The following is a 227,528-nucleotide window of genomic DNA, read 5'->3' on the forward strand; positions in this document are numbered from 1 at the left end:
TGGGGGTAAGAATGTGGGGGGGATAAGCTCGCGGGGGTAAGAATGTGGGGGGATAAGCTCGCGGGGGTAAGAATGTGGGGGGGATAAGCTCACGGCGGTTGGGGAGAGAGATCGTGGAGTGGGGAGAGATCACATCAGAAGGTTTGCCTGGGGAAGCACTCCTGCTCCTCCTGGCCCACAAGCAGTGCTGGGAACACACTTATCTGCTGGATCCGGCGTCTCCGGTCTCCCATCTCCGGTCTCCCGTCTCCCGTCTCCCGTCTCCCGTCTCCCGTCTCCCGTCTCCCGTCTCCCGTCTCCGGTCTCCGGTCTCCCGTCTCCCGTCTCCCGTCTCCCGTCTCCCGTCTCCCGTCTCCCTTTAGTTGCTGCGGTTCCCGAGCCCTGGCTGTTAAAATCTGTGGAACGCAGCCTCATTAACACGTTGAAATCACTTACCCTCCTCTCCAGAGCGGGTTACTCGGCCGCCACCAACCCGTCACAGTAAAACTGGAAGTAGGTGCGTTCGTGGCAGGTTACGGTCGGGTTTCACATTTTTAACAATTTAACCCCCCACTCGACCCTCTGCCGCCTGTCAGGTGGGAGTTAAATGACCCACATAGAATGATACAGCACAGGAGGGGCCATTCGGCCCATCATGCCTGTGCCAGCTCTTTGAAAGAGCTATCCAATTAGTCTCACTCCTCCGCTTTTTCCCTTTTGAAAGTTATTATCGAATCTGCTTCTCACCGCCCTTTCAGACAGTGAATTCTGGATCAGAACTGGTTCTTTTGCCAATTACCTTAAATCTGTGTCCTCTGGTTACCGACCCTCCTGCCACTGGAAACAGTTTCTCCTTATTTACTCTATCAAAACCGGTCATGATTTTGAATACCTCGATCAAATCTCCCCTTAATCTTCTCTGTTCCAAGGAGAACAATCCCAGCTCCTCCAGTCTCTCCACATAACTGAAGTCCCTCATCTTCAGGTAGTTTCCATTCTAAATGTGAACATAGGAACTCAGACTGAACAATTATAAATATAGGGATAGAATGTGTGACTTTTTAAATGGGGACTGAATTTGATATGCGCCCTGGTCCAATTCTCCCCCCCTACCCCCCCCAGTCACCTCAGGTCCTTCCTGATTCAATTCTCCCCCCCTAGCCCCCCGGTCACCTCAGGTCCTTCCTGATCCAATTCTCCCCCCCCTACCCCCCCGGTCACCTCAGGTCCTTCCTGATTCAATTCTCCCCCCCTACCCCCCAGGTCACCTCAGGTCCTTCCTGATCCAATTCTCCCCCCCTACCCCCCCGGTCACCTCAGGTCCTTCCTGATCCTATTCTCCCCCCCTACCCCCCCCGGTCACCTCAGACCTTCCTGATCCAATTCTCCCCCCCTACCCCCCCAGGTCACCTCAGGTCCTTCCTGATCCAATTCTCCCCCCCTACCCCCCCGGTCACCTCAGGTCCTTCCTGATCAATTCTCCCCCCCTAGCCCCCCGGTCACCTCAGGTCCTTCCTGATCCAATTCTCCCCCCCTACCCCCCCGGTCACCTCAGGTCCTTCCTGATCCAATTCTCCCCCCCTACCCCCCCGGTTACCTCAGGTCCTTCCTGATCCAATTCTCCCCCCCTACCCCCCCGGTCACCTCAGGTCCTTCCTGATCCAATTCTCCCCAACCTCCCCTCCCCGGTCACCTCAGGACCTTCCTGGTCCAATTCTCTTCCCCCCCCCCCACCCCCCCACCCCGGTCACCTCAGGTCCTTCCTGATCCAATGCTACCCCCCCACCCCCACCCCCCCGGTCACCTCAGGTCCTTCCTGATCCAATTCTCCCCCCCCCCCCCCTACCCCCCCGGTCACCTCAGGTCCTTCCTGATCCAATTCTCCCCCCCCTACCCCGGTCACCTCAGGTCCTTCCTGATCCAATTCTCCCCCCCTACCCCCCCGGTCACCTCAGGTCCTTCCTGGTCCAATTCTCTTCCCCCCCCCCCACCCCCACCCCCCCGGTCACCTCAGGTCCTTCCTGATCCAATTCTCCCCAACCTCCCCTCCCCGGTCACCTCAGGTCCTTCCTGATCCAATTCTCCCCAACCTCCCCTCCCCGGTCACCTCAGACCTTCCTGGTCAATTCTCTTCCCCCCCCACCCCCCCACCCCGGTCACCTCAGGACCTTCCTGGTCCAATCTCTTCCCCCCCCCACCCCCCCACCCCGGTCACCTCAGGACCTTCCTGGTCCAATTCTCTTCCCCCCCCCACCCCCCCACCCCGGTCACCTCAGGTCCTTCCTGATCCAATGCTACCCCCCCACCCCCACCCCCCCGGTCACCTCAGGTCCTTCCTGGTCCAATTCTCCCCCCCTACCTCCCCGGTCACCTCAGGTCCTTCCTGATCCAATTCTCCCCACCTACCCCCCCGGTCACCTCAGGTCCTTCCTGATCCAATTCTCCCCCCCTACCCCCCCGGTCACCTCAGGTCCTTCCTGATCCAATTCTCCCCCCCTACCCCCCGGTCACCTCAGGACCTTCCTGATCCAATTCTCCCCCCCCTACCCCGGTCACCTCAGGTCCTTCCTGATCCAATTCTCCCCCCCTAGCCCCCCGGTCACCTCAGGTCCTTCCTGATCCAATTCTCCCCCCCCCTACCCCGGTCACCTCAGGTCCTTCCTGATCCAATTCTCCCCCCCTACCCCCCCGGTCACCTCAGGTCCTTCCTGATCCAATTCTCCCCCCCTACCCCCCCGGTCACCTCAGGTCCTTCCTGATCCAATTCTCCCCCCCTACCCCCCCGGTCACCTCAGGACCTTCCTGATCCAATTCTCCCCCCCCTACCCCGGTCACCTCAGGTCCTTCCTGATCCAATTCTCCCCCCCTAGCCCCCCGGTCACCTCAGGTCCTTCCTGATCCAATTCTCCCCCCCTACCCCGGTCACCTCAGGTCCTTCTGATCCAATTCTCCCCCCCTACCCCCCCGGTCACCTCAGGTCCTTCCTGATCCAATTCTCCCCCCCTACCCCCCCGGTCACCTCAGGTCCTTCCTGATCCAATTCTCCCCCCCTACCCCCCCGGTCACCTCAGGACCTTCCTGATCCAATTCTCCCCCCCCACCCACCCACTCCGGTCACCTCAGGTCCTTCCTGATCCAATTCTCCCCCCCTACCCCCCCGGTCACCTCAGGTCCTTCCTGATCAATTCTCCCCCCCTACCCCCCCGGTCACCTCAGGACCTTCCTGATCCAATTCTCCCCCCTAGCCCCCCGGTCACCTCAGGTCCTTCCTGATCCAATTCTCCCCCCCCTACCCCGGTCACCTCAGGTCCTTCCTGATCCAATTCTCCCCCCCCTACCCCCCCGGTCACCTCAGGTCCTTCCTGATCCAATTCTCCCCCCCTACCCCCCCGGTCACCTCAGGTCCTTCCTGATCCAATTCTCCCCCCCTACCCCCCCGGTCACCTCAGGACCTTCCTGATCCAATTCTCCCCCCCCTACCCCGGTCACCTCAGGTCCTTCCTGATCCAATTCTCCCCCCCTAGCCCCCCGGTCACCTCAGGTCCTTCCTGATCCAATTCTCCCCCCCCCTACCCCGGTCACCTCAGGTCCTTCCTGATCCAATTCTCCCCCCTACCCCCCCGGTCACCTCAGGTCCTTCCTGATCCAATTCTCCCCCCCTACCCCCCCGGTCACCTCAGGTCCTTCCTGATCCAATTCTCCCCCCCTACCCCCCCGGTCACCTCAGGACCTTCCTGATCCAATTCTCCCCCCCCACCCACCCACTCCGGTCACCTCAGTCCTTCCTGATCCAATTCTCCCCCCCTACCCCCCCGGTCACCTCAGGTCCTTCCTGATCCAATTCTCCCCCCCTACCCCCCCGGTCACCTCAGGACCTTCCTGATCCAATTCTCCCCCCCCCCCCTACCCCCCCGGTCACCTCAGGACCTTCCTGATCCAATTCTCCCCCCCCTACCCCCCCGGTCACCTCAGGACCTTCCTGGTCCAATTCTCTTCCCCCCCCCCCACCCCCACCCCCCCGGTCACCTCAGGTCCTTCCTGGTCCAATTCTCTTCCCCCCCCCCCACCCCCACCCCCCCCGGTCACCTCAGGTCCTTCCTGATCCAATTCTCCCAACCTCCCCTCCCCGGTCACCTCAGGTCCTTCCTGATCCAATTCTCCCCCCCCACCCACCCACCCCCGGTCACCTCAGGTCCTTCCTGATCCAATTCTCCCCCCTACCCCCCTGGTCACCTCAGGTCCTTCCTGATCCAATTCTCCCCCCCCCTACCCCGGTCACCTCAGGTCCTTCCTGATCCAATTCTCCCCCCCTACCCCCCCCAGTCACCTCAGGTCCTTCCTGATCCAATTCTCCCCCCCTACCCCCCCAGTCACCTCAGGTCCTTCCTGATCCAATTCTCCCCCCCTACCCCCCCAGTCACCTCAGGTCCTTCCTGATCCAATTCTCCCCCCCTACCCCCCCGGTCACCTCAGGTCCTTCCTGGTCAATTCTCCCCAACCTCCCCTCCCCGGTCACCTCAGGTCCTTCCTGGGTCCAATTCTCCCCCCCCCCCTCCCCCCTCCACCCCCCCCCCCCCACCCCGGTCACCTCCGGTCCTTCCTGGTCCAATTCTCCCAACCTCCCCTCCCCGGTCACCTCAGGTCCTTCCTGGTCCAATTCTCCCCAACCTCCCCTCCCCGGTCACCTCAGGTCCTTCCTGGTCTCGACTCCCTGCAGTAGATTTTGACTTTTGGATAACTGCCTGGTGGTGTGAGCTGATTGGTCGCCCATTCCGTGGCAAAGAGGTCCCACCAATTTGAGGCCTCGAGATCGGGCTAGGGCAGCTGACAGCAAGGTTAGATATGGGGGCGGGGGGGGGGGGGGGAGCGAGGGGGGCGATTGGGAGGGTTGCGGGTCCCAGGTGACAGCAACCCAGATTATTTCTGTGGGCCCTGGAGGGTTGGTCACCTGTGGGACGGGTCAGAGTGAGCACAGTACAGTCTCCAGCCAATCCCCGCCGAGACTGATGGGTTCTATTTTACGTCATAAGACCCTGATTTCCATATTAAAAGGGGTGCGTGGTCTGTAACAGGCGGGCACTTTGGACACCCTGCATTAGGCCCGAGAGACCGTTACTGCCCGTCAACAGGCAAGGGTAATGCGACTCGCCATAAGACATAAGAAATAGGAGCAGGAGTAGGCCATCCGCCCCCCGACCCTGCTCCACCATTCAATCAGATCATGCTGATCTTCAACCTCAACTCCATTTTCCTGCCCGATCCCCATATCCCTTGATTCCCCTAGAGTCCAGAAATCTATCGATCTCAGCCTTGAATATACTCAATGACTGAGCATCACAGCCCTCTGCGATAGAGAATTCCAAAGATTCGCAACCCTCTGAGTGAAGAAATTCCTCCTCATCTCAGTTTTAAATGGCCGACCCCTTATCCTGAGACTATGCCCCCTAGTTCTAGACTCTCTAGCCAGGGGAAACAGCCTCTCAGCATCAACCTGTCAAGCCCCCTCAGAATATTATGTTTCAATGAGATCACCTCTCATTCTTCTAAACTCCAGAGAGTATAGGCCCATTATACTCAATCTCTCCTCCCCTCTCCTCGTCCTCCCGATGTACAATGTCACAGGGTTGGATCAGGTACACGGATGTTTTGAGATGCACCTTATGCACGGTCACATGCAAATTTCTGTGTCACCTTTAACAAACATGAGAAAGAAAGCCAGGTGTTTCCTGCTGGTTTCAGAGAAATGTACTGACCTCAGCATGTGCCTAAGAGCAGTTACTGCGATGTACATGTTTCGAGCTGTGAGACCTTGTGAGAATGGGGGTAAGTTAAACTCTCCACCTCAGTCGCAGAATAATACATGGTAAAACAGTCCCCTCATTATAAAACAGCGCATCACCCACTGTTTGGTGAGCAACTCCATCTAGTATTTAAAGGAAAACAAAGTTTCACGGCTTTTCTCAAAGTTTTGTTTCATCTTTCCACCATGTTATGAGAGTAAACTTGGAAGGAACATAAACGTGGACTGTAAAAGCTTCTCCAAATATGTAAAAAGAAAAACATTAGTGAAGACAAATGTAGGTCCCTTACAGTCAGAAATGGGAGAATTTATAATGGGGAACAAGGAAATGGCAGAGCAATTAAACAAATACTTTGGTTCTGTCTTCACGGAAGAGGACACAAATAACTTCCCAGAAATGTTAGGGAAACAAGGGACTAGTGAGAAGGAGGAATTAAAGGAAATTAGTATTAGTAAAAAAATAGTGCTGGAGAAATTAATGGGACTGAAAGCCGATAAATCCCAAGGACCTGATAATCTGCATCCCAGAGTAATAAAAGAGGTAGCCATGGAAATAGTGGATGCATTAGTTGTCATCTTCCAAAATTCGATAGATTATAGAACAGTTCCTGCAGATTGGAGGGTGGTAAATGTAACCCCACTATTTAAAAAGGAGTGAGAGAGAAAACAGGGAACGACAGACCGGTTAGCCTAACATCAGTAGTAGGGAAAATGCTAGAGTCCATTATAAAGGATGTGATAACAGGACACTTAGAAAATATCAACGGGATCAGACAAAGTCACCATGGATTTATGAAAGGGAAATCATGTTTGACAAACCTACTGGAGTTTTTTGAGGATGTAACTGGTAGAATAGATAAGGGAGAACCAGTAGATGTGATTTATTTGGATTTTCAGAAGGCCTTTGATAAGGTCCCACATAAGAGGTTAGTGTGCAAAATTAAAGCACATGGGATTGGGGGGAATATACTGGCATGGATTGAAAATTGGTTAACAGACAGGAAACAGAGAGTAGGAATAAATGGGTCTTTTTCGGGGTGGCAGGCAGTGACTAGTGGGGTACCGCAGGGATCAGTGCTTGGGCCCCAGCTATTCACAATATATATCAATGATTTGGATGAGGGAACCAAATGTAATATTTCCAAGTTTGCTGACGACACAAAACTAGGTGGGAATGTGAGCTGTGAGGAGGATGCAAAGAGGCTTTAAGGTGATTTAGACAAGTTGAGTGAGTGGGCAAATACATGGCAGATCCAGCATTATGTGGATAAATGTGAAGTTATCCACTCTGGAAGGAAAAACAGAAAGGCAGAGTATTATTTAAATGGTGATAGATTGGGAAATGTTGATGTACAAAGGGACCTGGGTGTCCTTGTACACCAGTCACTGAAAGCAAACATGCAGGTGCAGCAAGCAGGTAGGAAGGCAAATGGTATGTTGGCCTTCATTGCAAGAGGATTTGAGTACAGGAGCAAGGATGTCTTACTGCAGTTATACAGGGTCTTGGTGAGACCACACCTGGAGTATTGTGTGCAGTTTTGGTCTCCTTACCTAAGAAAGGATATACTTGCCATAGAGGGAGTGCAGCGAAGGTTCACCAGACTGATTCCTGGGATGGCAGGACTGACGTATGAGGAGAGATTGGGTCGACTCGGCCTGTATTCACTCGAGTTTAGAAGAATGAGAGGGGATCTCATTGAAACATATAAAATTCTGACAGGGCTAGATAGACTGGATGCAGGGAGGGTGTTTCCCCTGGCTGTGAGGTCCAGAACGAGATGTCACAGTATCAGGATACGGGGTAGGACATTTAGGGTATGGTATTGAGATAGAGGATCAGCCATGATCATATTGAATGGCGGAGCAGGCTCGAAGGGCCGAATGGCCTACTCCTGGTCCTATTTTCTATGTTTCTTTGTTTCTCACTTCATAGTTTCGGAGTATAGGAACAGGAGTAGGCCATACAATGAGATCATAGCTAAACTGCAGCTGAACTCTCTTTCCCCACCTTTGCTCCATATCAATTCATACCCTTATCTCATAGAAATTTTCAATTGACCCCCAGCATTCACAGCCTTCTGGGAGACTGGGTTCCAGATTTCCACTAACCTTTGTGTGAAAAAGTGCGTCCTGATTCCATTCCTGAAAGGCTGAGCTCTCATTTTAAGGTTCTAGATTCGACAGCAGAGAAAATAGTCACCTTGTATCGACCTATCGAATCCCTTTACCATTTTAAAGACCAGATCACCCCTTAAACTTCTAAAATCAAGTTTATCATAGAATCGTACAGCACAGAAGAGGCCATTCAGCCCATCGTGCCTGTGCCGGCTCTTTGAAAGAGCTGTCCAATTAGTCCCTCTCCCCTGCTTTTTCCCCATAGACCTTCAAATTTTTCCTTTTCAAGTATTTATCCAGTTCCCTTTTGAAAGTTATTATTGAACCTGCTTCAAACCATCTTCTCAAACAGTGCATTCCTGCCTAATTTTTTTTCCTCATCTCCCCTCTGGTTCTTTTGCCAATTACTTTAAATCTGTGTCCTCTGGTTACTGACCCTTCTGCTACTGGAAACAGTTTCTCCCTATTTACTCTATCAAAACTCTTCATGATTTTGAACAGCTCTCTCAAATCTCTCCTTAACCGTCTCTGCTCTAAAGAGACCAACCCCAGTTTCTCCAGTCTATCCACATAACTAAAGTCCCTCATCCCTGGTGCCATTCTAGTAAATCTTTTCTGCACCCTCTTTAGGGGCTTCACATCTTTCCTAAAGTGCGGTGCCCAGAACTGGACACAATACTCCAGCTAGGGCCTCACCAGTGTTTTATAAAGATTCATCATAACTTCCTTGTTTTTGTACTCTATGCCTCTATTTATAAATTGTAAACAATTTTACAACACCAAGTTATAGTCCAGCAATTTTATTTTAAATTCACAAGCTTTCGGAGATTTTCTCCTTCCTCAGGCAAATGTTTCAAGATCTCCTTGAAGCCTACGCATTTATACGTATAAATGCGTAGGCTTCAAGGAGATCTTGAAACATTTGCCTGAGGAAGGAGAAAATCTCCGAAAGCTTGTGAATTTAAAATAAAATTGCTGGACTATAACTTGGTGTTGTAAAATTGTTTACAATTGTCAACCCCAGTCCATCACCGGCATCTCCACATCATGACTACCATCTATTTATAAAGCCCAGGATCCCGTATGCTTTTTTAACTGCTTTCTTGACTTGTCCTGCCACCTTCAAACACCTGCCGATGTGAACCCCCAGTTCCTGCACCCCATTTAAACTTGTATCATTTAGTTTATATTGTGTCTCTTCATTCTTCCTCCCAAACTGCATCACTTTACACTTCTAATTACACGTTGTAGAGAACTTGAACGAGTCTACAGGCTGACTGGATCAAATGACACATTACAGGCAAAGTGTTACATCGAGTTCCTTCGAGTCGACAGTACAGAAACAGGCCATTCGGCCCAACTGGTCCATGCCGGTGTTTATGCTCCACACGAGCCTCCCTCCCACCTGACTTCATCTCACTCTATCACCATATTCTTCTCTCCCTTTCTCCCTCATGTGTTTAAGGGGAAGCTAGATAAACACATCAACACTATTCACCCCAACTACTCCTTGTGGGAGCGAGTTCCACACTTTCACCACTCTATGCTCCTGAATTCCCTGTTGGATTTATTAGTGACTATCTTATATTTAAGGCCCCTAGTGCTGGTCTCCCCCACAAGTGGAAACATCTTCTCCACATCTACCCTATCAAACCCTTTCATTATCTAAAGACCTCTATCAGGTCACCCCTCAGTCTTTTCTTTTCTAGAGAAAAGAGCCCCAGCCTGTTCAATCTTTCCTGATAAGTATAACCTCTCAGTTCTAGTATCATCCTTGTGAATCTTTTTTGCACCTTCTCCAGTGCCTCTATATCCTTTTTATAATATGGAGACCAGAACTGTGCACAATATTCCAAGTGTGGTCTAACCAAGGTTCTATACAAGTTTAACATAACTTCCCTGCTTTTCAATTCTATCCCTCTGGAAATGAACCCCAGTGCTTGATTTGCCTTTTTTATGGCCTTATTAACCTGCGTCACTACTTTTAGTGATTTGTGTATCTGTACCCCCAGATCCCTCTGTTCTTCTACCCCATTTAGACTCTTATTATCCAAGCAATACGTGGCCTCCTTATTCTTCCTACCAACATGTAATATCTCACACTTGTCTATATTGAAATTCATTTGCCAATTACACGCCCATTCTGCAAGTTTATTAATGTCTTCTTGCATTTTTAAACATTCTTCCTTTGTATGAACTACATCCCCAATTTGGTGTTGTCCACAAATTTTGAAATTGTACTTCCGATTCCCGAATCCAAATCGTTAATGTAAATTGTGAACAACAGTGGTCCCAGCACTGATCCCTGTGGAACACCACTTCCCACCTTTTGCCAATCTGAGTAACTACCTTTAACCCCTACTCTCTGTTTTCTGTTCTGTAGCCAGCTTGCTATCCATTCTGCTACCTGTCCCCTGACTCCACATGCTCTGACCTTAGTCATGGGTCTACAATGTCATACCTTATCAAAGGCCTTTTGAAAGGCCTTACATCCTTTTGAAAGTCCATATGTATTAAATCCACTACATTACCCTTGTCTATTTTTTCTGTTCCTACTTAAAAGAATTCAATAAGATCAGTCAAGCATGACTTTCCCTTCTGAAATCCGTGCTGACTATTATATTTTCATTTTCTAGATTTTTTTTCTATTACAACTTTGACTAAGGATTCCTTTATCTTTTCTACCACCGACATTAAGCTAATTGGCCAATTGTTCCCTGGATTTATTCCATCTCCCTTTTTAAATACAGGAATCACATTAACTATCCGCCAGTCCTCTGGCACCATTCCCTTTTCTAATGATATATATGTAATAGTGCCTTTGCTATCTATTCCCTAACTTCTTTTAATATTCGCAGATGCAATCCATCCAGACTAAGGGTTTTATCCTCTACTGATTTGACTAGTTTATCAATTATCTCCCCCATTTCTATCTTAAATGTCTTTATATCTTTCTCGATCTCTTCTTTTAACCTGGAAAATTGCGAGGTGATGCACTTTGGAGGGACTAACAAGGCAAGGGAATACACAATGAATGGGAGGACCCTAGGCAAGACAGAGGGTCAGAGGGATCTTGGTGTGTAAGTTCACAGATCCCTGAAGGCGGCGGAACAGGTAGATAAGGTGGTAAAGAAGGCATATGGGATACTTGCCTTTATTAGCCGAGGCATAGAATATAAGAGCAAGGAGGTTATGATGGAGCTGTATAAAACACTGGTTAGGCCACAGCTGGAGTACTGTGTGCAGTTCTGGTCGCCACACTACAGGAAGGATGTGATCGCTTTGGAGAGGGTGCAGAGGAGATTCACCAGGATGTTACCAGGGCTGGAGCGCTTCAGCTATGAAGAGAGACTGGGAAGATTGGGTTTGTTTTCCTTGGAGCAGAGGAGGCTGAGGGGGGACATGATTGAGGTGTACAAAATTATGAGGGGCACAGATAGGATGGATACTAAGGAGCTTTTTCCCTTTGTTGAGGGTTCTATAACAAGGGGGCATAGATTCAAGGTAAAAGGCGGGAGGTTGAGAGGGGATTTGAGAAAGAACTTTTTCACCCAGAGGGTGGTTGGAGTCTGGAACTCACTGCCTGAAAGGGTTATGGAGGCAGGAACCCTCACAACATTCAAGAAGCATTTGGATGAGCACTTGAAATGCCATAGCATACAAGGCTACGGACCAAATGCTGGAATATGGGATTAGATTAGACAGGGCTTGATGGCTGGCGCGGACACGATGGGCCGAAGGGCCTCTATCCATGCTGTATAACTCTATGACTCTAATGTCATCATAGAATCATAGAAAGTTATGGCACAGAATGATGCCATTCGGCCCATCGTGTCTGTGCCGGCTGAAAAAGAGCTATCCAGCCTAATCCCACTTTCCAGCACTTGATCCATTGCCCTGTATGTTGTGACACTTCAGGTGCACATCCAGGTATTTTTTAAATGAGTTGAGGGTTTCTGCCTCTACCACCCTCTCAGGCAGTGAGTTCCAGACCCTCACCACCCTCCGCTCCCCTCTAATCCTTCTACCAATCACTTTAAATCCATGCCCCCTGGTCACTGACCTCTCTGCTAAGGGAAATAGGTCCTCCCTATCCACTCTATCTAGGCCCCTCATAATTTTATACCTCAATTAAATCTCCCCTCAGCCTCCTCTGTTCCAAAGAAAACAACCCCAGCCTATCCAATCTTTCCTCATAGTTAAAATTCTCCAGCCCTGGGAACATCCTCGTAAATCTCCTCTGTACCCTCTCTAGTACAATCACATCCTTCCTGTAATGTGGTGACCAGAACTGTACACAGTACTCAAGCTGTGGCCTAACCAGTGTTTTATACAACTTCTAGCATAACCTCCCTGCTCTTATATTCTATGCCCCGGCTAATAAAGGAAGGTATTCCATCTGCCTTTTTAACCACCTTATCTACCTGTCCTGCCACCTTCAGGGATCTGTGGACATGCACTCTAAGGTCCCTCACTTCCTCTACACCTCTCAGTATCCTCCCATTTATTGTGTACTCCCTTGCCTTGTTTGCTCTCCCCAAATGCATTTCCTCACACTTCGCCTAATTGAATTCCATTTGCCACTTTTCTGCCCACCTGACCAGTCCATTGATATCTTCCTGCAGTCTACAGCTTTCCTCCTCACTATCAACCACACGGCCAATTTTTGTATCATCTGCAAACTTCTTAATCGTGCCCCCTACATTCAAGTCTAAATCATTAATATTTACCACAAAAAGCAAGAGACCTAGTACTGAGCCTTGCAGAACCCCACTGGAAACAATCTTCCAGTCACAAAAACACCCGTCAACCATTACCCTTTGCTTCCTGCCACTGAGGCAATTTTGGATCCAACTTGCCACTTTCCCATGGATCCCATGGGCTTTTACTTTTCTAACCAGTCTGCCATGTGGGACCTTGTCAAAAGCCTTGCTAAAAATCCATGTACACTACATCAAATGTGCTACCCTCATCGACCCTCCTGGTTACCTCCTCAAAAAATGTAATCAATTTAGTCAGACACGAGCTTCCCTTAACAAATCTATGCTGACTGTCCTTGATTAACCCGTGCCTTTCTAAATGATGATTAATATTGTCCCTCATGCCCACCATGTTAGTCTCTCTGTATATACTGGTAATTTCTGCCATTTCACTGTCATTCCCTGTGAGTTTATCTTGTGTATCCCTTATTGGCCCTATCACTACCCTGATTTTTCTTTTATGTATGTGTCTGTAGAACACTTTACTATTTCTTTTATATTCCTTAATAATTTAATTTTATTGTTTATCTTTGCTTTCCTAATTTTTTTTACTTCTTTCCTATCCTCTTCCTGTTCCCTTTTCTCATCTTCTCCTTTATTGACTCTGTATTTAGAGTGTGGCCTTTTTCTTTAGTTTCAATTTTATCCTTATCTCTTTATTCATCCACGCTGATTCATTATTGGCTCATTTGTTCTTGTTTTTTTGAGGAATATATTTCTCCTGAACTCTATTGGACACCGTTTTAAATATTTCCCACTGCTGTTCTGTCTCTTTGTCTGTCAATGTTTTCTCCAGTTTACTTTCCCTAATTCCATTCTCATCCCCTCAAAATTAACTTTTTTCCAGTCTATTACTTTAGTCTTTGTCTTTCTTATTTCTTTCTCAATCATTATTTTAAATCTTATTATGTTGTGATCACTATTGCCTAGATGTTCCCCTATGTTTACTTCTCTTATCTGCTCCTGTTCATTTCCCATTTCTGGATCCAGCAGTGATTCCTCGCTTGGGCTTCTCACATACTGGGTAAGAAAGTGTTGGGTGATTATTGACTGACCATTTCCAGGTGATGTCAATACAAATCTTGTTAGTAACACCAGGTGATGTCAATAGATGCAACTGGGTGAAGAATCAAAGGGGAATTGAAAAAAAACTTGTTTTTTAAATTTTCTTTCAACCTTTTGTTTAGTTATAAAAATATTGGAGATGAGAAAAAAAGGATGTTTGACTGACAGTCAAGAATCGTCCAGTCAGGTAACGAAGAGACTGTTCACATTCCAATTGTCCTAGATGGCTCACAGGGATGGACGTGTTAAGCGACCAATGGTGGGAGGATGGGGGCAGCAGGTCATGTGATGAATCCTCCTGGAATACTTTGGCGGCCCGAGTGTCCAAGTGACTTTTGTTCTCTGCTCTTTTTCCTAGTATGTCCGAGCATCAACCGACACTGCTCCAGTGAAACTGTACCAGCTCATGACCAAGTACTGGGGACTTAATCCTCCACATCTACTCATTTCTGTAACTGGAGGGGCAAAGAACTTTCATCTGAAGCCAGACCTGAGGTTCATGTTCCGCAGAGGCCTAATCAAAGTGGCCAAATCGACAGGTATGAAAGAAGCAGCATTTTAAACTGTTACATAGAATTACTCGCATTTACAGCACAGAAACAGGCCATTCGGCCCAACAAGTCTGTGTTTATGCTCCACACAAGCCTCCTCCCATCTTACTTCATTTCACCCAACCACCATATCCTTCTATCCCTTTCTCCCTCATGTGTTTATCCAGCTTCCCCTTAAATGTATCTACACTATTCACCTCAACTACTCATTGTGGAAACGAGTTCCACATTCTCACCACTCTCTGGGTAAAGAAGTTTCTCCTGAATTCCCGATTGGATTTATTAGTGACTATTTTATATTTATGGCCCTAGTTCTGGTCTCCCCCACAAGTGGGGGAGACCCAACTCTTTACAATCTATATTAACGATTTGGAGGAGGGGACCGAGTGCAACATATCAAAATTTGCAGATGATACAAAGATGGGAGGGAAAGTAGAGAGTGAGGAGGACATAAAAAACCTGCAAGGGGATATCGACAGGCTGGGTGAGTGGGCGGAGATTTGGCAGATGCAATATAATATTGGAAAATGTGAGGTTATGCACTTTGGCAGGAAAAATCAGAGAGCAAGTTATTTTCTTAATGGCGAGAAACTGGAAAGTACTGCAGTACAAAGGGATCTGGGGGTCCTAGTGCAAGAAAATCAAAAAGTTGGTATGCAGGTGCAGCAGGTGATCAAGAAAGCCAACGGAATGTTGGCTTTTATTGCTAGGGGGATAGAATATAAAAACAGGGAGGTATTGCTGCAGTTATATAAGGTATTGGTGAGACCGCACCTGGAATACTGCATACAGTTTTGGTGTCCATACTTAAGAAAAGACATACTTGCTCTCGAGGCAGTACAAAGAAGGTTCACTCGGTTAATCCCGGGGATGAGGGGGCGGACATATGAGGAGAGGTTGAGTAGATTGGGACTCTACTCATTGGAGTTCAGAAGAATGAGAGGCGATCTTATTGAAACATATAAGATTGTGAAGGGGCTTGATCGGGTGGATGCAGTAAGGATGTTCCCAAAGATGGGTGAAACTAGAACTAGGGGGCTTAATCTGAGAATAAGGGGCTGCTCTTTCAAAACTGAGATGAGGAGAAACTTCTTCACTCAGAGGGTGGTAGGTCTGTGGAATTTGCTGCCCCAGGAAGCTGTGGAAGCTACATCATTAGATAAATTTAAAACAGAAATAGACAGTTTTCTAGAAGTAAAGGGAATTAGGGGTTATGGGGAGCGGGCAGGAAATTGGACATGAAGCTGAGTTCGGATCGGTCAATGCCCTGTGGGTGGCGGAGAGGGCCCAGGGGCTGTGTGGCCGGGTCCTGCTCCTACTTCTTGTGTTCTTTCGATTTGTGGTTGGGATCAGATCAGCCGTGATCTTATTGAATGGCGGAGCAGGCTCGAGGGGCCGATTGGCCTACTCCTGCTCCAATTTCTTATGTTCTTATGTAAGCTCTTTTTCACACAAGTGTAGTGGAAATCTGCTCAGGCTGATTGAAGTGGACCCTGTGATATAATACAATTTTCTGTCCTGTCAGACTTGGACATCTTGTAGATCCATCTTTTGAAAAGGTGAAGGAACTCAGGATTCCACACACTTCATCATAAGTCCTCAAACTAGAAAGAGTGCAGAAAAGATTTACTAGGATGCTACCGGGACTTGATGGTTTGACTTATAGGGAGAGGTTGGATAGACTGAGACTTTTTTCCCTGGAGAGTAGGAGGTTTAGGGGTGATCTTACAGAAGTCTATAAAATAATGAGGGGCATAGATAAGGTAGATAGTCAAAATCTATTCCCAAAGGTAGGGGAGTCTATAACGAGGGGGCATAGATTTAAGGTGAGAGGGGAGAGATACAAAAGGGTCCAGAGGGGCAATTTTTTCACTCAAAGGGTGGTGAGTGTCTGGAACGAGCTGCCAGAGGCAGTAGTAGAGGTGGGTACAAATTTGTCTTTTAAAAAGCATTTGGACAGTTACATGGGTAAGATGGGTATAGAGGGATATGGGCCAAGTGCAGGCAACTGGGACTCGCTTCGTGGTATAAACTGGGCGACATGGACATGTTGGGCCGAAGGGCCTGTTTCCATGTTGTAAACTTCTATGATCTTCTCCATGTCTACCCTATCAAACCCTTTCATTATCTAAAGACCTCGATCAGGTCACCCCTCAGTCTTTTTTCTAGAGAAAAGAGCCCCAGCCTGTTCAATCTTTCCTGATAGATATAACCTCTCAGTTCTGGTATCATCCTTGTGAATCTTTTTTGCACCTTCTCCAATGCCTCTATATCCTTTTTATAATATGGAGACCAGAACTGTGCACAGTACTCCAAATGTGGTATAACCAAGGTTCTATACAAGTTTAACACAACTTCTCTGCTTTTCAATTCTATCCCTCTAGAAATGAACCCCAGTGCTTGGTTTGCTTTTTCTTATGGCCTTATTAACCTGCGTCGCTACTTTTAATGATTTGTGTATCTGTACCCCCAGATCCCTCTGCTCCTCCACCCCATTTAGACTCTTATTATCCAAGCAATATGTGGCCTCCTTATTCTTCCTACCAACATGTACCACCTCACACTTATCTATATTGAAATTCATTTGCCAATTACACGCCCATTCTGCAAGTTTATTAATGCCTTCCTGTATTTTGACACACTGCTCCTCAGTATTAACTACACCCCACAATTTGGTGTCATCCGCAAATTTTGAAATTTTACTTCTGATTCCCGAGTCCAATCCTTTTTGTAAATGGTGAACAACAGTGGTCCCAGCACCGATCCCTGTGGAACACCACTTCCCACCTTTTGCCAGACTGAGTAACCACCCTTAACCCCTCCGCTCTGTTTTCTGTTTTGTAGCCAGCTTGCTATCCATTCTGCTACCTGTCCCCTGACTCCACATGCTCTGACCTTAGCCATGAGCCTACAATGCGGTACCTTATCAAAGGCCTTTTGAAAACCCATGTGTATCACATCTACTACATTACCCTTGTCTACTCTTTCTGTTACTTCTTCAAAGAATTCAGTAAGGTCGGTCAAGCATGACCTTCCCTTCTGAAATCCGTGTTGACTATTCTTTATTATATTTTCATTTTCTAGATGTTTTTCTATTGTATCTTTGAGTAAAGATTCCATTATCTTTCCCATCACTGATGTTGAAGCTAATTGGTCCATAGTTCCTTGGATTTATTCCATCTCCCTTTTTAAATACATGAATCACATTAACTATCCGCCAGTCCTCTGGCACCATTCCCTTTTCCAATGAATGTTTATATATATGTAATAGTGCCTCTGCTATCTCTTCCCAAACTTCTTTTAATATTCGAGGATGCAATCGATCCGGACCAGGGGTTTTATCCTCTCTAAGTTTGATTAGTTTATTCATTATCTCCCCCCTTTCTATCTAAAATGTCTTTTTACCTTTTTTGATCTTTTCTTCTAATCTCCTGCCCACCTCGTTAGTCTCTCTGGTAAATACTGAGGCAAAGTAACTACAATATTTCTCCCATTTCACTGTCATTCCCTGTGAGTTTATCTTGTGTATCCCTTATTGGCCCTATCACTATCCTGATTTATCTTTTATTTATGTGTCTGTGGAACACTTTACTATTTCTTTTATATTCCTTAATAATTTAATTTTATTGTTTCTCTTTGCTTTCCTAATTATTTTTTTGACTTCTTTCCTATCCTCGTCTTGTTCCCTTTTCTCATCCTCTCCTTTATTGACTCTGTATTTAGAGTGTGACCTTTGTCTTTAGTTTTAATTTTACCCTTATCTCTTTATTCATCCATGGTGATTCATTATTGGTTGGTTTGTTCTTGTTTTTTAGAGGAATATATTTCTCCTGAACACAATTGGACACCGTTTTAAATATTTCCCACTGCTGTTCTATCAGTTGTCAACATTTTTTCCTGTTTACTTTCCCTAATTCCATTCTCATCCTTTAAAATTAGCTTTTTCTAATTTGTTATTTAAGCCTTTGTCTTAGAATCATAGAATCATAGAAAGGTTATAGTACAAAAGGAGGCCATTCGGCCCATCGAGTCTGTGCCAGCTCTTTGTAAGAGCAATCCAGTAAGTCCCACTCCCCCGCTCTTTCCGCGTAGCCCTGCAAACTTTTTCCATTCAACTATTTATCTAATTCCTTTGTGAAAGCCACTATTGAATCGAAGGTTGTTTTTGTGACTGGAAGCCTGTGGCCAGTGGGGTACCACAGGGATCGGTGCTGGGTCCCTTGCTGTTTGTGGTCTACATTAATGACTTGGATATGAATGTAAAAGGTATGATCAGTAAGTTCGCTGATGATACAAAAATTGGTAGGGTGGTAAATAGCGAGGAGGATAGCCTCACTCTGCAGGACGATATAGATGGGTTGGTCAGATGGGCGGAACAGTGGCAAATGGAATTTAACCCGGAAAAGTGCGAGGTGATGCACTTTGGAGGGACTAACAAGGCAAGGGAATACACAATGAATGGGAGGACCCTAGGCAAGACAGAGGGTCAGAGGGATCTTGGTGTGCAAGTTCACAGATCCCTGAAGGCGGCGGAACAGGTAGATAAGGTGGTAAAGAAGGCATATGGGATACTTGCCTTTATTAGCCGAGGCATAGAATATAAGAGCAAGGAGGTTATGATGGAGCTGTATAAAACACTGGTTAGGCCACAGCTGGAGTACTGTGTGCAGTTCTGGTCGCCACACGACAGGAAGGATGTGATCGCTTTGGAGAGGGTGCAGAGGAGATTCACCAGGATGTTACCAGGGCTGGAGCGCTTCAGCTATGAAGAGAGACTGGGAAGATTGGGTTTGTTTTCCTTGGAGCAGAGGAGGCTGAGGGGGGACATGATTGAGGTGTACAAAATTATGAGGGGCACAGATAGGATGGATACTAAGGAGCTTTTTCCCTTCGTTGAGGGTTCTATAACAAGGGGGCATAGATTCAAGGTAAAAGGCGGGAGGTTGAGAGGGGATTTGAGAAAGAACTTTTTCACCCAGAGGGTGGTTGGAGTCTGGAACTCACTGCCTGAAAGGGTTGTGGAGGCAGGAACCCTCACAACATTCAAGAAGCATTTGGATGAGCACTTGAAATGCCATAGCATACAAGGCTACGGACCAAATGCTGGAATATGGGATTAGAGTAGACAGGGCTTGATGGCCGGCGTGGACACGATGGGCCGAAGGGCCTCTATCCGTGCCGTATAACTCTATGACTCTATGAATCTGCCTCCACCACTCTTTAAGGCAGCACATTCCAGATCATAACGACTCACTTCATGAAAAAGTTTCTCCTCATGTCGCCTTTGGTTCTTTTGCCAATCACCTTAAATCTGTGTCCTCTGGTCCTGGACCATTCCGCCAATGGGAACAGTTTCTCTCTATCTACTCTGTCTGGACCCTTCATGATTTTGAACACCTCGATCAAATCTCCTCTTAACCTTCTTTGTTCCAAGGAGAACAATCCCAGCTTCTCCAGTAACTGAAATCTCTCATCTCTAGAATCATTCTACTAAATCTCCACTGCACCCTCTCTAAGGCCTTCACATCTTTCCTGAAGTGCGGTGCCCAGAACTGGACACAATACTCCAGTTGTGGTCGAACCAGTGTTTTATAAAGGTTCATCATGACTTCCTTGCTTTTGTACTCTATGCCTCTATTTATAAAGCCCAGGATCCTGTATGCTTTTTTAACCACTTTCTCAACCTGCCCTGCCACCTTCAATGATTTGTGAACATATACCCCCAGATCTCTGTTCCTGTACCCCTTTTAGAGTTGTGCCCTCTAGTTTATATTGCCTCTCCTCATTCTTCCTGCCAAAATGTATCACTTCGCATTTCTCTGCGTTAAATTTCATCTGCCACGTGTCCGCCCATTCCACCAGCCTGTCTCTATCCTCTTGAAGTCTATCACTATCCTCCTCACTGTTCACTACACTTCCAAGTTTTGTGCCATCTGCAAATTTTGAAATTGTGCCCTGTACACCCAAGTCCAAGTCATTAATATATATCAAGAAAAGCAGTGGTCCCAGTACTGACCCCTGGGGAACACCACTGTACACCTCCCTCCAGTCCGAAAAACAACCGTTCACCACTACTCTCTGTTTCCTGTCACTTAGTCAATTCTGTATCCATGTTGCTACTGCCCCCTTTATTCCATGGGCTTCAACTTGATGATAAGGCACTTTGGCACAACATCAAACGCATTGCCCTCATCGACCCTCTCTGTTACCTCATCATAAATCTCAATCAAGTTAGTTAAACACGATTTGCCTTTAACAAATCCTTGCTGGCTTTCTTTTATTATTTCACACTTGTCCAAGTGACTGTTAATTCTGTCCTGGATTATCGTTTCTAAAAGTTTCCCCACCACTGAGGTTAAACTGACCGGCCTGTAGTTGCTGGGTTTATCCTTACACCCTTTTTTGAACAAGGGTGTAACATTTGCAATTCTCCAGTCCTCTGGCACCACGCCCGTATCTACAGATGTTTGGAAGATTATGGCCAGTACCTCCGCAATTTCCACCCTTACTTCCCTCAGCAACCTCGGATGCATCCCATCCGGACCAGGTGACTTATCTACTTTAAGTACAGCCAGCCTTTCCAGAACCTCCTCTTTATCAATTTTTAGCCCATCCAGTATCTCAACTACCTTCTCTTTTACTGAGACACTGGCAGCATCTTCTTCCTTGGTAAAGACAGATGCAAAGTGCTCATTTAGTACCTCAGCCATTCCCTCTGCCTCCATGAGTAGATCTCCTTTTTGGTCCCGAATCGGTCCCACCCCTCTTCTTACTACCCGTTTACTATTTATATACCCATAGAAGACTTTTGGATTCCCTTTTATGTTGACCGTCAGTCTATTCTCATACTCTCTCTTTGCCCCTCTTATTTCCTTTTTCACTTCCCCTCTGAACTTTCGATATTCTGCCTGGTTCTCACTTGTGTTATCAGCCTGACATCTGTCATACGCCCCTTTTTTTACATTTCATCTTACTCTCTATCTCTTTTGTCATCCAGGGAGCTCTGGCTTTAGTTGCCCTCCCTTTCCCTCTCGTGGGAATGTGCCTAGACTGTACCCGAACCATCTCCTCTTTAAAGGCCGCCCATTGTTCAATTACAGTTTTGCCTGCCAATCTTTGATTCCAATTTACCCGGGCCAGATCTGTTCTCAACCCACAGAAATTGGCCCTCCTCCAATTAAGTATTTTTACTCTAGATTGCTCCTTGTCCTTTTCCATAACTAATCTAAACCTTATAATACTATGATCACTGTTCCCTAAATGCTCCCCCACTGACACTTGCTCTACTTGACCCACCTCATTCCCCAGAACCAGATCCAGCAATGCCTCCTTCCTCATTGGGCCGGAAACATACTGATCAAGAAAGATCTCCTGAACACACTTCAGAAATTCCTCCCCCTCTTTGCCCTTCACACTATGACTATCCCAGTCTATATTAGGATAGTTGAAGTCCCCCATTATCACTACTGTATAGTTCTTGCACCTCTCTGTAATTTCCCTGCAAATTTGCTCCTCTATCCCCTTCCCACTAGTTGGTGGCCTATAGAATACACCCAGTAGTGTAATGGCAACTCTATTGTTTCTTAACTCTAACCAAATAGATTCTGTCCTTGACCCCTCCAGGACATCCTCTCTCTCCAGCACTGCAATATTCTCCTTAATCAATACTGCCACCACCCCCCTCCTTTCTTTCCTTCCCTCTCTTTCCTGAACACCTTGTATCTCGGAATATTTAGTCCCCAATCCTGCCCTTTTTTGAGCCAGGTCTCAGTTATTGCCACAACATCATATTCCCATGTGGTAATTTGCACCTGCAGCTCACCAACCTTATTTACCACACTGCGTGCATTTACACACATGCACTGCAAACCAGTCTTAAGACCTTCTCGTATTCTCTCTTAGTTTCATCCCATCCAATACTGTGCTATTTCTTACTCTAGTGCTGTCTGTCTCTCCCAATCCTTTGTGCCCCTTGTTTCTCCTTTCTAATCTAAGGCCCATCCCTCTGCCAAATTAGTTTAAACCCTCCCCCACAGCACTAGTGATCCTCCCCGTGAGGACATTGGTCCCAGCTCTGTTGAGGTGCAACCCGTCCATCTTGAACAGGTCCCTCCTGCCCCAGAACTGGTCCCAGTGCCCCAGGAATCTGAAGCCCTTCCTCCTGCACCATGTCTCTAGCCACGCATTAACCTGCCTTATCTTCCTACATCTATATTCACTAGCGCATGGCACTGGGAGTAATCCAGAGATTACTACCTTTGAGGTCCTGCTTTTTAACTTCTTCCCTAGCTCCTGAAACTCTGACCACAGAACCTTATCCCTTTTCTTCCCTATGTCGTCGGTTCCCACATGGACCACGAGTTCTGGCTGTTCCCCTTCCCCCCACAGAATGTTCTGCACCCTCTCCGTGATATCCTTTACCCTGGCACCAGGGAGGCAGCACACCATGCAGGATTCACGTCAACGGTCACAGAAACACGTCTGTTCTCCTGACTATCGAACCCCTATGACTACTGCATTTCTACACTTCACTGTGCCCTCCTGTGCAGTCCTTTGCCCCATGTTGCCATGCTCAGGACTGCATTCCTTCGAGGTGTCATCACCCTCACTGGTATTCAATGCTGAATACCGGTTTGAGTGTGCCACACACCCAGAAGATTCCTGCACTGCCAGCCTCTTCTTACCCTTTCGGATGGCCACCCACTTGCTGTCCTGAACTCTCTATGGCTGTGGAATGTACGATCCAGGAAACCTTCAGCCTCCTTTATGCTCTGCAGTGACTCCAGCCGCCCCTCGAGCTCAGAAACCCTCAGCTTGAGGTCGAGCAACTGGAGGCATTTCCTGCACATGTGGCCCTCCAGGATACACGAAGCGTCCTGGAGTTCTCACATGGCCCAGGAATTGCAGGCAATGGATCTCAGCTGCCATCCATTATATTTAAAAACCTTTTTATCCCTAACCCTCTTTAGGTACTCGATTATTATTGATTTATTGACTGTTTACTTACCCTGATTAACCTTTTATTCCGAGTCTCTCAGATCTGCTCCTCTCTGTTCACTGTCTTTCCCCCCCCCCCTTCCCATCACCTAATTCCCAGTCTCGCCAAATTCTCAAGTCGCCACTCGGGTCATGATCCTTTGCTTAAGCTCATGTCTTTCTCAATCATTATCTTATACATTATTCTGTTGTGATCACTATTGCCCAGATACTCCCATGTGCTGACTTCTCTTATCTGCTCCAGTCCATCTCCCATTACTAGATCCAGCAAATGATTCTCTCTTCAGGGCTCCTCACGAAATGAGTCCTGAACACACTGTGAAAGTTCCATTCCCTTTGCCCCTTTCCCTCCCTCGATTTCCTTGTATATTTGGGGTTGTTGAAACCTCCCCTGATGATTATCATTCTCTGTCATGTATCCATTTCACAAATTTATATCATCTTTCGCCCTCCACTTCCCTTCCACGATCACATGATCTGTATTATACCCTGAGATATGTCATTGATCCCTTCTTATCCTTCACCTCAATCATTATGGATTCTGTTCCGAGCTGAATGTTATTTATTTCCTTTCTTTAAATTATCACTGTGTTAATGCGAAATAGTACAGCGACCCCAGCCCACGTCATCTTCCGCGATCCTCTCTCACTCCATTTAAAGTGTTTCACTCTCGCTCGGTGTAAAGTGTTTCACTCTCTCACTCCATTTAAAGTGTTTCACTCTCTCCCTCGGTGTAAAGTGTTTCACTCTCTCACTCCATTTAAAGTGTTTCACTCTCTCACTCGGTGTAAAGTGTTTCACTCTCTCCCTCGGTGTAAAGTGTTTCACTCTCTCACTCGGTGTAAAGTGTTTCATTCTCTCACTCGGTGTAAAGTGTTTCACTCTCTCGCTCGGTGTAAAGTGTTTCACTCTCTCACTCGGTGTAAAGTGTTTCACTCTCTCACTCGGTGTAAAGTGTTTCACTCTCTCTCTCGGTGTAAAGTGTTTCACTCTCTCACTCGGTGTAAAGTGTTTCACTCTCTCACTCGGTGTAAAGTGTTTCACTCTCTCACTCGGTGTAAAGTGTTTCACTCTCTCGCTCGGTGTAAAGTGTTTCACTCTCTCACTCGGTGTAAAGTGTTTCACTCTCTCACTCGGTGTAAAGTGTTTCATTCTCTCACTCGGTGTAAAGTGTTTCACTCTCTCGCTCGGTGTAAAGTGTTTCACTCTCTCACTCGGTGTAAAGTGTTTCACTCTCTCACTCGGTGTAAAGTGTTTCACTCTCTCGCTCGGTGTAAAGTGTTTCACTCTCTCGCTCGGTGTAAAGTGTTTCACTCTCTCGCTCGGTGTAAAGTGTTTCACTCTCTCACTCGGTGTAAAGTGTTTCACTCTCTCACTCGGTGTAAAGTGTTTCACTCTCTCACTCGGTGTAAAGTGTTTCACTCTCTCACTCGGTGTAAAGTGTTTCACTCTCTCACTCGGTGTAAAGTGTTTCACTCTCTCACTCGGTGTAAAGTGTTTCACTCTCTCACTCGGTGTAAAGTGTTTCACTCTCTCACTCGGTGTAAAGTGTTTCACTCTCTCACTCGGTGTAAAGTGTTTCACTCTCTCACTCCATTTAAAGTGTTTCACTCTCTCCCTCGGTGTAAAGTGTTTCACTCTCTCCCTCGGTGTAAAGTGTTTCACTCTCTCCCTCGGTGTAAAGTGTTTCACTCTCTCCCTCGGTGTAAAGTGTTTCACTCTCTCCCTCGGTGTAAAGTGTTTCACTCTCTCCCTCGGTGTAAAGTGTTTCACTCTCTCGCTCGGTGTAAAGTGTTTCACTCTCTCGCTCGGTGTAAAGTGTTTCACTCTCTCACTCCATTTAAAGTGTTTCACTCTCTCACTCGGTGTAAAGTGTTTCACTCTCTCACTCGGTGTAAAGTGTTTCACTCTCTCACTCGGTGTAAAGTGTTTCACTCTCTCACTCGGTGCAAAGTGTTTCACTCTCTCGCTCGGTGTAAAGTGTTTCACTCTCTCACTCCATTTAAAGTGTTTCACTCTCTCGCTCGGTGTAAAGTGTTTCACTCTCTCACTCGGTGTAAAGTGTTTCACTCTCTCACTCGGTGTAAAGTGTTTCACTCTCTCACTCGGTGTAAAGTGTTTCACTCTCTCACTCGGTGTAAAGTGTTTCACTCTCTCACTCGGTGTAAAGTGTTTCACTCTCTCACTCGGTGTAAAGTGTTTCACTCTCTCACTCGGTGTAAAGTGTTTCACTCTCTCACTCGGTGTAAAGTGTTTCACTCTCTCACTCGGTGTAAAGTGTTTCACTCTCTCACTCGGTGTAAAGTGTTTCACTCTCTCACTCGGTGTGAAGTGTTTCACTCTCTCACTCGGTGTAAAGTGTTTCACTCTCTCACTCGGTGTAAAGTGTTTCACTCTCTCACTCCATTTAAAGTGTTTCACTCTCTCCCTCGGTGTAAAGTGTTTCACTCTCTCACTCGGTGTAAAGTGTTTCACTCTCTCGCTCGGTGTAAAGTGTTTCACTCTCTCACTCTCCATTGAAAGTGTTTCACTCTCGCTCGGTGCAAAGTGTTTCACTCTCTCGCTCGGTGCAAAGTGTTTCACTCTCTCACTCGGTGTAAAGTGTTTCACTCTCTCGCTCGGTGTAAAGTGTTTCACTCTCTCGCTCGGTGTAAAGTGTTTCACTCTCTCGCTCGGTGTAAAGTGTTTCACTCTCTCGCTCGGTGTAAAGTGTTTCACTCTCTCACTCCGTGTAAAGTGTTTCACTCTCTCACTCCGTGTAAAGTGTTTCACTCTCTCACTCCGTGTAAAGTGTTTCACTCTCTCACTCGGTGTAAAGTGTTTCACTCTCTCACTCGGTGTAAAGTGTTTCACTCTCTCACTCCATTTAAATTGTTTCACTCTCTCGCTCGGTGTAAAGTGTTTCACTCTCTCACTCGGTGTAAAGTGTTTCACCCTCTCACTCGGTGTAAAGTGTTTCACTCTCTCACTCGGTGTAAAGTGTTTCACTCTCTCACTCGGTGTAAAGTGTTTCACTCTCTCACTCGGTGTAAAGTGTTTCACTCTCTCACTCGGTGTAAAGTGTTTCACTCTCTCACTCGGTGTAAAGTGTTTCACTCTCTCACTCCATTTAAAGTGTTTCACTCTCTCACTCCATTTAAAGTGTTTCACTCTCTCCCTCGGTGTAAAGTGTTTCACTCTCTCCCTCGGTGTAAAGTGTTTCACTCTCTCGCTCGGTGTAAAGTGTTTCACTCTCTCACTCCATTTAAAGTGTTTCACTCTCTCCCTCGGTGTAAAGTGTTTCACTCTCTCCCTCGGTGTAAAGTGTTTCACTCTCTCCCTCGGTGTAAAGTGTTTCACTCTCTCCCTCGGTGTAAAGTGTTTCACTCTCTCCCTCGGTGTAAAGTGTTTCACTCTCTCACTCGGTGTAAAGTGTTTCACTCTCTCGCTCGGTGTAAAGTGTTTCACTCTCTCACTCGGTGTAAAGTGTTTCACTCTCTCACTCGGTGTAAAGTGTTTCACTCTCTAACTCGGTGTAAAGTGTTTCACTCTCTCACTCGGTGTAAAGTGTTTCACTCTCTCACTCGGTGTAAAGTGTTTCACTCTCTCACTCGGTGTAAAGTGTTTCACTCTCTCACTCGGTGTAAAGTGTTTCACTCTCTCACTCGGTGTAAAGTGTTTCACTCTCTCGCTCCGTGTAAAGTGTTTCACTCTCTCACTCGGTGTAAAGTGTTTCACTCTCTCGCTCGGTGTAAAGTGTTTCACTCTCTCACTCGGTGTAAAGTGTTTCACTCTCTCGCTCCGTGTAAAGTGTTTCACTCTCTCACTCCGTGTAAAGTGTTTCACTCTCTCGCTCGGTGTAAAGTGTTTCACTCTCTCACTCCGTGAAAAGTGTTTCACTCTCTCACTCGGTGTAAAGTGTTTCACTCTCTCACTCCGTGTAAAGTGTTTCACTCTCTCGCTCGGTGTAAAGTGTTTCACTCTCTCGCTCGGTGTAAAGTGTTTCACTCTCTCGCTCGGTGTAAAGTGTTTCACTCTCTCACTCGGTGTAAAGTGTTTCACTCTCTCACTCGGTGTAAAGTGTTTCACTCTCTCACTCCGTGTAAAGTGTTTCACTCTCTCACTCGGCGTAAAGTGTTTCACTCTCTCGCTCGGTGTAAAGTGTTTCACTCTCTCGCTCGGTGTAAAGTGTTTCACTCTCTCCCTCGATGTTTCACTGTTCTATCGTTTCCTGGGTTTAACTATTCTCTCAGTTTGTCAATCCTGTGTTAAATGCCCGGATTTCTGGCCTGTGCATTTTCGGGCCTGACTGTTTTTCCGATGTGATCAAAGGGGAAGCTCGATAATCTCATGGGGGAGAAGAGAATTGAAAGATCTGCTGATAGGGTGAGATGATTTCGATAGTGAGGAGGCTCGTGTGGAGTGTAGACACTTGGGCTGTGAGTTCTGTGTCATAATCACGTGTCTTGACCGTGTGACTGTGTTTTCTGTTGGGATCATGATTTCTGACCATGTGACTGTGTGTTTAATGTCGGGATCATGTGACCCTTGATATTAACGGCCATGTGTTGCCCACAGGAGCGTGGATTATCACAGGAGGCTCCAATGCTGGTGTGATGAAGCATGTTGGAGAGACGGTGCGACATTGTAAAATGACCAGCAGCCCCAGGGAAAGGCAGATTGTTGCAATCGGTATTGCCAGCTGGGGTATAGTGCACAACCGAGAGAGCCTGGTCGGTGCACAGGTGAGTTGTACAATACAATGATGAGTGTGAGTCCCACAGCAAGTGTGGGATATTGTCATTAATCAATGGTCACAGCTCATTTCTTGCCCAAACTCAAAGGCGCCCCCAATAAGCAGCCTGAGGTGGTCCTGGTGTTGGTTCCCAGCGGCAGGCAAGGCCGTGCCTGAACCAGTGACACCAGGATCGGGCAATCTGAGGCCTTAACAGGCGTGGCCCTCTTCATTTACACTGCACCTGTCTGACACATGGCTTTGGACAGGAGCAAGAGCAGAAAATGGACCCTCAAAAGTCTGTTCCAATGAGGAACTGAGGCCCCTGTCAACATAATCAGCCTTGTGTAAAATCACACCACCAATGCAGCTTGTAACTAACCAAACTAGCCTTTCATGGAATAGGGCAAGTTTCCTGTGAGATACAGCATGGACGAGGCAAATCAGGGCAAATTATCCTGCCTGGATCACAACCATTCCCATTTTATCCTGGTGGACAATGGGACACACGGACGCTACGGTGCGGAGATACCCCTGAGGACACAACTGGAAAAATACATCTCAAAGCAAACAATGGGGACTGAAGGTAGGAGTCTGATAATCTGGGGGTGGGGGGGTCGGGAGTCGGGCGGGGGGTGAGGAGAGTCTCCGTGGATCGAGGAGAACTGTTTGTGCATTGAGTGAGACACTGGGTCTCTGATCTTTGGGGTCTGGGCTCAAATCTAACCCATGCTGCACCTGCCCTGGGAGTGTTTGATGGGACAGTGTAGAGGGAGCTTTACTCTGTATCTAACCCTGTACCTGCCTTGGGAGTGTTTGATGGGACAGTGTAGAGGGAGCTTTACTCTGTATCTAACCCGTGCTGTACCTGCCCTGGGAGTGTTTGATGGGACAGTGTAGAGGGAGCTTTACTCTGTATCTAACCCGTGCTGTACCTGCCCTGGGAGTGTTTGATGGGACAGTGTAGAGGGAGCTTTACTCTGTATCTAACCCGTGCTGTACCTGCCCTGGGAGTGTTTGATGGGACAGTGTAGAGGGAGCTTTACTCTGTATCTAACCCGTGCTGTACCTGCCCTGGGAGTGTTTGATGGGACAGTGTAGAGGGAGCTTTACTCTGTATCTAACCCGTGCTGGACCTGCCCTGGGAGTGTTTGATGGGACAGTGTAGAGGGAGCTTTACTCTGTATCTAACCCGTGCTGTACCTGCCCTGGGAGTGTTTGATGGGACAGTGTAGAGGGAGCTTTACTCTGTATCTAACCCGTGCTGTACCTGCCCTGGGAGTGTTTGATGGGACAGTGTAGAGGGAGCTTTACTCTGTATCTAACCCGTGCTGTACCTGCCCTGGGAGTGTTTGATGGGACAGTGTAGAGGGAGCTTTACTCTGTATCTAACCCGTGCTGTACCTGCCCTGGGAGTGTTTGATGGGACAGTGTAGAGGGAGCTTTACTCTGTATCTAACCCGTGCTGGACCTGCCCTGGGAGTGTTTGATGGGACAGTGTAGAGGGAGCTTTACTCTGTATCTAACCCGTGCTGGACCTGCCCTGGGAGTGTTTGATGGGACAGTGTCGAGGGAGCTTTACTCTGTATCTAACCCGTGCTGTACCTGCCCTGGGAGTGTTTGATGGGACAGTGTAGAGGGAGCTTTACTCTGTATCTAACCCGTGCTGTACCTGCCCTGGGAGTGTTTGATGGGACAGTGTGGAGGGAGCTTTACTCTGTATCTAACCCGTGCTGTACCTGCCCTGGGAGTGTTTGATGGGACAGTGTAGAGTGAACTTTACTCTGTATCGAACCCGTGCTGTACCTGCCCTGGGAGTGTTTGATGGGACAGTGTAGAGGGAGCTTTACTCTGTATCTAACCCGTGCTGTACCTGCCCTGGGAGTGTTTGATGGGACAGTGTAGAGGGAGCTTTACTCTGTATCTAACCCGTGCTGTACCTGCCCTGGGAGTGTTTGATGGGACAGTGTAGAGGGAGATTTACTCTGTATCTAACCCGTGCTGTACCTGCCCTGGGAGTGTTTGATGGGACAGTGCAGAGGGAGATTTACTCTGTATCTAACCCGTGCTGTACCTGCCCTGGGAGTGTTTGATGGGACAGTGCAGAGGGAGATTTACTCTGTATCTAACCCGTGCTGTACCTGCCCTGGGAGTGTTTGATGGGACAGTGTCGAGTGAGCTTTACTCTGTATCTAACCCGTGCTGTCCCTGCCCTGGGAGTGTTTGATGGGACAGTGTCGAGTGAGCTTTACTCTGTATCTAACCCGTGCTGTACCTGCCCTGGGAGTGTTTGATGGGACAGTGTCGAGTGAGCTTTACTCTGTATCTAACCCGTGCTGTACCTGCCCTGGGAGTGTTTGATGGGACAGTGTCGAGTGAGCTTTACTCTGTATCTAACCCGTGCTGTACCTGCCCTGGGAGTGTTTGATGGGACAGTGTCGAGTGAGCTTTACTCTGTATCTAACCCGTGCTGTACCTGCCCTGGGAGTGTTTGATGGGACAGTGTCGAGTGAGCTTTACTCTGTCTCTAACCCGTGCTGTACCTGTCCTGGGAGTGTTTGATGGGACAGTGTCGAGTGAGCTTTACTCTGTATCTAACCCGTGCTGTACCTGCCCTGGGAGTGTTTGATGGGACAGTGTAGAGGGAGATTTACTCTGTATCTAACCCGTGCTGTACCTGCCCTGGGAGTGTTTGATGGGACAGTGTAGAGGGAGCTTTACTCTGTATCTAACCCGTGCTGTACCTGCCCTGGGAGTGTTTGATGGGACAGTGTAGAGGGAGCTTTACTCTGTATCTAACCCGTGCTGGACCTGCCCTGGGAGTGTTTGATGGGACAGTGTAGAGGGAGCTTTACTCTGTATCTAACCCGTGCTGTACCTGCCCTGGGAGTGTTTGATGGGACAGTGTAGAGGGAGCTTTACTCTGTATCTAACCCGTGCTGTGCCTGCCCTGGGAGTGTTTGATGGGACAGTGTAGAGGGAGATTTACTCTGTATCTAACCCGTGCTGTACCTGCCCTGGGAGTGTTTGATGGGACAGTGTAGAGGGAGATTTACTCTGTATCTAACCCGTGCTGTACCTGCCCTGGGAGTGTTTGATGGGACAGTGTAGAGGGAGCTTTACTCTGTATCTAACCTGTGCTGTACCCGCCCTGGGAGTGTTTGATGGGACAGTGTCGAGTGAGCTTTACTCTGTATCTAACCCGTGCTGTACCTGCCCTGGGAGTGTTTGATGGGACAGTGTAGAGGGAGATTTACTCTGTATCTAACCCGTGCTGTACCTGCCCTGGGAGTGTTTGATGGGACAGTGTAGAGGGAGCTTTACTCTGTATCTAACCCGTGCTGTACCTGCCCTGGGAGTGTTTGATGGGACAGTGTAGAGGGAGCTTTACTCTGTATCTAACCCGTGCTGTACCTGCCCTGGGAGTGTTTGATGGGACAGTGTAGAGGGAGCTTTACTCTGTATCTAACCCGTGCTGTATCTGACTGTCCCACTACCCAACATTTCTCTCCTCACCTTGATGAGCATAAAATGCTGCAAAAATACAACACAGATGTAAACAGGCCTGAGATCAGATCGAAGTGTAATTGTGAACGTTTCACGTGAGTGTGTGTGACGTCAGGGTTTGTAGGTTTGTATGTATGTGTGTGTTTACAGAATGTGTGGGATGGGGAGAGAGGATGTGTCCTGCCCTTTAATGCCCCAAAGCAGCATTCGATGGTCCGGGGGCCATGAATGAAGCCCTTGTTACTTCCCACTCAGCTCAGCAATGGATAGAAATGGAGGTCCTTCCAGACAATCCTGGCTCATCTGTTGTGTTAATGTTTTATCAATGTTAGCTTGAGGGAGGTTATCTTCTTCAGCATTTTCTCCTCTCCTGAAGGTGCTGACTCTCACTGGGGTACAGGTCCCCTCCTCTCCTGAAGGTGCTGACTCTCACTGGGGTACAGGTCCCCTCTCCCCCTGAAGGTACTGACTCTCACTGGGGTACAGGTCCCCTCCTCTCCTGAAGGTGCTGACTCTCACTGGGGTACAGGTCCCCTCCTCTCCTGAAGGTGCTGACTCTCACTGGGGTACAGGTCCCCTCCTCTCCTGAAGGTGCTGACTCTCACTGGGGTACAGGTCCCCATCTCTCCTGAAGGTACTGACTCTCACTGGGGTACAGGTCCCCTCCTCTCCTGAAGGTGCTGACTCTCACTGGGGTACAGGTCCCCTCCTCTCCTGAAGGTGCTGACTCTCACTGGGGTACAGGTCCCCTCCTCTCCTGAAGGTGCTGACTCTCACTGGGGTACAGGTCCCCATCTCTCCTGAAGGTACTGACTCTCACTGGGGTACAGGTCCCCTCCTCTCCTGTCGGTGCTGACTCTCACTGGGGTACGGGTCCCCTCCTCTCCTGAAGGTGCTGACTCTCCCTGGGGTACAGGTCCCCTCCTCTCCTGAAGGTGCTGACTCTCACTGGGGTACAGGTCCCCTCCTCTCCTGTCGGTGCTGACTCCCCCTGGGGTACAGGTCCCCTCCTCTCCTGAAGGTGCTGACTCTCACTGGGGTACAGGTCCCCTCCTCTCCTGAAGGTGCTGACTCTCCCTGGGGTACAGGTCCCCTCCTCTCCTGAAGGTGCTGACTCTCACTGGGGTACAGGTCCCCTCCTCTCCTGAAGGTGCTGACTCCCCCTGGGGTACAGGTCCCCTCCTCTTCTGAAGGTGCTGACTCTCACTGGGGTACAGGTCCCCTCCTCTCCTGAAGGTGCTGACTCTCACTGGGGTACGGGTCCCCTCCTCTCCTGAAGGTGCTGACTCTCACTGGGGTACAGGTCCCCTCCTCTCCTGAAGGCTCTGACTCTCACGGGAATACAGGTCCCCTCCTCTCCTGAAGGTGCTGACTCTCACTGGGGTACAGGTAACCCTCCTCTCCTGAAGGCTCTGACTCTCACGGGGATACAGGTCCCCTCCTCTCCTGAAGGTGCTGACTCTCACGGGGGTACAGGTCCCCTCCTCTCCTGAAGGTGCTGACTCTCCCTGGGGTACAGGTCCCCTCCTCTCCTGAAGGTGCTGACTCCCCCTGGGGTACAGGTCCCCTCCTCTCCTGTCGGTGCTGACTCTCACTGGGGTACGGGTCCCCTCCTCTCCTGAAGGTGCTGACTCCCCCTGGGGTACGGGTCCCCTCCTCTCCTGAAGGTGCTGACTCTCACTGGGGTACAGGTCCCCTCCTCTCCTGAAGGCTCTGACTCTCACTGGGGTACAGGTCCCCTCCTCTCCTGAAGGTTCTGACTCTCACTGGGGTACAGGTCCCCTCCTCTCCTGAAGGTGCTGACTCCCCCTGGGGTACAGGTCCCCTCCTCTTCTGAAGGTGCTGACTCTCACTGGGGTACAGGTCCCCTCCTCTCCTGAAGGTGCTGACTCTCACTGGGGTACGGGTCCCCTCCTCTCCTGAAGGTGCTGACTCTCACTGGGGTACAGGTCCCCTCCTCTCCTGAAGGTGCTGACTCTCACTGGGGTACAGGTCCCCTCCTCTCCTGAAGGCTCTGACTCTCACGGGGATACAGGTCCCCTCCTCTCCTGAAGGTGCTGACTCTCACTGGGGTACAGGTAACCCTCCTCTCCTGAAGGCTCTGACTCTCACGGGGATACAGGTCCCCTCCTCTCCTGAAGGTGCTGACTCTCACTGGGGTACAGGTCCCCTCCTCTCCTGAAGGCTCTGACTCTCACGGGGATACAGGTCCCCTCCTCTCCTGAAGGTGCTGACTCTCACTGGGGTACAGGTAACCCTCCTCTCCTGAAGGCTCTGACTCTCACGGGGATACAGGTCCCCTCCTCTCCTGAAGGTGCTGACTCTCCCTGGGGTACAGGTCCCCTCCTCTCCTGAAGGTGCTGACTCCCCCTGGGGTACAGGTCCCCTCCTCTCCTGTCGGTGCTGACTCTCACTGGGGTACGGGTCCCCTCCTCTCCTGAAGGTGCTGACTCCCCCTGGGGTATGGGTCCCCTCCTCTCCTGAAGGTGCTGACTCTCACTGGGGTACAGGTCCCCTCCTCTCCTGAAGGCTCTGACTCTCACTGGGGTACAGGTCCCCTCCTCTCCTGAAGGTGCTGACTCTCACTGGGGTACAGGTCCCCTCCTCTCCTGAAGGCTCTGACTCTCATTGGGGTACAGGTCCCCTCCTCTCCTGAAGGCTCTGACTCTCACTGGGGTACAGGTCCCCTCCTCTCCTGAAAGATTTGTGCACATATACCCCCAGATCTCTCTGTTCCTTTTAGAGTTGTGCCCTCTAGTTTATATTGCCTCTCCTCGTTCTTCCTACCGAAATGTATCACTTCGCATTTTTCTGCATTAAATTTCATCTGCCACGTGTCCGCCCATTCCACCAGCCTGTCTGTATCCTCTTGAAGTCTATCACTATCCTCCTCACTGTTCACTACACTTCCAAGTTTTGTGTCATCTGCAAATTTTGAAATTGTGCCCTGTACACCCAAGTCCAAGTCATTAATATATATCAAGAAAAGCAGTGGTCCCAGCACTAACCCCTGGGGAACACCACTGTACACCTCCCTCCAGTCCGAAAAACAACCGTTCACCACTACTCTCTGTTTCCTGTCACTTAGTCAATTCTGTATCTATATTGCTACTGCCCCCTTTATTCCATGGGCTGCAATCTTGATAATAAGCCAACCATGCGGCACTTTATCAAATGCCTTTTGGAAGTCCATATACACCACATCAACTGCATTGCCCTCATCTACCCTCTCTGTTACCTCATCAAAAAACTCTATCAGGTTAGTTAAACACGATTTGCCTTTAACAAATCCGTGCTGGCTTTCCCGAATCAATCCACCCTCGTCCAAGTGACTGCTCATTCTGTCCTGGATTATCATTTCTAAAAGTTTCCCCACCACTGAGGTTAAACTGACTGGCCTGTAGTTGCTGGGTTTATCCTTTTTTGAACAAGGGTGTAACATTTGCAATTCTCCAGTCCTCTGGCACCTCCCCCGTATCTACGGATGATTGGAAGATTATGGCCAGTACCTCCACAATTTCCACCCTTACTTCCCTCAGCAACCTCGGATGCATCCAATCCGGACCAGGTGATTTATCTACTTTAAGTACAGTCGGCCTTTTCAGTACCTCCTCTTTATCAATTTTTAGCCCATTCAGTATCTCAACTATATCTTCCTTCACTGAGACTCTGGCAGTTTTTGGTGAGGTATGGTGGAGGGGGAGTAGGGAGTCAGTGCCTTCAAGAGAAGAGGTGGAGGTAAGCTCACAGAAACAAGGCTGATAACTGTAGTGTGGGGTTTCTGACAGTGTTCAATTACTTCAGGTGATGCTGGCTTCAATCTGAGAGCTGGGACCATTGGTCAAAGTATTCAGTTGGACACATCGTAATGTTTTCTGCAGATCTGGAAGGGAAGAGTGAAGGTTGAGAATGAAGGGCCAGATTTAGGAATACTGCCCTGGTAGGAAGCCTCACTCACTGACCATGTGTGTCGATAAATCACGGCCTATGGCAGAGACGGTATGATGCATTTGTAACATAATCCCTAAGACCTCTGTTCTTCACTGGTGACAAGTTCTGACCAATGCTTGTTTTGTAGATGTTGGAATTGAGATCCCAATTGTCTGTGTTGTCCTGGAAGGAGGCCCCGGTACTCTGAACGTAAGTAAAGAAACAAAGGACATGCATTTCTACCGTTCCTTTCACAACTTCGGGACATTACAAAGCGCTTTACAGCCAAAGAAGTACTTTTGAAGTGTAGTCACTGTGATAATGTAGGAAACACAGCAGCCAATTTGCGCACAGCAAGATCCCACAAACAGCAATGTGATAATGACCAGGCCATGAGTGTTTTTAATAGCAATGTTGGTTCAGGGATAAATATTGGCCAGGACAATATTCTTCTTCGAAATAGTGCTATCGGATCTTTGAAGTCCACCTGAGAGGGAAGAAGACGCCTCGGTTTAATATTTCATCCAAAAGACGGCCCCTCCGACAGTGCAGCGCTCCCTCAGTACTGACCCTCCGACAGTGCAGCGCTCCCTCAGTACTGACCCTCCGACAGTGCAGCGCTCCCTCAGTACTGACACTCCGACAGTGCAGCGCTCCCTCAGTACTGACCCTCCGACAGTGCAGCGCACCCTCGGTACCGACCCTCCGACAGTGCAGCGCTCCCTCGGTACCGGCCCTCCGACAGTGCAGGGCTCCCTCGGTACCGGCCCTCCGACAGCGCGGAGCTCCCTCGGTACCGGCCCTCCGACAGCGCGGCGCTCCCTCGGTACCGGCCCTCCCTCAGCGCGGCGCTCCCTCGGTACCGGCCCTCCCTCAGCGCGGCGCTCCCTCGGTACCGGCCCTCCCTCAGCGCGGCGCTCCCTCGGTACCGGCCCTCCCTCAGCGCGGCGCTCCCTCGGTACCGGCCCTCCCTCAGCGCGGCGCTCCCTCGGTACCGGCCCTCCCTCAGCGCGGCGCTCCCTCGGTACCGGCCCTCCCTCAGCGCGGCGCTCCCTCGGTACCGGCCCTCCCTCAGCGCGGCGCTCCCTCGGTACCGGCCCTCCCTCAGCGCGGCGCTCCCTCGGTACCGGCCCTCCCTCAGCGCGGCGCTCCCTCGGTACCGGCCCTCCCTCAGCGCGGCGCTCCCTCGGTACCGGCCCTCCCTCAGCGCGGCGCTCCCTCGGTACCGGCCCTCCCTCAGCGCGGCGCTCCCTCGGTACCGGCCCTCCCTCAGCGCGGCGCTCCCTCGGTACCGGCCCTCCCTCAGCGCGGCGCTCCCTCGGTACCGGCCCTCCCTCAGCGCGGCGCTCCCTCGGTACCGGCCCTCCCTCAGCGCGGCGCTCCCTCGGTACCGGCCCTCCCTCAGCGCGGCGCTCCCTCGGTACCGGCCCTCCCTCAGCGCGGCGCTCCCTCGGTACCGGCCCTCCCTCAGCGCGGCGCTCCCTCGGTACCGGCCCTCCCTCAGCGCGGCGCTCCCTCGGTACCGGCCCTCCCTCAGCGCGGCGCTCCCTCGGTACCGGCCCTCCCTCAGCGCGGCGCTCCCTCGGTACCGGCCCTCCCTCAGCGCGGCGCTCCCTCGGTACCGGCCCTCCCTCAGCGCGGCGCTCCCTCGGTACCGGCCCTCCCTCAGCGCGGCGCTCCCTCGGTACCGGCCCTCCCTCAGCGCGGCGCTCCCTCGGTACCGCCCCTCCCTCAGCGCGGCGCTCCCTCGGTACCGGCCCTCCCTCAGCGCGGCGCTCCCTCGGTACCGGCCCTCCCTCAGCACAGCACTGGAGTGTCAGCCAAGAATTTGTGCTCACATCTCTGGAGTGGGACTGGATCCAGCGACCTTCTGACTCAGAGGCGAGAGAGCGACTCACTGAGCCACGGCTGACACCATCTCTGTCCACAAATCAAGAAAAATCTTGCAGAGGGCGCACACTTCCTGTCCATAAATCTTACTTCCTGCTGTCATAGTTTGTTGTGGTACTTTTACCATTGTAAATTGTTACGTCAACATTTAGGATTCAAATTTGCTATGTCAAGTGTCACGGTGCAGTTGCAAGCCCTGGCCATAAGGTGGCTCTGTGCCAGGAGATGCTGAAGCCTCTCAGCCCAACCTATCACCATCTTGTACCTAAAAAGTCTTGTATTCATCAATTTAATGGTCTGATCAGTGCAGTATTTAGTGTGCTGCTGTATTTATTTGATGGTCTGTTCAGTGCAGTATTTAGTGTGCTGCTGTATTTATTTGATGGTCTGTTCAGTGCAGTATTTAGTGTGCTGCTGTATTTATTTGATGGTCTGTTTAGTACAGTATTTATTGTGCTGCTGTATTTATTTGATGGTCTGTTTAGTACAGTATTTATTGTGCTGCTGTATTTATTTGATGGTCTGTTTAGTACAGTATTTAGTGTGCTGCTGTATTTATTTGATGGTCTGTTTAGTACAGTATTTAGTGGGCTGCTGTATTTATTTGATGGTCTGTTTAGTACAGTATTTAGTGTGCTGCTGTATTTATTTGATGGTCTGTTTTGTGCTGTATTTAGTGTGCTGCTGTATTTATTTGATGGTCTGTTTAGTACAGTATTTAGTGTGCTGCTGTATTTATTTGATGGTCTGTTTAGTACAGTATTTAGTGTGCTGCTGTATTTATTTGATGGTCTGTTTAGTACAGTATTTAGTGTGCTGCTGTATTTATTTGATGGTCTGTTTAGTACAGTATTTAGTGTGCTGCTGTATTTATTTGATGGTCTGTTTAGTACAGTATTTAGTGTGCTGCAGTATTTATTTGATGGTCTGTTTAGTACAGTATTTAGTGTGCTGCGGTATTTATTTGATGGTCTGTTTAGTACAGTATTTAGTGTGCTGCTGTATTTATTTAATGGTCTGTTCAGTACAGTATTTAGTGTGCTGCTGTATTTATTTGATGGTCTGTTTAGTACAGTATTTAGTGTGCTGCTGTATTTATTTGATGGTATGTTTAGTACAGTATTTAGTGTGCTGCTGTATTTATTTGATGGTCTGTTTAGTACAGTAGTTATTGTGCTGCTGTATTTATTTGATGGTCTGTTTCGTACAGTATTTAGTGTGCTGCTGTATTTATTTGATGGTATGTTTAGTACAGTAATTAGTGTGCTGCTGTATTTATTTGATGGTCTGTTTAGTACAGTAATTAGTGTGCTGCTGTATTTATTTGATGGTATGTTTAGTACAGTATTTCGTGTGCTGCTGTATTTATTTGATGGTATATTTAGTACAGTATTGAGTGTGCTGCTGTATTTATCATACAGTCTGTTTAGTACAGTATTTAGTGTGCTGCTGTATTTATTTGATGGTCTGTTTAGTACAGTATTTAGTGTGCTGCTGTATTTATTTGATGGTCTGTTTAGTACAGTATTTAGTGTGCTGCTGTATTTATTTAATGGTCTGTTTAGTACAGTATTTAGTGTGCTGCTGTATTTATTTAATGGTCTGTTTAGTACAGTATTTAGTGTGCTGCTGTATTTATTTAATGGTCTGTTCAGTACAGTATTTAGTGTGCTGCTGTATTTATTTGATGGTCTGTTTAGTACAGTATTTAGTGTGCTGCTGTATTTATTTGATGGTCTGTTTAGTACAGTATTTATTGTGCTGCTGTATTTATTTGATGGTCTGTTTAGTACAGTATTTAGTGTGCTGCTGTATTTATTTGATGGTCTGTTTCGTATAGTATTTAGTGTGCTGCTGTATTTATTTGATGGTCTGTTTAGTACAGTATTTAGTGTGCTGCTGTATTTATTTTACAGTCTGTTTAGCACAGTATTTAGTGTTCTGCTGTATTTATTTGATGGTCTGTTTAGTACAGTATTTGGTGTGCTGCTGTATTTGTTTGATGGTCTGTTTAGCACAGTATTTAGTGTGCTGCTGTATTTATTATACAGTCTGTTTAGTACAGTATTTAGTGTGCTGCTGTATATATTTGATGGTATGTTTAGTACAGTATTTAGTGTGCTCTTGTATTTATTTGATATGTTTAGTACAGTATTTAGTGTGCTGCTGCATTTATTTGATGGTCTGTTTAGTACAGTAATTAGTGTGCTGCTGTATTTATTTGATGGCATGTTTAGTACAGTATTTCGTGTGCTGCTGTATTTATTTGATGGCATATTTAGTACAGTATTTAGTGTGCTGCTGTATTTATTTTACGGTCTGTTTAGTACAGTATTTAGTGTGCTGCTGTATTTATTTTACAGTCTGTTTAGCACAGTATTTAGTGTGCTGCTGTATTTATTTTACAGTCTGTTTAGCACAGTATTTAGTGTGCTGCTGTATTTGTTTGATGGTCTGTTTAGCACAGTATTTAGTGTGCTGCTGTATTTATCATACAGTCTGTTTAGTACAGTATTTAGTGTGCTGCTGTATTTATTTGATGGTCTGTTTAGTACAGTATTTAGTGTGCTGCAGTATTTATTTGATGGTCTGTTTAGTACAGTATTTAGTGTGCTGCTGTATTTATTTGATGGTATGTTTAGTACAGTATTTCGTGTGCTGCTGTATTTATTTGATGGTATATTTAGTACAGTATTTAATGTGCTGCTGTATTTATTTTACGGTCTGTTTCGTACAGTATTTAGTGTGCTGCTGTATTTATTTTACAGTCTGTTTAGCACTGTATTTAGTGTGCTGCTGTATTTGTTTGATGGTCTGTTTAGCACAGTATTTAGTGTGCTGCTGTATTTATCATACAGTCTGTTTAGTACAGTATTTAGTGTGCTGCTGTATTTATTTGATGGTCTGTTTAGTACAGTATTTAGTGTGCTGCTGTATTTATTTGATGGTCTGTTTAGTACAGTATTTAGTGTGCTGCTGTATTTATTTGATGATCTGTTTAGTACACTATTTAGTGTGCTGCTGTATTTATTTGATTGTCTGTTTAGTACAGTATTTAGTGTGCTCTTGTATTTATTTGATATGTTTAGTACAGTATTTAGTGTGCTCTTGTATTTATTTGATAAGTTTAGTACAGTAATTATTGTGCTGCTGTATTTATTTGATGGTATGTTTAGTACAGTATTTAGTGTGCTGCTGTATTTATTTGGTCTGTTAAGTACTGTATTTAGTGTGCTGCTCTATTTATTTGATTGTCTGTTCAGTGCATTATTTAGTGTGCTGCTTTATTTCGTTGATGCTCTGTTTAGTACAGTATTTAGTGTGCTGCTGTGTTTATTTGATGGTATGTTTAGTACACTATTTAGTGTGCTGCTGTATTTATTTGATTGTCTGTTTAGTGCAGTATTTAGTGTGCGCTTGTATTTATTTGATATGTTTAGTACAGTATTTAGTGTGCTGCTGTATTTATTTGATATGTTTCGTACAGTATTTAGTGTGCTGCTGTATTTATTTGATGGTCTGTTTAGTACAGTATTTAGTGAGCTTCTGTATTTATTTGATATGTTTCGTACAGTATTTAGTGTGCTGCTGTATTTATTTGATGGTCTGTTTCGTACAGTATTTAGTGTGCTGCTGTAGAAATTTTACAGTCTGTTTAGTGCAGTATTTCATGTGCTGCTGTATTTATTTGATGGTCTGTTTAGTACAGTATTTATTGTGCTGCTGTATTTATTTGATGGTATGTTTAGTACAGTATTTGGTGTGCTGCTGTATTTATTTGGTCTGTTCAGTACTGTATTTAGTGTGCTGCTGTATTTATTTGATGGTCTGTTTAGTACAGTATTTCGTGTGCTGCTGTATTTATTTGATGGTCTGTTTAGTGCACTATTTAGTGTGCTGCTGTATTTATTTGATGGTCCGTTTAGTACAGTATTTAGTGTGCGCTTGTATTTATTTGATATGTTTAGTGCAGTATTTAGTGTGCGCTTGTATTTATTTGATATGTTTAGTACAGTATTTAGTGTGCTGCTGTATTTATTTGATATGTTTAGTACAGTATTTAGTGTGCTGCTGTATTTATTTGATTGTCTGTTCAGTACAGTATTTAGTGTGCTGCTTTATTTAGTTGATGGTCTGTTTAGTACAGTATTTAGTGTGCTGCTGTATTTATTTGGTCTGTTTAATACAGTGGTTAGTGTGCTGCTGTATTTATTTGATGGTCTGTTTAGTACAGTATTTAGTGTGCTGCTGTAGAAATTTTACAGTCTGTTTAGTACAGTATTTCATGTGCTGCTGTATTTATTTGATGGTATGTTTAGTGCAGTATTTAGTGAGCTGCTGTATTTATTTAATGGTCTGTTTAGTGCAGTATTTAGTGTGCTGCTGTATTTATTTGATGGTCTGTTTAGTACAGTATTTATTGTGCTGCTGTATTTATTTAATGGTCTGTTTAGTACAGTATTTAGTGTGCTGCTGTATTTATTTGATGGTCTGTTTAGTACAGTATTTAGTGTGCTGCTGTATTTATTTGATGGTCTGTTTAGTGCAGTATTTAGTGTGCTGCTGTATTTATTTTACGGTCTGTTTCGTGCAGTATTTAGTGTGCTGCTGTGTTTATTTGATGGTCTGTTTAGTACAGTATTTAGTGTGCTGCTGTATTTATTTGATGGTATGTTTAGTACAGTATTTAGTGTGCTGCTGTATTTATTTGATATGTTTAGTACAATATTTAGTGTGCTGCTGTATTTATTTAATGGTCTGTTTCATACAGTATTTAGTGTGCTGCTGTATATATTTGATTGCCTGTTTAGTACAGTATTTAGTGTGCTCTTGTGTTTATTTGATATGTTTAGTACAGTATTTAGTGTGCTGCTGTATTTATTTGATGGTCTGTTTAGTACAGTATTTAGTGTGGTGCTGTATTTATTTGATGGTCTGTTTAGTGCAGTATTTAGTGTGCTGCTGTATTTATTTTACGGTCTGTTTAGTGCAGTATTTAGTGTGCTGCTGTGTTTATTTGATGGTCTGTTTAGTACAGTATTTAGTGTGCTGCTGTATTTATTTGATGGTATGTTTAGTACAGTATTTAGTGTGCTGCTGTATTTATTTGATATGTTTAGTACAATATTTAGTGTGCTGCTGTATTTATTTAATGGTCTGTTTCATACAGTATTTAGTGTGCTGCTGTATATATTTGATTGCCTGTTTAGTACAGTATTTAGTGTGCTCTTGTATTTATTTGATATGTGTAGTACAGTATTTAGTGTGCTCTTGTATTTATTTGATATGTTTCGTACAGTATTTAGTGTGCTGCTGTATTTATTTGATGGTCTGTTTAGTACAGTATTTAGTGTGCTCTTGTATTTATTTGATATGTTTCGTACAGTATTTAGTTTGCTGCTGTATTTATTTGATGGTCTGTTTAGTACAATATTTAGTGTGCTGCTGTATTTATTTGATATGTTTAGTACAGTATTTATTGTGCTGCTGTATATATTTGATGGTCTGTTTAGTACAGTATTTAGTGTGCTGCTGTATTTATTTGATTGTCTGTTTAGTACAGTATTTAGTGTGCTCTTGTATTTATTTGATATGTTTAGTGCAGTATTTAGTGTGCCCTTGTATTTATTTGATATGTTTAGTACAGTATTTAGTGTGCTGCTGTATTTATTTGATGGTCTGTTTAGTACAGTATTGAGGGTGCTGCTGTTTTTATTTGGTCTGTTCAGCACAGTATTTAGTGTGCTGCTGTGTTTATTCGATGGTATGTTTCGTATAGTATTTCGTGTGCTGCTGTATTTATTTGATTGTCTGTTTATTACAGTATTTAGTGTGCTCTTGTGTTTATTTGATATGTTTAGTGCAGTATTTAGTGTGCTCTTGTATTTATTTGATATGTTTAGTACAGTATTTAGTGTGCTGCTGTATTTATTTGATGGTCTGTTTCGTACAGTATTTAGTGTACTGCTGTATTTATTTGATGGTCTGTTTCGTACGGTATTTAGTGTGCTGCTGTATTTATTTGATGGTCTGTTTAGTGCAGTATTTAGTGTGCTGCTGTATTTATTTGATTGTCTGTTTCGTACAGTATTTAGTGTGCTGCTGTATTTATTTGATGGTCTGTTTAGTACAGTATTTAGTGTGCTGCTGTATATATTTGATCGGCTGTTTAGTACAGTATTTAGTGTGCTGCTGTATTATTTTGATTGTCTGTTTAGTACAGTATTCAGTGTGCTGCTGTATTTATTTGATGGTATGTTTAGTACAGTATTTAGTGTGCTGCTGTATTTATTTGATGGTCTGTTTAGTACAGTATTTAGTGTGCTGCTGTATTATTTTGATCGTCTGTTTAGTACAGTATTTAGTGTACTCTTGTATTTATTTCATATGTTTAGTACAGTATTTAGTGTGCTGCTGTATATATTTGATGGTCTGTTTGATACAGTATTTAGTGTGCTGCTGTATTTATTTGATGGTCTGTTTTGTACAGTATTTAGTGTGCTGCTGTATTTATTTGATGGTCTGTTTCGTACAGTATTTAGTGTGCTGCTGTATTTATTTCATCTGTTTAGTACAGTATTTCGTGTGCTGCTGTATATATTTGATGGTATGTTTAGTACAGTATTTCGTGTGCTGCTGTATTTATTTGATGGTCTGTTTAGTACAGTATTTAGTGTGCTGCTGTATTTATTTGATGGTCTGTTTAGTACAGTATTTAGTGTGCTGCTGTATTTATTTGATGGTCTGTTTAGTACAGTATTTAGTGTGCTGCTGTATATATTTGATGGTATGTTTAGTACAGTATTTCGTGTGCTGCTGTATTTATTTGATGGTCTGTTTAGTACAGTATTTAGTGTGCTGCTGTATTTATTTGATGGTCTGTTTAGTACAGTATTTCATATGCTGCTGTATTTATTTAATGGTCTGTTTAGTACAGTATTTAGTGTGCTGCTGTATTTATTTGATGGTATGTTTAGTAAAGTATTTAGTGTGCTGCTGTATTTATTTGATGGTCTGTTTCGCACAGTATTTCGTGTGCTGCTGTTTATATTTTACCTTATGTTTGGTGCAGTATTTAGTGTGCTGCTGTATTTATTTGATGGTCTGTTTAGTACAGTATTTAGTGTTCTCTTGTATTTATTTGATATGTTTAGTCCAGTATTTAGTGTGCTGATGTATTTATTTGATGGTCTGTTGAGTACAGTATTTAGTGTGCTGCTGTATTTACTTGATGGTCTGTTTAGTACAGTATTTACTGTGCTGCTGTATTTATTTGATGGTATGTTTCGTATAGTATTTAGTGTGCTACTGTATTTATTTGATTGTCTGTTTAGTACAGTATTTAGTGTGCTGCTGTATTTATTTGATATGTTTAGTGCAGTATTTAGTGTGCTGCTGTAAATATTTGATGCTCTGTTTAGTACAGTATTTAGTGTGCTGCTGTATTTATTTGATATGTTTAGTACAGTATTTAGTGTGCTGCTGTATTTATTTGATGGTCTGTTTAGTACAGTATTTAGTGTGCTGCTGTATTTACTTGATGGTCTGTTTAGTACAGTATTTACTGTGCTGCTGTATTTATTTGATGGTATGTTTCGTATAGTATTTAGTGTGCTGCTGTATTTATTTGATTGTCTGTTTAGTACAGTATTTAGTGTGCTGCTGTATTTATTTGATATGTTTAGTGCAGTATTTAGTGTGCTGCTGTATATATTTAATGCTCTGTTTAGTACAGTATTTAGTGTGCTGCTGTATTTATTTTACGGTCTGTTTAGTACAGTATTTAGTGTGCTGCTGTATTTATTTGATGGTCTGTTTCGTACAGTATTTAGTGTGCTGCTGTATTTATTTTACGGTCTGTTTAGTACAGTATTTAGTGTGCTCTTGTGTTTATTTGATATGTTTAGTACAGTATTTAGTGTGCTGCTGTATTTATTTGATGGTCTGTTTAGTACAGTATTTAGTGTGCTGCTGTATTTATTTGATGGTCTGTTTAGTGCAGTATTTAGTGTGCTGCTTTATTTATTTCACGGTCTGTTTAGTGCAGTATTTAGTGTGCTGCTGTATTTATTTGATATGTTTAGTACAGTATTTAGTGTGCTGCTGTATTTATTTGATGGTCTGTTTCATACAGTATTTAGTGTGCTGCTGTATATATTTGATTGCCTGTTTAGTACAGTATTTAGTGTGCTCTTGTATTTATTTGATATGTGTAGTACAGTATTTAGTGTGCTTTTTAATTTATTTGATATGTTTCGTACAGTATTTAGTGTGCTGCTGTATTTATTTGATGGTCTGTTTAGTACAGTATTTAGTGTGCTCTTGTATTTATTTGATATGTTTCGTACAGTATTTAGTGTGCTGCTGTATTTATTTGATGGTCTGTTTAGTACAGTATTTAGTGTGCTGCTGTATTTATTTGATATGTTTAGTACAGTATTTATTGTGCTGCTGTATATATTTGATGGTCTGTTTAGTACAGTATTTAGTGTGCTGCTGTATTTATTTGATTGTCTGTTTAGTACAGTATTTAGTGTGCTCTTGTATTTATTTGATATGTTTAGTGCAGTATTTAGTGTGCTCTTGTATTTATTTGATATGTTTCGTACAGTATTTAGTGTGCTGCTGTATTTATTTGATGGTCTGTTTAGTACAGTATTGAGTGTGCTGCTGTTTTTATTTGGTCTGTTCAGCACAGTATTTAGTGTGCTGCTGTATTTATTCGATGGTATGTTTCGTATAGTATTTCGTGTGCTGCTGTATTTATTTGATTGTCTGTTTAGTACAGTATTTAGTGTGCTCTTGTGTTGATTTGATATGTTTAGTGCAGTATTTAGTGTGCTCTTGTATTTATTTGATATGTTTAGTACAGTATTTAGTGTGCTGCTGTATTTATTTGATGGTCTGTTTCGTACAGTATTTAGTGTACTGCTGTATTTATTTGATGGTCTGTTTCATACAGTATTTAGTGTGCTGCTGTATTTATTTGATGGTCTGTTTAGTGCAGTATTTAGTGTGCTGCTGTATTTATTTTATGGTCTGTTTCATACAGTATTTAGTGTGCTGCTGTATTTATTTGATGGTCTGTTTAGTACAGTATTTAGTGTGCTGCTGTATATATTTGATCGTCTGTTTAGTACAGTATTTAGTGTGCTGCTGTATTTATTTGATGGTCTGTTTAGTACAGTATTTAGTGTGCTGCTGTATTTATTTGATATGTTTAGTACAGTATTTATTGTGCTGCTGTATATATTTGATGGTCTGTTTAGTACAGTATTTAGTGTGCTGCTGTATTTATTTGATTGTCTGTTTAGTACAGTATTTAGTGTGCTCTTGTATTTATTTGATATGTTTAGTGCAGTATTTAGTGTGCTCTTGTATTTATTTGATATGTTTAGTACAGTATTTAGTGTGCTGCTGTATTTATTTGATGGTCTGTTTAGTACAGTATTGAGTGTGCTGCTGTTTTTATTTGGTCTGTTCAGCACAGTATTTAGTGTGCTGCTGTATTTATTTGATGGTCTGTTTAGTGCAGTATTTAGTGTGCTGCTGTATTTATTTGATGGTCTGTTTCATACAGTATTTAGTGTGCTGCTGTATTTATTTGATGGTCTGTTTAGTACAGTATTTACTGTGCTGCTGTATATATTTGATCGTCTGTTTAGTACAGTATTTAGTGTGCTGCTGTATTTATTTGATGGTCTGTTTAGTACAGTATTTAGTGTGCTGCTGTATTTATTTGATGGTCTGTTTTGTGCTGTATTTAGTGTGCTGCTGTATTATTTTGATTGTCTGTTTAGTACAGTATTTAGTGTGCTGCTGTATTTATTTGATATGTTTAGTGCAGTATTTAGTGTGCTGCTGTATATATTTGATGCTCTGTTTAGTACAGTATTTAGTGTGCTGCTGTATTTATTTGATATGTTTAGTACAGTATTTAGTGTGCTGCTGTATTTATTTGATGGTCTGTTTAGTACAGTATTTAGTGTGCTCTTGTGTTTATTTGATATGTTTAGTGCAGTATTTAGTGTGCTCTTGTATTTATTTGATATGTTTAGTACAGTATTTAGTGTGCTGCTGTATTTATTTGATGGTCTGTTTCGTACAGTATTTAGTGTACTGCTGTATTTATTTGATGGTCTGTTTCGTACGGTATTTAGTGTGCTGCTGTATTTATTTGATGGTCTGTTTAGTGCAGTATTTAGTGTGCTGCTGTATTTATTTGATTGTCTGTTTCGTACAGTATTTAGTGTGCTGCTGTATTTATTTGATGGTCTGTTTAGTACAGTATTTAGTGTGCTGCTGTATATATTTGATCGTCTGTTTAGTACAGTATTTAGTGTGCTGCTGTATTATTTTGATTGTCTGTTTAGTACAGTATTCAGTGTGCTGCTGTATTTATTTGATGGTATGTTTAGTACAGTATTTAGTGTGCTGCTGTATTTATTTGATGGTCTGTTTAGTACAGTATTTAATGTGCTGCTGTATTATTTTGATCGTCTGTTTAGTACAGTTTTTAGTGTACTCTTGTATTTATTTCATATGTTTAGTACAGTATTTAGTGTGCTGCTGTATATATTTGATGGTCTGTTTGATACAGTATTTAGTGTGCTGCTGTATTTATTTGATGGTCTGTTTTGTACAGTATTTAGTGTGCTGCTGTATTTATTTGATGGTCTGTTTCGTACAGTATTTAGTGTGCTGCTGTATTTATTTCATCTGTTTAGTACAGTATTTCGTGTGCTGCTGTATATATTTGATGGTATGTTTAGTACAGTATTTCGTGTGCTGCTGTATTTATTTGATGGTCTGTTTAGTACAGTATTTAGTGTGCTGCTGTATTTATTTGATGGTCTGTTTAGTACAGTATTTAGTGTGCTGCTGTATTTATTTGATGGTCTGTTTAGTACAGTATTTAGTGTGCTGCTGTATATATTTGATGGTATGTTTAGTACAGTATTTCGTGTGCTGATGTATTTATTTGATGGTCTGTTGAGTACAGTATTTAGTGTGCTGCTGTATTTACTTGATGGTCTGTTTAGTACAGTATTTACTGTGCTGCTGTATTTATTTGATGGTATGTTTCGTATAGTATTTAGTGTGCTACTGTATTTATTTGATTGTCTGTTTAGTACAGTATTTAGTGTGCTGCTGTATTTATTTGATATGTTTAGTGCAGTATTTAGTGTGCTGCTGTAAATATTTGATGCTCTGTTTAGTACAGTATTTAGTGTGCTGCTGTATTTATTTGATATGTTTAGTACAGTATTTAGTGTGCTGCTGTATTTATTTGATGGTCTGTTTAGTACAGTATTTAGTGTGCTGCTGTATTTACTTGATGGTCTGTTTAGTACAGTATTTACTGTGCTGCTGTATTTATTTGATGGTATGTTTCGTATAGTATTTAGTGTGCTGCTGTATTTATTTGATTGTCTGTTTAGTACAGTATTTAGTGTGCTGCTGTATTTATTTGATATGTTTAGTGCAGTATTTAGTGTGCTGCTGTATATATTTAATGCTCTGTTTAGTACAGTATTTAGTGTGCTGCTGTATTTATTTTACGGTCTGTTTAGTACAGTATTTAGTGTGCTGCTGTATTTATTTGATGGTCTGTTTCGTACAGTATTTAGTGTGCTGCTGTATTTATTTTACGGTCTGTTTAGTACAGTATTTAGTGTGCTCTTGTGTTTATTTGATATGTTTAGTACAGTATTTAGTGTGCTGCTGTATTTATTTGATGGTCTGTTTAGTACAGTATTTAGTGTGCTGCTGTATTTATTTGATGGTCTGTTTAGTGCAGTATTTAGTGTGCTGCTGTATTTATTTCACGGTCTGTTTAGTGCAGTATTGAGTGTGCTGCTGTGTTTATTTGATGGTCTGTTTAGTACAGTATTTAGTGTGCTGCTGTATTTATTTTACGGTCTGTTTAGTGCAGTATTAATGTGCTGCTGTATTTATTTGATATGTTTAGTACAGTATTTAGTGTGCTGCTGTATTTATTTGATGGTCTGTTTCATACAGTATTTAGTGTGCTGCTGTATATATTTGATTGCCTGTTTAGTACAGTATTTAGTGTGCTCTTGTATTTATTTGATATGTGTAGTACAGTATTTAGTGTGCTTTTGAATTTATTTGATATGTTTCGTACAGTATTTAGTGTGCTGCTGTATTTATTTGATGGTCTGTTTAGTACAGTATTTAGTGTGCTCTTGTATTTATTTGATATGTTTCGTATAGTATTTAGTGTGCTGCTGTATTTATTTGATGGTCTGTTTAGTACAGTATTTAGTGTGCTGCTGTATTTATTTGATATGTTTAGTACAGTATTTATTGTGCTGCTGTATATATTTGATGGTCTGTTTAGTACAGTATTTAGTGTGCTGCTGTATTTATTTGATTGTCTGTTTAGTACAGTATTTAGTGTGCTCTTGTATTTATTTGATATGTTTAGTGCAGTATTTAGTGTGCTCTTGTATTTATTTGATATGTTTCGTACAGTATTTAGTGTGCTGCTGTATTTATTTGATGGTCTGTTTAGTACAGTATTGAGTGTGCTGCTGTTTTTATTTGGTCTGTTCAGCACAGTATTTAGTGTGCTGCTGTATTTATTCGATGGTATGTTTCGTATAGTATTTCGTGTGCTGCTGTATTTATTTGATTGTCTGTTTAGTACAGTATTTAGTGTGCTCTTGTGTTGATTTGATATGTTTAGTGCAGTATTTAGTGTGCTCTTGTATTTATTTGATATGTTTAGTACAGTATTTAGTGTGCTGCTGTATTTATTTGATGGTCTGTTTCATACAGTATTTAGTGTACTGCTGTATTTATTTGATGGTCTGTTTCGTACAGTATTTAGTGTGCTGCTGTATTTATTTGATGGTCTGTTTAGTGCAGTATTTAGTGTGCTGCTGTATTTATTTTATGGTCTGTTTCATACAGTATTTAGTGTGCTGCTGTATTTATTTGATGGTCTGTTTAGTACAGTATTTAGTGTGCTGCTGTATATATTTGATCGTCTGTTTAGTACAGTATTTAGTGTGCTGCTGTATTTATTTGATGGTCTGTTTAGTACAGTATTTAGTGTGCTGCTGTATTTATTTGATATGTTTAGTACAGTATTTATTGTGCTGCTGTATATATTTGATGGTCTGTTTAGTACAGTATTTAGTGTGCTGCTGTATTTATTTGATTGTCTGTTTAGTACAGTATTTAGTGTGCTCTTGTATTTATTTGATATGTTTAGTGCAGTATTTAGTGTGCTCTTGTATTTATTTGATATGTTTAGTACAGTATTTAGTGTGCTGCTGTATTTATTTGATGGTCTGTTTAGTACAGTATTGAGTGTGCTGCTGTTTTTATTTGGTCTGTTCAGCACAGTATTTAGTGTGCTGCTGTATTTATTTGATGGTCTGTTTAGTGCAGTATTTAGTGTGCTGCTGTATTTATTTGATGGTCTGTTTAGTACAGTATTTAGTGTGCTGCTGTATTTATTTGATGGTCTGTTTAGTACAGTATTTACTGTGCTGCTGTATATATTTGATCGTCTGTTTAGTACAGTATTTAGTGTGCTGCTGTATTTATTTGATGGTCTGTTTAGTACAGTATTTAGTGTGCTGCTGTATTTATTTGATGGTCTGTTTTGTGCTGTATTTAGTGTGCTGCTGTATTATTTTGATTGTCTGTTTAGTACAGTATTTAGTGTGCTGCTGTATTTATTTGATATGTTTAGTGCAGTATTTAGTGTGCTGCTGTATATATTTGATGCTCTGTTTAGTACAGTATTTAGTGTGCTGCTGTATTTATTTGATATGTTTAGTACAGTATTTAGTGTGCTGCTGTATTTATTTGATGGTCTGTTTAGTACATTATTTCGTGTGCTGCTGTATTTACTTGATGGTCTGTTTAGTACAGTATTTACTGTGCTGCTGTATTTATTTGATGGTATGTTTCGTATAGTATTTAGTGTGCTGCTGTATATATTTGATGCTCTGTTTAGTACAGTATTTAGTGTGCTGCTGTATTTATTTTACGGTCTGTTTAGTACAGTATTTAGTGTGCTGCTGTATTTATTTGATGGTCTGTTTCGTACAGTATTTAGTGTGCTGCTGTATTTATTTTACGGTCTGTTTAGTACAGTATTTAGTGTGCTGCTATATTTATTTGATGGTCTGTTTCGTACAGTATTTAGTGTGCTGCTGTATTTATTTTACGGTCTGTTTTGTGCAGTATTTAGTGTGCTGCTGTATTTATTTGATGGTCTGTTTAGTACAGTATTTAGTGTGCTCTTGTGTTTATTTGATATGTTTAGTACAGTATTTAGTGTGCTGCTGTATTTATTTGATGGTCTGTTTAGTACAGTATTTAGTGTGCTGCTGTATTTATTTGATGGTCTGTTTAGTGCAGTATTTAGTGTGCTGCTGTATTTATTTTACGGTCTGTTTCGTGCAGTATTTTGTGTGCTGCTGTGTTTATTTGATGGTCTGTTTAGTACAGTATTTAGTGTGCTGCTGTATTTATTTGATGGTATGTTTAGTACAGTATTTAGTGTGCTGCTGTATTTATTTGATATGTTTATTACAGTATTTAGTGTGCTGCTGTATTTATTTGATGGTCTGTTTCATACAGTATTTAGTGTGCTGCTGTATATATTTGATTGCCTGTTCAGTACAGTATTTAGTGTGCTCTTGTATTTATTTGATATGTGTAGTACAGTATTCAGTGTGCTCTTGAATTTATTTGATATGTTTCGTACAGTATTTAGTGTGCTGCTGTATTTATTTGAATGTCTGTTTAGTACAGTATTTAGTGTGCTCTTGTATTTATTTGATATGTTTCGTACAGTATTTAGTGTGCTGCTGTATTTATTTGATGGTCTGTTTAGTACAGTATTTAGTGTGCTGCTGTATTTATTTGATATGTTTAGTACAGTATTTATTGTGCTGCTGTATATATTTGATGGTCTGTTTAGTACAGTATTTAGTGTGCTGCTGTATTTATTTGATTGTCTGTTTAGTACAGTATTTAGTGTGCTCTTGTATTTATTTGATATGTTTAGTGCAGTATTTAGTGTGCTCTTGTATTTATTTGATATGTTTAGTACAGTATTTAGTGTGCTGCTGTATTTATTTGATGGTCTGTTTAGTACAGTATTGAGTGTGCTGCTGTTTTTATTTGGTCTGTTCAGCACAGTATTTAGTGTGCTGCTGTATTTATTCGATGGTATGTTTCGTATTGTATTTCGTGTGCTGCTGTATTTATTTGATTGTCTGTTTAGTACAGTATTTAGTGTGCTCTTGTGTTTATTTGATATGTTTTGTGCAGTATTTAGTGTGCTCTTGTATTTATTTGATATGTTTAGTACAGTATTTAGTGTGCTGCTGTATATATTTGATGGTCTGTTTGATACAGTATTTAGTGTGCTGCTGTATTAATTTGATGGTCTGTTTTGTACAGTATTTAGTGTGCTGCTGTATTTATTTGATGGTCGGTTTAATACAGTATTTAGTGTGCTGCTGTATTTATTTGATGGTCTGTTTCGTACAGTATTTAGTGTGCTGCTGTATTTATTTGATGGTCTGTTTAGTACAGTATTTCGTGTGCTGCTGTATATATTTGATGGTATGTTTATTAAAGTATTTTGTGTGCTGCTGTATTTATTTGATGGTCTGTTTAGTACAGTATTTAGTGTGCTGCTGTATTTATTTGATGGTCTGTTTAGTACAGTATTTAGTGTGCTGCTGTATTTATTTGATGGTCTGTTTAGTACAGTATTTAGTGTGCTGCTGTATATATTTGATGGTATGTTTAGTACAGTATTTAGTGTGCTGCTGTATTAATTTGATGGTCTGTTTTGTACAGTATTTAGTGTGCTGCTGTATTTACTTGATGGTCTGTTTAGTACAGTATTTACTGTGCTGCTGTATTTATTTGATGGTATGTTTCGTATAGTATTTAGTGTGCTGCTGTATTTATTTGATTGTCTGTTTAGTACAGTATTTAGTGTGCTGCTGTATTTATTTGATATGTTTAGTGCAGTATTTAGTGTGCTGCTGTATATATTTAATGCTCTGTTTAGTACAGTATTTAGTGTGCTGCTGTATTTATTTTACGGTCTGTTTAGTGCAGTATTTAGTGTGCTGCTGTATTTATTTGATGGTCTGTTTCGTACAGTATTTAGTGTGCTGCTGTATTTATTTTACGGTCTGTTTAGTACAGTATTTAGTGTGCTCTTGTGTTTATTTGATATGTTTAGTACAGTATTTAGTGTGCTGCTGTATTTATTTGATGGTCTGTTTAGTACAGTATTTAGTGTGCTGCTGTATTTATTTGATGGTCTGTTTAGTGCAGTATTTAGTGTGCTGCTGTATTTATTTCACGGTCTGTTTAGTGCAGTATTGAGTGTGCTGCTGTGTTTATTTGATGGTCTGTTTAGTACAGTATTTAGTGTGCTGCTGTATTTATTTTACGGTCTGTTTAGTGCAGTATTAATGTGCTGCTGTATTTATTTGATATGTTTAGTACAGTATTTAGTGTGCTGCTGTATTTATTTGATGGTCTGTTTCATACAGTATTTAGTGTGCTGCTGTATATATTTGATTGCCTGTTTAGTACAGTATTTAGTGTGCTCTTGTATTTATTTGATATGTGTAGTACAGTATTTAGTGTGCTTTTGAATTTATTTGATATGTTTCGTACAGTATTTAGTGTGCTGCTGTATTTATTTGATGGTCTGTTTAGTACAGTATTTAGTGTGCTCTTGTATTTATTTGATATGTTTCGTATAGTATTTAGTGTGCTGCTGTATTTATTTGATGGTCTGTTTAGTACAGTATTTAGTGTGCTGCTGTATTTATTTGATATGTTTAGTACAGTATTTATTGTGCTGCTGTATATATTTGATGGTCTGTTTAGTACAGTATTTAGTGTGCTGCTGTATTTATTTGATTGTCTGTTTAGTACAGTATTTAGTGTGCTCTTGTATTTATTTGATATGTTTAGTGCAGTATTTAGTGTGCTCTTGTATTTATTTGATATGTTTCGTACAGTATTTAGTGTGCTGCTGTATTTATTTGATGGTCTGTTTAGTACAGTATTGAGTGTGCTGCTGTTTTTATTTGGTCTGTTCAGCACAGTATTTAGTGTGCTGCTGTATTTATTCGATGGTATGTTTCGTATAGTATTTCGTGTGCTGCTGTATTTATTTGATTGTCTGTTTAGTACAGTATTTAGTGTGCTCTTGTGTTGATTTGATATGTTTAGTGCAGTATTTAGTGTGCTCTTGTATTTATTTGATATGTTTAGTACAGTATTTAGTGTGCTGCTGTATTTATTTGATGGTCTGTTTCATACAGTATTTAGTGTACTGCTGTATTTATTTGATGGTCTGTTTCGTACAGTATTTAGTGTGCTGCTGTATTTATTTGATGGTCTGTTTAGTGCAGTATTTAGTGTGCTGCTGTATTTATTTTATGGTCTGTTTCATACAGTATTTAGTGTGCTGCTGTATTTATTTGATGGTCTGTTTAGTACAGTATTTAGTGTGCTGCTGTATATATTTGATCGTCTGTTTAGTACAGTATTTAGTGTGCTGCTGTATTTATTTGATGGTCTGTTTAGTACAGTATTTAGTGTGCTGCTGTATTTATTTGATATGTTTAGTACAGTATTTATTGTGCTGCTGTATATATTTGATGGTCTGTTTAGTACAGTATTTAGTGTGCTGCTGTATTTATTTGATTGTCTGTTTAGTACAGTATTTAGTGTGCTCTTGTATTTATTTGATATGTTTAGTGCAGTATTTAGTGTGCTCTTGTATTTATTTGATATGTTTAGTACAGTATTTAGTGTGCTGCTGTATTTATTTGATGGTCTGTTTAGTACAGTATTGAGTGTGCTGCTGTTTTTATTTGGTCTGTTCAGCACAGTATTTAGTGTGCTGCTGTATTTATTTGATGGTCTGTTTAGTGCAGTATTTAGTGTGCTGCTGTATTTATTTGATGGTCTGTTTAGTACAGTATTTAGTGTGCTGCTGTATTTATTTGATGGTCTGTTTAGTACAGTATTTACTGTGCTGCTGTATATATTTGATCGTCTGTTTAGTACAGTATTTAGTGTGCTGCTGTATTTATTTGATGGTCTGTTTAGTACAGTATTTAGTGTGCTGCTGTATTTATTTGATGGTCTGTTTTGTGCTGTATTTAGTGTGCTGCTGTATTATTTTGATTGTCTGTTTAGTACAGTATTTAGTGTGCTGCTGTATTTATTTGATATGTTTAGTGCAGTATTTAGTGTGCTGCTGTATATATTTGATGCTCTGTTTAGTACAGTATTTAGTGTGCTGCTGTATTTATTTGATATGTTTAGTACAGTATTTAGTGTGCTGCTGTATTTATTTGATGGTCTGTTTAGTACATTATTTCGTGTGCTGCTGTATTTACTTGATGGTCTGTTTAGTACAGTATTTACTGTGCTGCTGTATTTATTTGATGGTATGTTTCGTATAGTATTTAGTGTGCTGCTGTATATATTTGATGCTCTGTTTAGTACAGTATTTAGTGTGCTGCTGTATTTATTTTACGGTCTGTTTAGTACAGTATTTAGTGTGCTGCTGTATTTATTTGATGGTCTGTTTCGTACAGTATTTAGTGTGCTGCTGTATTTATTTTACGGTCTGTTTAGTACAGTATTTAGTGTGCTGCTATATTTATTTGATGGTCTGTTTCGTACAGTATTTAGTGTGCTGCTGTATTTATTTTACGGTCTGTTTTGTGCAGTATTTAGTGTGCTGCTGTATTTATTTGATGGTCTGTTTAGTACAGTATTTAGTGTGCTCTTGTGTTTATTTGATATGTTTAGTACAGTATTTAGTGTGCTGCTGTATTTATTTGATGGTCTGTTTAGTACAGTATTTAGTGTGCTGCTGTATTTATTTGATGGTCTGTTTAGTGCAGTATTTAGTGTGCTGCTGTATTTATTTTACGGTCTGTTTCGTGCAGTATTTTGTGTGCTGCTGTGTTTATTTGATGGTCTGTTTAGTACAGTATTTAGTGTGCTGCTGTATTTATTTGATGGTATGTTTAGTACAGTATTTAGTGTGCTGCTGTATTTATTTGATATGTTTATTACAGTATTTAGTGTGCTGCTGTATTTATTTGATGGTCTGTTTCATACAGTATTTAGTGTGCTGCTGTATATATTTGATTGCCTGTTCAGTACAGTATTTAGTGTGCTCTTGTATTTATTTGATATGTGTAGTACAGTATTCAGTGTGCTCTTGAATTTATTTGATATGTTTCGTACAGTATTTAGTGTGCTGCTGTATTTATTTGAATGTCTGTTTAGTACAGTATTTAGTGTGCTCTTGTATTTATTTGATATGTTTCGTACAGTATTTAGTGTGCTGCTGTATTTATTTGATGGTCTGTTTAGTACAGTATTTAGTGTGCTGCTGTATTTATTTGATATGTTTAGTACAGTATTTATTGTGCTGCTGTATATATTTGATGGTCTGTTTAGTACAGTATTTAGTGTGCTGCTGTATTTATTTGATTGTCTGTTTAGTACAGTATTTAGTGTGCTCTTGTATTTATTTGATATGTTTAGTGCAGTATTTAGTGTGCTCTTGTATTTATTTGATATGTTTAGTACAGTATTTAGTGTGCTGCTGTATTTATTTGATGGTCTGTTTAGTACAGTATTGAGTGTGCTGCTGTTTTTATTTGGTCTGTTCAGCACAGTATTTAGTGTGCTGCTGTATTTATTCGATGGTATGTTTCGTATTGTATTTCGTGTGCTGCTGTATTTATTTGATTGTCTGTTTAGTACAGTATTTAGTGTGCTCTTGTGTTTATTTGATATGTTTTGTGCAGTATTTAGTGTGCTCTTGTATTTATTTGATATGTTTAGTACAGTATTTAGTGTGCTGCTGTATATATTTGATGGTCTGTTTGATACAGTATTTAGTGTGCTGCTGTATTAATTTGATGGTCTGTTTTGTACAGTATTTAGTGTGCTGCTGTATTTATTTGATGGTCGGTTTAATACAGTATTTAGTGTGCTGCTGTATTTATTTGATGGTCTGTTTCGTACAGTATTTAGTGTGCTGCTGTATTTATTTGATGGTCTGTTTAGTACAGTATTTCGTGTGCTGCTGTATATATTTGATGGTATGTTTATTAAAGTATTTTGTGTGCTGCTGTATTTATTTGATGGTCTGTTTAGTACAGTATTTAGTGTGCTGCTGTATTTATTTGATGGTCTGTTTAGTACAGTATTTAGTGTGCTGCTGTATTTATTTGATGGTCTGTTTAGTACAGTATTTAGTGTGCTGCTGTATATATTTGATGGTATGTTTAGTACAGTATTTAGTGCGCTGCTGTATTAATTTGATGGTCTGTTTTGTACAGTATTTAGTGTGCTGCTGTATTTATTTGATGGTCTGTTTAGTACAGTATTTAGTGTGCTGCTGTATTTATTTGATGGTCTGTTTAGTACAGTATTTAGTGTGCTGCTGTATTTATTTGATGGTCTGTTTAGTACAGTATTTAGTGTGCTGCTGTATATATTTGATGGTATGTTTAGTACAGTATTTAGTGTGCTGCTGTATTAATTTGATGGTCTGTTTTGTACAGTATTTAGTGTGCTGCTGTATTTATTTGATGGTCTGTTTAATACAGTATTTAGTGTGCTGCTGTATTTATTTGATGGTCTGTTTCGTACAGTATTTAGTGTGCTGCTGTATTTATTTGATGGTCTGTTTAGTACAGTATTTAGTGTGCTGCTGTGTATATTTGATGGTATGTTTAGTACAGTATTTCGTGTGCTGCTGTATTTATTTGATGGTCTGTTTAGTACAGTATTTAGTGTGCTGCTGTATTTATTTGATGGTCTGTTTAGTACAGTATTTAGTGTGCTGCTGTATTTATTTGATGGTCTGTTTAGTACAGTATTTAGTGTGCTGCTGTATATATTTGATGGTATGTTTAGTACAGTATTTCGTGTGCTGCTGTATTTATTTGATGGTCTGTTTAGTACAGTATTTAGTGTGCTGCTGTATTTATTTTACGGTCTGTTTAGTACAGTATTTAGTTTGCTGCTATATTTATTTGATGGTCTGTTTCGTACAGTATTTAGTGTGCTGCTGTATTTATTTTACGGTCTGTTTTGTGCAGTATTTAGTGTGCTGCTGTATTTATTTGATGGTCTGTTTAGTACAGTATTTAGTGTGCTCTTGTGTTTATTTGATATGTTTAGTACAGTATTTAGTGTGCTGCTGTATTTATTTGATGGTCTGTTTAGTACAGTATTTAGTGTGCTGCTGTATTTATTTGATGGTCTGTTTAGTGCAGTATTTAGTGTGCTGCTGTATTTATTTTACGGTCTGTTTCGTGCAGTATTTTGTGTGATGCTGTGTTTATTTGATGGTCTGTTTAGTACAGTATTTAGTGTGCTGCTGTATTTATTTGATGGTATGTTTAGTACAGTATTTAGTGTGCTGCTGTATTTATTTGATATGTTTATTACAGTATTTAGTGTGCTGCTGTATTTATTTGATGGTCTGTTTCATACAGTATTTAGTGTGCTGCTGTATATATTTGATTGCCTGTTCAGTACAGTATTTAGTGTGCTCTTGTATTTATTTGATATGTGTAGTACAGTATTCAGTGTGCTCTTGAATTTATTTGATATGTTTCGTACAGTATTTAGTGTGCTGCTGTATTTATTTGATGGTCTGTTTAGTACAGTATTTAGTGTGCTCTTGTATTTATTTGATATGTTTCGTACAGTATTTAGTGTGCTGCTGTATTTATTTGATGGTCTGTTTAGTACAGTATTTAGTGTGCTGCTGTATTTATTTGATATGTTTAGTACAGTATTTAGTGTGCTGCTGTATTTATTTGATGGTCTGTTTAGTACAGTATTTAGTGTGCTGCTGTATTTATTTGATTGTCTGTTTAGTACAGTATTTAGTGTGCTCTTGTATTTATTTGATATGTTTAGTGCAGTATTTAGTGTGCTCTTGTATTTATTTGATATGTTTAGTACAGTATTTAGTGTGCTGCTGTATTTATTTGATGGTCTGTTTAGTACAGTATTGAGTGTGCTGCTGTTTTTATTTGGTCTGTTCAGCACAGTATTTAGTGTGCTGCTGTATTTATTCGATGGTATGTTTCGTATAGTATTTCGTGTGCTGCTGTATTTATTTGATTGTCTGTTTAGTACAGTATTTAGTGTGCTCTTGTGTTTATTTGATATGTTTTGTGCAGTATTTAGTGTGCTCTTGTATTTATTTGATATGTTTAGTACAGTATTTAGTGTGCTGCTGTATATATTTGATGGTCTGTTTGATACAGTATTTAGTGTGCTGCTGTATTAATTTGATGGTCTGTTTTGTACAGTATTTAGTGTGCTGCTGTATTTATTTGATGGTCGGTTTAATACAGTATTTAGTGTGCTGCTGTATTTATTTGATGGTCTGTTTCGTACAGTATTTAGTGTGCTGCTGTATTTATTTGATGGTCTGTTTAGTACAGTATTTCGTGTGCTGCTGTATATATTTGATGGTATGTTTATTAAAGTATTTTGTGTGCTGCTGTATTTATTTGATGGTCTGTTTAGTACAGTATTTAGTGTGCTGCTGTATTTATTTGATGGTCTGTTTAGTACAGTATTTAGTGTGCTGCTGTATTTATTTGATGGTCTGTTTAGTACAGTATTTAGTGTGCTGCTGTATATATTTGATGGTATGTTTAGTACAGTATTTAGTGTGCTGCTGTATTAATTTGATGGTCTGTTTTGTACAGTATTTAGTGTGCTGCTGTATTTATTTGATGGTCTGTTTAGTACAGTATTTAGTGTGCTGCTGTATTTATTTGATGGTCTGTTTAGTACAGTATTTAGTGTGCTGCTGTATTTATTTGATGGTCTGTTTAGTACAGTATTTAGTGTGCTGCTGTATATATTTGATGGTATGTTTAGTACAGTATTTAGTGTGCTGCTGTATTAATTTGATGGTCTGTTTAGTACAGTATTTAGTGTGCTGCTGTATTTATTTGATGGTCTGTTTAATACAGTATTTAGTGTGCTGCTGTATTTATTTGATGGTCTGTTTCGTACAGTATTTAGTGTGCTGCTGTATTTATTTGATGGTCTGTTTAGTACAGTATTTAGTGTGCTGCTGTGTATATTTGATGGTATGTTTAGTACAGTATTTTGTGTGCTGCTGTATTTATTTGATGGTCTGTTTAGTACAGTATTTAGTGTGCTGCTTTATTTATTTGATGGTCTGTTTAGTACAGTATTTAGTGTGCTGCTGTATTTATTTGATGGTCTGTTTAGTACAGTATTTAGTGTGCTGCTGTATATATTTGATGGTATGTTTAGTACAGTATTTCGTGTGCTGCTGTATTTATTTGATGGTCTGTTTAGTACAGTATTTAGTGTGCTGCTGTATTTATTTGATGGTCTGTTTAGTACAGTATTTCATGTGCTGCTGTATTTATTTGATGGTCTGTTTAGTACAGTATTTAGTGTGCTGCTGTATTTATTTGATCTGTTTAGTACAGTATTTCGTGTGCTGCTGTATTTATTTGATGGTATGTTTAGTAAAGTATTTAGTGTGCTGCTGTATTTATTTGATGGTCTGTTTCGCACAGTATTTCGTGTGCTGCTGTTTATATTTTACCTTATGTTTGGTGCAGTATTTAGTGTGCTGCTGTATTTATTTGATGGTCTGTTTAGTACACTATTTAGTGTGCTGCTGTATTTATTTGGTCTGTTCAGTACTGTATTTAGTGTGCTGCTGCATTTATTTGATTGTCTGTTTAGTACAGTATTTAGTGTTCTCTTGTATTTATTTGATATGTTTAGTCCAGTATTTAGTGTGCTGATGTATTTATTTGATGTTCTGTTTTAGTATAGTATTTAGTGTGCTGCTGTCTATATTTGATGGTATGTTTAGTACAGTATTTAGTGTGCTGCTGTATTTATTTGATGGTATGTTTAGTACAGTATTTAGTGTGCTGCTGTATTTATTTGATGGTCTGTTTGGTACAGTATTTAGTGTGCTGCTGTATTTATTTGATGGTCTGTTTGGTACAGTATTTAGTGTGCTGCAGTATTTATTTGATGGTCTGTTTAATACAGTATTTAGTGTGCTGCTGTATTATTTTGATTGTCTGTTTAGTACAGTATTTAGTGTGCTCTTGTATTTATTTGATATGTTTAGTACAGTATTTAGTGTGCTGCTGTATTTATTTGATGGTCTGTTTAATACAGTATTTAGTGTGCTGCTGTATTTATTTGATGGTCTGTATTGCACAGTATTTAGTGTGCTGCTGTATTTATTTGATGGTCTGTTTAATACAGTATTTAGTGTGCTGCTGTATATATTTGATGGTCTGTTTCGTACAGTATTTGGAGTGCTGCTGTATTTATTTGATGGTCTGTTTAATACAGTATTTGGTGTGCTGCTGTATTTATTTGATGCAATGTTTAGTACAGTATTTAGTGTGCTGCTGTATTTATTTGATGGTCTGTTTAATACAGTCTTTAGTGTGCTGCTGTATATATTTGATATGTTTAGTACAGTATTTAGTGTGCTGCTCTATTTATTTGATGGTCTGTTTAGTACAGTATTTAGTGTGCTGCTGTATTTATTTGATGGTCTGTTTAGTACAGTATTTAGTGTGCTGCTGTATTTATTTGATCTGTTTAGTACAGTATTTAATGTGCTGCTGTATTTATTTGATGGTATGTTTAGTAAAGTATTTAGTGTGCTGCTGTATTTATTTGATGGTCTGTTTAGCACAGTATTTAGTGTGCTGCTGTTTTTATTTTACCTTATGTTTGGTGCAGTATTTAGTGTGCTGCTGTATTTATTTGATGGTCTGTTTAGTACAGTATTTAGTGTTCTCTTGTATTTATTTGATATGTTTAGTCCAGTATTTGTGTGCTGCTGTATTTATTTGATGGTCTGTTTTAGTACAGTATTTAGTGTGCTGCTGTATTTATTTGATATGTTTAGTGCAGTATTTAGTGTGCTGCTGTATTTATTTGATGGTCTGTTTTAGTACAGTATTTAGTGTGCTGCTTTATATATTTGGTGGTATGTTTAGTACAGTATTTGGTGTGCTGCTGTATTTATTTGATGGTCTGTTTAGTACAGTATTTAGTGTGCTGCTGTATATATTTGATGGTATGTTTAGTACAGTATTTAGTGCTGCTGTATTTATTTGATGGTCTGTTTTAGTACAGTATTTAGTGTGCTGCTGTATTTATTTGATATGTTTAGTACAGTATTTAGTGTGCTGCTGTATTTATTTGATGGTATGTTTAGTACAGTATTTAGTGTGCTGCTGTATTTATTTGATCTGTTTAGTACAGTATTTAGTGTGCTGCTGTATTTATTTGATGGTATGTTTAGTGCAGTATTTAGTGTGCTGCTGTATTTATTTGATGGTCTGTTTAGCACAGTATTTAGTGTACTGCTGTATATATTTGTTGGTATGTTTAGTGCAGTATTTAGTGTGCTGCTGTATTTATTTGATGGTCTGTTTAGTACAGTATTTAGTGTGCTGCTGTATTTATTTGATGTTCTGTTTAGTACAGTATTTAGTGTGCTGCTGTATATATTTGATGGTATGTTTAGTACAGTATTTAGTGTGCTGCTGTATTTATTTGATGGTCTGTTTAGTACAGTATTTAGTGTGCTGCTGTATTTATTTGATGTTCTGTTTAGTACAGTATTTAGTGTGCTGCTGTATTTATTTGATGGTCTGTTTAGTACAGTATTTAGTGTGCTGCTGTATTTAATTGATGGTATGTTTCGTAAAGTATTTAGTGTGCTGCTGTATTTATTTGATGGTCTGTTTTAGTACAGTATTTAGTGTGCTTCTGTATTTATTTGATGGTATGTTTAGTACAGTGTTTATTGTGCTGCTGTATTTATTTGATGGTCTGTTTCGTACAGAATTTAGTGTGCTGCTGTATTTATTTGATGTTCTGTTTAGTACAGTATTTAGTGTGCTGCTGTATTTATTTGATGGTATGTTTAGTAAAGTATTTAGTGTGCTGCTGTATTGATTTGATGGTCTGTTTAGCACAGTATTTAGTGTGCTGCTGTATTTATTTGATGGTCTGTTTAGTACAGTATTTAGTGTGCTGCTGTATTTATTTGATCTGTTTAGTACAGTATTTAATGTGCTGCTGTATTTATTTGATGGTATGTTTAGTAAAGTATTTAGTGTGCTGCTGTATTTATTTGATGGTCTGTTTAGCACAGTATTTAGTGTGCTGCTGTTTTTATTTTACCTTATGTTTGGTGCAGTATTTAGTGTGCTGCTGTATTTATTTGATGGTCTGTTTAGTACAGTATTTAGTGTTCTCTTGTATTTATTTGATATGTTTAGTCCAGTATTTGTGTGCTGCTGTATTTATTTGATGGTCTGTTTTAGTACAGTATTTAGTGTGCTGCTGTATTTATTTGATATGTTTATTACAGTATTTAGTGTGCTGCTGTATTTATTTGATGGTCTGTTTTAGTACAGTATTTAGTGTGCTGCTTTATATATTTGGTGGTATGTTTAGTACAGTATTTGGTGTGCTGCTGTATTTATTTGATGGTCTGTTTAGTACAGTATTTAGTGTGCTGCTGTATATATTTGATGGTATGTTTAGTACAGTATTTAGTGCTGATGTATTTATTTGATGGTCTGTTTTAGTACAGTATTTAGTGTGCTGCTGTATTTATTTGATATGTTTAGTACAGTATTTAGTGTGCTGCTGTATTTATTTGATGGTATGTTTAGTACAGTATTTAGTGTGCTGCTGTATTTATTTGATCTGTTTAGTACAGTATTTAGTGTGCTGCTGTATTTATTTGATGGTATGTTTAGTGCAGTATTTAGTGTGCTGCTGTATTTATTTGATGGTCTCTTTAGCACAGTATTTAGTGTACTGCTGTATATATTTGTTGGTATGTTTAGTGCAGTATTTAGTGTGCTGCTGTATTTATTTGATGGTCTGTTTAGTACAGTATTTAGTGTGCTGCTGTATTTATTTGATGGTCTGTTTAGTACAGTATTTAGTGTGCTGCTGTATATATTTGATGGTATGTTTAGTACAGTATTTAGTGTGCTGCTGTATTTATTTGATGGTCTGTTTAGTACAGTATTTAGTGTGCTGCTGTATTTATTTGATGTTCTCTTTAGTACAGTATTTAGTGTGCTGCTGTATTTATTTGATGGTCTGTTTTAGTACAGTATTTAGTGTGCTTCTGTATTTATTTGATGGTATGTTTAGTACAGTGTTTATTGTGCTGCTGTATTTATTTGATGGTCTGTTTCGTACAGAATTTAGTGTGCTGCTGTATTTATTTGATGTTCTGTTTAGTACAGTATTTAGTGTGCTGCTGTATTTATTTGATGGTACGTTTAGTAAAGTATTTAGTGTGCTGCTGTATTGATTTGATGGTCTGTTTAGCACAGTATTTAGTGTGCTGCTGTTTTAATTTTACCTTATGTTTGGTGCAGGATTTAGTGTGCTGCTGTATTTATTTGATGGTCTGTTTAGTACAGTATTTAGTGTGCTCTTGTATTTATTTGATATGTTTAGTACAGTATTTAGTGTGCTGCTGTATTTATTTGATGGTCTGTTTTGTGCAGTATTTAGTGTGCTGCTGTATTTATTTGATGGTGTGTTTAGTACAGTATTTAGTGTGCTACTGTATTTATTTGATGGTCTGTTTAGTACAGTATTTAGTGTGCTGGTGTATTTATTTGATGATCTGTTTTGTGCAGTATTTAGTGTGCTGCTGTATTTATTTGATGGTCTGTTTAGTACAGTATTTAGTGTGCTACTGTATTTATTTGATGGTATGTTTCGTACAGTATTTAGTGTGCTGCTATATTTATTTGATGGTCTGTTTAGTACAGTATTTAGTGTGCTGCCGTATTTATTTGATGGTCTGTTCTGTGCAGTATTTCGTGTGCTGCTGTATTTATTTGATGGTCTGTTTCGTACAGTATTTAGTGTGCTACTGTATTTATTTGATGGTATGTTTCGTACAGTATTTAGAGTGCTGCTGTATTTATTTGATGGTCTGTTTAGTACAGTATTTAGTGTGCTGCTGTATTTATTTGATGGTCTGTTTAGTGCAGTATTTAGTGTGCTGCTGTATTTATTTGATGGTCTGTTTAGTACAGTATTTAGTATGCTGCTGTATTTATTTGATGGTCTGTTTTGTGGAGTATTTAGTGTGCTGCTGCATTTATTTGATGGTCTGTTTCGTACAGTATTTAGTGTGCTACTGTATTTATTTGATGGTATGTTTCATACAGTATTTAGTGTGCTGCTGTATTTATTTAATGGTCTGTTTAGTACAGTATTTATTGTGCTGCTGTATTTATTTGATGGTCTGTTTAGTACAGTATTTGGTGTGCTGCTGTATTTATTTGGTATGTTTAGTACAGTATTTGGTGTGCTGCTCTAATTATTTGATGTTATGTTTAGTACAGTATTTAGTGTGCTGTTGTATTTATTTGATGGTCTGTTTAGTACAGTATTTAGTGTGCTGCTGTCTTTATTTGATGGTCAGTTTAATACAGTATTTAGTGTGCTGCTGTATTTATTTGATGGTATGTTTCCTACAGTATTTAGTGTGCTGCTGTATTTATTTAATGGTCTGTTTAGTACAGTATTTATTGTGCTGCTGTATTTATTTGATGGTCTGTTTAGTACAGTATTTGGTGTGCTGCTGTATTTATTTGGTATGTTTAGTACAGTATTTGGTGTGCTGCTCTAATTATTTGATGTTCTGTTTAGTACAGTATTTAGTGTGCTGCTGTATTTATTTGATGGTATGTTTAGTAAAGTATTTAGTGTGCTGCTGTATTGATTTGATGGTCTGTTTAGCACAGTATTTAGTGTGCTGCTGTTTTAATTTTACCTTATGTTTGGTGCAGGATTTAGTGTGCTGCTGTATTTATTTGATGGTCTGTTTAGTACAGTATTTAGTGTTCTGCTGTATTTATTTCGTCTGTTTAGTACTGTATTTAGTCTGCTGCTGTATTATTTTGATTGTCTGTTTAGTACAGTATTTAGTGTGCTCTTGTATTTATTTGATATGTTTAGTACAGTATTTAGTGTGCTGCTGTATTTATTTGATGGTCTGTTTTGTGCAGTATTTAGTGTGCTGCTGTATTTATTTGATGGTCTGTTTAGTACAGTATTTATTGTTCTGCTGTATTTATTTGATGGTCTGTTTAATACAGTATTTAGTGTGCTGCTGTATTTATTTGATGGTCTGTTTAGTACAGTATTTAGTGTGCTGCTGTATTTATTTGATGGTCTGTTTAGTACAGTATTTAGTGTGCTACTGTATTTATTTGATGGTATGTTTCGTACAGTATTTAGTGTGCTGCTGTATTTATTTGATGGTCTGTTCTGTGCAGTATTTCGTGTGCTGCTGTATTTATTTGATGGTCTGTTTCGTACAGTATTTAGTGTGCTGCTGTATTTATTTGATGGTCTGTTTAGTACAGTATTTAGTGTGCTGCTGTATTTATTTGATGGTCTGTTTTGTGCAGTATTTAGTGTGCTGCTGTATTTATTTGATGGTCTGTTTAGTACAGTATTTAGTGTGCTACTGTATTTATTTGATGGTATGTTTCGTACAGTATTTAGTGTGCTGCTGTATTTATTTAATGGTCTGTTTAGTACAGTATTTATTGTGCTGCTGTATTTATTTGATGGTCTGTTTAGTACAGTATTTGGTGTGCTGCTGTATTTATTTGGTATGTTTAGTACAGTATTTGGTGTGCTGCTCTAATTATTTGATGTTATGTTTAGTACAGTATTTAGTGTGCTGCTGTATTTATTTGATGGTCTGTTTAGTACAGTATTTAGTGTGCTGCTGTATTTATTTGATGGTCAGTTTAATACAGTATTTAGTGTGCTGCTGTATTTATTTGATGGTATGTTTCGTACAGTATTTAGTGTGCTGCTGTATTTATTTAATGGTCTGTTTAGTACAGTATTTATTGTGCTGCTGTATTTATTTGATGGTCTGTTTAGTACAGTATTTGGTGTGCTGCTGTATTTATTTGGTATGTTTAGTACAGTATTTGGTGTGCTGCTCTAATTATTTGATGTTATGTTTAGTACAGTATTTAGTGTGCTGCTGTATTTATTTGATGGTCTGTTTAGTACAGTATTTATTGTGCTGCTGTATTTATTTGATGGTCTGTTTAGTACAGTATTTAGTGTGCTGCTGTATTTATTTGATATGTTTAGTACAGTATTTAGTGTGCTGCTGTATTTATTTGAGCGTCTGTTTAGTACAGTATTTAGTGTGCTGCTGTGTATATTTGATGGTCTGTTTAGTACAGTATTTAGTGTGCTGCTGTATTTATTTGATGGTCTGTTTAGTACAGTATTTAGTGTGCTGCTGTAGAAATTTTACAGTCTGTTTAGTACAGTATTTCATGTGCTGCTGTATTTATTTGATGGTCTGTTTAGTACAGTATTTAGTGTGCTGCTGTATTTATTTGGTCTGTTCAGTACAGTATTTATTGTGCTGCTGTATTTATTTGATGGTATGTTTAGTACAGTATTTAGTGTGCTGCTGTATTTATTTGGTCTGTTCAGTACTGTATTTAGTGTGCTGCTGTATTTATTTGATGGTCTGTTTAGTACAGTATTTATTGTGCTGCTGTATTTATTTGATGGTATGTTTAGTACAGTATTTAGTGTGCTGCTGTATTTATTTGGTCTGTTCAGTACTGTATTTAGTGTGCTGCTGTATTTATTTGATGGTCTGTTTAGTACAGTATTTATTGTGCTGCTGTATTTATTTGATGGTATGTTTAGTACAGTATTTAGTGTGCTGCTGTATTTATTTGATTGTCTGTTCAGTGCAGTATTTAGTGTGCTGCTTTATTTATTTAATGGTCTGTTTAGTGCATTATTTCGTGTGCTGCTGTATTTATTTAATGGTCTGTTTCGTGCATTATTTCGTGTGCTGCTGTATTTATTTTATGGTGTGTTTAGTGCAGTATTTAGTGTGCTGCTGTATTTATTTGATGTGTTTAGTACAGTATTTAGTGTGCTGCTCTGTTGATTTGATGGTCTGTTTAGTACAGTATTTAGTGTGCTGCTGTATTGATTTTACGGTGTGTTTAGTACAGTATTTAGTGTGCTGCTGTATTGATTTTACGGTGTGTTTAGTATAGTATTTAGTGTGCTGGTGTATTTATTTTACTGTGTGTTTAGTACAGTATTTATTGTGCTGCTGTATTGATTTTACGGTGTGTTTAGTACAGTATTTAGTGTGCTGGTGTATTTATTTTACTGTGTGTTTAGTACAGTATTTATTGTGCTGCTGTATTGATTTTACGGTCTGTTTATTGCAGTATTTCGTGTGCTGCTGTATTGATTTTACTTGAAGTTCCTCCTCTCCTGAAGGCCTCATGCTGAGGTACAATTCCTCAGGCACAAACAGCCTCCTTTTCCATGCTCACTCAGTCAGCGCGTCAGATATTGAACCCTGAGAGAGCATCAATCTCCCTCAGCCTTTGTCCCCACCCTTCTCAGCGAGGGCCACAGCACCGTGTCCAGGAACAGGGACCTGGGCCATCCCATCGTCAGGCCTTGGTGGAAGTCATCGTGAGTGTGCTGAGGTCCAGAAATGGAGGAGAGGCTTGTGGCCAATGGGCACCTGCTCGTTGTGTTTTCTGTTTTGTGATGATGTTTGTTTTGCAGACAATTTACAATGCCGTCAGCAATGGGACACCGTGTGTGATCGTGGAGGGGTCCGGACGAGTGGCTAATGTCCTGGCGAATGTGGCTGACCTGCCCTTGGCTCAGATCACCATCTCCTTGATCCAGAAGCAGCTGCGTGCAGCCTTTGCTGAAAGCTACGACACGTTCTCTGAGCAGGAGATAATATTATGGACCAAGAAGGTATGATGTTGCTTTTTTGCTGGGGCTCTCCACCTCCCTCTCTCCTCTCCCACAGGGACCATCCACCTCCGCTGCTCTGTCCCCTCATGTCCCACGTGCCAGAATTTTTGTAACAAGCCTCTTGTGGGCCACCGTACCTAACACCTTCTGAAAATCCATACACACCACAAGCACAACTCTCCATTCACCCACACAATCGCTTCTTCATTAAACCCTGTTCAATTTGTCAAACACCACTTGGCTTAAACCAGTCCGAGCCTGCTGCCCCTGCTCCTCCCGTGTCTTTCTAAACACTCACTAATTTGCTCTCAAATTATGGATTTTCAGATTTTTCCCACAACTGACGTTAGATTAAATGTCTATAGTTACCTGGTTTATCCTTCTCGTCCTAAACAGTTACATTGGCTAGACCCCCTGCTATATCTCCTATAGAATCATACAGCACAGGAGGAGGCCATTCAGCCCATCGTGCCTGTGCCGGCTCTTTGAATGAGCTATCCAATTAGTCCCACTCCCCGCTCTTTCCTCATAGTCCTGCAAATTTTCTCCTTCTTAAGTATTTATCCAATTCAATTTTGAAAGTTATGATTGAATCTGATTCCACTGCCCTTTCAGGCAGTGCATTCCTGAGCATTGCAACTCACTGCGTTAATTTTTCTCTTCCTTCTCTCCCCCTTATTTACCAATTATCTTAAATCTGTGTCCTCTGGTTACTGACCCTTCTGCCACTGGAAACAGTTTCTCCTTATTTACTCTATCAAAACCCCTCATGATTTTGATCACCTCGATCAAATCTCCCCTTAATCCTCTCCACTCGAACGAGAACAACTCCAGCTTCTCCAGTACCCCATTACTGAAGTCCCTCATCCCTGGTACCATTCTAGTAAATCTCCTCCGCACCCTCTCCAAGGCCCTGACATCCGATCACTCGACAAACAGCCGAAGGTGCAGCCATCAGCGTCCAGTGAATTATCCAACCTGGATTTCACAAATTCTTTTAGAAATAATTTGTTCCCTCCTGTTATCTCCAACAATTGTTCCACATCCTCTTGTATGTCTACACTCTCACCGTCACATTATTTGTAAAAACTGGTGTAAATATTTATTTAATAATTCTGCCAGAACCCATCCCCCACAATGGGACCCCCTCCATCGTCCCCCACAATGGGACCCCCTCCATCGTCCCCCACAATGAGACCCCCTCCATCGTCCCCCACAATGAGACCCCCTCAATCGTCCCCCACAATGGGACCCCCTCCATCGTCCCCCACAATGAGACCCCCTCAATCGTCCCCCACAATGGGACCCCCTCCATCGTCCCCCACAATGGGACCCCCTCCATCGTCCCCCACAATGAGACCCCCTCCATCATCCCCCACAATGAGACCCCCTCCATCGTCCCCCACAATGAGACCCCCTCCATCATCCCCCACAATGGGACCCCCTCCATCGTCCCCCACAATGGGACCCCCTCCATCGTCCCCCACAATGAGACCCCCTCCATCATCCCCCACAATGAGACCCCCTCCATCGTCCCCCACAATGAGACCCCCTCCATCATCCCCCACAATGAGACCCCCTCAATCGTCCCCCACAATGAGACCCCCTCCATCGTCCCCCACAATGAGACCCCCTCAATCGTCCCCCACAATGGGACCCCCTCCATCGTCCCCCACAATGAGACCCCCTCAATCGTCCCCCACAATGGGACCCCCTCCATCGTCCCCCACAATGAGACCCCCTCAATCGTCCCCCACAATGGGACCCCCTCAATCGTCCCCCACAATGAGACCCCCTCCATCATCCCCCACAATGAGACCCCCTCCATCGTCCCCCACAATGGGACCCCCTCAATCGTCCCCCACAATGAGACCCCCTCCATCGTCCCCCACAATTAGACCCCCTCAATCGTCCCCCACAATGGGACCCCCTCAATCGTCCCCCACAATGGGACCCCCTCCATCGTCCCCCACAATGGGACCCCCTCCATCGTCCCCCACAATGAGACCCCCTCCATCGTCCCCCACAATGGGACCCCCTCCATCGTCCCCCACAATGAGACCCCCTCCATCGTCCCCCACAATGGGACCCCCTCCATCGTCCCCCACAATGAGAACCCCTCAATCGTCCCCCACAATGGGACCCCCTCCATCGTCCCCCACAATGGGACCCCCTCCATCGTCCCCCACAATGGGACCCCCTCCATCGTCCCCCACAATGGGACCCCCTCCATCGTCCCCCACAATGAGACTCCCTCCATCGTCCCCCACAATGGGACCCCCTCCATCGTCCCCCACAATGAGACCCCCTCCATCGTCCCCCACAATGAGACCCCCTCCATCCTCCATCATCACTAAGTGTCCGACATTTTCTTTAAATACTCTTCCAAAGTTTGGATGCCTTTCAAGAGCTCTAACACACACACTGTACCCCATCCAACTCCCCACCCTCTCACACACACACACACTGTACCCCATCCAACTCCCCACCCTCTCACACACACACACACTGTACCCCATCCAACTCCCCACTCTCCCCTCTCCTCCTCAGTTAATGGTGACACTCTCCCTCCTCATTCTCTCTGTTAATTCCCCTTTCTTCCCCACTCCGAAGAGCCTCTTTCAGATTCTGTCCCGATCATTCTCCACTGGTCTCTTCCCTCACTGCCGTTCCAAACTGAGTCCAGTTTCTGAGGGAGCCAGTTCTGTGCCCCTCTCTCCCCAGTCGCACTCTAAGCCCCAGTGGCAGTGATTCCAACCTGTGTCCACCTGAGGTGGGATTTACTTTTATTGTTCGAATACCAGAGAATGCAGTGGCCAGAAGCATTCTTGTTAACCCTAGAGTGGTATTGAGGACAAAGGTGCTCTCCTCGGTCTGTCAGCAGCTGGATGTGTGCCATTCAGATTGAGTGAAGGTGGGTCGTCTGCATCGATTTTGCTCTCCAAGTGTTGGCACACTGACTGAAGGCCTCAGGCCCATTTCCAGTTGTTTCACAGAAGAACATTCCTCAAAGTGCTTTACGGTGAAATAGTGCACCCCCAGCAGGAGATGGAGCTGTTTAATGAAGGTGACTGAAGCCCTGCTCCATGTGACCCCTCTGAGGACAGTATTGAAGATGGAGAGAGTGGGAGCATGGTGAAGAGTTCGACGGAAAAAGGCTTCAGAGTGAGGAGGGAGATGTGTGAGGGTCTGTAATTGATGGTTCAGAGTGAGAAGGGTGATGTGTGAGGGTCTGTAATTGATGGTTCAGAGTGAGGAGGGAGATGTGTGAGGGTCTGTAATTGATGGTTCAGAGTGAGGAGGGTGATGTGTGAGGATCTGTAATTGATGGTTCAGAGTGAGGAGGGTGATGTGTGAGGATCTGTAATTGATGGTTCAGAGTGAGGAGAGTGATGTGTGAGGATCTCTAATTGATGGTTCAGAGTGAGGAGGGTGATGTGTGAGGGTCTGTAATTGATGGTTCAGAGTGAGGAGGGTGATGTGTGAGGGTCTGTAATTGATGGTTCAGAGTGAGGAGGGTGATGTGTGAGGGTCTGTAATTGATGGTTCAGAGTGAGGAGAGTGATGTGTGAGGGTCTGTAATTGATGGTTCAGAGTGAGGAGGGTGATGTGTGAGGATCTGTAATTGATGGTTCAGAGTGAGGAGGGTGATGTGTGAGGGTCTGTAATTGATGGTTCAGAGTGAGGACGGTGATGTGTGAGGGTCTGTAATTGATGGTTCAGAGTGAGGAGGGTGATGTGTGAGGGTCTGTAATTGATGGTTCAGAGTGAGGAGAGTGATGTGTGAGGATCTGTAATTGATGGTTCAGAGTGAGGAGGGTGATGTGTGAGGGTCTGTAATTGATGGTTCAGAGTGAGGAGGGAGATGTGTGAGGATCTGTAATTGATGGTTCAGAGTGAGGAGGGAGATGTGTGAGGATCTGTAATTGATGGTTCAGAGTGAGGAGAGTGATGTGTGAGGGTCGGTAATTGATGGTTCAGAGTGAGGAGGGTGATGTGTGAGGGTCTGTAATTGATGGTTCAGAGTGAGGAGAGTGATGAGTGAGGGTCTGTAATTGATGGTTCAGAGTGAGGAGGGAGATGAGTGAGGATCTGTAATTGATGGTTCAGAGTGAGGAGAGTGATGTGTGAGGGTCTGTAATTGATGGTTCAGAGTGAGGAGGGTGATGTGTGAGGGTCTGTAATTGATGGTTCAGAGTGAGGAGGGTGATGTGTGAGGGTCTGTAATTGATGCTTCAGAGTGAGGACGGTGATGTGTGAGGGTCTGTAATTGATGGTTCAGAGTGAGGACGGTGATGTGTGAGGGTCTGTAATTGATGGTTCAGAGTGAGGAGGGTGATGTGTGAGGGTCTGTAATTGATGGTTCAGAGTGAGGAGGGTGATGAGTGAGGGTCTGTAATTGATGGTTCAGAGTGAGGAGGGAGATGTGTGAGGGTCTGTAATTGATGGTTCAGAGTGAGGAGAGTGATGAGTGAGGGTCTGTAATTGATGGTTCAGAGTGAGGAGGGAGATGTGTGAGGGTCTGTAATTGATGGTTCAGAGTGAGGAGAGTGATGAGTGAGGGTCTGTAATTGATGGTTCAGAGTGAGGAGAGTGATGAGTGAGGGTCTGTAATTGATGGTTCAGAGTGAGGATGGTGATGAGTGAGGATCTGTAATTGATGGTTCAGAGTGAGGAGGGAGATGTGTGAGGGTCTGTAATTGATGGTTCAGAGTGAGGAGGGTGATGTGTGAGGATCTGTAATTGATGGTTCAGAGTGAGGAGGGTGATGTGTGAGGGTCTGTAATTGATGGTTCAGAGTGAGGAGGGAGATGTGTGAGGGTCTGTAATTGATGGTTCAGAGTGAGGAGGGTGATGAGTGAGGGTCTGTAATTGATGGTTCAGAGTGAGGAGGGTGATGAGTGAGGGTCTGTAATTGATGGATCAGTGAGGAGGGAGATGTGTGAGGATCTGTAATTGATGGTTCAGAGTGAGGAGGGTGATGAGTGAGGGTCTGTAATTGATGGTTCAGAGTGAGGAGGGTGATGAGTGAGGATCTGTAATTGATGGTTCAGAGTGAGGAGGGAGATGTGTGAGGGTCTGTAATTGATGGTTCAGAGTGAGGAGAGTGATGTGTGAGGATCTGTAATTGATGGATCAGAGTGAGGAGAGTGATGTGTGAGGGTCTGTAATTGATGGTTCAGAGTGAGGAGGGTGATGAGTGAGGGTCTGTAATTTATGGTTCAGAGTGAGGAGGGTGATGTGTGAGGGTCTGTAATTGATGGTTCAGAGTGAGGAGGGTGATGAGTGAGGGTCTGTAATTGATGGTTCAGAGTGAGGAGGGTGATGAGTGAGGGTCTGTAATTGATGGTTCAGAGTGAGGAGGGTGATGTGTGAGGGTCTGTAATTGATGGTTCAGAGTGAGGAGGGTGATGTGTGAGGGTCTGTAATTGATGGTTCAGAGTGAGGAGGGAGATGTGTGAGGGTCTGTAATTGATGGTTCAGAGTGAGGAGGGTGATGTTTGAGGATCTGTAATTGATGGTTCAGAGTGAGGAGGGAGATGTGTGAGGGTCTGTAATTGATGGTTCAGAGTGAGGAGGGTGATGTGTGAGGGTCTGTAATTGATGGTTCAGAGTGAGGAGAGTGATGAGTGAGGGTCTGTAATTGATGGTTCAGAGTGAGGAGGGTGATGTGTGAGGATCTGTAATTGATGGTTCAGAGTGAGGAGAGTGATGTGTGAGGGTCTGTAATTGATGGTTCAGAGTGAGGAGAGTGATGAGTGACGGTCTGTAATTGATGGTTCAGATTGAGGAGGGTGATGAGTGAGGGTCTGTAATTGACGGTTCAGAGCGAGGAGGGTGATGTGTGAGGGTCTGTAATTGATGGTTCAGAGTGAGGAGAGTGATGTGTGAGGGTCTGTAATTGATGGTTCAGAGTGAGGAGGGTGATGTGTGAGGGTCTGTAATTGATGGTTCAGAGTGAGGAGAGTGATGTGTGAGGGTCTGTAATTGATGGTTCAGAGTGAGGAGGGAGATGTGTGAGGGTCTGTAATTGATGGTTCAGAGTGAGGAGGGAGATGTGTGAGGGTCTGTAATTGATGGTTCAGAGTGAGGAGGGAGATGTGTGAGGATCTGTAATTGATGGTTCAGAGTGAGGAGGGTGATGTGTGAGGGTCTGTAATTGATGGTTCAGAGTGAGGAGGGAGATGTGTGAGGGTCTGTAATTGATGGTTCAGAGTGAGGAGGGAGATGTGTGAGGGTCTGTAATTGATGGTTCAGAGTGAGGAGGGTGATGTGTGAGGGTCTGTAATTGATGGTTCAGAGTGAGGAGAGTGATATGTGAGGGTCTGTAATTGATGGTTCAGAGTGAGGAGGGAGATGTGTGAGGGTCTGTAATTGATGGTTCAGAGTGAGGAGGGTGATGTGTGAGGGTCTGTAATTGATGGTTCAGAGTGAGGAGAGTGATGTGTGAGGGTCTGTAATTGATGGTTCAGAGTGAGGAGGGTGATGTGTGAGGGTCTGCAATTGATGGTTCAGAGTGAGGAGAGTGATGAGTGAGGGTCTGTAATTGATGGTTCAGAGTGAGGAGGGAGATGAGTGAGGGTCTGTAATTGATGGTTCAGAGTGAGGAGGGAGATGAGTGAGGATCTGTAATTGATGGTTCAGAGTGAGGAGAGTGATGTGTGAGGGTCTGTAATTGATGGTTCAGAGTGAGGAGGGTGATGTGTGAGGGTCTGTAATTGATGGTTCAGAGTGAGGAGAGTGATGTGTGAGGGTCTGTAATTGATGGTTCAGAGTGAGGAGGGTGATGTGTGAGGGTCTGTAATTGATGCTTCAGAGTGAGGACGGTGATGTGTGAGGGTCTGTAATTGATGGTTCAGAGTGAGGACGGTGATGTGTGAGGGTCTGTAATTGATGGTTCAGAGTGAGGAGGGTGATGTGTGAGGGTCTGTAATTGATGGTTCAGAGTGAGGAGGGTGATGAGTGAGGGTCTGTAATTGATGGTTCAGAGTGAGGAGGGAGATGTGTGAGGGTCTGTAATTGATGGTTCAGAGTGAGGAGGGAGATGTGTGAGGATCTGTAATTGATGGTTCAGAGTGAGGAGGGTGATGTGTGAGGGTCTGTAATTGATGGTTCAGAGTGAGGAGAGTGATGAGTGAGGGTCTGTAATTGATGGTTCAGAGTGAGGAGGGAGATGTGTGAGGATCTGTAATTGATGGTTCAGAGTGAGGAGAGTGATGAGTGAGGGTCTGTAATTGATGGTTCAGAGTGAGGAGGGAGATGTGTGAGGGTCTGTAATTGATGGTTCAGAGTGAGGAGAGTGATGAGTGAGGGTCTGTAATTGATGGTTCAGAGTGAGGAGAGTGATGAGTGAGGGTCTGTAATTGATGGTTCAGAGTGAGGATGGTGATGAGTGAGGATCTGTAATTGATGGTTCAGAGTGAGGAGGGAGATGTGTGAGGGTCTGTAATTGATGGTTCAGAGTGAGGAGGGTGATGTGTGAGGATCTGTAATTGATGGTTCAGAGTGAGGAGGGTGATGTGTGAGGGTCTGTAATTGATGGTTCAGAGTGAGGAGGGAGATGTGTGAGGGTCTGTAATTGATGGTTCAGAGTGAGGAGGGTGATGAGTGAGGGTCTGTAATTGATGGTTCAGAGTGAGGAGGGTGATGAGTGAGGGTCTGTAATTGATGGATCAGTGAGGAGGGAGATGTGTGAGGATCTGTAATTGATGGTTCAGAGTGAGGAGGGTGATGAGTGAGGGTCTGTAATTGATGGTTCAGAGTGAGGAGGGTGATGAGTGAGGATCTGTAATTGATGGTTCAGAGTGAGGAGGGAGATGTGTGAGGGTCTGTAATTGATGGTTCAGAGTGAGGAGAGTGATGTGTGAGGATCTGTAATTGATGGATCAGAGTGAGGAGAGTGATGTGTGAGGGTCTGTAATTGATGGTTCAGAGTGAGGAGGGTGATGAGTGAGGGTCTGTAATTTATGGTTCAGAGTGAGGAGGGTGATGTGTGAGGGTCTGTAATTGATGGTTCAGAGTGAGGAGGGTGATGAGTGAGGGTCTGTAATTGATGGTTCAGAGTGAGGAGGGTGATGAGTGAGGGTCTGTAATTGATGGTTCAGAGTGAGGAGGGTGATGTGTGAGGGTCTGTAATTGATGGTTCAGAGTGAGGAGGGTGATGTGTGAGGGTCTGTAATTGATGGTTCAGAGTGAGGAGGGAGATGTGTGAGGGTCTGTAATTGATGGTTCAGAGTGAGGAGGGTGATGTTTGAGGATCTGTAATTGATGGTTCAGAGTGAGGAGGGAGATGTGTGAGGGTCTGTAATTGATGGTTCAGAGTGAGGAGGGTGATGTGTGAGGGTCTGTAATTGATGGTTCAGAGTGAGGAGAGTGATGAGTGAGGGTCTGTAATTGATGGTTCAGAGTGAGGAGGGTGATGTGTGAGGATCTGTAATTGATGGTTCAGAGTGAGGAGAGTGATGTGTGAGGGTCTGTAATTGATGGTTCAGAGTGAGGAGAGTGATGAGTGACGGTCTGTAATTGATGGTTCAGATTGAGGAGGGTGATGAGTGAGGGTCTGTAATTGACGGTTCAGAGCGAGGAGGGTGATGTGTGAGGGTCTGTAATTGATGGTTCAGAGTGAGGAGAGTGATGTGTGAGGGTCTGTAATTGATGGTTCAGAGTGAGGAGGGAGATGTGTGAGGGTCTGTAATTGATGGTTCAGAGTGAGGAGAGTGATGTGTGAGGGTCTGTAATTGATGGTTCAGAGTGAGGAGGGAGATGTGTGAGGGTCTGTAATTGATGGTTCAGAGTGAGGAGGGAGATGTGTGAGGGTCTGTAATTGATGGTTCAGAGTGAGGAGGGAGATGTGTGAGGATCTGTAATTGATGGTTCAGAGTGAGGAGGGTGATGTGTGAGGGTCTGTAATTGATGGTTCAGAGTGAGGAGGGAGATGTGTGAGGGTCTGTAATTGATGGTTCAGAGTGAGGAGGGAGATGTGTGAGGGTCTGTAATTGATGGTTCAGAGTGAGGAGGGTGATGTGTGAGGGTCTGTAATTGATGGTTCAGAGTGAGGAGAGTGATATGTGAGGGTCTGTAATTGATGGTTCAGAGTGAGGAGGGAGATGTGTGAGGGTCTGTAATTGATGGTTCAGAGTGAGGAGGGTGATGTGTGAGGGTCTGTAATTGATGGTTCAGAGTGAGGAGAGTGATGTGTGAGGGTCTGTAATTGATGGTTCAGAGTGAGGAGGGTGATGAGTGAGGGTCTGTAATTGATGGTTCAGAGTGAGGAGAGTGATGAGTGAGGGTCTGTAATTGATGGATCAGAGTGAGGAGGGTGATGTGTGAGGGTCTGTAATTGATGGTTCAGAGTGAGGAGGGTGATGTGTGAGGGTCTGTAATTGATGGTTCAGAGTGAGGAGGGTGATGTGTGAGGGTCTGTAATTGATGGTTCAGAGTGAGGAGAGTGATGAGTGAGGGTCTGTAATTGATGGTTCAGAGTGAGGAGGGTGATGTGTGAGGGTCTGTAATTGATGGATCAGAGTGAGGAGGGTGATGTGTGAGGGTCTGTAATTGATGGTTCAGAGTGAGGAGGGTGATGAGTAAGGGTCTGTAATTGATGGTTCAGAGTGAGGAGGGTGATGTGTGAGGGTCTGTAATTGATGGTTCAGAGTGAGGAGGGTGATGTGTGAGGGTCTGTAATTGATGGTTCAGAGTGAGGAGGGTGATGAGTGAGGGTCTGTAATTGATGGTTCAGAGTGAGGAGGGTGATGTGTGAGGGTCTGTAATTGATGGTTCAGAATGAGGAGGGTGATGTGTGAGGGTCTGTAATTGATGGTTCAGAATGAGGAGGGTGATGTGTGAGGGTCTGTAATTGATGGTTCAGAGTGAGGAGGGTGATGTGTGAGGATCTGTAATTGATGGTTCAGAGTGAGGAGGGTGATGTGTGAGGGTCTGTAATTGATGGTTCAGAGTGAGGAGGGTGATGAGTGAGGGTCTGTAATTGATGGTTCCGAGTGAGGAGGGTGATGAGTGAGGATCTGTAATTGATGGTTCAGAGTGAGGAGGGAGATGAGTGAGGATCTGTAATTGATGGTTCAGAGTGAGGAGGGTGATGTGTGAGGGTCTGTAATTGATGGTTCAGAATGAGGAGGGTGATGTGTGAGGATCTGTAATTGATGGTTCAGAGTGAGGAGGGAGATGAGTGAGGATCTGTAATTGATGGTTCAGAGTGAGGAGAGTGATGTGTGAGGGTCTGTAATTGATGGTTCAGAGTGAGGAGGGTGATGTGTGAGGGTCTGTAATTGATGGTTCAGAGTGAGGAGAGTGATGTGTGAGGGTCTGTAATTGATGGTTCAGAATGAGGAGGGTGATGTGTGAGGATCTGTAATTGATGGTTCAGAGTGAGGAGGGTGATGTGTGATGGTCTGTAATTGATGGTTCCGAGTGAGGAGGGTGATGAGTGAGGGTCTGTAATTGATGGTTCAAAGTGAGGAGGGAGATGTGTGAGGGTCTGTAATTGATGGTTCAGAGTGAGGAGGGTGATGTGTGAGGGTCTGTAATTGATGGTTCAGAGTGAGGAGGGTGATGTGTGAGGGTCTGTAATTGATGGTTCAGAGTGAGGAGGGTGATGAGTGAGGTTCTGTAATTGATGGTTCAGAGTGAGGAGGGTGATGTGTGAGGGTCTGTAATTGATGGTTCAGAGTGAGGAGTGTGATGTGTGAGGGTCTGTAATTGATGGTTCAGAGTGAGGAGAGTGATGTGTGAGGGTCTGTAATTGATGGTTCAGAGTGAGGAGGGTGATGTGTGAGGGTCTGTAATTGATGGTTCAGAGTGAGGAGGGTGATGTGTGAGGGTCTGTAATTGATGGTTCAGAGTGAGGAGGGTGATGTGTGAGGGTCTGTAATTGATGGTTCAGAGTGAGGAGAGTGATGTGTGAGGGTCTGTAATTGATGGTTCAGAATGAGGAGGGAGATGAGTGAGGGTCTGTAATTGATGGTTCAGAGTGAGGAGGGTGATGTGTGAGGGTCTGTAATTGATGGTTCAGAGTGAGGAGGGAGATGTGTGAGGGTCTGTAATTGATGGTTCAGAGTGAGGAGGGAGATGTGTGAGGGTCTGTAATTGATGGTTCAGAGTGAGGAGGGTGATGTGTGAGGGTCTGTAATTGATGGTTCAGAGTGAGGAGGGTGATGTGTGAGGGTCTGTAATTGATGGTTCAGAGTGAGGAGGGTGATGTGTGAGGGTCTGTAATTGATGGTTCAGAGTGAGGAGGGAGATGTGTGAGGGTCTGTAACTGATGGTTCAGAGTGAGGAGGGTGATGTGTGAGGGTCTGTAATTGATGGTTCAGAGTGAGGAGGGTGATGTGTGAGGGTCTGTAATTGATGGTTCAGAGTGAGGAGGGTGATGTGTGAGGGTCTGTAATTGATGGTTCAGAGTGAGGAGGGTGATGAGTGAGGTTCTGTAATTGATGGTTCAGAGTGAGGAGGGTGATGTGTGAGGGTCTGTAATTGATGGTTCAGAGTGAGGAGGGTGATGTGTGAGGGTCTGTAATTGATGGTTCAGAGTGAGGAGAGTGATGTATGAGGGTCTGTAATTGATGGTTCAGAGTGAGGAGTGAGATATGTGAGGGTCTGTAATTGATGGTTCAGAGTGAGGAGGGAGATGTGTGAGGGTCTGTAATTGATGGTTCAGAGTGAGGAGGGAGATGAGTGAGGGTCTGTAATTGATGGTTCAGAGTGAGGAGGCTGATGTGTGAGGGTCTGTAATTGATGGTTCAGAGTGAGGAGGGTGATGTGTGAGGGTCTGTAATTGATGGTTCAGAGTGAGGAGGGTGATGTGTGAGGGTCTGTAATTGATGGATCAGTGAGGAGGGTGATGAGTGAGGATCTGTAATTGATGGTTCAGAGTGAGGATGGTGATGTGTGAGGATCTGTAATTGATGGTTCAGATTGAGGAGGGAGATCTGTGAGGGTCTGTAATTGATGGATCAGTGAGGAGGGTGATGTGTGAGGGTCTGTAATTGATGGTTCAGAATGAGGAGGGTGATGAGTGAGGGTCTGTAATTGAAGGTTCACAGTGAGGAGGGTGATGAGTGAGGGTCTGTAATTGATGGATCTGTGAGGAGAGTGATGTGTGATGGTCTGTAATTGATGGATCAGTGAGGAGAGTGATGTGTGAGGGTCTGTAATTGATGGATCAGTGAGGAGGGTGATGTGTGAGTATCTGTAATTGATGGTTCAGATTGAGGAGGGAGATGTGTGAGGGTCTGTAATTGATGGTTCAGAGTGAGGAGGGTGATGAGTGAGGGTCTGTAATTGATGGTTAAGAGTGAGGAGGGTGATGAGTGAGGATCTGTAATTGATGGTTCAGATTGAGGAGGGAGATGTGTGAGGGTCTGAAATTGATGGTTCAGATTGAGGAGGGAGATGTGTGAGGGTCTGTAATTGATGGTTCAGAGTGAGGAGGGTGATGTGTGAGGGTCTGTAATTGATGGTTCAGAGTGAGGAGGGAGATGTGTGAGGGTCTGAAATTGATGGTTCAGAGTGAGGAGGGAGATGAGTGAGGGTCTGAAATTGATGGTTCATAGTGAGGAGGGAGATGTGTGAGGGTCTGAAATTGATGGTTCAGAGTGAGGAGGGTGATGTGTGAGGGTCTGAAATTGATGGTTCAGATTGAGGAGGGAGATGTGTGAGGGTCTGTAATTGATGGTTCAGAGTGAGGAGGGAGATGAGTGAGGGTGTGTAATTGATGGTTCAGAGTGAGGAGGGTGATGTGTGAGGGTCTGAAATTGATGGTTCAGAGTGAGGAGGGAGATGTGTGAGGGTCTGAAATTGATGGTTCAGAGTGAGGAGGGTGATGTGTGAGGGTCTGAAATTGATGGTTCAGATTGAGGAGGGAGATGTGTGAGGGTCTGTAATTGATGGTTCAGAGTGAGGAGGGAGATGAGTGAGGGTCTGTAATTGATGGTTCAGAGTGAGGAGGGTGATGTGTGAGGGTCTGTAATTGATGGTTCAGAGTGAGGAGAGTGATGTGTGAGGGTCTGTAATTGATGGTTCAGAGTGAGGAGGGTGATGTGTGAGGGTCTGTAATTGATGGTTCAGAGTGAGGAGGGTGATGTGTGAGGGTCTGTAATTGATGGTTCTGAGTGAGGAGGGTGATGTGTGAGGGTCTGTAATTGATGGTTCAGAGTGAGGAGGGTGATGAGTGAGGGTCTGTAATTGATGGTTCAGAGTGAGGAGAGTGATGTGTGAGGGTCTGTAATTGATGGTTCAGAGTGAGGAGAGTGATGTGTTAGGGTTTGTAATTGATGGATCAGTGAGGAGGGTGATGTGTGAGGGTCTGTAATTGATGGTTCAGAATGAGGAGGGTGATGTGTGAGGGTCTGTAATTGATGTTTCAGAGTGAGGAGGGTGATGAGTGAGGGTCTGTAATTGATGGTTCAGCGTGAGGAGGGAGATGTGTGAGGGTCTGTAATTGATGGTTCAGAGTGAGGAGGGTGATGAGTGAGGGTCTTTAATTGATGGTTCAGAGTGAGGAGCGAGATGAGTGAGGGTCTGTAATTGATGGTTCAGAATGAGGAGAGTGATGTGTGAGGATTTGTAATTGATGGTTCAGAGTGAGGAGGGTGATGAGTGAGGGTCTGTAATTGATGGTTCAGAGTGAGGAGGGTAATGTGTGAGGGTCTGTAATTGATGGTTCAGAGTGAGGAGGGTGATGAGTGAGGGTCTGTAATTGATGGTTCAGAGTGAGGAGAGTGATGTGTGAGGGTCTGTAATTGATGGTTCAGAATGAGGAGGGTGATGTGTGAGGATCTGTAATTGATGGTTCAGAGTGAGGAGGGAGATGTGTGAGGGTCTGTAATTGATGGTTCAGAGTGAGGAGAGTGATGAGTGAGGGTCTGTAATTGATGGTTCAGAGTGAGGAGGGTGATGTGTGAGGGTCTGTAATTGATGGTTCAGAGTGAGGAGGTTGATGTGTGAGGGTCTGTAATTGATGGTTCAGAGTGAGGAGGGTGATGTGTGAGGGTCTGTAATTGATGGTTCAGAGTGAGGAGGGTGATGTGTGAGGGTCTGCAATTGATGTTTCAGAGTGAGGAGGGTGATGAGTGAGGGTCTGTAATTGATGGTTCAGAGTGAGGAGGGAGATGTGTGAGGGTCTGTAATTGATGGTTCAGAGTGAGGAGGGTGATGTGTGAGGGTCTGTAATTGATGGTTCAGAGTGAGGAGGGTGATGTGTGAGGGTCTGTAATTGATGGTTCAGAGTGAGGAGGGTGATGAGTGAGGTTCTGTAATTGATGGTTCAGAGTGAGGAGGGTGATGTGTGAGGGTCTGTAATTGATGGTTCAGAGTGAGGAGGGTGATGTGTGAGGGTCTGTAATTGATGGTTCAGAGTGAGGAGAGTGATGTGTGAGGGTCTGTAATTGATGGTTCAGAGTGAGGAGAGTGATGAGTGAGGGTCTGTAATTGATGGTTCAGAGTGAGGAGTGAGATATGTGAGGGTCTGTAATTGATGGTTCAGAGTGAGGAGGGAGATGTGTGAGGGTCTGTAATTGATGGTTCAGAGTGAGGAGGGAGATGAGTGAGGGTCTGTAATTGATGGTTCAGAGTGAGGAGGCTGATGTGTGAGGGTCTGTAATTGATGGTTCAGAGTGAGGAGGGTGATGTGTGAGGGTCTGTAATTGATGGTTCAGAGTGAGGAGGGTGATGTGTGAGGGTCTGTAATTGATGGATCAGTGAGGAGGGTGATGAGTGAGGATCTGTAATTGATGGTTCAGAGTGAGGATGGTGATGTGTGAGGATCTGTAATTGATGGTTCAGATTGAGGAGGGAGATCTGTGAGGGTCTGTAATTGATGGATCAGTGAGGAGGGTGATGTGTGAGGGTCTTTAATTGATGGTTCAGAATGAGGAGGGAGTTGAGTGAGGGTCTGTAATTGAAGGTTCACAGTGAGGAGGGTGATGAGTGAGGGTCTGTAATTGATGGATCTGTGAGGAGAGTGATGTGTGAGGGTCTGTAATTGATGGATCAGTGAGGAGAGTGATGTGTGAGGGTCTGTAATTGATGGTTCAGAGTGAGGAGGGAGATGTGTGAGGGTCTGTAATTGATGGTTAAGAGTGAGGAGGGTGATGAGTGAGGATCTGTAATTGATGGTTCAGATTGAGGAGGGAGATGTGTGAGGGTCTGAAATTGATGGTTCAGATTGAGGAGGGAGATGTGTGAGGGTCTGTAATTGATGGTTCAGAGTGAGGAGGGTGATGTGTGAGGGTCTGTAATTGATGGTTCAGAGTGAGGAGGGAGATGTGTGAGGGTCTGAAATTGATGGTTCAGAGTGAGGAGGGAGATGAGTGAGGGTCTGAAATTGATGGTTCAGAGTGAGGAGGGAGATGTGTGAGGGTCTGAAATTGATGGTTCAGAGTGAGGAGGGTGATGTGTGAGGGTCTGAAATTGATGGTTCAGATTGAGGAGGGAGATGTGTGAGGGTCTGTAATTGATGGTTCAGAGTGAGGAGGGAGATGAGTGAGGGTGTGTAATTGATGGTTCAGAGTGAGGAGGGTGATGTGTGAGGGTCTGAAATTGATGGTTCAGAGTGAGGAGGGAGATGTGTGAGGGTCTGAAATTGATGGTTCAGAGTGAGGAGGGTGATGTGTGAGGGTCTGAAATTGATGGTTCAGATTGAGGAGGGAGATGTGTGAGGGTCTGTAATTGATGGTTCAGAGTGAGGAGGGAGATGAGTGAGGGTCTGTAATTGATGGTTCAGAGTGAGGAGGGTGATGTGTGAGGGTCTGTAATTGATGGTTCAGAGTGAGGAGAGTGATGTGTGAGGGTCTGTAATTGATGGTTCAGAGTGAGGAGGGTGATGTGTGAGGGTCTGTAATTGATGGTTCAGAGTGAGGAGGGTGATGTGTGAGGGTCTGTAATTGATGGTTCTGAGTGAGGAGGGTGATGTGTGAGGGTCTGTAATTGATGGTTCAGAGTGAGGAGGGTGATGAGTGAGGGTCTGTAATTGATGGTTCAGAGTGAGGAGAGTGATGTGTGAGGGTCTGTAATTGATGGTTCAGAGTGAGGAGAGTGATGTGTTAGGGTTTGTAATTGATGGATCAGTGAGGAGGGTGATGTGTGAGGATTTGTAATTGATGGTTCAGAGTGAGGAGGGTGATGAGTGAGGGTCTGTAATTGATGGTTCAGAGTGAGGAGGGTAATGTGTGAGGGTCTGTAATTGATGGTTCAGAGTGAGGAGGGTGATGAGTGAGGGTCTGTAATTGATGGTTCAGAGTGAGGAGAGTGATGTGTGAGGGTCTGTAATTGATGGTTCAGAATGAGGAGGGTGATGTGTGAGGATCTGTAATTGATGGTTCAGAGTGAGGAGGGAGATGTGTGAGGGTCTGTAATTGATGGTTCAGAGTGAGGAGAGTGATGAGTGAGGGTCTGTAATTGATGGTTCAGAGTGAGGAGGGTGATGTGTGAGGGTCTGTAATTGATGGTTCAGAGTGAGGAGGTTGATGTGTGAGGGTCTGTAATTGATGGTTCAGAGTGAGGAGGGTGATGTGTGAGGGTCTGTAATTGATGGTTCAGAGTGAGGAGGGTGATGTGTGAGGGTCTGCAATTGATGTTTCAGAGTGAGGAGGGTGATGAGTGAGGGTCTGGAATTGATGGTTCAGAGTGAGGAGGGAGATGTGTGAGGGTCTGTAATTGATGGTTCAGAGTGAGGAGAGTGATGTGTGAGGGTCTGTAATTGATGGTTCAGAGTGAGGAGAGTGATGAGTGAGGGTCTGTAATTGATGGTTCAGAATGAGGAGGGTGATGTGTGAGGATCTGTAATTGATGGTTCAGAGTGAGGAGGGTGATGAGTGAGGGTCTGTAATTGATGGTTCAGAGTGAGGAGGGTAATGTGTGAGGGTCTGTAATTGATGGTTCAGAATGAGGAGGGTGATGAGTGAGGATCTGTAATTGATGGTTCAGAGTGAGGAGGGTGATGAGTGAGGATCTGTAATTGATGGTTCAGAGTGAGGAGAGTGATGTGTGAGGGTCTGTAATTGATGGTTCAGAGTGAGGAGAGTGATGAGTGAGGGTCTGTAATTGATGGTTCAGAGTGAGGAGGGAGATGTGTGAGGGTCTGAAATTGATGGTTCAGAGTGAGGAGGGTGATGTGTGAGGGTCTGAAATTGATGGTTCAGATTGAGGAGGGAGATGTGTGAGGGTCTGTAATTGATGGTTCAGAGTGAGGAGGGAGATGAGTGAGGGTCTGTAATTGATGGTTCAGAGTGAGGAGGGTGATGTGTGAGGGTCTGTAATTGATGGTTCAGAGTGAGGAGGGTGATGTGTGAGGGTCTGTAATTGATGGTTCAGAGTGAGGAGGGTGATGTGTGAGGGTCTGTAATTGATGGTTCTGAGTGAGGAGGGTGATGTGTGAGGGTCTGTAATTGATGGTTCAGAGTGAGGAGGGTGATGAGTGAGGGTCTGTAATTGATGGTTCAGAGTGAGGAGAGTGATGTGTGAGGGTCTGTAATTGATGGTTCAGAGTGAGGAGAGTGATGTGTGAGGGTTTGTCATTGATGGATCAGTGAGGAGGGTGATGTGTGAGGGTCTGTAATTGATGGTTCAGAATGAGGAGGGTGATGTGTGAGGGTCTGTAATTGATGTTTCAGAGTGAGGAGGGTGATGAGTGAGGGTCTGTAATTGATGGTTCAGAGTGAGGAGGGAGATGTGTGAGGGTCTGTAATTGATGGTTCAGAGTGAGGAGGGTGATGAGTGAGGGTCTTTAATTGATGGTTCAGAGTGAGGAGCGTGATGAGTGAGGGTCTGTAATTGATGGTTCAGAGTGAGGAGAGTGATGTGTGAGGGTCTGTAATTGATGGTTCAGAGTGAGGAGAGTGATGAGTGAGGGTCTGTAATTGATGGTTCAGAATGAGGAGAGTGATGTGTGAGGATTTGTAATTGATGGTTCAGAGTGAGGAGGGTGATGAGTGAGGGTCTGTAATTGATGGTTCAGAGTGAGGAGGGTAATGTGTGAGGGTCTGTAATTGATGGTTCAGAGTGAGGAGGGTGATGAGTGAGGGTCTGTAATTGATGGTTCAGAGTGAGGAGAGTGATGTGTGAGGGTCTGTAATTGATGGTTCAGAATGAGGAGGGTGATGTGTGAGGATCTGTAATTGATGGTTCAGAGTGAGGAGGGAGATGTGTGAGGGTCTGTAATTGATGGTTCAGAGTGAGGAGAGTGATGAGTGAGGGTCTGTAATTGATGGTTCAGAGTGAGGAGGGTGATGTGTGAGGGTCTGTAATTGAAGGTTCAGAGTGAGGAGGTTGATGTGTGAGGGTCTGTAATTGATGGTTCAGAGTGAGGAGGGTGATGTGTGAGGGTCTGTAATTGATGGTTCAGAGTGAGGAGGGTGATGTGTGAGGGTCTGCAATTGATGTTTCAGAGTGAGGAGGGTGATGAGTGAGGGTCTGTAATTGATGGTTCAGAGTGAGGAGGGAGATGTGTGAGGGTCTGTAATTGATGGTTCAGAGTGAGGAGAGTGATGTGTGAGGGTCTGTAATTGATGGTTCAGAGTGAGGAGAGTGATGAGTGAGGGTCTGTAATTGATGGTTCAGAATGAGGAGGGTGATGTGTGAGGATCTGTAATTGATGGTTCAGAGTGAGGAGGGTGATGAGTGAGGGTCTGTAATTGATGGTTCAGAGTGAGGAGGGTGATGTGTGAGGGTCTGTAATTGATGGTTCAGAATGAGGAGGGTGGTGTGTGAGGATCTGTAATTGATGGTTCAGAGTGAGGAGGGTGATGTGTGAGGGTCTGTAATTGATGGTTCAGAGTGAGGAGGGTGATGTGTGAGGGTCTGTAATTGATGGTTCAGAGTGAGGAGGGTGATGAGTGAGGGTCTGTAATTGATGGATCAGAGTGAGGAGGGTGATGAGTGAGGGTCTGTAATTGATGGTTCAGAGTGAGGAGGGTGATGTGTGAGGGTCTGTAATTGATGGTTCAGAGTGAGGAGGGTGATGTGTGAGGATCTGAAATTGATGGTTCAGAGTGAGGAGGGTGATGTGTGAGGGTCTGTAATTGATGGTTCAGAGTGAGGAGGGAGATGTGTGAGGGTCTGTAATTGATGGTTCAGAGTGAGGAGGGAGATGTGTGAGGGTCTGTAATGGATGGTTCAGAGTGAGGAGGGTGATGTGTGAGGGTCTGTAATTGATGGTTCAGAGTGAGGAGGGAGATGTGTGAGGGTCTGTAATTGATGGTTCAGAGTGAGGAGGGTGATGTGTGAGGGTCTGTAATTGATGGTTCAGAGTGAGGAGGGTGATGAGTGAGGGTCTGTAATTGATGGTTCAGAGTGAGGAGGGTGATGTGTGAGGGTCTGTAATTGATGGTTCAGAGTGAGGAGGGTGATGAGTGAGGGTCTGTAATTGAAGGTTCACAGTGAGGAGGGTGATGTGTGAGGGTCTGTAATTGATGGTTCAGATTGAGGAGAGTGATGAGTGAGGGTCTGTAATTGATGGTTCAGAGTGAGGAGGGTAATGTGTGAGGGTCTGTAATTGATGGTTCAGAGTGAGGAGGGTGATGAGTGAGGTTCTTTAATTGATGGTTCAGAGTGAGGAGCGTGATGAGTGAGGGTCTGTAATTGATGGTTCAGAGTGAGGAGAGTGATGAGTGAGGGTCTGTAATTGATGGTTCAGAGTGAGGAGAGTGATGAGTGAGGGTCTGTAATTGATGGTTCAGAGTGAGGAGAGTGATGAGTGAGGGTCTGTAATTGATGATTCAGAGTGAGGAGTGAGATATGTGAGGGTCTGTAATTGATGGTTCAGAGTGAGGAGGTAGATGTGTGAGGGTCTGTAAGTGATGGTTCAGAGTGAGGAGGGAGATGAGTGAGGGTCTGTAATTGATGGTTCAGAGTGAGGAGTGTGGTGTGTGAGGGTCTGTAATTGATGGTTCAGATTGAGGAGAGTGATGTGTGAGGGTCTGAAATTGATGGTTCAGAGTGAGGAGGGTGATGTGTGAGGGTCTGTAATTGATGGTTCAGAGTGAGGAGGGTGATGTGTGAGGATCTGTAATTAATGGTTCAGAGTGAGGAGGGTGATGTGTGAGGGTCTGTAATTGATGGATCAGTGAGGAGGGTGATGAGTGAGGATCTGTAATTGATGGTTCAGAGTGAGGATGGTGATGTGTGAGGATCTGTAATTGATGGTTCAGATTGAGGAGGGAGATCTGTGAGGGTCTGTAATTGATGGATCAGTGAGGAGGGTGATGTGTGAGGGTCTGTAATTGATGGTTCAGAGTGAGGAGGGTGATGAGTGAGGGTCTGTAATTGAAGGTTCACAGTGAGGAGGGTGATGAGTGAGGGTCTGTAATTGATGGATCTGTGAGGAGAGTGATGTGTGAGGGTCTGTAATTGATGGATCAGTGAGGAGAGTGATGTGTGAGGGTCTGTAATTGATGGATCAGTGAGGAGGGTGATGTGTGAGGATCTGTAATTGATGGTTCAGATTGAGGAGGGAGATGTGTGTGGGTCTGTAATTGATGGTTCAGAGTGAGGAGGGTGATGAGTGAGGGTCTGTAATTGATGGTTCAGAGTGAGGAGGGTGATGAGTGAGGATCTGTAATTGATGGTTCAGATTGAGGAGGGAGATGTGTGAGGGTCTGTAATTGATGGTTCAGAGTGAGGAGGGAGATGTGTGAGGGTCTGTAATTGATGGTTCAGAGTGAGGAGGGTGATGAGTGAGGGTCTGTAATTGATGGTTCAGAGTGAGGAGGGTGATGTGTGAGGGTCTGTAATTGATGGTTCAGAATGAGGAGGGTGGTGTGTGAGGATCTGTAATTGATGGTTCAGAGTGAGGAGGGTGATGTGTGAGGGTCTGTAATTGATGGTTCAGAGTGAGGAGGGTGATGTGTGAGGGTCTGTAATTGATGGTTCAGAGTGAGGAGGGTGATGAGTGAGGGTCTGTAATTGATGGTTCAGAGTGAGGAGGGTGATGAGTGAGGGTCTGTAATTGATGGTTCAGAGTGAGGAGGGTGATGTGTGAGGGTCTGTAATTGATGGTTCAGAGTGAGGAGGGTGATGTGTGAGGATCTGAAATTGATGGTTCAGAGTGAGGAGGGTGATGTGTGAGGGTCTGTAATTGATGGTTCAGAGTGAGGAGGGAGATGTGTGAGGGTCTGTAATTGATGGTTCAGAGTGAGGAGGGAGATGTGTGAGGGTCTGTAATTGATGGTTCAGAGTGAGGAGGGTGATGTGTGAGGGTCTGTAATTGATGGTTCAGAGTGAGGAGGGAGATGTGTGAGGGTCTGTAATTGATGGTTCAGAGTGAGGAGGGTGATGTGTGAGGGTCTGTAATTGATGGTTCAGAGTGAGGAGGGTGATGAGTGAGGGTCTGTAATTGATGGTTCAGAGTGAGGAGGGTGATGTGTGAGGGTCTGTAATTGATGGTTCAGAGTGAGGAGGGTGATGAGTGAGGGTCTGTAATTGAAGGTTCACAGTGAGGAGGGTGATGTGTGAGGGTCTGTAATTGATGGTTCAGATTGAGGAGAGTGATGAGTGAGGGTCTGTAATTGATGGTTCAGAGTGAGGAGGGTAATGTGTGAGGGTCTGTAATTGATGGTTCAGAGTGAGGAGGGTGATGAGTGAGGTTCTTTAATTGATGGTTCAGAGTGAGGAGCGTGATGAGTGAGGGTCTGTAATTGATGGTTCAGAGTGAGGAGAGTGATGAGTGAGGGTCTGTAATTGATGGTTCAGAGTGAGGAGAGTGATGAGTGAGGGTCTGTAATTGATGGTTCAGAGTGAGGAGAGTGATGAGTGAGGGTCTGTAATTGATGATTCAGAGTGAGGAGTGAGATATGTGAGGGTCTGTAATTGATGGTTCAGAGTGAGGAGGTAGATGTGTGAGGGTCTGTAAGTGATGGTTCAGAGTGAGGAGGGAGATGAGTGAGGGTCTGTAATTGATGGTTCAGAGTGAGGAGTGTGGTGTGTGAGGGTCTGTAATTGATGGTTCAGAGTGAGGAGAGTGATGTGTGAGGGTCTGAAATTGATGGTTCAGAGTGAGGAGGGTGATGTGTGAGGGTCTGTAATTGATGGTTCAGAGTGAGGAGGGTGATGTGTGAGGATCTGTAATTAATGGTTCAGAGTGAGGAGGGTGATGTGTGAGGGTCTGTAATTGATGGATCAGTGAGGAGGGTGATGAGTGAGGATCTGTAATTGATGGTTCAGAGTGAGGATGGTGATGTGTGAGGATCTGTAATTGATGGTTCAGATTGAGGAGGGAGATCTGTGAGGGTCTGTAATTGATGGATCAGTGAGGAGGGTGATGTGTGAGGGTCTGTAATTGATGGTTCAGAGTGAGGAGGGTGATGAGTGAGGGTCTGTAATTGAAGGTTCACAGTGAGGAGGGTGATGAGTGAGGGTCTGTAATTGATGGATCTGTGAGGAGAGTGATGTGTGAGGGTCTGTAATTGATGGATCAGTGAGGAGAGTGATGTGTGAGGGTCTGTAATTGATGGATCAGTGAGGAGGGTGATGTGTGAGGATCTGTAATTGATGGTTCAGATTGAGGAGGGAGATGTGTGAGGGTCTGTAATTGATGGTTCAGAGTGAGGAGGGTGATGAGTGAGGGTCTGTAATTGATGGTTCAGAGTGAGGAGGGTGATGAGTGAGGATCTGTAATTGATGGTTCAGATTGAGGAGGGAGATGTGTGAGGGTCTGTAATTGATGGTTCAGAGTGAGGAGGGAGATGTGTGAGGGTCTGTAATTGATGGTTCAGAGTGAGGAGGGTGATGTGTGAGGGTCTGTAATTGATGGTTCAGAGAGAGGAGGGTGATGTGTGAGGGTCTGAAATTGATGGTTCAGAGTGAGGAGGGTGATGTGTGAGGGTCTGTAATTGATGGTTCAGAGTGAGGAGGGTGATGTGTGAGGGTCTGTAATTGATGGTTCAGAGTGAGGAGGGTGATGTGTGAGGGTCTGTAATTGATGGTTCCGAGTGAGGAGGGTGATGTGTGAGGGTCTGAAATTGATGGTTCAGAGTGAGGAGGGTGATGTGTGAGGATCTGTAATTGATGGTTCAGAGTGAGGAGGGTGATGAGTGAGGGTCTGTAATTGATGGTTCAGAGTGAGGAGGGTGATGAGTGAGGGTCTGTAATTGATGGTTCAGAGTGAGGAGAGTGATGTGTGAGGGTCTGTAATTGATGGTTCAGAGTGAGGAGAGTGATGTGTGAGGGTTTGTAATTGATGGATCAGTGAGGAGGGTGATGTGTGAGGGTCTGTAATTGATGGTTCAGAATGAGGAGGGTGATGTGTGAGGGTCTGTAATTGATGGTTCAGAGTGAGGAGGGTGATGAGTGAGGGTCTGTAATTGATGGTTCAGAGTGAGGAGGGTGATGTGTGAGGGTCTGTAATTGATGTTTCAGAGTGAGGAGGGTGATGAGTGAGGGTCTGTAATTGATGGTTCAGAGTGAGGAGGGAGATGTGTGAGGGTCTGTAATTGATGGTTCAGAGTGAGGAGGGTGATGAGTGAGGGTCTTTAATTGATGGTTCAGAGTGAGGAGAGTGATGAGTGAGGGTCTGTAATTGATGGTTCAGAGTGAGGAGAGTGATGTGTGAGGGTCTGGAATTGATGGTTCAGAGTGAGGAGAGTGATGAGTGAGGGTCTGTAATTGATGGTTCAGAATGAGGAGAGTGATGTGTGAGGATTTGTAATTGATGGTTCAGAGTGAGGAGGGTGATGAGTGAGGGTCTGTAATTGATGGTTCAGAGTGAGGAGGGTAATGTGTGAGGGTCTGTAATTGATGGATCAGAGTGAGGAGGGTGATGAGTGAGGGTCTGTAATTGATGGTTCAGAGTGAGGAGAGTGATGTGTGAGGGTCTGTAATTGATGGTTCAGAATGAGGAGGGTGATGTGTGAGGATCTGTAATTGATGGTTCAGAGTGAGGAGGTTGATGTGTGAGGGTCTGTAATTGATGGTTCAGAGTGAGGAGGGTGATGTGTGAGGGTCTGTAATTGATGGTTCAGAGTGCGGAGGGTGATGTGTGAGGGTCTGTAATTGATGGTTCAGAATGAGGAGGGTGGTGTGTGAGGATCTGTAATTGATGGTTCAGAGTGAGGAGGGTGATGTGTGAGGGTCTGTAATTGATGGTTCAGAGTGAGGAGGGTGATGTGTGAGGGTCTGTAATTGATGGTTCAGAGTGAGGAGGGTGATGAGTGAGGGTCTGTAATTGAAGGTTCACAGTGAGGAGGGTGATGTGTGAGGGTCTGTAATTGATGGATCTGTGAGGAGAGTGATGAGTGAGGGTCTGTAATTGATGGTTCAGAGTGAGGAGGGTAATGTGTGAGGGTCTGTAATTGATGGTTCAGAGTGAGGAGGGTGATGAGTGAGGTTCTTTCATTGATGGTTCAGAGTGAGGAGCGTGATGAGTGAGGGTCTGTAATTGAGGTTCAGAGTGAGGAGAGTGATGTGTGAGGGTCTGTAATTGATGGTTCAGAGTGAGGAGAGTGATGAGTGAGGGTCTGTAATTGATGGTTCAGAATGAGGAGGGTGATGTGTGAGGATCTGTAATTGATGGTTCAGAGTGAGGAGGGTGATGAGTGAGGGTCTGTAATTGATGGTTCAGCGTGAGGAGGGTGATGAGTGAGGGTCTGTAATTGATGGTTCAGAGTGAGGAGGGTGATGTGTGAGGGTATGTAATTGATGGTTCAGAGTGAGGAGGGTGATGTGTGAGGGTCTGTAATTGATGGTTCAGAGTGAGGAGGGTGATGTGTGAGGGTCTGTAATTGATGGTTCAGAGTGAGGAGGGTGATGTGTGAGGGTCTGTAATTGATGGTTCAGAGTGAGGAGAGTGATGAGTGAGGATCTGTAATTGATGGTTCAGAGTGAGGAGGGTGATGTGTGAGGGTCTGTAATTGATGGTTCAGAATGAGGAGGGAGATGTGTGAGGGTCTGTAATTGATGGTTCAGAGTGAGGAGAGTGATGTGTGAGGGTCTGTAATTGATGGTTCAGAATGAGGAGGGTGATGTGTGAGGGTCTGTAATTGATGGTTCAGAGTGAGGAGGGTGATGTGTGAGGATCTGTAATTGATGGTTCAGAGTGAGGAGGGTGATGTGTGAGGGTCTGTAATTGATGGTTCAGAGTGAGGAGGGTGATGAGTGAGGATCTGTAATTGATGGTTCAGAGTGAGGAGGGTGATGTGTCAGGATCTGTAATTGATGGTTCAGAGTGAGGAGGGTGATGTGTGAGGGTCTGTAATTGATGGTTCAGAGTGAGGAGAGTGATGAGTGAGGATCTGTAATTGATGGTTCAGAGTGAGGAGGGAGATGAGTGAGGATCTGTAATTGATGGTTCAGAGTGAGGAGAGTGATGAGTGAGGATCTGTAATTGATGGTTCAGAGTGAGGAGGGAGATGAGTGAGGATCTGTAATTGATGGTTCAGAGTGAGGAGGGTGATGTGTGAGGGTCTGTAATTGATGGTTCAGAGCGAGGAGAGTGATGAGTGAGGGTCTGTAATTGATGGTTCAGAGTGAGGAGGGTGATGTGTGAGGGTCTGTAATTGATGGTTCAGAGCGAGGAGGGTGATGTGTGAGGGTCTGTAATTGATGGTTCAGAGTGAGGAGAGTGATGTGTGAGGGTCTGTAATTGATGGTTCAGAGTGAGGAGAGTGATGTGTGAGGATCTGTAATTGATGGTTCAGAGTGAGGAGTGTGATGTGTGAGGGTCTGTAATTGATGGTTCAGAGTGAGGAGGGTGATGTGTGAGGGTCTGGAATTGATGGTTCAGAGTGAGGAGAGTGATGTGTGAGGGTCTGTAATTGATGGTTCAGAGAGAGGAGGGTGATGTGTGAGGGTCTGTAATTGATGGTTCAGAGTGAGGAGGGTGATGTGTGAGGGTCTGGAATTGATGGTTCAGAGTGAGGAGAGTGATGAGTGAGGGTCTGTAATTGATGGTTCAGAGAGAGGAGAGTGATGTGTGAGGGTCTGTAATTGATGGTTCAGAGTGAGGAGGGTGATGTGTGAGGATCTGTAATTGATGGTTCAGAGAGAGGAGAGTGATGTGTGAGGATCTGTAATTGATGGTTCAGAGTGAGGAGGGTGGTGTGTGAGGGTCTGTAATTGATGGTTCAGAGTGAGGATAGTGATGTGTGAGGATCTGTAATTGATGGTTCAGAGTGAGGAGGGTGATGTGTGAGGGTCTGTAATTGATGGTTCAGAGTGAGGAGAGTGATGTGTGAGGGTCTGTAATTGATGGTTCAGAGTGAGGAGGGTGATGAGTGAGGGTCTGTAATTGATGGTTCAGAGTGAGGAGGGTGATGTGTGAGGGTCTGTAATTGATTGTTCAGAGTGAGGAGGGTGATGAGTGAGGGTCTGTAATTGAAGGTTCACAGTGAGGAGGGTGATGTGTGAGGGTCTGTAATTGATGGTTCAGAGTGAGGAGGGTGATGTGTGAGGGTCTGTAATTGATGGTTCAGAGTGAGGAGAGTGATGTGTGAGGGTCTGTAATTGATGGTTCAGAGTGAGGAGGGTGATGAGTGACGGTCTGTAATTGATGGTTCAGAGTGAGGAGGTTGATGTGTGAGGGTCTGTAATTGATGGTTCAGAGTGAGGAGGGTGATGTGTGAGGGTCTCTAATTGAGGGTTCAGAGTGAGGAGGGTGGTGTGTGAGGGTCTGTAATTGATGGTTCAGAGTGAGGAGGGTGATGTGTGAGGGTCTGTAATTGATGGTTCAGAGTGAGGAGGGTGCTGAGTGAGGGTCTGTAATTGATGGTTCAGAGTGAGGAGGGTGATGTGTGAGGGTCTGTAATTGATGGTTCAGAGTGAGGAGGGTGATGAGTGAGGATCTGTAATTGATGGTTCAGAGTGAGGAGAGTGATGTGTGAGGGTCTGTAATTGAGGGTTCAGAGTGAGGAGAGTGATGTGTGAGGGTCTGTAATTGAGGGTTCAGAGTGAGGAGGGTGATGTGTGAGGGTCTGTAATTGATGGTTCAGAGTGAGGAGGGTAATGTGTGAGGGTCTGTAATTGATGGTTCAGTGTGAGGAGGGTGCTGAGTGAGGGTCTGTAATTGATGGTTCAGAGTGAGGAGGGAGATGTGTGAGGATCTGTAATTGATGGTTCAGAGTGAGGAGAGTGATGAGTGAGGGTCTGTAATTGATGGTTCAGAGTGAGGAGGGTAATGTGTGAGGGTCTGTAATTGATGGTTCAGAGTGAGGAGGGTGATGAGTGAGGTTCTTTCATTGATGGTTCAGAGTGAGGAGCGTGATGAGTGAGGGTCTGTAATTGAGGTTCAGAGTGAGGAGAGTGATGTGTGAGGGTCTGTAATTGATGGTTCAGAGTGAGGAGAGTGATGAGTGAGGGTCTGTAATTGATGGTTCAGAATGAGGAGGGTGATGTGTGAGGATCTGTAATTGATGGTTCAGAGTGAGGAGGGTGATGAGTGAGGGTCTGTAATTGATGGTTCAGCGTGAGGAGGGTGATGAGTGAGGGTCTGTAATTGATGGTTCAGAGTGAGGAGGGTGATGTGTGAGGGTCTGTAATTGATGGTTCAGAGTGAGGAGGGTGATGTGTGAGGATCTGTAATTGATGGTTCAGAGTGAGGAGAGTGATGTGTGAGGGTCTGTAATTGATGGTTCAGAGTGAGGAGGGTGATGAGTGAGGGTCTGTAATTGATGGTTCAGAGTGAGGAGGGTGATGTGTGAGGGTCTGAAATTGATGGTTCAGAGGGAGGAGGGAGATGTGTGAGGGTCTGTAATTGATGGTTCAGAGTGAGGAGGGTGATGTGTGAGGATCTGTAATTGATGGTTCAGAGTGAGGAGAGTGATGTGTGAGGGTCTGTAATTGATGGTTCAGACTGAGGAGGGTGATGAGTGAGGGTCTGTAATTGATGGTTCAGAGTGAGGAGGGTGATGTGTGAGGGTCTGTAATTGATGGTTCAGAGTGAGGAGGGTGATGTGTGAGGGTCTGTAATTGATGGTTCAGAGTGAGGAGGGTGATGTGTGAGGGTCTGTAATTGATGGTTCAGAGTGAGGAGGGTGATGTGTGAGGGTCTGTAATTGATGGTTCAGAATGAGGAGGGAGATGTGTGAGGGTCTGTAATTGATGGTTCAGAGTGAGGAGAGTGATGTGTGAGGGTCTGTAATTGATGGTTCAGAGTGAGGAGGGTGATGTGTGAGGGTCTGTAATTGATGGTTCAGAGTGAGGAGGGTGATGTGTGAGGGTCTGTAATTGATGGTTCAGAGTGAGGAGGGTGATGAGTGAGGATCTGTAATTGATGGTTCAGAGTGAGGAGGGTGATGTGTGAGGATCTGTAATTGATGGTTCAGAGTGAGGAGGGTGATGTGTGAGGGTCTCAAATTGAGGGTTCAGAGTGAGGAGGGTGGTGTGTGAGGGTCTGTAATTGATGGTTCAGAGTGAGGAGGGTGATGTGTGAGGGTCTGTAATTGATGGTTCAGAGTGAGGAGGGTGCTGAGTGAGGGTCTGTAATTGATGGTTCAGAGTGAGGAGGGTGATGTGTGAGGGTCTGTAATTGATGGTTCAGAGTGAGGAGGGTGATGAGTGAGGATCTGTAATTGATGGTTCAGAGTGAGGAGAGTGATGTGTGAGGGTCTGTAATTGAGGGTTCAGAGTGAGGAGAGTGATGTGTGAGGGTCTGTAATTGAGGGTTCAGAGTGAGGAGGGTGATGTGTGAGGGTCTGTAATTGATGGTTCAGAGTGAGGAGGGTAATGTGTGAGGGTCTGTAATTGATGGTTCAGTGTGAGGAGGGTGCTGAGTGAGGGTCTGTAATTGATGGTTCAGAGTGAGGAGGGAGATGTGTGAGGATCTGTAATTGATGGTTCAGAGTGAGGAGAGTGATGAGTGAGGGTCTGTAATTGATGGTTCAGAGTGAGGAGGGTAATGTGTGAGGGTCTGTAATTGATGGTTCAGAGTGAGGAGGGTGATGAGTGAGGTTCTTTCATTGATGGTTCAGAGTGAGGAGCGTGATGAGTGAGGGTCTGTAATTGAGGTTCAGAGTGAGGAGAGTGATGTGTGAGGGTCTGTAATTGATGGTTCAGAGTGAGGAGAGTGATGAGTGAGGGTCTGTAATTGATGGTTCAGAATGAGGAGGGTGATGTGTGAGGATCTGTAATTGATGGTTCAGAGTGAGGAGGGTGATGAGTGAGGGTCTGTAATTGATGGTTCAGCGTGAGGAGGGTGATGAGTGAGGGTCTGTAATTGATGGTTCAGAGTGAGGAGGGTGATGTGTGAGGGTCTGTAATTGATGGTTCAGAGTGAGGAGGGTGATGTGTGAGGGTCTGTAATTGATGGTTCAGAGTGAGGAGGGTGATGTGTGAGGATCTGTAATTGATGGTTCAGAGTGAGGAGAGTGATGTGTGAGGGTCTGTAATTGATGGTTCAGAGTGAGGAGGGTGATGAGTGAGGGTCTGTAATTGATGGTTCAGAGTGAGGAGGGTGATGTGTGAGGGTCTGAAATTGATGGTTCAGAGGGAGGAGGGAGATGTGTGAGGGTCTGTAATTGATGGTTCAGAGTGAGGAGGGTGATGTGTGAGGATCTGTAATTGATGGTTCAGAGTGAGGAGAGTGATGTGTGAGGATCTGTAATTGATGGTTCAGAGTGAGGAGGGTGATGAGTGAGGGTCTGTAATTGATGGTTCAGAGTGAGGAGGGTGATGTGTGAGGGTCTGTAATTGATGGTTCAGAGTGAGGAGGGTGATGTGTGAGGGTCTGTAATTGATGGTTCAGAGTGAGGAGGGTGATGTGTGAGGGTCTGTAATTGATGGTTCAGAGTGAGGAGGGTGATGTGTGAGGATCTGTAATTGATGGTTCAGAGTGAGGAGGGTGATGTGTGAGGGTCTGTAATTGATGGTTCAGAGTGAGGAGGGTGATGTGTGAGGGTCTGTAATTGATGGTTCAGAGCGAGAAGAGTGATGAGTGAGGGACTGTAATTGATGGTTCAGAGTGAGGAGGGTGATGTGTGAGGGTCTGTAATTGATGGTTCAGAGCGAGGAGGGTGATGTGTGAGGGTCTGTAATTGATGGTTCAGAGTGAGGAGAGTGATGTGTGATGGTCTGTAATTGACGGTTCAGAGTGAGGAGAGTGATGTGTGAGGATCTGTAATTGATGGTTCAGAGTGAGGAGGGTGATGTGTGAGGGTCTGTAATTGATGGTTCAGAGTGAGGAGGGTGATGTGTGAGGGTCTGGAATTGATGGTTCAGAGTGAGGAGAGTGATGAGTGAGGGTCTGGAATTGATGGTTCAGAGAGAGGAGAGTGATGTGTGAGGGTCTGCAATTGATGGTTCAGAGTGAGGAGGGTGATGTGTGAGGATCTGTAATTGATGGTTCAGAGAGAGGAGAGTGATGTGTGAGGATCTGTAATTGATGGTTCAGAGTGAGGAGGGTGGTGTGTGAGGGTCTGTAATTGATGGTTCAGAGTGAGGATAGTGATGTGTGAGGATCTGTAATTGATGGTTCAGAGTGAGGAGGGTGATGTGTGAGGGTCTGTAATTGATGGTTCAGAGTGAGGAGAGTGATGTGTGAGGGTCTGTAATTGATGGTTCAGAGTGAGGAGGGTGATGAGTGAGGGTCTGTAATTGATGGTTCAGAGTGAGGAGAGTGATGAGTGAGGGTCTGTAATTGATGGTTCAGAATGAGGAGGGTGATGTGTGAGGATCTGTAATTGATGGTTCAGAGTGAGGAGGGTGATGAGTGAGGGTCTGTAATTGATGGTTCAGCGTGAGGAGGGTGATGAGTGAGGGTCTGTAATTGATGGTTCAGAGTGAGGAGGGTGATGTGTGAGGGTCTGTAATTGATGGTTCAGAGTGAGGAGGGTGATGTGTGAGGGTCTGTAATTGATGGTTCAGAGTGAGGAGGGTGATGTGTGAGGATCTGTAATTGATGGTTCAGAGTGAGGAGAGTGATGTGTGAGGGTCTGTAATTGATGGTTCAGAGTGAGGAGGGTGATGAGTGAGGGTCTGTAATTGATGGTTCAGAGTGAGGAGGGTGATGTGTGAGGGTCTGAAATTGATGGTTCAGAGGGAGGAGGGAGATGTGTGAGGGTCTGTAATTGATGGTTCAGAGTGAGGAGGGTGATGTGTGAGGATCTGTAATTGATGGTTCAGAGTGAGGAGAGTGATGTGTGAGGATCTGTAATTGATGGTTCAGAGTGAGGAGGGTGATGAGTGAGGGTCTGTAATTGATGGTTCAGAGTGAGGAGGGTGATGTGTGAGGGTCTGTAATTGATGGTTCAGAGTGAGGAGGGTGATGTGTGAGGGTCTGTAATTGATGGTTCAGAGTGAGGAGGGTGATGTGTGAGGGTCTGTAATTGATGGTTCAGAGTGAGGAGGGTGATGTGTGAGGATCTGTAATTGATGGTTCAGAGTGAGGAGGGTGATGTGTGAGGGTCTGTAATTGATGGTTCAGAGTGAGGAGGGTGATGTGTGAGGGTCTGTAATTGATGGTTCAGAGCGAGGAGAGTGATGAGTGAGGGACTGTAATTGATGGTTCAGAGTGAGGAGGGTGATGTGTGAGGGTCTGTAATTGATGGTTCAGAGCGAGGAGGGTGATGTGTGAGGGTCTGTAATTGATGGTTCAGAGTGAGGAGAGTGATGTGTGATGGTCTGTAATTGACGGTTCAGAGTGAGGAGAGTGATGTGTGAGGATCTGTAATTGATGGTTCAGAGTGAGGAGGGTGATGTGTGAGGGTCTGTAATTGATGGTTCAGAGTGAGGAGGGTGATGTGTGAGGGTCTGGAATTGATGGTTCAGAGTGAGGAGAGTGATGAGTGAGGGTCTGGAATTGATGGTTCAGAGAGAGGAGAGTGATGTGTGAGGGTCTGCAATTGATGGTTCAGAGTGAGGAGGGTGATGTGTGAGGATCTGTAATTGATGGTTCAGAGAGAGGAGAGTGATGTGTGAGGATCTGTAATTGATGGTTCAGAGTGAGGAGGGTGGTGTGTGAGGGTCTGTAATTGATGGTTCAGAGTGAGGATAGTGATGTGTGAGGATCTGTAATTGATGGTTCAGAGTGAGGAGGGTGATGTGTGAGGGTCTGTAATTGATGGTTCAGAGTGAGGAGAGTGATGTGTGAGGGTCTGTAATTGATGGTTCAGAGTGAGGAGGGTGATGAGTGAGGGTCTGTAATTGATGGTTCAGAGTGAGGAGGGTGATGTGTGAGGGTCTGTAATTGATTGTTCAGAGTGAGGAGGGTGATGAGTGAGGGTCTGTAATTGAAGGTTCACAGTGAGGAGGGTGATGTGTGAGGGTCTGTAATTGATGGTTCAGAGTGAGGAGGGTGATGTGTGAGGGTCTGTAATTGATGGTTCAGAGTGAGGAGAGTGATGTGTGAGGGTCTGTAATTGATGGTTCAGAGTGAGGAGGGTGATGAGTGACGGTCTGTAATTGATGGTTCAGAGTGAGGAGGTTGATGTGTGAGGGTCTGTAATTGATGGTTCAGAGTGAGGAGGGTGATGTGTGAGGGTCTCTAATTGAGGGTTCAGAGTGAGGAGGGTGGTGTGTGAGGGTCTGTAATTGATGGTTCAGAGTGAGGAGGGTGATGTGTGAGGGTCTGTAATTGATGGTTCAGAGTGAGGAGGGTGCTGAGTGAGGGTCTGTAATTGATGGTTCAGAGTGAGGAGGGTGATGTGTGAGGGTCTGTAATTGATGGTTCAGAGTGAGGAGGGTGATGAGTGAGGATCTGTAATTGATGGTTCAGAGTGAGGAGAGTGATGTGTGAGGGTCTGTAATTGAGGGTTCAGAGTGAGGAGAGTGATGTGTGAGGGTCTGTAATTGAGGGTTCAGAGTGAGGAGGGTGATGTGTGAGGGTCTGTAATTGATGGTTCAGAGTGAGGAGGGTAATGTGTGAGGGTCTGTAATTGATGGTTCAGAGTGAGGAGGGTGCTGAGTGAGGGTCTGTAATTGATGGTTCAGAGTGAGGAGGGAGATGTGTGAGGATCTGTAATTGATGGTTCAGAGTGAGGAGAGTGATGAGTGAGGGTCTGTAATTGATGGTTCAGAGTGAGGAGGGTGATGTGTGAGGGTCTGTAATTGATGGTTCAGATTGAGGAGGGTGATGTGTGAGGGTCTGTAATTGATGGTTCAGAGTGAGGAGGGTGATGTGTGAGGGTCTGTAATTGATGGTTCAGAGTGAGGAGGGTGATGTGTGAGGGTCTGTAATTGATGGTTCAGAGTGAGGAGGGTGATGTGTGAGGGTCTGTAATTGATGGTTCAGAGTGAGGAGAGTGATGTGTGAGGGTCTGTAATTGATGGTTCAGAGTGAGGAGAGTGATGTGTGAGGGTCTGTAATTGATGGTTCAGAGTGAGGAGGGTGATGAGTGAGGATCTGTAATTGATGGTTCAGAGTGAGGAGAGTGATGTGTGAGGGTCTCTAATTGAGGGTTCAGAGTGAGGAGGGTGGTGTGTGAGGGTCTGTAATTGATGGTTCAGAGTGAGGAGGGTGATGTGTGAGGATCTGTAATTGATGGTTCAGAGTGAGGAGGGTGATGAGTGAGGATCTGTAATTGATGGTTCAGAGTGAGGACGGTGATGTGTGACGGTCTGTAATTGATGGTTCAGAGTGAGGAGAGTGATGTGTGAGGGTCTGTAATTGATGGTTCAGAGGAAGGAGGGAGATGTGTGAGGATCTGTAATTGATGGTTCAGAGTGAGGAGGGTGATGTGTGAGGTCTGTAATTGATGGTTCACAGTGAGGAGGGTGATGTGTGAGGGTCTGTAATTGATGGTTCAGAGTGAGGAGGATGATGTGTGAGGTCTGTAATTGATGGTTCAGAGTGAGGAGGGTGAAGAGTGAGGGTCTGTAATTGATGGTTCAGAGTGAGGAGGGAGATGTGTGAGGATCTGTAATTAGTGGTTCAGAGTGAGGAGGGTGATTTGTCAGGGTCTGTAATTGATGGTTCAGAGTGAGGAGGGAGATGTGTGAGGGTCTGTAATTGATGGTTCAGAGTGAGGAGAGTGATGAGTGAGGGTCTGTAATTGATGGTTCAGAGTGAGGAGGGTGATGTGTGAGGGTCTGTAATTGATGGTTCAGAGTGAGGAGAGTGATGAGTGAGGGTCTGTAATTGATGGTTCAGAGTGAGGAGGGTGATGTGTGAGGGTCTGTAATTGATGGTTCAGAGTGAGGAGGGACATGTGTGAGGGTCTGTAATTGATGGTTCAGAGTGAGGAGAGTGATGAGTGAGGGTCTGTCATTGATGGTTCAGAGGAAGGAGGGAGATGTGTGAGGATCTGTAATTAATGGTTCAGAGTGAGGAGGGTGATGTGTGAGGGTCTGTAATTGATGGTTCAGAGTGAGGAGGGTGATGTGTGAGGGTCTGTAATTGATGGTTCAGAGTGAGGAGGGTGATGTGTGAGGGTCTGTAATTGATGGTTCAGAGTGAGGAGGGTGATGTGTGAGGGTCTGTAATTGATGGTTCAGAGTGAGGAGGGTGATGTGTGAGGGTCTGTAATTGATGGTTCAGAGTGAGGAGGGTGCTGTGTGAGGGTCTGTAATTGATGGTTCAGAGGAAGGAGGGAGATGTGTGAGGATCTGTAATTGATGGTTCAGAGTGAGGAGGGTGATGTGTGAGGGTCTGTAATTGATGGTTCAGAGTGAGGAGGGAGATGTGTGAGGGTCTGTAATTGATGGTTCAGAGTGAGGAGGGTGATGTGTGAGGGTCTGTAATTGATGGTTCAAAGTGAGGATAGTGATGTGTGAGGTCTGTAATTGATGGTTCAGAGTGAGGAGGGAGATGAGTGAGGGTCTGTAATTGATGGTTCAGAGTGAGGAGGGAGATGTGTGAGGGTCTGTAATTGATGGTTCAAAGTGAGGATAGTGATGTGTGAGGTCTGTAATTGATGGTTCAGAGTGAGGAGGGTGATGTGTGAGGGTCTGCAATTGATGGTTCACAGTGAGGAGGGTGATGTGTGAGGGTCTGTAATTGATGGTTCAGAGTGAGGAGGGTGATGTGTGAGGGTCTGTAATTGATGGTTCAGAGTGAGGAGGGTGATTTGTCAGGGTCTGTAATTGATGGTTCAGAGTGAGGAGGGAGATGTGTGAGGGTCTGTAATTGATGGTTCAGAGTGAGGAGAGTGATGAGTGAGGGTCTGTAATTGATGGTTCAGAGTGAGGAGGGTGATGTGTGAGGGTCTGTAATTGATGGTTCAGAGTGAGGAGAGTGATGAGTGAGGGTCTGTAATTGATGGTTCAGAGTGAGGAGGGTGATGTGTGAGGGTCTGTAATTGATGGTTCAGAGTGAGGAGGGACATGTGTGAGGGTCTGTAATTGATGGTTCAGAGTGAGGAGAGTGATGAGTGAGGGTCTGTCATTGATGGTTCAGAGGAAGGAGGGAGATGTGTGAGGATCTGTAATTAATGGTTCAGAGTGAGGAGGGTGATGTGTGAGGGTCTGTAATTGATGGTTCAGAGTGAGGAGGGTGATGTGTGAGGGTCTGTAATTGATGGTTCAGAGTGAGGAGGGTGATGTGTGAGGGTCTGTAATTGATGGTTCAGAGTGAGGAGGGTGATGTGTGAGGGTCTGTAATTGATGGTTCAGAGTGAGGAGGGTGATGTGTGAGGGTCTGTAATTGATGGTTCAGAGTGAGGAGGGTGCTGTGTGAGGGTCTGTAATTGATGGTTCAGAGGAAGGAGGGAGATGTGTGAGGATCTGTAATTGATGGTTCAGAGTGAGGAGGGTGATGTGTGAGGGTCTGTAATTGATGGTTCAGAGTGAGGAGGGAGATGTGTGACGGTCTGTAATTGATGGTTCAGAGTGAGGAGGGTGATGTGTGAGGGTCTGTAATTGATGGTTCAAAGTGAGGATAGTGATGTGTGAGGTCTGTAATTGATGGTTCAGAGTGAGGAGGGAGATGAGTGAGGGTCTGTAATTGATGGTTCAGAGTGAGGAGGGAGATGTGTGAGGGTCTGTAATTGATGGTTCAAAGTGAGGATAGTGATGTGTGAGGTCTGTAATTGATGGTTCAGAGTGAGGAGGGTGATGTGTGAGGGTCTGCAATTGATGGTTCACAGTGAGGAGGGTGATGTGTGAGGGTCTGTAATTGATGGTTCAAAGTGAGGATAGTGATGTGTGAGGTCTGTAATTGATGGTTCACAGTGAGGAGGGTGATGTGTGAGGGTCTGTAATTGATGGTTCAGAGTGAGGAGGGTGATGTGTGAGGGTCTGTAATTGATGGTTCAAAGTGAGGATAGTGATGTGTGAGGTCTGTAATTGATGGTTCAGAGTGAGGAGGGAGATGAGTGAGGGTCTGTAATTGATGGTTCAGAGTGAGGAGGGAGATGTGTGAGGATCTGTAATTGATGGTTCAGAGTGAGGAGGGTGATGTGTGAGGGTCTGTAATTGATGGTTCAGAGTGAGGAGGGTGATGTGTGAGGGTCTGTAATTGATGGTTCAGAGTGAGGAGTGTGATGTGTGAGGGTCTGTAATTGATGGTTAAGAGTGAGGAGGGTGATGTGTGAGGGTCTGTAATTGATGGTTCAGAGTGAGGAGGGTGATGAGTTAGGGTCTGTAATTGATGGTTCAGAGTGAGGAGGGTGATGAGTGAGGGTCTGTAATTGATGGTTCAGAGTGAGGAGGGAGATGTGTGAGGGTCTGTAATTGATGGTTCAGAGTGAGGAGGGTGATGAGTGAGGGTCTGTAATTGATGGTTCAGAGTGAGGAGGGAGATGTGTGAGGGTCTGTAATTGATGGTTCAGAGTGAGGAGGGAGATGTCTGAGGGTCTGTAATTGATGGTTCAGAGTGAGGAGGGTGATGTGTGAGGATCTGTAATTGATGGTTCAGAGAGAGGAGAGTGATGTGTGAGGGTCTGTAATTGATGGTTCAGAGTGAGGAGGGTGATGAGTGAGGATCTGCAATTGATGGTTCAGAGTGAGGAGGGTGATGTGTGAGGGTCTGTAATTGATGGTTCAGAGTGAGGAGAGTGATGAGTGAGGGTCTGTAATTGATGGTTCAGAGTGAGGAGAGTGATGTGTGAGGGTCTGTAATTGATGGTTCAGAGTGAGGAGGGTAATGTGTGAGGGTCTGTAATTGATGGTTCAGAGAGAGGAGAGTGATGTGTGAGGATCTGTAATTGATGGTTCAGAGTGAGGAGGGTGATGAGTGTGGGTCTGTAATTGATGGTTCAGAGTGAGGAGGGTGATGTGTGAGGGTCTGTAATTGATGGTTCAGAGTGAGGAGTGTGATGTGTGAGGGTCTGTAATTGATGGTTCAGAGTGAGGAGGGTGATGTGTGAGGGTCTGTAATTGATGGTTCAGAGTGAGGAGGGTGATGAGTGAGGGTCTGTAATTGATGGTTCAGAGTGAGGAGGGTGATGAGTGAGGGTCTGTAATTGATGGTTCAGAGTGAGGAGGGAGATGTGTGAGGGTCTGTAATTGATGGTTCAGAGTGAGGAGGGTGATGAGTGAGGGTCTGTAATTGATGGTTCAGAGTGAGGAGGGTGATGTGTGAGGGTCTGTAATTGATGGTTCAGAGTGAGGAGGGAGATGTCTGAGGGTCTGTAATTGATGGTTCAGAGTGAGGAGGGTGATGTGTGAGGATCTGTAATTGATGGTTCAGAGAGAGGAGAGTGATGTGTGAGGGTCTGTAATTGATGGTTCAGAGTGAGGAGGGTGATGAGTGAGGATCTGTAATTGATGGTTCAGAGTGAGGAGGGTGATGTGTGAGGGTCTGTAATTGAAGGTTCAGAGTGAGGAGAGTGATGAGTGAGGGTCTGTAATTGATGGTTCAGAGTGAGGAGAGTGATGTGTGAGGGTCTGTAATTGATGGTTCAGAGTGAGGAGGGTAATGTGTGAGGGTCTGTAATTGATGGTTCAGAGAGAGGAGAGTGATGTGTGAGGATCTGTAATTGATGGTTCAAAGTGAGGAGGGTGATGAGTGAGGGTCTGTAATTGATGGTTCAGAGTGAGGAGGGTGATGTGTGAGGGTCTGTAATTGATGGTTCAGAGTGAGGAGAGTGATGTGTGAGGATCTGTAATTGATGGTTCAGAGTGAGGAGGGTGATGAGTGAGGATCTGTAATTGATGGTTCAGAGTGAGGAGGGTGATGTGTGAGGGTCTGTAATTGATGGTTCAGAGTGAGGAGGGTGATGTGTGAGGGTCTGTAATTGATGGTTCAGAGTGAGGAGGGTGATGTGTGAGGGTCTGTAATTGATGGTTCAGAGTGAGGAGGGTGAAGTGTGAGGATCTGTAATTGATGGTTCAGAGTGAGGAGGGTGATGAGTGAGGATCTGTAATTGATGGTTCAGAGTGAGGGGGGTGATGAGTGAGGGTCTGTAATTGATGGATCAGTGAGGAGGGAGATGTGTGAGGATCTGTAATTGATGGTTCAGAGTGAGGAGAGTGATGTGTGAGGGTCTGTAATTGATGGTTCAGAGTGAGGAGGGAGATGTGTGAGGGTCTGTAATTGATGGTTCAGAGTGAGGAGAGTGATGTGTGAGGATCTGTAATTGATGGTTCAGAGTGAGGAGAGTGATGAGTGAGGGTCTGTAATTGATGGTTCAGAGTGAGGAGGGTGATGTGTGAGGATCTGTAATTGATGGTTCAGAGTGAGGAGAGTGATGAGTGAGGGTCTGTAATTGATGGTTCAGAGTGAGGATGGTGATGAGTGAGGGTCTGTAATTGATGGTTCAGAGTGAGGAGGGTGATGTGTGAGGATCTGTAATTGATGGTTCAGAGTGAGGAGGGTGATGAGTGAGGGTCTGTAATTGATGGATCAGTGAGGAGGGAGATGTGTGAGGATCTGTAATTGATGGTTCAGAGTGAGGAGGGTGATGTGTGAGGGTCTGTAATTGATGGTTCAGAGTGAGGAGGGTGATGAGTGAGGATCTGTAATTGATGGTTCAGAGTGAGGAGGGAGATGTGTGAGGGTCTGTAATTGATGGTTCAGAGTGAGGAGAGTGATGTGTGAGGATCTGTAATTGATGGTTCAGAGTGAGGAGGGTGATGTGTGAGGGTCTGTAATTGATGGTTCAGAGTGAGGAGGGAGATGTGTGAGGGTCTGAAATTGATGGTTCAGAGTGAGGAGGGTGATGAGTGAGGGTCTGTAATTGATGGTTCAGAGTGAGGAGGGTGATGTGTGAGGGTCTGTAATTGATGGTTCAGAGTGAGGAGGGAGATGAGTGAGGATCTGTAATTGATGGTTCAGAGTGAGGAGGGAGATGTGTGAGGGTCTGTAATTGATGGTTCAGAGTGAGGAGAGTGATGAGTGAGGGTCTGTAATTGATGGTTCAGAGTGAGGAGGGTGATGTGTGAGGGTCTGTAATTGATGGTTCAGAGTGAGGAGGGTGATGTGTGAGGGTCTGTAATTGATGGTTCAGAGTGAGGAGAGTGATGTGTGAGGGTCTGTAATTGATGGTTCAGAGTGAGGAGGGTGATGTGTGAGGGTCTGTAATTGATGGTTCAGAGTGAGGAGGGTGATGTGTGAGGGTCTGTAATTGATGGTTCAGAGTGAGGAGGGTGATGAGTGAGGATCTGTAATTGATGGTTCAGAGTGAGGAGGGTGCTGAGTGAGGGTCTGTAATTGATGGTTCAGAGTGAGGAGAGTGATGTGTGAGGATCTGTAATTGATGGTTCAGAGTGAGGAGAGTGATGTGTGAGGATCTGTAATTGATGGTTCAGAGTGAGGAGGGTGATGTGTGAGGGTCTGTAATTGATGGATCAGTGAGGAGGGAGATGTGTGAGGGTCTGTAATTGATGGATCAGTGAGGAGGGTAATGAGTGAGGGTCTGTAATTGATGGTTCAGAGTGAGGAGGGTGATGTGTGAGGATCTGTAATTGATGGTTCAGAGTGAGGAGGGTGATGTGTGAGGGTCTGTAATTGATGGTTCAGAGTGAGGAGGGTGCTGAGTGAGGGTCTGTAATTGATGGTTCAGAGTGAGGAGGGAGATGTGTGAGGGTCTGTAATTGATGGTTCAGAGTGAGGAGGGTGATGTGTGAGGATCTGTAATTGATGGTTCAGAGTGAGGAGGGTGATGTGTGAGGGTCTGTAATTGATGGTTCAGAGTGAGGAGGGTGCTGAGTGAGGGTCTGTAATTGATGGTTCAGAGTGAGGAGGGTGATGTGTGAGGGTCTGTAATTGATGGTTCAGAGTGAGGAGGGTGCTGAGTGAGGGTCTGTAATTGATGGTTCAGAGTGAGGAGAGTGATGTGTGAGGGTCTGTGATTGATGGATCAGTGAGGAGGGAGATGTGTGAGGATCTGTAATTGATGGTTCAGAGTGAGGAGAGTGATGTGTGAGGGTCTGTAATTGATGGTTCAGAGTGAGGAGAGTGATGTGTGAGGGTCTGTAATTGATGGTTCAGAGTGAGGAGAGTGATGTGTGAGGGTCTGTAATTGGTGGTTCAGAGTGAGGAGGGTGATGTGTGAGGATCTGTAATTGATGGTTCAGAGTGAGGAGAGTGATGTGTGAGGGTCTGTAATTGATGGTTCAGAGTGAGGAGGGTGATGTGTGAGGGTCTGTAATTGATGGTTCAGAGTGAGGAGGGTGATGTGTGAGGGTCTGTAATTGATGGTTCAGAGTGAGGAGGGAGATGAGTGAGGGTCTGTAATTGATGGTTCAGAGTGAGGAGGGTGATGAGTGAGGGTCTGTAATTGATGGATCAGTGAGGAGGGAGATGTGTGAGGATCTGTAATTGATGGTTCAGAGTGAGGAGAGTGATGTGTGAGGGTCTGAAATTGATGGTTCAGAGTGAGGAGAGTGATGTGTGAGGGTCTGTAATTGATGGTTCAGAGTGAGGAGGGAGATGTGTGAGGGTCTGTAATTGATGGTTCAGAGTGAGGAGAGTGATGTGTGAGGATCTGTAATTGATGGTTCAGAGTGAGGAGGGAGATGTGTGAGGGTCTGTAATTGATGGTTCAGAGTGAGGAGGGTGATGTGTGAGGATCTGTAATTGATGGTTCAGAGTGAGGAGGGTGATGTGTGAGGGTCTGTAATTGATGGTTCAGAGTGAGGAGGGTGCTGAGTGAGGGTCTGTAATTGATGGTTCAGAGTGAGGAGGGAGATGTGTGAGGGTCTGTAATTGATGGTTCAGAGTGAGGAGGGTGATGTGTGAGGATCTGTAATTGATGGTTCAGAGTGAGGAGGGTGATGTGTGAGGGTCTGTAATTGATGGTTCAGAGTGAGGAGGGTGCTGAGTGAGGGTCTGTAATTGATGGTTCAGAGTGAGGAGGGTGCTGAGTGAGGGTCTGTAATTGATAGTTCAGAGTGAGGAGAGTGATGTGTGAGGGTCTGTAATTGAAGGTTCAGAGTGAGGAGGGTGATGTGTGAGGGTCTGTAATTGATGGTTCAGAGTGAGGAGGGAGATGAGTGAGGGTCTGTAATTGATGGTTCAGAGTGAGGAGGGTGATGTGTGAGGGTCTGTAATTGATGGTTCAGAGTGAGGAGGGAGATGAGTGAGGGTCTGTAATTGATGGTTCAGAGTGAGGAGGGAGATGTGTCAGGGTCTGTAATTGATGGTTCAGAGTGAGGAGAGTGATGTGTGAGGATCTGTAATTGATGGTTCAGAGTGAGGAGGGTGATGTGTGAGGGTCTGGAATTGATGGTTCAGAGTGAGGAGGGTGATGTGTGAGGGTCTGTAATTGATGGTTCAGAGTGAGGAGAGTGATGTGTGAGGGTCTGTAATTGATGGTTCAGAGTGAGGAGGGAGATGTGTGAGGGTCTGTAATTGATGGTTCAGAGTGAGGAGGGTGATGTGTGAGGGTCTGTAATTGATGGTTCAGAGTGAGGAGGGTGATGTGTGAGGATCTGTAATTGATGGTTCAGAGTGAGGAGGGTGATGAGTGAGGATCTGTAATTGATGGTTCAGAGGGAGGAGGGAGATGTGTGAGGATCTGTAATTGATGGTTCAGAGTGAGGAGGGAGATGTGTGAGGGTCTGTAATTGATGGTTCAGAGTGAGGAGGGTGATGTGTGAGGGTCTGTAATTGATGGTTCAGAGTGAGGAGGGAGATGAGTGAGGGTCTGTAATTGATGGTTCAGAGTGAGGAGGGTGATGAGTGAGGGTCTGTAATTGATGGTTCAGAGTGAGGAGAGTGATGTGTGAGGGTCTGTAATTGATGGTTCAGAGTGAGGAGGGTGATGTGTGAGGGTCTGTAATTGATGGTTCAGAGTGAGGAGAGTGATGTGTGAGGGTCTGTAATTGATGGTTCAGAGTGAGGAGTATGATGAGTGAGGATCTGTAATTGATGGTTCAGAGTGAGGAGGGAGATGTGTGAGGATCTGTAATTGATGGTTCAGGGTGAGGAGGGTGATGTGTGAGGGTCTGTAATTGATGGTTCAGATTGAGGAGGGTGATGTGTGAGGGTCTGTAATTGATGGTTCAGAGTGAGGAGGGTGATGTGTGAGGGTCTGTAATTGATGGTTCAGAGTGAGGAGGGTGATGTGTGAGGGTCTGTAATTGATGGTTCAGTGTGAGGAGGGTGATGAGTGAGGATCTGTAATTGATGGTTCAGAGTGAGGAGGGTGCTGAGTGAGGGTCTGTAATTGATGGTTCAGAGTGAGGAGAGTGATGTGTGAGGATCTGTAATTGATGGTTCAGAGTGAGGAGGGTGATGTGTGAGGGTCTGTAATTGATGGATCAGTGAGGAGGGAGATGTGTGAGGGTCTGTAATTGATGGATCAGTGAGGAGGGTAATGAGTGAGGGTCTGTAATTGATGGTTCAGAGTGAGGAGGGTGATGTGTGAGGGTCTGTAATTGATGGTTCAGAGTGAGGAGGGTGCTGAGTGAGGGTCTGTAATTGATGGTTCAGAGTGAGGAGGGAGATGTGTGAGGGTCTGTAATTGATGGTTCAGAGTGAGGAGGGTGATGTGTGAGGATCTGTAATTGATGGTTCAGAGTGAGGAGGGTGATGTGTGAGGGTCTGTAATTGATGGTTCAGAGTGAGGAGGGTGCTGAGTGAGGGTCTGTAATTGATGGTTCAGAGTGAGGAGGGTGATGTGTGAGGGTCTGTGATTGATGGTTCAGAGTGAGGAGGGTGCTGAGTGAGGGTCTGTAATTGATGGTTCAGAGTGAGGAGAGTGATGTGTGAGGGTCTGTAATTGAAGGTTCAGAGTGAGGAGGGTGATGTGTGAGGGTCTGTAATTGATGGTTCAGAGTGAGGAGGGTGATGTGTGAGGGTCTGTAATTGATGGTTCAGAGTGAGGAGGGTGATGTGTGAGGGTCTGTAATTGATGGTTCAGAGTGAGGAGGGTGATGTGTGAGGGTCTGTAATTGATGGTTCAGAGTGAGGAGGGTGATGTGTGAGGGTCTGTAATTGATGGTTCAGAGTGAGGAGGGTGATGTGTGAGGGTCTGTAATTGATGGTTCAGAGTGAGGAGGGTGATGAGTGAGGGTCTGTAATTGATGGTTCAGAGTGAGGAGGGTGATGAGTGAGGATCTGTAATTCATGGTTCAGAGTGAGGAGGGTGATGTGTCAGGGTCTGTAATTGATGGTTCAGAGTGAGGAGAGTGATGTGTGAGGGTCTGTAATTGATGGTTCAGAGTGAGGAGGGTGATGTGTGAGGGTCTGTAATTGATGGTTCAGAGTGAGGAGGGTGATGTGTGAGGGTCTGTAATTGATGGTTCAGAGTGAGGAGGGTGATGTGTGAGGGTCTGTAATTGATGGTTCAGAGTGAGGAGGGTGATGTGTGAGGATCTGTAATTGATGGTTCAGAGTGAGGAGGGTGATGTGTGAGGGTCTGGAATTGATGGTTCAGAGTGAGGAGGGTGATGTGTGAGGGTCTGTAATTGATGGTTCAGAGTGAGGAGGGAGATGTGTGAGGGTCTGTAATTGATGGTTCAGAGTGAGGAGGGTGATGAGTGAGGGTCTGTAATTGATGGTTCAGAGTGAGGAGGGTGATGTGTGAGGATCTGTAATTGATGGTTCAGAGTGAGGAGGGTGATGAGTGAGGATCTGTAATTGATGGTTCAGAGGGAGGAGGGAGATGTGTGAGGATCTGTAATTGATGGTTCAGAGTGAGGAGGGAGATGTGTGAGGGTCTGTAATTGATGGTTCAGAGTGAGGAGGGTGATGTGTGAGGGTCTGTAATTGATGGTTCAGAGTGAGGAGGGAGATGAGTGAGGGTCTGTAATTGATGGTTCAGAGTGAGGAGGGTGATGAGTGAGGGTCTGTAATTGATGGTTCAGAGTGAGGAGAGTGATGTGTGAGGATCTGTAATTGATGGTTCAGAGTGAGGAGGGTGATGTGTGAGGGTCTGTAATTGATGGTTCAGAGTGAGGAGAGTGATGTGTGAGGGTCTGTAATTGATGGTTCAGAGTGAGGAGTATGATGAGTGAGGATCTGTAATTGATGGTTCAGAGTGAGGAGGGAGATGTGTGAGGATCTGTAATTGATGGTTCAGAGTGAGGAGGGTGATGTGTGAGGGTCTGTAATTGATGGTTCAGAGTGAGGAGGGTGATGTGTGAGGGTCTGTAATTGATGGTTCAGAGTGAGGAGGGAGATGAGTGAGGGTCTGTAATTGATGGTTCAGAGTGAGGAGGGTGATGAGTGAGGGTCTGTAATTGATGGATCAGTGAGGAGGGAGATGTGTGAGGATCTGTAATTGATGGTTCAGAGTGAGGAGAGTGATGTGTGAGGGTCTGTAATTGATGGTTCAGAGTGAGGAGAGTGATGTGTGAGGGTCTGTAATTGATGGTTCAGAGTGAGGAGGGTGATGTGTGAGGGTCTGTAATTGATGGTTCAGAGTGAGGAGGGTGATGAGTGAGGGTCTGTAATTGATGGTTCAGAGTGAGGAGGGAGATGTGTGAGGGTCTGTAATTGATGGTTCAGAGTGAGGAGGGTGATGTGTGAGGGTCTGTAATTGATGGTTCAGAGTGAGGAGGGTGATGTGTGAGGATCTGTAATTGATGGTTCAGAGTGAGGAGAGTGATGAGTGAGGGTCTGTAATTGATGGTTCAGAGTGAGGATGGTGATGAGTGAGGGTCTGTAATTGATGGTTCAGAGTGAGGAGGGTGATGTGTGAGGATCTGTAATTGATGGTTCAGAGTGAGGAGGGTGATGAGTGAGGGTCTGTAATTGATGGATCAGTGAGGAGGGAGATGTGTGAGGATCTGTAATTGATGGTTCAGAGTGAGGAGGGTGATGTGTGAGGGTCTGTAATTGATGGTTCAGAGTGAGGAGGGTGATGAGTGAGGATCTGTAATTGATGGTTCAGAGTGAGGAGGGAGATGTGTGAGGGTCTGTAATTGATGGTTCAGAGTGAGGAGAGTGATGTGTGAGGATCTGTAATTGATGGTTCAGAGTGAGGAGGGTGATGTGTGAGGGTCTGTAATTGATGGTTCAGAGTGAGGAGAGTGATGAGTGAGGGTCTGTAATTGATGGTTCAGAGTGAGGAGGGTGATGTGTTAGGGTCTGTAATTGATGGTTCAGAGTGAGGAGGGTGATGTGTGAGGGTCTGTAATTGATGGTTCAGAGTGAGGAGAGTGATGTGTGAGGGTCTGTAATTGATGGTTCAGAGTGAGGAGGGTGATGTGTGAGGGTCTGTAATTGATGGTTCAGAGTGAGGAGGGTGATGTGTGAGGGTCTGTAATTGATGGTTCAGAGTGAGGAGGGTGATGAGTGAGGATCTGTAATTGATGGTTCAGAGTGAGGAGGGTGCTGAGTGAGGATCTGTAATTGATGGTTCAGAGTGAGGAGGGTGATGTGTGAGGGTCTGTAATTGATGGATCAGTGAGGAGGGAGATGTGTGAGGGTCTGTGATTGATGGATCAGTGAGGAGGGTAATGAGTGAGGGTCTGTAATTGATGGTTCAGAGTGAGGAGAGTGATGTGTGAGGGTCTGTAATTGATGGTTCAGAGTGAGGAGGGTGCTGAGTGAGGGTCTGTAATTGATGGTTCAGAGTGAGGAGGGAGATGTGTGAGGGTCTGTAATTGATGGTTCAGAGTGAGGAGGGTGATGTGTGAGGGTCTGTAATTGATGGTTCATAGTGAGGAGAGTGATGTGTGAGGGTCTGTAATTGATGGTTCAGAGTGAGGAGGGTGATGTGTGAGGATCTGTAATTGATGGTTCAGAGTGAGGAGGGTGATGTGTGAGGGTCTGTAATTGATGGTTCAGAGTGAGGAGGGTGCTGAGTGAGGGTCTGTAATTGATGGTTCAGAGTGAGGAGGGTGATGTGTGAGGGTCTGTGATTGATGGTTCAGAGTGAGGAGGGTGCTGAGTGAGGGTCTGTAATTGATGGTTCAGAGTGAGGAGAGTGATGTGTGAGGGTCTGTAATTGAAGGTTCAGAGTGAGGAGGGTGATGTGTGAGGGTCTGTAATTGATGGTTCAGAGTGAGGAGGGTGATGTGTGAGGGTCTGTAATTGATGGTTCAGAGTGAGGAGGGTGATGTGTGAGGGTCTGTAATTGATGGTTCAGAGTGAGGAGGGTGATGTGTGAGGGTCTGTAATTGATGGTTCAGAGTGAGGAGGGTGATGTGTGAGGGTCTGTAATTGATGGTTCAGAGTGAGGAGGGTGATGTGTGAGGGTCTGTAATTGATGGTTCAGAGTGAGGAGGGTGATGAGTGAGGGTCTGTAATTGATGGTTCAGAGTGAGGAGGGTGATGAGTGAGGATCTGTAATTGATGGTTCAGAGTGAGGAGGGTGATGTGTGAGGGTCTGTAATTGATGGTTCAGAGTGAGGAGAGTGATGTGTCAGGGTCTGTAATTGATGGTTCAGAGTGAGGAGGGTGATGTGTGAGGGTCTGTAATTGATGGTTCAGAGTGAGGAGGGTGATGTGTGAGGGTCTGGAATTGATGGTTCAGAGTGAGGTGGGTGATGTGTGAGGGTCTGTAATTGATGGTTCAGAGTGAGGAGGGAGATGTGTGAGGGTCTGTAATTGATGGTTCAGAGTGAGGAGGGTGATGAGTGAGGGTCTGTAATTGATGGTTCAGAGTGAGGAGGGTGATGTGTGAGGATCTGTAATTGATGGTTCAGAGTGAGGAGGGTGATGAGTGAGGATCTGTAATTGATGGTTCAGAGGGAGGAGGGAGATGTGTGAGGATCTGTAATTGATGGTTCAGAGTGAGGAGGGAGATGTGTGAGGGTCTGTAATTGATGGTTCAGAGTGAGGAGAGTGATGTGTGAGGGTCTGTAATTGATGGTTCAGAGTGAGGAGGGAGATGAGTGAGGGTCTGTAATTGATGGTTCAGAGTGAGGAGGGTGATGTGTGAGGATCTGTAATTGATGGTTCAGAGTGAGGAGGGAGATGAGTGAGGATCTGTAATTGATGGTTCAGAGTGAGGAGGGAGATGAGTGAGGATCTGTAATTGATGGTTCAGAGTGAGGAGAGTGATGTGTGAGGGTCTGTAATTGATGGTTCAGAGTGAGGAGGGTGATGTGTGAGGGTCTGTAATTGATGGTTCAGAGTGAGGAGGGAGATGAGTGAGGGTCTGTAATTGATGGTTCAGAGTGAGGAGGGTGATGAGTGAGGGTCTGTAATTGATGGTTCAGAGTGAGGAGAGTGATGTGTGAGGGTCTGTAATTGATGGTTCAGAGTGAGGAGGGAGATGTGTGAGGGTCTGTAATTGATGGTTCAGAGTGAGGAGGGTGATGTGTGAGGGTCTGTAATTGATGGTTCAGAGTGAGGAGTATGATGAGTGAGGATCTGTAATTGATGGTTCAGAGTGAGGAGGGAGATGTGTGAGGATCTGTAATTGATGGTTCAGGGTGAGGAGGGTGATGTGTGAGGGTCTGTAATTGATGGTTCAGATTGAGGAGGGTGATGTGTGAGGATCTGTAATTGATGGTTCAGAGTGAGGAGGGTGATGTGTGAGGGTCTGTAATTGATGGTTCAGAGTGAGGAGGGTGATGAGTGAGGATCTGTAATTGATGGTTCAGAGTGAGGAGGGAGATGTGTGAGGATCTGTAATTGATGGTTCAGAGTGAGGAGGGTGATGTGTGAGGGTCTGTAATTGATGGTTCAGAGTGAGGAGGGTGATGTGTGAGGATCTGTAATTGATGGTTCAGAGTGAGGAGGGTGATGTGTGAGGGTCTGTAATTGATGGTTCAGAGTGAGGAGGGAGATGTGTGAGGGTCTGTAATTGATGGTTCAGAGTGAGGAGGGTGATGTGTGAGGGTCTGTAATTGATGGTTCAGATTGAGGAGGGTGATGTGTGAGGGTCTGTAATTGATGGTTCAGAGTGAGGAGGGTGATGTGTGAGGGTCTGTAATTGATGGTTCAGAGTGAGGAGGGAGATGTGTGAGGGTCTGTAATTGATGGTTCAGAGTGAGGAGGGTGATGTGTGAGGATCTGTAATTGATGGTTCAGAGTGAGGAGGGTGATGTGTGAGGGTCTGTAATTGATGGTTCAGAGTGAGGAGGGTGATGTGTGAGGGTCTGTAATTGATGGTTCAGAGTGAGGAGGGAGATGAGTGAGGGTCTGTAATTGATGGTTCAGAGTGAGGAGGGAGATTAGTGAGGGTCTGTAATTGATGGTTCAGAGTGAGGAGGGAGATGTGTGAGGGTCTGTAATTGATGGTTCAGAGTGAGGAGGGAGATGAGTGAGCGTCTGTAATTGATGGTTCAGAGTGAGGAGGGTGATGTGTGAGGGTCTGTAATTGATGGTTCAGAGTGAGGAGGGTGATGTGTGAGGGTCTGTAATTGATGGTTCAGAGTGAGGAGGGTGATGTGTGAGGGTCTGTAATTGATGGTTCAGAGTGAGGAGAGTGATGTGTGAGGGTCTGTAATTGATGGTTCAGAGTGAGGAGAGTGATGTGTGAGGGTCTGTAATTGATGGTTCAGAGTGAGGAGGGAGATGTGTGAGGGTCTGTAATTGATGGTTCAGAGTGAGGAGAGTGATGTGTTAGGGTCTGTAATTGATGGTTCAGAGTGAGGAGGGAGATGTGTGAGGGTCTGTAATTGATGGTTCAGAGTGAGGAGGGTGATGTGTGAGGGTCTGTAATTGATGGTTCAGAGTGAGGAGGGTGATGAGTGAGGGTCTGTAATTGAAGGTTCAGAGTGAGGAGGGTGATGTGTGAGGATCTGTAATTGAAGGTTCAGAGTGAGGAGGGTGATGTGTGAGGATCTGTAATTGATGGTTCAGAGTGAGGAGGGAGATGAGTGAGGGTCTGTAATTGATGGTTCAGAGTGAGGAGGGTGATGTGTGAGGGTCTGTAATTGATGGTTCAGAGTGAGGAGGGTGATGTGTGAGGGTCTGTAATTGATGGTTCAGAGTGAGGAGAGTGATGAGTGAGGGTCTGTAATTGATGGTTCAGAGTGAGGAGAGTGATGTGTGAGGGTCTGTAATTGATGGTTCAGAGTGAGGAGGGTGATGAGTGAGGGTCTGTAATTGATGGTTCAGAGTGAGGAGGGTGATGTGTGAGGATCTGTAATTGATGGTTCAGAGTGAGGAGCGAGATGTGTGAGGATCTGTAATTGATGGTTCAGAGTGAGGAGAGTGATGTGTGAGGGTCTGTAATTGATGGTTCAGAGTGAGGAGGGTGATGAGTGAGGGTCTGTAATTGATGGTTCAGAGTGAGGAGGGTGATGAGTGAGGGTCTGTAATTGATGGTTCAGAGTGAGGAGGGAGATGTGTGAGGGTCTGTAATTGATGGTTCAGTGTGGTGGGTGATAGGAACATACGAAGAACATAGGAACAGGAGTAGGCCATTCAGCCCCTCGTGCCTGCGCCGCCATTTTGCCCCCTGCTCCGAGACTCCACAACCAGCGGAAATAGTTTCTCTCTATCCACCCTATCTGTTCCCCTTAATATCTTATAAACTTCGATCAGATCACCCCTTAACCTTCGAAACTCCCGAGAATACAACCCCAATTTGTGTAATCTCTCCTCGTAACTTAACCCTTGAAGTCCGGGTATCATTCTAGTAAACCTACGCTGCACTCCCTCCAAGGCCAATATGTCCTTCCGAAGGTGCGGTGCCCAGAACTGCTCACAGTACTCCAGGTGCGGTCTAACCAGGGTTTTGTATAGCTGCAGCATAACTTCTGCCCCCTTGTACTCCAGTCCTCTAGATATAAAGGCCAGCATTGCATTTGCCTTATTGATTATTTTCTGCACCTGTTCATGACACTTCAATGATCTATGTACCTGAACCCCGAAGTCCCTTTGGACATCCACTGTTTTTAACTTTTTACCATTTAGAAAGTACCCTGTTCTATCCTTTTTTGATCCAAAGTGGATGACCTCACATTTGTCCACATTGAATTCCATTTGCCACAGTTTTGCCCATTCACCTCATCTATCAATATCGCTTTGTAATTTTATGTTTTCATCTGCACTGATTACAATGCCACCAATCTTTGTGTCATCGGCAAACTTAGATATGAGATTTTCTATGCCTTCAGCTAAGTCGTTAATAAATATTGTGGATAATTGAGGCCCCAAGACAGATCCCTGCGGGACTCCACTAGTCACATCCTGCCAATGTGAGGACCTACCCATTATCCCTACTCTCTGTCGCCTTTCGCTCAGCCAATTTCCTAACCAAGTCCGTACTTTTCCCTCGATTCCATGGGCTTCTATCTTAGCTAACAGTCTCTTATTTGGGACCTTATCAAATGCCTTCTGGAAGTCCATATAAATAACATCCATTGACATTCCCCTGTCCACTACTTTAGTCACCTCTTCAAAAAATTCAATCAGGTTTGTCAGGCACGACCTACCTTTCACAAATCCATGCTGGCTGTCTCTGATTAATTGAAAATTCTCGAGGTGTTCAGTCACCCTATCCTTAATTATAGACTCCAGCATTTTCCCCACAACAGATGTTAGGCTAACTGGTCTTTCATTCCCTGGTTTCCCTCTCTCTCCTTTCTTAAAAAGCGGAGTGACATGTGCAATTTTCCAATCTAGAGGGACAGTTCCTGAATCCAGAGAACTTTGAAAGATTATAGTTCGGGCATCTGCAATGTGCTCACCTACTTCCTTTAAAACCCTGGGATGGAAACCATCTGGTCCTGGGGATTTGTCATTCTTTAGTGCTATTATTTTCTTCATTACTGTTGATTTACTTATGTTAATTTTATCGAGTCCCTGTGCCCGATTCAATATTAGTTTTCTTGGGATTTCCGGCATGCTATCCTCTTTTTCTACTGTAAATACTGACGCAAAGTAATTATTCAACATGTCCGCCATTTCCCCATTGTCAATGACGATATCCCCACTTTCAGTTTTTAAGGGGACAACACTGCTCCTGACCACCCTCTTTTTCCTAATATAACTATAAAAGTTCTTCGTATTGGTTTTGATATCCCTTGCAAGTTTCTTTTCATACTCTCTTTTTGTAGCTCTTACTATCTGTTTTGTGACCCTTTGTTGATCTTTGTATCTTTCCCAATAGCCAGGATCTGTGCCATTTTTTGCCTTTTTGTATGCCCTTTCCTTATGTCTTATACTGTCCCTTACCTCTTCAGTTGTCCATGGCTGTTTTTGTTGGCAAGTAGAGTTCTTGCCCCTCAGGGGTATAAACCGATTCTGTATCACGTTAAATGTTTCTTTAAACATTTCCCACTGATCATCAGTCGTTTTACCCATTAACAGATTTGCCCAGTTTACTGTGGACAGTCTCTGTCTCATCCCATTGAAGTCGGCCTTGCCCAAGTCTAGAATCTTAACAGCTGATTCACTTTTTTCCCTTTCAAACACTACATTGAACTCTATCATGTTATGATCACTGTTGGATAGATGTTCACGCACAGTTAAGCCGTTAACTAAATCTGGTTCATTACTCATTACTAAATCTAGTATGGCTTGCCCCCTTGTTGCCTCTAGGACATACTGCTGCAGAAAACTATCCCGACACACTCAAGAAATTCACTCCCTTTCTGACAGTTGCTAGTCTGCTTTTCCCGATCTATGTGAAGGTTAAAGTCCCCCATTAAGACCACTATGCCTTTCTTACACGCTTGTCTAATCTCTGCATTTATACAATCTAGCACTTCAGAGCTGCTGCCAGGGGTCCTATATACAACTCCCACTATAGTCTTAGATCCTTTCCTATTTCTCAATTCAACCCATGAGGTCTCTGTTGGCTGCTTACCTCTCGTTATATCCTCCTTTATCATTGAATTGAATTGATTTCATCTCTAATCACTAAGGCTACTCCTCTCCCTCTTCCATTTTCCCTGTCTCTCCTGTAGACCTTATAACCCGGTATATTTAGTTCCCAATCCTGACCATCCTGCAGCCATGTCTCAGTAATAGCTATCATGTCATACCCTCCAATTTGAATTTGAACCTGTAGATCATTTAATTTATTCCTTATACTCCGTGCATTTGTATCTGGAACTCTTAGTTGGGCCACACACCCTAGCCTGACCTTCAGCTTTGATGCTGGGTTAATCGCCTTACGCCTTCTAGTTTTCACTTTATCTGTCGTGTCTAAAGTACACTTTCTTTCTGCTGCTCTACGCTTTTCCCTTTCACTTGTTCTTGAACAACTGTTTGTACTATTTGTATTATAAATTTTGTGAAGTGAGGAGGGTGTCACATCCAGTCACTGTGAGTCGAAGCCTTGTCCTCGACCCGAGGCATGGTGGAGGTTATAAAGGTTCGATGGAACGAGGCTGTGGTGGAATTTGAGTATCGGGATGTGGATATTAAATTCATGGCGATGAGGCACGGGAGCCATTGGGAGTCTGTGGGAATTTGGATTGGTTATGGGCGGCAGAATTGCTGCTGAGCTGGAGTTTGTGTGTATGGCTGATCTGGACATACCAGTGAGGAGATCTTTGGAGAAATCAAACCGTGGGCCAACAACAGTTTGGATAACGGTTTGAGAGGCAGTGGGGTGAGGTTGGGTCGATGTCCTCGATGTGGGGGTGAGGTTCGGTCGATGTCCTCGATGTGGGGGTGAGGTTCGGTCGATGTCCTCGATGTGGGGGTGAGGTTCAGGCGATGTCCTCGATGTGGGGGTGGGGTTCGGTCGATGTCCTGGATGTGGGGGTGGGGTTCGGTCGATGTCCTGGATGTGGGGTTGGGGTTCAGGCGATGTCCTCGATGGTGGGGGTGGGGTTCGGTCGATGTCCTCGATGTGGGGGTGGGGTTTGGTCGATGTCCTCGATGTGGGGGTGGGGTTCGGTCGATGTCCTCGATGTGGGGGTGGGGTTCGGTCGATGTCCTCGATGTGGGGGTGGGGTTCAGCCGATGTCCTCGATGTGGGGGTGGGGTTCGGTCGATGTCCTCGATGTGGGGGTGGGGTTCGGTCGATGTCCTCGATGTGGGGGTGGGGTTCGGTCGATGTCCTCGATGTGGGGGTGGGATTGGGTCGATGTCCTCGATGTGGGGGTGGGGTTCGGTCGATGTCCTCGATGTGGGGGTGGGGTTCGGTCGATGTCCTCGATGTGGGGGTGGGGTTCGGTCGATGTCCTCGATGTGGGGGTGGGGTTCGGTCGATGTCCTCGATGTGGGGGTGGGGTTCGGTCGATGTCCTCGATGTGGGGGTGGGGTTCGGTCGATGTCCTCGATGTGGGGGTGGGGTTCGGTCGATGTCCTCGATGTGGGGGTGGGGATCGGTCGATGTCCTCGATGTGGGGGTGGGGTTGGGTCGATGTCCTCGATGTGGGGGTGGGGTTCGGTCGATGTCCTCGTAGTGGGGGTGGGGTTCGGTCGATGTCCTCGATGTGGGGGTGGGGTACGGTCGATGTCCACGATGTGGGGGTGGGGTTGGGTCGATGTCCTCGATGTGGGGGTGGGGTTCGGTCGATGTCCTCGATGTGGGGGTGGGGTTCGGTCGATGTCCTCGATGTGGGGGTGGGGTTTGGTCGATGTCCTCGATGTGGGGGTGGGGTTTGGTCGATGTCCTCGATGTGGGGGTGGGGTTGGGTCGATGTCCTCGATGTGGGGGTGGGGTTCGGTCGATGTCCTCGATGTGGGGGTGGGGTTCGGTCGATGTCCTCGATGTGGGGGTGGGGTTCGGTCGATGTCCTCGATGTGGGGGTGGGGTTCGGTCGATGTCCTCGATGTGGGGGTGGGGTTCGGTCGATGTCCTCGATGTGGGGGTGAGGTTGGGTCGATGTCCTCGATGTGGGGGTGGGGTTCGGTCGATGTCCTCGATGTGGGGGTGGGGTTCGGTCGATGTCCTCGATGTGGGGGTGGGGTTCGGTCGATGTCCTCGATGTGGGGGTGGGGTTCGGTCGATGTCCTCGATGTGGGGGTGGGGTTCGGTCGATGTCCTCGATGTGGGGGTGGGGTTCGGTCGATGTCCTCGATGTGGGGGTGGGGTTCGGTCGATGTCCTCGATGTGGGGGTGGGGTTCGGTCGATGTCCTCGATGTGGGGGTGGGGTTTGGTCGATGTCCTCGATGTGGGGGTGGGGTTTGGTCGATGTCCTCGATGTGGGGGTGGGGTTTGGTCGATGTCCTCGATGTCCGATAAAAGGCGGGATTTCAGAGCACTGAGAACAGCTGAGAGGAGCCGAGCCGAGCGGAGGGAGGGTCCGATAAAAGGCGGGATTTCAGAGCGCTGAGAACAGCTGAGAGGAGCCGAGCCGAGCCGAGCGGAGCGTCCGATAAAAGGCGGGATTTCAGAGCGCTGAGAACAGCCGAGCCGAGCGGAGCTGCGACCGAGTTCGAAGTGACGTCAGGAATCAGATCGGGACGCGACACAGGGGAGGCACCTGATTGGTGAGTAGGTTCAGGTGAGTATTTCTCCTTATCTACAGTAACTGAAGTAAAAGGAAAGGGAAGGTCTGCAGGTCTTATAGGAAGTAGCGTTTATTTTTTAGTGAATCAAGGTCCCTAGTGTAGTTAACATTCTCTAAATTGAGAACAATTTAAAGGAGTAAACTCCTTAAAGGGAGTGGTAAGTAGTTTTTCTTTCCTTTTTTTTTCTCTTGACATTGTAGTTGTTCTTAAGCTAATTTAAGGGTTAAGTCATGGCAGGAGATCCCAGCGCCGTGTCATGTTCCTCTTGTGGGATGTGGGAATTCAGGGCTCCTTCCTGTATCCCTGATTCCTTCACCTGCGGGAAGTGTGTCCAGCTGCAGCTATTGTTTGACCGCTTGACGGCTCTGGAGCTGCGGATGGACTCACTTTGGAGCATCCGCGATGCTGAGAAAGTCGTGGATAGCACGTTCAGTGAGTTGGTCACACCGCAGATAAAAATTACTGAGGGAGATAGTGAATGGGTGACCAACAGACAGAGGAAGAGTAGGAAGGCAGTGCAGGGGTCCCCTGCGGTCATCTCCCTCCAAAACAGGTATACCGTTTTGGATACTGTTGGCGGAGATGGCTCACCAGGGGAAGGTGGCAGTGGCCAGGTTCATGGCACCGTGGCTGGCTCTGCTGCACAGGAGGGCAGGAAAAAGAGTGGCAGAGCTATAGTGATAGGGGACTCGATTGTAAGGGGAATAGACAGGCGTTTCTGCGGACGCAACCGAGACTCCAGGATGGTATGTTGCCTCCCTGGTGCAAGGGTCAAGGATGTCTCGGAGCGGCTGCAGGACATTCTGGAGGGGGAGGGTGAACAGCCAGTTGTCGTGGTGCATATAGGCACCAACGATATAGGTAAAAAACAGGATGAGGTCCTACAAGCTGAATTTAGGGAGTTAGGAGTTAAACTAAAGAGTAGGACCTCAAAGGTAGTAATCTCAGGATTGCTACCAGTGCCACGGGCTAGTCAGAGTAGGAATGACAGGATAGCTAGGATGAATACGTGGCTTTAGAGATGGTGCAAGAGGGAGGGATTCAAATTCCTGGGCCATTGGAACCGGTTCTGGGGGAGGTGGGACCAGTACAAATTGGACGGTCTGCATCTGGGCAGGACTGGAACCAATGTCCTAGGGGGAGTGTTTGCCAGTGCTGTTGGGGAGGGTTTAAACTAATGTGGCAGGGGGATGGGAACCGATGCAGGAAGTCAGTGGGAAATAAAGTGGTGACAGAAACAAAAGGCAGTAAGGGAGAGTGTACAGAACATGACCGGACAGATGGTCTGAGAAAGCAAGAAGTCTGATGGGCAAGGCAGATGAACTCAGGGCATGGATGGGTACATGGGACTGGGATGTTATAGCTATTACTGAAACATGGCTAAGGGAGGGGCAGGACTGGCAGCTCAATGTTCCAGGGTACAGATGCTATAGGAAAGATAGAGCAGGAGGTAAGAGAGGAGGGGGAGTTGCGTTCTTGATTAGGGAGAACATCACGGCAGTAGTGAGAGGGGATATATCCGAGGGTTCGCCCACTGAGTCCATATGGGTAGAACTGAAAAATAAGAAGGGAGAGATCACTTTGATAGGATTGTACTACAGACCCCCAAATAGTCAACGGGAAATTGAGGAGCAAATATGTAAGGAGATTACAGACAGCTGCAAGAAAAATAGGGTGGTAATAGTAGGGGACTTTAACTTTCCCAACATTGACTGGGACAGCCATAGCATTAGCGGCTTGGATGGAGAGAAATTTGTTGAGTGTATTCAGGAGGAATTTCTCATTCAGTATGTGGATGGCCCGACTAGAGAGGGGGCAAAACTTGACCTCCTCTTGGGAAATAAGGAAGGGCAGGTGACAGAAGTGTTAGTGAGGGATCACTGTGGGACCAGTGATCATAATTCCATTAGTTTTAAGATAGCTATGGAGAAGGATAGGTCTGGCCCAAAAGTTAAAATTCTAAATTGGGGAAAGGCCAATTTTGATGGTATTAGACAGGAACTTTCAGAAGTTGATTGGGAGAGTCTGTTGGCAGGCAAAGGGACGTCTGGTAAGTGGGAGGCTTTCAAAAGTGTGTTAACCAGGGTTCAGTGTAAGCACATTCCTTATAAAGTGAAGGGCAAGGCTGGTAGAAGTAGGGAACCTTGGATGACTCGGGAGATTGAGGCACTAGTCAAAAATAAGAAGGAGGCATATGACATGCATAGGCAGCTGGGATCAAGTGGATCCCTTGAAGAGTATAGAGATTGCCGGAGTAGAGTTAAGAGAGAAATCAGGAGGGCAAAAAGGGGATATGAGATTGCTTTGGCAGATCAGGCAAAGGTGAATCCAAAGAGCTTCTACAAATACATAAAGGGCAAAAGGGTAACTAGGGAGAGAGTAGGGCCTCTTAAGGATCAACAAGGTCATCTATGTGCGGAACCACAAGAGATGGGTGAGATCCTGAATGAATATTTCACATCGGTATTTACGGTTGAGAAAGGCATGGATGTTAGGGAACTTGGGGAAATAAATAGTGATGCCTTGAGGAGTGTACATATTACAGAGAGGGAGGTGCTGGAAGTCTTAACGCGCATCAAGGTAGATAAATCTCCGGGACCTGATGAAATGTATCCCAGGACGTTATGGGAGGTTAGGGAGGAAATTGCGGGTCCCCTAGCAGAGATATTTGAATCATCCACCGCTACAGGTGAGGTGCCTGAAGATTGGAGGGTAGCAAATGTTGTGCCTTTGTTTAAGAAGGGCGGCAGGGAAAAGCCTGGGAACTACAGACCAGTGAGCCTGACATCTGTAGTGGGTAAGTTGTTAGAGGGTATTCTGAGGGACAGGATCTACAGGCATTTGGAGAGGCAGGGACTAATTAGGAACAGTCAGCATGGTTTTGTGAGAGGAAAATCATGTCTCACGAATTTGATTGAGTTTTTTGAAGGGGTAACCAAGAAGATAGATGAGGGCTGTGCAGTAGACGTGGTCTACATGGACTTCAGCAAAGCATTTGACAAGGTACCGCATGGTAGGTTGTTACATAAGGTTAAATCTCATGGGATCCAAGGTGAGGTAGCCAATTGGATACAAAATTGGCTTGACGACAGAAGACAGAGGGTGGTTGTCGAGGGTTGTTTTTCAAACTGGATGCCTGTGTCCAGCGGTGTGCCTCAGGGATCGGTGCTGGGTCCGCTGTTATTTGTTATTTATATTAATGATTTGGATGAGAATTTAGGAGGCATGGTTAGTAAGTTTGCAGATGACACCAAGATTGGTGGCATTGTGGACAGTGAAGAAGGTTATCTAGGATTGCAACGGGATCTTGATAAATTGGGCCAGTGGGCCGATGAATGGCAGATGGAGTTTAATTTAGATAAATGTGAGGTGATGCATTTTGGTAGATCGAATCGGGCCAGGACCTACTCCGTTAATGGTAGGGCGTTGGGGAGAGTTATAGAACAAAGAGATCTAGGAGTACAGATTCATAGCTCCTTGAAAATGGAGTCACAGGTGGATAGGGTGGTGAAGAAGGCATTCAGCATGCTTGGATTCATTGGTCAGAACATTGAATGCAGGAGTTGGGATGTCTTGTTGAAGTTGTACAGGGCATTGGTGAGGCCACACTTGGAGTACTGTGTACAGTTCTGGTCACCCTATTATAGAAAGGATATTATTAAACTAGAAAGAGTGCAGAAAAGATTTACTAGGATGCTACCGGGACTTGATGGTTTGACTTACAGGGAGAGGTTAGACAGACTGGGACTTTATTCCCTGGAGAGTAGGAGGTTAAGGGGTGATCTTATAGAAGTCTATAAAATAATGAGGGGCATAGATAAGGTCGATAGTCAAAATCTTTTCCCAAAGGTAGGGGAGTCTATAACGAGGGGGCACAGATTTAAGGTGAGAGGGGAGAGATACAAAAGGATCCAGAGGGGCAATTTTTTCACTCAAAGGGTGGTGAGTGTCTGGAACGAGCTGCCAGAGGCAGTAGTAGAGGCGGGTACAATTTTGTCTTTTAAAAAGCATTTGGACAGTTACATGGGGAAGATGGGTATCGAGGGATATGGGCCAAGTGCAGGCAATTGGGACTAGCTTAGTGGTATAAACTGGGCGACATGGACATGTTGGGCCGAAGGGCCAGTTTCCATGTTGTAACTTCTATGATTCTATGATTCTATGATTCTATGTGGGGGTGGGGTTTGGTCGATGTCCTCGATGTGGGGGTGGGGTTTGGTCGATGTCCTCGATGTGGGGGTGGGGTTCGGTCGATGTCCTCGATGTGGGGGTGGGGTTTGGTCGATGTCCTCGATGTGGGGGTGGGGTTGGGTCGATGTCCTCGATGTGGGGGTGAGGTTCGGTCGATGTCCTCGATGTGGGGGTGGGGTTTGGTCGATGTCCTCGATGTGGGGGTGAGGTTTGGTCGATGTCCTCGATGTGGGGGTGGGATTGGGTCGATGTCCTGGATGGTGGGGGTGGGGTTCGGTCGATGTCCTCGATGTGGGGGTGGGGTTTGGTCGATGTCCTCGATGTGGGGGTGGGGTTCGGTCGATGTCCTCGATGTGGGGGTGGGGTTCGGTCGATGTCCTCGATGTGGGGGTGGGGTTCGGTCGATGTCCTCGATGTGGGGGTGGGGTTCGGTCGATGTCCTCGATGTGGGGGTGAGGTTCGGTCGATGTCCTCGATGTGGGGGTGGGGTTTGGTCGATGTCCTCGATGTGGGGGTGGGGTTCGGTCGATGTCCTCGATGTGGGGGTGGGGTTAGGTCGATGTCCTCGATGTGGGGGTGGGGTTCGGTCGATGTCCTCGATGGGGGGGTGGGGTTCGGTCGATGTCCTCGATGTGGGGGTGGGGTTCGGTCGATGTCCTCGATGTGGGGGTGGGGTTCGGTCGATGTCCTCGATGTGGGGGTGGGGTTCGGTCGATGTCCTCGATGTGGGGGTGGGGTTTGGTCGATGTCCTCGATGTGGGGGTGGGGTTCGGTCGATGTCCTCGATGTGGGGGTGGGGTTCGGTCGATGTCCTCGATGTGGGGGTGGGGTTCGGTCGATGTCCTCGATGTGGGGGTGGGGTTCGGTCGATGTCCTCGATGTGGGGGTGGGGTTTGGTCGATGTCCTCGATGTGGGGGTGGGGTTAGGTCGATGTCCTCGATGTGGGGGTGGGGTTCGGTCGATGTCCTTGATGGGGGGGTGGGGTTCGGTCGATGTCCTCGATGTGGGGGTGGGGTTCGGTCGATGTCCTCGATGTGGGGGTGGGGTTCGGTCGATGTCCTCGATGTGGGGGTGGGGTTCGGTCGATGTCCTCGATGTGGGGGTGGGGTTCGGTCGATGTCCTCGATGTGGGGGTGGGGTTCGGTCGATGTCCTCGATGTGGGGGTGGGGTTCGGTCGATGTCCTCGATGTGGGGGTGGGGTTCGGTCGATGTCCTCGATGTGGGGGTGGGGTTCGGTCGATGTCCTCGATGTGGGGGTGGGGTTCGGTCGATGTCCTCGATGTGGGGGTGGGGTTTGGTCGATGTCCTCGATGTGGGGGTGGGGTTTGGTCGATGTCCTCGATGTGGGGGTGGGGTTTGGTCGATGTCCTCGATGTGGGGGTGGGGTTTGGTCGATGTCCTCGATGTGGGGGTGGGGTTCGGTCGATGTCCTCGATGTGAACGATTACAGTTGTTTGATGGTGTCCGGATCTGAATGATGTCATCAGAACCCAACTTTTGCACTCCAATGAGACCCTTGCTTACACTCGTGCTGCCCTGCTGATCTTTGACCTCTCGTCGTGCTGAGAGGGTTAAAATCGGGGCTGGTATTTCTGTGGGATATCGAGGCAGCTTTGTGGTTCTGGTTCGATCCTGACTAGTTGGAATTAAATGTAACTCACATTGCCGTGGGCTGTCAGGCAGACCCGAGACGGTTGTGTACAGAACCCACTGTATTTCTGTTCCCGGAGTGAGGGAACTTTGCCCTTTTCCTCTTTGCAGTGTTGCTAATAAAGTCATTGAAGATAAATTGTGGTTGTGTGCTTGATTATCTGGAGTCCGAAACCATCTTTACAGGGTCAACAATGGAGTAGATGTGGGGGTTTAAAATGCACCTCTAGATGGAACAGGGCTGAGGGTTCAGTCTGAGCAACGACCAGGGAGTGAGGTGAACCCGGTGCAGAGAGCCCAACAACTGACGATGGGCTAGTGAAAATTTCAAACTAATTCAGGACTTGATGTCAGGCAGTTAGTGCGATAGCATAGTGACTGTCCTGGAACTAAGGTTCAACCTTGAAGCACACTGGATGAGGCAGGGTAGGCATGGAAGGGAAAGCTTTATAGGAGAGGGGAATGTGGTGGAGGAGATGTGGTGGAGGAGTGTGGAATTGTCAACGGTGTCAAAAGCCATGAGGAAGTCACCAAGGGCAAAGGAGGATAGAAAGTTAATGTCCTTGTTCCAGATGGGACTGGAGCAAAGAGCATTGCACAGATGGCTGCAGGGTTGAGTGGCAGTGATGTATATTAAGAATGTAGGAAAGGAACAGGATGTCAAGGAATGGGCAGTGGTTGAATGGGATGGAGAGGTCGAGGGGAGAGGTTTTGAGAAGGATTGAAGACAGGAGTTCGAAGCAGGGAAATAATATCTGAGGAAAGGAAGAGGCTGAGCATTGTGCTGAGGAATAGTAGTTTAGTAGTGAGGATCTGGCTCAGGAGGGGATCGAACAACAATAACTTGCATTTATATAGAATCATACAGCACAGAAGGAGGCCATTCAGCCCATCAAGTCCAAGAGCAATCCAGCTAGTCCCACTCCCCCGCCCTTTCCCCGTAGCCCTGCAAATTTTTTCCTTTCAAGTACTTATCCAGTTCCCTTTTGAAGACCATGATTGAATCTGCCTCCACCACCCCCTCGGGCAGTGCATTCCAAATCATAACCACTCGCTGTGTAAAAATGTTTTTCCTCATGTCACCTTTGGTTCTTTTGCCAATCACCTTAAATCTATGTCCTCTGGTTCTTGACCTTTCCACCAATGGGAACAGTTTCTCTCTATCTACTCTGTCTAGACACTTCATGATTTTGAACACCTCGATCAAATCTCCTCTCAACAGTCTCTGTTCCAAGGAGAACAACCCCAGCTTCTCCAGTCTATCCATGTAACTAAAGTCCCTCATCCCTGGAATCATTCTAGTAAATCTCTTCTGCACCCTCTCTGAGGCCTTCACATCTTTCTTGAAGTGCGGTGCCCAGAACTGGACACAATACTCCAGTTGTGGTCGAACCAGTGTTTTATAAAGGGTCATCATGACTTCCTTGCTTTTGTACTCTATGCCTCTATTTATAAAGCCCAGGATCCCGTATGCTTTTTTAACTGCTTTCTCAACCTGCCCTGCCACCTTCAAAGATTTGTGCACATATACCCCCAGATCTCTCTGATCCTATACCACTTTTAGAGTTGTGCCTGCTAGTTTATATTGCCTCTCCTCGTTCTTCCTACCAAAATGTATCACTTCACATTTTTTGCATTAAATTTCATCTGCCACGTGTCCACCCATAAAGCGTCTTTAACGTAGTAAAACATCCCATGGCACTTCACAGGAGTGTTATCAGGCAGAATTTAACATCAAGCCACATAAGGAGATATTAGGACAGGTGACCAAAAACTTGGTCAAAGAGGGAGGTTTTAAGAAGCCTCTTAAAGGAGGAGAGAGAGGTAGAGAGGCGGAGAGGTTTAGGGAGGGAATTCCAGAGCTTAGGGTCTAGGCAGCTGAAGGCACGGCCGCCAATGGTGGAGCGATTAAAATCGGGGATGTGCAAGAGGCCAGAATTGGAGGAACGCAGAGACCTCAGAGGGTTGTAGGGCTGGAGGAGGTTACAGAGATAGGGAGGGGGGAGATCATGGAGGGATTTGAAAACAAGGATGAGAATTTTAAAATCGAGGCGTTCCCGGACCGGGAGCCAATGTAGGTCAGCGAGCACAGGGGTGATGGGAGAACGGGACTTGGTGCGAGTTAGGATATGGGCGGCAGAGTTTATGGAGGGTGGAAGATTGGAGGACGGCCAAGAGAGCATTGGAATAGTCCAGTCTAGAGGTAACAAAGGTGTGGATGAGGATTTCAGCAGCAGATGAGCTGAGGCAGGGGCGGAGATGGACGATGTTACGGAGGTGGAAGTAGGCGGTCTTGGTGATGGAGCAGATATGTGGTCGGAAGTTCATCTCGGGGTTAAATCGGACGCCAAGGTTGTGAACGATCTGGTTCAGCCTCAGACAGTGGCCAGGGAGAGGGATGGAGTCGGTGATCGGTGCCAGTGGGGTCAGAGAGTGAGTCTCATAGTGAACGGGAGAAAAGGTGGTGAGAAACTGCAGTGATTCTGGTGGGCAATGCACAGGCCATTAAAGACCCAAACCTGGTGTCAACTAATCACTCCTGATTTTACCCTTTGAACTTTGCTGGTGGGCCTTGGTCCCTTCACATGGGTTTCCCAATAAGCTGCCAGTATCTGGATGCCTGGACATGCTGGGCCCTGCTTCATTTATCACTGATGTCCTTCTTTTCTGTTGCTGAGTGACAGTTAACTGCTGCATTGTTTCTTGTTCCTCAGATTCAGGATATCGTCAGGATGCGGCAGTTGCTGACTGTCTTCCGAGCGGAGAAATTGAGGAATGATGAGCTGGATGTTGCTATTCTGCAGGCTTTACTCAAAGGTAGGTGAATGTTGGGAGTGAGTGAGTGGGAATGGTGGGGGATTGGATGGTTGAGTGATTTATTGCTAGGCTTTAAGCTCTGTGACCTGGGTTCAGCTACAACCCAGACAGCTGGGACGAAAGTCCTCTCGGGTTGAGTGGTGTTGACCACTCCTGTACGTGGCCCCCATGGCCCCCGCGTGTGGGAGGAGTCTCTCAATGCCCAATATCTACTGATATGATGGTGTCACCCAAGGCTGGAGTCATGGTACCTCCTTGTGATCTGAACCAGATATTCAGGTCTTTGCCCCACACCCCCGTGCCTCTCCAATCTTTTCGAAGGCAGACCAAAAAAACATCTGGTGAGACAAGGCCAGATGCAAATTGTTAAACTGTTTATTTCCCAGCAAGTGAATGTGAAGAGCAACTTATGATTGGATTCAGTTAATCCAATCAGTACAACTGGTCTTTGGGTAATAATACCAAATAATGAATATATAATGCTTCCCACATCATAGGGACATCTTGCTTCACTTAAACAATGTCATTCCTAACAACCCTCCTGTATTCTCCTTCTGAACCCATTGGGAAGTCTATCCTGACAGCGTTTAAAAATCTGACTGACTGTCAGTCTCTCTGTCATTTATTTCCCTATCTTTACAAAACTAAATATAGAGCTCCTGCCATACAACTGCAGGATCAGAGATCTCCCACACACGACAGCTGTGAGTTCTGTACTCATTATCGACACAGGTAATGACTTGCTTATTGTTTATACTCTTTTGGAAACGACATCAAAGTTTAGCTCACCAGAATTTTATCCACTTTTTGTTTGTGTCATTTTAACTGTGTGAATAAACTTTGCTTTCAAACACAGCCAGTAAATATAGAATGGTTATAGCACAGAAGGAGGCCATTCAGCCCATCGAGCCCATGCCAGCTCTTTGTAAGAGCAATCCAGTTAGTCCCATTCCCCCGCCCTTTCCCTGTAGCCCTGCAAATTTTTTCCCTTCAAATATGTATCCAATTCCATTTATGAAAGCCATGATTGAATCTGCCTCCACCACCCCCTCGGACAGTGCATTCCAGATCCTAACCACTCGCTGTGTAAAAAAGTTTTTCCTCATGTCACCTTTGGTTCTTTTGCCAATCACCTTAAATCTATGTCCTCTGGTTCTTCCACCAATGGGAACAGTTTCTCTTTAATTACTTTATCTAAACCCTTCATGATTTTGAACACCTCGATCAAATCTCCTCTCAACCATCTCTGTTCAAAGGAGAACAACCCCAGCTTCTCCAGTCCATCCACGTAACTGAAGTCCCTCATCCCTGAAATCATTCTAGTAAATCTCTTCTGCATCGTCTCTAAGGCCTTCACATCTTTCCTAAAGTGCGGTGCTCAGAACTGGACACAATACTCCAGTTGTGGTCGAACCAGTGTTTTATAAAGGTTCATCATGACTTCCATACTTTTGTACTCTATGCCTCAATTTATAAAGCCCAGGATCCTGTATGCTTTTTTTAACCGCTTTCTCAACCTGTCCTGTCACCTTCAATGATTTGTGCACATATATCCCCAAATCTCTCTGTTCCTGTACCCCTTTTAGAGTTGTGCCCTCCAGTTTATATTGCCTCTCCTCATTCTTCCTACTGTAATGTATCACTTTGCATTTTTCTGTGTTAAATTTCATCTGCCACGTGTCCGCCCATTCCACCAGTCTGTCTGTATCCTCTTGAAGTCGATCACTATCCTCCTCACTCTTTACTAAACTTCCAAGTTTTGTGTCATCTGCAAATTTTGAAATTGTTCCCTGTACACCCAAGTCCAAGTCATTAATATATATCAAGAAAAGCAGTGGTCCCAGTACTGACCCCTGGGGAACACCACTGTACACCTCCCTCCAGTCCGAAAAACAACCGTTCACCACTACTCTCTGTTTCCTGTTACTTAGTCAATTCTGTATCCATGCTGCCACTGACCCTTTATTCCATGGGCTTCAATTTTGATGATAAGCCTACCATGCAGCACTTTATCAAACGCCTTTTGAAAGTCCATATATACAACATTAACAGCATTGCCCTCATTGAGCCTCTCTGTTACCTCATCAAAAAACTCTATCAAATTAGTTGAACACGATTTGCCTTTAATAAATCCGTGCTGACTTTCCCTAATCAATCCACCCTCGTCCAAGTGACTGTTAATTCTGTCCCAGATTATCATTTCTAAAAGTTTTCCCACCACTGATGTTAAACTGACTGGCCTGTAGTTGCTGGGTTTATCCTTGCACCCTTTTTTGAACAAGGGTGTAACATTTGCAATTCTCCAGTCCTCTGGCACCACCCCTGTATCTACAGATGTTTGGAAGATTATGGCCAGTACCTGCACAATTTCCACCCTTAATTCCCTCAGCTGTCTCAGATGCATCCCATCCGGACCAGGTGATTTATCTACTTTAAGTACAGCCGGCCTTTCCAGTACCTCCTCCTTATCATGTTTTAGCCCATCCAGTAACTCCTCTTTTACTGTGACTTTGGCAGCATCTTCTTCCTTGATAAAGACAGATGCAAATTTAATGTTCTGGAGTGTGATTGGTGCTGGCATTGGAAAGGTTCTGGGATGCCTGGTGTGAGTGAGTGTGCTGGGTACTGGTGCGAGGAGAGATTATGGGATGCCTGGTGTGAGTGAGTGTGCTGGGTACTGGTGCGAGGAGAGATTATGGGATGCCTGGTGTGAGTGAGTGTGCTGGGTACTGGTGCTAGGAGAGATTATGGGATGCCTGGTGTGAGTGAGTGTGCTGGGTACTGGTGCTAGGAGAGATTATGGGATGCCTGGTGTGAGTGAGTGTGCTGGGTACTGGTGCTAGGAGAGATTATGGGATGCCTGGTGTGAGTGAGTGTGCTGGGTACTGGTGCTAGGAGAGATTATGGGATGCCTGGTGTGAGTGAGTGTGCTGGGTACTGGTGCTAGGAGAGATTATGGGATGCCTGGTGTGAGTGAGTGTGCTGGGTACTGGTGCTAGGAGAGATTATGGGATGCCTGGTGTGAGTGAGTGTGCTGGGTACTGGTGCTAGGAGAGATTATGGGATGCCTGGTGTGAGTGAGTGTGCTGGGTACTGGTGCTAGGAGAGATTATGGGATGCCTGGTGTGAGTGAGTGTGCTGGGTACTGGTGCGAGGAGAGATTATGGGATGCCTGGTGTGAGTGAGTGTGCTGGGTACTGGTGCGAGGAGAGATTATGGGATGCCTGGTGTGAGTGAGTGTGCTGGGTACTGGTGCGAGGAGAGATTATGGGATGCCTGGTGTGAGTGAGTGTGCTGGGTACTGGTGTGAGGAGAGATTATGGGATGCCTGGTGTGAGTGAGTGTGCTGGGTACTGGTGCTAGGAGAGATTATGGGATGCCTGGTGTGAGTGAGTGTGCTGGGTACTGGTGCGAGGAGAGATTATGGGATGCCTGGTGTGAGTGAGTGTGCTGGGTACTGGTGCGAGGAGAGATTATGGGATGCCTGGTGTGAGTGAGTGTGCTGGGTACTGGTGCGAGGAGAGATTATGGGATGCCTGGTGTGAGTGAGTGTGCTGGGTACTGGTGTGAGGAGAGATTATGGGATGCCTGGTGTGAGTGAGTGTGCTGGGTACTGGTGCTAGGAGAGATTATGGGATGCCTGGTGTGAGTGAGTGTGCTGGGTACTGGTGCGAGGAGAGATTATGGGATGCCTGGTGTGAGTGAGTGTGCTGGGTACTGGTGCGAGGAGAGATTATGGGATGCCTGGTGTGAGTGAGTGTGCTGGGTACTGGTGCGAGGAGAGATTATGGGATGCCTGGTGTGAGTGAGTGTGCTGGGTACTGGTGCTAGGAGAGATTATGGGATGCCTGGTGTGAGTGAGTGTGCTGGGTACTGGTGCTAGGAGAGATTATGGGATGCCTGGTGTGAGTGAGTGTGCTGGGTACTGGTGCGAGGAGAGATTATGGGATGCCTGGTGTGAGTGAGTGTGCTGGGTACTGGTGTGAGGAGAGATTATGGGATGCCTGGTGTGAGTGAGTGTGCTGGGTACTGGTGCTAGGAGAGATTATGGGATGCCTGGTGTGAGTGAGTGTGCTGGGTACTGGTGCGAGGAGAGATTATGGGATGCCTGGTGTGAGTGAGTGTGCTGGGTACTGGTGCTAGGAGAGATTATGGGATGCCTGGTGTGAGTGAGTGTGCTGGGTACTGGTGCGAGGAGAGATTATGGGATGCCTGGTGTGAGTGAGTGTGCTGGGTACTGGTGCTAGGAGAGATTATGGGATGCCTGGTGTGAGTGAGTGTGCTGGGTACTGGTGCGAGGAGAGATTATGGGATGCCTGGTGTGAGTGAGTGTGCTGGGTACTGGTGTGAGGAGAGATTATGGGATGCCTGGTGTGAGTGAGTGTGCTGGGTACTGGTGCGAGGAGAGATTATGGGATGCCTGGTGTGAGTGAGTGTGCTGGGTACTGGTGTGAGGAGAGATTATGGGATGCCTGGTGTGAGTGAGTGTGCTGGGTACTGGTGCTAGGAGAGATTATGGGATGCCTGGTGTGAGTGAGTGTGCTGGGTACTGGTGCTAGGAGAGATTATGGGATGCCTGGTGTGAGTGAGTGTGCTGGGTACTGGTGCGAGGAGAGATTATGGGATGCCTGGTGTGAGTGAGTGTGCTGGGTACTGGTGCTAGGAGAGATTATGGGATGCCTGGTGTGAGTGAGTGTGCTGGGTACTGGTGCGAGGAGAGATTATGGGATGCCTGGTGTGAGTGAGTGTGCTGGGTACTGGTGCGAGGAGAGATTATGGGATGCCTGGTGTGAGTGAGTGTGCTGGGTACTGGTGCTAGGAGAGATTATGGGATGCCTGGTGTGAGTGAGTGTGCTGGGTACTGGTGCTAGGAGAGATTATGGGAGGTCTGGTGTTACAGGGTGTGATTGGTGCTGGCACTAGGAGAGATTATGGGATGCCTGTGTTACAGGGTGTGATTGGTGCTGGCACTAGGAGAGATTATGGGATGCCTGTGTTACAGGGTGTGACTGGTGCTGGCACTAGGAGAGATTATGGGATGCCTGTGTTACAGGGTGTGATTGGTGCTGGCACTATGAGAGATTATGGGATGCCTGTGTTACAGGGTGTGATTGGTGCTGGCACTATGAGAGATTATGGGATGCCTGTGTTACAGGGTGTGATTGGTGCTGGCACTAGGAGAGATTATGGGATGCCTGTGTTACAGGGTGTGACTGGTGCTGGCACTATGAGAGATTATGGGATGCCTGTGTTACAGGGTGTGGTTGGTGCTGGCACTAGGAGGGATTATGGGATGCCTGTGTTACAGAATGTGACTGGTGCTGGCACTAGGAGAGATTATGGGATGCCTGTGTTACAGGGTGTGACTGGTGCTGGCACTAGGAGAGATTATGGGATGCCTGTGTTACAGGGTGTGATTGGTGCTGGCACTAGGAGAGATTATGGGATGCCTGTGTTACAGGGTGTGACTGGTGCTGGCACTAGGAGAGATTATGGGATGCCTGTGTTACAGGGTGTGACTGGTGCTGGCACTAGGAGAGATTATGGGATGCCTGTGTTACAGGGTGTGATTGGTGCTGGCACTAGGAGAGATTATGGGATCCCTGTGTTACAGGGTGTGATTGGTGCTGGCACTAGGAGAGATTATGGGATGCCTGTGTTACAGGGTGTGACTGGTGCTGGCACTAGGAGAGATTATGGGATCCCTGTGTTACAGGGTGTGATTGGTGCTGGCACTAGGAGAGATTATGGGATCCCTGTGTTACAGGGTGTGACTGGTGCTGGCACTAGGAGAGATTATGGGATGCCTGTGTTACAGGGTGTGATTGGTGCTGGCACTAGGAGAGATTATGGGATGCCTGTGTTACAGGGTGTGACTGGTGCTGGCACTAGGAGAGATTATGGGATCCCTGTGTTACAGGGTGTGATTGGTGCTGGCACTAGGAGAGATTATGGGATGCCTGTGTTACAGGGTGTGATTGGTGCTGGTGCTGGATGTCGGGGTTTTTCTTGTGGACTGGCCAGTCTGCAATTTTCCATCCTTTCAATTTAAACACCGACTGGGGAGAACAGACTTTCAAACGCTGACCCGGCTCCATAAAGTGGAAAGTATTCCATTTACAGAACAAGCATCACATGGTTCGAGGGACACTAAAAGGGCATGAAAATGCCGTCACTCGGTGACACCAAGTCTGGCCTGTGAAAGGCTGTAAATTCTCAGATGAGGATCAGTCCTGAGGGTGAAGGGACGGTATCAGAGAATACAGCTCGGTTTAAAAGGTTTGTGTTCCGTTCAGTGAACATTCAGGCTCAGTAATGAGAGGATTTGGTTGGCGGACTGATGAGGTGCTTTATTTGAGGAGTCTGCTGTCTGGGATCCTTTGTCTGCTTGTGATGGATCAGTCACAACAATTTCAAAAAAAGAATTCCTTTCCTATTATGGTCCAGCCTCTAGTTCCCATGGGCACCAAGGCCAGGAGAATCTGGACCATCAACTGAAACTCGCTGTGGCCTGGAACAGGGTGGACATCGCCAAAAGCAACATATTTACTGACGACAAACAGTGCAAGGTGAGTCCCAGCTTGGTTGTGTTTGTTTTTTTTCCAGTTCTCCCATTTCGAGATACAAATATAAATTGGAAACTGACCAATAGTGTCTTAGAAAGGATTGAAATAGAGTAAGAAAATGAGTCATTTCCTGTTGGTTTCTTCTGACCTGGAGCTGCAGGATAAGCAGCAGTTTCAAACTGTCTCTGGTAAACGCTCCTGTGAATCTCCTTGGGTCTTTTTACTACGTTCTAGGTGCTATATAAATGCACGATGTTGTTGTCAAACCAACTTCCTCAGCATCAAAAATTATTTTCTTAGAACATAAGAAATAGGAGCAGGAGTAGGCCATACGGCCCCTCGAGCCTGTTCTGCCATTCAATCAGATCATGGCTGATCTTCAACCTCAACTCCACTTTCCTGCCAATCCCCATATCCCTTGATTCCCCGAGAGTCCAAAAATCTATCGATCTCAGCCTTGAATATATTCAATGACTGAGCATCCACAGTCCTCTGGGGTAGAGAATTCCAAAGATTCACAACCCTCTGAGTGAAGAAATTCCTCCTCATCTCAGTCTTAAATGGCTGACCCCTTATCCTGAGACTATGCCCCCTAGTTCTAGACTCTCCAGCCAGGAGAAACAATCTCTCAGCATCAACCCTGTCAAGCCCCCTCAGAATATTATGTTTCAATTAGGTCATCTCTCATTCTACTAAACTCCAGACTATAGGCCCATTCTACTCAACCTCTCCTCATAGGACAACCCTCTCATCCCAGGAATCAATCTAGTGAACCTTTGTTGCACCGCCTCTAAGGCAAATATATCTTTCCTTAGATAAGGAGACCAAAACTGTACACAGAACTCCAGGTGAGGTCTCACCAGAGTCTTGTGCAATTGCAGCAAGACTTCCTTGCTCTTATACTCCAACCCCCTTGCAGTAAAGGCCAACATACCATTTGCTTTCCTAATTGCTTGCAGTACCTGCATGTTAACTTTCTGTGTTTCTTGTACAAGGACACCCAAGCCTCGCTGGACACCAACATTTAATAGTTCAACACCATTTACAAAATATTCTGTTTTACTATTCTTCCTACCAAAGTGAATAACCTCACATTTCCCCATATATATATATATATATATATATACTCCATCTGCCACCTGCTTGCCCACTCACTTAACCTGTCTGTATCCCTTTGCTGACTCTTTGGCCTCAGGGGGCGGACATATGAGGAGAGGTTGAGTAGATTGGGACTCTACTCATTGGAGTTCAGAAGAATGAGAGGCGATCTTATTGAAACATATAAGATTGTGAAGGGTCTTGATCGGGTGGATGCAGTAAGGATGTTCCCAAAGATGGGTGAAACTAGAACTAGGGGGCATAATCTTAGAATAAGGGGCTGCTCTTTCAAAACTGAGATGAGGAGAAACTTCTTCACTCAGAGGGTGGTAGGTCTGTGGAATTTGCTGCCCCAGGAAGCTGTGGAAGCTACATCATTAGATAAATTTAAAACAGAAATAGACAGTTTCCTAGAAGTAAAGGGAATTAGGGGTTACGGGGAGCGGGCAGGAAATTGGACATGAAGCTGAGTTCGGATCGGTCAATGCCCTGTGGGTGGCGGAGAGGGCCCAGGGGCTATGTGGCCGGGTCCTGCTCCGACTTCTTGTGTTCTTTAGATTTGTGGTTGGGATCAGATCAGCCATGATCTGATTGAATGGCGGAGCAGGCTCGAGGGGCCGATTGGCCTACTCCTGCTCCTATTTCTTATGTTCTTATGTTCTTAAATGGAAGTCCGAGTGCGTCGGGGGCGGGCGGGCAACGAAAGTCGGGAAAATCCCGAGAGGGAATGGAAGTGAGCTCCAACCCACCGAGCAGCCTCTCCTTACCCGTCGCCATCAAAGTCACCACTGCCCTCAACTTCTTCACCTCCGGATCGTTCCAGGGTGTCACCGGGGACATCGCCGGGGTCTCTCGGTCATCTGCACACAAGTTTTGCAGGGCCTTGCACTACGTCAACTTCCCCATGGACGACCTCAGCCAGACGGAGAGGGCAGTGGGATTCCACGCTGTGTCTGGCTTCCCACGGGTGCAGGGTGTAATCGATTGCACCCATATAGCAATTCGAGCACCTCCACACGAGCCAGGACTGTTCATCAACAGGAAGGGCTATCACTCCATCAACACTCAGCTCATCTGTGACCACCGCCAGAGATTCCTTCACGTGTGCGCCAGATTCCCTGGCAGCTGCCGCGATTCCTTCATCCTCCGGGAATCCAACATCCCGCCCCTCTTCCACACACCAATCACCCTTAAGGGCTGGCTCCTCGGGGACAAGGGATACCCCCTGCACACATGGCTCATGACACCTCTGAGGAACCCCATCACCGAGCAACAGCGTCGATATAACGACAGCCACATCGCTACCAGATCTACAATTGAGCATGTTACAGGGCTGCTCAAGATGTGCTTCAGGTGCCTTGATCGTTCTGGGGGAGGGCTTCAATACACACCAGACAGAGTGGGACGCATTATAGTCATGTGTTGTGCCCTGCACAACATGGCACAGCAGAGAGGGGGTCCGCTGGAGAAGGTCCCATTCCAGCATCCATATCTGCCATCCACAGTGAGGACGGGGACGGGGACGAGGACGAGGACGAGGACGACCACGAGCAGAACAGCAGCTCACCTGGCTGCTCGTGAGGCCAGGGAGTCACTGATACATAAACGTATCTCATTACATCAGACAGTGTGAAAAGTCCAGTCCTCACCACCTGGACAAAGCAAAACCAGCAACCCCCCCTCCCCAACCCCGCTCAAAACAGTCCTACAACGACACATACACCCACGGTAAAGTGACCCAATGGGTGGCATCAAGTGTCGCTGTTCATGGTAAAGCTGTAGACTACAGGAAGATATCAATGGACTGGTCAGGTGGGCACAAAAGTGGCAAATGGAATTCAATCCAGAGAAGTGTGAGGTAATGCATTTGGGGAGGGCAAACAAGGCAAGGGAGTACACAATAAATGGGAGGATACTGAGAGGTGTAGAGGAAGTGAGGGACCTTGGAGTGCATGTCCACAGATCCCTGAAGGTAGCAGGACAGGTAGGTAAGGTGGTTAAAAAGGCATACGGGATACTTTCCTTTATTAGCCGAGGCACAGAATATAAGAGCAGGGAGGTTATGCTAGAACTGTATAAAACACTAGTTAGGCCACAGCTTGAGTACTGTGTACAGTTCTGGTCACCACATTACAGGAAGGATGTGATTGTACTAGAGAGGGTGCAGAGGAGATTTACGAGGATGTTGCCAGGACTGGAGAATTTTAGCTATGAGGAAAGATTGGATAGGCTGGGGTTGTTCTCTTTGGAACAGAGGAGGCTGAGGGGAGATTTAATTGAGGTGTATAAAATTATGAGGGGCCTAGATAGAGTGGATAGGAAGGACCTATTTCCCTTGACAGAGAGGTCAATAACCAGGGGCCCTATCACAAAAGCCAGTCAAAAATTGGCAAGACGTGGCAGTAGTGGTGAGAATGATCGTGGTGGGGTCACAAAGGGGGAGGTGAGGAAATGCTGAGTAAGTGCAGGTAAGTTGAGGATGAGCTTTGAGTGGGTGTGAGGGGTGATGTGATAGAGCAGTGTGGGCAGTGCAGAAGGAGTTGTGGGGTGGGGGCGGTGATGTGGAAGACGGAGTGTAGGAGAATGAGTAAGTGTACTCACTTTGACTGACCTGGTTAGGTCATTGAAGCGCTTCCTGCTCTGGATCCAGGTGCGGGAGATGTTGCTGCTGCTGGTGACCTCCTCTGCCACCTCGAGCCAGGCCTTCTTGGTGGCAGGGACAGGTCACTTCCTCCCATCGCCGGGGAGAAGACATCCCTCCTCCTCCTCACCCCACCTGGAGTGAGGTATCACTGATCCTTGGAGCAGCCTTTCCCCTGGGCTGCACCATGTTTTGTGTTCTTGGTCTTTGCTGCAGCAAAAGCCATTGGAGCAATGGCCCTTGAAATGTAGACCCTCCAGCTGACAGCCTGTGCGGGTGCGCAGTCCGCCCGCTGCGCAGCTTTCGCACGGCAGACCCAGAAGCCACGTTAAAGGCCACCAATTAACTCGCAATCACGTTGGAAACGGTAAGATTTTATTAGTCTGTCTGCCGCGTGTCCATTGACCCCCTCCCTCCCCACCCCCCACTGCCATCCTGCCACTCTTTGAAAATTGAGCCTCTTTGCCTCCTCCTCACAGCTTACTTTCCCACCTAGCTTTGTATCATCAGCAAACTTGGATACATTACACTCGGTCCCTTCATCTCAGTCATTAATATAGATTGTAAATAGCTGAGGCCCAAGCACTGATCCCTGCGGCACCCCACTAGTTACAACCTGCCAACCCGAAAATGACCCGTTTATCCCTACTCTCTGTTTTCTGTCCTTTAACCAATCCTCTATCCAGGCTAATATATTACCCCCAATCCCATGAGCCCTTGCCTTGTGTAACAACCTTTTATGTGGCACCTTATCAAATGCCTTTTGAAAATCCAAATATACGACATCCACTGGTTCCCCTTTATCTACCCTGCTAGTTACACCATCAAAAAACTAATAAATTTGTTAAACATGATTTCCCTTTCATAAAGCCATGTTGACTCTGCCTAATCATATTATGATTTTCTAAGTGCCCTGTTACCACTTCCTTAATAATGGATTCCAGCATTTTCCCTGCTACTGATGTCAGGCTAACTGGCCTGTAGTTCCCTGTTTTCTCTCTCCCTCCTTTCTTGAATAGCGGGGTTACATTTTCTACCTTCCAATCCACTGGGGACAGTTCTAGAACCTGGGAATTTTGGAAGATCAAAACCACTGCATCCACTATCTCTGCAGCCACCTCTTTTAGAACCCTAGGATGTCAGCCATCAGGTCCAGGGGATTTGTCGGCTTTTAGTCCCATTAGTTTCTCCAGTATTTTTTCTTTACTAATCTTAATTACTTTCAGTTCCTCACTCTCATTAGACCCTTGGTTCCCCACTATTTCTAGTCTGTTTTTTGTCTCTTCTACTGTGAACAGATACAAAATATTTGTTTAATGTCTCTGCCATTTCCTGATTTCCCCCGTTATAATTTCTCCTGTCTCAGCCTCTAAGTGACCCACGTTTACTTTTGCTAATCTCTTCCTGTTTACATACTTGTAGAAGCTCTTACGATCTGTTTTTATATTTCTTGCTAGTTTACTCTCATTCTATTTTCTCCCTCTTTATCAATTTCTTTGTCATCCTTTGCTGATTTCTAAAACCCTCCCAATCCTCAGGCTTACTACTCTTGGCAACATTATAGGCCTTTCCTTTTTAATCTAATACTATCCTTAACTTCTCTAGTTAGCCACTTTCCCCACAGAGTTTTACCTTGTGTAACAACCTTTTTTGTGGCACCTGATCGAATGTCTTTTGAAAATCTAAATATATGATATCTGCCCTGCTAGTTACACCCTCAAAAAAACTCTAATAAATTTGTCAAATTGAAGGATAAAATACTGAATTTTAGAACAGAACAAGATTTAGAATCAAAGAAAACTCCATTTGGCTCATCAACCTGTGACATCCAGTCTTATCCCACTCTTTCCCCCCTCCCCCCACCCTCACTCCCCGCACCCTTCAATATCCCACCCAGTCTAATCCCCCACCCTCACTCCCCACACCCTTCAATATCCCACCCAGTCTAATCCCCCACCCTCACTCCCCAAACCCTTCAATATCCCACCCAGTCGAATCCCCCACCCTCACTCCCCACACCCTTCAATATCCCACCCAGTCTAATCCCCCACCCTCACCCCCCAAACCCTTTAATATCCCACCCAGTCTAATCCCCCACCCTCACTCCCCATACCCTTTAATATCCCATCCAGTCTAATCCCACTCTCCTGCTCACTCTCCATACCCTTTAGGAACATAGGAACGTAGGAACAGGAGTAGGCCATTCAGCCCCTCGAGCCTGCTCCGCCATTTGATAAGATCATGGCTGATCTGTGATCTAACTCCATATACCTGCCTTTGGCCCATATCCCTTAATACCTTTGGTTGCCAAAAAGCTATCTATCTCAGATTTAAAATTAGCAATTGAGCTAGTATCAATTGCCGTTTGCGGAAGAGAGTTCCAAACTTCTACCATCCTTTGTGTGTAGAAATGTTTTCTAATCTCGCTCCTGAAAGGTCTGGCTCTAATTTTTAGACTGTGCCCCCTACTCCTAGAATCCCCAACCACCCTATCTGTTCCCCTCAATATCTTATAAACTTTGATCAGATCACCCCTTAATCTTCGAAACTCCAGAGAATACAACCCCAATTTGTGTAATCTCTCCTGGTAACTTAATCCTTGAAGTCCGGGTATCATTCTAGTAAACCTACGCTGCACTCCCTCCAAGGCCAATATGTCCTTCCGAAGGTGCGGTGCCCAGAACTGCTCTCAGTACTCCAGGTGCGGTCTAACCAGGGTTTTGTATAGCTGCAGCATAACTTCTGCCCCCTTGTACTCTAGTCCTCTATGGCAGGGCCAAAGGCAGGTATATGGAGCTAGATCACAGATCAGCCATGATCTTATCAAATGGCGGAGCAGGCTCGAGGGGCTGAATGGCCTACTCCTGTTCCCACGTTCCTATGTTCCTAAAGGGTATGGGGAGTGAGCAGGAGAGTGGGATTAGACTGGGTGGAACATTAAAGGGTATGGGGAGTGAGGAGTGGGGGTTTAGACTTGGTGGGATATTAAAGGCCAGCATTCCATTAGCCTTCTTGATTATTTTCTGCACCTGTTCATGACACTTCAATGATCTATGTACCTGAACCTCTATGTCCCTTTGGACATCCACTGTTTTTAACTTTTTACCATTTAGAAAGTACCCTGTTCTATCCTTTTTTGATCCAAAGTGAAGAGAACTCGGCCTCTCTCTCTCTCTCTCTCGTCGTTTCTTATTTGAAACTAGCGAGTGTGCACTTGTGGAAAATAGCGGGCACTGATACTGAGTAACGGCCGGAAATTGTGTGTTGACAGTAAGCCGATAAGTTGGTGTGAGCGCGCGGTGACCCGTGGGCCGCGCGCAGTCATTCCGCGCTGGAATGCACCGTGCACCCAGAGCGGGACAGGCAGCCTGCAGGAATGGCCAAACCTTTTATTTATCTTCTTGAACCACTTGGATGTGCATCACATGGAGCCTCTCGGACCCACATATAAAGTTAAAGGACGCGTTTAGTGAGCTGCAGATCCTAAATAGGTCTTCCTGTTTCAATTTAGGATTTCAGCATCAATAATGCAACAGCGCTAAGAACAATACTTTTCAAACTTCTCGGCCCATAAAATAGAAACAGGACAAACATGAATGGGAAATAAATATGCAAAATGAAATGGAATTGCCAGGTACCTGGACCTGCACCTAAAGTGCTGTAAGCTGCAGGGCTACGGACCGGGTGCTGGAAGGTGGGATTAGAATGGGCACCTGGTTGTTCTGCGAGCCGGCACGGACACGATGGGCAGAATGGCCACCTTCTGTGCTGTATCTTTTCTATTCCCCTGTCCACTACTTTAGTCACCTTTTCAAAAAATTCAATCAGGTTTGTCAGGCACGACCTACCTTTCACAAATCCATGCTGGCTCTCTCTGATTAACTGAAAATTCTCAAGATGTTCAGTCACCCTATCCTTAATTATAGACTCCATCATTTTCCCCACAACAGATGTTAGGCTAACTGGTCTATAATTCCCTGGTTTCCCTCTCTCTCCTTTCTTAAAAAGCGGAGTGCCATGTGCAATTTTCCAATCTAGAGGGACAGTTTCTGAATCTAGAGAACTTTGAAGATTATAGTTAGGGCATCTGCAATGTGCTCACCTACTTCCTTTAAAACCCTGGGATGGAAACCATCTGGTCCTGGGGATTTGTCACTCTTTAGTGCTATTATTTTCTTCATTACTGTTGCTTTACTTATGTTAATTTTATCGAGTCCCTGTCCCCGATTCAATATTAGTTTTCTTGGGATTTCCGGCATGCTATCCTCTTTTTCTACTGTAAATACTGACGCAAAGTAATCGTTCAACATGTCCGCCATTTCCCCATTGTCAATGACGATATCCCCACTTTCAGTTTTTAAGGGGCCAACACTGCTCCTGACCACCCTCTTTTTCCTAATATAACAATAAAAGTTCTTCACATTGGTTTTGATATCCCTTGCGAGTTTCTTTTCATACACTCTTTTTGCAGCTCTTACTATCTGTTTTGTGACCCTTTGTTGATCTTTGTATCTTTCCCATTCGCCAGGATCTGTGCCATTTTTTGCCTTTTTGTATGCCCTTTCATCATGTCTTATACTCTTTAGTTGTCCATGGCTGTTTCTGTTGGCAAGTAGAGTTCTTGCCCCTCAGGGGTATAAACCGATTCTGTATCACGTTAAATGTTTCTTTAAACATTTCCCACTGATCATCAGTCGTTTTACCCATTAACAGATTTGCCCAGTTTACTGTGGACAGTCTCTGTCTCATCCCATTGAAGTCAGCCTTACCCAAGTCTAGAATCTTAGCAGCTGATTCACTTTTTTCCCTTTCAAACACTACATTGAACTCGATCATGTTATGATCACTATTGGATAGATGTTCACGCACAGCTAAGCCGTTAACTAAATCTGGTTCATTACTCATTACTAAATCTAGTATGGCTTGCCCCCTTGTTGCCTCTGGGACATACTGCTGTAGAAAACTATCCCGGACACACTCAAGAAATTCACTCCCTTTCTGACAGTTGCTAGTCTGCTTTTCCCAATCTATGTGAAGGTTAAAGTCCCCCATTAAGACCACTATGCCTTTCTTACACGCTTGTCTAATCTCTGCATTTATACAACCTAGCACTTCAGAGCTGCTGCCAGGGGTCCTATATACAACTCCCACTATAGTCTTAGATCCTTTCCTATTTCTCAATTCAACCCATAAGGTCTCTGTTAGCTGCTTACCTCTCGTTATATCCTCCGTTATCATTGAATTGATTTCATCTCTAATCACTGAGGTTACTCCTCTCCCTCTTCCATTTTCCCTGTCTCTCCTGTAGACCTTATAACCCGGTATATTTAGTTCCCAATCCTGACCATCCTGCAGCCATGTCTCAGTAATAGCTATCATGTCATACCCTCCAATTTGAATTTGAACCTGTAGTTCATTTAATTTATTCCTTATACTCCGTGCATTTGTATATAGAACTCTTAATTGGGCCACACACCCTAGCCTGACCTTCAGCTTTGATGCTGGGTTAATCGCCTTACGCCTTCTCGTTTTTATTTTATCTGTCGTGCCTAAAGTACACTTTCTTTCCACTGCTCTACGCTTTTCCCTTTCACTTGTTCTTGAACAACTGTTTGTACTATTTGTATTGTAGATTTCCCCTGGGTCTTCCCCTCTCTCGCTGCTCTCAACTTTACTCCCTTCTGACTCCCCGCTCAGGTTCCCATCCCCCTGCCACTCTAGTTTAAACCTTCCCCAACAGCACTAGCAAACACCCCCGCGAGGACATTGGTCCCGGTCCTGCTCGGGTGTAACCCGTCACGCTTGTACAGGTCCCAATGTCCCAGGAATCTAAATCCCTCCCTCCTACACCATCCCTGCAGCCACGCATTCATCCTGTCTATTCTCCTGTTCCTATACTCACTCGCACGTGGCACTGGTAGTAATCCTGAGATCACTACCTTTGAGGTCCTGCTTTTTAATGTATCTCCTAATTCCTTAAATTCACCTTGCAGGACCTCATCCCTTTTTTTTTACCGATGTCGTTGGTACCAATATGGACCACGACGACTGGCTGTTCACCCTCCCCCTCCAGAATGCCCTGCAGCCGCTCCGTGACATCCTTGACCCTGGCACCATGGAGGCAACATACCATCCTGGAGTCTCGTTTAATATCCCACCCAGTCTAATTCCACTCTCCTGCTCACTCCCCATACCCTTTAATATCCCACCCAGTCTAATCCCACTGTCCCCCTCACTCCCCATACCCTTTAATATCCCACCCAGTCTAATCCCACTCTCCCCCTCACTCCCCATACCCTTTAATATCCCACCCAGTCTAATCCCACTCTCCCCCTCACTCCCCATACCCTTTAATATCCCACCCAGTCTAATCCCACTGTCCCCCTCACTCCCCATACCCTTTAATATCCCACCCAGCCTAATCCCACTCTCCCCTCACTCCCCATACCCTTTAATATCCCACCCAGTCTAATCCCACTCTCCCCCTCACTCCCCATACCCTTTAATATCCCACCCAGTCTAATCCCACTGTCCCCCTCACTCCCCATACCCTTTAATATCCCACCCAGTCTAATCCCACTCTCCCCCTCACTCCCCATACCCTTTAATATCCCACCCAGTCTAATCCCACTCTCCTGCTCACTCCCCATACCCTTTAATATCCCACCCAGTCTAATCCCACTGTCCCCCTCACTCCCCATACCCTTTAATATCCCACCCAGTCTAATCCCACTCTCCTGCTCACTCCCCGTACCCTTTAATATCCCACCCAATCTAATCCCACTCTCCCCTCACTCCCCATACCCTTTAATATCCCACCCAGTCTAATCCCACTCTCCCCTCACTCCCCATACCCTTTAATATCCCACCCAGTCTAATCCCACTCTCCCCTCACTCCCCATACCCTTTAATATCCCACCCAGTCTAATCCCACTCTCCCCCTCACTCCCCATACCCTTTAATATCCCACCCAGTCTAATCCCACTCTCCCCCTCACTCCCCATACCCTTTAATATCCCACCCAGTCTAATCCCACTCTCCCCCTCACTCCCCATACCCTTTAATATCCCACCCAGTCTAATCCCACTCTCCCCCTCACTCCCCATACCCTTTAATATCCCACCCATTCTAATCCCACTCTCCCCCTCACTCCCCGTACCCTTTAATATCCCACCCAGTCTAATCCCACTCTCCTGCTCACTCCCCATACCCTTTAATATCCCACCCAATCTAATCCCACTCTCCTCCTCACTCCCCATACCCTTTAATATCCCACCCAGTCTAATCCCACTCTCCTGCTCACTCCCCATACCCTTTAATATCCCACCCAATCTAATCCCACTCTCCTGCTCACTCCCCATACCCTTTAATATCCCACCCTGTCTAATCCTATGATTCTAATCACTCCCCGTATCCTAAATATTCCACTGAGTCTAATTACTATTTACTGTTCACTCCCTACGCCCATTAATACCCCACCTTGTCTAATCCCATTCTACTATTCACTTCCCATACCCTTTGCTATTCCACCCAATTTAATCCCCCTCTCCTGCTCTAGTCCCATACCCTTTAATATCTCAGCCAGTCTAAATCCACACTCCTGTGCTATCTCCATACCTTTTAACATCCCAGCTGGACTCATTTCTCTCTCCTGTTCTCTCCCCATACCTTTTAATAGCCCACAGATTCTACTCCCATTCTCCTGCTCACTACATATACAATTAATGCCTCTCACTGACCAGTGGGGGTGACCTCTCACTGACCCTTTGAACCTGCTCCACCATTCAATCAGATCATGGCTGATCTTCGACCTCAACTCCACTTTCCCGCCTGATCCCCATATCCCTTGATTTCCCCTAGAGTCCAAAAATCTATCGATCTCAGCCTTGAATATATTCAATGACTGAGCATCCACAGTCCTCTGGGGGAGAGAATTCCAAAGATTCACGACCCTCTGAGTGAGTAGATTCCTCCTCATTTCAGTCCTAAATGGCCGACCCCTTATCCTGAGACTATGCCCCCTAGTTCTAGACTCCCCAACCAAGGGAAACAATCTCTCAGCATCAACCCTGTCAAGCCCCCTCAGAACCTTATATGTTTCAATGAGATCCCCTCTCATTCTTCTAAACTCCAGAGAGTAGAGGCCCATTCTACTCAATCTCTCCTCATAGGACAACCCTCTCAGAGTGAGAGATAACAGTTAAAGGAGGGTATGGGTGGGGATGTTGCTGGTTTGGATGAAGTGGAAGGGAGGCTGCATCATTCTTCCTCCTTGCTCACCCCCCACCCCACCCCCCCAATCCCCTCAGTGGCATCTTAGTTTGGAAAAAAATAAAATGAAGAGATGTTATAATGTGAGGTGACAAATGTTTCAGCTCCTCTGTAGTGGTAGAAGGTGCAAAAGCATATTTCTACCTCCTGTGTCTGACCTCCTAACCCTTTGTCCCATCATGGCTGCAGATGGCCCTGACCAGCGTGACTCCCTGGGATCTCCAGGGCTTCTTCCTCATGAGGGGTTGGAGGTCTATTGTTAGGGGGACTTGAGATTCTCGGTGGTTATAAACCAACTTTTCCTGTAAGATCGATGACCTGAGCGTAGCAGTGAAGGCTGGGCAGAGTCAACAACAACAACTTGCATTTATATAGCGCCTTTAACGTAGTAAAACGTCCCAAGGCGCTTCACAGGAGCGATTATCAGACAATATTTGACACCGAACCACATACGGAGATATTAGGACAGGTGAAGAGAGAGGGTTTAAGGAGTGTCTTGGGGCAGGCGGAGATCCTGCTTCGACTCACTCCAATCGGCATCATTGAAATTTTGAGCCCAGGCAGTTTACCACCAGCTGAACTAAGAAGGCCCGTCCCCTCGGCCCCCCGGCCCGCCCCCTCGGCCCCCCGGCCCGGCCCCCCGGCCCGCCCCCTCGGCCCCCCGGCCCGCCCCCTCGGCCCCAATTTTCCTTCCCAATGAATTTTGAATGATTATACTCAAGACCCTCCGTTATTTCTTCCCAAGATTCCCTGCTGACTCTCGCACATAAGACTTAAGTCCCAGTGTGTTAAGTTTGAGTCACTTAAACGGTCCTTCGTCTCTCTGAATAATAACCCTCACATAGGGAGTAGTGAGAGTGTGGAACTCACTGCCACAAGCAGTGGTTGAAGCAGATAACATTGGTGCATTTATATGGAGGCTGGATACTACATGAGGGAGAGGGGAATAGTGGGTACAGAGGGGGCAGGGTGGGATGATGTCATTAGAGTGGGAGGAGGCTTGTGTGGAGAATAAACACTGGTATAGACCCGTTGGGCCGAATGGCCTGTTTGTGTGTTGTAGATTCTATGTCCTTCCAAACCCACGACCTCTACCACCTAGAAGGACAAGGGCAGCAGGCACATGGAACAATACCACCTGCACGTTCCCCTCCAAGTCACACACCATCCCGACTTGGAAATATATCGCCGTTCCTTCATCATCGCTGGGTCAAAATCCTGGAACTCCCTTCCTAACAGGACTGTGGGAGAACCTTCACCACACGGACTGCAGCGGTTCAAGAAGGCGGCTCACCACCACCTTCTCAAGGGCAATTAGGGATGGGCAATAAATGCCGGCCTCGCCAGCAACGCCCACATCCCATGAATGAATTTTTAAAAAATGTGTTGTGCACGCACTGCTCCGATTGGTTTCTTCTGATCTGGAGGATGACGGGCAGCTGCCATTCTCTCTCGATGGCAATGAGCCTCCTCCAATCACCTCAGGGCGTGCCTGTTTGCACCAATGAGAGGGACCGGCCCAGAGTGGCAGCAGAATATGAGACTGTGCATTATACGGTTTAATGCTGCGAGTTACTGTGGACAGAGCAGTGTCTACTGGCTGACAACAACAGCTTGCATTTATATAGCGCCCTTAACATAATAAAACATCCCAAGGCGCTTCACGAGCGATTATCAATCGCAAATTAATACCGAACCACAGAAGGTTTCAAGGTGGGTCTCAAAGGAGAGGTGGAGAGCTTGAAGGAGGGAATTCCAGAGATTAGGGGTGAGATGGCTGAAGGCACGGCCGTCAATGGTGGGGTGAAGGGAATGGGAGATGCACAAGAGGCCAGCGTCAAAGGAACACACAAATCTCGGAGGCTTGTGGAGGTGGGGAGAAGGTTACAGAGAAAGGGAGAGCCCTCCATGGTGATATTCAGAGCCCAGTGACTGACCCATTTCCCTGTGTTCCAGTCCTCCCAACTCCACCAAGCCATGTTTGCAGCTCTCGTGGGTGATAAACCCGGATTTGTCGAGCTCTTCCTGGAGAACGGGGTGAACCTGAGGGAATTCCTCTCATCAGAAATCCTCGTCCGACTTTACAACAACATCCCACCTTACACCCTCTTGTACAAGAAGCTGCAGAAAGTGTTGGGCGGTGAGAAGCAGCCAAACACCAGCGATAAGGTGGACAGCAAGAGGAGGGTCCTCCTTCACCATATCTCGGAGGTCCTGAAGGAGCTGCTGGGTGAGTTCACGAAGCCACTCTACAATCAACAAAAAGACCAACAAAAGAGAAAAATGCGCAACATATCGATCAAGTTAAATGTAAGTATAAGGGAATGCTGATCACTCCCAGGGCAGGTACAGCACGGGTTAGATACAGAGTAAAGCTCCCTCTACACTGTCCCATCAAACACTCCCAGGGCAGGTACAGGGTTAGATACAGAGTAAAGCTCCCTCTACACTGTCCCATCAAACACTCCCAGGGCAGGTACAGCACGGGTTAGATACAGAGTAAAGCTCCCTCTACACTGTCCCATCAAACACTCCCAGGGCAGGTACAGCACGGGTTAGATACAGAGTAAAGCTCCCTCTACACTGTCCCATCAAACACTCCCAGGGCAGGTACAGCACGGGTTAGATACAGAGTAAAGCTCCCTCTACACTGTCCCATCAAACACTCCCAGGGCAGGTACAGCACGGGTTAGATACAGAGTAAAGCTCCCTCTACACTGTCCCATCAAACACTCCCAGGGCAGGTACAGCACGGGTTAGATATGAGTAAAGCTCCCTCTACACTGTCCCATCAAACACTCCCAGGGCAGGTACAGCACGGGTTAGATACAGAGTAAAGCTCCCTCTACACTGTCCCATCAAACACTCCCAGGGCAGGGACAGCACGGGTTAGATACAGAGTAAAGCTCCCTCTACACTGTCCCATCAAACACTCCCAGGGCAGGTACAGCACGGGTTAGATATGAGTAAAGCTCCGTCTACACTGTCCCATCAAACACTCCCAGGGCAGGGACAGCACGGGTTAGATACAGAGTAAAGCTCCCTCTACACTGTCCCATCAAACACTCCCAGGGCAGGTACAGCACGGGTTAGATACAGAGTAAAGCTCCCTCTACACTGTCCCATCAAACACTCCCAGGGCAGGGACAGCACGGGTTAGATACAGAGTAAAGCTCCCTCTGCACTGTCCCATCAAACACTCCCAGGGCAGGTACAGCACGGGTTAGATACAGAGTAAAGCTCCCTCTGCACTGTCCCATCAAACACTCCCAGTGCAGGTACAGCACGGGTTAGATACAGAGTAAAGCTCCCTCTACACTGTCCCATCAAACACTCCCAGGGCAGGTACAGCATGGGTTAGATACAGAGTAAAGCTCACTCCACACTGTCCCATCAAACACTCCCAGGGCAGGTACAGCACGGGTTAGATACAGAGTAATGCTCCCTCTACACTGTCCCATCAAACACTCCCAGGGCAGGTACAGCACGGGTTAGATACAGAGTAAAGCTCCCTCTACACTGTCCCATCAAACACTCCCAGGGCAGGTACAGCATGGGTTAGATACAGAGTAAAGCTCCCTCTACACTGTCCCATCAAACACTCTAGCAAATGGCTGAGCAAGCCATTCAGTTGTACAATCCGGCTGCAAAAAGACATAAGAATAAAACCGGACGGACCACCCGGCATTGGACCACTAGGCATTGGACATGACAAAGGCAAACCAAGCCCAGTCGACCCTGCAAAGTCCTCCTCACTAACATCTGGGGACTTGTGCCAAAATTGTGAGAGCTGTCCCACAGACAAGTCAAGCAACAGCCTGACATAGCCATACTCACAGAATCATACCTTTCAGCCAACGTCCAAGACTCTTCCATCACCATCCTCCGACAGTGTGACCCTCCCTCAGTACTGACCCTCCGACAGTGCAGCACTCCCTCAGTACTGACCCTCCGACAGTGCAGCACTCCCTCAGTACTGACCCTCCGACAGTGCAGCACTCCCTCAGTACTGACCCTCCGACAGTGCAGCACTCCCTCAGTACTGACCCTCCGACAGTGCAGCACTCCCTCAGTACTGACCCTCCGACAGTGCAGCGCTCCCTCAGTACTGACCCTCCGACAGTGCAGCACTCCCTCAGTACTGACCCTCCGACAGTGCAGCACTCCCTCAGTACTGACCCTCCGACAGTGCAGCACTCCCTCAGTACTGACCCTCCGACAGTGCGGCGCTCCCTCAGTACTGACCCTCCGACAGTGCAGCACTCCCTCAGTACTGACCCTCCGACAGTGCAGCACTCCCTCAGTACTGACCCTCCGACAGTGCAGCACTCCCTCAGTACTGACCCTCCGACAGTGCAGCGCTCCCTCAGTACTGACCCTCCGACAGTGCAGCGCTCCCTCAGTACTGACCCTCCGACAGTGCAGCGCTCCCTCAGTCCTGACCCTCCGACAGTGCGGCGCTCCCTCAGTACTGATCCTCCGACAGTGCAGCGCTCCCTCAGTACTGATCCTCCGACAGTGCAGCGCTCCCTCAGTCCTGACCCTCCGACAGTGCGGCGCTCCCTCAGTCCTGACCCTCCGACAGTGCGGCGCTCCCTCAGTCCTGATCCTCCGACAGTGCAGCGCTCCCTCAGTCCTGACCCTCCGACAGTGCAGCGCTCCCTCAGTACTGATCCTCCGACAGTGCAGCGCTCCCTCAGTCCTGACCCTCCGACAGTGCAGCGCTCCCTCAGTACTGACCCTCCGACAGTGCAGCACTCCCTCAGTACTGACCCTCCGACAGTGCAGCACTCCCTCAGTACTGACCCTCCGACAGTGCAGCGCTCCCTCAGTACTGACCCTCCGACAGTGCAGCACTCCCTCAGTACTGACCCTCCGACAGTGCGGCGCTCCCTCAGTCCTGACCCTCCGACAGTGCAGCGCTCCCTCAGTCCTGACCCTCCGACAGTGCAGCGCTCCCTCAGTACTGACCCTCCGACAGTGCAGCACTCCCTCAGTACTGACCCTCCGACAGTGCAGCACTCCCTCAGTACTGACCCTCCGACAGTGCAGCGCTCCCTCAGTACTGACCCTCCGACAGTGCGGCGCTCCCTCAGTCCTGACCCTCCGACAGTGCGGCGCTCCCTCAGTACTGACCCTCCGACAGTGCAGCGCTCCCTCAGTCCTGACCCTCCGACAGTGCGGCGCTCCCTCAGTACTGACCCTCCGACAGTGCGGCGCTCCCTCAGTACTGACCCTCCGACAGTGCAGCGCTCCCTCAGTACTGACCCTCCGTCAGTGCGGCACTCCCTCAGTACTGACCCTCCGACAGTGCGGCGCTCCCTCAGTACTGAACCTCCGACAGTGCAGCGCTCCCTCAGTACTGACCCTCCGACAGTGCAGCGCTCCCTCAGTACTGACCCTCCGACAGTGCAGCGCTCCCTCAGTACTGACCCTCCGACAGTGCGGCACTCCCTCAGTACTGACCCTCCGACAGTGCGGCACTCCCTCAGTACTGACCCTCCGTCAGTGCGGCACTCCCTCAGTACTGACCCTCCGACAGTGCGGCACTCCCTCAGTACTGACCCTCCGACAGTGCAGCACTCCCTCAGTACTGACCCTCCGACAGTGCGGCGCTCCCTCAGTACTGACCCTCCGACAGTGCAGCACTCCCTCAGTACTGACCCTCCGACAGTGCAGCACTCCCTCAGTACTGACCCTCCGACAGTGCAGCACTCCCTCAGTACTGACCCTCCGACAGTGCGGCGCTCCCTCAGTACTGACCCTCCGACAGTGCGGCGCTCCCTCAGTACTGATCCTCCGACAGTGCAGCGCTCCCTCAGTCCTGACCCTCCGACAGTGCGGCGCTCCCTCAGTCCTGATCCTCCGACAGTGCAGCGCTCCCTCAGTCCTGACCCTCCGACAGTGCAGCGCTCCCTCAGTACTGATCCTCCGACAGTGCAGCGCTCCCTCAGTCCTGACCCTCCGACAGTGCAGCGCTCCCTCAGTACTGACCCTCCGACAGTGCAGCACTCCCTCAGTACTGACCCTCCGACAGTGCAGCACTCCCTCAGTACTGACCCTCCGACAGTGCAGCGCTCCCTCAGTACTGACCCTCCGACAGTGCAGCACTCCCTCAGTACTGACCCTCCGACAGTGCGGCGCTCCCTCAGTCCTGACCCTCCGACAGTGCAGCGCTCCCTCAGTCCTGACCCTCCGACAGTGCAGCGCTCCCTCAGTACTGACCCTCCGACAGTGCAGCACTCCCTCAGTACTGACCCTCCGACAGTGCAGCACTCCCTCAGTACTGACCCTCCGACAGTGCGGCGCTCCCTCAGTACTGACCCTCCGACAGTGCGGCGCTCCCTCAGTCCTGACCCTCCGACAGTGCAGCGCTCCCTCAGTCCTGACCCTCCGACAGTGCAGCGCTCCCTCAGTACTGACCCTCCGACAGTGCAGCACTCCCTCAGTACTGACCCTCCGACAGTGCAGCACTCCCTCAGTACTGACCCTCCGACAGTGCAGCGCTCCCTCAGTACTGACCCTCCGACAGTGCAGCGCTCCCTCAGTACTGACCCTCCGACAGTGCGGCGCTCCCTCAGTACTGACCCTCCGACAGTGCAGCGCTCCCTCAGTACTGACCCTCCGACAGTGCAGCGCTCCCTCAGTACTAACCCTCCGACAGTGCAGCGTTCCCTCAGTACTGACCCTCCGACAGTGCAGCACTCCCTCAGTACTGACCCTCCGACAGTGCAGCACTCCCTCAGTACTGACCCTCCGACAGTGCAGCACTCCCTCAGTACTGACCCTCCGACAGTGCAGCGCTCCCTCAGTACTGACCCTCCGACAGTGCAGCGCTCCCTCAGTACTGACCCTCCGACAGTGCAGCGCTCCCTCAGTACTGACCCTCCGACAGTGCAGCACTCCCTCAGTACTGACCCTCCGACAGTGCAGCGCTCCCTCAGTCCTGACCCTCCGACAGTGCAGCACTCCCTCAGTCCTGACCCTCCGACAGTGCAGCACTCCCTCAGTCCTGACCCTCCGACAGTGCAGCGCTCCCTCAGTCCTGACCCTCCGACAGTGCAGCGCTCCCTCAGTGCTGACCCTCCGACAGTGCAGCGCTCCCTCAGTCCTGACCCTCCGACAGTGCGGCGCTCCCTCAGTACTGACCCTCCGACAGTGCGGCGCTCCCTCAGTACTGACCCTCCGACAGTGCAGCGCTCCCTCAGTACTGACCCTCCGACAGTGCAGCGCTCCCTCAGTACTGACCCTCCGTCAGTGCGGCACTCCCTCAGTACTGACCCTCCGACAGTGCGGCGCTCCCACAGTACTGACCCTCCGACAGTGCAGCGCTCCCTCAGTACTGACCCTCCGACAGTGCAGCGCTCCCTCAGTACTGACCCTCCGACAGTGCAGCGCTCCCTCAGTACTGACCCTCCGACAGTGCGGCACTCCCTCAGTACTGACCCTCCGACAGTGCGGCACTCCCTCAGTACTGACCCTCCGTCAGTGCGGCACTCCCTCAGTACTGACCCTCCGACAGTGCGGCACTCCCTCAGTACTGACCCTCCGACAGTGCGGCACTCCCTCAGTACTGACCCTCCGACAGTGCGGCACTCCCTCAGTACTGACCCTCCGACAGTGCGGCACTCCCTCAGTACTGACCCTCCGACAGTGCGGCGCTCCCTCAGTACTGACCCTCCGACAGTGCGGCGCTCCCTCAGTACTGACCCTCCGACAGTGCGGCGCTCCCTCAGTACTGATCCTCCGACAGTGCAGCGCTCCCTCAGTACTGATCCTCCGACAGTGCAGCGCTCCCTCAGTCCTGACCCTCCGACAGTGCGGCGCTCCCTCAGTCCTGACCCTCCGACAGTGCGGCGCTCCCTCAGTCCTGATCCTCCGACAGTGCAGCGCTCCCTCAGTCCTGACCCTCCGACAGTGCAGCGCTCCCTCAGTCCTGATCCTCCGACAGTGCAGCGCTCCCTCAGTCCTGACCCTCCGACAGTGCAGCGCTCCCTCAGTACTGACCCTCCGACAGTGCAGCACTCCCTCAGTACTGACCCTCCGACAGTGCAGCACTCCCTCAGTACTGACCCTCCGACAGTGCAGCGCTCCCTCAGTACTGACCCTCCGACAGTGCAGCACTCCCTCAGTACTGACCCTCCGACAGTGCGGCGCTCCCTCAGTCCTGACCCTCCGACAGTGCAGCGCTCCCTCAGTACTGACCCTCCGACAGTGCAGCGCTCCCTCAGTACTGACCCTCCGACAGTGCGGCACTCCCTCAGTACTGACCCTCCGACAGTGCAGCACTCCCTCAGTACTGACCCTCCGACAGTGCAGCGCTCCCTCAGTACTGACCCTCCGACAGTGCAGCACTCCCTCAGTACTGACCCTCCGACAGTGCGGCGCTCCCTCAGTACTGACCCTCCGACAGTGCAGCGCTCCCTCAGTACTGACCCTCCGACAGTGCAGCGCTCCCTCAGTACTAACCCTCCGACAGTGCAGCGTTGCCTCAGTACTGACCCTCCGACAGTGCAGCACTCCCTCAGTACTGACCCTCCGACAGTGCGGCGCTCCCTCAGTCCTGACCCTCCGACAGTGCGGCGCTCCCTCAGTACTGATCCTCCGACAGTGCAGCGCTCCCTCAGTACTGACCCTCCGACAGTGCAGCACTCCCTCAGTACTGACCCTCCGACAGTGCAGCACTCCCTCAGTACTGACCCTCCGACAGTGCAGCGCTCCCTCAGTGCTGACCCTCCGACAGTGCAGCACTCCCTCAGTACTGACCCTCCGACAGTGCGGCGCTCCCTCAGTCCTGACCCTCCGACAGTGCAGCGCTCCCTCAGTCCTGACCCTCCGACAGTGCAGCGCTCCCTCAGTACTGACCCTCCGACAGTGCAGCACTCCCTCAGTGCTGACCCTCCGACAGTGCAGCACTCCCTCAGTACTGGCCCTCCGACAGTGCAGCGCTCCCTCAGTACTGACCCTCCGACAGTGCAGCACTCCCTCAGTCCTGACCCTCCGACAGTGCGGCGCTCCCTCAGTACTGACCCTCCGACAGTGCAGCGCTCCCTCAGTACTGACCCTCCGACAGTGCAGCGCTCCCTCAGTACTGACCCTCCGACAGTGCAGCGTTCCCTCAGTACTGACCCTCCGACAGTGCAGCACTCCCTCAGTACTGACCCTCCGACAGTGCAGCACTCCCTCAGTACTGACCCTCCGACAGTGCAGCACTCCCTCAGTACTGACCCTCCGACAGTGCAGCGCTCCCTCAGTACTGACCCTCCGACAGTGCAGCGCTCCCTCAGTACTGACCCTCCGACAGTGCAGCGCTCCCTCAGTACTGACCCTCCGACAGTGCAGCGCTCCCTCAGTACTGACCCTCCGACAGTGCAGCGCTCCCTCAGTCCTGACCCTCCGACAGTGCAGCACTCCCTCAGTCCTGACCCTCCGACAGTGCAGCACTCCCTCAGTCCTGACCCTCCGACAGTGCAGCGCTCCCTCAGTCCTGACCCTCCGACAGTGCAGCGCTCCCTCAGTGCTGACCCTCCGACAGTGCAGCGCTCCCTCAGTGCTGACCCTCCGACAGTGCAGCGCTCCCTCAGTGCTGACCCTCCGACAGTGCAGCGCTCCCTCAGTACTGACCCTCCGACAGTGCAGCGCTCCCTCAGTGCTGACCCTCCGACAGTGCAGCGCTCCCTCAGTGCTGACCCTCCGACAGTGCAGCGCTCCCTCATTCCTGACCCTCCGACAGTGCAGCACTCCCTCAGTCCTGACCCTCCGACAGTGCAGCGCTCCATCAGTCCTGACCCTCCGACAGTGCAGCGCTCCCTCAGTACTGACCCTCCGACAGTGCAGCGCTCCCTCAGTGCTGACCCTCCAACAGTGCAGCGCTCCCTCAGTGCTGACCCTCCGACAGTGCAGCGCTCCCTCAGTGCTGACCCTCCGACAGTGCAGCGCTCCCTCAGTGCTGACCCTCCGACAGTGCAGCGCTCCCTCAGTACTGACCCTCCGACAGTGCAGCACTCCCTCAGTACTGACCCTCCGACAGTGCGGCACTCCCTCAGTACTGACCCTCCGACAGTGCGGCGCTCCCTCAGTACTGACCCTCCGACAGTGCAGCGCTCCCTCAGTACTAACCCTCCGACAGTGCAGCGTTCCCTCAGTACTGACCCTCCGACAGTGCAGCACTCCCTCAGTACTGACCCTCCGACAGTGCAGCACTCCCTCAGTACTGACCCTCCGACAGTGCAGCACTCCCTCAGTACTGACCCTCCGACAGTGCAGCGCTCCCTCAGTACTGACCCTCCGACAGTGCAGCGCTCCCTCAGTACTGACCCTCCGACAGTGCAGCGCTCCCTCAGTACTGACCCTCCGACAGTGCAGCGCTCCCTCAGTACTGACCCTCCGACAGTGCAGCGCTCCCTCAGTCCTGACCCTCCGACAGTGCAGCACTCCCTCAGTCCTGACCCTCCGACAGTGCAGCACTCCCTCAGTCCTGACCCTCCGACAGTGCAGCGCTCCCTCAGTCCTGACCCTCCGACAGTGCAGCGCTCCCTCAGTGCTGACCCTCCGACAGTGCAGCGCTCTCTCAGTGCTGACCCTCCGACAGTGCAGCGCTCCCTCAGTACTGACCCTCCGACAGTGCAGCGCTCCCTCAGTGCTGACCCTCCGACAGTGCAGCACTCCCTCAGTGCTGACCCTCCGACAGTGCAGCGCTCCCTCATTCCTGACCCTCCGACAGTGCAGCACTCCCTCAGTCCTGACCCTCCGACAGTGCAGCGCTCCATCAGTCCTGACCCTCCGACAGTGCAGCGCTCCCTCAGTACTGACCCTCCGACAGTGCAGCGCTCCCTCAGTGCTGACCCTCCAACAGTGCAGCGCTCCCTCAGTACTGACCCTCCGACAGTGCAGCGCTCCCTCAGTACTGACCCTCCGACAGTGCAGCGCTCCCTCAGTACTGACCCTCCGACAGTGCGGCACTCCCTCAGTACTGACCCTCCGACAGTGCGGCACTCCCTCAGTACTGACCCTCCGTCAGTGCGGCACTCCCTCAGTACTGACCCTCCGACAGTGCGGCACTCCCTCAGTACTGACCCTCCGACAGTGCGGCACTCCCTCAGTACTGACCCTCCGACAGTGCGGCACTCCCTCAGTACTGACCCTCCGACAGTGCGGCACTCCCTCAGTACTGACCCTCCGACAGTGCAGCGCTCCCTCAGTCCTGACCCTCCGACAGTGCGGCGCTCCCTCAGTCCTGACCCTCCGACAGTGCGGCGCTCCCTCAGTCCTGATCCTCCGACAGTGCAGCGCTCCCTCAGTCCTGACCCTCCGACAGTGCAGCGCTCCCTCAGTCCTGATCCTCCGACAGTGCAGCGCTCCCTCAGTCCTGACCCTCCGACAGTGCAGCGCTCCCTCAGTACTGACCCTCCGACAGTGCAGCACTCCCTCAGTACTGACCCTCCGACAGTGCAGCACTCCCTCAGTACTGACCCTCCGACAGTGCAGCGCTCCCTCAGTACTGACCCTCCGACAGTGCAGCACTCCCTCAGTACTGACCCTCCGACAGTGCGGCGCTCCCTCAGTCCTGACCCTCCGACAGTGCAGCGCTCCCTCAGTACTGACCCTCCGACAGTGCAGCGCTCCCTCAGTACTGACCCTCCGACAGTGCGGCACTCCCTCAGTACTGACCCTCCGACAGTGCGGCACTCCCTCAGTACTGACCCTCCGACAGTGCGGCGCTCCCTCAGTACTGACCCTCCGACAGTGCGGCGCTCCCTCAGTACTGACCCTCCGACAGTGCGGCGCTCCCTCAGTACTGATCCTCCGACAGTGCAGCGCTCCCTCAGTACTGATCCTCCGACAGTGCAGCGCTCCCTCAGTCCTGACCCTCCGACAGTGCGGCGCTCCCTCAGTCCTGACCCTCCGACAGTGCGGCGCTCCCTCAGTCCTGATCCTCCGACAGTGCAGCGCTCCCTCAGTCCTGACCCTCCGACAGTGCAGCGCTCCCTCAGTCCTGATCCTCCGACAGTGCAGCGCTCCCTCAGTCCTGACCCTCCGACAGTGCAGCGCTCCCTCAGTACTGACCCTCCGACAGTGCAGCACTCCCTCAGTACTGACCCTCCGACAGTGCAGCACTCCCTCAGTACTGACCCTCCGACAGTGCAGCGCTCCCTCAGTACTGACCCTCCGACAGTGCAGCACTCCCTCAGTACTGACCCTCCGACAGTGCGGCGCTCCCTCAGTCCTGACCCTCCGACAGTGCAGCGCTCCCTCAGTACTGACCCTCCGACAGTGCAGCGCTCCCTCAGTACTGACCCTCCGACAGTGCGGCACTCCCTCAGTACTGACCCTCCGACAGTGCAGCACTCCCTCAGTACTGACCCTCCGACAGTGCAGCGCTCCCTCAGTACTGACCCTCCGACAGTGCAGCACTCCCTCAGTACTGACCCTCCGACAGTGCGGCGCTCCCTCAGTACTGACCCTCCGACAGTGCAGCGCTCCCTCAGTACTGACCCTCCGACAGTGCAGCGCTCCCTCAGTACTAACCCTCCGACAGTGCAGCGTTGCCTCAGTACTGACCCTCCGACAGTGCAGCACTCCCTCAGTACTGACCCTCCGACAGTGCGGCGCTCCCTCAGTCCTGACCCTCCGACAGTGCGGCGCTCCCTCAGTACTGATCCTCCGACAGTGCAGCGCTCCCTCAGTACTGACCCTCCGACAGTGCAGCACTCCCTCAGTACTGACCCTCCGACAGTGCAGCACTCCCTCAGTACTGACCCTCCGACAGTGCAGCGCTCCCTCAGTGCTGACCCTCCGACAGTGCAGCACTCCCTCAGTACTGACCCTCCGACAGTGCGGCGCTCCCTCAGTCCTGACCCTCCGACAGTGCAGCGCTCCCTCAGTCCTGACCCTCCGACAGTGCAGCGCTCCCTCAGTACTGACCCTCCGACAGTGCAGCACTCCCTCAGTGCTGACCCTCCGACAGTGCAGCACTCCCTCAGTACTGGCCCTCCGACAGTGCAGCGCTCCCTCAGTACTGACCCTCCGACAGTGCAGCACTCCCTCAGTCCTGACCCTCCGACAGTGCGGCGCTCCCTCAGTACTGACCCTCCGACAGTGCAGCGCTCCCTCAGTACTGACCCTCCGACAGTGCAGCGCTCCCTCAGTACTGACCCTCCGACAGTGCAGCGTTCCCTCAGTACTGACCCTCCGACAGTGCAGCACTCCCTCAGTACTGACCCTCCGACAGTGCAGCACTCCCTCAGTACTGACCCTCCGACAGTGCAGCACTCCCTCAGTACTGACCCTCCGACAGTGCAGCGCTCCCTCAGTACTGACCCTCCGACAGTGCAGCGCTCCCTCAGTACTGACCCTCCGACAGTGCAGCGCTCCCTCAGTACTGACCCTCCGACAGTGCAGCGCTCCCTCAGTACTGACCCTCCGACAGTGCAGCGCTCCCTCAGTCCTGACCCTCCGACAGTGCAGCGCTCCCTCAGTCCTGACCCTCCGACAGTGCAGCACTCCCTCAGTCCTGACCCTCCGACAGTGCAGCGCTCCCTCAGTCCTGACCCTCCGACAGTGCAGCGCTCCCTCAGTGCTGACCCTCCGACAGTGCAGCGCTCCCTCAGTGCTGACCCTCCGACAGTGCAGCGCTCCCTCAGTGCTGACCCTCCGACAGTGCAGCGCTCCCTCAGTACTGACCCTCCGACAGTGCAGCGCTCCCTCAGTGCTGACCCTCCGACAGTGCAGCGCTCCCTCAGTGCTGACCCTCCGACAGTGCAGCGCTCCCTCATTCCTGACCCTCCGACAGTGCAGCACTCCCTCAGTCCTGACCCTCCGACAGTGCAGCGCTCCATCAGTCCTGACCCTCCGACAGTGCAGCGCTCCCTCAGTACTGACCCTCCGACAGTGCAGCGCTCCCTCAGTGCTGACCCTCCAACAGTGCAGCGCTCCCTCAGTGCTGACCCTCCGACAGTGCAGCGCTCCCTCAGTGCTGACCCTCCGACAGTGCAGCGCTCCCTCAGTGCTGACCCTCCGACAGTGCAGCGCTCCCTCAGTACTGACCCTCCGACAGTGCAGCACTCCCTCAGTACTGACCCTCCGACAGTGCGGCACTCCCTCAGTACTGACCCTCCGACAGTGCGGCGCTCCCTCAGTACTGACCCTCCGACAGTGCAGCGCTCCCTCAGTACTAACCCTCCGACAGTGCAGCGTTCCCTCAGTACTGACCCTCCGACAGTGCAGCACTCCCTCAGTACTGACCCTCCGACAGTGCAGCACTCCCTCAGTACTGACCCTCCGACAGTGCAGCACTCCCTCAGTACTGACCCTCCGACAGTGCAGCGCTCCCTCAGTACTGACCCTCCGACAGTGCAGCGCTCCCTCAGTACTGACCCTCCGACAGTGCAGCGCTCCCTCAGTACTGACCCTCCGACAGTGCAGCGCTCCCTCAGTACTGACCCTCCGACAGTGCAGCGCTCCCTCAGTCCTGACCCTCCGACAGTGCAGCACTCCCTCAGTCCTGACCCTCCGACAGTGCAGCACTCCCTCAGTCCTGACCCTCCGACAGTGCAGCGCTCCCTCAGTCCTGACCCTCCGACAGTGCAGCGCTCCCTCAGTGCTGACCCTCCGACAGTGCAGCGCTCTCTCAGTGCTGACCCTCCGACAGTGCAGCGCTCCCTCAGTACTGACCCTCCGACAGTGCAGCGCTCCCTCAGTGCTGACCCTCCGACAGTGCAGCACTCCCTCAGTGCTGACCCTCCGACAGTGCAGCGCTCCCTCATTCCTGACCCTCCGACAGTGCAGCACTCCCTCAGTCCTGACCCTCCGACAGTGCAGCGCTCCATCAGTCCTGACCCTCCGACAGTGCAGCGCTCCCTCAGTACTGACCCTCCGACAGTGCAGCGCTCCCTCAGTGCTGACCCTCCAACAGTGCAGCGCTCCCTCAGTGCTGACCCTCCGACAGTGCAGCGCTCCCTCAGTGCTGACCCTCCGACAGTGCAGCGCTCCCTCAGTGCTGACCCTCCGACAGTGCAGCGCTCCCTCAGTGCTGACCCTCCGACAGTGCAGCGCTCCCTCAGTACTGACCCTCCGACAGTGCAGCGCTCCCTCAGTACTGACCCTCCGACAGTGCAGCGCTCCCTCAGTACTGACCCTCCGACAGTGCAGCGCTCCCTCAGTACTGACCCTCCGACAGTGCAGCGCTCCCTCAGTGCTGACCCTCCGACAGTGCAGCGCTCCCTCAGTGCTGACCCTCCGACAGTGCAGCGCTCCCTCATTCCTGACCCTCCGACAGTGCAGCACTCCCTCAGTCCTGACCCTCCGACAGTGCAGCGCTCCATCAGTCCTGACCCTCCGACAGTGCAGCGCTCCCTCAGTACTGACCCTCCGACAGTGCAGCGCTCCCTCAGTGCTGACCCTCCAACAGTGCAGCGCTCCCTCAGTGCTGACCCTCCGACAGTGCAGCGCTCCCTCAGTGCTGACCCTCCGACAGTGCAGCGCTCCCTCAGTACTGACCCTCCGACAGTGCAGCGCTCCCTCAGTGCTGACCCTCCAACAGTGCAGCACTCCCTCAGTACTGACCCTCCGACAGTGCAGCGCTCCCTCAGTGCTGACCCTCCGACAGTGCAGCGCTCCCTCAGTGCTGACCCTCCGACAGTGCAGCACTCCCTCAGTACTGTGCTGGAGTGTTGGCCCAAATTATGTGCTTTGGTCGCTGGAGTCGGGCTTGATCTCACGACCTGCTGACTCGGAGGCGAGGCTAATGCCTCTCTAGCCCGACATCCTGTCACCCAATACCGTAGGGAAAGAGCAGGCGAGTGGGACTAATTGGATAGCTCTTTCAAAGAGCTGGCACAGGCATGAAGGGCTGAATGGCCTCTGTGCTGTGATTCTATGACCTGCTGAGACCGGAGGGGAACTTCTATTACATTAATGGAAAAATGGAATGGCAAGACTTGAATTGTAAACGATGAAGTTTTCATCTGATATCCGGAATGAAATCCCATGTTTATCTGATTCACCGTTACCTTGCCCCAGGTTAAGGTCCCGCTGTGGGCCCCCTCGATGGGCGGGTGTCCTTTCTGAAGCTGCCAATGACCCCTGAACTTGCTGTGACACCCTGATTTTTATTTCTGTAGATTGAATCACCAATTCCCCAGAACACGCCGCGGCCTTACCCCGAGGAGAGTGCGATCGATGAGGGGCAAGTTGAGGATCCAGAGCGCGATCTCTTTATCTGGGCAATTTTACAGAAGCGGAAGGATCTGGCATCCATTCTCTGGGAGCAGGTATGGGACAGGCCAACAGGGGCCACCCCACAGTGAGGGCTCCTCCCACTTAGACTTTCGACCTTCCCCTCCCCACATTCTCCTGACGACCCTAACAGTGGCTGGTGGGCAGTTCCATGGACGCCACACTCCCCTCCATTACCTCCTCCGAGTCCCCGTCCTCCACGGCCAAACCTGATCCAACTCCAGGGTCACCGCCTATCTGTCAGGGACCGTGAGATAATGAGCCAGAGCAGGAACCCAGGCTGATCCCTGCCCCCCGCCCCACCAGTCCTGGGGTACTGAAGATAACTCAAGTACCCCCGCCTGGGATCAGCTAACTCGGCACTGATTGGGCATTGAAACTGGAATCTATATCGGACCAGTGCGAAATATTTGAAGCAGGTGAAGATACAGGACTATGGGGAGAGAGTGGGGCAGTGGGATTAGTTTGGAGATTGATACAGGGTTATGGGGAGAGAGTGGGGCAGTGGGATTAGTTTGGGATTGATACAGGGTTATGGGGAGAGAGTGGGGCAGTGGGATTAGTTTGGGATTGATACAGGGTTATGGGGAGAGAGCGGGGCAGTGGGATTAGTTTGGGGATTGATACAGGACTATGGGGAGAGAGTGGGGCAGTGGGATTAGTTTGGGATTGATACAGGGCTATGGGGAGAGAGTGGGGCAGTGGGATTAGTTTGGGATTGATACAGGGCTATGGGGAGAGAGTGGGGCAGTGGGATTAGTTTGGGATTGATACAGGTTTATGGGGAGAGAGCGGGGCAGTGGGATTAGTTTGGGGATTGATACAGGGCTATGGGGAGAGAGTGGGGCAGTGGGATTAGTTTGGGATTGATACAGGGCTATGGGGAGAGAGTGGGGCAGTGGGATTAGTTTGGGATTGATACAGGTTTATGGGGAGAGAGCGGGGCAGTGGGATTAGTTTGGAGATTGATACAGGACTATGGGGAGAGAGCGGGGCAGTGGGATTAGTTTGGAGATTGATACAGGGTTATGGGGAGAGAGTGGGGCAGTGGGATTAGTTTGGGATTGATACAGGGTTATGGGGAGAGAGTGGGGCAGTGGGATTAGTTTGGAGATTGATACAGGGTTATGGGGAGAGAGTGGGGCAGTGGGATTAGTTTGGAGATTGATACAGGGTTATGGGGAGAGAGTGGGGCAGTGGGATTAGTTTGGGATTGATACAGGGTTATGGGGAGAGAGTGGGGCAGTGGAGAGGGGGAGTGGGAGTTGCCCGGGAGCGGGGGTTGCCCGGGAGCGGGGTGTGGAGAGTGGGGGAGCGGGGGAGGGCAGGGAGCGGGTAGATGGGGGAGGAGTGCAGGGAGAGGATGGCGGGGTCTGGGGAGAGGGGGCAAGAGGGGGAGGAGGGCGGGGGAGTTGGGGTTGGGGAGCGGGTGAGAGGCTGCCTGCTACTGGGTAACACTGAGCCTCACTGCCACAGTGTCCAGACCATTCCCAGTTAATTTGTCCCAAGTGAGATGGAAATCTGTGCTGTGGTTCCGCAGGACAGCACCTCGTTCCCTCGTTCCCTCGTTCCCTCGTTCAGGTCTGGAAAATGCTGCTCAATGAAGGTCATTTGTTTCTCCTAAAATCCAAATATCCCTGCCCTGGACTCACCTCCTCCTCCCGGGATCCTCACCACCTCCTCCTCCCGGGATCCTCACCTCCTCCTCCCGGGACCCTCACCACCTCCTCCTCCCGGGACCCTCACCACCTCCTCCTCCCGGGACCCTCACCTCCTCCTCCTCCCGGGATCCTCACCACCTCCTCCTCCCGGGACCCTCACCTCCTCCTCCTCCCGGGATCCTCACCTCCTCCTCCTCCCGGGATCCTCACCTCCTCCTCCTCCCGGGACCCTCACCTCCTCCTCCCGGGATCCTCACCTCCTCCTCCTCCCGGGATCCTCACCACCTCCTCCCGGGATCCTCACCTCCTCCTCCTCCCGGGATCCTCACCTCCTCCTCCTCCCGGGACCCTCACCACCTCCTCCTCCCGGGACCCTCACCACCTCCTCCTCCCGGGACCCTCACCTCCTCCTCCTCCCGGGATCCTCACCTCCTCCTCCTCCCGGGACCCTCACCACCTCCTCCTCCCGGGATCCTCACCACCTCCTCCCGGGATCCTCACCTCCTCCTCCTCCCGGGATCCTCACCTCCTCCTCCTCCCGGGATCCTCACCTCCTCCTCCTCCCGGGATCCTCACCTCCTCCTCCTCCCGGGATCCTCACCTCCTCCTCCTCCCGGGATCCTCACCACCTCCTCCCGGGATCCTCACCTCCTCCTCCTCCCGGGATCCTCACCTCCTCCTCCTCCCGGGATCCTCACCACCTCCTCCCGGGACCCTCACCACCTCCTCCCGGGATCCTCACCTCCTCCTCCTCCCGGGATCCTCACCTCCTCCTCCTCCCGGGATCCTCACCTCCTCCTCCTCCCGGGATCCTCACCTCCTCCTCCTCCCGGGATCCTCACCACCTCCGCCTCCCGGGATCCTCACCTCCTCCTCCTCCCGGGATCCTCACCTCCTCCTCCTCCCGGGATCCTCACCTCCTCCTCCTCCCGGGATCCTCACCTCCTCCTCCTCCTCCCGGGATCCTCACCACCTCCTCCCGGGATCCTCACCTCCTCCTCCTCCCGGGATCCTCACCTCCTCCTCCTCCCGGGATCCTCACCACCACCTCCTCCCGGGATCCTCACCTCCTCCTCCTCCCGGGATCCTCACCTCCTCCTCCTCCCGGGATCCTCACCTCCTCCTCCCGGGATCCTCACCACCTCCTCCTCCCGGGATCCTCACCTCCTCCTCCTCCCGGGATCCTCACCACCTCCTCCTCCCGGGATCCTCACCTCCTCCTCCTCCCGGGATCCTCACCTCCTCCTCCTCCCGGGATCCTCACCTCCTCCTCCTCCCGGGATCCTCACCTCCTCCTCCCGGGATCCTCACCTCCTCCTCCTCCCGGGATCCTCACCACCTCCTCCTCCCGGGATCCTCACCTCCTCCTCCTCCCGGGATCCTCACCACCTCCTCCTCCCGGGATCCTCACCTCCTCCTCCTCCCGGGATCCTCACCTCCTCCTCCCGGGACCCTCACCACCTCCTCCTCCCGGGATCCTCACCACCTCCTCCCGGGACCCTCACCACCTCCTCCTCCCGGGACCCTCACCACCTCCTCCTCCCGGGATCCTCACCTCCTCCTCCTCCCGGGATCCTCACCTCCTCCTCCTCCCGGGATCCTCACCACCTCCTCCTCCCGGGATCCTCACCACCTCCTCCTCCCGGGATCCTCACCTCCTCCTCCCGGGATCCTCACCTCCTCCTCCCGGGATCCTCACCTTCTCCTCCCGGGATCCTCACCTCCTCCTCCCGGGATCCTCACCTTCTCCTCCCGGGATCCTCACCTCCTCCTCCTCCCGGGATCCTCACCTCCTCCTCCCGGGATCCTCACCACCTCCTCCTCCCGGGATCCTCACCACCTCCTCCTCCCGGGATCCTCACCACCTCCTCCTCCCGGGATCCTCACCACCTCCTCCTCCCGGGATCCTCACCTCCTCCTCCTCCCGGGATCCTCACCACCTCCTCCTCCCGGGATCCTCACCTCCTCCTCCTCCCGGGACCCTCACCACCTCCTCCCGGGATCCTCACTGTGCTGAAATCATGGCCCATCTCCTTCTCGAACTCATTCTTTCCCAGGATCTGTGGGACTCCTCCCCTCTCCCAGTCCTCCCTTTGTCCGACATTCCAGGCACACACTTGGTATCACTTACACTATTACTGGAGATACCTGGTCTCCTTTCCTACTGTTTTTGAACCTTGTAGCTGTCTCGTGGGCTCTGGGTTTCTCAAAACAACACATCAATTAAGACCGTTTCCAAAGTGTTTCCGTCCAACCCTGTGTTGGATTCCAGCACCTTAAATCTAGGCTTTCATTCACCAACTACCACCTGGAATGTACAGAATTAGGAAAAGACCACACAGGACTGGTCCTGGTGTCCAGGAAACATCAGGCTAGATTTCCCTCAACCTGCCCCAGAAAGGGTGGGATGGGAATTCTGCCCAACACCACCCCAGTGTGACTCCAGCCCAGGTTCTTGAGTCAGGCCGCATTTACTGTGCAGGGCAAGAGGGAGGCAGAGGGAGGCAGAGGGAGGAAGAGGGAGGCAGAGGGAGGCAGAGGGAGGAAGAGGGAGGCAGAGGGAGCCCACCGCTGCGGGTGGGGGGAAGCACCTGATGAGAAGGGAGTCGCTTTAAAGAGCCCTGAGGACAGGGCCACCAAGCTGTGTTTTGGGCCTCGGAATGGGCCAAGGCCTGAAGCCAGGCACTGCCCCAGGGCCTTGTCACCACCCCTCTCCTGGTAACCACTGGTGTTGGTGGTAGTAGAGGCGGGGGGGGGGGGAGACAGGGAGATTGGGCTGCTTGCTGGACCTGACCTTCCTGCCATCCTGTGTATGCAGCGAGCTGGTGGAAGGACAGCCAGATGCTGTTCCCTCCCAGGGCAGGGGGTGGAAACTCGAGGTCGAGGAGGGGAGATGGCAGTAGGCATCACCATCAATTTTCCCCCATTTTCTGCCGCTTTCCCACCCAACTCATACCCCTTCCACCAAATGTCCCTCCAAGTACTTATCCATCCATCCCTTGAATTTACTGGACATTCAGCCCCTCCATCTCCTCCTGGTCGAGTCCATTCCACACTGGTAATCCAGTGACCTGGACGAATAATCCAGAGAGCGTGAGTTCAAATCTCACCACGGCAGTTTGAGAATTTGAATTTGGTTTTAAAAATCTGGCAATAAAAATCTGGTCTCAGTAAAGGTGACCGTGAAGTGTTTGGATTGTTGTAAAAACCCACCTGGTTCACTAATGTCCTTTAGGGAAGGAAACCTGCCGTCCTCACCCGGTCTGGGCCTATATGTGACTCCAGACCCACAGCAATGTGGTTGTCTCCTTTCCGCCCTCAGAGGTGGTCCAGCAAATCACCCAGTTGTATCAAACTGGTACAGGGACTGCAGCGATTCAAGAAGGCAAGGAGGGATGGGCAATAAATGACGGCCTTGCCAGTGACGCCCACATCCTGAGAATTAATTTTATAAAACGCACATTCACCACCCTCTGTGTAAAGTAGTTAATTCTAAACTGTGGTTTCGTTCTCTCTCTCTGAAGTATGGTGCTGACCTGTAGAATCTGTGGCTCACTGACAATATCCCCGGAACTCCTCCTGATCCACCAACCTCACCTGGGAGGAAAGGGGGAATCCATCGAACGTTGGTTACAGCGACGGAGCCCGAATATCCCGGAGGATATTCACACCTTATGTTAATCTCCAAGGCCCGATCTAACGCCATAATCGTCGAGACCATAGCGTGAGGGAACACGAGCCTGTGTGGGTGGATAGAATCAGGTGGCTTTGTATTGGATGTGATGACTTTGGTCATCACTTGCCGACACTGACTATTGATATCGAGTTGTGTTTCAGGGGACGGACAGCATCGCATCTGCACTGGTTGCCTGTAAGATCCTGAAGAAAATGTCCTCTGAAGAGAATGACACAGACCTCGCGGAGGAAATGGAAGAGCTGGCCCAGGAGTACGAGGACCGTGCCATTGGTACATTGGGCTCTAAATTACGTTTGATATCAGCACTGATAGGCCCTGTGTACAACCTGCTGGTGGGATGCTGGGCCCATTCCTCTCAGCGTCTCTCCATCAGAAGGCAGCTTGTGGATGGCACAGCACTTCCTTCAGGAAGAAGGAGGGTCTTGGGAAGGCAGGTTCGATCATTGCTGCTGAGCACTGCTCCAGAACACCCTGAGATCTGGTACTGGAGCAGGAGAGGCTGACCGTCACCCAGCTTCACCCCGCCAGCTGTTCGTTGTTTATGTATCTTCACGCTCTCCGTTGGAGAGTAGTGTGAGGTGATGGAAGGAGTCACTGTCTGATTCACAGACTGATTCACAATACTTCAGTTGTGGCCAAACCAGTGTTTTATAAAGGTTCAACATAGTTTCCATACTTCTGTACTCTACTCCTCACTGTTCACTACCCTTCCAAGTTTTGTGTCATCTGCAAATTTTGAAATTGTGCCCTGTACACTCAAGTCCAAGTCATTAATATATATCAAGACCAGCCAATAGGATGGTTAGCCCTATACAGCGGGAGGGATTTATGGGCTCCCACTACCTGACTCGAGTTTCCCACTGGATGCCGGAACTCCGGACTATCCGGACTGGGGTTTGAACCCTGCACTTTCTGACTCTGAGATGGGAATGTCTAACCATTAAGCCAAAGGCTTCGTCCATCTGTCAGTGCGAGAGGTAAACTAATGAGGCTGGAAAAAAGCACTGTTGTAAATTTAAAATGAGGGAGGGGGGAGGCCGGGGAGTCACAGCCTCAGTAACATCATTGTCCCAACATGAGCCCAGTAGTGGAAATCCATTCCTCTCTCACCTGGGCAGGGGAATGTCCACAGGCATGTCTCAAAGTTTTGAGTCTGGATGGGTCTCCCAGCAAAGGAATTGGAAGGTTTTTTTTGTGTGTACTGGCACATCAAGGTAAGACCGTAAGCTGATGTTCCCAGGGGAGAGGGCCCTAGTGGAGGATAAAAAGGGTCAGGTTGATCAGATGGGGGAATGGGTAAAAAAAGTGGCAGATGGAATTCAGTGTCAGAAAATGTGAGGTGGTTCATTTTGGTTATAAAAAAATAAAGGTGATAAATTAGACTTTGGGGGGTCAGGTTCACGACATTAAAAGCAGCACCTCCATTGGATGAGGCTATAAAATCCTGGGTTTTGTGACGAGGTATAGGATACAAGGGTCCAGAAGTAATGGTGACTCTGTAAAAAGCCTCACTAAGACCACAGTTGGAGGACTGTGTGCAGTTTTGGGCTCTGCACTATGGGAAGGATGTTGAGGCAGGAGAGAGGGGACAGAACAGATTCACTGGGAAGCTGCCTGGTCTGAGGAAATACAATACACAGAAAGACTTAAACAATTGAGGCTGAACAGGAGATTAAAGAGTAATTTGATAGAGGTGTTTAAAATTGTGAAGGGATGGAGAGAATAGATAGACACTGACTGTTTCCAGAGGTTCTGGGGTCTAAAATGAGGGGACATAGATACAAGATTAAATGTAAGAGATTTAGGATAGAGAACAGGAGGAACCTTTTTCACACAGAGGATTTAAGGCTGTGGAATACAGTACTGTAGTTAGTGATTGACATAGACTCTATATCAACATTTAAGAATAGGTTAGATAGTTGGTTGAAGGAAAGGGTGATACAGGGATATGGAAACAGGGTGGAGACATGAGATTAGGAATATTGCTCGCGTGCTGGATAAGACCGTAAGAGATAGGAGCAGGAGTAGGCCATTCGGCCCTTCAAGCCTGCTCCGCCATTCAATCAGATCATGGCTGATCTTCGACCTCAACTCCACTTTCCCGCCCTTTCCTCTTATCCTTTGACTCCCTCGCTCGCTGATCAAATGTTTGTCTAACTCAGCCTTGAATGGATTCAGTGACTCAGCCTCCACAGCTTTTTGGGATAAAGAATTCCAAAGATTCACGGCTCTCTGGGAGAAGAAATTCCTCCTCATTTCCATCTTAGAGGGGGGACCCCTTATTCTGAGACTATGCCCCCTAGTTTTAGATTCCCCCATGAGGGGTAACATCCTCTCAGCATCGACCCTATCGAGTCCCCTCAGAATCTTGTATGTTTCATAAACACAAACACAGACTGGTTGGACCAAATGGCTTTGCCATGTTGTATTTTCGATGTGATTGTAGATGAGTGAGGTACAGCGGTGTTGTGGTTATGTTACTGATGATAAGTTAATCCAGAACCTTGGACTAATAATTCAAGAACATGAGTTCAAATCGTACCTTGACAGTTTGAGAATTTGAATTCAGACTTTTAAAATCTGGCAATAAAGAGCTGGTCTCAGTAAAAGTGACCGTGAAGCTGTTGGATTGTCCTAAAAGCCCAATTGGTTCACTGATGTCCTTCAGGGAACGGAACCTGCCGTCCTGACCCGGTCTGGGCCTATATGTGACTCCAGTCCCACACCAATGTGGTTGACTCTGAACTGCCCTCTGAAGTGGCCTAACAAACCCCCAGTTATATCAAACTGCTATCAATGGTTCAAGAAGGCCCAACACCACCTGCTCAGGACAACTAGGGATGGACAATAAATGCCGGCCTTGCCAGTGACATACACATCCCGAGAATTAATTTTTAAAAAGTGACCTCAGGATATACCTATTTACAGACCTTACAACTATGTGATCTTAAAGGGACAGTCCAGCTTGAACACAGTTGCGCCTTAGCAGCAGAATAATACATGATAGATGCCATGGTTTCTTGAACCTATAATCTGATTTACCGTGAGCAGATGACAATGAAAATGAGATTCTAATCATTTTCCTGGGGCTTGTTCTGATATCTTTGTTTGATTTGTTCTCTTCTCTCTTTAACCAAAGGCCTGTTCACACAGTGTTACAGGAAACACACCAAGCGAGCACAAAAGCTGCTGATTCGGGAGTCTGCCGCCTGGGGCAACACCACTTGCTTGCGCCTGGCGTTGGAAGCTGAGAGCCAGAAGTTCATGGCACAAGGAGGTGTTCAGGTCTGACTCGACTCTGCTTTGCAAGTTGGGGGGCTTGCCCCGTGATTGGGAGCTTTGGAGAAAGAGCAGGGGAGTGCAACTACTTGGATAGCTCTTTCAAAGAACCAGCACTGGTACAATGGGCCGAATGGCTTCCTTCTGTGCTGTAAGAATTCCCATCTTCTGCCCCCCACAAACTTGACCTCATCCAAAACTCTGCTGCTGTATCCTAACTCACGCCAAGTCCCATTCACCCATCACCCCCTGTGCTCGCTGACCTACATTGGCTCCTGGTCTGGGAACGCCTCGATTTTAAAATTCACATCCTTGTTTTCAAATCTCTCCATGGCCTCGTCCCTCCCTATCTCTGTAACCTCCTCCAGCCCTACAACCCTCCAAGATCTCTGCGCTCCTCCAATTCTGGCCTCTTGCACATCCCCGATTTTATTCGCTCCACCATTGGCGGCCGTGCCTTCAGCTGCCTCGGCCCTAAGCCCTGGAATTCCCTCCCTAAACCTCTCTCTCCTCCTTTAAGACACTCCTTAAAACCTCTCTCTTTGACCAAGCTTTTCATTATCTGTCCTAATATCTCCTTATGTGGCTCGTGTCAAATTTTGTTTGATCACTCCTGTGAAGCGCCTTCTTCTTCTTGAAATGCTGACGGGGTCCCCAGGTTGCTGACTGATGGGTGTTGGGTGTGGCACTGACTGATGGGTGTTGGGTGTGGCACTGACTGACGGGTGTTGGGTGTGGCACTGACTGACTGGTGCTGGGTGTGGCACTGACTGACGGGTGCTGGGTGTGGCACTGACTGACGGGTGCTGGGTGTGGCACTGACTGACGGGTGTTGGGTGTGGCACTGACTGACGGGTGTTGGGTGTGGCACTGACTGACGGGTGTTGGGTGTGGCACTGACTGATGGGTGTTGGGTGTGGCACTGACTGATGGGTGTTGGGTGTGGCACTGACTGACTGGTGCTGGGTGTGGCACTGACTGACGGGTGCTGGGTGTGGCACTGACTGACGGGTGCTGGGTGTGGCACTGACTGATGGGTGTTGGGTGTGGCACTGACTGATGGGTGTTGGGTGTGGCACTGACTGACGGGTGTTGGGTGTTGCACTGACTGATGGGTGTGACACTGACTGATGGGTGTTGGGTGTGGCACTGACTGATGGGTGTTGGGTGTGGCACTGACTGACGGGTGCTGGGTGTGGCACTGACTGATGGGTGTTGGGTGTGGCACTGACTGACGGGTGTTGGGTGTGGCACTGACTGACGGGTGTTGGGTGTGGCACTGACTGACGGGTGTTGGGTGTTGCACTGACTGATGGGTGTTGGGTGTGGCACTGACTGATGGGTGTTGGGTGTGGCACTGACTGATGGGTGTTGGGTGTGGCACTGACTGATGGGTGTTGGGTGTGGCACTGACTGATGGGTGTTGGGTGTGGCACTGACTGACGGGTGTTGGGTGTGGCACTGACTGACGGGTGTTGGGTGTGGCACTGACTGATGGGTGTTGGGTGTGGCACTGACTGACGGGTGCTGGGTGTGGCACTGACTGATGGGTGTTGGGTGTGGCACTGACTGACGGGTGTTGGGTGTGGCACTGACTGACGGGTGTTGGGTGTGGCACTGACTGACGGGTGTTGGGTGTGGCACTGACTGATGGGTGTTGGGTGTGGCACTGACTGATGGGTGTTGGGTGTGGCACTGACTGACGGGTGCTGGGTGTGGCACTGACTGACGGGTGCTGGGTGTGGCACTGACTGATGGGTGTTGGGTGTTGCACTGACTGATGGGTGTTGGGTGTTGCACTGACTGATGGGTGTTGGGTGTGGCACTGACTGACGGGTGCTGGGTGTGGCACTGACTGATGGGTGTTGGGTGTGGCACTGACTGACGGGTGCTGGGTGTGGCACTGACTGACGGGTGCTGGGTGTGGCACTGACTGATGGGTGTTGGGTGTGGCACTGACTGACGGGTGCTGGGTGTGGCACTGACTGATGGGTGTTGGGTGTGGCACTGACTGATGGGTGTTGGGTGTTGCACTGACTGATGGGTGTTGGGTGTGGCACTGACTGATGGGTGTTGGGTGTTGCACTGACTGACGGGTGTTGGGTGTGGCACTGACTGACGGGTGTTGGGTGTTGCACTGACTGACGGGTGTTGGGTGTGGCACTGACTGATGGGTGTTGGGTGTGGCACTGACTGATGGGTGTTGGGTGTGGCACTGACTGACGGGTGCTGGGTGTGGCACTGACTGACGGGTGTTGGGTGTGGCACTGACTGACGGGTGTTGGGTGTGGCACTGACTGACGGGTGTTGGGTGTGGCACTGACTGACGGGTGTTGGGTGTTGCACTGACTGACGGGTGTTGGGTGTGGCACTGACTGACGGGTGCTGGGTGTGGCACTGACTGACGGGTGTTGGGTGTGGCACTGACTGATGGGTGTTGGGTGTGGCACTGACTGACGGGTGTTGGGTGTTGCACTGACTGACGGGTGTTGGGTGTTGCACTGACTCTTGTTGGCACAGTTTGAGGGGCCCGGCCTCTCTCCATTCAGTGGTCGCAGGACAGCGCCTGTGATGACAGTTCTGGTCACTGTTTGTTGGGAGGAGGTCCTGGACCCTGCACACTGACACACGTAATTTGCTCTCCCTTTTCTTGCAGGCATTACTGACCAAAATCTGGTTTGGTGAACTCTCTGTCGACACAGCCACTTGGCAGGTTCTGCTCTGCTTGCTGCTCTGGCCCATTATCTACTCCAACCTCATCACCTTCAGGTAGCAGCCACTATTCCACCATCAGCCTCTTCCAATCCCAACCTCCAACCAAGACTTTATTTGCCGTGAATCTTTGTGCCGATAAAGTAGAGCGATGGAAGTGCGGGGAAAAGGATCACTCTGATTTCATGCACTGGGACTGGGTGGACGTGGGAGAGCTGGAGGTCACTGGACCCACCTCTGTCAGGCACTCACTGGGACTGGGTGGAAGTGGGAGAGCTGGAGGTTACTGGACCCACCTCTGTCAGGCACTCACTGGGACTGGGTGGAAGTGGGAGAGCTGGAGGTTACTGGACCCACCTCTGTCAGGCACTCACTGGGACTGGGTGGACGTGGGAGAGCTGGAGGTTACTGGACCCACCTCTGTCAGGCACTCACTGGGACTGGGTGGAAGTGGGAGAGCTGGAGGTTACTGGACCCACCTCTGTCAGGCACTCACTGAGACTGGGTGGAAGTGGGAGAGCTGGAGGTCACTGGACCCACCTCTGTCAGGCACTCACTGGGACTGGGTGGAAGTGGGAGAGCTGGAGGTCACTGGACCCACCTCTGTCAGGCACTCACTGGGACTGGGTGGACGTGGGAGAGCTGGAGGTCACTGGACCCACCTCTGTCAGGCACTCACTGAGAAGCAGCCAGTTGCAGCAATCTGTCCTCTGACTATTATCAGGGACCCGTGACATTTACACAGCCAGTGGCACAGCCAATCACATCAGCCATATTTAATAGGAACATAGGAATTGGTCGACAAAAAAGGACCAAGACCAATCTAATTGGCCTTCGACCATCCATGGTACAATAATAAGAGTTGTTGACCAATTGAGGCAATCAATCTCCATCAACTCATCTCCAACAGACTCAGAAATGACACGAGGAAACCCCCAGTGGGGAGACCTTTGAGATCCATAGGTCCAAAGTCACCTGTTCCTCCCGAGCATGTTACACTCACCACTGTCATGTCACAAATTCCTATTATACTGTATCCCAAAATGTTATTTAGTTAATAAGTTAACATAATGCAGATACATTCAACCCTCATACAAGGTGTTCAGGAAAGAGAGGGAAGGAAAGAAAGGAGGGGGGATGGGGGGGGTGGCAGTATTGATTAATGAGAATATTGCAGTGCTGGAGAGAGAAGATGTCCTGGAGGGGTCAAGGACAGAATCTATTTGGTTAGAGTTAAGAAACAATAGAGGTGCCATTACACTACTGGGTGTATTCTATAGGCCACCAACTAGTGGGAAGGAGATAGAGGAGCAAATTTGCAGGGAGATTACAGAGAGGTACAAGAACTATACAGTAGTGATAATGGGGGACTTCAACTATCCTAATATAGACTGGGATAGTAATAGTGTGAAGGGCAAAGAGGGGGAGGAATTTCTGAAGTGTGTTTAGGAGAACTTTCTTGATCAGTATGTTTCTGGCCCAATGAGGAAGGAGGCATTGCTGGATCTGGTTCTGGGGAATGAGGTGGGTCAAGTGGAGCAAGTGTCAGTGGGGGAGCATTTAGGGAACAGTGATCATAGTATTATAAGGTTTAGATTAGTTATGGAAAAAGACATGGAGCAATCTAGAGTAAAAATACTTAATTGGAGAAGGGCCAATTTCAGTGCATTGAGAACAGATCTGGCCCGGGTAAATTGGAATCAAAGATTGGCAGGCAAAACTGTAATTGAACAATGGGCCGCCTTTAAAGAGGAGATGGTTCGGGTACAGTCTAGGCACATTCCCACAAGAGCGAAAGGGAGGGCAACTAAAGCCAGAGCTCCCTGGATGACAAACGAGATAGAGAGCAAGATGGAGCAGAAAAAAGGGGGTGTATGACAGATGTCAGGTTGATAATACAAGTGAGAACCAGGCAGAATATAGAAAGTTCAGAGGGGAGGTGAAAAAGGAAATAAGAGGGGCAAAGAGAGAGTATGAGAATAGACTGGCGGCCAACATAAAAGGGAATCCAAAAGTCTTCCACAGGCATATAAATAGTAAACGGGTAGTAAGAGGAGGGGTGGGGCCGATTAGGGACCAAAAAGGAGATCTACTCATGGAGGCAGAGGGGATGGCCGAGGTACTAAATGAGCACTTTGCATCTGTCTCTACCAAGGAAGAAGATGCTGCCAGAGTCACAGTAAAAGATGTAGTTGAGAAACTGGATGGGCCAAAAATTGATAAAGAGGAGGTACTAGAAAGGCCGGCTGTACTTAAAGTAGATAAATCACCTGGTCCGGATGGGATGCATCCGAGGTTGCTGAGGAAAGTAAGGGTGGAAATTGCGGAGGTACTGGCCATAATCTTCCAAACATCTGTAGATACGGGGGTGGTGCCAGAGGACTGGAGAATTGCAAATGTTACACCCTTGTTCAAAAAAGGGTGTAAGGATAAACCCAGCAACTATAGGCCAGTTAGTTTAACCTCAGTGGTGGGGAAACTTTTAGAAACGATAATCCGAGACAGAATTAACAGTCACTTGGATGAGTGTGGGAAAGCCAGCACGGATTTGTTAAAGGCAAATGGTGTTTAACTAACTTGATTGAGATTTTTGATGAGGTAACAGAGAGGGTCGATGAGGGCAATGCTGTTGATGTGATGTGTACGGACTTTCAAAAGGCATTTGATAAAGTGCTGTATGGTAGGCTTATCATCAAGATTGAGTATCATGGAATAAAGGGGGCAGTAGCAACATGGATACAGAATTGGCTGAGGGACAGGAAACAGAGAGTAGTGGTGAACGGTTGTTTTTCGGACTGGAGGGAGGTGTACAGTGGTGTTCCCCAGGGGTCAGTGCTGGGACCACTGCTTTTCTTGATATATATTAATGACTTGGACTTGGGTGTACAGGGCACAATTTCAAAAGTTGCAGGTGACACAAAACTTGGAAGGGTAGTGAACAGTGAGGAGGATAGTGATAGACTTCAAGAGGATACAGACAGGCTGGTGGAATGGGCGGACACGTGGCAGATGAAATTTAACACAGAGAAGTGCAAAGTGATACATTTTGGTCGGAAGAATGAGGAGAGGCAATATAAACTAGAGGGCACAACTGTAAACGGGGTACAGGAACAGAGAGATCTGGGGGTATATGTGCACAAATCGTTGAAGGTGGCAGGGCAGGTTGAGAAAGCGGTTAAAAAAGCAAACGGGATCCTGGGCTTTATAAATAGATTTTACAACACCAAGTTATAGTCCAGCAATTTTATTTTAAATTCACAAGCTTTCGGAGACTTCCTCCTTCCTCAGGTAAATGTTCAGGATCTCCTTGAAGCCTACGCATTTATACATATAGAACAATACATGGTGTTTACAGACTGCCCCTGCAACTGCCCGTTGCCAAGGCAATCACCGTGTTCAGACAGAGAGGTGTCACCTGCAGAACCCCCGAATACACATTCAACAAAAAAACAAACAGGGAAAAAAAACAGAGAAAAAAAACAGAGAGAGGCAGAAACATCCGGAAGGCAGAGAAAGCCAGCAAATGACCCATTATATTAAAAACAGATAACATTTGTTCGCTGGTGGGGTAACGTGTAGCGTGACATGAACCCAAGATCCCGGTTGAGGCCGTCCTCATGGGTGCGGAACTTGGCTATCAATTTCTGCTCGACGATTTTGCGTTGTCGTGTGTCTCGAAGGCCGCCTTGGAGTACGCTTACCCGAAGGTCGGTGGATGAATGTCCATGACTGCTGAAGTGTTCCCCGACTGGGAGGGAACCCTCCTGTTTGGCGATTGTTGCGCGGTGTCCGTTCATCCGTTGTCGCAGCGTCTGCATGGTCTCGCCAATGTACCATGCTCTGGGGCATCCTTTCCTGCAACGTATGAGGTAGACAACGTTGGCCGAGTCACAGGAGTATGAACCATGCACCTGGTGGGTGGTGTCCTCTCGTGTGATGGTGGTATCTGTGTCGATGATCTGGCATGTCTTGCAGAGGTTACACGCGGCAGGGTTGTGTGGTGTCGTGGACGCTGTTCTCTTGAAAGCTAGGTAGTTTGCTGCGAACGATGGTCTGTTTGAGGTTGGGTGGCTGTTTAAAGGCGAGTAGTGGAGGTGTGGGGATGGCCATAGCGAGGTGTTTGTCCTCATTGATGACATGTTGAAGGCTGCGGAGAACATGGCGTAGTTTCTCCGCTCCGGGGAAGTACTGGACGACAAAGGGTACTCTGTTGGTTGCGTCCCGTGTTAGTCTCCTGAGGAGGTCTATGCGATTTTTTGCTGTGGCCCGTCGGAACTGTCGATCGATGAGTCGAGCGTCATATCCCGTTCTTACTAGGGCGTCTTTCAGCGTCTGTAGGTGTCCATCGCGTTCCTCCTCGTCTGAGCAGACCCTGTGTATTCGCAGGGCCTGTCCATAGGGGATGGCCTCTTTGACGTGGTTAGGGTGGAAGCTGGAAAAGTGGAGCATCGTGAGGTTGTCCGTGGGCTTGCGGTAAATAGAGGCATAGAGGCATAGAGTACAAAAGTATGGAAGTCATGATGACCCTTTATAAAACACTGGATCGACCACAACTGGAGTATTGTGTTCAGTTCTGGGCACCGCATCAGGAAAGATGTGAAGGCCTTAGAGAGGGTGCAGAAGAGATTTACTGGAATGATTCCAGGGATGAGGCACTTTAGTTACATGGATAGACTGGAGAAGCTGGGATTGTTCTCCTTGGAACAGAGACGGTTGAGAGGAGATTTGATAGAGGTATTCAAAATCATGGAGGGTCTAGACAGAGTAGATAGAGAGAAACTGTTCCCATTGGTGGAAAGGTCAAGGCCCAGAGGACATAGATTTAAGGTGATTGGCAAAAGAACCAAAGGCGACATGAGGAAAAACAGCGAGTGGTTATGATCTGGAATGCACTGCCCGAGGGGGTGGTGGAGGCAGATTCAATCATGGTCTTCAAAAGGGAACTGGATAAGTACTCGAGGGGAAAAAATTTGCAGGGCCACGGGGATAGAGCGGGGGAGTGGGACTAATTGGATTGCTCTCACAAAGAGCCTGTATGGGCTCGATGGGCCGAATGGCCTCCTTTTGTGCTTTTTAACCATTCTATGATTCCATGAGTCATCCATCATGATTATTTGTTGGATTTGTACCTGTAACCCAACCTCTCTCCATCTCACATACAAACACACACAAAAACACGCAGGCACACAGATACACACAGACGCACAAACACAGACCCACAGAGACAAATACAGACACTCACAGACACGCACACAGATGCACACAGATGCACACACAGACAGATACACGTGCATACAGACACACTCACGCAGACACACACAGGCATGTGCACACACCCATGCCCATGGGATCCAAGGGAAAGTGGCTCGTTGGATCCAAAATTGGCTCAGTGGCAGGAAGCAAAGGGTAATGGTCGACGGGTGTTTTTGTGACTGGAAGGTTTTTTCCAGTGGGGTTCCGCAGGGCTCAGTTCAAGGTCCCTTTTTGTGAGGACCTAGCACTGAATGTACTACTTGAATGTAAGGGGCATGATTAAGAAGTTTGCAGACGATACAAAAATTGGCCGTGTGGTTGATAGTGAGGAGGAAAGCTGTAGACTGCAGGAAGATATCAATGGACTGGTCAGGTGGGCAGAAAAGTGGCAAATGGAGTTCAGTCCGGAGAAGTGTGAGGTAATGCATATGGGGAGGGCAAACAAGGCAAGGGAATACACAATAAATGGGAGGATACTGAGAGGTGTAGAGGAACAAAGGGACCTTGGAGTGCATGTCCACAGATCCCTGAAGGTAGCAGGACAGGAAGATAAGGTGGTTAAAAAGGCATACGGGATACTTTCCTTTATTAGCCGAGGCATAGAATATAAGAGCAGGGAGGTTATGCTCGAACTGTATAAAACACTAGTTAGGCCACAGCTTGAGTACTGTGTACAGTTCTGGTCACCACATGACAGGAAGGATGTGATTGTACTAGAGAGGGTGCAGAGGAGTTAGAGTCATCGAGTTAGAGTCATCGAGTTAGAGTCATCGAGTTAGAGTCATCGAGTCATAGTCATAGAGTCATAGAGTTATACAGCACGGATAGAGGCCCTTCGGCCCATCGTGTCCGCGCCGGCCATCAAGCCCTGTCTAATCTACGAGGATTTACGAGGATGTTGCCAGGACTGGAGAATTTTAGCTATGAGGAAAGATTGGATAGGCTGGGGTTGTTTTCTTTGGAACAGAGGAAGCTGAGGGGTGATTTAATTGAGGTGTATAAAATTATGAGGGGCCTCGATAGAGTGGATAGGGAGGACCTATTTCCCTTAGCAGAGAGGTCAATAACTAGGGGGCATAGATTTAAAGTAATTGGTAGAAGGATTAGAGGGGAGCTGAGGAGAAATGTTTTCACCCAGAGGGTGGTGGGGGTCTGGAACTCACTGCCTGAAAGGGTGGGAGAGGCAGAAACCCTCAACTCATTTAAAAAATACCTGGATGTGCACCTGAAGAGCCGTAACCTACAGGGCTATGGACCAAGTGCTGGAAAGTGAGATTAGGCGGGGTGGCTCATTTTCGGCCAGTAGAGACTTGATGGGCCAAATGACCTTCTTCTGTGCCGTAAATTTCTATGATTCTATGATTCACACACACAGACACGCATACAGACACGCACACGGGAACACACAGACACACACGCAGATAAACGGACACACACAGACACGGACACACAGACACGGACACACACAGACACGGACACACACAGACACGGACAGACACGGACACACACAGACACGGACACACACAGACACGGACACACACAGACACGGACACACACAGACACGGACACACACGGACATGGACACACACGGACACGGACACACACGGACACGGACACACACGGACACGGACACACACGGACACACACAGACACGGACACACACAGACACGGACACACACACACAATCATGGTGGGCTAGAGGTGCGGTTATACTGTGCTCCATAGGAGGAGGAATTCACCACTGGAAGTGTTAAGACAGCCACCTGGTGTCTGTAACAGTGAGGCCCAGAGTTCTGTCTGAGACTGGTGCCCACTGATGTAAAGACACTTCATTTGAGGTGTTCGTGTCAGTAACCTGGTGAAGGTCGTGATACTCCTGACAATCACAGACAGCAATTCTCCAATCTCCACAAAACAATCTGCTTCTCTTTTCAGACGGGATGAAGTGAAGAGGAAAAAAAAGCCATCGAGTGATATTGAGCTCAGTGTTTATCCACCTGGGAGCGAGAGCCTCCGCTCCCTCCACATTGGACCACGATCCGTCTCACAGTGAGTACGAGGCTAAAACTCACCAATACACATCCTTCTCTCTCTTGGCAGACTACATGCAAGCGCTCTCTCTCTCTCTCTCTCTCCTTCTCTCCATCACTCTCTCTGTGTCTCGCTCTCTCTCTCTATGTCTCTGTCTTGCTCTCTCTCTATGTCTCTCTGTGTCTCGCTCTCTATGTCTCTCTGTGTCTCGCTCTCTATGTCTCTCTGTGTCTCGCTCTCTATGTCTCTCTGTGTCTCGCTCTTTATGTCTCTCTGTGTCTCGCTCGCTCTCTGTCTCGCTCTCTGTCTCGCTCTCTGCCTCGCTCTCTGTCTCGCTCTCTCTCTATGTCTCGCTCTCTGTCTATGTCTCGTTCTCTCTATTTCTCTCTCTCCCTCTGTCTCGCTTTCTCTATTTCTCTTTCTCCCTCTGTCTCTCTCTGTCTCGCGCTCTCTCTATGTCTCTCTCTCTATGTCTCTCTCTCTATGTCTCTCTCTCTATGTCTCTCTCTCTATGTCTCTCTCTCTATGTCTCTCTCTCTATGTCTCTCTCTCTATGTTTCTCTCTCTCTCTCTCTCTCTATGTCTCGCTCTCTGTCTCGCTCTCGCTCTCGCTCTCGCTCTCTCTCTCTCTATGTCTCGCTCTCTCTCTCTATGTCTCGCTCTCTCTCTGTCTCGCTCTCTCTCTCTATCTCGCTCTCTCTCTCTGTCTCGCTCTCTTTCTATGTCTCGCTCTCTGTCTCGCTCTCTCTCTCGCTCTCTCTCTATGTCTCGCTTTCTCTATTTCTCTCTCTCCCTCTGTCTCGCTCTCTATTTCTCTCTCTCTGTCTCGCTCTCTGTCTCGCTCTCTCTGTCTCGCTCTCTGTCTCTCTCTCTCTCTCTGTCTCGCTCTCTATGTCTCTCTCTCTGTCTCGCTCTCTGTCTCGCTCTCTCTCTATGTCTCTCTCTCTGTCTCGCTCTCTCTCTATGTCTCGCTCTCTCTCTATGTCTCGCTTTCTCTATTTCTCTCTCTCCCTCTGTCTCGCTCTCTATTTCTCTCTCTATGTCCCTCTCTCTGTATCTATAGCTCTGCCCATGGCTCAAATCCTGGCTGTGTATGTTTTTTTTCTCTCTCTCTGTCTCTATTTCTCTCTCTGTCTGTTTCCCTTCATCTCTCTCTGTCTCTGTGTCTGTCTCACTCTCTCTAGCTTTGTACCTCTCTCTCTCTCTGTCTCCCTCTCTCTCTGTCGCTCTCTCTGGAGAATTGTGTTTGATTTAACAGTGTGTGATGAGTAAGGTACCATTCTAGTAAGTCTTTTCTGCACCCTCTCCAAGGCCTTCACATCCTTCCTAAAGTGTGGTGCCCAGAATTGGACACAATACTCCAGCTGAGGCCTAACCAGTGATTTATAAAGGTTTAGCATAACTTCCTTGCTTTTCTATACTGTGCCTTTATTTATAAAGCCCAGGATCCCTTGTGCTTTTTTATTAGCCTTCTCAACTTGTCCTGCCGCCTTTAAAGATTTGTGTACATATATCCCCAGGTCTCTCTGTTCCTGTACCCTTTAAAATTGTACCATTTAGTTTATATTGCCTCTCCTCATTCTTCCTACCAAAATGTATCATTTCACACTTCTCTGCATTAAATTTAATCTGCCATGTGTCTGCCCATTTCACCAGTCTGTCTCTGTCCTCCTGAAGTCTGTTACTATTCTCCACATTGTTTACTACATTTCCGAGTTTCATGTCATCTGCAAACTTTGAAATTATACCCTCTATATCCAAGTCCAGGTCATTAATATATATCAAAAAGAGCAGTGGTCCTAATACTGACCCCTGGGGAACACCACTGTATACTTCCCTCCAGTCTGAATAACAACCGTTTACCACTACTCTGCATGGATTTTAATTTTTCTAAAGTTTATTATGTGGTACTTTATCAAACCCCCTTTGAAAGTCCATAAACACAACATCAACCGCACTACCCTCATCAACCCTCTCCATTACTTTGTCAAATAATTCAATCAAGTTAGTCAAACACAATTTGCCTTTAACAAATCCGTGCTGACTTTCATTTATTAGCTCATATTTTTCCAGGTGCCGATTAATTTTGTCCCGGATTATTGTCTCTAATTGCTCCCCCACCATCGACGTTAGTCTGACTGGCCTGTGGCCGGGTTTATCCCTCTCCCCTTTTTTGAACAGGGGTGTAACATTTTCTATTCTCCAGTCCTCTGACACTATCCCCATATCTAAGGAGGATTGGAAGATTGTGGCCAGACCCTCCGCAATTTCCACCCTTACTTCCCTCAGTAACCTAGGATGCATCCCATGTGGACCGGGTGACTTTTCTACTTTGAGTACTGCCAATCTTTTAATACCTCCTCTATCTATTTTTATCCTATCCAATATCACTACTACCTCCTCCTTTTCCTGCTACAATGGCAGCAGCCTCTTCTCCAATGAAGACTGATGCGAAGAATTCATTTCGTGCCTCAGCCTCACCCTCTGCCTCCACAAGATCATCTCCTATTTTGTCCCTAATCGGTCCCACCCTTCCTTTGACTATCCTTTTACTATTTATATGTTTATAAAAGACTTTTGGGCTCCTTTTTCTGTTTGCCACTAATCTATTCTCACTCTCTCTTTGCCCCTCTTATTCCCTTTTTTAGATCTCCTCTGTACTTTCTGTATTTAGCCTCGTTCTCGACGTATTATTAACCTTACATTTATCATAAGCCTCCTGTTTCTGTTTCATTTTAATCTCTATATCTTTAGTCATCCAGGGAGCTCGAGCTTTGGATGCCCTTCCTTTCCCCCTTGTGGGAATGTGTCGAGTCTGTACCTGAACCATCTCCTCTTTGAAGGCCTCTCATTGCTCATTTACTGTTTTACCTGCCAATCTTTGATTCCAATCCATCTGGGTCAGATCCCTTTTCAACTCACTGAAATTTTGATTTTTCCTTGTCCTTTTCCATAACTATTCTAAACCTAATGATATTATGATCACTGTTCCCCAAATGCTCCCCCACTGAAACATGCTCCACTTGCCCCACTTCATTCCCCAGAACCTGATCCAGCACTGCTTCCTTCCTCGTTGGGCTGGAAACACACTGCTCAAGAAAGTTCTCTTGTACACATTCCAGGAATTCCTCCCCCTCTTTGCCCTTTACACTGTCCCAGTCTGGGATTATTATTGGGATAATTGCAATCCCCCGTTATCACTACTCGATAGGTCTTACATCTTTCTGTAATTTACCTGCAAATTTCTCCTCAATCTCCTTCCCATTATTTGGTCTACACCCAGTAGTGTAATAACTCCTCTATTGTTCCTTAATTCTAACAAATAGATTCTGTCTTTGACCCCTCAACTACATCATCCCTTTCCAGTGCTACAATAGTTTCTTTGATCAATACTGCCATCTCCCTTTCTTTCCTTCCCTATCTTTCCTGAATACCTTGTAGCCCAGAATATTAAGTACCCAATCCTCCCCTTCTTTGAGCCAGGTCTCTGTTTTTGCCATTATATCACAGTCCCATGTGGTGATTTGTGCCTGCAGCTCACCAACCTTATTTACCACACTACGTGTATTTACACACATGCATGGCAATCTCGTCTTAGACAGCCTCGCATTTGCCCCCTGTCTGATCCCTCCTCTTTCTGAACTATTCTTTACTCTTGTGCTACTTGTCCCTCTGTGCACCTTGTTTCTCCTCTCTAATGTTTCATCCTGGTGCCCAGCCCCCTGCCAAATAAGTTTAAACACTCCCCCACAGCACTAGTTAAACTCTCGTCCGGCCTATTCAGGTCCCTCCTGCCCCAGAACTGGTCCCAATGCCCCAGGAATCTGAAGCCCTCCCTCCTGCACCATTTCTCCAGCCACGCATTAACCTGCCTTATCCGACTATTCCTACACTCATTAGTACATGGCACTGGGAGTAATCCAGAGATTATTAACGTTGACTCTTTAGCCTCCTCCCTAGTTCCTAAAACTCTGACTGCAGGACCTCAACCCTTTTCCTTCCGATGTTGTCGATTACCACATGGACCACAAGTTCTGGCTGTTCACCTTCACCCCTGCAGAATGTTCAATTGTTTGATAGGACAGTGTAGAGGGAGCTTTACTCTGTATCTAACCCGTGTTGTACCTGCCCTGGGAGTGTTTGATGGGACAGTGTAGAGGGAGCTTTACTCTGTATCTAACCCGTGTTGTACCTGCCCTGGGAGTGTTGGATGGGACAGTGTAGAGGGAGCTTTACTCTGTATCTAACCCGTGTTGTACCTGCCCTGGGAGTGTTTGATGGGACAGTGTAGAGGGAGCTTTACTCTGTATCTAACCCGTGTTGTACCTGCCCTGGGAGTGTTTGATGGGACAGTGTGGAGGGAGCTTTACTCTGTATCTAACCCATGCTGTACCTGCCCTGGGAGTGTTTGATGGAACAGTGTAGAGGGAGCTTTACTCTGTATCCAACCCTTGCTGTACCTGCCCTGGGAGTGTTTGATGGGACAGTGTAGAGGGAGCTTTACTCTGTATCCAACCCGTGCTGTACCTGCCCTGGGAGTGTTTGATGGAACAGTGTAGAGGGAGCTTTACTCTGTATCTAACCCGTGCTGTACCTGTCCTGGGAGTGTTTGATGGGACAGTGTAGAGGGAGCTTTACTCTGTATCTAACCCGTGCTGTACCTGCCCTGGGAGTGTTTGATGGGACAGTGTAGAGGGAACTTTACTCTGTATCTAACCCGTGCTGTGCCTGCCCTGGGAGTGTTTGATGGGACAGTGTAGAGGGAGCTTTACTCTGTATCCAACCCGTGCTGTACCTGCCCTGGGAGTGTTTGATGGGACAGTGTAGAGGGAACTTTACTCTGTATCTAACCCGTTCTGTACCTGCCCTGGGTGTGTTTGATGGGACAGTGTAGAGGGAGCTTTACTCTGTATCTAACCCATGCTGTACCTGCCCTGGGAGTGTTTGATGGGACAGTGTAGAGGGAACTTTACTCTGTATCTAACCCGTGCTGTGCCTGCCCTGGGACTGTTTGATGGGACAGTGTAGAGGGAGCTTTACTCTGTATCCAACCCGTGCTGTACCTGCCCTGGGTGTGTTTGATGGGACAGTGTAGAGGGAGCTTTACTCTGTATCTAACCTGTGCTGTACCTGCCCTGGGTGTGTTTGATGGGACAGTGTAGAGGGAGCTTTACTCTGTATCTAACCCGTGATGTACCTGCCCTGGGAGTGTTTGATGGGACAGTGTAGAGGGAGCTTTACTCTGTATCTAACCCGTGCTGTCCCTGCCCTGGGAGTGTTTGATGGGACAGTGTAGAGGGAGCTTTACTCTGTATCCAACCCGTGCTGTACCTGCCCTGGGAGTGTTTGATGGGACAGTGTAGAGGGAACTTTACTCTGTATCTAACCCGTGCTGTACCTGCCCTGGGAGTGTTTGATGGGACAGTGTAGAGGGAGCTTTACTCTGTATCTAACCCGTGCTGTACCTGCCCTGGGAGTGTTTGATGGGACACTGCAGAGGGAGCTTTACTCTGTATCTAACCTGTGCTGTACCTGCCCTGGGTGTGTTTGATGGGACAGTGTAGAGGGAGCTTTACTCTGTATCTAACCCGTGCTGTACCTGCCCTGGGAGTGTTTGATGGGACAGTGTAGAGGGAGCTTTACTCTGTATCTAACCCGTGCTGTACCTGCCCTGCCCTGGGAGTGATTGATTCTGACACTCAGTGCCAGTGATGCAAAAAGTTTCATTCCCAGCTCTTACGTCCACTACCTTAATGATGCCAATAAAAATTTGAAAAAACAGATCAGCCCCCTGGTGTGTGTTGTTGTGTGCCAGTTTGCTAATGTACTATGCTTTCTGTTTGCTCTGTTTGAAGGACGGCCCTGATAGCTGATGGTGATGAGCAGGATATGCAGCCTCTGTCCTGTTGGCAGCAGCTGAGAGCATTCTACACTGCTCCAGTGGTGGTCTTTTACTGGAACGTTCTGGCCTATTTTGGCTTCCTCTGGCTCTTCTCCTACGTTCTGCTGATCGATTTCCAGAGCCCGCCATCTGCCAGAGAGTATCTGCTCTACGTTTGGCTTTCTACTCTGGTGTGTGAAGAAATACGACAGGTGAGGCCGATGCTTCTCTTTTACGTGGGCAAGGGGACAACTGAGTACAACAGCGAAGGATGGTGCGGAGGCTGTTAGCACTGTCCTTTCACCAAGTCTGCAGCTATCAAACCCAGCACCAGGCAAAGGGATGAAGATCTCCTCTTCTCACTGCTGGGAACCATCCAAAATCCAAGCTGTTCAACACAGCATCAATCCAATCCCAAGAGGGCATCGACACACACCACAAAATGACACTCAGTCCCATCAGTCCCATCAGGGAGGCAAAAGGTCGGAAATTAAAATAGTCCCCCTGGTACGATAGCGGGTAGATTTTTGAGTTTGGGACGGAAATGCATTCATAGGACAGTGTAGAGGTAGCTTTACTCTGTATCTAACCCGTGCTGTCCCTGCCCTGGGAGTGTTTGATGGGACAGTGTAGAGGGAGCTTTACTCTGTATCTAACCCGTGCTGTACCTGCCCTGGGAGTGTTTGATGGGACAGTGTAGAGGGAGCTTTACTCTGTATCTAACCCATGCTGGACCTGCCCTGGGAGTGTTTGATGGGACGGTGTAGAGGGAGCTTTACTCTGTATCTAACCCGTGCTGTACCCGCCCTGTGAGTGTTTGATGGGACAGTGTAGAGGGAGCTTTACTCTGTATCTAACCCGTGCTGTACCTGCCCTGGGAGTGTTTGATGGGACAGTGCAGAGGGAGCTTTACTCTGTATCTAACCCGTGCTGTACCTGCCCTGGGAGTGTTTGATGGGACAGTGGAGAGGGAGCTTTACTCTGTATCTAACCCGTGCTGTACCTGCCCTGGGAGTGTTTGATGGGACAGTGTAGAGAGAACTGACCATAGAATCATAGAAAGGTTAAAGCACAGAAGGAGGCCATTCAGCCCATCGAGACCATGCTGGATCTCTGCAAGAGCAATCCAGCAAGTCTCACACCGTCCTTTCCCCATGGCCTTGCACATTTTTTCCCTTAAAGTACTTATCCAGTTCCCTTTTGAAGGCCATGATTGAATCTGCCTCCACCACCCCCTCGGGCAGTGCATTCCAGATCCTAATCTCACTGTGTAAAAAAGTTTTTCCTCATGTCACCTTTGGTTCTTTTGCCAATCACTTAAATCTATGCCCTCTCTTTCTTGACCCTTCCGCCAATGGGAACAGTTTCTCTCTATCTACTCTGTCTAGACCCTTCATGATTTTGAATACCTCTATCAAATCTCCTCTCAACCTTCTCTGTTCCAAGGAGAACAACCCCAGCTTCTCCAGTCTATCCACATAACTAAAGTTCCTCATCCCTGGAATCATTCTAGTAAATCTTTTCTGCACCCTCTCTAAGGCCTTCACATCTTTCCTAAAGTGCGGTGCCCAGAACTGGACACAATACTCCAGTTGTGGTCAAACAGTGTTTTGTAAAGGTTCATCATGACTTCCATACTTTTGTACTCTATGCCTCTATTTATAAAGCCCAGGATCCCGTATGCTTTTTTAACCGCTTTCTCAACCTGTGCTGCCACCTTCAACGACCTGTGTACATATACCCCCAAATCTGTCTGTTCCTGTACCCCCTTTAGAGTTGTGCCCTCTAGTTTATATTGCCTCTCCTCATTCTTCCTACCTTTTTTGAACAAGGGTGTAACATTTGCAATTCTCCAGTCCTCTGGCACCACCCCTGTATCTACAGATGTTTGGAAGATTATGGCCAGTATCTCCGCAATTTCCACCCTTACTTCCCTCAGCAACCTCGGATGCATCCCATCCGGACCAGGTGATTTATCTACTTTAAGTACAGCCGGCCTTTCTAGTACCTCTTTATCAATTTTTTAGCCCATCCAGTATCACAACCACATTCTCTATTACTGAAACTCTGGCAGCATCTTCTTCCTTGGTAAAGACAGATGCAAAGTGCTAATTTCGTACTTCGGCCATGCCCTCTGCCTCCATGAGTAGATCTCCTTTATGGTCCCTAATCAGTCCCACCGCTCTTCTTATTAACCTTAATTGTTTACATGCCTTTTAGATTCCCTTTTATGTTGGCCGTCAGTCTATTCTCATACTCTCTCTTTGCCCCTCTTATTTCCTTTTTCACTTCCCCTCTGAACTTTCTATATTCAGCCTGGTTCTCACTTGTGTTATCAACCTGACACTTTTCTCTCTATCTCTTTCGTCATCCAGCGAGCTCTGGCTTTAGTTTTTTTTTATTCGTTCATGGGATGTGGGCGTCACTGGCGAGGCCGGCATTTATTGCCCATCCCTAATTGCCCTTGAGAAGGTGGTGGTGAGCCGCCTTCTTGAACCGCTGCAGTCCGTGTGGTGAAGGTTCTCCCACAGTGCTGTTAGGAAGGGAGTTCCAGGATTTTGACCCAGCGATGATGAAGGAATGACGATATATTTCCAAGTCGGGATGGTGTGTGACTTGGAGGGGAACGTGCAGGTGGTGGTGTTCCCATGCGCCTGCTGCTCTTGTCCTTCTAGGTGGTAGAGGTCGTGGGTTTGGGAGGTGCTGTCGAAGAAGCCTTGGCGAGTTGCTGCAGTGCATCCTGTGGATGGTACACACTGCAGCCACAGTGCGCCGGTGGTGAAGGGAGTGAATGTTTAGGGTATTGGATGGGGTGCTAATCAAGCGGGCTGCTTTGTCCTGGATGGTGTCAAGCTTCTTGAGTGTTGTTGGAGCTGCACTCATCCAGGCAAGTGGAGAGTATTCCATCACACTCCTGACTTGTGCCTTGTAGATGGCGGAAAGGCTTTGGGGAGTCAGGAGGTGAGTCACTCGCTGCAGAGTACCCAGCCTCTGACCTGCTCTTGTAGCCACAGTATTTATATGGCTGGTCCAGTTAAGTTTCTGGTCAATGGTGACCCCCAGGATGTTGATGGTGGGGGATTCGGCGATGGTAATGCCGTTGAATGTCAAGGGGAGGTGGTTAGACTCTCTCTTGTTGGAGGTGATCATTGCCTGGCACTTGTCTGACGCGAATGTTACTTGCCACTTATCAGCCCAAGCCTGGATGTTGTCCAGGTCCTGCTGCATGCGGGCTCGGACTGCTTCATTATCTGAGGGGTTGCAAATGGAACTGAACACTGTGCAATCATCAGCGAACATCCTCATTTCTGACCTTAAGATGAAGGGAAGGTCATTGATGAAGCAGCTGAAGATGGTTGGGCCTTGGACACTGCCCTGAGGAACTCCTGTAGCAATGTCCTTGGGCTGAGATGATTGGCCTCCAACAACCACTACCATCTTCACTTGTGCTAGATATGACTCTAGCCACTGGAGAGTTTTCCCCCTGATTCTCATTGACTTCAATTTTACTAGGGCTCCTTGGTGCCACACTCGGTCAAATGCTGCCTTGATGTCAAGGGTAGTCACTCTCACCTCACCTCTGGAATTCAGCTCTTTTGTCCATGTTTGGACCAAGGCTGTAATGAGGTCTGGAGCCGAGTGGTCCTGGCGGAACCCAAACTGAGCATCGGTGAGCAGGTTATTGGTGAGTAACTGCCGCTTGATAGCACTGTCGACGACACCTTCCATCACTTTGCTGATGATTGAGAGCAGACTGATGGGGCGGTAATTGGCCGGATTGGATTTGTCCTGCTTTTTGTGGACAGGACATACCTGGGCAATTTTCCACATTGTCGGGAGATGCCAGTGTTGTAGCTGTACTGGAACAGCTTGGCTCGAGGCGCAGCTAGTTCTGGAGGGCAAGTCTTCAGTACTACAGCCAGGATGTTGTCAGGGCCCATAGCTTTTGCTGTATCCAGTGCACTCAGCCGTTTCTTGATATCACATGGAGTGAATCGAATTGGCTGAAGACTGGCTTCTGTCACAGTGGGGATATCGGGAGGAGGCCGAGATGGATCATCCACTCGGCACTTCTGGCTGAAGATGGTTGCAAATGATTCAGCCTTGTCTTTTGCACTCACGTGCTGGACTCCGCCATCATTGAGGATGGGGATGTTCACGGAGCCTCCTCCTGTTCGTTGTTTAATTGTCCACCACCATTCACGACTGGATGTGGCAGGACTGCAGAGCTTTGATCTGATCCGTTGGTTGTGGAATCGCTTCGCTCTGTCTATAGCATGTTGCTTCCACTGTTTAGCATACATGTAGTCCTGAGTTGTAGCTTCATCAGGTTGGCACCTCATTTTTAGGTACGCCTGGTGCTGCTCCTGGCATGCTCTTCTACACTCCTCATTGAACCAGGGTTGATCCCCTGGCTTGTTGGTAATGGTGGAGTGAGGAATATGCCGGGCCATGAGGTTACAGATTGTGCTGGAATACAATTCTGCTGCTGCTGATGGCCCACAGCGCCTCATGGATGCCCAGTTTGAGCTGCTCAATCTGTTCTGAATCTATCCCATTTAGCACAGTGATAGTTGCCCTACCTTTCCCCCTCGTGGGAATGTGCCGAGACTGTACTCAAACCATCTCCTCTTCAATTACAGTTATGCCTGCCGATCTTTGATTCCAATTTACCCGGGCCAGATCTGTTCTCAACCCACTCTAGATTGCTCCTTGTCCATTTCCATAACTAATCTAAACTTTATGATACTATGATCACTGTTCCCTAAATTTTCCCCCACTGACACTTGCTCCACTTGACCCACCTCATTCCCCAGAACCAGATCCAGCAATGTCTCCTTCCTCGTTGGGCCAGAAACATACTGATCAAGAAAGTTCTCCTGAACACATTTCAGAAATTCCTCCCCCTCTGTGCCCTTTACACTATTACTATCCCAGTCTATATTAGGATAGTTGAAGTCCCCCATTATCACTGCTCTATGGCTTTTGCACCTCTGTAATTTCCCTGTAAATTTGCTCTTCTATCTCCTTCCCACTAGTTGGTGACCTATAAAATACACCCAGTAGTGTAACGGCACCTCTATTGTTTCTTAACTCTAACCAAATAGATTCTGTCCTTGACCCCTCCAGGACATCCTCTCTCTCCAGTACTGCAATATTCTCATTAATCAATACTGCCACCCCCCACCCTCATCCCCCCTCCTTTCTTCTCTTCCCTCTCTTTCCTGAACACCTTCTCTCCAGGAATATTTAGTCCCCAATCCTGCCCTTTTTTTGAGCCAGGTCTCCGTTATCACCATGACATCGTATTCCCATGTGACTATTTGCACCTGCAGCTCACCAACCGTGTTTACCACACTTTGTGCATTTACACACATGCCCTGCAAACCAGTCTTAGACTTTCTTGTACTCTCTCTTAGTCTGATCCCACCTAATACTGTACTATTTCTTACTCGAGTGCTATCTTTCTCTCCCAATCTATTGTGTCCCTTGTTTCTCCTTTCCAGCGCTACATCCTGGTGACCATCCCCCTGCCAAATTAATTTCACCCCCCCCCGCCACAGCACTAGTGAACCTCCCCGTGAGGACATTGGTCCCAGCTCTGTTGAGGTGCAACCCGTCCGGCTTGTACACGTCCCACCTCCCCCAGAACTGGTCCCAATGCCCCAGGAATCTCATGCCCTCCCTCCTGCACCATCTCTCCAGCCACACATTCATCTTCTCTATCCTCTTATTTCTATACTCACTGGTGCATGGCACTGGGAGTAATCCGGAGATTTCTACCTTTGAGGTCCTGCTTCTTACTCTCTTTCCGAACTCCTTAAAATCTGCCTGCAAGAACTCATCCCTCTTTCTACCTATGTCGTTGGTACCGATATGGACCACGACCTCTGGCTGTTCACTCTCCCCCTCCAGAATATTCTGCAGCCACTCAGTGACATCCTTGACCTTGGTACCAGGGAGGCAACATACCATCCTGGAATCATGTCTGCGGCCACAGAAACGCCTGTCTGTTCCCCAAACTATAGAATCCCCCATCACCATCACTCTCCTGACCTCACTCCTCCCCAACCTCCCCCCCCCTGTAGAGCTGAGCCACACATGGTGCTCTGGACTTGGCTCTGGCTGCACTCCCCAGAGGAACCCTCTTCCCCCACCAGTACCCAGAACTGAACACTGATTGGAGAGTGAGATGCCCTCAGGGGCCTCCTGAACTACCTGCCTGGTCCTCCTTGTCTGTCTGGTGGTCACCCACTCCCTCTCTGCCTGCACTCTCTTAATCTGCAGAGTGACCACCTCCTGAAACGTGCTATCCCCGTAGCTCTCAGCCTCGTGGATTCACTGCAGTGACACCAGCTGCTGCTCAAGGTCTGAAACCCGGAGCTCGAGCTCCACCAGCTGACGACATTTCCTGCACATGTGGTTGTCCAGGACACGGGAAGCATCCTGGAGTTCCCACGAGGCACAAGATGGACATTCGACGGGTCTGAGCCGCCCTGCCCTGCCTCGACTTATCAGAACTTCACAACAATGAACAAAAGACTGAAAAAAAAAACTCACCAATCAGTTCTGTCCCTTTTCTGACATCATTTCAGGTTTCTTCTTAGCTCCCTGGACTTCGATTTTTACCTGTTTCAGTGCTCTGTATCTAACCCGTGCTGTACCTGCCCTGGGAGTGTTTGATGGGACAGTGTAGAGGGAGCTTTACTCTGTATCTAACCCGTGCTGTACCTGCCCTGGGAGTGTTTGATGGGACAGTGTAGAGGGAGCTTTACTCTGTATCTAACCCGTGCTGTACCTGCCCTGGGAGTGTTTGATGGGACAGTGTAGAGGGAGCTTTACTCTGTATCTAACCCGTGCTGTACCTGCCCTGGGAGTGTTTGATGGGACAGTGTAGAGGGAGCTTTACTCTGTATCTAACCCGTGCTGTACCTGCCCTGGGAGTGTTTGATGGGACAGTGTAGAGGGAGCTTTACTCTGTATCTAACCCGTGCTGTACCTGCCCTGGGAGTGTTTGATGGGACAGTGTAGAGGGAGCTTTACTCTGTATCTAACCCGTGCTGTACCTGCCCTGGGAGTGTTTGATGGGACAGTGTAGAGGGAGCTTTACTCTGTATCTAACCCATGCTGTACCTGCCCTGGGAGTGTTTGATGGGACAGTGTAGAGGGAGCTTTACTCTGTATCTAACCCGTGCTGTACCTGCCCTGGGAGTGTTTGATGGGACAGTGTAGAGGGAGCTTTACTCTGTATCTAACTCTGTACCTGCCCCGCGAGTGTTTGATGGGACAGTGTGGAGGGAGATTTACTCTGTATCTAACCCTGTACCTGCCCTGGGAGTGTTTGATGGGACAGTGTAGAGGGAGCTTTACTCTGTATCTAACCCGTGCTGTACCTGCCCTGGGAGTGTTTGATGGGACAGTGCAGAGGGAGCTTTACTCTGTATCTAACCCATGCTGTACCTGCCCTGGGAGTGTTTGATGGGACAGTGTAGAGGGAGCTTTACTCTGTATCTAACCCGTGCTGTCCCTGCCCTGGGAGTTTTTGATGTGACAGTGGAGAGGGAGCTTTACTCTGTATCTAACCCGTGCTGTACCTGCCCTGGGAGTGTTTGATGGGACAGTGTAGAGGGAGCTTTACTCTGTATCTAACCCGTGCTGTACCTGCCCTGGGAGTGTTTGATGGGACAGTGTAGAGGGAGCTTTACTCTGTATCTAACCCGTGCTGTACCTGTCCTGGGAGTGTTTGATGGGACAGTGTAGAGGGAGCTTTACTCTGTATCTAATCCATGCTGTACCTGCCCTGGGAGTGTTTGATGGGACAGTGTAGAGGGAGCTTTACTCTGTATCTAACCCGTGCTGTACCTGCCCTGGGAGTGTTTGATGGGACAGTGTAGAGGGAGCTTTACTCTGTATCTAACCCGTGCTGTACCTGCCCTGGGAGTGTTTGATGGGACAGTGTAGAGGGAGCTTTACTCTGTATCTAACCCGTGCTGTACCTGTCCTGGGAGTGTTTGATGGGACAGTGTAGAGGGAGCTTTACTCTGTATCTAACCCGTGCTGTACCTGCCCTGGGAGTGTCTAGTCCTGACACGGACTGACCACATCGGATGTTATTCCATTCCCAGCATTGTAATTTCTCACTTTTATGCGCACAAAAGTTTTGCTGTTTTGAAATTTTTAAGTCGAACGTTTTGCTGGTGGATGCATGACATGTGACACAAAGTTCAGAGCGACTTTAAATAGTATCGATGGGAGCAGAAATTTGCAAAGGGCCATTGATCGATTCAGCGAGGCAGATGGAGTTCAATATGGGAAAGTGTGAGGTCATCACTTTGGACCAAAGAAAGACAAATCAGAGTATTTCCCAAATGGTGAGAAGCTCGGAACTGTGGATGGACTGAGAGATTTCGGGATCCAAGTACAGAAATCACTGCAAGCTAGTGGACAGGTGCAAAAAATAATTTAAAAGGCGAATGGAATGTGGGCCTTTATCTCGAGGGCTGGAATACAAAGGGGTGGAAGTTGTGTTCCAGGTGTGCAGAGCTCTGGTTAGATCACATCTGGAGACTGTGTTCAGTTCTGGGCACCGCCCCTCAGGAAGGATTTATTGGCCTTGGAGGGGGTGCAGTGCATTCACCAGAATGATATCAAGGCAGAAGGGTTAAACTATAAGGACAGGTTGCACAGACTCGGCTCGTATTCCCTTGAGTGTAGAAGATTAAGGGGTGATCTAATTGAAGTGTTTAAGATGATTAAAGGATTTGACAAGGCAGATCGAGACTATTTCCTCTGGTGGGGGAGTCCAGAACAAGGGGGCATTAACCTTAAAATTAGAGCTCGGCCGTTCAGGGGTGATGTCAGGAAGCATTTCTTCACACAAAGGGGAGTGGAAATCTGGAACTCTCTCCCCCAAAAAACTGTGGATGCTGGGGGTCAATTGAAAATTCGAAGACTGAGACTGATCGATTTTTGTGGGTGAGGGTATCAAGGGATTTGGAGCAATGGTGGTTGGATGGAGTTATGATACCGATCATCCATGGTCTAATTGAATGGCAGAGCAGATTCGAGGGGCTGAATGGTCCATCCCTGTTCCTATGATCCTAACTCTGCAGCATTACTTCCCTGGGTTCTCTCGGGGCTGGTCTGACTGGATGTTTGTCTGATTTGCAGCTGCTTTATGATAACGGTGGCTTTGGGTTTCGGAGGAAAGCGCTCCAGTATATCGGCAGCACCTGGAATCGGATGGACGTGGCCGCCATTTTGATTTTTTTGGTGGGACTCTTTTGCAGGTTTGAGTTGGTTCTGGTGTTTGCTATTTCTTTCCTGGACAGTCTCTCTCCTCCCCAAGGCAGTAACTCTCGCTGGGTCTGGGTTTCATGAGCTTCAGATGATCTCGGGCAGCTTGTCCACATGTGAGCCAGCACTATGAGTACTGGCCAGCTATTTAACCACATGGGGCATCACCGCTGACTCCATCCTGACCAGAGATCCACACTCACTCACATGTTCACACACTCACACACACACTTACACTCACTCACACTCACTCACACATTCAGACACATTCACACATCCACTCACACTCACACTTACTCAGGCACTAGCACTGAGACACACTCACACTCACTCACACACACTCACACACACTCACACACACTCACACTCACACTCACACACACTCACACTCACACTCACACACACTCACACACTCCAACAGGAGTAGGATAGTCGGCTGGTTTTTACCCCCTTCCTTCCCCCTAACTGAGTCAGAACGTAGCTCCCCAGCTCCCCAGCTCACTGAGCAGAGACTGGGGACCGAGCCTGGACTTGCTGCTCGACACGGCTCAGTTCCACACTGCACAGTGTATTTAACCCCCGAGCTGCTCGACACGGCTCAGTTCCACACTGCACAGTGTATTTAACCCCCGAGCTGCTCGGCAATGCTGATGGGCCCACTGAAGATTCCGACAGGATCTCGAATGGAGCATTGTGGGGAAAGGGTTAATTCCCCATTTTATCTTCAATGTTATCCTTTAAAATTGATCAAAAACAGCTTTATATTGGAGACTGAACAGAGAGTTATGGAAAACTGTTGATATCTTTCCGATGGAGGGACCTTGTACTGAGCGTTAGCTGGAGAGACCCATTAAACCCTCTCTCTCTCACTCCTCTACCTGGAGAGACCCATTAAACCCTCTCTCTCACTCCTCTACCTGGAGAGGCCCATTAAACCCTCTCTCTCTCACTCCTCTACCTGGAGAGGCCCATTAAACCCTCTCTCTCACACTCCTCTACCTGGAGAGGCCCATTAAACCCTCTCTCACACTCCTCTACCTGGAGAGACCCATTAAACCCTCTCTCTCTCACACTCCTCTACCTGGAGAGGCCCATTAAACCCTCTCTCTCTCACTCCTCTACCTGGAGAGGCCCATTAAACCCTCTCTCTCACTCCTCTACCTGGAGAGGCCCATTAAACCCTCTCTCTCTCACTCCTCTACCTGGAGAGGCCCATTAAACCCTCTCTCTCACACTCCTCTACCTGGAGAGGCCCATTAAACCCTCTCTCACACTCCTCTACCTGGAGAGGCCCATTAAACCCTCTCTCTCTCACACTCCTCTACCTGGAGAGACCCATTAAACCCTCTCTCTCTCACACTCCTCTACCTGGAGAGGCCCATTAAACCCTCTCTCTCTCACACTCCTCTACGTGGAGAGGCCCATTAAACCCTCTCTCTCTCACACTCCTCTACCTGGAGAGACCCATTAAACCCTCTCTCTCTCACACTCCTCTACCTGGAGAGGCCCATTAAACCCTCTCTCTCTCACACTCCTCCACCTGGAGAGGCCCATTAAACCCTCTCTCTCTCTCACTCCTCTACCTGGAGAGGCCCATTAAACCCTCTCTCTCTCACTCCTCTACCTGGAGAGGCCCATTAAACCCTCTCTCTCACACTCCTCTACCTGGAGAGGCCCATTAAACCCTCTCTCTCACACTCCTCTACCTGGAGAGGCCCATTAAACCCTCTCTCTCTCTCACTCCTCTACCTGGAGAGGCCCATTAAACCCTCTCTCTCTCTCACTCCTCTACCCGGAGAGGCCCATTAAACCCTCTCTCTCTCACACTCCTCTACCTGGAGAGGCCCATTAAACCCTCTCTCTCTCACACTCCTCTACCTGGAGAGGCCCATTAAACCCTCTCTCTCTCACACTCCTCTACGTGGAGAGGCCCATTAAACCCTCTCTCTCTCACACTCCTCCACCTGGAGAGGCCCATTAAACCCTCTCTCTCTCACACTCCTCTACCTGGAGAGGCCCATTAAACCCTCTCTCTCTCTCACTCCTCTACCTGGAGAGACCCATTAAACCCTCTCTCTCACACTCCTCTACCTGGAGAGACCCATTAAACCCTCTCTCTCTCACACTCCTCTACCTGGAGAGGCCCATTAAACCCTCTCTCACACACTCCTCTACCTGGAGAGGCCCATTAAACCCTCTCTCTCTCTCACTCCTCTACCTGGAGAGGCCCATTAAACCCTCTCTCTCACACTCCTCTACCTGGAGAGGCCCATTAAACCCTCTCTCTCTCACACTCCTCTACCTGGAGAGGCCCATTAAACCCTCTCTCTCTCTCACTCCTCTACCTGGAGAGGCCCATTAAACCCTCTCTCTCTCACTCCTCTACCTGGAGAGGCCCATTAAACCCTCTCTCTCACACACTCCTCTACCTGGAGAGGCCCATTAAACCCTCTCTCTCACACTCCTCTACCTGGAGAGACCCATTAAACCCTCTCTCTCACACTCCTCTACCTGGAGAGGCCCATTAAACCCTCTCTCTCTCTCACTCCTCTACCTGGAGAGACCCATTAAACCCTCTCTCTCTCACACTCCTCTACCTGGAGAGGCCCATTAAACCCTCTCTCTCACACTCCTCTACCTGGAGAGGCCCATTAAACCCTCTCTCTCACTCCTCTACCTGGAGAGGCCCATTAAACCCTCTCTCTCACACTCCTCTACCTGGAGAGGCCCATTAAACCCTCTCTCTCTCACACTCCTCTACCTGGAGAGGCCCATTAAACCCTCTCTCTCACACTCCTCTACCTGGAGAGGCCCATTAAACCCTCTCTCTCTCTCACTCCTCTACCTGGAGAGGCCCATTAAACCCTCTCTCTCACACTCCTCTACCTGGAGAGACCCATTAAACCCTCTCTCTCTCACACTCCTCTACCTGGAGAGGCCCATTAAACCCTCTCTCTCTCACACTCCTCTACCTGGAGAGGCCCATTAAACCCTCTCTCACACTCCTCTCCCTGGAGAGGCCCATTAAACCCTCTCTCTCTCACACTCCTCTACCTGGAGAGGCCCATTAAACCCTCTCTCTCTCACACTCCTCTACCTGGAGAGGCCCATTAAACCCTCTCTCTCTCACTCCTCTACCTGGAGAGACCCATTAAACCCTCTCTCTCTCACACTCCTCTACCTGGAGAGGCCCATTAAACCCTCTCTCTCTCACACTCCTCCACCTGGAGAGGCCCATTAAACCCTCTCTCTCACACTCCTCTACCTGGAGAGGCCCATTAAACCCTCTCTCTCTCACACTCCTCTACCTGGAGAGGCCCATTAAACCCTCTCTCACACTCCTCTACCTGGAGAGGCCCATTAAACCCTCTCTCTCTCACTCCTCTACCTGGAGAGGCCCATTAAACCCTCTCTCTCTCTCACTCCTCTACCTGGAGAGGCCCATTAAACCCTCTCTCTCTCACTCCTCTACCTGGAGAGGCCCATTAAACCCTCTCTCACACTCCTCTACCTGGAGAGGCCCATTAAACCCTCTCTCACACTCCTCTACCTGGACAGGCCCATTAAACCCTCTCTCTCTCTCACTCCTCTACCTGGAGAGGCCCATTAAACCCTCTCTCTCTCACTCCTCTACCTGGAGAGGCCCATTAAACCCTCTCTCTCTCACTCCTCTACCTGGAGAGGCCCATTAAACCCTCTCTCTCTCACACTCCTCTCCCTGGAGAGGCCCATTAAACCCTCTCTCTCACACTCCTCTACCTGGAGAGGCCCATTAAACCCTCTCTCACACACTCCTCTACCTGGACAGGCCCATTAAACCCTCTCTCTCTCTCACTCCTCTACCTGGAGAGGCCCATTAAACCCTCTCTCTCACTCCTCTACCTGGAGAGACCCATTAAACCCTCTCTCTCACACTCCTCTACCTGGAGAGACCCATTAAACCCTCTCTCACACTCCTCTACCTGGAGAGGCCCATTAAACCCTCTCTCTCACACTCCTCTACCTGGAGAGGCCCATTAAACCCTCTCTCTCTCACTCCTCTACCTGGAGAGGCCCATTAAACCCTCTCTCTCACACTCCTCTACCTGGAGAGACCCATTAAACCCTCTCTCTCACACTCCTCGACCTGGAGAGACCCATTAAACCCTCTCTCTCACACTCCTCTACCTGGAGAGACCCATTAAACCCTCTCTCTCACACTCCTCGACCTGGAGAGACCCATTAAACCCTCTCTCTCACACTCCTCTACCTGGAGAGGCCCATTAAACCCTCTCTCTCTCACACTCCTCTACCTGGAGAGGCCCATTAAACCCTCTCTCTCTCACACTCCTCTACCTGGAGAGGCCCATTAAACCCTCTCTCTCACACTCCTCTACCTGGAGAGGCCCATTAAACCCTCTCTCTCACACTCCTCTACCTGGAGAGGCCCATTAAACCCTCTCTCTCACACTCCTCTACCTGGAGAGGCCCATTAAACCCTCTCTCTCTCTCACTCCTCTACCTGGAGAGGCCCATTAAACCCTCTCTCTCACACTCCTCTACCTGGAGAGGCCCATTAAACCCTCTCTCTCTCACACTCCTCTACCTGGAGAGGCCCATTAAACCCTCTCTCTCTCACTCCTCTACCTGGAGAGACCCATTAAACCCTCTCTCTCTCACACTCCTCTACCTGGAGAGACCCATTAAACCCTCTCTCTCACACTCCTCGACCTGGAGAGACCCATTAAACCCTCTCTCTCACTCCTCTACCTGGAGAGGCCCATTAAACCCTCTCTCTCACACTCCTCTACCTGGAGAGACCCATTAAACCCTCTCTCTCACACTCCTCTACCTGGAGAGGCCCATTAAACCCTCTCTCTCACTCCTCTACCTGGAGAGGCCCATTAAACCCTCTCTCTCTCACACTCCTCTACCTGGAGAGGCCCATTAAACCCTCTCTCTCACACTCCTCTTCCTTGCAGAGGCCCATTAAACCCTCTCTCTCACACTCCTCTCCTTGGAGAGGCCCATTAAACCCTCTCTCTCACACTCCTCTACCTGGAGAGGCCCATTAAACCCTCTCTCTCACACTCCTCTTCCTTGTAGAGGCCCATTAAACCCTCTCTCTCACACTCCTCTCCTTGGAGAGGCCCATTAAACCCTCTCTCTCACACTCCTCTACCTGGAGAGGCCCATTAAACCCTCTCTCTCACACTCCTCTACCTGGAGAGGCCCATTAAACCCTCTCTCTCACTCCTCTACCTGGAGAGACCCATTAAACCCTCTCTCTCTCACACTCCTCTACCTGGAGAGACCCATTAAACCCTCTCTCTCTCACTCCTCTACCTGGAGAGGCCCATTAAACCCTCTCTCTCTCACTCCTCTACCTGGAGAGGCCCATTAAACCCTCTCTCACACTCCTCTACCTGGAGAGGCCCATTAAACCCTCTCTCTCTCACACTCCTCTCCCTGGAGAGGCCCATTAAACCCTCTCTCTCACACTCCTCTACCTGGAGAGGCACATTAAACCCTCTCTCTCACACTCCTCTACCTGGAGAGGCCCATTAAACCCTCTCTCACACTCCTCTACCTGGAGAGGCCCATTAAACCCTCTCTCTCTCACTCCTCTACCTGGAGAGGCCCATTAAACCCTCTCTCTCTCACACTCCTCTACCTGGAGAGGCCCATTAAACCCTCTCTCTCTCACACTCCTCTACCTGGAGAGGCCCATTAAACCCTCTCTCACACTCCTCTACCTGGAGAGGCCCATTAAACCCTCTCTCTCTCACTCCTCTACCTGGAGAGGCCCATTAAACCCTCTCTCTCTCACTCCTCTACCTGGAGAGGCCCATTAAACCCTCTCTCTCACACTCCTCTACCTGGAGAGGCCCATTAAACCCTCTCTCTCACACTCCTCTACCTGGAGAGGCCCATTAAACCCTCTCTCTCACACTCCTCTACCTGGAGAGGCCCATTAAACCCTCTCTCTCACACTCCTCTACCTGGAGAGGCCCATTAAACCCTCTCTCTCACACTCCTCTACCTGGAGAGGCCCATTAAACCCTCTCTCTCACACTCCTCTACCTGGAGAGGCCCATTAAACCCTCTCTCTCTCACACTCCTCTACCTGGAGAGGCCCATTAAACCCTCTCTCTCTCACTCCTCTACCTGGAGAGACCCATTAAACCCTCTCTCTCTCACACTCCTCTACCTGGAGAGACCCATTAAACCCTCTCTCTCTCACACTCCTCTACCTGGAGAGACCCATTAAACCCTCTCTCTCTCACACTCCTCTACCTGGAGAGGCCCATTAAACCCTCTCTCTCACACTCCTCGACCTGGAGAGACCCATTAAACCCTCTCTCTCACTCCTCTACCTGGAGAGGCCCATTAAACCCTCTCTCTCACACTCCTCTACCTGGAGAGGCCCATTAAACCCTCTCTCTCACACTCCTCTACCTGGAGAGGCCCATTAAACCCTCTCTCTCACACTCCTCTACCTGGAGAGGCCCATTAAACCCTCTCTCTCTCACACTCCTCTACCTGGAGAGACCCATTAAACCCTCTCTCTCACACTCCTCTACCTGGAGAGGCCCATTAAACCCTCTCTCTCACTCCTCTACCTGGAGAGGCCCATTAAACCCTCTCTCTCACAATCCTCTACCTGGAGAGGCCCATTAAACCCTCTCTCACACTCCTCTACCTGGAGAGGCCCATTAAACCCTCTCTCTCACTCCTCTGCCTGGAGAGGCCCATTAAACCCTCTCTCTCTCACTCCTCTACCTGGAGAGGCCCATTAAACCCTCTCTCACACTCCTCTACCTGGAGAGGCCCATTAAACCCTCTCTCTCTCTCACTCCTCTACCTGGAGAGGCCCATTAAACCCTCTCTCTCTCACACTCCTCTACCTGGAGAGGCCCATTAAACCCTCTCTCTCTCACACTCCTCTACCTGGAGAGGCCCATTAAACCCTCTCTCTCTCACTCCTCAACCTGGAGAGGCCCATTAAACCCTCTCTCTCTCACTCCTCTACCTGGAGAGGCCCATTAAACCATCTCTCTCTCACACTCCTCTACCTGGAGAGGCCCATTAAACCCTCTCTCTCTCACACTCCTCTACCTGGAGAGGCCCATTAAACCCTCTCTCTCTCACACTCCTCTCCCTGGAGAGGCCCATTAAACCCTCTCTCTCACTCCTCTACCTGGAGAGGCCCATTAAACCCTCTCTCTCACACTCCTCTGCCTGGAGAGACCCATTAAACCCTCTCTCTCTCACTCCTCTACCTGGAGAGGCCCATTAAACCCTCTCTCTCACACACTCCTCTACCTGGAGAGGCCCATTAAACCCTCTCTCTCTCACTCCTCTACCTGGAGAGGCCCATTAAACCCTCTCTCTCACACACTCCTCTACCTGGAGAGGCCCATTAAACCCTCTCTCTCTCACACTCCTCTACCTGGAGAGACCCATTAAACCCTCTCTCTCTCACTCCTCTACCTGGAGAGGCCCATTAAACCCTCTCTCTCTCACACTCCTCTACCTGGAGAGGCCCATTAAACCCTCTCTCTCTCACTCCTCTACCTGGAGAGGCCCATTAAACCCTCTCTCTCACACTCCTCTACCTGGAGAGGCCCATTAAACCCTCTCTCTCTCACACTCCTCTACCTGGAGAGGCCCATTAAACCCTCTCTCTCTCACACTCCTCGACCTGGAGAGGCCCATTAAACCCTCTCTCTCACACTCCTCTACCTGGAGAGACCCATTAAACCCTCTCTCTCTCACACTCCTCTACCTGGAGAGGCCCATTAAACCCTCTCTCTCACACTCCTCTACCTGGAGAGGCCCATTAAACCCTCTCTCACACTCCTCTACCTGGAGAGACCCATTAAACCCTCTCTCTCACACTCCTCTACCTGGAGAGGCCCATTAAACCCTCTCTCTCTCTCACTCCTCTACCTGGAGAGGCCCATTAAACCCTCTCTCTCACACTCCTCTACCTGGAGAGGCCCATTAAACCCTCTCTCTCTCACACTCCTCTACCTGGAGAGACCCATTAAACCCTCTCTCTCACACTCCTCTACCTGGAGAGGCCCATTAAACCCTCTCTCTCACACTCCTCTACCTGGAGAGGCCCATTAAACCCTCTCTCTCTCACACTCCTCTACCTGGAGAGGCCCATTAAACCCTCTCTCTCTCACACTCCTCTACCTGGAGAGGCCCATTAAACCCTCTCTCTCTCACTCCTCTACCTGGAGAGGCCCATTAAACCCTCTCTCTCTCACTCCTCTACCTGGAGAGGCCCATTAAACCCTCTCTCTCTCACACTCCTCTCCCTGGAGAGGCCCATTAAACCCTCTCTCTCACACTCCTCTACCTGGAGAGGCCCATTAAACCCTCTCTCACACACTCCTCTACCTGGAGAGGCCCATTAAACCCTCTCTCTCACTCCTCTACCTGGAGAGACCCATTAAACCCTCTCTCTCACACTCCTCTACCTGGAGAGACCCATTAAACCCTCTCTCACACTCCTCTACCTGGAGAGGCCCATTAAACCCTCTCTCTCACACTCCTCTACCTGGAGAGGCCCATTAAACCCTCTCTCTCTCACTCCTCTACCTGGAGAGGCCCATTAAACCCTCTCTCTCACACTCCTCTACCTGGAGAGACCCATTAAACCCTCTCTCTCACACTCCTCGACCTGGAGAGACCCATTAAACCCTCTCTCTCACACTCCTCTACCTGGAGAGACCCATTAAACCCTCTCTCTCACACTCCTCGACCTGGAGAGACCCATTAAACCCTCTCTCTCACACTCCTCTACCTGGAGAGGCCCATTAAACCCTCTCTCTCTCACACTCCTCTACCTGGAGAGGCCCATTAAACCCTCTCTCTCTCACACTCCTCTACCTGGAGAGGCCCATTAAACCCTCTCTCTCACACTCCTCTACCTGGAGAGGCCCATTAAACCCTCTCTCTCACACTCCTCTACCTGGAGAGGCCCATTAAACCCTCTCTCTCACACTCCTCTACCTGGAGAGGCCCATTAAACCCTCTCTCTCTCTCACTCCTCTACCTGGAGAGGCCCATTAAACCCTCTCTCTCACACTCCTCTACCTGGAGAGGCCCATTAAACCCTCTCTCTCTCACTCCTCTACCTGGAGAGACCCATTAAACCCTCTCTCTCTCACACTCCTCTACCTGGAGAGACCCATTAAACCCTCTCTCTCACACTCCTCGACCTGGAGAGACCCATTAAACCCTCTCTCTCACTCCTCTACCTGGAGAGGCCCATTAAACCCTCTCTCTCACACTCCTCTACCTGGAGAGACCCATTAAACCCTCTCTCTCACACTCCTCTACCTGGAGAGGCCCATTAAACCCTCTCTCTCACTCCTCTACCTGGAGAGGCCCATTAAACCCTCTCTCTCTCACACTCCTCTACCTGGAGAGGCCCATTAAACCCTCTCTCTCACACTCCTCTTCCTTGCAGAGGCCCATTAAACCCTCTCTCTCACACTCCTCTCCTTGGAGAGGCCCATTAAACCCTCTCTCTCACACTCCTCTACCTGGAGAGGCCCATTAAACCCTCTCTCTCACACTCCTCTTCCTTGTAGAGGCCCATTAAACCCTCTCTCTCACACTCCTCTCCTTGGAGAGGCCCATTAAACCCTCTCTCTCACACTCCTCTACCTGGAGAGGCCCATTAAACCCTCTCTCTCACACTCCTCTACCTGGAGAGACCCATTAAACCCTCTCTCTCACACTCCTCTACCTGGAGAGGCCCATTAAACCCTCTCTCTCTCACACTCCTCTACCTGGAGAGACCCATTAAACCCTCTCTCTCTCACTCCTCTACCTGGAGAGACCCATTAAACCCTCTCTCTCTCACTCCTCTACCTGGAGAGGCCCATTAAACCCTCTCTCTCACACTCCTCTACCTGGAGAGGCCCATTAAACCCTCTCTCTCTCTCACTCCTCTACCTGGAGAGGCCCATTAAACCCTCTCTCTCACACTCCTCTACCTGGAGAGGCCCATTAAACCCTCTCTCTCTCACTCCTCTACCTGGAGAGACCCATTAAACCCTCTCTCTCTCACACTCCTCTACCTGGAGAGACCCATTAAACCCTCTCTCTCACACTCCTCGACCTGGAGAGACCCATTAAACCCTCTCTCTCACTCCTCTACCTGGAGAGGCCCATTAAACCCTCTCTCTCACACTCCTCTACCTGGAGAGACCCATTAAACCCTCTCTCTCACACTCCTCTACCTGGAGAGGCCCATTAAACCCTCTCTCTCACTCCTCTACCTGGAGAGGCCCATTAAACCCTCTCTCTCTCACACTCCTCTACCTGGAGAGGCCCATTAAACCCTCTCTCTCACACTCCTCTTCCTTGCAGAGGCCCATTAAACCCTCTCTCTCACACTCCTCTCCTTGGAGAGGCCCATTAAACCCTCTCTCTCACACTCCTCTACCTGGAGAGGCCCATTAAACCCTCTCTCTCACACTCCTCTTCCTTGTAGAGGCCCATTAAACCCTCTCTCTCACACTCCTCTCCTTGGAGAGGCCCATTAAACCCTCTCTCTCACACTCCTCTACCTGGAGAGGCCCATTAAACCCTCTCTCTCACACTCCTCTACCTGGAGAGGCCCATTAAACCCTCTCTCTCACTCCTCTACCTGGAGAGACCCATTAAACCCTCTCTCTCTCACACTCCTCTACCTGGAGAGACCCATTAAACCCTCTCTCTCTCACTCCTCTACCTGGAGAGGCCCATTAAACCCTCTCTCTCTCACTCCTCTACCTGGAGAGGCCCATTAAACCCTCTCTCACACTCCTCTACCTGGAGAGGCCCATTAAACCCTCTCTCTCTCACACTCCTCTCCCTGGAGAGGCCCATTAAACCCTCTCTCTCACACTCCTCTACCTGGAGAGGCCCATTAAACCCTCTCTCTCACACTCCTCTACCTGGAGAGGCCCATTAAACCCTCTCTCACACTCCTCTACCTGGAGAGGCCCATTAAACCCTCTCTCTCTCACTCCTCTACCTGGAGAGGCCCATTAAACCCTCTCTCTCTCACACTCCTCTACCTGGAGAGGCCCATTAAACCCTCTCTCTCTCACACTCCTCTACCTGGAGAGGCCCATTAAACCCTCTCTCACACTCCTCTACCTGGAGAGGCCCATTAAACCCTCTCTCTCTCACTCCTCTACCTGGAGAGGCCCATTAAACCCTCTCTCTCTCACTCCTCTACCTGGAGAGGCCCATTAAACCCTCTCTCTCACACTCCTCTACCTGGAGAGGCCCATTAAACCCTCTCTCTCACACTCCTCTACCTGGAGAGGCCCATTAAACCCTCTCTCTCACACTCCTCTACCTGGAGAGGCCCATTAAACCCTCTCTCTCACACTCCTCTACCTGGAGAGGCCCATTAAACCCTCTCTCTCACACTCCTCTACCTGGAGAGGCCCATTAAACCCTCTCTCTCACACTCCTCTACCTGGAGAGGCCCATTAAACCCTCTCTCTCTCACACTCCTCTACCTGGAGAGGCCCATTAAACCCTCTCTCTCTCACTCCTCTACCTGGAGAGACCCATTAAACCCTCTCTCTCTCACACTCCTCTACCTGGAGAGACCCATTAAACCCTCTCTCTCTCACACTCCTCTACCTGGAGAGACCCATTAAACCCTCTCTCTCTCACACTCCTCTACCTGGAGAGGCCCATTAAACCCTCTCTCTCACACTCCTCGACCTGGAGAGACCCATTAAACCCTCTCTCTCACTCCTCTACCTGGAGAGGCCCATTAAACCCTCTCTCTCACACTCCTCTACCTGGAGAGGCCCATTAAACCCTCTCTCTCACACTCCTCTACCTGGAGAGGCCCATTAAACCCTCTCTCTCACACTCCTCTACCTGGAGAGGCCCATTAAACCCTCTCTCTCTCACACTCCTCTACCTGGAGAGACCCATTAAACCCTCTCTCTCACACTCCTCTACCTGGAGAGGCCCATTAAACCCTCTCTCTCACTCCTCTACCTGGAGAGGCCCATTAAACCCTCTCTCTCACAATCCTCTACCTGGAGAGGCCCATTAAACCCTCTCTCACACTCCTCTACCTGGAGAGGCCCATTAAACCCTCTCTCTCACTCCTCTGCCTGGAGAGGCCCATTAAACCCTCTCTCTCTCACTCCTCTACCTGGAGAGGCCCATTAAACCCTCTCTCACACTCCTCTACCTGGAGAGGCCCATTAAACCCTCTCTCTCTCTCACTCCTCTACCTGGAGAGGCCCATTAAACCCTCTCTCTCTCACACTCCTCTACCTGGAGAGGCCCATTAAACCCTCTCTCTCTCACACTCCTCTACCTGGAGAGGCCCATTAAACCCTCTCTCTCTCACTCCTCAACCTGGAGAGGCCCATTAAACCCTCTCTCTCTCACTCCTCTACCTGGAGAGGCCCATTAAACCATCTCTCTCTCACACTCCTCTACCTGGAGAGGCCCATTAAACCCTCTCTCTCTCACACTCCTCTACCTGGAGAGGCCCATTAAACCCTCTCTCTCTCACACTCCTCTCCCTGGAGAGGCCCATTAAACCCTCTCTCTCACTCCTCTACCTGGAGAGGCCCATTAAACCCTCTCTCTCACACTCCTCTGCCTGGAGAGACCCATTAAACCCTCTCTCTCTCACTCCTCTACCTGGAGAGGCCCATTAAACCCTCTCTCTCACACACTCCTCTACCTGGAGAGGCCCATTAAACCCTCTCTCTCTCACTCCTCTACCTGGAGAGGCCCATTAAACCCTCTCTCTCACACACTCCTCTACCTGGAGAGGCCCATTAAACCCTCTCTCTCTCACACTCCTCTACCTGGAGAGACCCATTAAACCCTCTCTCTCTCACTCCTCTACCTGGAGAGGCCCATTAAACCCTCTCTCTCTCACACTCCTCTACCTGGAGAGGCCCATTAAACCCTCTCTCTCTCACTCCTCTACCTGGAGAGGCCCATTAAACCCTCTCTCTCACACTCCTCTACCTGGAGAGGCCCATTAAACCCTCTCTCTCTCACACTCCTCTACCTGGAGAGGCCCATTAAACCCTCTCTCTCTCACACTCCTCGACCTGGAGAGGCCCATTAAACCCTCTCTCTCTCACTCCTCTACCTGGAGAGACCCATTAAACCCTCTCTCTCTCACACTCCTCTACCTGGAGAGACCCATTAAACCCTCTCTCTCTCACACTCCTCTACCTGGAGAGGCCCATTAAACCCTCTCTCTCACACTCCTCTACCTGGAGAGGCCCATTAAACCCTCTCTCACACTCCTCTACCTGGAGAGACCCATTAAACCCTCTCTCTCACACTCCTCTACCTGGAGAGGCCCATTAAACCCTCTCTCTCTCACACTCCTCTACCTGGAGAGACCCATTAAACCCTCTCTCTCACACTCCTCTACCTGGAGAGGCCCATTAAACCCTCTCTCTCACACTCCTCTACCTGGAGAGGCCCATTAAACCCTCTCTCTCTCACACTCCTCTACCTGGAGAGGCCCATTAAACCCTCTCTCTCTCACACTCCTCTACCTGGAGAGGCCCATTAAACCCTCTCTCTCTCTCACTCCTCTACCTGGAGAGGCCCATTAAACCCTCTCTCTCACTCCTCTCCCTGGAGAGGCCCATTAAACCCTCTCTCTCACACTCCTCTACCTGGAGAGGCCCATTAAACCCTCTCTCTCTCACTCCTCTACCTGGAGAGGCCCATTAAACCCTCTCTCTCTCACTCCTCTACCTGGAGAGACCCATTAAACCCTCTCTCTCTCTCACTCCTCTACCTGGAGAGGCCCATTAAACCCTCTCTCTCTCTCACTCCTCTACCTGGAGAGGCCCATTAAACCCTCTCTCTCTCACTCCTCTACCTGGAGAGGCCCATTAAACCCTCTCTCTCACACTCCTCTACCTGGAGAGGCCCATTAAACCCTCTCTCTCACACTCCTCTACCTGGAGAGGCCCATTAAACCCTCTCTCTCTCACTCCTCTACCTGGAGAGGCCCATTAAACCCTCTCTCTCACACTCCTCTACCTGGAGAGACCCATTAAACCCTCTCTCTCACACTCCTCTGCCTGGAGAGGCCCATTAAACCCTCTCTCTCTCACACTCCTCTACCTGGAGAGGCCCATTAAACCCTCTCTCTCACACTCCTCTACCTGGAGAGGCCCATTAAACCCTCTCTCTCACACTCCTCTACCTGGAGAGGCCCATTAAACCCTCTCTCTCACACTCCTCTACCTGGAGAGGCCCATTAAACCCTCTCTCTCACACTCCTCTACCTGGAGAGGCCCATTAAACCCTCTCTCTCTCACACTCCTCTACCTGGAGAGGCCCATTAAACCCTCTCTCTCTCACTCCTCTACCTGGAGAGGCCCATTAAACCCTCTCTCTCTCACACTCCTCTACCTGGAGAGGCCCATTAAACCCTCTCTCTCACACTCCTCTACCTGGAGAGGCCCATTAAACCCTCTCTCTCTCACACTCCTCTACCTGGAGAGGCCCATTAAACCCTCTCTCTCTCACACTCCTCTACGTGGAGAGGCCCATTAAACCCTCTCTCTCTCACTCCTCTACCTGGAGAGGCCCATTAAACCCTCTCTCTCTCACACTCCTCCACCTGGAGAGGCCCATTAAACCCTCTCTCTCTCACACTCCTCTACCTGGAGAGGCCCATTAAACCCTCTCTCTCACACTCCTCCACCTGGAGAGGCCCATTAAACCCTCTCTCTCTCACTCCTCTACCTGGAGAGGCCCATTAAACCCTCTCTCACACTCCTCTACCTGGAGAGGCCCATTAAACCCTCTCTCTCTCACTCCTCTACCTGGAGAGGCCCATTAAACCCTCTCTCTCACACTCCTCTACCTGGAGAGACCCATTAAACCCTCTCTCTCTCACTCCTCTACCTGGAGAGACCCATTAAACCCTCTCTCTCACACTCCTCTACCTGGAGAGGCCCATTAAACCCTCTCTCTCTCACACTCCTCTACCTGGAGAGGCCCATTAAACCCTCTCTCTCACACTCCTCTACCTGGAGAGGCCCATTAAACCCTCTCTCTCTCACTCCTCTACCTGGAGAGGCCCATTAAACCCTCTCTCACACTCCTCTACCTGGAGAGGCCCATTAAACCCTCTCTCTCTCACACTCCTCTACCTGGAGAGGCCCATTAAACCCTCTCTCTCACACTCCTCTACCTGGAGAGACCCATTAAACCCTCTCTCTCACACTCCTCTACCTGGAGAGGCCCATTAAACCCTCTCTCTCTCACACTCCTCTACCTGGAGAGACCCATTAAACCCTCTCTCTCACACTCCTCTACCTGGAGAGGCCCATTAAACCCTCTCTCTCACACTCCTCTACCTGGAGAGGCCCATTAAACCCTCTCTCTCACACTCCTCTACCTGGAGAGGCCCATTAAACCCTCTCTCTCACACTCCTCTACCTGGAGAGGCCCATTAAACCCTCTCTCTCACACTCCTCTACCTGGAGAGGCCCATTAAACCCTCTCTCTCTCACTCCTCTACCTGGAGAGGCCCATTAAACCCTCTCTCTCACACTCCTCTACCTGGAGAGGCCCATTAAACCCTCTCTCTCTCACTCCTCTACCTGGAGAGGCCCATTAAACCCTCTCTCTCACACTCCTCTACCTGGAGAGGCCCATTAAACCCTCTCTCTCACACTCCTCTACCTGGAGAGACCCATTAAACCCTCTCTCTCTCTCACTCCTCTACCTGGAGAGGCCCATTAAACCCTCTCTCTCACACTCCTCTACCTGGAGAGGCCCATTAAACCCTCTCTCTCACACTCCTCTACCTGGAGAGACCCATTAAACCCTCTCTCTCTCACACTCCTCTACCTGGAGAGGCCCATTAAACCCTCTCTCTCTCACTCCTCTACCTGGAGAGGCCCATTAAACCCTCTCTCTCACACTCCTCTACCTGGAGAGGCCCATTAAACCCTCTCTCTCTCACTCCTCTACCTGGAGAGGCCCATTAAACCCTCTCTCTCACACTCCTCTACCTGGAGAGGCCCATTAAACCCTCTCTCTCACACACTCCTCTACCTGGAGAGGCCCATTAAACCCTCTCTCTCACACTCCTCTACCTGGAGAGGCCCATTAAACCCTCTCTCTCTCACTCCTCTACCTGGAGAGACCCATTAAACCCTCTCTCTCTCACACTCCTCTACCTGGAGAGACCCATTAAACCCTCTCTCTCTCACACTCCTCTACCTGGAGAGACCCATTAAACCCTCTCTCTCACTCCTCTACCTGGAGAGGCCCATTGAACCCTCTCTCTCTCTCACTCCTCTACCTGGAGAGGCCCATTAAACCCTCTCTCTCACACACTCCTCTACCTGGAGAGGCCCATTAAACCCTCTCTCTCTCTCACTCCTCTACCTGGAGAGGCCCATTAAACCCTCTCTCTCACACTCCTCTACCTGGAGAGGCCCATTAAACCCTCTCTCACACTCCTCTACCTGGAGAGGCCCATTAAACCCTCTCTCTCACACTCCTCTCCCTGGAGAGGCCCATTAAACCCTCTCTCTCACACTCCTCTACCTGGAGAGGCCCATTAAACCCTCTCTCTCACACTCCTCTACCTGGAGAGGCCCATTAAACCCTCTCTCTCTCACACTCCTCTACCTGGAGAGGCCCATTAAACCCTCTCTCTCTCACACTCCTCTACCTGGAGAGGCCCATTAAACCCTCTCTCTCACACTCCTCTACCTGGAGAGGCCCATTAAACCCTCTCTCTCACACTCCTCTACCTGGAGAGGCCCATTAAACCCTCTCTCTCACACTCCTCTACCTGGAGAGGCCCATTAAACCCTCTCTCTCACACTCCTCTACCTGGAGAGGCCCATTAAACCCTCTCTCTCACACTCCTCTACCTGGAGAGGCCCATTAAACCCTCTCTCTCTCACTCCTCTACCTGGAGAGGCCCATTAAACCCTCTCTCTCTCACTCCTCTACATGGAGAGGCCCATTAAACCCTCTCTCTCTCACTCCTCTACCTGGAGAGGCCCATTAAACCCTCTCTCTCTCACACTCCTCTACCTGGAGAGGCCCATTAAACCCTCTCTCTCACACTCCTCTACCTGGAGAGGCCCATTAAACCCTCTCTCTCACTCCTCTACCTGGAGAGGCCCATGAAACCCTCTCTCTCACACACTCCTCTACCTGGAGAGGCCCATTAAACCCTCTCTCTCTCTCACTCCTCTACCTGGAGAGGCCCATTAAACCCTCTCTCTCACACACTCCTCTACCTGGAGAGGCCCATTAAACCCTCTCTCTCTCACTCCTCTACCTGGAGAGGCCCATTAAACCCTCTCTCTCTCACTCCTCTACATGGAGAGGCCCATTAAACCCTCTCTCTCTCACTCCTCTACCTGGAGAGGCCCATTAAACCCTCTCTCTCTCACACTCCTCTACCTGGAGAGGCCCATTAAACCCTCTCTCTCTCACACTCCTCTACCTGGAGAGGCCCATTAAACCCTCTCTCTCTCACTCCTCTACATGGAGAGGCCCATTAAACCCTCTCTCTCTCACTCCTCTACCTGGAGAGACCCATTAAACCCTCTCTCTCACACTCCTCTACCTGGAGAGACCCATTAAACTCTCTCGCTCACACTCCTCTACCTGGAGAGGCCCATTAAACCCTCTCTCACACTCCTCTACCTGGAGAGACCCATTAAACCCTCTCTCTCACACTCCTCTCCCTGGAGAGGCCCATTAAACCCTCTCTCTCACACTCCTCTACCTGGAGAGGCCCATTAAACCCTCTCTCTCACACTCCTCTACCTGGAGAGGCCCATTAAACCCTCTCTCTCTCACTCCTCTACATGGAGAGGCCCATTAAACCCTCTCTCACACTCCTCTACCTGGAGAGGCCCATTAAACCCTCTCTCTCACACTCCTCTACCTGGAGAGGCCCATTAAACCCTCTCTCACACTCCTCTACCTGGAGAGACCCATTAAACCCTCTCTCTCACACTCCTCTACCTGGAGAGGCCCATTAAACCCTCTCTCACACTCCTCTACCTGGAGAGGCCCATTAAACCCTCTCTCACACTCCTCTACCTGGAGAGGCCCATTAAACCCTCTCTCTCTCACTCCTCTACCTGGAGAGGCCCATTAAACCCTCTCTCTCTCACACTCCTCTACCTGGAGAGGCCCATTAAACCCTCTCTCTCACACTCCTCTACCTGGAGAGGCCCATTAAACCCTCTCTCTCTCACACTCCTCTACCTGGAGAGACCCATTAAACCCTCTCTCTCTCACTCCTCTACCTGGAGAGGCCCATTAAACCCTCTCTCTCTCACACTCCTCTACCTGGAGAGGCCCATTAAACCCTCTCTCTCTCACACTCCTCTACCTGGAGAGGCCCATTAAACCCTCTCTCTCTCACACTCCTCTACCTGGAGAGGCCCATTAAACCCTCTCTCTCTCACACTCCTCTACCTGGAGAGGCCCATTAAACCCTCTCTCTCACACTCCTCTACCTGGAGAGGCCCATTAAACCCTCTCTCTCACACTCCTCTCCCTGGAGAGACCCATTAAACCCTCTCTCTCACACTCCTCTACCTGGAGAGACCCATTAAACCCTCTCTCTCACACTCCTCTACCTGGAGAGGCCCATTAAACCCTCTCTCTCACACTCCTCTACCTGGAGAGGCCATTAAACCCTCTCTCTCTCACACTCCTCTACCTGGAGAGACCCATTAAACCCTCTCTCTCTCACTCCTCTACCTGGAGAGGCCCATTAAACCCTCTCTCTCTCACACTCCTCTACCTGGAGAGGCCCATTAAACCCTCTCTCTCTCACACTCCTCTACCTGGAGAGGCCCATTAAACCCTCTCTCACACTCCTCTACCTGGAGAGGCCCATTAAACCCTCTCTCTCACACTCCTCTACCTGGAGAGGCCCATTAAACCCTCTCTCTCTCTCACTCCTCTACCTGGAGAGGCCCATTAAACCCTCTCTCTCTCACACTCCTCTACCTGGAGAGGCCCATTAAACCCTCTCTCTCACACTCCTCTACCTGGAGAGGCCCATTAAACCCTCTCTCTCTCACACTCCTCTACCTGGAGAGGCCCATTAAACCCTCTCTCACACTCCTCTACCTGGAGAGGCCCATTAAACCCTCTCTCTCACACACTCCTCTACCTGGAGAGGCCCATTAAACCCTCTCTCTCTCACTCCTCTACCTGGAGAGGCCCATTAAACCCTCTCTCTCACACTCCTCTACCTGGAGAGGCCCATTAAACCCTCTCTCTCTCACTCCTCTACCTGGAGAGGCCCATTAAACCCTCTCTCTCTCACACTCCTCTACCTGGAGAGGCCCATTAAACCCTCTCTCTCTCACTCCTCTACCTGGAGAGGCCCATTAAACCCTCTCTCTCTCACACTCCTCTACCTGGAGAGGCCCATTAAACCCTCTCTCTCACACTCCTCTACCTGGAGAGGCCCATTAAACCCTCTCTCTCTCACACTCCTCTACCTGGAGAGGCCCATTAAACCCTCTCTCTCTCACACTCCTCTACCTGGAGAGGCCCATTAAACCCTCTCTCTCTCACTCCTCTACCTGGAGAGGCCCATTAAACCCTCTCTCTCACACTCCTCTACCTGGAGAGGCCCATTAAACCCTCTCTCTCTCACACTCCTCTACCTGGAGAGGCCCATTAAACCCTCTCTCTCACACTCCTCTACCTGGAGAGGCCCATTAAACCCTCTCTCTCACACTCCTCTACCTGGAGAGGCCCATTAAACCCTCTCTCTCACACTCCTCTACCTGGAGAGGCCCATTAAACCCTCTCTCTCTCTCACTCCTCTACCTGGAGAGACCCATTAAACCCTCTCTCTCTCACACTCCTCTACCTGGAGAGGCCCATTAAACCCTCTCTCTCACACTCCTCTACCTGGAGAGGCCCATTAAACCCTCTCTCTCACACTCCTCTACCTGGAGAGGCCCATTAAACCCTCTCTCTCACACTCCTCTACCTGGAGAGGCCCATTAAACCCTCTCTCTCTCACTCCTCTACCTGGAGAGGCCCATTAAACCCTCTCTCTCTCTCACTCCTCTACCTGGAGAGGCCCATTAAACCCTCTCTCTCACACTCCTCTACCTGGAGAGGCCCATTAAACCCTCTCTCTCTCTCACTCCTCTACCTGGAGAGGCCCATTAAACCCTCTCTCTCTCACACTCCTCTACCTGGAGAGGCCCATTAAACCCTCTCTCTCACACTCCTCTACCTGGAGAGGCCCATTAAACCCTCTCTCTCACACTCCTCTACCTGGAGAGGCCCATTAAACCCTCTCTCTCTCACACTCCTCTACCTGGAGAGGCCCATTAAACCCTCTCTCTCTCACACTCCTCTACCTGGAGAGGCCCATTAAACCCTCTCTCTCTCTCACTCCTCTACCTGGAGAGGCCCATTAAACCCTCTCTCTCACTCCTCTACCTGGAGAGGCCCATTAAACCCTCTCTCTCTCACACTCCTCCACCTGGAGAGACCCATTAAACCCTCTCTCTCACACTCCTCTACCTGGAGAGGCCCATTAAACCCTCTCTCTCTCACACTCCTCTACCTGGAGAGGCCCATTAAACCCTCTCTCTCACACTCCTCGACCTGGAGAGGCCCATTAAACCCTCTCTCTCACACTCCTCTACCTGGAGAGGCCCATTAAACCCTCTCTCTCTCACTCCTCTACCTGGAGAGGCCCATTAAACCCTCTCTCACACTCCTCTACCTGGAGAGGCCCATTAAACCCTCTCTCTCACACTCCTCTACCTGGAGAGGCCCATTAAACCCTCTCTCACACTCCTCTACCTGGAGAGGCCCATTAAACCCTCTCTCTCACACTCCTCTACCTGGAGAGGCCCATTAAACCCTCTCTCACACTCCTCTACCTGGAGAGGCCCATTAAACCCTCTCTCACACTCCTCTACCTGGAGAGGCCCATTAAACCCTCTCTCACACTCCTCTACCTGGAGAGGCCCATTAAACCCTCTCTCTCACACTCCTCTACCTGGAGAGGCCCATTAAACCCTCTCTCACACTCCTCTACCTGGAGAGGCCCATTAAACCCTCTCTCTCACACTCCTCTACCTGGAGAGGCCATTAAACCCTCTCTCTCACTCCTCTACCTGGAGAGGCCCATTAAACCCTCTCTCTCTCACACTCCTCTACCTGGAGAGGCCCATTAAACCCTCTCTCTCTCACACTCCTCTACCTGGAGAGGCCCATTAAACCCTCTCTCTCACACTCCTCTACCTGGAGAGGCCCATTAAACCCTCTCTCACACTCCTCTACCTGGAGAGGCCCATTAAACCCTCTCTCTCACTCCTCTACCTGGAGAGGCCCATTAAACCCTCTCTCTCACACACTCCTCTACCTGGAGAGGCCCATTAAACCCTCTCTCACACTCCTCTACCTGGAGAGGCCCATTAAACCCTCTCTCTCACTCCTCTACCTGGAGAGGCCCATTAAACCCTCTCTCTCACACACTCCTCTACCTGGAGAGACCCATTAAACCCTCTCTCTCTCACACTCCTCTACCTGGAGAGGCCCATTAAACCCTCTCTCTCACACTCCTCTACCTGGAGAGACCCATTAAACCCTCTCTCTCACTCCTCTACCTGGAGAGGCCCATTAAACCCTCTCTCACACTCCTCTACCTGGAGAGGCCCATTAAACCCTCTCTCACACTCCTCTACCTGGAGAGGCCCATTAAACCCTCTCTCTCTCACACTCCTCTACCTGGAGAGGCCCATTAAACCCTCTCTCACACTCCTCTACCTGGAGAGGCCCATTAAACCCTCTCTCTCACACTCCTCTACCTGGAGAGGCCCATTAAACCCTCTCTCTCACACTCCTCTACCTGGAGAGGCCCATTAAACCCTCTCTCTCACACTCCTCTACCTGGAGAGGCCATTAAACCCTCTCTCTCACACTCCTCTACCTGGAGAGGCCCATTAAACCCTCTCTCTCTCACACTCCTCTACCTGGAGAGGCCCATTAAACCCTCTCTCTCTCACACTCCTCTACCTGGAGAGGCCCATTAAACCCTCTCTCTCTCACTCCTCTACCTGGAGAGGCCCATTAAACCCTCTCTCTCTCACTCCTCTACCTGGAGAGGCCCATTAAACCCTCTCTCTCTCACTCCTCTACCTGGAGAGGCCCATTAAACCCTCTCTCTCACACTCCTCTACCTGGAGAGGCCCATTAAACCCTCTCTCACACTCCTCTACCTGGAGAGGCCCATTAAACCCTCTCTCTCTCACTCCTCTACCTGGAGAGGCCCATTAAACCCTCTCTCACACTCCTCTACCTGGAGAGGCCCATTAAACCCTCTCTCACACTCCTCTACCTGGACAGGCCCATTAAACCCTCTCTCACACTCCTCTACCTGGAGAGGCCCATTAAACCCTCTCTCTCACTCCTCTACCTGGAGAGACCCATTAAACCCTCTCTCTCTCACACTCCTCTACCTGGAGAGGCCCATTAAACCCTCTCTCTCTCACTCCTCTACCTGGAGAGACCCATTAAACCCTCTCTCTCACACTCCTCTCCCTGGAGAGGCCCATTAAACCCTCTCTCTCTCTCACTCCTCTACCTGGAGAGGCCCATTAAACCCTCTCTCTCTCACTCCTCTACCTGGAGAGACCCATTAAACCCTCTCTCTCTCACTCCTCTACCTGGAGAGGCCCATTAAACCCTCTCTCTCACACTCCTCTACCTGGAGAGGCCCATTAAACCCTCTCTCTCACACTCCTCTACCTGGAGAGGCCCATTAAACCCTCTCTCTCTCACACTCCTCTACCTGGAGAGACCCATTAAACCCTCTCTCTCTCACTCCTCTACCTGGAGAGACCCATTAAACCCTCTCTCTCTCACTCCTCTACCTGGAGAGGCCCATTAAACCCTCTCTCTCACACTCCTCTACCTGGAGAGGCCCATTAAACCCTCTCTCTCACACTCCTCTACCTGGAGAGGCCCATTAAACCCTCACTCTCACACTCCTCTACCTGGAGAGGCCCATTAAACCCTCTCTCTCTCACACTCCTCTACCTGGAGAGGCCCATTAAACCCTCTCACTCTCACACACTCCTCTACCTGGAGAGGCCCATTAAACCCTCTCTCTCTCACACTCCTCTACCTGGAGAGACCCATTAAACCCTCTCTCTCTCACACTCCTCTACCTGGAGAGGCCCATTAAACCCTCTCTCTCTCACACTCCTCTACCTGGAGAGGCCCATTAAACCCTCTCTCTCTCACACTCCTCTACCTGGAGAGGCCCATTAAACCCTCTCTCTCTCACACTCCTCTACCTGGAGAGGCCCATTAAACCCTCTCTCTCACACTCCTCTACCTGGAGAGGCCCATTAAACCCTCTCTCTCTCACTCCTCTACCTGGAGAGGCCCATTAAACCCTCTCTCTCACACTCCTCTACCTGGAGAGACCCATTAAACCCTCTCTCTCACACTCCTCTACCTGGAGAGGCCCATTAAACCCTCTCTCACACTCCTCTACCTGGAGAGGCCCATTAAACCCTCTCTCTCTCACTCCTCTACCTGGAGAGACCCATTAAACCCTCTCTCTCTCACTCCTCTACCTGGAGAGGCCCATTAAACCCTCTCTCTCACACTCCTCTACCTGGAGAGACCCATTAAACCCTCTCTCTCACTCCTCTACCTGGAGAGGCCCATTAAACCCTCTCTCTCTCACACTCCTCTACCTGGAGAGGCCCATTAAACCCTCTCTCTCTCACACTCCTCCACCTGGAGAGGCCCATTAAACCCTCTCTCACACTCCTCTACCTGGAGAGGCCCATTAAACCCTCTCTCTCTCACACTGCCTCTACCTGGAGAGGCCCATTAAACCCTCTCTCTCACACTCCTCTACCTGGAGAGGCCCATTAAACCCTCTCTCTCACACTCCTCTACCTGGAGAGGCCCATTAAACCCTCTCTCTCACACTCCTCTACCTGGAGAGGCCCATTAAACCCTCTCTCTCACTCCTCTACCTGGAGAGGCCCATTAAACCCTCTCTCTCACACTCCTCTACCTGGAGAGGCCCATTAAACCCTCTCTCTCTCACACTCCTCTACCTGGAGAGGCCCATTAAACCCTCTCTCTCACACTCCTCTTCCTTGTAGAGGCCCATTAAACCCTCTCTCTCACACTCCTCTCCTTGGAGAGGCCCATTAAACCCTCTCTCTCACACTCCTCTACCTGGAGAGGCCCATTAAACCCTCTCTCTCACACTCCTCTTCCTTGTAGAGGCCCATTAAACCCTCTCTCTCACACTCCTCTCCTTGGAGAGGCCCATTAAACCCTCTCTCTCACACTCCTCTACCTGGAGAGGCCCATTAAACCCTCTCTCTCACACTCCTCTACCTGGAGAGGCCCATTAAACCCTCTCTCTCTCACACTCCTCTACCTGGAGAGGCCCATTAAACCCTCTCTCTCACTCCTCTACCTGGAGAGACCCATTAAACCCTCTCTCTCTCACACTCCTCTACCTGGAGAGACCCATTAAACCCTCTCTCTCTCACTCCTCTACCTGGAGAGGCCCATTAAACCCTCTCTCTCTCACTCCTCTACCTGGAGAGGCCCATTAAACCCTCTCTCACACTCCTCTACCTGGAGAGGCCCATTAAACCCTCTCTCTCTCACACTCCTCTCCCTGAGAGGCCCATTAAACCCTCTCTCTCACACTCCTCTACCTGGAGAGGCCCATTAAACCCTCTCTCTCACACTCCTCTACCTGGAGAGGCCCATTAAACCCTCTCTCTCACACTCCTCTCCCTGGAGAGGCCCATTAAACCCTCTCTCTCACACTCCTCTACCTGGAGAGGCCCATTAAACCCTCCCTCTCACTCCTCTACCTGGAGAGGCCCATTAAACCCCTCTCTCTCACACTCCTCTACCTGGAGAGGCCCATTAAACCCTCTCTCACACTCCTCTACCTGGAGAGGCCCATTAAAACCTCTCTCTCACACTCCTCTACCTGGAGAGGCCCATTAAACCCTCTCTCTCTCACACTCCTCTCCCTGGAGAGACCCATTAAACCCTCTCTCTCACACTCCTCTACCTGGAGAGGCCCATTAAACCTCTCTCTCTCACACTCCTCTACCTGGAGAGACCCATTAAACCCTCTCTCTCTCACACTCCTCTACCTGGAGAGGCCCATTAAACCCTCTCTCTCACACTCCTCTACCTGGAGAGGCCCATTAAACCCTCTCTCTCTCACTCCTCTACCTGGAGAGGCCCATTAAACCCTCTCTCACACACTCCTCTACCTGGAGAGACCCATTAAACCCTCTCTCTCTCACTCCTCGACCTGGAGAGGCCCATTAAACCCTCTCTCACACTCCTCTACCTGGAGAGGCCCATTAAACCCTCTCTCTCTCACTCCTCTACCTGGAGAGACCCATTAAACCCTCTCTCTCTCACACTCCTCTACCTGGAGAGACCCATTAAACCCTCTCTCTCTCACACTCCTCTACCTGGAGAGGCCCATTAAACCCTCTCTCTCACACTCCTCTACCTGGAGAGGCCCATTAAACCCTCTCTCTCTCACTCCTCTACCTGGAGAGGCCCATTAAACCCTCTCTCACACACTCCTCTACCTGGAGAGACCCATTAAACCCTCTCTCTCTCACTCCTCGACCTGGAGAGGCCCATTAAACCCTCTCTCTCACACTCCTCTACCTGGAGAGGCCCATTAAACCCTCTCTCTCTCACACTCCTCTACCTGGAGAGGCCCATTAAACCCTCTCTCTCACACTCCTCTACCTGGAGAGGCCCATTAAACCCTCTCTCTCTCACACTCCTCCACCTGGAGAGGCCCATTAAACCCTCTCTCTCACTCCTCTACCTGGAGAGACCCATTAAACCCTCTCTCTCTCACACTCCTCTACCTGGAGAGGCCCATTAAACCCTCTCTCTCTCACTCCTCTACCTGGAGAGGCCCATTAAACCCTCTCTCTCTCACTCCTCTACCTGGAGAGGCCCATTAAACCCTCTCTCTCTCACACTCCTCTACCTGGAGAGGCCCATTAAACCCTCTCTCTCTCACACTCCTCTACCTGGAGAGGCCCATTAAACCCTCTCTCTCTCACTCCTCTACCTGGAGAGGCCCATTAAACCCTCTCTCTCACACTCCTCTACCTGGAGAGGCCCATTAAACCCTCTCTCTCTCACTCCTCTACCTGGAGAGGCCCATTAAACCCTCTCTCTCACACTCCTCTACCTGGAGAGGCCCATTAAACCCTCTCTCTCACACTCCTCTACCTGGAGAGACCCATTAAACCCTCTCTCTCTCACACTCCTCTACCTGGAGAGGCCCATTAAACCCTCTCTCTCTCACACTCCTCTACCTGGAGAGGCCCATTAAACCCTCTCTCTCACACTCCTCTACCTGGAGAGACA

General features: G+C 48.1%; 1 protein-coding gene across 1 annotated transcript; it reads left to right on the plus strand.

Moving 5' to 3' along the window:
• Positions 1–5,681: 5,681 nt before the first annotated feature.
• Positions 5,682–201,061, plus strand: trpm2 (transient receptor potential cation channel, subfamily M, member 2; the record flags this gene model as incomplete). Its single annotated transcript, XM_067978459.1, has 17 exons — positions 5,682–5,802; positions 13,842–13,906; positions 14,078–14,258; positions 27,825–27,991; positions 28,387–28,567; positions 35,567–35,628; positions 69,067–69,267; positions 132,343–132,445; positions 138,893–139,014; positions 152,978–153,331; positions 167,143–167,292; positions 172,756–172,885; positions 175,755–175,900; positions 178,551–178,663; positions 185,795–185,908; positions 191,746–191,983; positions 200,943–201,061. Coding segments are annotated over exons 1-17 (2,567 nt in total), but the record flags the coding sequence as incomplete, so codon positions are not given.
• Between the last annotated feature and the right edge of the window lie 26,467 nt (positions 201,062–227,528).

This window comes from Heptranchias perlo, unplaced genomic scaffold (assembly GCF_035084215.1).
Source record: "Heptranchias perlo isolate sHepPer1 unplaced genomic scaffold, sHepPer1.hap1 HAP1_SCAFFOLD_292, whole genome shotgun sequence".
Taxonomy (NCBI): domain Eukaryota; kingdom Metazoa; phylum Chordata; class Chondrichthyes; order Hexanchiformes; family Hexanchidae; genus Heptranchias; species Heptranchias perlo.